Source organism: Ictalurus punctatus, chromosome 22 (genome assembly GCF_001660625.3).
Source record: "Ictalurus punctatus breed USDA103 chromosome 22, Coco_2.0, whole genome shotgun sequence".
Classification (NCBI taxonomy): Eukaryota; Metazoa; Chordata; class Actinopteri; order Siluriformes; family Ictaluridae; genus Ictalurus; species Ictalurus punctatus.
The window spans coordinates 3,313,835-3,602,192 of NC_030437.2; the positions used below are offsets into that span (position 1 = coordinate 3,313,835).

Below are 288,358 nucleotides of genomic sequence, written 5' to 3' on the forward strand. Positions count from 1 at the left end.
CAGTTAGCTAGCTAAATACAATTGGGGGAAGGGGGACATAGTCTTTCTCTGCCCCACATTAACACAAGTTTTAACACATTAACACACTAACACACACCACACACGCACACACACACAAAAATGGGTGGACTGTACAAATGTTAAATTTGGACTGGAATGTAATTTGATATGTTCCTGCTTTCAACGACTTTCTGAAAAGACAACATACTTCAGACACACCCTGCACTCTTTCTATAAGCCACCTAAGGAGGTGTTTGGTTTAGTGGAGATATGGAGCTGAGTGAACACCCTGACTAACCAGAGCTGGTTCTGACCGGACATTCTTGATCAGAACAAACTGGTTTCTCTAGTTATGGTAGGAGGAGAACCAGAGAAGAGCAATGCTGTTAAACCCAGTGTCAGCCAGGTGTTCCAATAATAGTGAATGTGAAATGGTATCAAAGGCAGCACTAAGGTCGAGGAGGATGCAGATGGTCAGAAGGCCAGAGTCAGCAGCGCAAAGGAGGTCATTAGTAAATTTCACAAGGGCTGTTTCAGTGCTGTGATTGGGATGGAAACCAGATTGAAAGTATTAAAAGTATCCAGTATAAGGGACAGACTATCATTATAGTGTAGTGATTTACCAGGTCCAAAGTGGAGAAGGCGTGGCTAATGGAGTTAACAGAATGACTAATTAATCTATTCGGGTCTCCAGGGTTAACATTTTTAATATTACGGAAAGATATATGGTGATTTAGTTTTGATTTGGATAGGGAAACTATGACATCAAATGAGACAAGCTTATGATCAGAAATAGGAAATTCAGTGGCACTGAAATGTTAAGACACCAGAACAACAAACTAAATCTAGCATGTGACCTTTTTGTGGGTAGCGATCCTAACAAACTGATTAAGGTGATTAACTATCCAAGGTGGAATTAAAATACTTTAATGAGCTGGTGGGGTTATCAAAATGGATATTAAAATCTCCCATTAAAATAAGGTTGGAGGACATAGCACACAAACTTGTTAAAATAGAAGTGAGATCAGTATGAAATATAGCAGGGAGCTTGGGAGGTTTCTAAATCGCTGCTACAATGTTGGCAGTGGGTCCATTAAGTTGGACGACCAGAATTTCAAAGGAGGATGGCTCTGTGACTGAGACCGGGGTGATTGTAAGGTTCTCATGATAATTGAGTGAGAGCCTGCCCCCCTTAACAGAAGAGTAGGTTTTACAGTTGTAAACAAATCCTGGTGGAATTGTTTTGGGTTAGGTGAAAAAAGTCACAAACAAGTCATCCAGGGCTCCAAATCCAATGAAATGTTGTAAAAATGGGCAAATTTACATACAGTAAGCGATAAGAATCGACCGGGGAGTAGCGGCTGCCAAAAGTGCCAGTGTTCACCCAATCCTATAAAATAAATACATAAAGGTTTTGATCAATGACACACACTCCTAATATCAATGTCAAATATTGCTTGCAATGCATTTGATTATTGTACGTTGATGTACTTTTGCTGTATAAAGAGATCATAGCTTGTTTGTTAATGCAGTTTCTTTGTTTTCATGTGTGATCCAGTGGATCTTGGCCCTAAACCTGAAGTTGAAAACAGTACTGATGACTAAGAATGTTATACTGTTCACCTACCAGACCTTTATCAAAAGGGTTGATTAAAGGCAGTGCCAAAGACACATAAGGAAGAAACACTTAGCTAAAGAATTTTAAGAATACCACAAAACTCATAAAAAAAAAAAAAAGAACTGATTTGCATTTGGTGAAGCCCACAAAACTCATAAATAAACAAACTCACAGAGCGGAAAGTGCATAATGGCTCCTAAAGATGAAGTACTTTTAACTCATGTCTATAATAATTAATTAAATAAATAAATAAATAAATAAATAAATAAAAGTATGCAGCAGCAAATCCAGCAGAGGGCAAAATATGGAGAGACATTATGGAGGTTAATGTGGTGTCATCAATCCAGCACAATATAATTGAAATCAAAAGAAAATGGTTTGCCACAAAACTGAGTAAAAAAAGTATTACTGCAAATTTGGGGAGGCCAAACCATGACAAAGCTTTTTAAAATTGACGAGATGCCAGGGCAAACAGAGCCAATTTATAAGTTAGGTTTCATCCTCTGAAAACAAAAAAAAACAAAACTGTCTATTTAAAGCTGATAATTCAGTATTGATAATTCAATAGTTAATCTTATGTGTAAAATTTACACACACTCAGGAACTGGAGTAGGGTATGGAATATTTCCCCCAAATTTACAGGATTTACATGAATACCAAAATTCATGTGTATAAACACTCATTCCCGAAAATCTATGCATATATCCATTTATATCTAGCTAGTTTGGGGCCCAATACTGGGTGTAACACAGAAATGTAGTGTAATTTACTTTTCCTAGTAACACATTAGTTTCTAACGTGTTAGAACTATTGTGTTAATTACTTTAATTACTGTTATACAGCTGCTGACAATAGGAATATTATTACAAACACTTCTTACACGTTTAGAAACTAATAGCCTGTTAATTATGTGGAAATCATTTACAACAAAGCTTAATATACCCACTGTTTTTACTGCATATACACTTCAAATTACTTTGTTCATTTGTAAGTAGAAGAAACAAGTTTTAAGGGACTGTAATGCCTTTTTTCTTCTTTAAAAAGTATTAAAGTTAATGCATAGCTTGTTTAGCTTCTAGAGAGTAACTTAGACGTCAAGTAATGATTAGTGTATTTACCTTAAATATAATTTCTTTGTATTTATATTTTAGTTTTATTTTTTACTTTTAAATAAAATTACTGAATAACAATATTAGTGTAGAAGTAATTAGCAATTTGCAATGGATTAGCTTTTCAAATAATGACCCTGTTACGACACGGCGAATTCGGCGCGGCAGTTCACAAAGTGTAGTGCTGCCCAGGGACGTGGCGGAGGAGGACTACACTTCCCAGTCATACCCGCGCTCGAGTTCGCCAGAGTTCTAATCACGAACACCTGCAAACACCTGAGGTTATATAAGGGCCTCCCTACCATTAGCCGCTTGCGAAGTAACCGCTCAGCAGCCTCGTCTGTTTGTTTACCAAGCCGATTTCATTATAAGTGTTTTCCCTGGTGCTCAACTTCACGCTCGTCTCTCACTACGCTTTTGCCTATGTCCCTGATACACAGCTTACCTGCTCTGTCCCGATTCGATTCTCGTTTTGTGTTCAGTCACACGCCATCTCTCCGCTCGCCCGCACTTGTCTCCATCTATGCTTCGTAACAGACCCTGACACTGCTTACAATGATTAAACTGAATTGACTTCCACCTAGCAAAAAATACTCTCAAGTGTTCCTCCAGTTGAATCTGTATTTGTAATCATTTGTATCTATTATTCTTTCAGTCTAATAATACTATCTATACAGTAACATTTTCATATTAAATATGTTATTGAATATGACTGAGGAAGCAGTGATGTTCTCATAGGAAGTCAACAGGCCTCACCAGGTCAATCGAGTTCTTCCATCTAGGCTAGTTTTGGGAAATAGGTAGCTTAAAACTAAAGTACATTTATCTTCAAATGAGGAAGTAGCTTGAATGTCAAAAATGTCGGTACAAACACATGTACGTGTGTGTGTTGGTTGCTATTTCATTAAACTGCATTGTCATAATGTTGTCTATAGTTTCTGTTCTCTCTCTTCTGTATTTTATAGCACCTGGTAACTACAATTACTGAACTTTTTTTAGGTGAAACTTTTGTACTCCACTGTCTTCATATGAGGCTCTCTTGAGAGTGTATACACAATAATCCATCTAGGCTAGTTTTTCCTAGTATACTAAATTAAAATTGAAACATATTGTTGCTTTGAATGATCAGTAATAGTCATCATTATGCCACAAGTCCAGTGAACTTGTCTAACTACTGAAAGACAATGTTTTCTTATATGTTTCTTTTAACTTTGCTTCAAAGAAAGAACTGTAACTTGAATGTACCTCTGCCAGTACAACCACATGTACAGGTGTGTGTGGAATTATCAACATGCCATGTGCCATGCCAAGTTGACATTGGGAACCAATCCAAAATATATATTTACTCTTTTCTGTGAAGATGTTCAGAAGGCTTAATAGTCATTAGCTAGTATTTACTTCCGAACAGAACACATTTTAATATAATAATTAACCTGTCATTTTTCAGATTGTCAGAATTTCAACAATCAAGAGTGTCCAGGTGTCCAGATTACGTAGTTGTGGGAAGTGAATTTTTCAAAAAGGTGTGTCCAGAGCTTGTTGATTTAGAAATGCATACATTAGGCTATATATACACCTCGATCTACTGTACGAGATTCACAACATCAGGCTGAGAAAGGTAAGCAGATCATTACAGTATTACTTTATTGTATTGTGTTCTTTATGTTTGTTTTTAACATTTCAATGATTAACAATTTTATTGTTTATTATTAACCATTATCAACCATTATTTCAGTAATATATAAAAATTTTAAAAATAATGAAAAAAAAATCACATTTGTTTGTGACAAATAAATGAATTTTCCTGCAATCAACACATTTATTTTTTCTAGTGTAGTGTCAGGTTTTTTTTGGTCCAAATGTGTTTTGCCATGCACTTTTACTGATTTACATTATATAGGTTAACTTATTTTAATGAATATACAATAAAAAGGAATGAACTTTTATTCTTGTACATTGATACAAATCACTGTGATCATTCACACTAGATAAATAGATTTTCTATTTTGTGGAAACATGTCAATGTTTTCAGCTGTTTTGGTCATTTCAAATATCTAAATCTAATATCTTAATCTAATAACTTAAAGTCAATTAATTTCTATATGGAAATCAATCAGAGGCAGTAAAATGCTATGACACAAGCTGATTTTTAAGGTAGCATATACATATAGCATATTTTTTGTTGCCATAAAATGCCATAAAATTATGCCAATTTCCCATAATCCCGGTCAAGTTTAAAATTGGTAAATGAAGTTACTTGCAATTACTCAAAGGGAAAACCAGTTTCTTTATATTTTCACCACAATTTTTATAGTTTAAACATAGTTATATGTTTAAAAGGTAGCATAAAATTGCTGACTGTTGATTGTAAGGCAAAAAACTGTAAAAATATTTATTTCATTTAACATAAATGAGACATAATCCAGTACATTCGCTCATTTCTCTGAGGATTTTAAAGAAAGAAACTCACAATTTAGACAGGAAACAACATTTACATTTTACTTTTGTTGTTCTCATATTTTTATACCCAGAATGACACCTTTAATATATATATATATATATATATATATATATATATATATATATATATATATATATATATATATATATATATATATATATATATATATAATGTTGTAAGGCATGCCAAAATTTAACAGTATAATATATATCAAGATAAGATCAGCAGGTTTGTGCAGAAGGATCCAATGCTGCTCTGAAGAATAAAGCAGTTACTGAGAATATATGAATACATCTAGTCACATAGTTATATGCTTAAAAGGTAGCATAAAATTGCTGACTGTAGATTGTACAGCAAACAACTTTAACCATATTTACTGAACTGTAATGTCATACATAGTATAAAATGAGACATAACCCAGTGCATTTGCTCATTTTGGCTGACAATTTTAAAGAAAGCAAGTCAGAATTGAGGCAGAATACAACTAACATTTTACTTTTCTTTTTCTAATATTTGTTTTTATACCCATAATGACACCTCATAATGACAAAAAAACTGAGCTCTTCCCCTCATTTTATTGTGTATTTGCTCTTAGACTTGCCATTTCTCTGAAACAAGAAACTTACACTTGAACAAAAAAAGGGGAAGAGTTGGCAGTGGAATCAGAGGTAAGGATTTTGTAAATGTGCTGGAATGTATATGTTGTAAGGCATGCCAAAATTTAACAGTATAATATCTATCAAGATAATCTCAGCACTTTTGTGCAGATGGATCCAATGCTGCACTGAAGAATAAAGCAGTTACTGAGAATATATGAATACATGAATGAATCTAGCTATTTTGATCTTAACATTTGGAGATGTTGTATAGTAGTTTAAGATACATATGTGCTGAACTTTGGGCATAGATTTGTTTGAATTATATAACATATTTACCTTAATTTTGTTCCCTTATCTATTCAACTAAAGCAAGGCTTCAGGTTCGGGTCAAAATATGGCTACAGAAAGATACAAGGTGAGAAGTTGTGTAGACATGTATTTTCATTACATTGTGTATTTTTATTAGCAAAGTGATGGTTAAGTGCTTTCTTATGAAGAAGTACGATGTAGAGGCTGGGTGACTAGACTTACATTTTTAAAAAAAAACAATAATAAATATCCGTCAAGTGTTAATAAAAAATTAATGTTATCATCATAGCATTATGATCATTATGATGATTATGAACCCAACATAATCTGTTGGGTTTTCTAGCTGAGAGGGTCCATTGTTTTGAGCTTCTATTTTTGGGTCATATATGCTGCTTCTGCATTGAGGTCCTACATTCATACACAGAGGTGAAATAAATGTTGTGCCTTAATCATTCAGAATATTTAATTTTATTACCATTCCAACTGTCCCTCTGACCTGCTATAGACTCCTACAGAACATGGTGCCTTTGGTGGCAGACCACCCAATTTTTAGGTGTGCAAAAATAATGGAACAGATAGTCTTAAAGTGAAAGAATTAAAGTAAGACGGGGGGTCTCCCTTCAGTCTCCTCTTCAGTAAGTGAAATGCTGCTCAAATGGATTAAGGTCTGGTGATTAACTTGGCCAGTCTAAAACCTTCCACTGTCCAACCCTGATAATGTCCTTTGTTGTGTTGGCAGTGTGCTTTGTGTCATTATCTGGCTGTATGATGAAGTTCCTCCCGATTATACTGGATGCATTTCTCCATAATTTAGAAGACATATTGTTTCTGTAGACTTCTGAATTCATTGTGCTGCTACCACCATGAGTTACAACATCAATAAGATTAGTGAGGCCTTTACAGAAGAAGCAATGCAAGCCCAAGCCATGAAACTACCTCCACCATGTTTCACAGATGAGCTTGTATGTTTTGGCTTTTCCATCACTTTACTTGAACTTAATCTTGGGTCCAGAAATTTTATGGCTCATCTCTGTATTTCTTTGTAAATTCCACTCTGGCTTTTTGATTCTTACTGTTGATGAGTGGGTTGTATGTTGTGGTATGGACTCCATATATCTGCACTTGAAAACTTCTTCAAATGGTGGATTGAGATACCTTCACCCCTACCCTTTGAAGGTTGTTGGTAATGTTACTAACTATAGTTTTGGAGTTTTTCTTCCTAGCTCTCACAATTTTTCTGACATCAACTACTGTTGTTTTCCTTGGCCAACCTGTTCCATAACAGGTTGTTTATACTGTACACTACTGGTTTCTTTCTTTTTCAGGACATTCCAAATTGTTGTATTGGCTATGCCCAATGCCTTTGCAACGGCACAAATAGATTCCCTCTTTTCTCAGCTTCAAAATGGCTTTCTTTTCTTCCATAGACAGCTCTCTGATCTTCAAGTTGGTTTATCCATTTTACCAAGAAATGCAGTCTTCACAGGTGAAACATGTGGCTCAAGCCAAGAGTAGACCCTCAGAGCTATTAACTCTTTAAATAATCAATTTAACAAATCCACACCTGGGCAGCAAGAAACACCTATCAGTCACATGCGCCAATATTTTTGATCACTGGAATAAAATGGGTGGGTTCAAACAAAAGGTGCCAAGTTGTTTAACAGATCTAAATGTGAATATAAGGAAATTAAAGCTAAAATTGATCTGTTGTCTCCTTCATCTTTTGAGCTCAAACCTAAACGTCTTCAATAGAAAACAATAGAATTTGTCTTGCTATTCCAAAATTATATTATAAATGTAACTATAAATGTCAATGTTCCTGGTCATTCGCCAGCTTAGCCAGAACATTCTAAGGAATGCTGTATGATGCCAGTATTTATGGCAAAATATTCTCATACTTCACTATATAACCTTGTTGGAAAGACATAACAGTGATGGACATAATAATAATGACAGCTATATTTGCATTGCTAGTTCTTATGGATGAAGTGAGAATTTTTTAAATTACAGATCTTCAATGACTCTGTCCATGGCCATATAAAGATGCAACCGCTGCTGGTGGACATCATTGACACACCAGAGTTTCAACGCCTGAGGAACATCAAGCAGATGGGAGGAATCTATCGTGTCTTTCCAGGAGCTTCTCACAACCGCTTTGAGCACTCCCTCGGGTAAAAATGTCAACACATTCATATGAACAGGAAACTATGTTAGGTGGAGGGCAGTGGCAGCTAATGTGGGGAGCAAATAATACAAATTTTAATGATAATACATTTACAAAGACATTTTGATACAGCATACTAGGAAAATCAGTGACAATAAAGGGTCTAGGTTACTTTAAAAATAGAGATGCAGAAGGCAGATTATATTTAGTACAGATTTGCATGACAGTAATGAGTAGTCAGTGTATCTAGATGTTCGGAATTTGTCCAGATCAGAAGATCATAGGTTCACTCGCTGAAGCCAAAAGTTGGATTACGACAATGAAATAACACAAGGCATTTATATTAAATGCAATGCATAATAAGAACAAGTGCAATGGCAAAGTAATAAAATGGAAAAGTGGAAAAGTGGGATCCCAAATATACAAAAGAAGAAAAGAATCAAAATAATAAAAGATTAGTACAGTTAGTGCAATCAAATTAGACTAGAACCGGGTCTGTTAAAATAAAAGTTCACAGTCCATCGATTGCACCGATATTGGATTAATGCAAGGTGGGCATCTTCCTCCAGGGAAAGCAAGTGTCAGTGTGCGTACAGTTCTACCTGACCCCTTGGGTCAAGGGGAAATAGTTCAAGGCTCCCTGGCTCAGTGTTTCTAGGTTGCAACCTCCTAGCTACAACCAGGCTCTATAACAAGGGGGTTGCCTCGCCATCCAGTACTGGAACAGTTCTCCGAGGATCTCCAGAATCTCCACTACTGGTTCAGACTCCACCAGTAACAGCGATCACTCACCATCTGAATCCAACAATAAAACCTGACCTAAATGGAATAGGTCAACATAAAATTACCTCACAGACACTATTGACATTGCTGCCATAGGCTAAGGCTAGTCTCAATAAACACATTCAAAATACACTTAATAGCCCTAGATGTATGAATGAAGTGCATGAAAACCAGCTCTCCATTAGCATTAACCCTAACCATGTAGGACCCTGGCGTATGTGGGATGGGTGTAGGTTCAAGACAGTCTGTTGGTTGCTGTTCAGAGTGTGAGACTGAGCACTGACAGTAAAGGCTTTAACAAACATCTCAACATAAGAAAATATAGATTGTCACATGAACTTCTCAACTAACATTTTGGTCCAATAAATACCTGAATGACCAGAGCTGAGGGACTTGTGCACCCAGTGGATCACCAACTCATGCATATTTTGTGAGACATCACTTTTCCAGCAAGGAAATGGTTCATCTGTTAGGGATCACTGGATGTCTTCCATGATATTCAAATTAATGTGTTCTTAAAACGTAACTTGGGGATGATAGTGTGGAAGAGAGTTTTGTTAGGTGTGGCTTCATGTAAAGGTTATCATGCCTTGGTATTCTTTGACCCAGTTCTGTAAGTTATAATGAAATTGAAGCAAGTGAAAAAGAGGGCTGGTCTGGCTTGATCTGGATTCATTCATTTCACAGACTTTACATATACAAGATTTTGCTGATCAGTGAGGATGCAGAAGGGATGTTCAGATCCCTAGAGCCAATGTCATCATTCCTCTAGCAGGACTTTTGAGAAGAATGCACACAGGTGAAGCTTTGCAGAATTACCATGATGTTGAGAGAGTACATCTCCTATGCCATTTACAAATGGGAGAGAAGGATCAGGATGATGTAGAATGGGTGCATTTTTTAAATCTTTCTGTGAGTGTTTGGAAAGCTTGAGTGAACTCTCAAGATTTTAATACCTTGAGAAGAGATATCAGTAAATAATCAGCAATGCTTTCCAGTCTAGTGGATGTCTATTGAAAATATAAAGTTCTTAAAACTCAGGGAAGGGTGAAATGTCCTGAAACGACAGGACAGTTGCAAACCATAACTATGCAACTTTAACAAAATATAAGAAGAAAGTCAGCTCACGGTCAGCTCACAGTTGCTATACACTTTTAGACAGTGAATTTTTTAACATAAACTGTTGTTGGGAGCTTTTCTATTAATTAATTCTGTAATTTAAATTCTTTTTTTTTTTTTTAATAAAGGTCATCAATCTACAATTACTTTTGATATGCTGCTGAAAACACTCACTAAAATACATAATTATTCAATATCTTGCAATAATGATAACAATGGTAATACTACATCTTGTTTCTTTTAACAGTGTGTGTCATCTGGCAGGGGAACTTGTACGAAGTCTGAAAGCTCAACAACTTCAAGCTCAAAAAGCTAAAGAAGCTAAAGAAGCTAAAGAAGCTAAAGAAGCTCAAAAAGCTAAAGAAGCTCAAGAAGTTCAAGCAGGTCAAGAAGCTCAAGAAGCTCAAGAAGGTCAAGAATGTCAAGAAGCTCAAGAAGGTCAAGAAAGTCAAGAAGTTCCAAAAGATGATAAAATAACTAGTATTGATATGTTCTGTGTTCAGATTGCAGGATTGTGTCATGACCTGGGTGAGTTATTCATAATGCATTAGACTATAACAATTAGATAGTTGATTAACACAAACCAAATTTAAATCCAGATACAACCAGAATCTATTTGTGTCTTACTAACAGAAGATAATATCATGTATTGTAATATAATAGTGACATATTTAATAAAATAATATATTCCACAGCTTAGATAAACTGTGCAGTTGGCATGACTTCACAATTATACTGTTTTATCTGTTTATATACTGTATTGTGTAAGCAGGTGTCATGTAATAAATGTAAAGGACACTAGGATGGACGCAAGTGCAGATAAGAGATTTTACTTAAAGAGAGGCAGGCAGACAAATTAAAAAACATCAGACAGAAGCGTGGTCAAAAAACAGGCAATGGGTCAGGCGATTGGCAAACAGGCATAAATGAGGCAAAACCAGAATCAAGAATGAGGTCAAAACAATAACAAGTGAACCAATAACAAACGCTTGGTATATGGAATACTCACATAATACTTTGCAGAGTCATAGTGTTAGAACCATTGAAATAGAAATACACTTGAATGGCCGTAAGGGGTCGCCACACGGGTTTCCTGGCCACTGTCTTGCTCAGTGCTTCATGGAGACAGCTGTGTACATTGTTTACATATGGAAGAGACACATTTTCGACAGGGTATGCAAGCGGAATAATGCCATTTGTGCCATCAGGCAGCATACTTCGAGAGATCACATATGTAGAAAATATAATAAAGAGAATATATTCTCTTTCTTCGTAAGGATTCTGCCAAATTTCACAGACAGTTTGCAATGGCCTTAGGCTTTTGATCTCAAGCTTAGCAGAATAGTGTACCATTCTATAATGTAATAGGTTCATAAAACACCTATAATAATGAAAATTAGATGTAATTTTAATAAAAATAATGAGATGGCCATTAAAATATCAATAAGACATACCCTTAAAAGCTTCCAGTTTTGCTTCCAGCTCAGCTGACAGTTGGTTACTCTCTTTAGGACTTTTTTTTTTAGGACTTTTTCCCTTGCTGTAGTGTTTTTCAGGTCTTTTTGGAGGTGATCTATTCACTGCCAGAGGTCTTTTACAATTTTTGCTGCACTGGTTTGCTGTGATATGACAGCAGGAAGTGTAACTGATACTGTGTACCTCATTACCATAGTGTCCTTTTCTCAACAGTGCATGCATAGGCCTTTATTTCTGCAAATTAATTGTTCTTTAGTGAAAGAAAAACAAATTAGTAGAATTAAACAAAGGGTCTAACACAGAACTAGTGAATGCTATCAGAAAAAAAAGCATTACTAGGATGAGGTGGAGACAGGGCTAGACTAAAACAGGGCTCAAAGAGAAACACAAGTGTAACTACAATGTATTTGTCACCATGGGAACAGCAATGCAATGGTGGAAACTAACATAAACATTGTCCATTTCACTGTTTTGTAATATGTATATACCTATAACTGATGTAACTGTGAAAATTAATCTGTACTCTGTTTTTCAATTGAAGGTCATGGCCCATTCTCACATTTATTTGAAGAAGTCTTGAAGGAGCTATCAGAGAAAATGGTAACTGAACAATCTGAATTACTTTAAATTTACCAGCAGGTTAAATTTGATTATTTAATTTAAATAGCTAAGATAAATGCAAGACCTTGGTTTAATATAGAGTTATTTCTTTTATTTTTTGCTGTTTTTGTTCTCTTCCCCACAAGGTTTCAGAAACAGGAGAAAGTGAAACTACAGAAGCTTTAAAAAACTGGAAGGTGAGGATTTTGTGATTGTTTATATTTATTTATTTATTCATTTTCATATGATTCATTTACATGTGAGGTCATAAGTAGATGACAGATTGGCAAAGCTATCAAAGACACCATCGGCATACAGATTTCTAACTTGTTTAATGCCCTTGTCATACCACACTTAAAATGTGGAGTCCAAACACGATGGAGGAAATAGATGGTTGTTGTCTAAAGGACCCAAAGAGGATGCACCTACAAACTTAAAGTGCCGTCTAAATTTATGCCAAGTCTTAAGTGTGTTGAGAACAACTAGATTATCAGTATATAGGGAGATTTTGTAGGTAGAGAGGAATAAAGTAAAGCAGGTAAAGAGGATTCCCTACACGACAATAGTTCCAATTTAGACCAAGAAGATCCAGGAGATTTAACCCAGTAGCAAAGTTTATGGATGTGCGCAGCCCAGTAATAGAATTGAAAATTGGGTAATGCAAGTCTGCAAATCTCAGGAAGCTCAGCCGAATGCTTTGAATAAATGATATTAAAGAGTTTACAGGTATTGAAAAACAATTGTCGTCCCTTTATAAAACCGTTCTGCTCTTCAGATATAATATAAGGGAGAACATTCTCTAAACGAGATGCCATTACTTTCACCAACACCTTTACATCTGCATTAAGCAGAGACAGCGGTCTATAAGAACCACAGGAGGATGGATCCTTACCCTCCTTAAGAAGGAGGGCTATAGTGGCTTGTGTCAGAGTTGGAGGCAAAGACACACATTCCAAGGATTCGTTGAACATAGCCAAAAGCAATGGAGCTAATTTTACAATAAACGTTTTAAAAAATTCAATTGGAAACCCGTCCGGGCCAGGAGCTTTGTTAGATTGAATTTTAATTGAAATTAAACTGTCTTCAAGAGAGAGTGGGAATTCCAGTTGCATGGCAGTATTCGAATCAATAACAGGGTTACAAAGGTTTTGAAGAAATGCATTCACTTTAGTACTGTCTGTAGGAAATTCGGACTTATAAAGAGAAGAGTAAAACGATTTAAAAGTAGCATTAATTTCCATGGGATCTGTAGTGACGATATTATAAGTGTTTTTAGTAGTAGGTATGAGACGGGAAGTAGCCTGTCACTGTAGCTGATGTGCCAGTAAACGACTCGGCTTGTCGCCATGTTCATAATATAAACCACGAGTACGTGACAACAAGCGTTCCGCCTCTTTAGTCGAAATAAGATTAAATTCTGCCTGTAAGTCAAGATGCTGTTTAAGAAGTTCTGGAGAAGGGTTCAATGCACATCTCTGATCGAGGTTAATGATAGCAGATGTAAGTTCATTAACTCTAGCGGTGCGTTTTTATTACAGAGAGCAGAGTAAGAAATAATCTGCCCTCTGATATAGGATTTAAGAGGTGGAGTCATTCTGATTGAAGAAAAGAAAGTCATCAATAGAAGTAGAAATGAACTCACAGAATTCACTGTCTGCCAAAAGAAGAGAATTAAATCTCCAAGGCGGTGGGCTACGTTTATAAATAGAAAGATGAATATCTAATTGTAGAGGCGTGTGATCAGAAATTACAATACCCAAATAGTCAGAAGAGACTACACAAGGATCAAGAGTGCTGTCTATAAAAAAATAATCAATCATCAAATAGGAATGATGCACCTGGGAGAAGAAAGAAAACTTTTTAAGAGCGGGGTTACGGGATCTCCAGGGATCAACGAGACCGTTCTGACACATAAAATCTGAAAATATTTTAGACATAGCAGATTGATTCAGAGAACGGAGATCACACTGATCCAAGTTTGGGTCAATTACACAGTTTAAATCTCCCCCGAAAATCAACAGGTGAGTATTTAAGAACGGGCGATTGCTCAACAATCTATTAGCAAATTCCATGTCATCAAAGTATGAAGTATATACATTTACCAACAACACCTGTCTTTGCATTAGGGTACCAGCAATTTTGTGATGGTAAACAAAACAAATATTCTGTTCATCAGTCTGAAAGTTCAGGGTGTTCATTTGATGAGATCTGGTGTAAATGGTACATTATCATCATAGCTAAATAATACATATTGATTGATTAGTTTATTTATATTGCTCTTTTACATGTTTTTATTTATTTTTATGGTATAGCATGAAGCACAATCAGGCAAAATGTTTGACCTGCTGATACAAAATGGCATTGAGGAGAAGATGACGAGTGGATATTATAAAGATGAAGATGGTGAAGATTTACATTTTAAACCTGAAGACTTCAAGTTCATCCATGAGCTTATTGAAGGACCACCACCTTCGAGACCTTCTAATAATGTAATAATAATAAAAATACATATATAAAAAATACACATATATATATATATATATATATATATATATATATATATATATATATATATATATATATATATATATATATATATATACACTGTACATACATACATACATGCATACAAGGCTCAGTCTTAAAGTAACTAGTAACATAAGATAAGATAATACTTCGCAGTGAACAATGACAGAAAATAAAAGGCAGACTAATCAATAATTTAATGATGCTGCTTTAATATCTGCATAAATAAAAATAAATAAATAAATAAACACATTGATTTAAAAAATGAACACACAAAACTGGTTACTTGTTCTCTATTGTTTAAAGTGCCAGTGATTCGTACATCAAAAAAGCAGCACAATGTAGTCATTTTTAGCAAAAGTCTGTATGTACAGTTTTAAATTTAACTGAACTCAGTGGAGACTCCTGCTAAGATGGTGACATCATTGACATGTTTGACTTGTCTAGGCCCTATGATCTTTTTTCATATGACAAAAATACAAATCGTGGCATTTACAAATTTCTTTTGTACCTTAGATATTAGGAACTCTTAGGGATTCTTTGTTTGCTCTCTGGGGGAAGAATTAAAGGTCTTCAAGTAGAACTATTTTAATGAAGCTGAGAACCGCTAATTATCCAATGAACACTTAAAGGAGAAACCATTTTCTAGGAGTGTATGTGGGTCAAAAAGGCCATGGGTAGACTAAAAGTTCATTATAAGACAACTCTCAGTCAATTTCTCTTTGTTTGTTTTTTGTTCTTATTATCTGTATATGGTTTCCCTCATGCAGTGGTGCTACGAAGGAAGAGGCAAGGAAAAGTCTTACTTGTATGAAATTGTGGCCAATAAACGCACAGGCATTGATGTTGACAAAATGGATTATATCAGCAGGTGAGTTTGCCTTGTGCACATTTTGTCTGTGAAACGCACATTTGTTTTTAATTAATGCCATTTAATGTTAACTTTCTATGAAAGGTATGACATGCTATATATTTATATTTCCCTTTTCCAGAGATTCCCAACATCTGGGAATGAAATACAACTTCTCACACAAGCGCTTTATGATGTTTGCACGTGTTTGCACCATCGGGAAGAAAGAAAAGCAGATTTGCATGAGAGATAAAGTAAGTTTTAATGTGTGGGAAGTTGTTAATGCACCAAGACATGATATTACAACATAATTATTTTTTTCTATTATTTTTTTTTTCATTAAGGAAGCGATGAACATGTATGAACTTTTCCATAATCGATACATGCTTCACAACAATGTCTGCAAGCACAAGGTTGTGGTGGCAATAGAAATGATGTGAGTTAACTTCAAACTGCATTAAATTTCATGTGAGATTTAGGCAAACACCAGTTGTAGTGCTGGTCAAATATAATGTTTATTCCTCTCATATTTACAGGATTGTTGATGCATTTTTGGCTGCTAGAGATTACATTGACTTGAGTGGCATGATCTCTGATAAAGTTATGGACCCTGAAAGATACCGGCAACTCACAGGTTCTCACCTAGACAATACTTTTTGTCAGATATTTCCATCTTATATGTTTTTATTAAACATAAAATATACTCACACACATCGTTTGGCTGGGCTTATTCACAAAGCCTGTGATCTACTGTAAATTTTTTAATACAGTTTAATAGAATTTAAATGAATACACTGCAGTACCTGCTACTGGAGTTGGTTCTATATAGTTATCTCCCTCTTTTCAGATGACATTCTTCAGGAAATTATGCGGTCAGATAGGGCCAGTCTCGAAAGGTCAAAGGAAATCATTACAAGAATTGAGAAACGTGAGCTTTATAAGTTCATCTGTGCCAAAAAGCTGGATTGTGATGAACAAGAGTTGGATACTCCTGAACAAAGGAAGGTTAGACATGTTAATTTTTACAATTGTTTACCAAATTACCAGTTTCTATTACTGAATACTGAACTTTTAAACACTGTTATTAGTTTTTTGGCCATTTTTATAATTTGCCATGTGCTACTGACATGCTAATTCATTCTAGTCTATTTAGCTGATCAGGATCACTTGCAAAATGATAGTGTGTGTGTGTGTGTGTGTGTGTGTGTGTGTGTGTGTGTGTGTGTGTGTGTGTGTGTGTGTGTGTGTGTTACTAGGAAGTGGTGAGGAAATGGCTGGATGAAACAATGAAAACTGATGTGAGTGAAATTTTGAGTTCTAAGTTGTTTTTTGAAATCCAGAGAAAACCTAAAACCTGTCCCTCAGTTTTTTGAGTTTTACTGATTTTATCAAGAGGTCTGTTTCACGAAGCAACACGTTGTTGAGACCGAAAAACCAGAGTTTGCTCAAATTAAACTCCAACATACCTGGGAAGACACTAAAACTGGCTTCAAGAAACAGGCTGACAGGTCGGATTTGTTTGGTTTTGTCAACTCAAAACTTTGCAACTCTTCATGATACAGGCCTCGGGTTAACAGTCATCATGACGCTGGTTATCAACTTTCTCAGTCAACCCAGGTTTTAACTCTGAATCAACGTTTACTCAGCTTGTGCATTCACATAAAAGCCAGAGCTGTTTGTGGCAAACAGCCAATAAGCTCTTTTCACTTGATGTAAGGCAACTTCCATTCTGACTCGGAGCAGTGTCGTTTACGTCCGCCAGCATAGTGGAATGCTAGTGCCACCATTATGGAGTTTACCTAGTCCCTTGTTCATCTGCTAGAAATATAGCTACATGATGTACAACGACTTGCAAACAAATTTTCGTTTATGACACGTTCCAAATTTGATAAAGGCTACAAAGTCTTCATTGCGCAGTACTTGATTAGGAAAGCCAGTATCTGATTATGAAGATAAGTGTTTTCGGCTTTTCTAGCCCTTACATTAGTGAAGGTGCTAGTATAATGATAGTTGATATTATCAATATATTATCTTGCTGTTTTGCGAATAGAAAGTCTGTAGACCATATTCTTAATTATGTTACTGCAGTACAGACCACAAACTCCTGTTGCAACCATGTTTCCTTATTACTGCTGTTAGCTACAGATTCTGGATTGTAAGATAAAAGCCAAATTTATTCATGGTTAAAGTTGTATTTTTTATAGTTTCGAATGTAGTTGTCGATGAGGTGACAGGGAGAGGGCAATGTCACAGGTCCATGAGGAACAATGAAGAGGTTTCTCAGATGAATAGTTCTCTAACATTATGATTACAGAGTTTAGTTTTCTTTTTGTTGTGTTTTCCTGCAATGCGTTTTTTTTGTGTTTTCCTGCAATGTTCCTGTTGCTAATGTTGCTCCTAGCTAGCCTACTTTCTGAACCATGTAAAACAGGTACAGAATAGTAAATTGGAAATGATCAATAAATTTACCAATAGAACCTGATTATAAGTGCGTAAACATTATTAGTCTTAACTTCACTGTTCGTATTTTGAGTTGTTGAGTATGTGAAGGTAAAATGGAAGTACAGATAGTCTGCTTTGCGGAAAAGCGGAAGTTAACTGACGTCATTGTGAAAAGGGCCTATAGCGTACAACTTGCAAAAAAGCAGTCGCGCATATTTCCCGTTGAAGAGCAAGAAATTATTATGCAGAAATATGAATAATTTAAAACTACAATAACCACAAATATCTTATCATTGCGGCTACCAAAGCTCGGGAAAACGGCTGATTTTGTAAATGCTTAAGTTTACTTTCATGGACTCACAATGAAAATAAACAGATTAAAAACGTATAAACCCCAACATATTTCATGTAATTTCATTTTTAAATAAATGTACATTTTTTAATTAAATATCAATAAAATAAATATAAATTTGTGAAAATATATTAGGACAATAATAATTCCACCCCAAGAAATGTACCACTCGCAAATTGCGGTACAGTAAGCATGTGGCTTCAGCATGTCACATTGTTTATATGCTATACAATCTGGTGAAAACTGATATCTTTCAAATAGATGGTCATGGGGAAAAGCCAACACAAACACTAAAGAATTAACTTTGATACATCAGATTTATATCACTTTGCTCACAGCTGATTGGTCCAAGTTGGGTTTTGAGTTTTCTTACCCAGAATAAAACTGCTCCAGAGCAGATTAGCCATGTAGGGTAAATTGACAACGAAAAACCAGAGTTTGACTGGCTTTGTGAAACAGGCCTCAGGAAGACAGGACATTAGATAGTCAGTTAGCTATATACCATATTAGCAATGGATTTTTAAAATGTCTTTAATTATGTTATATTTCTTTAATTTTAATTAATTATTTTACATTTAATTATCTTTTTTCAGCACTAATGCAAAAGTCATTCAAATTTCATTATCATTAAATTTGTAGCACTTTTTATTTGTATTAAACACAGGCTACCAAAATCGATAACCATAAAGCAGTCAAATGTTGAGGTGTGGTGCAATCAGAGGTAAAATCCAAAGAGCACCAAACAGGTGTGTTATTAGAGTCATTATTAGGTTGGAGTCCATCAGCTGACCTGGTAACTGACCGAGGATTCTGGAAAACATTGTGTGTGTGTGTGTGTGTGTGTGTGTGTGTGTGTGTGTGTGTGTGTGTGTGTGTGTGTGTGTGTGTGTGTGTGTGTGTGTCAGTGTGTGTGTCCGTGTGTGTGTCAGTCTAAATTTCAAAGATGGCGGGAGTGGATCGCACATAATGAGATCACTGAAGACCATTTTGCTGTCAAGGTAACTGACAAAAAAAATAATAATATAGAACTCCTATAATTTTAAGTAGCTGAAGATTTTGGGACTTTGTGCTGTTTTTGTTTTTTTAACATTCTATTTTTTGTTATTTATTTTTTAATACAGCCTGTCAGATATTCAGGTTTTAAAGCCACTATTGGCTACAGAAACCAATAAAGAATCTCAACATTTTTTTTTTTTTTTTTACTTTAGCAATAGACAAAGCTCCAATAACAATAATGCTATGTACATACTGTATGTCTGATGTTGCTCTTTTAGAAGATAATTAAGTTTTTACACCATTAAGTTTGTACACTAGCTACAATAGATGCATGGAAAAAATATAAGCATAAACAATGTAACTGTCTTAAATTGCTTCATTTACTACAAAAATTGGTATTTTACATTTGGACTGTTCCATACTGCTTAAAAAAATATTTATGACTTTTTGTCTTCATCCATTATAGACTGCCAAATTAAATTATGGAAAGGAAGAGGAAGATCCAATCAAACATCTCAGATTCTACAGGAAAAATGACCTTGACTCAGCAGTGAAACTGAATAAACATGAGGTAGATATGTGCATTATCTTTATGATTTATCTCTTCTACATTGTAGGGTGTATCCAAAACCGTACTTATATAACTTGCATCTGAGAACAGTCAACTTTACATTTTAACGCACAGGTTGTCTGTGTGTTCTCTAATTCATGATTGGTCTGAAATGACTTTTAGGAATGAAATGTCTGTTCTCTGAGGGGTAATGACTGATGGTGCTCCTAAATTTCATGCTGAAATGGAATTAAGGCCAGTTCACACTGGACACACATTACAACCTCATTCAATTCCATTTTAACAAGCGATTCAATCCACAGTGCTAACGTCAAAGTAAAGCATCAACTTCCAGCTCACCGGCCGCACTGCCCTTATATACACTATATATATAATTTTCTTCAAGTGAAGCATAAACTTCATAGAAATCCAATTAAAATCACAAAAGCACACTTTCTATACTCTGTGAACTTTATTTAAAAATCATATTCGACAAAGATTTCATAATGTACAACCTGTAGCTGCATAGCAAAACAACCACACCAGTAATTACCAGTAGATGCACATATACCAGTTATTCACACTGTCCCACTGTCGGTCTCATGACACGATTTTAGGTGAACAGTTTTGTAATTATGTCTGGCCGATCACTACAGACAAAATAGACTCGGTAATGAAGCTTCAAGAGCAAATGACATTTATTAATGTGTAATTACTTTGACTTTTTATTAAAACAATATTTTGCTATGAGTTATAAACTGAGGAACAATTATACAGGAAACTAAGGAGTTAACGAGCAACACTGAGTGCAGGGGATTCCGGTATCCATTGAACTAGGCTTATTCTATTGATAATTCAATATTAAACAGTTACCATTTCTGTCAAAACAAAACAAAAATACTGAAAATGTAAATTCACATACTTATAACTGATAATTGAATGCTGGAGTTGAACAACCAGAATATATTAGAAAACCAAATGGCACTGTTCACTAATATCTGCACTTGCTCTGCTTGAGCTTTTGTGCAACAATGGCATAGCAACGAAAGATCACAGAATGGCTGCAAAGTTACTCTACATTAATACACTGAACAACAGAATAAAGTACAACATTACATTAATTGTAAAATGTAGTAAAATAGTTTACATATTTTGTGATATATATATAGAGAGAGAGACAGAGAGAGAGAGGCTGTGACACACCATCATATTCCCTGACACAAGCTATCACACTCTCACACATACACTATCATACTCACACATGCACTATAATTCTGTCTCTCTCTCTCTCTCTCTCTCTCTCTCTCTCTCTCACACACACACACACACACACACACTATCAAACCATTATTAAACCAAGTCCTTTTAGTTGATCACAACATGTCTCTCTGTTCTGCAAACTTCAGGCAAAGCAACCTGCAAATCTGCACTACGGACATGATGACATACAGTATACAGTGAGGGAAAGAAGTATTTGATCCCCTGCTGATTTTGTACGTTTGCCCACTGACAAAGAAATGATCAGTCTATAATTTTAATGGTAGATGTATTTGAACAGTGAGAGACAGAATAACAACAAAAGAATCCAGAAAAACACACGTCAAAAATTTTATAAATTAATTTGCATTTTAATGAGAAAAAAGTATTTGACCCCCTCTCAATCAGAAAGATTTCTGGCTCCCAGGTGTCTTTTATACAGGTAACGAGCTGAAAATTAGGAGCACACTCTTAAAGGGAGTGCTCCTAATATCAGTTTGTTACCTGTATAAAAGACACCTGTCCACAGAAGCAATCAATCAATCAGATTCCAAACTCTCCACCATGGCCAAGACCAAAGAGCTCTCCAAGGATGTCAGGGACAAGACTGTAGACCTACACAAGTCTGGAATGGGCTACAAGACCATTGCCAAGCAGCTTGGTGAGAAGGGGACAACAGTTGGTGCGATTATTCGCAAATGGAAGAAGCACAAAAGAACTGTCAATCTCCCTCGGCCTGGGGCTCCATGCATGATCTCACCTCGTGGAGTTGCATTGATCATGAGAACAGTGAGGAATCAGCCCAGAACTACACGGGAGGATCTTGCCAATGATCTCAAGGCAGCTGGGACCATAGTCACCAAGAAAACAACTGGTAACTGTTGTGGATAAAAAATGTCATAAAATAAACATAAGGGAGAAGAAGGAAAAACGGGCACCTGGACACATAGAAGCGGGATTAGGCGGACATTGACAGATTGGAATTACGAGCAATTTAAGAGCAGTAATAGTCAAAAAAAGACAAAAAGAAGTGTACGAGCTGAGGAGTGCTAAAAACACACACACACACACACACACACACACTCGTACAGTCAAGGGCGGGCAAGTAGACACAACATACATACACACACATGAATAACTTTAATAAAATCTTATAGTAATAGAGAAACTCTATAAAAAACAGAATAGTAGGATATGCAGGACAGTAGAACTGTAATGATATTAAGAAGTTGGAAGTACAGTAAACCGCTTTTCAAGTAGTATAAATATATATAAACTAAGAAATATAGTGCAAATATGAAAATAAATTATAAACGAGAAATACAGGAAAAAAAGGAAAATATAGCTTACTCATGATTCAGATGGTGAAGATTCTCGTCTCGCAAGGAAAGCCTTAATTTTTAGAGAACCATGAAGAAAGCCAGTTATAAGGGTGGCTGGGTCAAACTGCCCCCCCCACCCCCTCGAAATAACGATAAGACCAAGGTCCCTCCCGGTTGTTTAGTCGTCTTGCTTACGTCATTTTTTTTACCTAGGTAAATGAGAATCCTGGTTTTTGACAACCTAGGTAACTAGAAACTCTGGGTTTTTGTTTCCTGGGTTGTTGGAAATGCCTGGGTTCTGATTTTATGTGTAAATTAAAACCCCTGGTTTCAATTCTATGGGTAAGTGAAATAGGCCTTTTCTGGAAACCTATGGGTTATCTAGTGTGTAAATACAGTATAAATACTGGAGCTTAAGCTCAGGATATTGGGATCACTTCTGAGAATTCTCATCGGTGTGGATCTCGTGTGGTGGAATGGAACAATAAAGCTGGACCCTTGCTTCTTCTCACTCACGGCTGGTGTATTTTTTCTATCTCAGAGGTAGATGTGAGTATTGGCTTCTAAGTTGAATTTTAAATGTTTTTGGGTAATAGGCTAAATTCGAGCCAACATAACACACTACGCCGTGAAGGACTGAAATCCTGCAGCGCGCGCAAGGTCCGCTGCTCAAGAAAGCACATATACATGCCCGTCTGAAGTTTGCCAATGAACATCTGAATGATTCAGAGGACAACTGGGTGAAAGTGTTGAGGTCAGATGAGACCAAAATGGAGCTCTTTGGCATCAACTCAACTCGCCGTGTTTGGAGGAGGAGGAATGCTGCCTATGACCCCTGGAACACCATCCCCACCGTCAAACATGGAGGTGGAAACATTATGCTTTAGGGGTGTTTTTCTGCTAAGGGGACAGGACAACTTCACCGCATCAAAGGGACGATGGACGGGGCCATGTGCCGTCAAATCTTGGGTGAAAACCTCCTTCCCTCAGACAGGATATTGAAAATGAGTCGTGGATGGGTATTCCAGCATGACAATGACCCAAAACACACGGCCAAGGCAACAAAGGAGTGGCTCAAGAAGAAGCACATTAAGGTCCTGGAGTGACCTAGGCAGTCTCCAGACCTTAATCCCATAGAAAATCTGTGGAGGGAGCTGAAGGTTCGAGTTGCCAAACGTCAGCCTCGAAACCTTAATGATTTGGAGAAGATCTGCAAAGAGGAGTGGGACAAAATCCCTCCTGAGATGTGTGCAAACCTAATGGCCAACTACAAGAAACGTCTGACCTCTGTGATTGCCAACAAGGGTTTTTAAACCAAGTACTAAGTCATGTTTTGCAGAGGGGTCAAATACTTATTTCCCTCATTAAAATGCAAATCAATTTATAACATTTTTGACGTGCGTTTTTCTGGATTTTTTTGTTGTTATTCTGTCTCTCACTGTTCAAATAAATCTACCATTAAAATTATAGACTGATCATTTCTTTGTCAGTGGGCAAACGTACAAAATCAGCAGGGGATCAAATACTTTTTTCCCTCACTGTAGTCTCAGTGGTATCAGCAGTTGAAGACAGTGATGTTGACCGTTCTTGCCCAGAATCCACAACAGTATTACAGAAAAAAATTATAGCGTCTTCCAATCCCGATCAGTTTCAAAGTTTTGATTTTCTATCCAAAGTTAAATCGAAAACAAAAAGCCAGCAGTGTGCAACAATCTGCATACACTCTCCATGCATTACTATTGTGTGGGGCTTGGGAAATAGTATGTAACAGTCTCAATATATTAACTCTTTTGCTATTCTGCAGGTTTCATACCTTCTGCCCAACAGCTTTGCTGAAATCAAGGTCATGCTTTTCTACAAAGGTGATGCAAAACTCCCAGAAAACCCACCCACTAAAGGATTCTTGGACTGAAAAACCAAGTGAGGGATCAAGTGAAAAATCAAGCTAGGAATCAAGCAGAAGTGAAGAATAGAGTGAAGATTCCAGCAAAGAATCAACTGAAAATCAAAACTGTAATGCTGTTGAAACAAATCTCAATTATATAAACTGATCATGGGGGGGGGGGGGGGGGGGGGAATCAATTTTCAAATCCCAGATTATTCTATACAATCATATATTCTACTGTACTCTCTCAGGTAGTAGATCAGGAAAAGGACTAGAGATAAATAATCTAGAGAAATTAAACTAATTTGTGCATGGTGAATGCAGGGATATTGATCTAAAATTCATATAGTGTGCATTTGTTTTTCTGTACTTTACATGTAGGGTAGGTTTCTTTTTGGACTTTTCCTTAACTTTTCATGTAGTTGACACTATGAGTGATTGTGCTACTTTACACTCTTTAGTACACTGTTCATCATAAAAGAATGATTCCTCAAAATAACTTCATCAAAGTAACTTAATTAACTAACAGCTATCTAGTGTGCTATCATGTTGTTTTTTATTTTTTATTTTGCTTTTCTTTTAACATTTATTTCATGTACTTAGTTTAGGAGGTTACAGAATCTGAATCATATATTAGTACAAGTAACAATCATGTTTCTCTTATAACTGGTAATACTTACATAATATGGTTTGATCTGGGGGTTTATTTGTGGTAGAGGGTTAGATTTTAGCATATACAAAGTTAATTGAAATAAAAAGTTTAAGACATTGGCTATGTGATGACAGAATTGTGTGATTAAAACAAATATCTTAATTTGTGTGTCTGTTGTAGCTCAGTCGGCAGTGGGGGGGGGGGGGGGGGGGGGGGGGGGGTTCATGTTCCCTTACTTGTGGTCATGTTTTCCAAACACCAGCACCCTCCACTGTTTCCTACAATTTGCAGATAGAATCACAGAGAGATGTCTGTGATCAGGGGCGTGTCTAGAGCATTTTCAGCGGGTGGCCACTAGTTAAAAAAAAATGAGCATTATAAAAATAAAAAAGGTACATTTTATGGTACACTATTAAAAAGCTGCAAATTTTTACCTGATCTAAGCATTAAATTTAATTTTGTTTGTGTAAGCTAATGTATTTAGGATGATTCAGTTATGTTTGTTATTTTTGATTTGAATAAATTCTATTAATTTAAATGTTGTTTGACGTACATAAAGTAATATTTCTGTGAAGCCAGTGTTTATTTCTTCCCTTGTATTTTCACGTAACTAACACTAGTCAGTAATATTCATCCTTGATCCTAACAGCCATTTTCAGGCTTATGCTTTCATTGTTTAGGATCTACATACCACAAAGGCATACTATTATAATACTGACAAACACTAACCGAATACATTCGAACAACTTTGAAAACACAAAAAGTTAACCATTTTCATGTTTTGGCCATAATCATACAGTATCTTTCACAATTTATTATTTTTTCAGATTTCAAGTACAAAATAAAAGTTGAGAGTTACACATAATGAAAGTTTTAGGACTGTAACAGCTTAACTGGATTGTTTATCATCCAGGGCTGAGCCCAGATTCTTCTCCATCAAATAACATACTTCTAAATAGACTCTTTACATTTATTTTTTGTTATGTTTTGTTTATTGCATGTGAGGGCTAATTGCTTAAAAAAATAAAATCATAAAACGTGCCTTGGGTGTTATCATGTTTGCAGGACTAACACTAGTTTGGTGTCGCTGGCCAAGGGGAGACACAACTAAGCTATCATTGTATGGGTTTAGCTGCTACAGTACCATGTAAAGTATGTTATCGGTCCTTATGCTCTGCTCATATCATGATCACGTAACTTGAAACTCATATAGACATTTACACATCTTGTTTTCCTGCTCAGCATGAGAGGATGGTAGTGTTTCAGTTTCAGCTCTTTACTTGTAAAAAATAAATAAATAAATAATAAAAAATTGGTGTACATCGATTTTTTCCCCCTCACACTGACAGACTGTGTGAGCTAGTGTTTGGCAGAATTGAGAGCCGTCAACCAAGAAGACATGAGTATTTCCACGTGTTTTCCTGTAAACCCTGTCTGATTGGTCTTGCCTCTGTTCACTGAAGATAAAATACAACACTCCGTTCACTGAAGGTACAAAATTACAACATTGTTACGTAGTGACAAAACGTTCCAAGTAGAGAAATATTTAGGGCTAAAGAAACAAATCTTCCGAGCTACAGCTCCAAATGTCCAGGCCAGGTTACAGCCCCTAGCTACCTACCTCTACTTTTGTTTTTGCATCTCTCCAAGCTTGATAACACAATTTCACTCTGTAAATATCACTGCCTCTGTCTGTGATGGCACCTAATATATAGTATGTAAAGCATTTTGTAGAAATGTAAACCCTTATAGCCATATTCTGAATTTCTACAGGTGTTCATAGACTTCATCTTGTAGTTGGCTGTTTCTGCAGAAAAAGCAATTATTGTTGGAGACATAAATGTTCATTTCAATAATCCACAAGACTGAGACAAATTCAAGAACGGAACATCGGCAGAGCAAGGGCACTTGATAGGTGCAATGCTGTGCGGTAAAGGTGAGGATAGTACAGGTATATATACTGTAGTGTTCTTGATGAGCTGGGAAATGAGTCACAGGTGTTAGTATACAGACGAGGCGGGGCTGTCGGTGTGTGTATCTGGGCAAGGTTGAGGCTGAAATCATACAGGGAAATGGCGTTCATTACAATTTGATGTCAAAACTAAATTGCATTTATATTAAAGAAAGATACACCAAGCACACTTTCAAGCTAAATATTTACCCCCAAAATTTTTGGGCCACTGTATATATCCACATATTTCCTGTTACTCTACATTTCCTATGTTTCCAATGTAAGTCAATTAGGTACTTTTTTCCCCATTCGAGGTTATTACAAAATAATTTATGAGACTATTTCTTATTTTATTTTATTCTGATAATATTTACTATATCAGATTTTCAATGGGTCAAAAGTTTACATACACTTTGTTAGCATTTGGTGGCATTGCCTTTTAATTCTTTGGGTAAATCTTGGGGTAGCGTTTCACAAGCTTCTCACAATACTGTGCTGGAATTTTAGCCCTCCTGACAAAACTAGTGTAACTCAGACAGGTTTGTGGGCCTCCACACTTGGACACAATTTTCAGGGTAGTCCACAAATTTTCTATGGGGTACGGGTCAGGGCCTGGTGACAGCCAGTCCAATACTTTCACGTTGTTGTCTTTAAGCCATTGTGTTACATTAGAGTTAATGTTACAGGAATGGTTAGGATCATTGTCCTGCTGGAAGAACCAGTTGTAACACAAGTTTTAACTTTCTGGCTGGTGTCTCAATATGTTGCTTCAGTATTTCTAACTAATCTTCCTTCCTCATGATGTAATCTATTTTCTGAAGTGCACGAGTTCCTTTTCCAGTAAAACACACCCCACCACATGAGGCTGCCATCCCCATACTTCACATTTGGAATGGTCTTCTTTAGATTAAACACAACACATTTTTTCCATCATTATGTCCAAACAGTTCAGTTTTTGTTTAATCTTACCAGAGAACACTCGTCCAAAAGGGTGGAGATCACCTACAAACTGCAGTCTGTTTATTCATGCCGGTTCTTTTCATTTGTCACTGGTTTGTTCCAGTAGCCCAATGTAAACCTTGCCTTACTGAGCTCCAGAATTAAACCATTTTTCTACCAAATTTCTGTAAATATGAAATAAAATATGCTTTAATTGTTTTAACTGCTGCTCCATATAGCTTACAGACTACTTGTGCCCTTAGTTTGATGCACAGAAGCACTGCGTCCCAGCTTCATAATAGATTCTGATAGTGTCATTTGTTGATGTTGTTTTTTTTTTTATCTTTCTTTTCACAATAACTGAAGTAAATATAGTAAATATAGTAAAATATTGTTAGATGGCTATTGTTGTCAACCATAAATAAGTTTCTTGATTTTGGAAAGATTGTGTTAAAACATATTTTTTTTTAAAGTTACTGTCTGTTGAATTACATTCCATTTATTAAATTTTGTTACTATATTTAGAGCCCAAAATACATTTCAGTGTGACATACAGTGCTGTGAAAAGTATTTGCCCTGATCCTGTTTTCTGTTTTTGTGTATATCTCACACTAATTAATTTTAGATCTTCAAACAAAACAAAGCATATAACAAAGGAAACCTGAGTAAACAAACAAATCAGCTTTTCTTTTTTATTAAAGCAAAAATAAAAAACTTATCCAACACCTATCACACATGTGAAAAACTTATTGCCCCCTTAAATTTAAAATATGGTTGTGCCACCATTAGTAGCAATAACTGCAACCAAACACTTCCAATAACTGGAGATCAGTCTTTCACTTACTTCTAGGATTAGGACTTACTCCTATGCGTTGGATCATTGCCTTACTGCAGAATCCAGTTGTGCTTGAGTTCCAATGTACGGACTGAAGACCAGATATTCTCCTTTAAATATAGGCCCACATATGTGTGTGATGATGAGTGTCTACATACTTGTTGCCATTATAGTGTGTTTTAATGTACATTTCAACACTTGTCTATTTTTAAGAACATTGATTTTCATATATAAATCATGCACTACGAGCTCCTTTTGGTTTTGCCTTGTAAAAAAAATCAGGAAAATGACTAGGCCACAGGTGAATGTGTTATGTTATGCTAAGACTGGAGAAGTCATAATAAGTTGCATTTTCAGTTGAATTTGGGGAAACCACTTGAAGGATTGATTGTGTTGAACTATTTCAATTGCTTTTTTTTTTATTTGTACATTGCAAACAGCTGAATGTCTGTAAATTTTGACAATAAACCTGATTTGCAATGGGGGTTGAATCATTTTGATTGCAACTGTGTATGTATACTTACGTTCCAAGGCTCTTCATAAACTTCAGCATTCAATACAATCATTCCTCACCTGAACTTGCTGGGCTTGAACACCTCCCTCTGCAACTGGATTCTGTACTTCCTGACTAGGAGACCTCAATCAGTCTGGATTGGGAACAGCATCTCCAGCACCACCACACTGAGCACGGGGCCCCCCAGGGCTGTCCAGTCCACTGCTGTTCACTCTGCTGACTCACGACTGTGCAGCAATGCACAGCTCGAATCACATCATCAAGCTGGCCAATGACACGACCGTGTGGGTTTCTTCCACAATCTGAAAGTATTTCTTCTGCTGAAATACTAAGTCATAGCATGTTATGTTTACATTCACAGCTTTTTTAAATTATATTGTTACTCTTTTGCACTACCTGATATATAAGACACTTCCAAACTATAACTGTGTACTGCTCAGTGCTACACTGTCTCTGACTATGTCTATTGTCCTGTCTTAGTAGTTACTGTACTGCCTTGTGTTGTTTACACACGTTTGCACGTGCACATGTAGAAATGTGTAGGTTTTATTTACTTATGTCATCTCATGTAGACAGTGTATTGTTTTTTGTAGCACCATGGTCCTGGAGGAACATTGATTCGTTTCACCGTGTACTGTACCAGCTGTATATGGTTGAACTGACAATAAAGCCACTTGATTTGACCATATTTAACTCTGAGCATGAGGTACTTTTCCATATTGCTACCTCTCTGTGTATGCCAAATCCACCTCTTGTGTTTATTTCCAAAAAGTGTGTTTATTTTGCTTTCATCTGACCCGATCCCATTTGAAGTTCCAGTAGTGTCTGGCAAACTGAAGACGCTCGAGTTTGTTTTTGGATGAGAGTAGAGGCTTTTTTTCTTGAAACCCTTCCAAACAATTTGAGGTGATGTAGGTGATTTGTTTTAGAGACTTTCTGACTCCAAGACACAACTAACTTCTGCAATTCTCCAGCTGTGATCCTTGGAGATTTTTTGGCCACTCGAACCGTCCTCTTCACAGTGCGTTGAGACAGTATATGCACTTGTCCTCTTCCAGGTTGATTCATAACATTTCCAGTTGTTATCCATTGTTATGAACGACCAAGGGAATTTGGCCTATGTGTTACCTCATATTTATACGCCTGTATGTCATGGTTGAACAATTTCCTGTTCCTAATCACCCAGGTGTAATAAAAAATATCAAATATCAATGGGAATATACTTAAAATGTATTTTTCTCATATGAATTCATAGTTCATAGTGGTGCCAATAATTACTGCACACACACACACACACACACACATATATATATATATATATATATATATATATATATATATATATATATATACATACACACACATATATATATATATATATATATATATATATATATATATATATATATATATATATATATATATATGATTGGCACCCCGCCTTGTGCATCAACCTGTGAAAAAGATCAAAAGGTTAAACAATGCAGATCATTTTTCATAGCCTGCTTTGCTCAAATTTACCAAGGGTGCCAATATAAGTGGAGGGCACTGTATCTATCAGCTAAGCAAACTAGCTTTGGGTCTCAAATCACACACTTGCATTCTATTCTATATCATTATTCAAGAGTACTAGCAATTGCCAGCTTACCTATTAAGGTTAGTGTTTGAATTTTAAAAAAGCTCTCATGTAGACTTCAAATCTACTGAAAGATCTGTTTTGTGTACCAGTTTTCTGCCTTTCTTTCATTAGTAAATACTTTTGAATTTAAGGTCAATTTGTCAATTTATATCAAGAAATGCAAGCTCAATCTTCCCACGAGACTGGTTAGTCAACTCAGAAATTATACCTTTGTGTTTTTTTTAGTCACTTATGTTATTGACATAATAAAATGCTCAAATGTTACAATAGTTCTACATTTTAAATGTGGAAATGAAAAAAAAGTCTTGTTCCTGTGTTTTTGTGTATATTTTGTTTAAATGTGGTATATGTGGCAACCTTTGCACAAGCTATGCTCCTGATTCTCACTGAATCCAGAGGATGAGTAACAAATTTTGCAAACAATGTACAACGAAAAGAACTTTTTGCAGCCCTGGCATTGAACTTTTTTTCTCTAAATCTAAGGCTGTTCTGTCTTCTAAGAGAGTTTGGGAACATTATCATTTGCATGGTTTATGTCCCACCCAATGGTAATGCAGTGAGAGCACAATTATATCAGACAGTATCGAAAATCAGCTGGAGTGCTACTCTGGTGAATGTTTTTTCATCTCTCCTTAATTTAATAAGTGTAAACTCAAGACATTCTTAAATGTTTTTTATCAATAAGTGTAAGACACAGTATGGTAAATTTTTAGACAAATGATATGGCAACAACATACATTTACATTTACATTTATTCATTTAGCAGGCGCTTTTATCCAAAGCAACTTACAAATGAGAAAATACAAGCAAAGCGATATATAAAGCAGAGAACAATACAAGTAGTGCTACCATACAAGATCCATTTATTGAGTTCCAGAAGAACATAAAAGTTTACAATGCAAAACCCTAACCTCCTCTTACAAATTCGGACTAAAATGCAGTTCATCTTATAGCAACATACAGGACTGTTCTTAAAAGTAGCAAGCCACTGGTAAAATAGTGACTTTATGGGAAGAGTATAGAATAAACACCCTGCAAGTTTTTCTGTGTACAGACAGGGATATTTTTCACAACATAGATTTAAACGCTGCAACAGAGACTAGACAGAGAGATTACACAACTGATTACATCAACTTTTGTGTGGACATGCACACTAAGAAGGACATAACTGTTTATCCTAAGCACAAAACACATGTAAAGTCTGCACGAACAAGAAAGAAGCAGCTTTTAGGAATTGTGACTGGATATAGCTAGAAATAGTTCAAAAGGAAGTTAACCTGTCCAGATGGAATTTCTACTCTACTACTGAAGAGTTGTACAGAGTATGTGACCCAAGCTTGGGTCCCTATTTTACAATATTAATTGGACTTGCAATTCTGGAACAATTCCAGAGAAACATTGTTTTTTTTAAAAAAAGACTATTGGTCTGTAGCTTTATGTCAGATAAGATAGGCAGATACGGGTGCATTTGCAGTACGAGTTTATCATGAAAACACAACCAGACAAATCCAAATCTTAAGGCAAAGTCATAACCAAAACCAGGCAATAATACTAAAAGGAGATGTGAAAACTAGAGAACAAGACCAGAAAATGACATAAACAACACACAATTTAATAAGCAATTCTAAGAACTATGCAAAAACTTCTGGGAGGGTGCAATTCCTGATGTGCAATACTCTGTGTAGCTGTGTAATGCTGGGCCTCTGCAGTAATCTTGGGGATGTGTAATACTGGAACTGTGAAACTCCTGGGATCATGTAATATTATTGAGACTGTGCAATTCAGTGATTTCTCCACAATGCTATACTGTATTCTGTGCAATACTGATGGAACTGTGCAATACTGTGAATACTGGGCTATGAAATATTGTTTGGTGGGCAAAACTGTTAGGAATGTATATATGTGAGGTTGGCAGGTAGTGGAACTTGTCGCTGTAAGCCATTAATGCATGCTGAGTCCAGGAAACTATTTTCTGAGAGGACAATAAAGTATTTATTTTCTTTGCTTTGTTTTTTCTTTCTTTTCAGGTGTTTTGAAGAGTCTGTTTTACATGTCCTGACTGAATGTACTGTGCAAATGATAAATAAACTTGACGTGATTTGGCCCTCATTCCTCTTATTCTAATACACTGTTTTGACATACAAATAAGTATTTGCCTGTAACCACATTTTCAGCAGTGTGGTATGTGTCCATGTTTTAGGTGTATCACAGGGGAGGGCAGCTAATCCACAAACAAGGGATTGTCCAGATAGTATGTCTGTTAGGCTATATATGCATCACTCTGCTCACCTGTTTCATAGCATCAAGCTGTAAGCCAAAGGTAAGCCAACATTTATCATGTTCTACTGTTGCTGTACATTATATGTAGTTTGGTTTTGATGATTTGTACTGTATTAATTGTACTATAGTTAATAATAATATAAATAATAATAAATAGTTAATAATAATATAAATAGTAATAAATACCTTACTTCACTTAAAATAATATTGTCAAAATGGAATAGTAATAGTAGCTTTAACAAATTTATATATCAGAATTCTGTCACTATCTCTTCTGTTGCATTAGCAACAGAAAACATCTGTTGCAACTCTTGATTTCTGGCAGCAACAGCACATGTGGTAATGCTTTAATATAAGGTTTGACAGTAAACCCTTTAATACATAGTAATATATAGTTTAGTAATTAAAGATTGGATTAGGACAGAGTTTCCCAAAAGCATCGTAAGCAAAATTAAGATCATTTTAATTTTGGAACTGGAAAAGAGAATGTTCAATGTAAGCTTGCTCTACCATTTAACAATGACTTTTATCCTGAAATGCATTTGGTAAAATCAACTCAGATGTATTAGGAGCATTAGGAGTTGGGTGTAATCCAATTACTTCTTCTGATAATACAGTAATGTAACGCATTACATTTTCAATTGATGTAGTTGATTACAGTTACTGATGTCAATATAATTATGTTACTTGCATTACAAATTTATTGTTAAGAAAACAATATTAAGTAAAATGCATTTTTAAAATCAAGTTTTGCCCAGAAGATTTTATTTTCTTTAGCCCCAAATAATTCTCCACTTGGAGCGGTTTGTCACTAACTGAACGTTAGTAAAATAAGTACGCCTGTAATTTTAGATCTTAAGTGAACAGAGGAGAGACCAGTCAGGCAGGGTTTACAGTGTTCCCCCTTCCACTTGTGCCCATCAAACAACTCAAATGGGGAAAACCCCATGGAGGCTCGTGGGATCACTTGTACTGAAAATAACAGGGGCTTGAGCCACTTATCACAATCCTGCGCATTATTTTGAGCGGACTTACAGGGGTTTGGGGGCAATGGGGACAAACCACATTTGGGCTGGTTTTGTAGCTCCTGCACGTCAATACTGGGGATTTGGAACCAGGGAAGTTGTAAGAGAGAGAGACCTTCAGATCTTCAGTTGCTGTGGGTAGGTGATGGGACAACCAACCTGGGAGAGCAGCAGCAACTGGAAGCACCAGCAATGATCTTCACGTGTCCGGCCGACATACTGCAGGACCGCCCACTTGATTCTGGAATAGCACCTGAGCACCTAAGCAGCAAGCTTTGTTTCCTGTGATAGCAAGTGTCACATGTCGCATGGGCTGCAGCTGAGTCTGAAGTGCCCCTTTGCACTCGGCCTGCTCTTGTGTGAGGGCTTTGAAGTGCAGCTGCTGCTTGTGGTGCAGATCCAGGAGCAAATGATGTTGGGTTTGGTGGAGGGTGGTGAGGGTTTTGACAATTGTAGGCTAGAGGGGAGGTTGCCATGGTGGCGTCGGACTCTCCAGTTCACATTTATTCAAGTCACACTTTTCAGCACACGTCATAAAACCCTCCCAGCATTCGCTTCACCAGGTTCACATTCAGCTTCTTACTGTGTGTGTGTGTGTGTGTGTGTGTGTGTGTGTGTGTGTGTGTGTGTGTGTGTGTGTGTGCATGTGTGTTCAACAAATTAGACAAAAATATTATATTAGTAATTTACTTGCTGAGGAAAATTATTCAATATTACATATCTGTGAGTGGCAAAATTATGTGAATCTCTAGAATTAGCAGTTAATTTGAAGGTGAAATTAGAGTCAGGTGTTTTAAATCAATAGGATGACAATCAGGTGTGAGTGAGTGCCATGTTTTATTTAAAGAACAGGGATATATCACAGTCAGATCTTCACAACACATGTTTGTGAAAGTATATCATGCCACAAACAAAGAAGGACCTCAGAAAAAGAGTTGTTGATGCTCATCATGCTGGAAAAGGTTACAAAACCATCTCTAAAGAGTTTGGACTCCACAGTCAGACAGAATGTGTACAAATGGAGGAATTTTAAGACCAAGGTTACCCTCCCCAAAAGTGGTCAACCAACAAAGATCACTCCAAGAGTAAGATGTGTAATAGACCGTGAGGTCACAAAGGAACCCAGGGTAACTTCTAAGCAACTAAAGGCCTCTCTCACATTGGCTAAAGTTAATGTTCATGAGGCCACTATCAGGAGAACACTGAACAACAATGGTGTGCATGGCAGGGTTGCAAGGAGAAAGTCACTATTCTCCAAAAAGAACATTGCTGCCCTTCTGCAGTTTGATAAACATCATGTGGACAAGCCAAAAGGCTATTGGAAAAATGTTTTGCATAAAACATGAATAAAAAATAACAATGGAGGCCAGAACAATCAAAACACATATTTACATATAGCACATATCAGTGATGTAGTCAGTGGCTCATTTTGGATGAGACCAAAATAGAATTTTTATTTATGTGAGAAGGCTTATATTAGGAGAAAGATAAACACTGCATTCCAGAATAAGAACCTTGTCCCATCTGTGAAACATGGTGGTGGTAGTGTCATGGTTTGGGCCTGTTTTGCTCCATCTGGACCAGGACGACTTGCCATCATTGATGGAACAATGAATTCTGAATTATACCAGCAAATTCTAAGGAAAATATCAGGACATCTGTCTGTAAACTGAATCTCAAGAGAAAGTGGGTGATGCAGCAAGACAATGACCCTAAGCACACAAGTCATTCTACTAAAGAATGGTTAAAGAAGAATAAAGGTAATGTTTTGGAATGGCCAAATCAAATTCCTGACCTTAATCCAACAGTAATGTTGTGGAAGAACCTGAAGCAAATAATTCATTTGGTGGAAACTCACCAACATCGCAGAGTTGAAACTGTTCTGTACTGAGGAATGGGCTAAAATTCCTCCAAGCCGATATGCAGGACTGATCAACAGTTAATGGAAACGGTTAGTTGCAGGTTTTGCTGCTAAAGGGACTCACACCAGATACTGAAAGCAAAGGTTCACATACTTTTGCCACTCCCATATATGTAATATTGGATAATTTTCTTCAGTAAATAAATGACTAGGTCTACATTTAGGACTTGTGTGAAAATCTGATAATGTTTTAGGTCATATTTATGCAGATATATAGAAAATTCTAAAGGGTTCACAAACTTTCAAGCACCAATGTAAATACAAATACATTTGCAAGTTTATTTAGACAACTTGTCAGCTATGGTAAAATTATAACTATGGCATGAGAGGGCTATGGGGTGTACCATTTTGTTTTAACATCTATGGCCTCATAAATATATCAAGAAAAAGCTTTTATTTTGCCAGCTATTTGATTTCATTGGCATTTAATTCCTGAATATCACCCAAAATTATGCACTGTGGAGATCTGCAGGAGCTAAAAATAAAATCACTTATTGAAAAGATTATTTGTTTTTAACTCATTCTCATGGGTTAATCATTGATCAGTTATCATTGTCTTTCTTATCTGAACTTTTATTTTATAATAGTTAAATATAATTATTTATTTCTTTATTTACTTATTTGTGGGCTAGCTGTTGGGACTAACTGGCTTACTATGAGGCACTCAGACACCAAAATGTAGTAGAAATTAGCTTGTTATAGGCGCCTGGTCTGTGTGGGCTATAAGAAGTGGTGGAAAGAATAATCTATAAATTAAAGCATATTATGAATTTTAGGCCAGTTTGAACAGAAATATAGAAGAATTGTTTTATTTTGGAGCCAAATAAGGCAGTGTTTAGGTGGGTGTACTAGAGAAAACTGCTGATTATAGATGATTTAAAAATACTGTAACACATTTATATTGTCTTATTGAATTGAATGTTTGTCCCACAAACTTCCTAATCATGCCCTTCAAGTAAAAATCTCTTGCCTGTGCAACTTTTATATTGCATCCCGCCTAAGCCCAGGCTCAAGCATACTAGTCTCAAGCAAATACCCTTCTGGCATATTTTCAAGAATATTGTGCCTCCTATTTCTATCTGTTTGTGTATCTGTTTAAAACACATTATCTGTTCAATCTGAATAATGTATTCATATTTAGTTATATCTGTAGTATATAACATGAAAGGGGAAACAGTCATATGCATCATTATACAAGTCCATTGACCTTGTCTGACAACTGAGAAAAAACAGTCTATTACATGTATATTTTTCTTTGAGTTTTTCTTCAAATGAGAAAGTATAGTTTAAATCTGTCAAACTAGGTATATGGGTTTGGGTTGATTTATCAAAATGCCAAAGCCCCATGTTACATTGCACTGGGAACCATCACCAAAAATATAAATGTATACTTTTTTTCATCATAAGGTTTTCAGAAAGCTTAATATCTAGTCTGCACACGTATGTATAAAAGGAAGCATATAATTAGCCAATTTCTCAAATTGTTTCCAAAATTTTTTCACAGGTGACACATATAAAAATCAAGAGAAGAGATTATTTCATTTCTCAGTTATTGATGTCTAGTAATAATTGAATTGAATATCTACATCTATACTAAATAGTATGTTTCACCCAGTGTATTACAGTATTTTGACATGGTAATTACCAGATGTTTTTGCACAGACCCTAATTTTCTGACACATTTTCATATTATTACGTTTTACTTTAGTTTTTCTAAAATTACTTTTTATGAATTTGATTAATTGTGTGAATTAATACCCAGAATGAGGCACGTTTTTTTTCTTTTTAAACTGAGCTCTTCCCCTTATTTTATTGCATAATTCCTCTTAGACCTGCCAGTTCTCAGAAGCAAGACTTCAGGCTAGAACAACAAAAAAGACCTATTACAGAGCAATCAGAGGTAAGGATTTTGTAATTGTAATGGCATGTAATGGCATGACAATGGCAATTGCAATGGCATGGTCCACTGCAACCTGACCAAAATAAAGGAGTTAATAGGGATGAATGAATGAATGAATGAATGAATGAATGAATGAATGAATATACAGTGGGTGAAACAAAGTATTGAACGAGTCAACATTTTTTTCAGGAAATATATTTCTAATGAATTTATTCACATGAAATTTTCACCAGACATCAGTATTAAATCAAGAAATCTGCAAATTTAAATCATTCACAACATTAAAGTCCATAAATAACGTTATGTGTAATAAAGTGGAATGACACGGGAAAAAAGTAGTGAACACACTAAGAAAAAGCAATTCTCCAAGGCAAGGTAAGTAAAGGAACCAGCTGAAATCCATAAGTAGTTAGAAAGTAATTACACCTCCTATCTGTGCAAATTAATATCAGCTGGGTTAGTAAATTGATGGTCTATAAAAAGGCTTTTCGTTACCAAGGTGTCCAACAAGAAACATCTCATGATGGGTAAAAGCAAAGAGCTCTCCCAAAACCTTCACAACCTTATTGTGGCAAAACATATTGATGGAATCGGATACAGACGTATTTCAGAAGTTCTGAATCTTCCAGTAAGCACCATTGGGGCTACAATCCGCAAGTGGAAGCAACATCAATCCGTCATCAACCGGCCACGCGCAGGAGCTCCTCGCAAGATTTCTAACAGGGACTCAGAAGAATAGTCAGAAGAGTAGCCCAAGAGCCAAGGACCACTTGGAAAGAGTTCCAGAAACACTTGGAGGCAGCAGGTACCATCGTCACAGAGAGAACAATAGGCAATGCACTCCACTGCTCACACTCACCTGCAAGACTCCATTACTACAGAAAAGACATGTCGAAGCTCATTTAAAGTTTGCTGCAACTCATTTGGACAGGCCTATGAAATACTGGGTGAGTGTAGTCTGGTCAGACGAGAGCAAAATTGAACTTTTTGGCTGTCATACTACACACCATGTTTGGAGAAGAAATGGCACCATAAAAAAACACTATACCAACAGTGAAGTGTGGAGGTGGAAGCATCATGGTGTGGGGCGGTTTTTCATCATTCATTCATCATTGTATGGTACTGGCAGACGTCATATAATTGAAGGAACGATGAACAAGAAGGACACCTAGGTTCGAATGCTGTTCATAGACTTTAGTTCAGCATTCAACATGATAATTCCTCAGCACCTGATTGGAAAGCTGAACCTACCAGGCCTGAACACCTCCATCTGCAACTGGATCCTGAACTTCTTGACTGGAAGACCTCAATCAGTCCGGATCGGGAAAAACTTCTCCAGCACCACCACACTGAGCACGGGGGCTCTTGAGGGCTGTGTGCTAAGTCCACTGCTGTTCACTCTGCTGATTCATGACTGTGCAGCAATGCATGGCTCCAACCACATCATTAAGTTTGCTGATGACGTGACCGTGGTGGGTCTCATCGGCAAGACTGACGAGTCAGCATACAGAGAGGATGTGCAGCGACTAATGCACTGGTGCAGAGCCAACAACCTGTCTCTGAATGTGGACAAAAACAAAAGAGATGGTTTTTGACTTCAAGAGAGCATGGAGAGACCACTCTCCGCTGAACATCGATGGCTCCTCCGTGGAGATCGTCAAGAGCATCCTCAACACTAGATCCATAGCCAAGAAAGTCCAGCAGCGTCTCTACTTTCTGTAAATGCTGAAGAAAGCCCATGTCCCACCCTTCATCCTCACCGCTTTCTACAGAGGAACTAATGAGAGCATCCTGAGCAGCTGCATCACTGTCTGGTTCGGAAATCGCACCTCATTGGAACACAAGACCCTGCAGCGGATAGTGAAGAAAGCTGAGACGATCATCCGGGTCTCTCTCCCCTCCATCACAGACATTTACACCACACGCTGCATCAGCAAAACCACCAGCATTGTGGACGACCCCTCACACCCCTCACACAAACTCTTCACCGTCCTGCCATTTGGAAAAAGGTACCGAAGCATTTGGGCCCTCACGGACAGACTGTGTAACAGCTTCTTCCCCCAAGCCATCAGACTCCACAATTCTCAAAGACTGGACTGACACACACGTCCACACACACACTCTGAACTGAACACCTTCCTACCCCCACTGCAATATTTGCACATTCCTGCATTGATTCTGTTGCATTTTTGCTGCTACTGTATTATAAAAATATAGTATTTAATTTATTGTCACTATTATACACTTCATATACACTTTACCTGGCTGCTACCACAATAACTGCTATTTTCATATTTGGTATGAGCTAATTTGCTGAAGACTAATCATAGCATGTTATGTTTTACATTTATACCATTTTTAAATTATATTGTTACTCCTTGGCACCTATCTTCTGCACTAGCTGTTATATCTTCCACACTAAAACTGTACACTGTTCGGCGCTACACTGTCACTTACTGTACCTATTGTGCTGTTTTAGTAGTTACTGTACTGTCCTGTGGTGTTAGCACACGTCTGCACATGCACTTTATGTAGAATATTTGCAGATCTTATTTAGTTTTGTGTCATCTCATGTAGTTAGTGTGTTATTTTATGCAGCACCATGGTCCTAGAGGAACGTTGTTTCATTTCATTCTTTTCCCTTGTGGACAATCGTGACATTTCTACACTTGCATTTGTTTATGTTTCTGTTATGTCTCCTCCCCGTTCTGTCATTGGCTATGGTTTCATGTGTGTCTGAATCGTCCTCAGCCGTCAGCCATTACGAGGTTGATTATTTCCGCATAAATACCGTGCGCCTCCCAGCACACGGGGCGGAATATTGAATGAGTTAGACAGTAGATTAGTTTAGAGTCCTTACGATAGATAACCACAGTCACAGTCCATAGTTTCATGTTTCGATTCATAGTCTTAGTCTTAGTTCATAGTTCATGTCATGTGTAGTTTTGTTTGTTAAGCTCACTCTGGTTTCTCCGCTACCAGTCCCTCGCTGCTGTTTATGTTTCATGTTTGGTATATCGACCCTGTATCCCGAGACCACGACTTCGATTCCTGCCTTGCCTCGTTTATGCCTGTTTGCCGATCGCCTGAACCTTGCATGTTACTGGATTATGTTTTTGGATCACGTTTTAGATTTGTCTGCCTGGCTCTCTTTAAATAAAACTGTTGTTCAACCTGTGCTTGCATCCTACCTTATCTCCGTTGCGTCACGAAACATGACTGCATCTCTTTGTCTACTTTTGGACCTGTGTGAAAATCTGATGATGTTTCAGCTCATATTTATGCAGAAATATAGAAAATGCTAAAGGGATCACAGCTAGCTAGCTAAATACAATTGGGGGAAGAGGGACATAGTCTTTCCCTGACTCACATTAACTGCCCCGCATGCCAGCTATTAATTGGCAACACATGCATATGTTCTCTCTCACACACAAACACACACACACACACACACACACACACACACACACACACACACACACACACACACACACACCTCAAAACAGGGTTGGACTGTATGAATGCTAAATTCAGACTGTAATGTAATTTGATATGTTCCTGCTTTCAATGACTTTCTGAAAAAACATACTTCAGACACACCTTGCACTCTTTCTATAAGCCTAATGATGCTAACCATGCTGATGATGTTCGAATAGATAAAAAGGAACAGGACGGTGTTTGGTTTATTGGAGATATACAGCTGAGTGAACACCCTGACTAAACAGAGCTGGTTCTGACCGGACATTCTTGATCTGAGCAAACTGGTTTCTGTTGTTATGGTAGGATGAGAACCAGAGAAGAGCAATGCTGTTAACCCCAGTGTCAGCCAGCTGTTCAAATAATAGTGAATGGGAGATGGTATCAAAGGCAGCACTAAGGTCGAGGAGGATGCAGATGGTCAGAAGGCCAGAGTCAGCAGCACATTGGAGGCCATTAGTAATTTTAACAAGGGCTGTTTCACTGCTGTGTTTGGGATGGAAACCAGATTGAAAATATTGAAAGTAGCTAGTATAACGGATCGACTCTCATTATACTGTAGTGATTTACCACGTCCAAAGTGGAGGAGGCGTGGCTAATGGAGATGGCACCTCAAGTGCTAAATCCAATATTTTAAACCAGACACAGACAGTCATCCAGTGCACCAAATCCAAGGATATGTTGTAAAAATGGGCAAAGTTACATACATCGACTGTGGAGTAGCGGTAGCCAAAGGTGCCATTGTTCACCCAATCCAATCCAATAAAATAAAAACATAAAGGTTTTGATCAATGACACACACGCTCCTAATATCAATGACAAATATTGCTTGCAATGCATTTGATTATTGTATGTTGATGTACTTTTGCTGTATAAAAAGATCATAGCTTGTTTGTTAATGCAGTTTATTTGTTTTTTTTTCTTTGTTTTTCTTTTTGCCAAAGACACATCAGGAAGAAACAATTCGCTTAAAAGAATTTTAAGAAGCCCACAAAACTCAGAAAAAAAAACTGATTTGCATTTGGTGAAGCCTACAAAACTCATAAATAAACAACTTCACAGAGCGGAAAGTGCAAAATGGCTCCTAAAGTTGAAGTACTTTTGACTCTATAAGAATAAAAAAATAAATAAATAAAAAAGTATGCAGCAGCAAATCCAGCAGGGGGCAAAATATGGAGAGACATTATGGAGGTTAATGTGGTGTCGTCAATCCAGCACAATATAATTGAGATCAGAAGAAAATGGTTTGACACAAAACTGAGTAAAAAAAAGTATTACTGCAAATTTGGGGAGGCCAAACCATGACAAAGCTTTTTAAAATTCATGAGATGCCAGGGCAATCAGATCCAATTTATAAGTTAGCTTTCATCCTCTGAAAAAAAACAAAACTGTCTATTTAAAGCCGATAATTCAGTGTTTACAATAGTTAATCTTATGTGTAAAATTTACACACACTCAGGAACAGGAGTAGGGTATGGAATTTTTCCCCCAAATTTACAGGATGTACATGAATACCAATTTTTACATGTGTAAACACTCATACAGAAAATCTATGCATATATCCATTTGTATCTAGCTAGTTTGGGGCCCAATGCTGGGTGTAACACAGTAATGTAATGTAATTTACTTTTCCTATTAACACATTAGTTTCTAAAGTGTTACAATTAATGTGTTAATTACTTTAATTACTGTTATACAACTGCTGACAATGGGAATATTATTACAAACACTTCTTACACATTTAGAAACTAATAGCCTGTTAATTATGTGGAAATATTTTACAACAAAGCTTAATATACCCACTGTTTTTACTGGATATAGGCTTCAAATTACTTTGTTCATTTGTAAGTAGAAGAAACAAGTTTTAAGGGATTGTAATGCCTTTCTTCTTCTTACTAGTTTTCATCCTTATGTTTTTTCTCTGGCACAGACTTGTATAGCGTCTAGAGAGTAACTTAGACATCAAGTTATGATTAGTGTATTTACCTTAAATATAATTTCTTTGTATTTATATTTTACTTTCATTATTTTTTTACTTTTAAATAAAATTACTGTATAACAATATTAGTGTAGAAGTAATTAGCAATTTGCAATGGACTAGTTTTTCAAATAATGACCCTGACACTGCTTACAATGATTAAACTAAATTGACTTCCACCTAGCAAAAATTACTCTCAAGTGTTCCTCCAGTTGAATCTGTATTTGTAACCATTTGTATCTATTATTCTTTCAGTCCAATAATACTATCTATACAGTAACATTTTCATATTAAATATGTTATTGAGTATGACTGAGGAAGCAGTAACAGTTCAACAGTTCTTCCATCTAGGCTAGTTTTGGGAAAAAGGTAGGTTAAAAGAAAGTACATTTATCTTCAAATGAGGAAGTAGCTTGAATGTCAAAAATGTCGGTACAAACACATGTATGTGTGTGTGTTGGTTGCTATTTCATTAAACTGCATTAGTCATAATGTTGTCTATATTTTCTGTTCTCTCTCTTCTGTATTTTATAGCACCTGGTAACTACAATTACTGAACTTTTTTTAGGGGAAACCTTTGTACTCCACTGTCTTCATTTGTCATTCATGTCATGTATACACTCTCAAGAGACCTTCATATGTAGACAGTAGAGTACAATGGTTTCCCCGAAATAAATTCAGTAATAATGTAACTACAGAAACTATAATTGCTAAACTTGTTTGGGGGAAACCATTGTACTCCCCTGTATTCATATGAAGGTCTCTTGAGAATGTATACACAATAATCCATCTAGGCTAGTTTTTCCTAGTATACTAAATGAAAATTGAAACATGTTGTTGCTTTGAATGATCAATGTATCATTATACCACAAGTCCAGTGAACTTGTCTAACTACTGAAAGACAATGTTTTCTTATACATTTCCTTTAGTTTTGCTTCAAAGAACGAACGGTAACTTGAATGTACTTCTGCCAGTACAACCACATGTACAGGTGTGTGTGGAATTATCAACATGCCATGTGCCATGCCAAGTTGACATTGGGAACCAATCCAAAATATATATTTCCTCTTTTCAGTGAAGATGTTCAGAAGGCTTAATAGTCATTAGCTAGTATTTACTTCCGAGCAGAACATATTTTAATATAATAATTAGCCTGTCATTTTTCAGATTGTCAGAATTTCAACAATCAAGAGAGTGTCCAGGTGTCCAGATTATGTAGTTGTGGTAAGTGAATTTTTCAAAAAGGTGTGTCCAGAGCTTGTTGATTTAGAAATGCATACATTAGGCTATATATACACCTCGATCTACTGTACGAGATTCACAACACCAAGCTGAGAAAGGTAAGCAAATCATTACAGTACTACTTTATTGTATTGTGTTCTTTATGTTTGTTTTTAACATTTCAATGATTAACAATTTTATTGTTTATTATTAACCATTATCAACCATTATTTCAGTAATATATAAAAAAATTTAAAATAATGAAAAAAAAATCACATTTCTTTGTGACAAATAAATGAATTTCCCTGCAATCAACACATTTATTTTTTCTAGTGTAGTGTCACGTTTTTTTTGGTCCAAATGTGTTTTGCCATGCACTTTTACTGATTTACATTATATAGGTTAACTTATTTTAATGAATATACAATAAAAAGGAATGAACTTTTATTCTTGTACATTGATACAAATCACTGTGATCATTCACACTAGATAAATAGATTTTCTATTTTGTGGAAACATGTCAATGTTTTCAGCTGTTTTGGTCATTTCAAATATCTAAATCTAATATCTTAACCTAATAACTTAAAGTCAATTAATTTCTATATGGAAATCAATCAGAGGCAGTAAAATGCTATGACACAAGCTGATTTTTAAGGTAGCATATACATATAGCATATTTTTTGTTGCCATATTGACAATTTCCCATAATCCCGGTCAAGTTTAAAATTGGTAAATGAAGTTACTTGCAATTACTCAAAGGGAAAACCAGTTTCTTTATATTTTCACCACAGGTTTTATAGTTTAAACATAGTTATATGTTTAAAAGGTAGCATAAAATTGCGACTGTTGATTGTAAAGCAAAAAACTGTAAAAATATTTATTTCATTTAACATAAATGAGACATAATCCAGTACATTCGCTCATTTCTCTGAGGATTTTAAAGAAAGAAACTCACAATTTAGACAGGAAACAACATTTACATTTTACTTTTGTTGTTCTCATACTGTTATACCCAGAATGACACCTTTAATATATATATATATATATATATATATATATATATATATATATATATATATATATATATATATATATATATATATATATATATATATATATTATGTTGTAAGGCATGCCAAAATTTAACAGTATAATATACATCAAGATAAGCTCAGCAGGGTTGTGCAGAAGGATCCAATGCTGCTCTGAAGAATAAAGCAGTTACTGAGAATATATGAATACATCTAGTCACATAGTTATATGCTTAAAAGGTAGCATAAAATTGCTGACTGAAGATTGTACAGCAAACAACTTTAACCATATTTACTGAACTGTAATGTCATACATAGTATAAAATGAGACATAACCCAGTGCATTTGCTCATTTTGTCTGACAATTTTAAAGAAATGAAGTCAGAATTGAGGCAGGATACAACTAACATTTTACTTTTCTTTTCAAATATTTGTTTTTATACCCATAATGACACCTCTTTAAAAAAAAAAAAAAAAAAAAAAAAAAAAAAACTGAGCTCTTCCCCTCATTTTATTGTGTATTTCCTCTTAGACTTGTCATTTCTCTGAAACAAGAAATTTACACTTGAACAAAACAGGGGAAGAGTTGGCAGAGCAATCAGAGGTAAGGATTTTGTAAATGTGCTAGAATATATATGTTGTAAGGCATGCCAAAATTGAACAGTATAATATCTATCAAGTATATTAATAAGTAATCTCAGCAGGTTTGTGCAGATGGATCCAATGCTGCTCTGAAGAATAAAGCAGTTACTGAGAATATATGAATACATGAATGAATCTAGCTATTTTGATCTTAACATATGGAGATGTTGTATGGTAGTTTAAGATACATATGTGCTGAAATTTGGGCATAGATTTGAGTGAATTATAAGACATATTTACCTTAATTTTTTCCCATATCTATTCAAGTGAAACAAGGCTTCAGGTTCGGGGCAAAACATGGCTACAGAAAGATACAAGGTGAGAAGTTGTGTAGACATGTATTTTCATTACATTGTGTATTTTTATTAGCAAAGTGATGGTTAAGTGCTTTCTTATGAAGAAGTACGATGTAGAGGCTGGGTGGCTAGACTTACATTTTTTTAAAAACAATAATAAATATTCGTCGAGAATTGTCGAGGAATGAAAAATTAATGTTATCATCATAACATTATGATCATTATGATGATTATGAACCCAACATAACCCAACATAATCTATTGGGTTTTCTAACTGAGAGGGTCCATTGTTTTTGTGCTTCTATTTTGTGGGTCATTTATGCTGCTTTTGCGTACACACATTCATGCATTCATGCATGCACGTGCATTCATACACAGAAGTGAAATAAATGTTGTGCCTTAAACATTCACAAGGATATTTTATTTATTTTTGGCATTCCAACTGTGCCTCTGACCTGCTACAGACTCCTACAGAATATGGTGCCTTTGGTGGTAGACCACCCAAGTTTTAGGTGTGCAAAAGTGATGGAACAGATAGTCTTAACGTGAAAGAATTAAAATAAGACGGGGAAGGCATGGGGGGGTGGGGTTCTCCCTTCAATCTCCTCTTCAGTAAGTGAAATGCTGTTTGATTGAGTTAAGGTCTGGTGATTGACTTGGCTAGTCTAAAACCTTCCACTGTCCAACCCCGATAAAGTCATTTCTTGTGTTGACAGTGTGTTTTGTGTCATTGTCTGGCTGTATGATGAAGTTTCTCCCGATTATATTGGATGCTTTTCTCTGTAATTTAGAGGACAGATTGTTTCTGTAAACCTCTGAATTCATTGTGCTGCTACCACCATGAGTTACATCACAAATAACATTAGTGAGGCCATTACAGAAGCAGCTATGCAAGCCCAAGCCATGAAACTACCTCCACCATGTTTCACAGATGAGCTTGTATGTTTTGGCTTTTCCATCACTTTACTTGAACTTAATCTTGGGTACAGAAATTTTGTGGCTCGTCTCTGTATTTCTTTGCTAATTCCACTCTGGCTTTTTGATTCTTACTGTTGATGAGTGGGTTGCATCTTGTGGTATGGACTCCATATTTCTGCACTTGAAACCTCCTTCAAATGGTGGATTGAGATACCTTCACCCCTACCCTTTGAAGGTTGTTGGTGATGTTACTAACTATTGTTATGGAGTTTTTCTTCCTAACTCTCACAATTTTACCGACACCAACTACTGTTGTTTTCCTTGGCCAACCTGTTCCATAACAGGTTGTTTGTGCTGTGCACTACTGGTTTCTTTCTTTTTCAGGACATTCCAAATTGTTGTATTGGCTATGCCCAATGCCTTTGCAATGGCACAAATAGATTCCCTCTTTTCTCAGCTTCAAAATGGCTTTCTTTTCTTCCATAGACAGCTCTCTGATCTTCAAGTTGGTTTATCCATTTTACAAAGAAATGCGATCTTCACAGGTGAAACATGTGGCTCAAACCAAGAGTAGACATTCAGAGCTATCAATTCTTTAAATGATCAATTTAACAAATCACACCTGGGCAGCAAGAAACACCTATCAGTCACATGCTCCAATATTTTTGATCACTGGAATAAAATGGGTGGGTTCAAACAAAAGGCGCCAAGTTGTTTAACAACTCTAAATGTAAATATAAGGAAATTAAAGCTAGAATTGATCTGTTGTCTCCTTCCTCTTTTGAGCTCAAACCTCAATATACAATATAATTTGTCTTGCCATTCCTATAGTCTGGAGGGGATGGTAAATGTCAATGTTCCTTGTCATTCGCCAGCTTAGCTAGAAGATTCTAAGGAGTGCTGTATGATGCCAGTATTTATGGCAAAATATTATCATACTTCACTCTATGACCTTGTTGGAAAAACATAACAGTGATGGACATAAAAATAATGGCATATATATTTGCATTGCTAGTTCTTATGAATTAATTGAGAATTGTTTTAATTGCAGATCTTCAATGACTCTGTCCATGGCCATATAAAGATGCATCCACTGCTGGTGGACATCATTGACACACCAGAGTTTCAACGCCTGAGGAACATCAAGCAGATGGGAGGAATCTATTATGTCTTTCCAGGAGCTTCTCACAACCGCTTTGAGCACTCCCTCGGGTAAAAATGTCAACACATTCATATGAATAGGAAACTATGTAAGGTGGAGGGTAGTGGCCGCTAATGTGGGGAACAAATAATACAAATTTTAATGATAAAATACTTGAAGACATTTTGATACAGTATACAAAAACAGCAACAATTATGGGACTAGGTTACTGTAACAGTAGAGATGCAGAAGGCAGGTTATATTTAGTATATGCCCTTATCCAGAGCAACTTACAATTATATCATTTATACAAATGAGCAGTTGAGGGCCTTACTCATGAGCCCAGCAGTGGCTGCTTGGTGGTACTCAGGATAGAACTCACAACCTTCCAAACAGTAGTCCAACATCTTACCAACTGAGCTACCACTTCACTAGATCACTGCCTAGAGATTTAATTTCCAAAAGCAATACTCAAAAAACCAAAACAGTCTAGGGTCATCTACAAAAGGCTAATAATAACTAAGTCCAATGGATACGTAGTCAAAAACCAAGCAGAGGTCAAAAGCACAGATAATTCAGAGAATCAATACCAGAGGATAATTTAAACAAAACAACAAGAAAATCAGAACAGAGAGCAAGGGTCATTTATTGAAAAGCATAGATTATATAAACGGCTCAGACCTTACATGAATACAAGTAATCAGCAAGGCTTTAAGTCTGGCCTAGTGTCCATTTGTTTTAAATGCTTTCATGACAGGAAGTGAATGTAACAACTGAGGAAGAGTTCTTAAAACTCAGGAAGGATGCCCTCTGGTGGCATGGTAGTGAAATAACCCCAAAAGACATCACAGAAACACAAACAGACCCAAAAACTGAACCACCATTCAAACGGATGCCTCTAAGTTCTTGGTGGAAATCCGTGATTGAGATCATGAATGCCGTTTGCTGGGATCCAAGATCTTTTTTTTCTGGAACAAATCCCTCCCAGTTCACCAAGTTTAACATGGTGTTGTAAGACTTTCAGAGGAGTGTGTTCAGGAGTTCTAGGAAAATTCTGCCTATTTTAGGTAATGGGTCCATTATTGTGTAAATAGGATCTCAGAAACCTATTGATCTTCTCATTCAAACGCTTCACCTGGCCACTGGATTGTGGGTTGTAACACTGATGATAAGATGTGAGCAAAAAGTTTGCCAAACTGTGCACATGAACTGGAGTCTTGGTTTGAAACAATTTCTACAGGGAGGTTGAATTGCCCGAATAGCCATCATGAATCGTGAACATGATCTTGACTATCGCCATGGTCATGGGAAGTTTGTGGGGTTGTACTAGATGACATGCTTTAGAGAAACAATTGAGAAGGGTTAGAAATGTGGTATTTCATTGTGAGTTGGGGAGGTCATTGATGAACTTATGAACTTCTACATAAGTAGGACCATGGTGTATGTGGGAAGGATTAAGGTTCAATAAGGTCTGTTGGTAGCTGGTGTGGAGTGCGAGACTGAGCACAGACAGTAAAAGCTTTAACAAACGTCTCAACATAAGAAAATATAGATTGTCACTTCTCAACTAACATTTTGGTCCAATAAATGCCTGAATGATCAGCGCTGAGGGACGTGTGCACCCAATGGATCACCAACTCATGCATATTCTGTGAGACATCACTTTTCCAGCAGGGCACTTGCAAGGAAATGGATCATCTGGTAGGGATCACTGGATGTCTTCCATGATGTTCAAATTAATGTGTTCTTAAAAAAGGACTTGGGGAGGATAGTGTCAAAGAGAGTTTTGGTAGGTGTGGCTTCATGTAACCGTCATCATGCATTGGTATTCTTTGACCCAGGTCTGTAAGTTCTAATGAAATTAAAGCAATTGAAAAAGAGGGCTGGTCTGGCTTGATGTGGATTCACTCATTTAACAGACATTACATATACAAGATTTGCTGATCAGTGAGGATGCAGAAGGGATGTTCAGATCCCTAGAGCCAATATCATCATTCCTCTTTCCTCATTCCTCCTGATTTTTTAGAAGAAGGGACACAGGTTTGGAGGATTACCATGATGTAGAGATAGTACAGCTCCTATGCTATTTTCAGAGGCTTCTATCTCGATCGCCAATGGGAGAGAATGATCAGGATGATGTAGAATGGATGCATTTGTAAATCTTTCTGTGAGCGTTTGGAAAGTTTGAGTGGACTCTCAAGATTTTAATACCTTGAGAAGAGATTTCAATAAATAACCAGCAATGCTATCCAGTGTAGTGTCCATGTGGATGTCTATTAAAAAAATAAAGTTCTTAAAACTCAGGGAAGGGTGCCCTCTGGTGGCATGGCAGTGAACTGTCCTGATATGACAGAATTGTTACAAACCATAACTATGCAACATTATAGTAACAAAATATAAGAAGAAAGAAAGAAAAAAAAAGAATGAAAGAATTAACAGCTCACAGTTGCTATGCAGTTTTAGACAGTGATTTTTTTTATTATTATTTTATTTAATTTTTTTACATTAACTGTTGTTGGGAGCCAACAACTAATTATTTAACTAACAATTAATTATGAACGAATACTGTAGTGTAAATCTATTTTTTAAATTTTATTTTAAAAAAAGGTCATCAATCTACAGTTACTTCCTGTATGCTGCTGGAAACACCCACCAAAATACATAATTATGTAATGTCGTGCAATAATGATACCAAGGGTAATAATACTACATCTTGTTTCTTTTAACAGTGTGGGTCATCTGGCAGGGGAACTCGTACGAAGTCTGAAAGCTCAACAACCTCAAGAAGTTCAAGAAGCTGAAAAAATAACTAGTATTGATATGTTTTGCGTTCAGATTGCAGGATTGTGTCATGACCTGGGTGAGTTATTCATAATAGTAGTGTAGTTAGTTCCGTCCGCGCAGCGGGGCGCATCGGGCAACAAGCATTCGCCAGCGGGCTCGGTCGGAAGCGTCGATTTCCACATCTTCCCACTTGACATCGAGCGCTCGTAGATCCTCCATGAACGTTCGTCGCCAAGTATTCCGCGGCCGCCCTACTCTTCTCTTCCCTCGTGGCGGCGTCCAGCGCAGCGCGATCTTTGCGTGGTGGTGGTCAGACATCCGTAGAATGTGTCCTGCAAAGCGCATTCTTCGTTCTACGACCATTTCTGCCAGGCTGCGGGAGTTTGTTCTTCTTAGAATTTCTTCATTTGAAATACGATCACGGTATGATACACCAAGTATTCTTCTCAGGCATCGTTGTTGAAACACGTTCAGCTTGTGGATGACTGCCCTCGAGCTCTTCCAAGTTTCAGATGCATAGATGGCGGTTGGGATGATGATGCTATTAAACAGGCGAAGTTTGCTGTTGGTGTGGATAGTTCGCCTAGCCCAAATCGGTTGTAGCTGTTGGAAGACTGCAAATGCTCTGCCGATTCTGCGATTGACATCCACGTTAGTCCCACCATCCGCAGCCACAATGCTGCCAAGGTAGGTGAACTGTTTGACTTCTTCGATCAGCTGGTTGCTCACCGTGATCCGCACCGGCGTCATCCGGCCGACGGCCATGACGTTGGTCTTGTCAGTGCTGATCCGTAACCCAACTTTGGCTGCTTCGTGCTCCAGGCTAGTGGTCATCTCCTGTAAGACTTTCCCATTCTGCGCCAATAGCACAATATCGTCGGCGAATTCCAGGTCGGTCAGGCGTCCCTGGCCTCTCCACGGAATTCCAGACGCTGGCTGTGTTAGTGCTCGTCGCATGACGAAGTCCATCATCATGAGGAAAAAGAATGGTGAAAGAATGCAGCCCTGTCTGACTCCAGTCTCGATGGTGAAAAAGGCAGTATGACCTGTGTCCGTCCGGATGCAACAGCTAGAATCCTGATATAAGTTCTGGAAAATGGCGATAAACCGCTGTGGAATGCCATATAGCCGTGCGATGTTCCAAAGCGATTTCCAGTGGACGTTGTCAAACGCCTTCTTAAAGTCTATAAAGTTTACCAAGAGCGGTTTCTGATATTCGGAGCTTTGTTCAATGATGTTTTGAAGAGCAAAGATTTGTTCAGTGCACGACCGACCGCTTCTAAACCCGGCCTGTTCGTCCCGTAGAGCCTGATCGACTGCTCGCAGTATCCGTTTGAGGAGGACGAGACAAAATACCTTGCCTGGAACAGACAGAAGGGTGATGCCTCTCCAATTGTTACAGTCTGCGAGATTACCTTTCTTAGGTAATTTGACGATGACACCCTGTCTCCAGTCATTTGGGACACGTTCCATGTGCCAGCAGTCATTGAGCAGCGTAGTGAGCACCCGTACAACTTCATCACCACCCGCTTTCAGCATTTCTGCCGAGATTTGGTCAAGACCAGGTGCTTTGTTGTTTTTCAGATGACGAATCGCTGCAGCGACCTCAGCATCCATGATGTCGCTCATGTCCACTTCCAGCTCACAGGGAGGAGGAAAGACTGTAAAGTCGTGCGTGGCTACGGGAGCCGGCTGGTTTAGGGTGTCTTTGAAATGTTCCACCCAACGCGCGTCCTGCTCTTCTTTGCTAACTAGCATCCTGCCGGTTGTATCCCTTATCGGCCCAGTGGAACCGCTTCGGGCCCGAGTGAGATCTCTGACCACACGAAAAAGAGTCCTGCTGTCACCCTGGTCCGCAGCCAGTTGTGCTTCAGTGCCCTTCCGGTCCAGCCAGTCCTTCTTGTCTGCTCGGCAACTCCTCTTGACCCTGCGGTCGAGTTCTCGGTACGCCTGCGATGCTTCATTTCGCTCCTCTTCGGTCTTTGCTTGATCGCGCTGACGTTTCTTGACCCGTCTTTCATCGAGCAACGACCATGTCCGGTCCTGAATCCACCGTTCTCGCTGCGTTCCACGCCGTCGACCAATCGTTCTCTCTGCCGTCTCTACGGCAGCATCCTTGATCTGTGCCCATTGTTCTTCGATGCTGGCCGAGTTGTCAAGAATCTGGAATCGATTAGCGAGTTCAATGTGGAAGTGCTCGGCGTTCACGCGGTCCTTCAATTTCTCGGAGGCAAATGACCGAACGGTGTTGCGTCCGGCCACTCTTTTCAATTTTAGTCGGATTGAAGTCAGAAGCAAGTGGTGATCAGATCCGACGTCGGCGCCGCGAAAAACCCGTACGTCACGTAAAGCCGAGCGCCACCGTCGATGGATGCATACATAGTCGATTTCATTGTGAGTGGCCCCATCTGGTGACCGCCACGTCTTTTTGTGAATCCGTTTGTGAATGAAATATGTATTCCCGATGCAAAGGTTGTTAAGATTGCATAGGGATAGGAGACGCTCTCCATTATCGCTCGTTACTGCTGCCGATCCATGAGGTCCGATCACGTTTTCCCAGCCCTGCCGGTCGCTACTGAGTTGCGCATTCATGTCGCCAAGGAGGATCTTTATGTCATGGTTGGGCATAACCGTGATTGTGTCTTGCAGCTGGTCGTAGAAGGCGTCCTTCTCTTCATCATCTGCCTCATTTGTCGGTGCGTAGATTTGAATAACAGTAATTTTAGCATGGCGAGACTGAAATCGGGCGGTAATTATGCGATCACTGATCGGTTTCCATCCAACGAGTGCCTGTGCCGCGGTTTTGCTCAGGACCATCCCGACACCGTGCACGTGATGTTCTTTGGCTCCCGAATACAGGACGATCTTCCCGTCGCTTATCATTTTTCCATTACCCGTCCACCTCATTTCGCTGACACCAAGAATGTCAAGCCGGTAATTGTCGAATTCGTGCAGAAGCTGCTCCAGTCTCCCACACTGGTACAACGTTCGCACGTTCCAGGTTCCAATTCATGTGATCGTATTGGCGTCGAGTATCCCATTTTGCATCGGGCGCTGGACGACCTTTCGGCTTTGCTCCAGCACCGTCATCAAGGGAGAAACAGGGTCATCGCGCCGGTATTGTTTAGACCGCTGGTTTTTGCTTGTTGTTTCCGTAGCAAGATAGATTTTACGGGATCAGGGTGCTAGCCTGATGCCCAACCCTCCTCCTTTTTCACCCGGGCTTGGGACCGGCGTCGGCGGAGATTATTCATAATGCATTAGTCTATAACAATTAGATTAACAGAAATCAAATTTAAATCCAGATGCAACCAGAATCTGTTTGTGTGACTTACTAACACAAGATAATAACATATATTATAATATAATTATGACATATTTAATAAAATAAAATATCCCACAGCTTAGATAAACTATGTAGTTGGCATGACTTCACAATTATACTGAGGATTTCATCTGTTTATATACTGTGTCACGTTTCAAGGTAGGGTTCGGAAGCAATGGCAGATATAGAACATTTTATTAAACAAATAAACAACAAAACAAAGACACTAAGACAACTTGGCAAAATACTGTGGCAAGAAAAAAACATGGAACACAGTAGTCTAGGACAAACCAGAGAAGCAGTGCAAACAGAGAAGCAGTGCAAACAGTGACTATATATATGAGTGCTCATTAACAGAAACGTGATTCAGGTGCAGGTGGTCATGTGCCATATTGTAGTCCAGTGCAGTGGCTGATGGGAACTGAAGGCCAGAGTTACCTCCTTGATATAGGACACACTGTATGGTGTAAGCAGGAAGTGTAACTGATACTGTTTGCAGCATTACAATAGTGTCCTTTTCTCAACAGTGCATGCATAGGCCTTTATTCCTGCAAATTATTTTTTCTTTAGTAAAAGAAAAACAAATTAGTAGAATTTGGAGGCTTTTTAAACAAATACTTGCATGCTCCACCTCCATAACTTTACAACTATTGTCACGTAATGGAGTTGAGGACAGATGCAAATGCAGATAACTTTATTATGTGAGAGACAGGCAGACAAATCCAAATCGTGAAACATAGACGTGGTCATAAACATATTTGTGGGGGACACTCCATGGCAAACCCATTTGAATTCTTCAAGAGTTTTGTTGTAGCTGTTGGACATGAGCTCTGAAACGATGAAATTGGGAATTAGAAACTAGAAGAGTTAAAACCAGGGTGTACAATGTGACACATGAAATAAAGCTTGGACTTAACTAAACAGAGGGGCTAACACAGAACTAGTGAATGCTATCAAAAAAAAAGCATTAATAGGATGAGGTGGAGACAGGGCTAGACTAAAACAGTACTCAAAGAGAAACACAAGTGTAACTACATTAGATTTGTCACCATGGGAACAACAATGCAATGGTGGAAACTGTAACATAAATATTGTCCATTTCACTGTTTTGTAATAGGCATTATATATAACTGATGTAATTGTGAAAATTAATCTGTAAAGTCTGTTTTTCAAATGAAGGTCATGGCCCGTTCTCACATTTATTTGAAGAAGTCGTGAAGGAGCTAGCAGAGAGAATGGTAACTGAACAATTTGTGTAACTTTAAATTTACCACCAGGTTAAATTTGATTATTTCATTTAAATAGCTAAAATAAGGTTTAATATAGAGTTATTTCTTTTATTTTTGCTGTTTTTGTTCTCTTCCCAACAAGGTCTCAGAAACAGGAGAAAGTGAAACTACAGAAGCTTTAAAAAACTGGAAGGTGAGGATTTTGTGATTGTAATCAAAACAAATATTTTATTTATTTCCAGTCTCGGAGTTCAGCTTGTTCATTTGAAGAGATCTGATGTAAATGGTACATTATCATTAAACAGTAGTTAAATAATACATATTGATTGATATTGCTATATTGATATTGATAGTGATATAGTAATTTATATTGCTCTTTTAATTTTTTTTATATTATTTTTATTGTATAGCATGAAGAACAATCAGGCAAAATGTTTGAACAGCTGATCAAAAATGGCATTAAGGAGAAGATGAAGAATGGACATTATAAAGATGAACATAATGAAGGCTTAGAATTTCAAGACAAAGACTTCGAGTTCATCCATGAGCTTATTGAAGGAACACGACCTTCTACTGACGTAATAATAACAAAAATACATATATACTGTACATACATGCATACATATATACATACAAGTCACAGACTTAAAGTAACTAGTAACACGATAAGATAATATTTCGCCAGTAAACAATGGCACACAGAGAAAATAAAAGGCAAATCAAGTTCTTTGGTTGTAGCTCTGGGAGAAGGCTTAAAGGTCTTCAAGTAGAACTATTTTAATGAAGCTAAGAACCCCTAATTATCTAATGATCACCTAAAGAAGAACCATTTTTCTAGGAGTGTATGTGGGTCAAAAAGGCTATAGGTATAAGGTTCAAATAAGACACTCTCACAGTCAATTTCTGTTTGTTGTTGTTGTTGTTTTTTATTATTATTATCTGTATACGGTTTGCCTCATGCAGTCACTCAACAGAGAAAGACATGAGAGAAAGTCCTACTTGTATGAGATTGTGGCCAATAAAGAGACAGGTATTGATGTTGACAAAATGGATTATTTCAGTAGGTGAGTTTGGCTTGTGCATATTTTTTGCGTGAAATGCATGTTTGGTTTTAATTAATGAAATTCAATGTTACTTTTTCACAAAAGATATAATACTGTATATGCTATGTATCTATATTTCCTTTCCCAGAGATTGTCACCATGTGGGGATGAAAAGCAACTTCTCACATGAGCGCTATGTGATGTTCGCACGAGTTTGCACCAACGAGAAAAATGAAACGCACATCTGCACAAGAGATAAGGTAAGCGTATAAGTGAAGGAATCTTTTTATACACAAAGACATTTGATATTAAAACATAATTATTTTTTCCTCTTTTCATTCTTTAAGGAAGCGATAAACATGTATGAACTCTTCCATAATCGATATCTGCTTCACTACAATGTCTGCCAGCACAGAGTTAAGGTGGCAATAGAAACAATGTGAGTTAACTTGGTAAATAAACTCACACTGACATTTCATGTGAGATTTAGGCAAATGTCAGTTGTAGTGCTGGTCAAACATAGAATTTTAGACTGTTGCCAGTGATAGCAGTAATTATCATTTTATTTTATCAAGTTACACACACCTGTTTTGATCATGTTTTTCCCCTCATATTTTTAGGATTGTTGATGCGCTTTTGGCAGCTGAAGGTCACTTTAAGTTGGGTGACAAGACAATCTCTGAGGCAGTTATAGACCCTAAAACATACCTGAAACTCACAGGTTTACACTACATTTCTCTGAAATAATAAATTACCAGTAAGACATTAATATCTTATATCTTATATCTACTGGAATTGGTCTTGTATAGTTTTCTCTCTTTTTTCAGATGACATTCTTCGGGAAATCATGAGGTCAACAGACAACAGTCTCAAAACAGCAAGGAAAATTATTAGGAGAATTGACAAGCGCAAGATTTACAAGTTTGTCGGTGGCAAAATATTCCAGAAAAAGGATGTGAAACATTTGGACAGTGCTGAAAACCGGAAAGTTAGTCACACACATTTTTTCCAACATTCATTATTATAGATTCCTCCTTCAACCTCCACACCAGATTCTTTTGAGATGCTACTGTAAGTAATTATTTAACGATACAGTGGGGGAAAGAACACGTGAACTTTTTTTTTCAGTAAATATATTTCCAATGAGGCTATTCACATGAAATTTTCACCAGACTTTTGGTGAAATCCACACATATAAAGAAATAAAAACATTAAAGTCCATAAATGAAGTTATGTGTAATAAAGAGGAATGACACAGGAGAAAAATATTATACACACTAACTGAAATTTATTAAATACTTAGTGGAGAAGCCTTTGTTTGTAATGACCGCTTCAAGACGTTTTCTGTATGAAGAAATTAATCAGTCGCAGTATTCAGGTGTGATTTTGGCCCATTCTTCTAAACATATTGTCTTTAAATCTTGTTCAACTGGATTCAAGTCAGGTGATTGACTGGGATATTCTAACACTCTAATCTCACGGTAAAAGGCTCCATTTATTGTTCCTTCAATTATATGAAGTCTACCAGAACCATACGATGAAAAACATCTCCACACCATGATGCTTCCACCTCCAAACTTCACTGTTGGTGTAGTGTTTTTAGGGTGATGTCAGTGCCATTTCTTCTCCAAACATGGTGTGTAGTATGACAGACAAAAAGTTACATGTTGCTCTCATCTGACCAGACTACACTCTCCCAGTATTTCATAGGCTTGTCCAAATGAGTTGTAGCAAACTTTAAATGAGCTTCGACATGCCTTTTTTTAGTAATGGAGTCTTGCGGGGTGAGCGTGAGCACTGGACTGCATTGCCTATAGTTTTCTCTGTGATGATGGTACCTGCTGCCTCCAAGTGTTTCTGGAGCTCTTTCCAAGTGGTCCTTGAATCTTGAGCTACTCTTCTGACTATTTTTCTGACTCCCTGGTTAGAAATCTTGCGAGGAGCTCCTGTCCGTGGCCGGTTGATTACGGAGTTAATCCACTTGTGGATAATGACCCCAATGGTGCTTACTGGAGGATTCAGAAGTTTTGAAATACGTCTGTATCCGATTCCATTCGCAACAATAAGGTTGTGAAGGTCTTGGGAGAGCTCTTTGCTTTTACCCATCATGAGATGTTTCTTGTGTGACACCTTGGTAACGAAAAGCCTTTTTATAGACCATCAATTTACTAACCCGGCTGATATTAATTTGCACTGATAGGGGGTATAATTACTTTCTAACTACTTACGGATTTTAGCTGGTTCCTTGCCTTACCTTACCTTAGAAAACTGCTTTTTCTTAGCATGTTCAACACTTTTTCCCATGTCACTCCTCTTTATTACACATAACTTTATTTATGCACTTTAACGTTGTGAATTTTTTTATATTTCCATATTTCTCGAGTTAATACTGATGTCTGGTGAAAATTTCATATGAATAACCTCATTGGTGTCATGATCCTGTGCGTGATGGAGTTGAGGATGGATGCAAGTGCAGTAAAAGCCGTTTAATAGAGAGAGACAGGCAGACAAATCCAAATCATTAGACAGAAGCGTGGTCAAAACAGGCAATGGGTCAGGCGATCAGCAAACAGGGCGAGATAAATAGGGCGAGGCTAGAATCAGAGTTGGGAAATAAGAAACGAGGTCAATGAACATGAAACGAAACGAGACGAAAACAAAGAACAACCGCTTGGTAAAGAGCTAAACTCAATTCTACACAAAGTCATAGTGTTTAAACAGTCTCTAATATACTGTGGTGTGAGTGTGTGGGAGATTGGAAACAGGTGTGTGTGATTAGAATTCCGGAGAAGGTGAACGTGTGTTGAAGAAGTGTAGTCCATGGTGGCCATGTTTGTAGGCTGCAGTGCAGGATGGGAAATGTAGTCACTGGTTTGCTGTGACATGACAATTGGAAATATATTTACTTTAAAATATATTTATACATATATAAATATATATACTATATATACTATTATACATACATATATATATATATATATATATATATATATATATATATATATATATATATATATATATATATATATATATATATATATATATATATATATATATTTAAAAATGTTGACGTGTTCAATACTTATTTGCCCCACTGCACTTGCTCATTACTTTAAAAATACATCAGTTTCAGAAACTTTATTATGAGGATTAGATAATTTTGAAGATAAATTGTGTTAAATGGATATCCAGAGATATGAAGGTATTAAAGAAGAAATAGCATGTCACAGCTACCAATGAATTCAGACTTCAGCCTTACCTGGTCTTATACTCAGATTTTGTAGTATTTGCAGAATGGTGTGTGTGTGTGTGTGTGTGTGTGTGTGTGTGTGTGTGTGTGTGTGTGTGTGTGTGTTACTAGGCAGTGGTAAAGAAGTGGCTGGAGCTTATTCAAAAAGGCTCAACAAGACCTGTAAGTGGGATTTTGTGGTTTATGCTGTTTTTGGTCATCAGCTTAAAAATCTAAAGTCATTTTAAATTTTTGTGTTTTACTGATTTTTATCCAGGAAGAGAGTACATTAGACAGTTACCGAGTTAGCCATAGTTGTTAAGTTTTGAGTTTTTTTGTTTTGTTTTTTTTATTTTTATTTTTCAGCACAAATCAAAAACATTGTGGGGTCCATAGAGGTGCTGAGTTTTCTAACACTGTGTGTGTGTGTGTGTGTGTGTGTGTGTGTGTGTGTGTGTGTGTGTGTGTGTGTGTGTGTGTGTGTAAGTGCAAGTGCAAGTGCAAGAAATGGCAGGAGTGGTTCAAGAAGAAACAAATCAGTGAAAGCAAATTTTTTGTCAAGGTAAGTGACAAAAATAATATAAAACACCTATAATATTTACAACATTTATATTAATATTTTATAACATTTATATATTAAAGTGCAGTATGTACAGTCCACTAATCATAACACTAATAACATACATGGAGTCAGAAAGTTACACTGCACACTTTTGTGTTGTGCATGTGCCATTTTACCCACCTAAAGTGACAAAATCTCTTATTCACAAAAGTATTCAGACCCTTTTAAATGTCTTTAAGTGGCCCAGCTAAAGCCCAGACTTAAACCCCATCAAACATCTGTAGTGAGACCTGATGATTTCAGTTCGCAAATACTCTCCATCCAATCTGACAGAGCTTGAGAGGCTCTGCCATGAAGAATGGGATAAACTGCCCAAATTCAAAGCTTATAGAAACATATACAAGGAGATTTGTAGATGTAATTGCTGTCAAAGGGGCTTCTACAAAGTATTGAATATAGTGTCTGAATACATAGCCAGCGCTAAGGGAAGAATTCATTATTTTTCGAAGAGGTTTGATTGCTTCTGGCAGTATCTGTTTGAGGAAACGTGTAGGTAAGAGATCTAGTATAAAAGCTGATGATTTTGATGATTTTGATTATCGAAATTAGTAAAATTAGTTTGGTCTCTCGAAGGGGAGTAAAACATTCTAATCGCTGGTCTGATATGGTTATATATTGTTATCTACATGGTTAATCTGATTGTCTAGCTGTCTATCTGTCTACCCTAACAATCCTGCCTCAAATCTACTCCAATTATCTATAAAGCCCACATTGTTTTTGGAGCAGCACCTGGACATCCGGCAGCAACTATAACCTGCTGTAAGCTACATCGCCACGCTGTATTGGATTGGGGCATATTACTTCATCGGACATCACCTTCGCTAATTTAAGCACCTAGACAATGTTACTCTTAGTAACCGCTGACTGACAAAGGTGTACATCATTAACTCCTAAGTGAAAAACTACCTTTGAAAACCTATGCTATGCATAACAGTCTAGGATTACCCTGGATCCTGCACATCCTGCACTCAACACACTGAATAAGCTGAATGTCTGCCATGTTGAATGTTAAATGTACCTTCATCATTATGAGTGATTAAGTGTAGATTGATGGTAGAACTGGTAATAGTAATATATATATATATATATATATATATATATATATATATATATATATATATATATATATATATATATATATATATATATATATATATATTCAAAATGAAATCCACAAAACCATAAAGTGTGCAACAAGTAAAGGGATCTGAATACTTTCTGAATCCACTGTATATGCATGTTACTCTTTCAGAAGACAATTAAGTAATTACGTTTGCACACCAGCTATGCAACAATTGCATGGAAGAAATATGGGCAAAAATAGTTCAAATGCCTTCAATTACTTTAGCCAAATCTTACATTTGTACTGTTGCTTAATGCTAAAACATATTTAGTAATTGTCGTTTTCATCCATTACAGCTTGTCAGATTGAATTATGGAAAGGACGACAAAGATCCAATCAAATCTCTTGGATTCTACAGGAAGAACAAGCCACACAAATCAGTGAAACTGTCCAGAAATGAGGTAGATCTGTATTATCTTTATTAATCTATCCCTTCTACACATGACTGTAGATTGTTACCTATTTCAAAACTATACACTTGACCTCTTCATAAACATAATGTGTCTGTGGGTTCTGAAATTACTTTATGAATTTATATAATTAAAGGTCTGCAGCTGGTGAGGGTGTAATTTAGCACGGGTCAGCATGGTGATGTTGGGGTTTGGGGGTGAGCCAGATGGGTAATGACTGATTGGGTACACTTGCAACAGTTGAACAAAAGTTTTGCCTAAGTCAGGGTGTAAAGTTGCTCCTAAACCAGATGTTAAGAGGAGGCCAAATGTGAATGGTTTTGTAATTACATCTGGAAGCCCACTGTTCTGATGGGTTCTCGTGCAACATTTTATTAACGTTTAGTACAGTAATAACATTCCTGACATTTTAGTAATAAGCCATAGCAACAAAGGAGAGTGAAGCAGCTACAATCTGCATTTGAATATGTTCAACGACAGAATAAATTATAACAACATTAATAGTCAAATGTTTTAAATATTTTGTGATGTACCTTTCTATGACCTTGCCTTGATATTTTCCCGTTATGTGGTCTGATGTAAAAAAAAAAAAAAAAAAAAAAAAAACATTTGTAGTTTATCCTCTGATCCTCTTTCATTGGCTCTGGTCAGGCTACGAGAACTGGAGACTGGTAAGAAGTCGGGGCATGTAGGTTGGGCAGCTGCTGGAAGTTCATTGCGAGCTGATTCAGCACATGCACTGCTAACTGTAGTTGTTCTCCTATTGACTTCTCTGTTACAGATCCAGTGTTTTAATTATTTTGCATCTCTGCAGGTTTCATTCATTCTGCCCACAATCTTTGCCGAAATCAAGGTCATGCTGTTCTACAAAGGTAATGGAAAGCTTCCAAAAAACCCACCCATCAGAGAATTCTGGGAGTTAGTGGAGAAGGATGATGTAAGGGAAGACTCAAGTGATGAATCATGTGAGGATTCCAGCGAGGAATCGAGTGAAAATTCAAGTGATGATGAGTAGCAGGAAGAAGTCTACTCTATAATGTTCGTGAAAAAATTTGAGTTGAAAAAAAAGAGTTTATTTTGACTTGGCTAATGTGGAGAAAATAAACTCACTTGTGCATGGTGGTTGCAGGAATATTGATCTAAAATTCATATAGTGTGCATTTGATTTTCTGTACATGTAGGGTAGGTTTCTTTTGGGGATTTTCTGTAACTTTTGATGTAGTTGACATTGTGAATGATTTTGGTACTTCACACATTTTGGTACACGGTTTATTATAAAAGAATGATCAAGAATAACTTAGTAATCATTGTGTTATACATTAAGAGGGTTACAAGTCAAAGCTTATAAAACTAAGCATGTTTTTTTCTGTTATCTCAAATTTATGGCTATGTTTCAACTTTTATTTCATGTACTTATCTTAGGGGATTGTGGCATCTGAATTACATATTAGCATAAGTAATATAATCATGTTTCATTTATAAGTCACATGCTATGGTTTGATCTGTTTTTTGGTTGTTGTTGTTTTTTTGGGGGGTGGGGCATTTTTTTGTTTTAGATTTTAGCATATACAAAGTTAAACGAAATAAAAAGTTTAAGACACCGGTGATTGGCTGTGTGATGAAAGAATTGTGTGATTAAAAAAATATCTTAATTTGCGTGTCTGTTGTTCTCACTTTGTAAGAAACATGCATAACGCCACACTGCTCAGAACCAGAGCACAACCAATAATTATATTAATGGCCACACATTAGCAGAAGCGCTGCTCACATAAACAGATTTTTTATTTTATTTTTTTGTGTGTAATCAGTGATACGCTGAAGCTGTCTTTAAGGAGTCATTTACATAACATTTATGGAAGGAGTCTCCGTTTCCAGCATCAGTGCTTTATAAAGTTGTAAATTTATGTTTTCTGACTTAAAAAGTCTTCAAGACAGAAGACAAGCTGTGGGCTTTTTTTTCTCTCTCTCTTTTATATTAATTTAGAGAGAGTTGCTTCACAGACATTCCACAACATTAACTATCCATGGAAAAAAGTTTCTTTAATAAATAAAACAATTCTTGGTCTTAGCAAAATGCTAACATTCATTTAGTGGCAATACTTTAATATAATTCTGCATATATATATATATATATATATATATATATATATATATATATATATATATATATATATATATATATATATATATATAATATATAATTATAATGATAGCTGTAACATTTTTGAAGACAATTATTATCTATTTTGACTGCAGAAACTTTTCTACTGGTCTCTGCTAAGCTCTTCTACTGAATACTAAGCTCTTGTCTGCCCTCGTCATACTGTACGTGTCTTTGGTTTTTCTCTGGGGTACAGAGAGTATCCATCATGCTGTAAATGCATGTACTTAGTGAAAATGTGTTTACTTTAAACCTTAGTTTGGATGGAAGTGTTTTAGGAGTGAAAGCTGGAAGGCTAGACAGTTAAAGCTGTAATACTGATAATCCGTCTTGGCACATTTAAGTACACTCAACACATTTCAGTCAGTGATTTGGGAGCCCTATGCAAAATATAGGAATGGGGATCTCTTTTCAATGTTTTAACATTACAGTATCTCACAAAAGTGAGTACACCCCTCACATTTTTGTAAATATTTGATTATATCTTTTCATGTGACACACTGAAGAAATGACACTTTGCTACAATGTAAAGTGGTGAGTGTACAGCTTGTGTAACCGTGTAAATTTGCTGTCCCCTCAAAATAACTCAACACACAGCCATTAATGTCTAAACCGCTGGCAACAAAAGTGAGTACACCCCTAAGTGAAAATGTCCAAATTGGGCCAAAGCGTCAATATTTTGTGTGGCCACCATTATTTTCCAGCGCTGCCTTAACCCTCTTGGGCATGGAGTTCACCAGAGCTTCACAGGTTGCCACTGGAGTCCTCTTCCACTCCTCCATGATGACATCACTGAGCTGGTGGATGTTAGAGACCTTGTGCTCCTCCACCTTCCGTTTGAGGATGCCCCACAGATGCTCAATAGGGTTTAGTCCATCACCTTCACCCTCAGCTTCTTTAGCAAGGCAGTGGTCGTCTTGGAAGTGTGTTTGGGGTCGTTATCACACTGGAATACATGCTGGGATTATGCTCTGCTTCAGTATGTCACAGTACATGTTGGCATTCATGGTTCCCTCAATGAACTGTAGCTCCCCAGTGCTGGCAGCACTCATGCAGTCCCAGACCAGGACACTCCCACCACCATGCTTGACTGTAGGCAAGAAACACTTGTCTTTGTACTCCTCACCTGGTTGCCGCCACACACCCTTGACAACATCTGAACCAAATAAGGTCTCATCAGACCATCGGTCTTGGTCTCGTCAAACCACAGGACATGGTTCCACTAATCCATGTCCTTAGTCTGCTTGTCTTCAGCAAACTGTTTGTGGGCTTTCTTGTGCATCATCTTTAGAAGAGGCTTCCTTCTGGGACGACAGCCATGCAGACCATTTTGATGCAGTGTGCGGCGTATGGTCTGAGCACTGACAGGCTGACCCCGCACCCCTTCAACCTCTGCAGCAATGCTGGCAGCACTTATACATCTATTTCCCAAAGACAACCTCTGGATAGGACACTAAGCAAATGCACTCAACTTCTTTGGTGGACCATGGCGAGGCCTGTTCTGAGTGAAACCTGTCCTGTTAAACCACTGGTCTTGGCCACCGTGCTGCAGCTCAGTGTCAGGGTCTTGGCAATCTTCTTATAGCCTAGGCCATCTTTATGTAGAGCAACAATTATTTTTTTCAGATCCTCAGAGAGTTCTTTGCCATGAGGTGCCATGTTGACCTTCCAGTGACCAGTATGAGGGAGTGTGAGATCGATGACACCAAATTTAACACACCTGCTTCCCATTCACACCTGAGACCTTGTAGAACTAACAAGTCACATGACATCGGGGAGGGAAAATGGCTAATTGGGCCCAGTTTGGACATTTTCACTTAGAGGTGTACTCACTTTTGTTGCCAGCTGTTTAGACATTAATGGCTGAGTGTTGAGTTATTTTGAGGGAACAGCAAATTTACACTGTTACACAAGCTGTACACACTACTTTACATTGTAGCAAAGTGACATTTCTTCAGTGTTGTCAAATGAAAAGATATAATCAAATATTTACAAAAATGTGAGGTGTATACTTACTTTTGTGAGATACTGTATGTAATAAGAACTGTTTCTGGACATCGCATTGAATCATCCACCAGAACTAACACAAAGCGATAGCCTCAGATACACCTTTCCTAATGGTTCAACGATGTCCATGGCAATTTTTTTTTAAGTGGAGGGAGGGAGAGAGCAGGAAAAAAGAGAGTGGCCTGGACCAGGAACTGTCACCAAGTGATCTTCCGCCAACTGAATGGCTTCAGCCAGTAGCACAAACTGCTCCAGTACCACCAGCTCGATGATCCAATCTGCCTCTTGCCCCTCTGCCATCAACCACAAGACCTTCAGCCGCTGAGCGTAGGTGATGGAGCAACCGATCTCGGAGAGCTGCAGAGACCAGAAGCACTAGTGATGCTTCTCAGATGTGTGGCCGACATGCCACAGGACCACCCTGACACAGGATTACTCTAGCTACGTCCATGGCGGCAGCTGCTTTGTTTCCTCCGATAGCAAGAGGTGGATATGCAGAGCCCATTCCACCTACGGACATCCTCACACAGCTGCTACATGCTCGAAGTGCTCCAGGAAAGCCTCCAGATCATCCATGGTGGCCATCTTCATGAGCTTCACATGTGGCATGGGCTGCAGCAGAATCTGAAGCACCCTTTAGCTCTCAGCCTGCTCTTACGCGAAGGCTTCAAAGTGCAGGCTAAAATCCAGGTTTAGGTGGAGCATTGGGGCACACCAACTGAGAGTTTAGAGTCCATGCTAACATTTTGGCATGTGTGTACAGGTACATGAGTGTCTACATGAGTGTACAGGCTCGATAGAAAATTTCCTTTTGGACAACATAAAGTTGATCGACCAAGTCTAAATAGGATGAAGTCTAAACCTCTGATTACTGTAATATTCTTCTAGTTATTGTGTAGATAGGAAACTATGGCATGATTATATAAAGCTAATTTTACTTAGATATTAATGGTCTAATTCTGTAGATTTTAGTGGTCATGACCTCTGACTAGAAATAACGTTACTATAACTAAGCGTTACTATCTAAGGGCACTATTAAAGTACTATTTAGGAAAGCGTAAGCATGGGGCGGTTGTCTAAACAGTATTTGTCAATTACCTCTGGCTAATGACCAAGACTGGCAAGTTTGTGACCATGAGATCCGCGTTCATAACCGGCGCGAGACTCGACATGGAATCCGAATGAACGAGCACAATTTAAAGTATAGAATTATCTAGAATTAATCAAATGTAGAAGATCAAAAGTATCAAAATGCAAAAAGCTAAGAAATAAATACAACATTGAGGTTTTTACAATTGGAGTCAGATGTAATTTAAGAGAGAGTCAAGAAGATTTGGAATGACAAATTTAATAATCAAAATGTATTCACATCATTTCAAAGAGACAGAAGCACGCGGTAATCCTTCCACCACGTCATTGGATATTGTTGTTGGACCAATGAGTGGACCCCTACAGCACCAACCGCCACAACTGCCTTTTATGTGAATTACCCTGTCTGGTTTTGTGATTTCACACCTTTTATTATCCATGTCTCTATATATTCTGTGTACAGATATCTGGCTGCAACCTTGCCCTTGTCTCTCAAGTGCAATATTAACACAGAACTTGTTACGCCACGGCCAGCAGATGGCACTGCGGCACGGCTTCTGACTGGTCACGTGACTCTTTTGTTTTCGTTCGCTTTCCGCTTGGACATTGAATTAAGTTTGATCATGTCTCTGATTTGCCCCAGGTGTCCATGTTTTGGTTTGATTAGGTTTGCTATTTAAACTCCCCGTGTGACTGCGCCCTTCGCGCAGTATTATAGTTGGTATAGTTTGTACCAAACGTCTGATGCGGTTCCCGGTTATGTTTGATTACGATAGTGAATGCGTTAGCATGTGGTCTGGTTTCGTGCCCTGCTCTAGTTTCAAGCCACGATACCAGTTTCTTGTTTTCCTGGTGAAGACCGCGTTTCCTGTGTTTGTTTGTCTACTGTTAATAAAGACTTTGACCTGCATCTGTCTCCAGTCCCGATACGTAACAGAACCCTTCCAAAATATATATTTATTATTTTCTGTGAAAGTTTTCAGAAGGCTTCGCTAGTATGCACTGCCTAGCATAACATATTTTAACATAAAAATTAGTTTGTCATTTTTGCAGAATTTCAGAACGTCAGCAATCAAGAAAGTGTCCAAGTTTTAGTGGAAACACTCAAAATTGCCTATTACTTAGGATATTTCACTCATTTAAAAGACACAATCCTTTGTAGACCCTCTTTGTGAATCAACTGCACATTACCTCAGTGGATTTAAGATAAATTCTAAGTATAAGGTATTATTTGTGTGATTATTTGTTTTCTTTTTTGTTTATTTATAGGTCCAGCAAGCTAGAGGTCACAAGCTTCTTTAGTGAAGCTAACTATTTAGCAGATTATTTTCTTTTCAGTGTTATATGGCATAAACTTGTATCATGTTGTGACCATGATTTTGGAAAACTCTTGATAGTCTTGAGGAGAGACTGAGGAATAAACAGAAGGTCAGAGCCAGACCGTGTGTTGTGGTCAAAACTTCCAGACCATGCACACAATTGGCATGTTTGGTAAAAACTGGACTGTGTACAAATGTACTGTAAAATGTGTTGATGCGTAAAAACCCACTGTAAATTCGTTGATGTTTTGGTGCTATTTTGTGGAGGTTGTAAAGATGAGTTCTGTTAAGCACCAGGATACTTCAGCCCAAAACCTAATTGCCTCTGCCAGAAGGTTTAGATTTGTGACCATGCCAGTATAACCATGTGTGTATGTGTGTGTCCATTTTTATTTATCAAACTGCATTTCAAATAAGTTTACACTGGCAACCATGCCTAAAAACCTATTTTATATATAATAACATTACTGAATATGAGTGACACTAATTAATATATCCTAATGGTATTTTATTTGAACATTCATAGAAATAATTACAGCAAAATGGCAACTTTTATTGGAGAGATGAATCCAAATAATCTTTGAAAGAAATATTAAACATTACGAAAATGTTTTTTTTTTTTAAACCTACAATATTACCATCCACAAATGTAGTGACACACCCACTTTATGTCACTTACTCTAAAAGTCAATAAAACTATTAATTTCACAATTTAATTACATTTGGCAGCAGCATTGCGATTTCCATAAAACTGCAGCGCTGCTTGCTGAACCAGCTTTTTAGTCTCAAAGCTAGTCATTATAGCCTTCTAAATTTCATTTTAAAAAGATAAATTGCGATTTTAATGATCTTATATCACAGTTTTTTTCATATCAGTTAGGCTACAGGACTAAATTGACCATATTAGTTAACAAGGGCCAAGTTGCTATATGTATATTAGTATAACTATATTCACGATCTTGGAAAGTCATTATTTTGTGCTGCGACTCTGCAGCTCCTGCTGAATGGAGCAGACGCTTTCAGTTTATAGCGTCTGTTGAACATTCTCCAACTGAACTAAATAGTTTTTATTAATGTAAAAAAGCAAAACGACATTGGGGCGGTGCTGCAGGAGGCAAGGGTAATCAGAACACTGTGTAACACCGACTATCATATGATGCCTTTTTTGCAACTATTTTTGCAACTATCTGTCTCATAGTAGCTCACTTTTTTCACCCATGATAATAAGGAAACTGTCCCCTTTGCTGCCTCCTTCAGTTTTTCTTTAATTTTCTGCCATCTCTGTCTGTTTGGCATTGTGCCTTTGCTGACTAAATAACATACATATACTATAAAAGGGTTACTTGCATGTCTGGATATTTAACGAGCTTGAGTAGCTAGTACTTACTAACACATTGCCTCTCAATCAATTTGAAAACTACTGGCGATAAGCATATAAAATGCTAATAATTAGGAAAAAGTTAGCAGAAGAGCTAGTGGTTTGAGATTACCTGTCTGTCTGTTGACCCTACATGCATCATGATTGCGTCATGACAACGAGGCTATCTGACATCAGATTCGAGTCAGAAAAATAAATAGAAAAATTCTCTGACATTCTTGTGATTAATTTGTTACTGTTGTGTGCATGCTCTCGTGTTAATTTGAATTCAAATGCTTTTTTACATAATATAATTGTTTACTAATTAATGTTGAGGGGGCACTTTTAAATAATTTAGAAAAGGGACATGGGCTCGAGCCCCCAGAGCCCCTGTCCCTCCCCCTTCTGCACGGCCCTGGTCTAGCATAATATATTTTAACATGATAATTACTATAGGAGTGTCAGAATTTCACCAATTAACAACGTGTCCATGTTTTCAGATTATGTCATTGTGGGCAGCCAATTTTTAACAAAGGTGTGCCCAGATCTTGTTTATTTTGATCTGCATACTTTAGGATATATATAGACACCAACCTGTTGTGTGAGTTTCACAGCATCAGGCTGAGAAAGGTAAGCAAAACAAGCTGATACTATATTGTAGTAGTCAATTCTTTACATTTGTTGTTTGATGAACAGTTTCATGGTTTATTATTAACCGTTATTATTGATTATCAATCATTATTTTGTACTTCAGTAGTAAATAAAGATTGAATAGTAAAATAGCTTTTTTTACACCACATTTGTGCTTATGACAAATAAATAGATTTGCCTGCAACCATGTTTATTTATCTAGTTTAACCAAGTCAGTGTTTTCCTCCAAAACATTTTTGCAGTGCAGTCTTAATTATTTACAACTTATTTTAGCTTTTGATACATTTTTTTCAAGTTATTTTAATGAATATACAGTAACAGCAATTTTTTCAGAATTTATAACAGAATAATAATAGAACATTTATTGCTCTACATTAATGATAATCACTGTAATCACTGATGCTATGGGAAATAGAGTTTCTATTTCATGCAAACTGTACATGATTTCTTTTACTTTGCTCAATTGAAATGTCTAATAGCAGTAAGATCATTTGTAACAATTGAAACAATGAGTGCATTGACTGCATTCACGGCTGGAGCTCGCTGTGAAACACTACCTTTAGGTATGCAGTGCAACTTAAGCTGGTGCAACACTCTCACAAATGAAAAGTACAGCATTGATTAACATGTAAAATTCTAAATTGTAGTCATATAATTTTCACAAGCATATTGGTTTTTAAAGTTTTTTTTTTAAATTGATTATTGTCAGGAAAACGATTTAGAGCTTTGAATCATTACTGACTGGGCTACTATTTGCTAGCTCGCTGACACTGGTCAATCATGTACAAAGTGTATTTACAAAGTATATGTATAAGTAGCAAATGTAACGCACCAACTGAAAATATACTTTTTGGTGCTATTTTTGGATATTTGGAAAATATACGAATATACCGTTGACTCAACATAACCTACTTGTTTGAGGAAAGGATTGACTAGCTAACCTTACCAGGCAACTTTGAGTGTTTGCTAAGGTCAATACTAAATTGTTGTGAAATTTAGCTAGTGTCAGGTGTTTTGGTTCATGACATCACTTCATTAATTATCAATGGTTTGATAGTTACTGAATTATAATATCAGTACAGCAACTTAAAGCAGAATAAGACATGGATACAGACCTGTCAAGAACTACAGGTGTGTGTTGGAAAGTGTGTGTGCATTCATGAGGCTCAACTGTCATGTCTAAAACTGTCAATCACTTCCGTACAATAAAACTGTATCATTTCCGTACAATAAACCATGCCATGTTTATTGTACGGAAATATATTTCTGGATATATCAAGGTCAACTGAACTTGTGAAAATGACAGAACATTATTCCTAAAATTAATTTGGGGTGATACAACCCCAATTCCAAAAAATGTATAAAATGTAAATCAAAACAGAATGCAATGATTTACAAATCTCATAAACCCATATGTTATTCACAATAGAACATAGAAAACATATCAAAAGTTTAAACTGAGGAAATGTACCATTTTAAGGCAAAAAAAAAGGTCATTTTGATTTTGATGGCCGCAACATGTCTCAAAAAAGTTGGGACGGGGGCAACAAACTGTAATAAAAACTTGTTTGAGGGAAACCATTGTACTTAACTGTCTTCATTTGGCATTCATGCTGTGTGTACAATCTCAAGTGACCTTCATATCAAGACAGTGGAGTACTGTGTGTATTCAGAACATTCTAGCTAGGCTAGTTTTGCATATTATACTAAATGGAATTTAAAAAACATATTGCTGCTTTGAATGATCAGTTATATGCATCATTGTACCATAAGTCCAGTGAAATTGTCTTAATACTGAAAGACAATGTTTTCTTATACTTTTCTTTTAGTTTGCTTCAAAGAAAGAACTGTAACTTCAGTGTGCCTCTGCCAGTACAACCACATGTATGGGTGTTGAATTACCAACATACCAAAGTGCCAAGTTGACATTTGGAACCAGTCCAAAATATATATTTACTCTTTTCTGTGAAGATGATCAGAAAGCTTAATAGTCCTTAGCTAGTATTTACTTCCGAGCAGAACATATTTTAATATAACAATTAGCCAATCAATAATAATTGATTTTTCAGATTTTCACAATCAAGGAAGTGTCCAGGATTGCAGATTACGTAATTGTGGTCAGTGAATTTTTCAAAAAGGTGTGTCCAGAGCATGTTGATTTAGAAATGCTTACAGTATATTAGGCTATATATACACCTCGATCTACTGTGCGAGATTCACAACAACAGGCTGAGAAAAGTAAGCAAATAATTACAGCATTACTTTATTATATATACTTTTTTTATTTACATTATATAGGTTAACTTATTTTAATGAATATACAATAAAAAGGAATGAACTTTTATTCTTGTACATTGATACAAATCACTGTGATCATTCACACTAGATAAATAGATTTTCTATTTTGTGGAAACGTCAATGTTTTCAGCTGTTTTGGTCATTTCAAATATCTAAATCTAATATCTTAATCTAATAACAAAGTCAATTAATTTCTATATGGAAATCAATCAGAGGCAGTAAAATGCTATGACACAAGCTGATTTTTAAGGTAGCATATACATATAGCATATTTTTTGTTGCCATATTGACAATTTCCCATAATCCCGGTCAAGTTTAAAATTGGTAAATGAAGTTACTTGCAATTATTTCAAAGGGAAAACCAGTTTCTTTATATTTTCACCACAGGTTTTATAGTTTAAACATAGTTATATGTTTAAAAGGTAGCATAAAATTGCTGACTGTTGATTGTAAAGCAAAAAACTGTAAAAATATTTATTTCATTTAACATAAATGAGACATAATCCAGTACATTCGCTCATTTCTCTGAGGATTTTAAAGAAAGAAACGTACAATTTAGACAGGAAACAACATTTACATTTTACTTTTGTTGTTCTCATATTTTTATACCCAGAATGACACCTTTAATATATATATATATATATATATATATATATATATATATATATATATATATATATATATATATATATATATAGATTATGTTGTAAGGAATGCCAAAAATTAACAGTATAATATACATCAAGATAAGCTCAGCAGGTTTGTGCAGAAGGATCCAATGCTGCTCTGAAGAATAAAGCAGTTACTGAGAATATATGAATACATCTAGTAACATAGTTATATGCGTAAAAGGTAGCATAAAATTGCTGACTGAAGATTGTACAGCAAACAACTTTAACCATATTTACTGAACTGTAATGTCATACATAGTATAAAATGAGACATAACCCAGTATATTTGCTCATTTTGTCTGACAATTTAAAGAAATCAAGTCAGAATTGAGGCAGGATACAACTAACATTTTACTTTTATTTTTCTAATATTTGTTTTTATACCCATAATGACACCTCTTTAAAAAAAAAAAAAAAAAAAAAAAAAAAAAATGAGCTCTTCCCCTCATTTTATTGTGTATTTCCTCTTAGACTTGTCATTTCTCTGAAACAAGAAATTTACACTTGAACAAAACAGGGGAAGAGTTGGCAGAGCAATCAGAGGTAAGGATTTTGTAAATGTGCTAGAATATATATGTTGTAAGGCATGCCAAAATTGAACAGTATAATATCTATCAAGTATATTAATAAGTAATCTCAGCAGGTTTGTGCAGAAGGATCCAATGCTGCTCTGAAGAATAAAGCAGTTACTGAGAATATATGAATACATGAATGAATCTAGCTATTTTGATCTTAACATATGGAGATGTTGTATAGTAGTTTAAGATACATATGTGCTGAAATTTGGGCATAGATTTGAGTGAATTATATAACATATTTACCTTAATTTTTTCCCATATCTATTCAAGTGAAACAAGGCTTCAGGTTCGGGGCAAAACATGGCTACAGAAAGATACAAGGTGAGAAGTTGTGTAGACATGTATTTTCATTACATTGTGTATTTTTATTAGCAAAGTGATGGTTAAGTGCTTTCTTATGAAGAAGTACGATGTAGAGGCTGGGTGGCTAGACTTACATTTTTTTTAAAAACAATAATAAATATTCGTCGAGAATTGTCGAGGAATGAAAAATTAATGTTATCATCATAGCATTATGATCATTATGATGATTATGAACCCAACATAATCTATTGGGTTTTCTAACTGAGAGGGTCCATTGTTTTTGTGCTTCTATTTTGTGTCATTTATGCTGCTTTTGCGTACACACATTCATGCATTCATGCATGCACGTGCATTCGTACACAGAGGTGAAATAAATGTTGTGCCTTAATCATTCACAAGGATATTTTATTTATTTTTGGCATTCCAACTGTGCCTCTGACCTGCTACAGACTCCTACAGAATATGGTGCCTTTGGTGGTAGACCATCCAATTTTTAGGTGTGCAAAAGTGATGGAACAGATAGTCTTAACGTGAAATAATTAAAATAAGACGGGGAAGGCGTGGATGGGTGGGGTTCTCCCTTCAGTCTCCTCTTCAGTAAGTGAAATACTGTTCAATTGAGTTAAGGTCTGGTGATTGACTTGAAGTTGGTTTATCCATTTTACAAAGAAATGCGGTCTTCACAGGTGAAACATGGGGCTCAAACCAAGAGTAGACCTTCAGAGCTATTAATTCTTTATATAATCAATTTAACAAATCACACCTGGGCAGCAAGAAACACCTATCAGTCACATGCTCCAATATTTTTGATGACTGGAATAAAATGGGTGGGTTCAAACAAAAGGTGCCAAGTTGTTTAACAAATCTAAATGTAAATATAAGGAAATTAAAGCTAGAATTGATCTGTTGTCTCCTTCATCTTTTGAGCTCAAACCTCAATATACAATATAATATAACAATATACAATATAATTTGTCTTGCCATTCCTATAGTCTGGAGGATATGGTAAATGTCAATGTTCCTTGTCATTCGCCAGCTTAGCTAGAAGATTCCAAGGAGTGCTGTATGATGCCAGTATTTATGGCAAAATATTATCATACTTCACTCTATGACCTTGTTGGAAAAACATAACAGTGATGGACATAAAAATAATGGCATCTATATTTGCATTGCTAGTTCTTATGAATTAATTGAGAATTGTTTTAATTGCAGATCTTCAATGACTCTGTCCATGGCCATATAAAGATGCATCCACTGCTGGTGGACATCATTGACACACCAGAGTTTCAACGCCTGAGGAACATCAAGCAGATGGGAGGAATCTATTATGTCTTTCCAGGAGCTTGTCACAACCGCTTTGAGCACTCCCTCGGGTAAAAATGTCAACACATTCATATGAACAGGAAACTATGTAAGGTGGAGGGTAGTGGCCGCTAATGTGGGGAACAAATAATACAAATTTTAATGATAAAATACTTGAAGACATTTTGATACAGTATACAAAAACAGCGACAATTATGGGACTAGGTTACTGTAACAGTAGAGATGCAGAAGGCAGGTTATATTTAGTAGATGCCCTTATCCAGAGCAACTTACAATTATATCATTTATACAAATGAGCAGTTGAGGGCCTTACTCATGAGCCCAGCAGTGGCTGCTTAGTGGTACTCAGGATAGAACTCACAACCTTCCAAACAGTAGTCCAACATCTTACCAACTGAGCTACCACTTCACTAGATCACTGCCTAGAGATTTAATTTCCAAAAGCAATACTCAAAAAACCAAAACAGTCTAGGGTCATCTACAAAAGGCTAATAATAACTAAGTCCAATGGATACGTAGTCAAAAACCAAGCAGAGGTCAAAAGCACAGATAATTCAGAGAATCAATACCAGAGGATAATTTAAATAAAACAACAAGAAAATCAGAACAGAGAGCAAGGGGTCATTTATTGAAAAGCATAGATTATATAAACGGCTCAGACCTTACATGAATACAAGTAATCAGCAAGGCTTTAAGTCTGGCCTAGTGTCCATTTGTTTTAAATGCTTTCATGACAGGAAGTGAATGTAACAACTGAGGAAGAGTTCTTAAAACTCAGGAAGGATGCCCTCTGGTGGCATGGTGGTGAAATAACCCAAAGAGACATTACAGAAACACACACACACCCAAAAAATGAACCACCATTCAAATGGGTGCCTCCAAGTTCTTGGTGGAAATCCGTGATTGAGATCATGAATGCCGTTTGCTGGGATCCAAGATCTTTTTTTTCTGGAACAAATCCCTCCCAGTTCACCAAGTTTAACATGGTGTTGTAAGACTTTCAGAGGAGTGTGTTCAGGAGTTCTAGGAAAATTCTGCCTATGGTAATGGGTCCATTATTGTTGTGTAAATAGGATCTCAGAAACCTATTGATCTTCTCATTCAAACGCTTCACCTGGCCACTGGATTGTGGGTTGTAACACTGATGTTAAGATGTGAGCAAAAAGTTTGCCAAACTGTGCACATGAACTGGAGTCTTGGTTTGAAACAATTTCTACAGGGAGGTTGAATTGCCCAAATAGCCATCATGAATCGTGAACATGATCTTGACTATCGCCATGGTCATGGGAAGTTTGTGGGGTTGTACTAGATGACATGCTTTAGAGAAACAATCGAGAAGGGTTAGAAATGTGGTATTTCATTGTGAGTTGGGGAGGTCAGTGATGAACTTATGAACTCCTACATAAGTAGGACCATGGTGTATGTGGGAAGGATTAAGGTTCAAGAAGGTCTGTTGGTAGCTGGTGTGGAGTGCGAGACTGAGCACAGACAGTAAAAGCTTTAACAAACGTCTCAACATAAGAAAATATAGATTGTCACTTCTCAACTAACATTTTGGTCCAATAAATGCCTGAATGATCAGCGCTGAGGGACGTGTGCACCCAATGGATCACCAACTCATGCATATTCTGTGAGACATCACTTTTCCAGCAGGGCACTTGCAAGGAAATGGATCATCTGGTAGGGATCACTGGATGTCTTCCATGATGTTCAAATTAATGTGTTCTTAAAAAAGGACTTGGGGAGGATAGTGTCAAAGAGAGTTTTGGTAGGTGTGGCTTCATGTAACCGTCATCATGCCTTGGTATTCTTTGACCCAGGTCTGTAAGTTATAATGAAATTAAAGCAATTGAAAAAGAGGGCTGGTCTGGCTTGATGTGGATTCACTCATTTAACAGACATTACATATACAAGATTTTGCTGATCAGTGAGGATGCAGAAGGGATGTTCAGATCCCTAGAGCCAATATCACCATTCCTCTTTCCTCATTCCTCCTGATTTTTTAGAAGAAGGGACACAGGTTTGGAGAATTACCATGATGTAGAGATAGTACAGCTCCTATGCTATTTTCAGAGGCTTCTATCTCGATCACCAATGGGAGAGAAGGATCAGGATGATGTAGAATGGATGCATTTGTAAATCTTTCTGTGAGTGTTTGGAAAGCTTGAGTGGACTCTCAAGATTTTAATACCTTGAGAAGAGATTTCAATAAATAACCAGCAATGCTTTCCAGTGTAGTGTCCATGTGGATGTCTATTGAAAAAATAAAGTTCTTAAAACTCAGGGAAGGGTGCCCTCTGGTGGCATGGCAGTGAACTGTCCTGATATGACAGAATTGTTACAAACCATAACTATGCAACATTATAGTAACAAAATATAAGAAGAAAGAAAGAAAAAAAAGGAAGAAAGAATTAACAGCTCACAGTTGCTATGCAGTTTTAGACAGTGATTTTTTTTATTATTATTTTATTTTATTTTTTTACATTAACTGTTGTTGGGAGCCAACAACTAATTATTTAACTAACAATTAATTATGAATGAATACTGTAGTGTAAATCTATTTTTTTATTATTTTATTTTAAAAAAGGTCATCAATCTACAGTTACTTCCTGTATGCTGCTGGAAACACCCACCAAAATACATAATTATGTAATTTCATAAATATGTATGTCTTGCAATAATGATACCAAGGGTAATAATACTACATCTTGTTTCTTTTAACAGTGTGGGTCATCTGGCAGGGGAACTCGTACGAAGTCTGAAAGCTCAACAACCTCAAGAAGTTCAAGAAGCTGAAAAAATAACTAGTATTGATATGTTTTGTGTTCAGATTGCAGGATTGTGTCATGACTTGGGTGAGTTATTCATAATGCATTAGTCTATAACAATTAGATTAACAGAAATCAAATTTAAATCCAGATGCAACCAGAATCTGTTTGTGTGACTTACTAACACAAGATAATAACATGTATTATAATATAATCATGACATATTTAATAAAATAAAATATCCCACAGCTTAGATAAACTATGTAGTTGGCATGACTTCACAATTATACTGAGGATTTCATCTGTTTATATACTGTGTCACGTTTCAAGGTAGGGTTCGGAAGCAATCGCAGATATAGAACATTTTATTAAACAAATAAACAACAAAACAAAGACACTAAGACAACTTGGCAAAATACTGTGGCAAGAAAAAACATGGAACACAGTAGTCTAGGAGAAAACAAACGACAGAGAAGCAGTGCAAACAGTGACTATATATATATGAGTGCTCATTAACAGAAACGTGATTCAGGTGCAGGTGGTCATGTGCCATATTGTAGTCCAGTGCAGTGGCTGATGAGAACTGAAGTCCAGAGTTACCTCCTTGATATAGGACACACTGTATGGTGTAAGCAGGAAGTGTAACTGATACTGTTTGCCGCATTACAATAGTGTCCTTTTCTCAACAGTGCATGCATAGGCCTTTATTCCTGCAAATTATTTTTTCTTTAGTAAAAGAAAAACAAATTAGTAGAATTTGGAGGCTTTTTAAACAAATACTTGCATGCTCCACCTCCATAACTTTACAACTATTGTCACGTAATGGAGTTGAGGACAGATGCAAATGCAGATAGCTTTATTATGTGAGAGACAGGCAGACAAATCCAAATCGTGAAACATAGACGTGGTCATAAACATATTTGTGGGGGACACTCCATGGCAAACCCATTTGAATTCTTCAAGAGTTTTTTTGTAGCTGTTGGACATGAGCTCTGAAACGATGAAATTGGGAATTAGAAACTAGAAGAGTTAAAACCAGGGTGTACAATGTGACACATGAAATAAAGCTTGGACTTAACTAAACAGAGGGGCTAACACAGAACTAGTGAATGCTATCAAAAAAAAAGCATTAATAGGATGACAGGGCTAGACTAAAACAGGACTCAAAGAGAAACACAAGTGTAATTACATTACATTTGTCACCATGGGAACAACAATGCAATGGTGGAAGCTGTAACATAAATATTGTCCATTTCACTGTTTTGTAATAGGCATTATATATATCTGATGTAATTGTGAAAATTAATCTGTAAAGTCTGTTTTTCAAATGAAGGTCATGGCCCGTTCTCACTTTTATTTGAAGAAGTCTTGAAGGAGCTAGCAGAGAGAATGGTAACTGAACAATTTGTGTAACTTTAAATTTACCACCAGGTTAAATTTGATTATTTCATTTAAATAGCTAAAATAAGGTTTAATATAGAGTTATTTCTTTTATTTTTGCTGTTTTTGTTCTCTTCCCAACAAGGTCTCAGAAACAGGAGAAAGTGAAACTACAGAAGCTTTAAAAAACTGGAAGGTGAGGATTTTGTGATTGTAATCAAAGCAAATATTTTATTTATTTTCAGTCTCGGAGTTCAGCTTGTTCATTTGAAGAGATCTGATGTAAATGGTACATTATCATTAAACAGTAGTTAAATAATACATATTGATTGATATTGCTATATTGATATTGATAGTGATATAGTAATTTATATTGCTCTTTTAATTTTTTTTATATTATTTTTATTGTATAGCATGAAGAACAATCAGGCAAAATGTTTAACCAGCTGATAAAAAATGGCATTAAGGAGAAGATGAAGAATGGACATTATAAAGATGAACATAATGAAGGCTTAAAATTTCAAGACAAAGACTTTGAGTTCATCCATGAGCTTATTGAAGGAACACGACCTTCTACTGACGTAATAATAACAAAAATACATATATACTGTACATACATGCATACATATATACATACAAGTCACAGACTTAAAGTAACTAGTAACACGATAAGATAATATTTCGCCAGTAAACAATGGCACACAGAGAAAATAAAAGGCAGACTAATCAAGTTCTTTGGTTGTAACTCTGGGAGAAGGCTTAAAGGTCTTCAAGTAGAACTATTTTAATGAAGCTAAGAACCCCTAATTATCTAATGATCACCTAAAGAAGAACCATTTTTCTAGGAGTGTATGTGGGTCAAAAAGGCTATAGGTATAAGGTTCAAATAAGACACTCTCACAGTCAATTTCTGTTTGTTGTTGTTGTTTTTTATTATTATTATCTGTATACGGTTTGCCTCATGCAGTCACTCAACAGAGAAAGACATGAGAGAAAGTCCTACTTGTATGAGATTGTGGCCAATAAAGAGACAGGTATTGATGTTGACAAAATGGATTATTTCAGTAGGTGAGTTTGGCTTGTGCATATTTTTTGCGTGAAATGCATGTTTGGTTTTAATTAATGAAATTCAATGTTACTTTTTCACAAAAGATATAATACTGTATTTGCTATGTATCTATATTTCCTTTCCCAGAGATTGTCACCATGTGGGGATGAAAAGCAACTTCTCACATGAGCGCTATGTGATGTTCGCACGAGTTTGCACCAATAAGAAAAATGAAAAGCACATCTGCACAAGAGATAAGGTAAGCTATTTTTGGTACGGCTGTAGGAGTCGTTTTATGCACAAATACATTTGATATTAAAACATAATAAATTTTTCTTCTTTTCATTCTTTAAGGAAGCGATAAACATGTATGAACTCTTCCATAATCGATATCTGCTTCACTACAATGTCTGCCAGCACAGAGTTAAGGTGGCAATAGAAACAATGTGAGTTAACTTGGTAAATAAACTCACACTGACATTTCATGTGAGATTTAGGCAAATGTCAGTTGTAGTGCTGGTCAAACATAGAATTTTAGACTGTTGCCAGTGATAGCAGTAATTATCATTTTATTTTATCAAGTTACACACACCTGTTTTGATCATGTTTTTCCCCTCATATTTTTAGGATTGTTGATGTGCTTTTGGCAGCTGAAGGTCATTTTAAGCTGGATGGGAAGACAATCTCTGAGGCAGTTATGGTCCCTAAAACATACCTGAAACTCACAGGTTTACACTACATTTCTCTGAAATAATAAATTACCAGTAAGACATTAATATCTTATATCTTATGTCTACTGGAATTGGTCTTGTATAGTTTTCTCTCTTTTTTCAGATGACGTTCTTCAGGAAATCATGCGGTCAACAGACAACAGTCTCAAAACAGCAAGGAAAATCATTAGGAGAATTGACAAGCGCAAGATTTACAAGTTTGTCGGTGGCAAAATATTCCAGAAAAAGGATGTGAAACATTTGGACAGTGCTGAAAACCGGAAAGTTAGTCACACACATTTTTTCCAACATTCATTATTATAGATTCCTCCTTCAACCCCCACATCAGATTCTTTTGAGATGCTACTGTAAGTAATTATTTAACAATACAGTGGGGGAAAGAACACGTGAACTTTTTTTTTTCAGTAAATATATTTCCAATGAGGCTATTCACATGAAATTTTCACCAGACTTTGGTATTAACTCAAGAAATCCACACATATAAAGAAATAGAAACATTAAAGTCCATAAATGAAGTTATGTGTAATAAAGGGGAATGACACAGGAGAAAAATATTGAACACACTAACTGAAATTTATTAAATACTTAGTGGAGAAGCCTTGTTTGTAATGACCACTTCAAGACGTTTCCTGTATGAAGAAATTAATCAGTCGCAGTATTCAGGTGTGATTTTGGCCCGTTCTTCTAAACATATTGTCTTTAAATCTTGTTCAATTGGATTCAAGTCAGGTGATTGACTGGGATATTCTAACACTCTAATCTCACGGTAAAAGGCTCCATTTATTGTTCCTTCAATTATATGAAGTCTACCAGAACCATACGATGAAAAACATCTCCACACCATGATGCTTCATCTCCAGAATTCTGTTGGTGTAGTGTTTTTAGGGTGATGTCAGTGCCATTTCTTCTCCAAACATGGTGTGTAGTATGACAGACAAAAAGTTACATGTTGCTCTCATCTGACCAGACTACACTCTCCCAGTATTTCATAGGCCTGTCCAAATGCAAATAGCAAACTTTAAATGAGCTTCGACATGCCTTTTTTCAGTAATGGAGTCTTGCGGGGTGAGCGTGAGCACTGGAGTGCATTGTCTATAGTTTTCTCTGTGATGATGGTACCTGCTGCCTCCAAGTGTTTCTGGAGCTCTTTCCAAGTGGTCCTTGAATCTTGAGCTACTCTTCTGACCCAATGGTGCTTACTGGAGGATTCAGAAGTTTTGAAATACGTCTGTATCCGATTCCATTCGCAACAATAAGGTTGTGAAGGTCTTGGGAGAGCTCTTTGCTTTTACCCATCATGAGATGTTTCTTGTGTGACACCTTGGTAACGAAAAGCCTTTTTATAGACCATCAATTTACTAACCCGGCTGATATTCATTTGCACTGATAGGGGGTATAATTACTTTCTAACTACTTACGGATTTTAGCTGGTTCCTTGCCTTACCTTACCTTAGAAAACTGCTTTTTCTTAGCATGTTCAACACTTTTTCCCATGTCACTCCTCTTTATTACACATAACTTTATTTATGCACTTTAACGTTGTGAATTGTTTTATATTTCCATATTTATCGAGTTAATACTGATGTCTGGTGAAAATTTCATATGAATAACCTCATTGGTGTCATGATCCTGTGCGTGATGGAGTTGAGGATGGATGCAAGTGCAGTAAAAGCCGTTTAATAGAGAGAGACAGGCAGACAAATCCAAATCATTAGACAGAAGCGTGGTCAAAACAGGCAATGGGTCAGGCGATCAGCAAACAGGGCGAGATAAATAGGGCGAGGCTAGAATCAGAATCGGGAAACGAGAAATGAGGTCAATGAACATGAAACAAAACGAGACGAGAACAAAGAACAACCGCTTGGTAAAGAGTTGAACTCAATTCTACACAAAGTCATAGTGTTTAAACAGTCTCTAATATACTGTGGTGTGAGTGTGTGGGAGATTGGAAACAGGTGTGTGTGATTAGAATTCCGGAGAAGGTGAACGTGTGTTGAAGAAGTGTAGTCCATGGTGGCCATGTTTGTAGGCTGCAGTGCAGGATGGGAAATGTAGTCACTGGTTTGCTGTGACATGACAATTGGAAATATATTTACTTTAAAACATATTTATACATATATAAATATATATACTATATATACTATTATATATATATATATATATATATATATATATATATATATATATATATATATATATATATATATATATACATACATACATACATACATACATACATATACTAAAAAATATATTTATATTTAAAAATGTTGACGTGTTCAATACTTATTTGCCCCACTGCACTTGCTCATTACTTTAAAAATACATCAATTTCAGAAACTTTATTATGAGGATTAGATAATTTTGAAGATAAATTGTGTTAAATGGATATCCAGAGATATGAAGGTATTAAAGAAGAAATAGCATGTCACAGCTACCAATGAATTCAGACTTCAGCCTTACCTGGTCTTATACTCAGATTTTGTAGTATTTGCAGAATGGTTTGTTTGTGTGTGTGTGTGTGTGTGTGTGTGTGTGTATGTGTGTGTGTGTTACTAGGCAGTGGTAAAGGACTGGCTGGAGCTTATTCAAAAAGGCTCAACAAGACCTGTAAGTGGGATTTTGTGGTTTATGCTGTTTTTGGTCATCAGCTTAAAAATCTAAAGTCATTTAAAATTTTTGTGTTTTACTGATTTTTATCCAGGAAGAGAGTACATTAGACAGTTACTGAGTTAGCCATAGTTGTTAAGTTTTGAGTTTTTTTGTTTTGTTTTTTTAATTTTTCAGCACAAATCAAAAACATTGTGGGGTCCATAGAGGTGCTGAGTTTTCTCACTCTGTGTGTGTGTGTGTGTGTGTGTGTGTGTGTGTGTGTGTGTGTGTGTGTGTGTGTGTAAGTGCAAGTGCAAGAAATGGCAGGAGTGGATCGAGAAGAAAAAAATCAGTGAAAGCAAATTTTTTGTCAAGGTAAGTGACAAAAATAATATAAAACACCTATAATATTTACAACATTTATATTAATATTTTATAACATTTATATATTAAAGTACAGTATGTACAGTCCACTAATCATAACACTAATAACATACAGTGGAGTCAGAAAGTTACACTGCACACTTTTGTGTTGTGGATGTGCCATTTTACCCACCTAAAGTGACAAAATCTCTTATTCACAAAAGTATTCAGACCCTTTTAAATGTCTTTAAGTGGCCCAGCTAAAGCCCAGACTTAAACCCCATCAAACATCTGTGGTGAGACCTGATGATTTCAGTTCACAAATACTCTCCATCCAATCTGACAGAGCTTGAGAGGCTCTGCCATGAAGAATGGGATAAACTGCCCAAATTCAAAGCTTATAGAAACATATACAAGGAGATTTGTAGATGTAATTGCTGTCAAAGGGGCTTCTACAAAGTATTGAATATAGTGTCTGAATACATAGCCAGCGCTAAGGGAAGAATTCATTATTTTTCGAAGAGGTTTGATTGCTTCTGGCAGTATCTGTTTGAGGAAACGTGTAGGTAAGAGATCTAGTATAAAAGCTGATGATTTTGATGATTTTGATTATCGAAATTAGTAAAATTAGTTTGGTCTCTCGAAGGGGAGTAAAACATTCTAATCGCTGGTCTGATATGGTTATATATTGTTATCTACATGGTTAATCAGATTGTCTAGCTGTCTATCTGTCTACCCTAACAATCCTGCCTCAAATCTACTCCAATTATCTATAAAGCGCACATTGTTTTTGGAGCAGCACCTGGACATCCGGCAGCAACTATAACCTGCTGTAAGCTACATCGCCACGCTGTATTGGATTGGGGCATATTACTTCATCGGACATCACCTTCACTAATTTAAGCACAATGTTACTCTTAGTAACCGCTGACTGACAAAGGTGTACATCATTAACTCCTAAGTGAAAAACTACCTTTGAAAACCTATGCTATGCATAACACTATAGGATTACCCTGGATCCTGCACATCCTGCACTCAACACACTGAATAAGCTGAAGGTCTGCCATGTTGAATGTTAAATGTACCTTCATCATTATGAGTGATTACGGGTAGATTGATGGTAGAACTGGTATATATATATATATATATATATATATATATATATATATATATATATATATATATATATATATATATATATATATATATATTCAAAATCAAATCCACAACACCATAAAGTGTGCAACAAGTAAAGGGATCTGAATACTTTCTGAATCCACTGTATATGCATGTTACTCTTTCAGAAGACAATTAAGTAATTACGTTTGCACACCAGCTATGCAACAATTGCATGGAAGAAATATGGGCAAAAATAGTTCAAATGCCTTCAATTACTTTAGCCAAATTTTACATTTGTACTGTTGCTTAATGCTAAAAACATATTTAGTAATTGTCGTTTTCATCCATTACAGCTTGTCAGATTGAATTATGGAAAGGACGACAAAGATCCAATCAAATCTCTCGGATTCTACAGGAAGAACAAGCCACACAAATCAGTGAAACTGTCTAGAAATGAGGTAGATCTGTATTATCTTTATTAATCTATCCCTTCTACACATGACTGTAGATTGTTACCTATTTCAAAACTATACACTTGACCTCTTCATAAACATAATGTGTCTGTGGGTTCTGAAATTACTTTATTAATTTATATAATTAAAGGTCTGCAGCTGGTGAGGGTGTAATTTAGCACGGGTCAGCATGGTGATGTTGGTGTTTGGGGGTGAGCCAGATGGGTAATGACTGATTGCGTACACTTGCAACAGTTGAACAAAAGTTTTGTCTAAGTCAGGGTGTAAAGTTGCTCCTAAACCAGATGTTAAGAGGAGGCCAAATGTGAATGGTTTTGTAATTACATCTGGAAGCTTACTGTTCTGATGGGTTCTCATGCAACATTTTATTAACGTTTAGGACAGTAATAACATTCCTGACATTTTAGTAACAAGCCATAGCAACAAAGGAGAGTGAAGCAGCTACAATCTGCATTTGAATATGTTAAATGACAGAATAAATGATAACATAAATAGTCCAATGTGTTAAATATTTTGTGATGTATCTTACTACGATATTTTTTGAGTTGAATAAAGTTCTTGTTATGTGGTCTGATATAAAAAATAAATAAAAAAAAAAAAAAAAACATTTGTAGTTTATACTCTGATCTCCTTTTGCTGGCTCTGGTCAGGCTACGAGAACAGGAGACTGGTAAGAAGTCGGGGCATGTAGGGGCAGCTGCTGGAAGTGCGTTGCGAGCTGATTCAGCACATGCACTGTTAACTGTAGTTGTTCTCCTATTGACTTCTCTGTTGCAGATCCAGTGTCTTAATTATTTTGCTTCTCTGCAGATTTCATTCATTCTGCCCAAAGTCTTTGCCGAAATCAAGGTCATGCTGTTCTACAAAGGTAATGGAAAGCTTCCAAAAAACCCACCCATCAGAGAATTCTGGGAATTAGTGGAGAGGGATGCTGTAAGGGAAGACTCAAGTGAGGAACTGAGTCGAGATTCGAGTGAGGAATCAAGTGATGAATCGAGTGAAGATTCGAGCGAGGAATCAAGTGTTGAATCGAGTGAAGATTCGAGCGAGGAATCAAGTGAAAATTCAAGTGATGATGAGTAGCAGGAAGAAGTCTACTCTATAATGCTGGTGAAAAAATGTGAGGTGAAAAAAAGAGTTTATTTTGACTTGGCTAATGTGGAGAAAATAAACTCACTTGTGCATGGTGGTTTCAGGAATATTGATCTAAAATTCATAGTGTGTATTTGTTTTTCTGTACATGTAGGGTAGGTTTGTTTTTGGGATTTTCTGTAACTTTTGATGTGGTTGACATTGTGAATGATTTTGGTACTTCACACATTTTGGTACACGGTTTATCATAAAAGAATGATTAAGAATAACTTAGTAATGATTGTGTTAATACATTAAGAGGGTTACAAGTCAAAGCTTATAAAACTAAGCATGTTTTTTTCTGTTATCTCAACTTTATAGCTATGTTTCAACTTTTATTTCATGTACTTATCTTAGGGGATTGTGGCATCTGAATTACAGATTAGCATAAGTAATATAATCATGGTTCTCTTATAAGTGGTAATAGTCACATACTATGGTTTGATCTGTTTTGTTGTTTTTTTTTGTTTTTGTTTTTGGGGGGGGGTGGGTGGGGTGGGGGTTATTTTTTATTTTATTGCTTTAGATTTTAGGATATACAAAGTTAAATGAAATATAAAGTTTAAGACACCGGTGATTGGCTGTGTGATGAAAGAATTGTGTGATTAAAAAAATATCCTAATTTCCGTGTCTGTTGTTGTCACTTTGTAAAAACATGCACAAGGCCACACTGCTCAGAACCAGGGCACAAGCAATAATTATATTAATGGCCACACATTAGCAGAAGCGCTGCTCACATAAACCGATTTTCTTTTCTTTTTTTAAGTGTAATCATTGATATGCTGAATCTATCTTTAAGGAGTCATTTACATAACATTTATGGAAGGAGTCTCTGTTTCCAGCATCAGTGCTTCATAAAAGTCAGGGGTAAAGTTGTAAATTTCTGTTTTCTGACTTAAAAAGTCTTCAAGACAGAGGACAAGCTGTGCTTTTTCTTCTTTTGTCTTAATTTTGAGAGAGTTGCTTCGCAGACATTCCACATCATTAACTATAAAAGGACAAATGTATGAGCTGATGTATGAGTATGTTTCTTTAATAAATAAAACTAAACTATTACTAAAACTATTTGTGGTCTTAGCAAATTACTAACATCCGTTTTATGGGAATACTTTTTATATACTCAGTGATAGCTGTAATGTATTTGAAGACAATTTATACCTATTTTGACTGCAAGAACTTTTCTATTGGTCTCTACTAAGCTCTGCTACTGAATACTGATCTCTTGTCTGCCTTCCTCATACTGTATGTGGCGTTTTTTTTTTTTCTCTGGGGTGCAGAGGGTATCCATCATGCTGTAAATGCATGTACTTAGTAAAAATGTGTTTACTTTAAACCTTAGTTTGGATGGAAGCGTTTCAGAAATGACTGCAGGAAGGCTGGACAGTTATATCTGTAATACTAATAATCAGTCTTGGCACATTTAAGTACACTCAGCACATTTCAGTCAGGCTTTCAGGAGTGGATTAAGTTATTTCGGGGCCCTAAACAAAATATAGGAATGGGGATCTCATTTCAGAGTTTTAAGATTATTTATTTAAATTTTCAGTTTGCGGTTTTTAGAATTAATACCAATAATCAGGGGTGCCCTGGACTTTCTGGCCCTGAGCGGACCACCACACCCGGCCCACAACACGCCACATCATAACATACTGGTTCATTGATGACAACTTAGACAACTTTTTAACACCACTTACTAGCATAAAAATTTAACACAATACAGAAACATAAATTCTATTTAAGCACATTTATTTGAAGTAGCACTGAACAGATATCAAGTCATATTTGTAAAATAGACAAACAGAAACAGAAGAACAGTGTGACAAAGAATATAAAACAATCAAGACACCATGTTAGCTAGTCAGGGGGAATCATCTGGGTGTAGTGTAGGAGAGCTTCATCACTCAGCTGTACTACTCCTCAATCAGGACGGGAACGTTTTAACACCAACATGAATCCACATCTAATCATTTTACACCCTAAAATAGACCACTACTACTACTACTATAATAATAATAATAATAATAATAATAATAATAATAATAATAATAATATAATATCTAATATAAATATTATGAAATTAATCTTAAGTCTATTAAGTCTATTTCACTATGACCACTAACCACTCATAAATTATGCATTCTGGTGGCATTTTAGCATATGGATTTTTAGAAAAACATAATTAATTAGTGAAAAGTAAAAACAAAACTTTCTTAGCCATAAGTGTTTACAGCATTTAAGCCCTCAGCAACAACTGAATGTAACAATCAGGTTGTTACTTAATAAAGATATTTTAATTTAATTAAAATTTAAGAATTAGTTGAAAATGTTGAATTAATTGAATACATTGAATTAGTTGAATACATTGTTCATTTTGATAAACTACAAGTAATGTTAACAAAGTAATACTCACATATTAAAACCCTTTACCAGGCAGCTGAACCACAAAATTATACACATTTACCATTGTAATTAGAAAATACAGTGTACATAAATTAATTTCATTTAATCCCATGGGATGTTTTGACATAATACATCCACAATGGGGTGTATTTATTTTTGAAATACAGCTGTGAAATTGTCATGAAAACCTGATATCAACAGCGCTACTCCTCAATCATCAAGTTACCAAACCAAACTAAAGTTAGTGAAAAACACATATCTTCTTTGACTTCCCCCTCTTCATATTATGAAGGTATGATATTACAGTAAATCCACCATATGAGTATGAGCTGTGTTGTGTTAGCACACTATCACTAAGTCGCTAAACTGAAGTGGTTTAGCAATAGTTTACTCCTTGTTGTCAATCAGCTGTGAGCTACATTTATTAGCAATTTCACAAGCTTAAAATTTAGATAACAGAAACTTAAGTGGCCAAGTCAACAGTTTCATACATTCTTAAAAAGAAAAATGCAGTGGCAAGCTCAGCAACACCTATTGTAAAGGCCTGGAAGACCACGGATCACTCCTTCTTGATGGTGCTGTACTTGGTCTCCCTCCACCACCCCTCTGTCTGACTCATCAGTCTGCAGAACAAAAAGGAGAGAAAAGCTACAGGGATTTTTGGGGTTCGCTGTGAGTCCCGCCTGTCTCAGGACAGCCCTCAGATGTTGCAAATCCTACTGACAATCATTGATATAAATGATTATATTATCAGACATGGGCATTGTGCGGGGGTGGATTCAGTCCAATAGTCGTTGAAATGTCACCAGGGCTCCAAACAACCCAAACAGAAGGGTGACAAACTGGTGTAAGCCAAACAGAGTGGAAAAGGGCATTTTCCCCCAAGATATTGGAGTAAAGGGAATCTGCCAATACCCCTCAATTAAATCCAATGTCAAATAAAAGCTAGCTGCACCTATCTGATCGAGTAGTTCATTAATGCGAGGCATCAGATATGCATCAAATTGAGACTTTTCTAAAGTCTACACAAAAATGGGCCGACTGACTGGCCTTGGGCACCAAAACCACCAGGTTGCTCCAGTCACTGTGGGACTCCTCTGTTACTGTTATGTCATGCATAGCCTTAAATTCATCCCAAACCACATTTTTCTTGTGTTCAGGGAGCCAGTATGGGTGGCTACACACAACAACACTTGGAGAAGTCTCAATGTGGTGTTCTATGAGGTCCTTGAGATGAGAGCCGAAAACACGTCGGACAATTACTCCAGCAACCTGAGCTTTCTGGGAGGTAAGAGGTGGTCTCCACAGGGGACCGGGTTGAATTGGGCCACACTTTTTAGACTTACCTCCAGTCCCAGCTCCTTGAGGTGGTATATTTGAGATGCACCGCCTCTATCCATTCGCTTGACCTCATAGTTGATTTCTCAGACTTGTCATGTGACCTCAAAGGGTCATTGTCACTTCACGAGTAATTTAGAGCTCAAAGTGGGTAGCAAAACAAGCATTTTATCTCCTGGTGCAAATTCCCTTAGCTGAGTATACCTGTTATACAGCCAGAATTGACATTCTTGCACCTGTAGCAAAATTATCCTGTATCAATTGTCCCATTGTATGGAGTTTCGCTCTCAGGTCAAGAACGTACTAGATTTCATTCTTGATATTAGAAGGTCCCTCCTCCCACTTTACCTAATGACGTCCAAGATGCTGAGAGTCTTGCATCTGTAAAACAACTCAAATGGGGAAAACCCCATGGAGGCTTGCAGGACCTCTTGTACTGAAAATAACATTTTGAGTGTTTGATTAAACTGTTCAACCAGCCCATCCGCCTGTGGATGGTAAGCACTGGTGAAAATTGACTTAATCCCCAGCAATTCGTAAAATTCACATAGTGTCTGTGACTAGTTTTACATGGACAGCAGTAATCTAATTATTGACCTTACTCTGAGTAAGATAATAATGTGATTAAGGTGTTTACATGAGTCGCTTTTAGAATTCTCCTGTCATGTTCCCATTTTACATGTTTTAGAACATAATTAGATTAACAGCCCCCGTCATTACGTCACCGCGCCACGCCGTCCGACGTCCCTCCAGAATTTCACGTATCAATTACAGTCCGTCTACATTATGGTACCGTATACAGTTTTGAGTGTTTTTATTTAATTTTTTTACGAACGCTTTAAGTGCAGTTAATTATTTGTAATGCTATACGTGCTAATAGACAACTGCTTGAAGCCGTGGGCTGTGTCTCAAACCATGTACTTACCGTCTATAAGTACATATATATTACTATATATAGTAGCTCAGATACATGAATACATGTATTTTTCCCCACTACAGGCCTATAGTAGGCAAGTTTGGGACGTAGCCGTGCTCTCTTGTTCGCGTAAAATGTTGAGAACTGCCGTGTGTGATCGTGACCTGTCGCAAAATGCGGTGAAAACTCTCACACGACGTTCATAATGTGATTAAGGTGTTTACATGTCTGTAATACATGTCCATAATGCAACTAAAACAGGAGTACTCCACATGTCTTAATTCGATTAGAGCTTAATTCGAGTATGACCTTAATTAGATTAAGTTAAGTAAAAATTGCTGTTTACATGGTAGTTTCTTAACCAAAGTATGGTCTTAATCGGGTTAAGAGTGGATTATTTTTGTCCATGTAAACGCAGCTTGTGACAAACATAGTGCCCTCATCAGTTAGGATCTCTTTCAGGATCCCGACTCGGGAGATAACATGAAAGAGTGCCTCCGCAACATTATGTAATGAGAACTGTTTCTGGCCATCACACTGCATCATCCACCAGAACTAACACAAAGCGATAGCCTCACATGTGCCTTTCCTAATGGTGCAACGATGTCCATGCCAATTTTTTGGAAGCGGAATTGTTGGATTTCCAAGTATCTCAGGAATCTCAGATTATGCCTGTCAGCTCGTCCATCATGCCTTCCAGCCTGTTTTACCATTAACTTCTATTAACTTTTAGTTCTGTGCTGCTATGAGCTAGAAAGTGTGGTTTACTTCATGCATGCTCACATAGACATCCCACTTTATTCATGCAGAGCAGAAGTATTTATCCACATTGATAACAGCAGTGCGTGGACGGTTTCTACTGGTCCAGGTGTCAGACAGATTTAAACAAAACACACAGAACATAGTCATAATACAAAATAAGCCCTGTGTCATGTTGACACGGAAATACATAATAATATAATCAAGGATAGCAGTTGATCATCTTATTTAAAGAGGTAATTAAATGAATACATTCATCATAGGTATTTGATATCAGTTCATAATATAAGAGAGTACATGATATAAGAGAATTTCCTTTCAGGACTTAAATTAATGGTAATGGGTGCAATTGCACTTTTGGAGTGGTTGGCAGATTCACCAACTGACATTCATGACATGCCGCACACCACCTGTGAGCATCGCCACAAATGCCCGGCCAATAGAAGCGGGCCATGAGACGGTTCAGTGTTTTATCCTGCCCCAAATGCCTAGGAATCATATTATGGTGAGCCACCTGGAATAACAATTCCCGATGGTACTTTGGGACCAACAATTGGGTAATCTCTTTTGTTTGAGTGTCCTGCATCACTCTCTATACTGTAACCTATACTTAATAATGGCAAAATACAGGTAGGATAGAACAACATTAGGCGGAATTTGCTGACCATCGGTTACTCTCACTTGGTCGAAGGTGTGCTTCAGGGTTTCATCGCAGAACTGCTTATCCCAAGAATTAGTGGATGGGTGAAGCAAGGACTGACCTCTGCTTCCATTTTATGCTTTTGCCCCCAGAATTTTACAATGAATATCCCCATGCACATACCTAATGTTCACCAATTGTGCATTCCCTAATTCCCTGCATTGATGGGGGCCTGGTACTGTACATTCCTGCTGAATTTGGGGATGCCTGCAGCACATCAGGGATCCGGATCTTGCTTCCAGAAAGGAATGCTGATTCTGGAACTGCCTGGCTTTCCCGCTGCACCTGCAGATGCGACCGGGCTTCGTCCCAGTCCTGGTGAGCATGGACAGTTCTACCAGTGTAGAAAGAGTGGGAGTTAGATGAGACATCAGAGGTGAAGGAGTATTGTGGGGAGAAAAGTAACACTTACTTTTCCAGACTTTTGTTGCTCCGTCCCAACTTTCTTGAGACATGTTGCGGCCATTACATTAAATTAAATGAAACCTTATTTGTTTATTAAAATGTTACATTTACTCAGTTTAAACATTTTATGTTTTCTATATTCTATTGTGAATAACATATGGGTTTATGAGATTTGCAAATCATTGCATTCTGTTTTTATTTACATTTTGCACAGCGTCTCAACTTTTTTGGAATTGGGGTTGTAAATTGTAAAATACAAGTTTATATCGTGCAAAAGGGCGGAGTTAATAATTGTACTGCAGTAAGCCACCAGAGGTCCTCAGACACATTTTGGCTACACTTGGTGACTCCTGTTATGACGTCCCCTCATATACACAGTGTTTGGTCTTAAATCAGAGGCACTAATGTTACAACATGAGCTGGCTTTTGAAGGTAGCATAAAGCATACACATACACTATAGCATATTCTCTGTTGCCATATTGTCAACATATCCCAAAATCCCAGTCTGGTAAAAGTGTTAAGGTAAGTCACTGGCAACCAATTTTCTTTGACACATGTATTATATTTATGTATAAAAAGAAGCATATAATTAGCCAATTTCTCAAGTGATTCTTTCGTTTCTCAGTTATTGATGTCTAGTAATAATTGAATTGAATATCTACAGCTATACTAAATAGTATGTTTCACCCAGTGTATTACAGTATTTTGACATAGTAATAACCAGAATTTTTGCACAGACCCTAATTTTCTGACACATTTTCAGATTATTACATTTTACTTTTGTTTTTTCTAAAATTACTTTTTATGAATTTGATTAATTGTGTGAATTAATACCCAGAATGAGGCACTGTTTTCTTTTTAAACTGAGCTCTTCCCCTTATTTTATTGTATAATTCCTCTTAGACATGCCAGTTCTCGGAAACAAGACTTCAGGCTTGAACAGCAAAAAAGACCTATTACAGAGCAATCAGAGGTAGGATTTTGACATTGTAATGGCATGTATATGTCGTGAGGTATGCCAAAGTTTAACAAGGTAAAATTTATCAGGAAAGAATGAGCAGGGTTGTGTGGGTTCTGCAGGATTGGGCAGAAGGGTCCATTGCAACCTGACCGAAATAAATGAGTTATATGAATGAGTTGTACATGAATGAGTGAATGAATGAGTGAGTGAGTGAATATACAGTGGGGGAAATAAGTATTGAACACATCAACTTTTTTCAGTAAATATATTTCTAATGAGGTTATTCACATGAGGATATTTTTTAAGTATGCAGCAGCAAATCCAGCAGGGGGCAAAATATGGAGATAAATTATGGAGGTTAATGTGGTGTCATCAATCCAGCACAATATAATTGAGATCAAAAGAAAATGGTTTGACACAAAACTGAGTAAAAAAAGTATTACTGTTAATTTGGGGAGGCCAAACCATGACAAAGCTTTTAAAAATTGTCGAGATGCCAGGGCAAACAGAGCCGATTTATAAGTTAATTTCATCTTCTGAAAAAAAAATAAAACAAAACTGTCTATTTAAAGCCGATAATTCAGTGTTTACAATAGTAAACAAATATTATTTGTTAAAATTTACACACACTCAGGAACAGGAGTAGGGTGTGAATTTTTTTCCTCAAAATTTATAGGATTTACATGAATACCAATTTTTACGTGTGTAAAGGCTCATACAGAAAATCTATGCATGTATCCATTCGTATCTAGCTAGTTTGGGGCCCAATGCTGGGTGTAACACAGAAATGTAATGTCATTTACTTTTCCTAGTAACACATTAGTTTCTAACGTGTTAGAACTAATGTGTTAATTACTTTAATTCCTGTGATACAGCTGCTGACAGTGGGAATATTGCTATATACATTTCTTACATGTTTAGAAACTAATAACCTATTCATTATGTGGAAATCATTTACAACAAAGCTTAATATACCCAGTGTTTTTACTGGGTATAGGCTTCAAGGGATTGTAATGCCTTTTTTCTTCTTTAAAAAGTATTAAAGTGAATGAACTTCATCCTCATGTTTTTTTTTAAATCTGGCACAGACTTTTACAGCTCTTAGAGAGTAACTTAGACGTCAAGTAATGATTAGTGTATTTACTTTCATTATTTCTTACTTTTAAATAAAATTACAGTATAACAATATTAGTGTAGAAGTAATTAGTAATTTGTAATGGATTAGTTTTTCAAATAATGACCCGAACACTGCTTACAATGATTAAACTAAATTGACTTCCACGAAGCAGAAATTACTCTCAGAGGAATTTGATCAAAGTAAAAAACAAACAAAAAATTCTCATTTAAAGTACAGTACAAATACGTGTGTGTGTGTGTGTGTGTGTGTGTGTGTGTGTGTGTTTGGTTTTGGTTTATTGTTGATATACAGCTGAGTTAACACCCTGACTAAACATTATTGGACATTCTTGATCGGAACAAACTGGTTTCTGTTGTTATAGTAATATGAGAACCAGAGAAGAGCAATGCTGTTAACCCCCGTGTCAGCCAGGCGTTCCAATAATAGTGAATGGGAGATGGTATCAAAGGCAGCACTAAGGTCGAGGAGGATGCAGATGGTCAGAAGGCCAGAGTCAGCAGTGCAAAGGAGTAATTTTAACAAGGGCTGTTAAAAATGACAATGACATGATGTTTCTAGAAGATAAAATAGGTGAAACTACATTTTATTTGAAATAACCTCACTTGACTTAATGTAACACGTCAATCCGGCTCAGTAAGTTCCATCAGCAAAATTCAAGTGTCAAATATTTCATTACTGCAAACACAAGCAACACTGTGGCAATTAAAAACGTATTTAAATATATGACATAATAAATATTTAAGGACATGTAATTAAAACAAATGTATGAATACAGAACTAATCTCAATTAAAATGCCCAAAAAAATATGATGAACAACAGTTGGATACTCCTAACAAAGGAAGGTTAGACGTGTTCATTTTTACAATTGTTTACCAAATTACCCGTTTTTATTACTGAATACTGAACTTTTAAACACTGTTATTATTTTGCCCGTTTTTAGCATTTGCCATATGCTAGTGACATGCTAATTCATTCTAGTCTATTTAGATGATCAGGATCACTTGCAAAATGATAAGGCGTGTGTGTGTGTGTGTGTGTGTGTGTGTGTGTGTGTGTGTGTGTTAATAGAAAATGGTGACAAAATGGCTGGAGGAAACAAAGAAAACTGATGTGAGTGAAATTATGAGTTTTAAGTTGTTTTTTGAAATCCAGAGAAAACCTAAATCCTGTCACTCAGTCTTTTGTGTTTTACTGATTTTATCCAGAGGCCTGTTTCACGAAGCAACACCTTGTTGAGACCGACAAGCCAGAGTTAAACTCCAACTTACCTGGGAAGCCACCAAAACCGGCTTCGTGAAGCAGGCCTCAGGAAGACAGGACATTAGATAGTCAGTTAGCTACATTCCTTATTAGCAATGGATTTTTTTTTTCTTTTTTTGATTATGTTTTTTTCAGCACTAATGCAAAACTCATACTAATTTCATCATCATTAAATATGTATCACTTTTCATTCATGTTAAACACAGGCTACCAAAATAAAAGTGTCCGAGAATAATCAATAACCATAAAGCGGCCAGATGTTGAGGTGTGGTGCAATCAGAGGTAAAATCCAAAGAGTACCAAACAGGTGTGTTATTAGAAATCAGGTAATCAGTTGTTGCTGTCATGGAGGTTGTAGTTTCTTCAGCTGACCTGGTAACTGACCGAGGATTCTGGAAAACATTGTGTGTGTGTGTCTGTGTGTGTCTGTGTGTGTGTGTGTGTGTGTGTGTGTGTGTGTGTGTGTGTGTGTGTGTGTGTGTGTGTGTGTGTGTGTCAAACTTCAAATTTTCAGAAATGGCAGAAGTGGATAGAAGAAAACCCTGTCAAAGATAATTTTACTGTCAAGGTAAGTGACAAAAAATAATATAGAACTCCTATAATTTGAAGTGCCTTAAGATTTTGGGACTTTGTGCTGTTTTTGTTTTTTAACATTCTATTTTTTTGTTATTTATTTTTTAATACAGCCTGTCAGATATTCAGGTTTAAGGGTTTTAAAGCCACTATTGGCTACAGAAACCAATAAAGAATCATAACATCCTTCTTTTTTTTTTTTACTTTAGAATGAGACAAATCTCCAATAATAATAATGCTATGTACATACTGTATGTCTGATGTTGCTCTTTTAGAAGATAGTTAAGTTGTTACACCATTAAGTTTGTACACCAGCTACAACAGATGCATGGAAAAAATATAAGCAAAAACAATGTAACTGTCTTAAATTGCTTCATTTACTACAAAATCTGTATTTTACATTGGGACTGTTCCATACTGCTTAAAAAAATATTTATGACTTTGTGTCTTCATCCATTATAAACTGCCAAATTAAATTATGGAAAGGAAGAAAAATTACCTTGACGCAGCAGTGGAACTGGAAGGAACATGAGGTAGATATGTGCATTATCTTTATGATTGATCTCTTCTACATTGTATTGTGTATCCAAAACTGTACTTATATAACTTGCATCTAAAAACAGTCAACTTTACATTTTAATGCACAGGTTGTCTGTGTGTTCTCTAATTCATGATTGGTCTGAAATGACTTTTAGGAATGAAATGTCTGTTCTGTGAGGGGTAATGTCTAATGGTGCTCCTAAATTTCATGCTGAAATGTAATTAAGGCCAGTTCACACTGGACGCACATTACAACCTCATTCAATAATCAAATATGTAAAAAAAATAAAATAAAACTAACAATGACTTGGTTTCTGAACGCTTAATTCGATTAGAGCTTAATTCGAGTATGACCTTAATTAGATTAAGGTAATTAAAAATTGCTGTTTACATGGTAGTTTCTTAATCAAAGTATGGTCTTAATCTGGTTAATTGTGGATTATTGTTGTCCATGTAAACGCAGCTAATGACTTGGTTTCTGAACGCTTAGTTGTGAATAGTTCAGCTTCTTGCAATACCAAAATAATAATCACAACACTGCAATGAAATGTCCGATAAACTGAATTTTTGAAACCCAGTGAAAATATTAATATTAATAGTAATATTTCTGTGAAGCCAGTGTTTATTTCTTCCCTTGTATTCCCTTCACGTAACTAACACTAGTCAGTAATATTCATCATTGATCCTAACAGCCATTTTCAGGCTTATGCTTTCATTGTTTAGGATCTACATACCACAAAGGCGTACTATTATAATACTGACAAACACTGACCGAATACATTCAAACAACTTTGAAACCACAAAAAGTTAACCATTTTCATGTTTTGGCCATAATCATACAATATCTTTCACAATTTATTATTTTTTCAGATTTCAAGATTACAAAATAAAAATTGAGAGTCACATATAATGAAAGTTTTAGGACTGTAACAGTTTAACTGGACTGTTTATCATCCAAGGCTGAGCCCAGATTCTTCTCCATCAAATAACATACTTCTAAATAGACTCTTTACATTTATTTTTTGTTATGTTTTGTTTTGTTTTTTGCATGTGAGGGCTAATTGCTTAAAAAAATAAAATCATAAAACTTGCCTTGGGTGTTATCATGTTTGCAGGACTACCACTAGTTTGGTGTCGCTAGCCAAGGGGAGACACAACTAAGCTATCATTGTATGGGTTTAGCTGCTACAGTACCATGTAAAGTACGTTATCTATCCTTATGCTCTGCTCATATCATGATCACATAACTTGAAATTCATATGGACATTTACACATCTTGATTTCCTGTTCAGCATGAGAGGATGGTAGTGTTTCAGTTTCAAGCTCTTTACCAGTAAAAAATAAATAAATAAATAAATAAATAAATAAATAAATAAATAAATAAATAAATAAATAATTGGTGTACATCGATTTTTTCCCCCTCACACTGACAGACTGTGTGAGCTAGTGTTTGGCAGAATTGAGAGCCGTCAACCAAGAAGACATGAGTATTTCCACGTGTTTTCCTGTAAACCCTGTCTGATTGGTCTTGCCTCTGTTCACTGAAGATAAAATACAACACTCTGTTCACTGAAGGTACAAAATTACAACATTGTTACATAGTGACAAAACATTCCAAGTAGAGAAATATTTAGGGCTAAAGAAAGAATCTTCCGAGCTACCGCTCCGAATGCCCAGGCGAGGTTACGCCCCTAGCTATCTACCTCTACTTTTGTTTTTGCAACTCTCCAAGCTTGATAACACAATTTCACTGGAATTATAAAAACTCACTCTTTTTTGGGTAGATTAGAAGAAATTTTAGAGCATGAAAAGATTCAATATTGCAGGCTGTGCTACTGACCCAAGTTTTTTCACATAGATTGTGATACACTCATGATTTAGGCCTAGGTCAAAAAAGGTCAATGATAATTATTGACACACACACAGACACACACACACGCGCGCAAACACACACATATACGGACCTGTCTATAAAAGCGAGCACTTCGATAGTTGGAAAAATCAGCAAAGAGTCGAATAGTTCGAAGGGATCGAAAGAATTTCCATACTCTATACTTCAAAACTTCCAGACATCATGGATTTCTCAGCAGGTAAGAAGATGTATTTTAAACAATTAAAATAGTTAATTATAAATTGAAAGACAATGTTTATGTAATTATCCATTTGATATTTATATTGATATAAATCTAAAACTATTCTTTCTGAATACAACAATCATCATCCTTATCAGGTCATTATGTAAACGGGTACGATACTATATCTAAAGTGTAATGGTCAATACACTTATATTACAGAGCAAGACCGAACTAAGCTCGTCTGATTCTAGTGTATAGGATAACGTATCAAACGAATGCGAGTCTACTAGGTAATTAAAATTTGTCTCCTAGATCTGTGTAGTGAGCTAAAAAGGGAACTGTTAAGTTACTAAAAGTAGGTTTCATTTGCTTTACTGTTTTTAGATAATAGTGTAGTCATTATTTCTCAAGATTAATTTTCTGGGCCATTGTATATAGCCACATATTTCATATTACTCTACATTTCCTATGTTTCCAATGTAAGTCAATTAGGTACTTTTTTCAATTCAAGTTAATTTCAAAATAAGTTATGAGACTATTCAAATGCTTTTATTTCATTTGTTCGATGCAAACAGCTGAAAGTCTGTAAATTTTGACAATAAACCTGATGTGCAATGTGGGTTGAATATTTTTGATTGCAACTCTGTATGTATTCATAGATTTCAGTTCAGCATTCAACACAATCATTCCTCAGCACCTGATTGGAAAGCTGAACCTGTTGGCTCGAACAGCTACCTCTGCAACTGGATCCTGGACTTCCTGACTGGGAGACCTCACTCAGTCTGGATTGGGAACAGCATTTCCAGCACCACCACACTGAGCACGGGGCCCCCAGATCTGTGTGCTCAGTCCACTGCTGTTTACTCCACAGACTCACGACTGTGCAGCAATGCACAGCTCGAAATATATAATATAGTTTGTATATTATGTAAGCAACTAAAATTGGTTGTGACAGGTCTAGGTCAAAGGTCATAATCATCATAATTAAATATAATGAAGGTGACAGGTCAAAGGGTGATCATTGTCAATTATAATTATATTAAATCCGGTTTCGATGTATTCCGGATGTATTCCAGACACACACACAAGTTGTTTCCTTTACCATAGATTGTGAAACACTCATGAGTTAGGCCTAGGACAAAAAAAGGTCAATGATAATTACTGATGCATGTTCATTCCTATAGCATTTCCTATAGCTCCGAAGCAATTCCACACACACACACACACACACACACACACACACTCACACACACACATATACATACATACATACATTCATACACACATACACATACATAAGGCTGATGAAAAATAAGTAAATGATTAATAATGAATTTCCATACACATCCAACCAAAATTATGACACACACACACATACACACACACACACACACAAGGCTGATGAAAAATAAGTAAATGATTAATAATGAATAATAATGAATACACATACACACACACATACCCTGTCCAATCAGAACAAAAGAAATTAAAATTGCTCCATCTGGTATGTGTCAAGCGATCAACCGGCTGAATGAAAGTTTAATTCCATCACACCAGGTTGTTAGTGAGAGACCTAATCAGAGTCCAAATTACGTTGTGTCAAACACATCGGTTAATTAAATTAAATTAAATTAAATTAAATCAATGTCTGCTAGAGTTACAAAATAACCTAAATGAACACGGTCAATCAGTACAATTAAACCCTGATCTAATCGATGCAGTCAATCAATTGAATGAAAATTTAAGCTCGTCAGAGCAGAGCAATACTCAAAATGAAAACCCCAGCCGAAATTCCATCAAACTGTATCAAGTACGCCGGTGACATCGCACGATATATTTTCGAATTAAATCAATGTCTGTTAGAGTTACAAAATAACCTAAACGAACAAAGACATTCTATGCAGATAAATGCTTGTTTTATAGATGTGTTGAAACAACTCAATGAAAATATGGCGTTATCTCCCGAACAGAATACCGTCTCAACTCCGGAAAACGCTCACGAACCTAGACCGTTATCTTGTCATGATATGATATACGAACTTAATCAAAGTCTTATGAGGATAAATGACAGTCTGTCATGCAATCCCCCCGATATCCGAGATTCTCAAATGGAAAACATGAAATCACCCAATATCCGAGTTGAGCAAGATGGGGTGGGTTAGATCCTAATATTAGGATAATTAATTGTGAAAGATTCAAAAACACTGACATTAGGCGAAGAGTCAATTTTTCTTCGATCGCTAATGTCGACCGCTTTGCAGATTTTTATAATTATGTTTTAAACAGTGTGATTGAAATCGCTAATAGTTTAATTTCTGCTGAGGATGCCGTCACCATTGAAATCAGAGGTGATACTGTCAATGTTTCATCACGCGTTCAATTAGACAACAGTGTTATTGATTTACAATCTTTTCTGACCATGCTCGAAAATGTAATTCAGAGTAAACGCGAAATTTTTATGGATGATACCCTTGAAATAGTTGTGCAGATGGTCCGGCCACCTCAGAGTGGTGGAATTAGAAGGAAAAAAGGCCATATATTCAATTCAGAAACCATGCGGAAGAAAATTAAGCATCTATACGTTTTTCACAACGGAGACAATATCTTTCGCATTGTGTGTCACCCAACTTTTGAATTGCAAAAAAAAACGATTTTGAAATGGAACAAATCGCTAAACAATTACAACACGATGTGGGATTATCCATAAACACCGCAGTCAGCTTTGCTGACGTAACGAGATTTGAGAGACATTTGAATTGTAAAATCGTAATCTTACATTGTTCTGTCAGCAAAGCCAGTTACTCTTTCAAACTAGCAAGACTCCCCATGAAAAAACTATTTACTTGTTTTTGCATGACAACCACTATTATGGGGTTAAAAGTATCACCGGACTTTTAGGAACGAGTCATGTGTGTCATTTCTGTCACTCAGGGTTTGACGTTTTATGGAAACATAAATGCGAATATAGCTGCAACGTTTGTCACGATCCGGATTGTCACAAACACCCTAAGAATGTAACTAAATGCCCAGAGTGTCAGAGATTGTGTAGATCCCAATACTGTTTCAAGAGACATAAAGCGAAGATTCAGTCGAGCAAAGGAGAATATTCTATGTGTGAAATGGGATTCTAGTGCATTAAATGCAAACGTGTGATAAGGGATAAACGTTCTAATCGTGAAAAACATGAGTGCACACATTCGAAATGCATACTCTGTTGCTAAAAACTCGACGAGGATATTGAGCGTAGATGTTTTATACAGCGGGCTAGGAAAGAATGCAAAAATACGGATTATGTATTTTACGATTTCGAAACTAGGCAGGAAACAGGAACTCATGTAGTTAATTTCATATGCTGTATTGATTTTAAGGGAGAGGAGTGGGTGGCTGAAGGGATGATTGCGTCAGTGCCTTCTTTAAGAAGTTTCGGTGTAATACATACAACGGTTACACGTTTATCACACAATGCTAGAGGGTTCGATTCATACCTTTTGTTAAACCATTCAGTGAAAGAAGCAATTGACCTGAAATCATAGCGCAAGGCAGTAAAATTTTTTGCCTCATTAATATCGCTTTCCCCAGTCCTACATCGATAGTCTATCGTTCTTACCCATGAAGTTGAGCAGCATCCCAAAAGCCATGGGGTTTTCGGAAAGCAAGAAAGGCTATTTTCCCCATTTCTGGAACACCGTAGAACATGAGGATTATGTAGGACTGTATCCTCACCCTAAGTTTTACGGTGTAGATGGCATGATGCCTAAGAATAGACAAGAATTCTTTAAGTGGGATAGAATGGTTTCTGACAAAGTCTTTGATTTCAAGAAAGAGATGGCCCAATACTGTGTGGTAAGGACGCAGACATTTTGAGAAAGTCTGTACAGCTATCAGAGCAGAAATTCTGGAAACTACAAAGGTCGATCCTTTTAAATGCATAACGATCACATCTGTGTGCATGAAAATCTTTAGAACCAAGTTCCTGCTTAAAGACACTGCAGCTATTCCGCTGCTTGATAATTACATCACCGCTCAGAAATCTTACTCAACACCTTCCATACAATGGCTCGAATACGTTTCTAAAATGCAAAACCTACCCATTCGCCACGCGTTGAACGAAGGTGACGTCAGGTTTGGCACCTATTACATAGATGTTTCCTGTGAGGATGGAGAAAACTGTAAGCTTTTTGATATTCTTGGATGTTTTTATCACGGCTGTGAAAAGTGTTTTCCCTCAATGACCCCGTATCCTCGGAGATGTCCGTCAAAAATCGATGGAGAGATTTAAGAATTTGCAAGACACCCTCAATTTGCAAGCCACTCTGAAGTGGGAACACGAGTGGAATGAAATGAAGAAAAACGACAACCGCATGCTAAACTTTCTAAAAAACTTTGACTTTCCTGAGCGTTTAAACCCACGAGATGCTTTTTTCGGTGGTCGAACAAATGCGTTACATTTGCATTATGTAGCTCAACCCGGTGAGAGAATCGATTATTTTGATTTTACCTCTCTTCACCCATTCATAAATAAGACAAAGACATACCCGATTGATCACCTTATCATCATTTCAACCATATCATCGTGACTTTCAACCTCTGAAATATTACTTCGGTATCATCAGAGCAAAAGTATTACCGCCTAGAATCACATTATCACAAATTTATCACCGTAAATCCTGCCAGAAGATCCGTGGCTAAACTCTCACTGAATTCGTTGTGGGGTAAGATGTGTCAAAGAGCTGACAGATCAAACACGACCTTAATTCGCGATCCTGCCGAGTTTTTTTCAGTTCATGTTCTCTGATATTTATAATGTGAGTCAGTTCTCTTTTTGAATGAGAAGGTGGCAATGGTGCAGTGGTGTTACACAGACGAAAGACTGATTAAACCATTGAACGCTAATGTATTCATCTGTATTTTCACTACTGCATACGCTAGACTTGAGCTGTACAATTTGATGGATCGATTGGATCAGCGTTGTTTGTACACAGACACTGACAGCATCATTTTTAAAAGTAAGGAAGGTGATTGGATTTTTTCTAAAATTTTTTATGAATTTGATTAATTGTGTGAATTAATACCCAGAATGAGGCACTGTTTTCTTTTTAAACTGAGCTCTTCCCCTTATTTTATTGCATAATTCCTCTTAGACCTGCCAGTTCTCAGAAACAAGACTTCAGGCTTGAACAACAAAAAAGACCTATTACAGAGCAATCAGAGGTAAGGATTTTGTAATTGTAATGGCATGTAATGGCATGACAATGGCAATTGCAATGGCATGGTCCACTGCAACCTGACCAAAATAAAGGAGTTAATAGGGATGAATGAATGAATGAATGAATGAATGAATGAATGAATGAATGAACGAATGAACGAATGAATGAGTGAATATACATTGGGTGAAACAAAGTATTGAACGAGTCAACATTTGTTTTCAGTAAATATATTTCTAATGAGGTTATTCACATGAAATTTTCACCAGACATCAGTATTAAATCAAGAAATCTGCAAATGTAAATCATTCACAACATTAAAGTCCATAAATAAAGTTATGTGTAATAAAGTGGAATTGCACAGGAAAAAAGTAGTGAACACACTAAGAAAAAGCAATTCTCCAAGGCAAGGTAAGTAAAGGAACCAGCTGAAATCCATAAGTAGTTAGAAAGTAATTACACCTCCTATCTGTGCAAATTAATATCAGCTGGGTTAGTAAATTGATGGTCTATAAAAAGGCTTTTCGTTACCAAGGTGTCCAACAAGAAACATCTCATGATGGGTAAAAGCAAAGAGCTCTCCCAAGACCTTCACAACCTTATTGTTGCAAAACATATTGATGGAATTGGATACAGACGTATTTCAGAAGTTCTGAATCTTCTAGTAAGCACCATTGGGGCTACAATCCGCAAGTGGAAGCAACATCAATCCGTCATCAACCGGCCACGCACAGGAGCTCCTCACAAGATTTCTGACCAGGGACTCAGAAGAATAGTCAGAAGAGTAGCCCAAGAGCCAAGGACCACTCGGAAAGAGCTCCAGAAACACTTGGAGGCAGCAGGTACCATCGTCACAGAGAAAACAATAGGCAATGCACTCCACTGCTCACACTCACCTGCAAGACTCCATTACTACAGAAAAGACATGTTGGAGCTCATTTAAAGTTTGCTGCAACTCATTTGGACAAGCCTATGAAATACTGGGTGAGTGTAGTCTGGTCAGACGAGAGCAAAATTGAACTTTTTGGCTGTCATACTACACACCATGTTTGGAGAAGAAATGGCACCATAAAAAAAACACTATACCCACAGTGAAGTGTGGAGGTGGAAGCATCATGGTGTGGGGCAGTTTTTCATCATTCATTCATCATTGTATGGTACTGGCAGACGTCATATAATTGAAGGAACGATGAACAAGAAGGACACCTAGGTTCGAATGCTGTTCATAGACTTTAGTTCAGCATTCAACATGATAATTCCTCAGCACCTGATGGGAAAGCTGAACCTACCAGGCCTGAACACCTCCATCTGCAACTGGATCCTGAACTTCTTGACTGGAAGACCTCAATCAGTCCGGATTGGGAAAAACTTCTCCAGCACCACCACACTGAGCACGGGGGCTCTTGAGGACTGTGTGCTCAGTCCACTGCTGTTCACTCTGCTGATTCATGACTGTGCAGCAATGCATGGCTCCAACCACATCATTAAGTTTGCTGATGACGCGACCGTGGTGGGTCTCATTGGCAAGACTGACAAGTCAGCATACAGAGAGGATGTGCAGCGACTAATGCACTGGTGCAGAGCCAACAACCTGTCACTGAATGTGGACAAAAACAACAGAGATGGTTGTTGACTTCAAGAGAGCATGGAGAGACCACTCTCCGCTGAACATCGATGGCTCCTCCGTGGAGATCGTCAAGAGCATCAAATTCCTTGGTGAGGGAGAACCTCACCTGGTCCCTCAACACCAGCTCCATAGCCAAGAAAGTCCAGCAGCGTCTCTACTTTCTGCAAATGCTGAAGAAAGCCCATGTCCCACCCTTCATCCTCACCACTTTCTACAGAGGAACTAATGAGAGCATCCTGAGCAGCTGCATCACTGTCTGGTTCGGAAATCGCACCTCATTGGATCACAAGACCCTGCAGCAGATAGTGAAGAAAGCTGAGACGATCATCCGGGTCTCTCTCCCCTCCATCACAGACATTTACACCACACGCTGCACCAGCAAAACCACCAGCATTGTGGACGACCCCTCACACCCCTCACATAAACTCTTCACCCTCCTGCCGTTTGGAAAAAGGTACCGAAGAATTTGGGCCCTCACGGACAGACTGTGTAATAGCTTCTTCCCCCAAGCGATCAGACTCCACAATATTCAGAGACTGGACTGACACACACGTCCACACACACACTGAACTGAACACCTTCCTACCCCCACTGCAATATTTGCACATTCCTGCATTGACTCTGTTGCATTTTTGCTGCTGCTGTATTATAAAAAATATAGTATTTAATTTATTGTCACTATTATACACTTCATATACACTTTACCTGGCTGCTACTACAATAACTGCTATGTTCATATTTGTTATGAGCTAATTTGCTGAAGAATAAGGCATAGCATGTTATGTTTTACATTTATACCATTTTTAAATTATATTGTTACTCCTTGGCACCTATCTTCTACACTAGCTGTTATATCTTCCACACTAAAACTGTACACTGTTCGGCGCTACACTGTCACTTACTGTACCTATTGTGCTGTTTTAGTAGTTACTGTACTGTCCTGTGGTGTTAGCACACGTCTGCACATGCACTTTATGTAGAATATTTGCAGATCTTATTTAGTTTTGTGTCATCTCATGTAGTTAGTGTGTTGTTTTATGCAGCACCATGGTCCTAGAGGAACGTTGTTTCATTTCATTCTTTTCCCTTGTGGTCAATCGTGACATTTCTACACTTGCATTTGTTTATGTTTCTGTTATGTCTCCTCCCCGTTCTGTCATTGGCTATGGTTTCATGTGTGTCTGAATCGTCCTCAGCCGTTACGATGCTGATTATTTCCTCATAAATACCGTGCGCCTCCCAGCACACGGGGCGGAATATTGAATGAGTTAGACAGTAGATTAGTTTAGAGTCCTTACGATAGATAACCACAGTCACAGTCCATAGTTTCATGTTTCGATTCATAGTCTTAGTCTTAGTTCATAGTTCATGTCATGTGTAGTTTTGTTTGTTAAGCTCACGCTGGTTTCTCCGCTACCAGTCCCTCGCTGCTGTTTATGTTTCATGTTTGGTATATCGACCCTGTATCCCGAGACCACGACTTCGATTCCTGCCTTGCCTCGTTTATGCCTGTTTGCCGATCGCCTGAACCTTGCATGTTACTGGATTATGTTTTTGGATCACGTTTTAGATTGGCTCTCTTTTAGACTGGCTCTCTTTAAATAAAACTGTTGTTCAACCTGCGCTTGCATCCTACCTTATCTCCGATGCGTCACGAAACGTGACTGCATCTCTTTGTCTACTTTTGGACCTATGTGAAAATCTGATGATGTTTCAGCTCATATTTATGCAGAAATATAGAATATGCTAAAGGGATCACAGCTAGCTAGCTAAATACAATTGGGGGGAAGAGGGACATAGTCTTTCCCTGCCCCACATTAACTGCCCCACATGCCACCTATTAATTGGCAACACATGCATATGTTCTCTCTCACACACAAACACACAAACACACACACACACACACACACACACACACACGCACACACACACACATACACACATACACACACACAAGGCTGATGAAAAATAAGTAAATGATTAATAATGAATACACATACACACACACATACTCAAAACAGGGTTGGACTGTATGAATGATAAATTCGGACTGTAATGTAATTTGATATGTTCCTGCTTTCAATGACTTTCTGAAAAAACATACTTCAGACACACCCTGCACTCTTTCTATAAGCCTAATGATGCTAACCATGCTGATGATGTTTGAATAGATAAAAAGGAACAGGACGGTGTTTGGTTTATTGGAGATATACAGCTGAGTGAACACCCTGACTAAACAGAGCTGGTTCTGACCGGACATTCTTGATCTGAACAAACTGGTTTCTGTTGTTATGGTAGGATGAGAACCAGAGAAGAGCAATGCTGTTAACCCCAGTGTCAGCCAGCTGTTCAAATAATAGTGAATGGGAGATGGTATCAAAGGCAGCACTAAGGTCGAGGAGGATGCAGATGGTCAGAAGGCCAGAGTCAGCAGCACAAAGGAGGCCATTAGTAATTTTAACAAGGGCTGCTTCACTGCTGTGTTTGGGATGGAAACCAGATTGAAAATATTGAAAGTAGCTAGCATAATGGATCGACTCTCATTATACTGTAGTGATTTACCACGTCCAAAGTGGAGGAGGTGTGGCTAATGGAGATGGCACCCCAAGTGCTAAATCCAATATTTTAAACCAGACACAGTCATCCAGTGCACCAAATCCAAGGAAATGTTGTAAAAATGGGCAAAGTTACATACATCGACTGTGGAGTAGCGGTAGCCAAAGGTGCCATTGTTCACCCAATCCAATCCAATAAAATAAAAGCATAAAGGTTTTGATCAATGACACACACTCCTAATACTAATGTGAAATATTGCTTGCAATGCATTTGATTATTGTATGTTGCTGTACTTTTGCTGTATAAAAAGATCATAGCTTGTTTGTTAATGCAGTGTATTTGTTTTTTTTTTCTTTGTTTTTCTTTTTGCCAAAGACACATCAGGAAGAAACAATTCGCTTAAAAGAATTTTAAGAAGCCCACAAAACTCAGAAAAAAAAACTTATTTGCATTTGGTGAAGCCTACAAAACTCATAAATAAACAAATTCACAGAGCGGAAAGTGCAAAATGGCTCCTAAAGTTGAAGTACTTTTGACTCTATAAGAATAAAAAAATAAATAAATAAAAAAGTATGCAGCAGCGAATCCAGCAGGGGGCAAAATATGGAGACACATTATGGAGGTTAATGCGGTGTCGTCAATCCAGCACAATATAATTGAGATCAGAAGAAAATGGTTTGACACAAAACTGAGTAAAAAAAAGTATTACTGCAAATTTGGGGAGGCCAAACCATGACAAAGCTTTTTAAAATTCATGAGATGCCAGGGCAAACAGAGCCGATTTATAAGTTAGCTTTCATCCTCTGAAAAAAACAAAACTGTCTATTTAAAGCCGATAATTCAGTGTTTACAATAGTTAATCTTATTTGTTAAAATTTACACACACTCAGGAACAGGAGTAGGGTGTGGAATTTTTTTCCCCAAAATTTACAGGATGTACATGAATACCAATTTTTATGTGTGTAAACGCTCATACAGAAAATCTATGCATATATCCATTTGTATCTAGCTAGTTTGGGGCCCAATGCTGGGTGTAACACAGTAATGTAATGTAATTTACTTTTCCTATTACCACATTAGTTTCTAAAGTGTTACAACTAATGTGTTAATTACTTTAATTACTGTTATACAGCTGCTGACAATGAGAATATTGTTGCAAACACTTCTTACACGTTTAGAAACTAATAGCCTGTTAATTATGTGGAAATCATTTATAACAAAGCTTAATATACCCACTGTTTTTACTGCATATATGCTTCAAATTACTTTGTTCATTTGTAAGTAAAGAAACAAGTTTTAAGGGATTGTAATGCCTTTCTTCTTCTTACTAGTTTTCATCGTCATGTTTTTTCTCTGGCACAGACTTGTATAGCGTCTAGAGAGTAACTTAGACATCAAGTTATGATTAGTGTATTTACCTTAAATATAATTTCTTTGTATTTATATTTTACTTTCATTATTTTTTTACTTTTAAATAAAATTACTGTATAACAATATTAGTGTATAAGTAATTAGCAATTTGCAATGGATTAGTTTTTCAAATAATGACCCTGACACTGCTTACAATGATTAAACTAAATTGACTTCCACCTAGCAAAAAATACTCTCAAGTGTTCCTCCAGTTGAATCTGTATTTGTAACCATTTGTATCTATTATTCTTTCAGTCCAATAATACTATCTATACAGTAACATTTTCATATTAAATATGTTATTGAGTATGACTGAGGAAGCAGTGATGTTCTCATAGGAAGTCAACAGTTCTTCCATCTAGGCTAGTTTTGGGAAATAGGTAGCTTAAAAGAAAGTACATTTATCTTCAAATGAGGAAGTAGCTTGAATGTCAAAAATGTCGGTACAAACACATGTATGTGTGTGTGTTGGTTGCTATTTCATTAAACTGCATTAGTCATAATGTTGTCTATATTTTCTGTTCTCTCTCTTCTGTATTTTATAGCACCTGGTAACTACAATTACAGAACCTTTTTTTAGGGGAAACCTATTTACTCCACTGTCTTCATTTGTCATTCATGTCATGTATACACTCTCAAGAGACCTTCATATGTAGACAGTAGAGTACAATGGTTTCCCCCAAATGAATTCAGTAATAATGTAACTACAGAAACTATAATTGCTGAACTTGTTTGGGGGAAACCATTGTACTCCCCTGTATTCATATGAAGGTCTCTTGAGAGTGTATACACAATAATCCATCTAGGCTAGTTTTTCCTAGTATACTAAATGAAAATTGAAACATGTTGTTGCTTTGAATGATCAATGTATCATTATACCACAAGTCCAGTGAACTTGTCTAACTACTGAAAGACAATGTTTTCTTATACATTTCCTTTAGTTTTGCTTCAAAGAAAGAACTGTAACTTGAGTGTGCCTCTGCCAGTACAACCACATGTACAGGTGTGTGTGGAATTATCAACACGCCATGTGCCATGCCAATTTGACATTGGGAACCAATCCAAAATATATATTTAGTCTTTTCTGTGAAGATGTTCAGAAGGCTTAATAGTCATTAGCTAGTATTTACTTCCGAGCAGAACATATTTAAATATAATAATTAGCCTGTCATTTTTCAGATTGTCAGAATTTCAACAATCAAGAGAGTGTCCAGGTGTCCAGATTATGTAGTTGTGGGAAGTGAATTTTTCAAAAAGGTGTGTCCAGAGCTTGTTGATTTAGAAATGCATACATTAGGCTATATATACACCTCGATCTACTGTACGAGATTCACAACACCAAGCTGAGAAAGGTAAGCAGATCATTACAGTATTACTTTATTGTATTGTGTTCTTTATGTTTGTTTTTAACATTTCAATGATTAACAATTTTATTGTTTATTATTAACCATTATCAACCATTATTTCAGTAATATATAAAAAAAAATAATAAATAATGAAAAAAAAATCACATTTGTTTGTGACAAATAAATTAATTTCCCTGCAATCAACACATTTATTTTTTCTAGTGTAGTGTCAAGTTTTTTTTTTGTTCCACATGTGTTTTGCCATGCACTTTTAATAATTTACTTTATATGGGTTAACTTATTTTAATGAATATACAATGAAAAGGAATGTACTTTTATTCCTGTACACTGATAAAAATCACTGTGATCATTCACACTAGATAAATAGATTTCCCTTTCAAAGGGAACTTCGACGTTGCATTTAGCATAACAGTATGGGAGCGCCTTGCGCGCGTGACTGGTATCTGAAGCTTGTTTAAAATCATGCCTCTACTTATATGAGCGAGAGGGATTTCAGGAAGTGTTTTACGCCTTGCTCCCAGTTCATCACGGGAGGAAACGGACACGCTTTCTGCGTGAAGTGTTTGGGCGTAGAGCATGCTACAGCAGCCCTCGAGGGATCTGACTGTCAGCACTGTGAACATTTCACGATTAGGCAACTACGCTCTCGGCTCGCTCTCTTCTCGTCCGAAGGGAGTTGGGTTTCAGAGCCTCGTGGATTTGGGCCTGGTCCTGGGGTTCTTGTATGGATTTGGAAGAGGAGCCAGAGACGAGCGCTGCTCTATATCTTGCTCTGTCTTCCGGGTCCGGCTCTCCACCTGACCTTAGAGCTCACATCGCGACTCCTCCTTCCCCTATGGAAAGCCGAAACACCCTCGCTGACTCCAAGGAGTCAGTAGAGGGTGCCATTGCACCAAAAACCGACAGCGGCTCTCAAGCATATAAAGAGCTGCTTGAGGTAATCACTAGGGCAGTTCAAAAGTTGAATATAGACTGGCCTGTGGAAGAGGAAGTGGCTCGTAGCAGGCTGGATGAGCGCTTCCTCTCCAGTGAAAATAAATATAAAGCTCCCTCACACCGCAGAAAACTCCCCTTTTTCCCAGAAGTGCATGAAGAGATATCATGCTTCTAGAGAAAACCATACACTAGCCGTGTTTATAACCCCGCAACGTCTGATTACTCAGCCATCATGGGGAGTGAGCAGCACTGCTATGTAGCGATGCCAAAGGTGGAGGAGGCACTTGCGAGCCACCTCTCTCCATCAACGGCAGGTAATTTAGGGAGGCCAACTTTACCTTCGAAGCCTTGTAAAGCCACTTCGGCGTTGGTGGGCAAAGCCTATGCGGCAGCGGGTCTTGCTTGTGGGTCCCTGCATACAATGGCAGTGTTGCAGGCCTACCAAGCAGACCTGCTGAGTGAGCTAGATACTGGTGAAGGAATTTGGCCCGAGGCAGTGGCAGAGCTGCACCGCGCCACAGATTTATCTCTCCGGGCGACCAAACAAACGGCCCGCCATATTGGCCGTTCAATGGGTAGCCTGGTTGTGGCAGAGAGGCACCTATGGCTCAACCTCTCAGGGATGGAGGACAAGGATAAGGTCTCCTTGCTGAACGCCCCTGTTAAACCTTCCGGCCTGTTTGGCGGCGTGGTCAATGCCATCGCCGACAGGTTTCGCGAGGCAAAACAGCAAACGGCGGCGTTCAGCCAGTTCCTTCCCCATCGTATCGAGTTCGCACGGGCCTCCAGGAGTGGAGCCCGGGCCAGTGTGGTGCGAGGGAGACGCAGAAGACGAGTGTGGTGGCCCGCCTCCCCCCGCAGAAAGCCAAGGGGACCGGGCGGCCACAGCCACAGCCTGATAAGAGGCCTGATCTAAGAATGAGCATAAAAGCAAAGCAGGCAAGGAAGGAACGGTCCTGATGGGCCACGGAGGGACGTATGGGGCCCATCATACTGGGGGCTAGGGCAACTGAGACGCGCTTAATTGCCACGTCACCTGATCATGGCAAGCCTATAAGTATACATATACATATGTTTACAGTACATATTTATATACACCTAGCTGAACCTGCTCAATTTGTGTGAATAAAGTTTCCTTAATTTTGTTTTTTCTTTCCCTGATCTATTGAATTGAAACAAGGCTTCAGGTTCAGGACAAAATATGGCTACAGACAAGTACAAGGTGAGAAGTTTTTATAGTGACATAAATTCTGTGTTTATTACTAATGTGATGGTTAAGCTCTTTCTGGCTGGCTAGACTTACATTTCAGAAATATATTTGTTGAGGCTTAGCAGTAAAAAACTTAAAACACACTGAAAATTAAAACACAATGAAAAAAAATTGCATATTGATATAAGAACTAGATACATTGTCAAGTTACTCCCCTTGCAGCCAAGCAATTTCATATACAAGGCCTAGAATTGCAGAAGTATTTGAATTGCATTATTTTGTACCTTGGTGAGTGGTCTTTTCTTCTATATTATGTATGAGTGATTCTGCCATGCATTTAACTAGTTAGTTACTCACTGCTATCTGCATGCAGAATGTCATCTCTACAGTCAGTGGGAAGTTGAACTTTTTTTCCCCCCTGCAGTGTCAGTTGCTTCTTTGTACTTTATATTCAATGTATAGTGAGTGGCACATATAGCTCAGTGTTTTCACTTTTGAATGTTTCATATTCCCTACCTAACAACTTTTAAATGAAGCTTAAGCTCACAGCCAGCATGAAAGAGTGGGTATATATATTTTTGCCCTACCAGTTTATGCCAAACAAAGTGGGTAGACACTAGAAACCATGCTATAAAATTTGTGCTCATGCAGTCAGTGTCTGAATCTCTTAGAATGTAAAGAGGGGCACCAGCTGGAGTATTTTCATACTACCAATGTCCTAAACCAGTTCAAAGAAGTTGTGTTTGACTCAGATACTCCCTGTCCTGATTTTTATCCCTGTCAACACGTTATGTGTTCAGCTGGAAAAAATTTTCCTGGCTCAGCGTTTAATCTGACCCAAGCCAGTCTAAACAACTTGGTGATTAGCCACCAAGCACAGTCTGAGTACAAGATGATTAGATAACTTGGCAGTAGATTTGGCTCGACTGGGAGCAATGATCCAGTAGCAAATGTCTGTACATCTCAACATAGCCCTCTTTTGTAGCTCAGTGATTTGACTCTTTCTCTCCTAGTGGAGCACAGGTCACCCAATATAGCTCAGTATTCAGTAAACTTTCCCAACTCAACTGAGCATGATGATAAACACCAACCCTGGTCCCATCTTCCAATGCCTACAGGTGGTCCAGCTGCCTTGACCTACCTTTAGGCATGGGGTCCATTCACATGGGAAAGCGGAGAGGGGGCTGAGAGAGCGTGGGGGGCATTGTTGGCTGTGGTTGAAGCCTAGTTAAAAGATCCAGCACCAGTGGCAGTCTCAGCTTCATGCTACAACTGGTGATGGCACCTTCTGCAAGGCGTAGGTGATTAGGGCCAAAGATAATAGTGAGACCTCAAATAAATGAACTCTGTTGACATTCATTCATGTCTGATTGAGTCTCTCTCTGCCACTGTTTGCATCTGGGTGGTAAAAGGGAGCACTTAATGCCACTTCACTTCAGCAATGTCTACTGAAACAAACTCATTGTCAGTAGTGATGGCCATATGCTAAAGAGTGATGCCAAGAAGTCTGTCACTACACAGACAGTAACTGACACAGTGGACACTAATTCTGGAAATTTTGTATAGAAATCATAGAGCACTACAAGGAAGCATTGGTGCAAGTATCCAGATGAATTTGTGACCAAGCCAAACAAGACTCTATATCAGATAAGAGGGACAGTGGAAGGGGTGACCCAGTCTTCCCATTAACCAGAAGGTTGTGCAATACCTGAACAATTGTATCCACAATGTGTTCATTGTATCCACAATGTGTTCATTCTGTTTGTTTGTTTACTTACATCCTTAGTGCTCCTCAACCCATACACAAAATCCTTCATAGCAAAAGTCTTGTGGCATTAACACTGAAATCCCAAATATAGGCGTGTCAATAAATCAGCGCTGTTGTGATCAAGCTTGGATCTGTAGGGTGTTTGACTTTTATCAACAGCTACATGTAGGTACAAAGAAAATCAGTGCTACACAAACATTTGTGAATCAGGAAATAATTATTAGTTTGGTTTTGGCCTATAAAAACATTTATACATAGCTTTACTAAGAAACTATTAGGAGACGAGCTGATTATTTTGTTGAGCACCTTCATAACATTAGAATTAAATATTGCACCTTTCAGGCAGTGAGACATTTCAACAGTACTGGACATAACGTTAATGGAATTAATGTTGATAGTGGTGTAATGAAGTGAGGACACTTTAATTCGCAGATCTTCAATGACTCTGTCCATGGCCATATCACGATGCATCCTCTGCTGGTTCAAATCATTGACACACCAGAATTTCAGCGCCTGAGGAACATCAAGCAGCTGGGAGGAGGGTATTTTGTCTTTCCAGGAGCTTCTCACAACCGATTTGAACACTCCATTGGGTAAAAAATGTCAACATTTTCATACTAATATCAAACTATGTTAGGTGGAAGTACAGTGCTGTGAAAAAGTATGTGTGATTTTTTTCTGTTTTGTGTATCTCTCATACTAAATTGTTTCAGAAAATCAATCTAAGATAAAGACAAAGGCAATGAACCAATGCATACTGTAGAAGTAAGTCCTAGAAGTAAGTGAAAGCCTGATCTACAGTTATCGGAAGTGTTGGGTTGCTGCTAAAGGTGGCACAACCAGATTTTAAGTTTAAAGGGGCAGTTAGTTTTTCGCACTGGTGATAGGTGTGGGTTTTTTTGTTTGTTTGTTTTTGTTTTTGTTTTGCTTCAATAAAAAATGAATAAATCAAAATTGAATTGAGTGTTTACTCAGGTTGCCTTTGTTTTGTGTTGTATTTCATTTAAAGATCTAACACTATTTAGTATGAGATATACACAAAAAAAAAATCCAGAAGAAATCAGGATGGGGCAAAAACTTTTTTCACAGAACTGTATTGGTAGCTGATGTAATAATAATACTTAAAGATATTTTGATGATACATGATCATTCATTTTAGGATAATTTCTAGAAAGTTAATGGACCAGGAAATATAAGGATAAAGAAAGAAAGGAAGAAAGAAAGAAAGAAAGAAAGAAAGTGTAATTAATACAGTCAGCTAACAGTTGCTACTCAGGCTTAATTATACAGAGGATAAAGTTAACCTTTCTTTGAATGAAAACTACGATACACTAACAATAAATTTTTTAAAAAATGTAAATAGTTGGTCATTGATCTTGTTACTAATCTAGTTTGAATTTCTGCTGATCTACGTAATATATCCAGCAAAATCATTATGCAATGTCTTGCAATATTGATACCACACAATAATCAAGTAATAATATTACATATTCACAGCGTGGCTCATCTGGCAGGGAAACTCGTACAAAGTCTCAGAGCTCAAGGAAATGATATAACTGAGAAAGATGAACTCTGTGTTCAGATTGCAGGATTGTGTCATGACCTGGGTGAGTTATTCAAAATTCATTAAACTGTAACAACTGGCTTGTGGCACAACACAAACCAAACAAAAGACACACAATTATCATCTGTATATCTGTGTGATTTACAATGCATTGCATAAGTATTTACCCCTTGAACATTTCCACAATTTGTAGTGTTACAAGCTGAAACTGAAATGAATATACAGTATCTCACAAAAGTGAGTACACCCCTCACATTTTTGTAAATATTTGATTATATCGTTTCATGTGACAACACTGAAGAAATGACACTTTGCTACAATGTACAGTAGTGAGTGTACAGCTGGTGTAGCAGTGTAAATTTGCTGTCCCCTCAAAATAACTCAACACACAGCCATTAATGTCTAAACCGCTGGCAACAAAAGTTAGTACACCCCTAAGTGAAAAAGTCCAAATTGGGCAAAAAGTGTCAATATTTTGTGTGGCCACCATTATTTTCCAGCACTGCCTTAACCCCCTTGGGCATGGAGTTCACCAGAGCTTCACAGGATGCCACTGGAGTCCTCTTCCACTCCTCCGTGATGACATCACCAAGCTGGTGGATGTTAGAGACCTTGTGCTCCTCCACATTCCGTTTGAGGATGCCCCACAGATGCTCAATAGGGTTTAGGTCTGGAGACATGCTTGGCCAGTCCATCACCTTCACCCTCAGATTCTTTAGCAAGGCAGTGGTCGTCTTGGAGGTTGTGTTTGGGGTCGTTATCATGCTGGAATACTGCCCTGCGGCCCAGTCTCCGAAGGGAGGGGATCATGCTCTGCTTCAGCAAGTCATTGTACATGTTGGCATTCATGGTTCCTTCAATGAACCGTGACTCCCAAGTGCCAGCAGCACTCATGCAGCCCCAGACCATGACACTCACACCACCATGCTTGACTGTAGGCAAGACACACTTGTTTTTGTACTCCTCACCTGGTTGCCGCCACACATGCTTGACACCATCTGAACCAAATAAGTTTATCTTGGACATGGTTCCAGTAATCCATGTCCTTAGTCTGCTTGTCTTCAGTAAACTGTTTGTGGGCTTTCTTGTGCATCATCTTTAGAAGAGCCTTCCTTCTAGGATTACAGACATGCAGACCAATTTGATGCAGTGTGTGGCGTATGGTCTGAGCACTGACAGGCTGACTCCCCACCCCTTAACCCTCTGCAGCAATGTTGGTAGCACTCATACGTCTATTTCCCAAAGACAACCTCTGGATATGACGCTGAGCACGTGCGTTCAACTTCTTTGGTCGACCATGGCGAGGCCTGTTCTGAGTGGAACCTGTCCTGTTAAACCGCTGTATGGTCTTGGCCACCATGCTGCAGCTCAGTGTCAGGGCCTTGGCAATCTTCTTATAGCCTAGGCCATCTTTATGTAGAGCAACAATTCTGTTTTTCAGATCCTCAGAGAGTTCTTTGCCATGAGGTGCCATGTTGAACTTCCAGTGACCAGGATGAGGGAGTGTGAGAGCGATGAAAATGGCTTATTGGGCCCAATTTGGACATTTTCACTTAGGGGTGTGCTCACTTTTGTTGCCAGAGGTTTAGACATTAATGACTGTGTGTTGAGTTATTTTGAGGGGACAGTAAATTTACACTGTTACACAAGCTGTACACTCACTTTATTTTACATTGGAGCAAAGTGTCATTTCGTCCGTGTTGTCACATGAAAAGCTATTATCAAATATTTACAAAAATGTGATGGGTGTACTCACTTTTGTGAGATACTGTACGTATATGTCGGTATAATGTCTGCTTTTTTGTTAATTAATCTATGTGTAGTGAAAATATTTAGCACCATTAGTGTAAGTTAAATCCAGTTCAGATGTAACACTGCAAAAAGTGGGGACATTTCAAGGGAGTGAATATTTATGCAAAGCACTGAACTTTACTTTTCAGTGGAAAATGTCAGAATGTAGTGATTCATTTCTACATCTTAACATGAAATAAATATGGTGAATTAAACATCAAGATGCTTTGCTAAAAGCAGACACTGGTGGGACTATTTAAGGTGTTGTAGAATTCTTATCCTGGGTTTTTCCTCTGGTGTTCTTTGAGTGGCTTTCTGATGGTGAACAGTAGTAACTGATGGTCTCACCTGTGTGGAGCAGCATACACTAAATAAGCCTTTACCTGCAGAAGGGTTCCAGCTGCATTTATGTTATATATATATATATATATATATATATATATATATATATATATATATATATATATATATATATATATATATATATATATAAAACTTTAAGACAGAATGAAAATAACATTATGGCATTCAGGTGAAATAGCCAAACAAAATTTATGGAATTTAGGAAAAGAGTTACTAAGATTACTCAAAACCTCAAGTATAACATTAAAGGCAATTAAAGGCAGTGAGAGTAGTTAAAATAAAAATAAAAAACCTACAATAAGACTATAAAACATGTATGTTTGGATGACCTGCAGCTGTAATTTATGAATAAGTCACTGGAAGTCTGAACATGTGTGGAATATTTCATTAGGAATCAGCCTTGACATAATAGTAGTAAGTCATCATTTTGAAAAAGCTTCTTATTGTTTTCAGACTCTAAAGCATAAGACAGATTAGCTTAATCATTTTTCAGATCTTGGTAAACTGTATAATTGTACATTTAACCGATGGAAATGGCTTGGAAATGCAATTCAAAATTAATACCTCAACATTGGTCATACTAATTCGCACACAATCACTGTTAAAAAAATGATGTTCAGACTTCATAACATCAGCGCAGAATTAATGAATCTGCATTGACATGAACCAGTATTTTGCAGCATTAGAGACATTAGGACAGTAGTGGCTCAGTGATTAAGACTTTTGATTGGAAGGTTGAGAATTCAAATCCTGGCACCACAAAGCTGCCACTGCTGGACCCTTGAACTGCTCAGTTGTGTAAATGAGGTGATTTATAAGTCACCCTGGATAAGTGCATCTGCCAAATGCCATAAATAAAATGAAGATGCCTATGAATCTCATGAACCCTGTTAGTAAATCAGCTTACTAATTTTTTTTTTGCTAATGTTATTAATTTTGCATGTTTTACACACCAAACGATGACATGTGTGAGTGAAAGGCAAGATGCAAGTGTATAAATCAATGATCGTCATCATAATTCCAGTCATGGGTCACAGACAGGTAGCAACACACAGGGATAATCCATAATTGGTAAACAGGAAAGCAAGCACAGATAGAGTAACAAAAAATAATTAGGCAAGACTGGATCAAGGGAACAAAGGCTTAGACTTAGACATATGCTTAACATAACACGATAAGACTGCACACTAAAACTAAGACACACAAGGATATAAATAGGCAAACTGATCAGTAACTGAAACAAAACAGGCGTAAACATTAAGGACACAATAGGGAGATCAATGAATTATAAGACATGAGTGGAGATCACAACAAAATCTACATTACAATGTAGACAAAACATAGAAATAGTGGTACTTGCACTGGGAACTAGGATATGGCCTGAGAACTGCAGCATGAGAGTGGAAATGTTTTCACACATTTTCCTTTATTATAACAAAGAGCAATTATTTTCAAATGGGTTATGTTAGTAGATACGATTTAGATTTTTTTTTTATTAATCAGTTAAAAAGTTTGTGCCTTCCTTTTGGAAAATTCATTCATTCATTTATTGATTCATACACTCTACTCTGAAAGTATTAGAATGGCAAAGACAATTATTTTGTTTTTGCTATACACTGAGGAAATTTGTGTTTAAGATAAAAAAGATAAATATGAGACAACAGATCAGAATTGCAGGCACATTTTTTTTAACCCACACATTTCTCAAGTGATCAAAAATACTGCAACATGTCACTGACAGTCACATGTTTTATTGTTGCCCAGGTGTGTCATGTTAGATTGATTGTTTAAAGAATTAATAGGTCTGCGTGTCTACTCTTGGTTTGAGACCTGGGTGTCACCTTTGAAGACTGCATTTGTTGTTAAAATGGATAAACCAACATAAAGATCAGAGAGCTATCTATGTCAGAAAAGCAAGCCATTTTGAAGCTGAGAAAAGAAGGAAAATCAATCAGAGCCATTGTACAAGCATTGCGCATAGCCAGTACAATGTTCTGAAAAAAAAAAGAAACCACTGGTGTACTAACAAAGAGAATCAAAAAACAAAACATACAAGCTCATTGGTCAAGCATGGTGGAGGTAGTGTCATGGCTTGGGCTTGCATGGCTGCTTCTGGAATAGGCTCACAAATCTTTAGTAGTGATGTAACTCATGATGAAACAGAATGAATTCAGACGTCTACAGAAACATTTTTTCTGCTAATTTACAAAGAAATACATACAATCCAATTGGGAGGAACTTCATCATGCAGCAAGACAATGATCCAAAGAACACTGGCAACACAACAATGGACTAAATTAGGGGGGAAATTGAAAGGTTTTAGATTGACCAAGTCAATCACCAGACCTTAACCCAATTGAGCAGCACTTCTTGAAGAGGAGACTGAAGGGAGACCCCCCCCAAAAAAAAAAATAGAATAAATAAGTAAATAAATAAATAGAATAAAATAAACAACTATTGAAAGAAGCTGCGCTACAAGAGTGAAAAAGCATCAGAAAGGAATAATTAAAATGCTTCTTGATGTCAGTGGGTTGCTGTCTTGATGCAGTTAGGAATATTCAACCAAATAAGTGTCATTTACTTCAATTTATTTAAAGACTATGTGTTCCAATACTTTTGCTCACCTAAAAAGGTGCCATGTTGTAAATTGTTTAACACATTTTGGCGTAAATATCAGGAAATTAAAGTTCTGATCTATTGTCTCATTCCTCTTTTGATCTCAAGCCCAAATCTCTTTAGTATATAGCAAAAACAAAAGAATTGGCCTTGCCATTCCCATACTTTCAAAGGGGACTGTATTTAGTAAACACTTTATCTTTGTGGCAGTGGATCTGGAGTCTATCCTGGAAAGAGACACTTTTTTTGTGAGGCTGGTATATACACGGAAAACATGTGAAACCCCAAGCAGACAGTAACCATGGCTCAGGATCCAAGATCTTTGTGGATCATGCACGCACAATGAAACACATCATTATTCCTGACATATAAAGTATGTTATAATCCTGTCAGATACAGGCATATGCAGCCTTCAAATCAGAATCCTCGTTTATCAATGTTGTTTACATAAAAATATGTACAGAAATTGTGTGCACATTTTTGAAATCTAATTATTTAAAAAATATATTTTCGATTGATCATGCATTGGACTGCTGATTCATTTAAAAAGAAATTCATTACTATTTTTTTAAAATTAAATGTAATTACTGTTTAAAAAAACATATTTGTGATTGCACTCCAATTCCATAAAAATTTACAATGTTACCTTGTTAACATCAATGAAAGGTTTCCTACATTTTTTGCAGGTTTATAAATATTGCCATTTTCTTTCTTTCTTATACAGGGTGTAAAATTCTGGAACCAATGAGAGTACCTAGAACTACCAAGATTTCAACAATTTCATCCAATGTTAATGCCATTTTTCACCTGTAACAAAAATGGCATAAATATTGGATGAAATTGTTGTATATATAAGTGTCAAAATCACATATATGTAGTTTACCTCCCATTGGTTCCTGACTTTTATGACACTATGTAGATATTGCTTGTTTGACTCTTGTGTAATATCCTGTTATATATCTTAAACATTATTTTATATTACTAGGAAAGCTTGAATAAGGATTTAATTCTGACAGTTAATCAAGCCTCTTGCCTACTTTTTCAATTAAGGTCACGGCCCTTTCTCTCATGTATTTGAGGTTTTCATGAAGGAGGTAAAACCAGAATTGAATTGGAAGGTAAAAAATCTAATGTTTTGCATGCAAATCAGTAAAGTGGATAATTACCTTTTGCCTTTAATAAATATTTATAATTTTTATAGTATCTCAATACATTTTAAGTCTGAACAAATAAAATGTGGCGAATTCCGATGAATCCTTGTACAATCATATAAATGTTATACCTTTAATTTTATAACCAATTCCTTTCTTTTTGTTCTTATGGAGTAGCATGAAGCAGCATCTGTCAAAATGTTTGAACAGCTGATCAAAAACATCGGAAAGAAGAATGAAACGATTAAGAAAATCATGGAAGATGACTATAAATTGGAAAAACATGACATTAAGTTTATCAAAGAGCTCATCTATAGCAAAGAAAAGCTTAATTCAGCTGAAGATACTAAAGAGACTGAAACTGAAGTATGATTATTATGACTGATGATGGTGATGATGATGATGATGATGATGATGATGATAATAATAATAATAATATTAATAATAATAATAATAATAATAATAATAAATTACTTTAGTATTTGATGAAAATGATAAAGATGTCAAAACAAAGATTTAATATAAATTTTAAAAGATGAATATTAATATTTATAATAAATAATAATAAATAAAGTATAATAACATGTTTACTATATAATAATAATAATAATAATAATAATAATAATAATAATAATAATAAACAATATTAAGTAAAATAATCACTAATAAATACTTATTTACAGATATGTACTGAACACTCAAATATTGGGTTGTGTGGGTATGATAAAAATGAAATTAATATGTTGTTATAGCTATGTTTATTGTATTTTATTTATTGTTTTATTTAATACAGAAACGAGACAAACAAAGACGCAAGGACAATCCCTACTTATATGAGATTGTGGCCAATGAATGCACAGGTATTGATGTCGACAAAATGGATTATTTCAGCAGGTGAGTTGTGGACTTGCACTCATTGTTTACGTATGCATGTTTATGTGTGCAAGTGCATGTTTGCTCTTATTTAATTATGTACAAAGTTTATTTTCCAATACATGTAGGGACTGGTATTGTAGAAGCTATATTTATATTTCCTCTTCCAGAGATTGCCTCCATCTGGGAATGAAAAGCAACTTCTCCCATGAGCGCTTTGTGATGTTTGCACGAGTTTCCACCAACGAGGACGGTGAAAAGCAGATCTGCATGAGAGATAAGGTAAGTGTGGAATCACTTCTATTATAAAGTACATTTATATTTGATATAACATGCTGATATAAAACCATACTGAATATTTTGTGTGTGTGTCTTTCAGGAAGCACTGAACATGTATGAACTCTTTCATGTCCGCTACCTGCTTCACTACAATGCCTACCAACACAGGGTTAAGGTGGCAGTTGAAATGATGTGAGTTCACCTTTACAATCAGGCCATACTACATTATCATATGTGATTTAAGCAAAGATAACTGCATAACACTGATTTCTCCCCTTTCATTTAATTACAGTTCTGATCATAAGTTTATTTTCCTTATGTTGACTATAAGTTTATCTTGCCATCAATTTTCTCTGAATTTCCTGCGCCACTGGTAGGGACAATGTATTTCTCTTTATAGGCCATGTTGACCCCTCGCCATTCATAACATTTATGTTTCTGACCATAAATCTTTATTTTTGACTCATCACTCCAAATTACTTTATTCCAGAATTCTTGAAGTTTTTCTAGATGCTTTTTGCATATTGCAAGCAGGACGTTTCATGGTGGTGCCATAAAAAATGGCTTTTTTTTTAATGGTAACTTTACCATGTTGCCCATTTTTGTTTAGCACCTCCTTGTTGTACAGTCAGAAACAGCCACCCAACTCTGTTTCAGATGAGCCTGTTTTTGAGTAGGACTTACTTGAGGATTTTCCTTTGCATCTCGTATAATTTTCTTTGCAATCATGTCACAAATTTCTACATGATCTCACCTTGGTAACCACAGAACCACTGGTTTTACATTTCTTTTTGGAAGTTTGAATAATGCTGATTGGCATTTTCAAACCTTTGGATATATTTGTATAACCTTTTCCTAATTTATAATGTTGAATTACTTTTTTCCGCAGATCATTTGACAGTTATTTTGCTTTCCCCATATTTTAGTATCCAGCAAATTGAGTACAGGCATAGACTTAATGCACAAGGTTTCCCTAAAAACTTAGAAACACACTGACAGTTCATGCACATGCACTAATTACAATCAAACAAAACACAGGTACAGATTCTTAACCTTCAAATTGACAGGCTCAAAATAAGTGTATGTAAACACTTTTCATGAGGGTCATTTGTGTAATTTCAGTTGTTATGATTATTAGAATACATGGAAATGTATGTGATTATAAATAGCTTCATCTAAACACTTAATAAATAAGGAAATGTCTATTGTATGATCAATTCTATTATAATATGTCTAAATAATATATTAAAATAATAATAATAATAATAATAATAATAATAATAATAATAATAATAATAAGTAAACATCTTACAAATTCTGCCGTGGGTATATGAGATTATGAGCAGAACTGTATGCTATAAGAATACATGTTTTCACCATGACTTTTCCTTTTGTTCAGGATTGTTGACGCACTTTTGGCAGCTGATGAAGATGACTTTAAGCTGGATGGCATGAAAATCTCTGAGGCAGTAAATTATCCTGCAACATACCTGAAACTCACAGGTTCTCTTTTAAAATATTTCTAAAGTTGCCCATTACCATAAATACATGAACCTGTGTTATCATGGTCTGAAACAATTTGGCATAAAATCAGACTGGGATTTTTGTGACCTATTTGCATATACATTCGCCATCCACTTTATTAGGAACACCTGTACACCTGCACATTCATGCAATTATCTAATCAGCCAATCATGTAGCAGCAGCACAATAAAAAAAAAAATAAAAAAAACATGCAGATATACGTCAAGAGCTTCAGTTAATTTTCACACTGAACATCAGAATGAAGAAAAAGTGTGATCTCTGTGACTGAGTAATAGTTCTGTGGGTGGAAACACCTTGTCGATAAGAGAGTCAGAGGGAAATGGCCAGATTGTTTCAAGCTGCCAGGAAGGAAATAGAAACTCAAATTGTCACTCTTTACAACTGTTCAGTTTTGGATTCCCATGATAGCCTCAGATTCTTGTTCTTGGACAGGAGTGGAACCTGATGTGGTCTTTTGCTAGTGTAGCCCATCCATCTCAAGTTTTGCTGTTTGTGAAAAGCTGAGATGCTTTTCTGCTCACCACGGTTGAAAAGAGTGTTTATTTGAGTTTCTGTAGACTTCCTGTCAGCTCAGAATCTCAGATGTTTATGATTAGAGTCTTTTTTAGTTTTTCCTCTTCTGTTTACAGATAACATTCTTCAGGAAATCAAGGGCTCATCAGAAAAAGCAAAGGAGATCATTAATAGAATTGAGAAACGTGATCTTTACAGCTTTGTTGATAGCAGAATCTTCAAGTCCGATGAGCTGAAAGATTTGAACGATGCACAAAAGCAAGAGGTTAGTTACATTAATATTTACTTGACTGCAATCGTTAATGTAGCATTATAAATTATCTTTAACACCACTGTCACTGGGTTATGTAGGAGTTTCCTAACAGAAATGTTAAAAGGCAGTATTGTTACATTCAATGTACTTGCATTAGAGACATGTCCAGGTATCAGCTAAGCCACAGATGGGCTACTCTTTAGTGGGATAAAGAGGAGACGCCTGTCTGCTTTCCCACCTGAGGGTGACTCGATACAGTGTTCAGCCTGTAGATGTTAAATAAAAATGGGAACATTAATTGTAATTATAAATGGATAAAATGTATGCCCTGACATTCTTAATTCATAAAAAAAAGTAATTGTATTTCATTACTGCAAACACAAGCAACACTGTGGCAATTAACAACGTATTTAAATATACGACATAATAAATATTTAAGGACATGTAATTAAAACAGTTCTGTATTCATAGTTCTGTATGAATACAGAACTAATCTCAATTAAAATGCCCAAAAAAATATGATGAACAATAGTTGGGTACTCTTAAACAAAGGAAGGTTAGACGTGTTCATTTTTACAATTGTTTACCAAATTACCAGTTTTTATTACTGAATACTGAACTTTTAAACACTTATTAGTATTTTGCCCATTTTCAGCATTTGCCATATGCTAGTGACATGCTAATTCATTCTAGTCTATTTAGATGATCAGGATCACTTGCAAAATGATAAGGCGTGTGTGTGTGTGTGTGTGTGTGTGTGTGTGTGTGTGTGTGTTAATAGAAAGTGGTGAAGACATAGCTGGAGGAAACAAAGAAAACCGATGCGAGTGAAATTTTGAGTTTTAAGTTGTTTTTTGAAATCCAGAGAAAACCTAAAACCTGTCACTCAGTCTTTTGTGTTTTACTGATTTTATCCAGAGGCCTGTTTCACGAAGCAACACCTTGTTGAGACCAACAAACCAGAGTTAAACTCCAACTTACCTGGGAAGCCACCAAAACCGGCTTCGTGAAGCAGGCCTCAGGAAGACAGGACATTAGATAGTCAGTTAGCTACATTCCTTATTAGCAATGGATTTTTTTTCTTTTTTTTTTGATTACGTTTTTTTCAGCACTAATGCAAAACTCATACTAATTTCATTATCATTAAATATGTAGCACTTTTCAGTCGTGTTAAATGTTGAGGTGTGGTGCAATCAGAGGTAAAATCCAAAGAGCACCAAACAGGTGTGTTATTAGAAATCAGGTAATCAGTTGTTGCTGTCATGGAGGTTGTAGTTTCTTCAGCTGACATGGTAACTGATCGAGGATTCTGGAAAACTGTGTGTGTGTGTGTATGTGTGTGTGTGTGTGTGTGTGTGTGTGTGTGTGTGTGTGTGTGTGTGTGTGTGTGTGTGTGTGTGTGTGTGTGTGTGTGTGTGTGTCAATCTTCAAACTTTCAGAAATGGCAGAAGTGGATAGAAGAAAAATCTGACAAAGATAAACTTACTGTCAAGGTAAGTGACAAAAAATAATATAGAACTCCTATAATTTTAAGTGCCTTAAGATTTTGGGACTTTGTGCTTTTTTGTTTTTTAACATTCTATTTTTTGTTATTTATTTTTTAATACAGCCTGTCAGATATTCAGGTTTAAGGGTTTTAAAGCCACTATAGGCTACAGAAACCAATAAAGAATCATAACATCCTTTTTTTTTTTTTTTTTACTTTAGCATGAGACAAAACTCCAATAACAATAATGCGATGTACATACTGTATGTCTGATGTTGCTCTTTTAGAAGATAGTTAAGTTTTTACACCATTAAGTTTGTACACTACCTACAACAGGTGCATGGAAAAAATGTAAGCAAAAAAAAAAAAGTAACTGTCTTAAATTTCTTCATTTACTACAAAATCTGCATTTTACATTGGGACTGTTCCATACTGCTTAAAAAGTATTTATGACTTTTTGTCTTCATCCATTATAGACTGCCAAATTAAATTATGGAAAGGAAGAGGAAGATCCAATCAAACATCTCAGATTCTACAGGAAAAACAACCCTGACGCAGCAGTGGAACTGGAGGAACATGAGGTAGATATGTGTATTATCTTTATGATTTATCTCTTATACATTGTAGGGTGTATCCAAAACTGTACTTATATAACTTGCATCTAAAAACAGTCAACTTTACATTTTAATGCACAGGTTGTCTGTGTGTTCTCTAATTCATGATTGGTCTGAAATGACTTTTAGGAATAAAATGTCTGTTCTGTGAGGGGTAATGGCTGATGGTGCTCCTAAATTTCATGCTGAAATGGAATTAAGGCCAGTTCACACTGGACACACATTACAACCTCATTCAATAATCAAATATGTAAAAAAAAAAAAAAAAAAAAACAATTAAAACTAACAATGACTTGGTTTCTGAACACTTAGGGGTGAATAGTTCAGCTTCTTGCAATACCAAAATAATAACCACAACACAGCAATGAAATGTCCGATAAACTGAATTTTTGAAACCCAGTGTGTGTGTGTGTGTGTGTGTGTGTGTGTGTGTGTGTGTGTGTGTGTGTGTGTGTGTGTGAGAGAGAGAGAGAGAGAGAGAGAGAGAGAGAGAGAGAAGCTGTGACACACTATCATATTCTCTGCCACAAGCTATCACACACACACACACACACACACACTATCATACTTACACATGCACTATAATACTCTCTCTCTCTCTCAGACACACACACACACACACACACACACACACACACACACACACACACACACACACACACTATCAAACCATCATTAAACTAAGTCCTTTTAGTTAATTAGAACATGTCTCTCTATTCTGCAAACTTCAGGCAAATCTACAGTAAAGTCTCAGTGGTATCAGTAGTTGAAGACAGTGATGTTGACCGTTCTTGCCCAGAATCCACAACAGTATGACCAAAAAAAAATGTAGCCTCTTCCAATCCCGATCAGTGTCAAAGTATTGATTTTGTATCCAAAGTCAAATCGAAAACACAAAAGGCAGCAGTGTGTGACAATCTGCATACACTCTCCATGCATTACTATTGTGTGGGGCTTGGGAAATATTATGTAACAGTCTCAAAATATTAACTCTTTTGCTATTCTGCAGGTTTCATACCTTCTGCCCAAAAGCTTTGCTGAAATCAAGGTGATGCTTTTCTACAAAGGTGTTCCAAAGCTCCCAGAAAACCCACCCACTAAAGGATTATCAGATGAAAAACCAAGTGAGGGATCAAGTAAAAAATCAAGCTAGGAATCAAGCAGAAGTCAAGAATAGAGGATTCCAGCAAAGAATCAACTGAAAAGCAAAGCTGTAATGCTGTTGAAACAAATGTCAATTTTATAAACTGATCAATGAGGGGGGGATCAATTTTCAAATCCCAGATTATTCTATACAATCATATATTCTACTGTACTCTCTCTTTCAAGATGATCAGGCAAAGGACTAGAGATAAATAATCTAGAGAAAAGAAACTAATTTGTGCATGGTGAATGCAGGGATTTTTTTTTAACTGAAATTCATATAGTGTTTGTTTGTTTTTCTGTACTTTACATGTAGGGTAGGTTTCTTTTTTGGACTTTTCCTTAACTTTTCATGTAGTTGACACTATGAGTGATTGTGATACTTTACACTCTTTAGTACACTGTTCATCATAAAAGAATGATTCCTCAAAATAACTTCATCAAAGCAAATTAATTAACTAACAAGTATCTAGTGTGCTATCACTAATTTTTTTGCATTTTTTTTTTACCTTTTATTTCATGTACTTAGTTTAGCAGGTTACAGAATCTGAATCACATATTAGTACAAGTAATATAATCATGTTTCTCTTATAACTGGTAATACTTACTTAATATGGTTTGATCTGGGGGTTTATTTGTGGTAGAGGGATAGATTTTAGCATATACAAAGTTAAATGAAATAAAACGTTTAAGACATTGGCTATGTGATGAAAGAACTGTGTGATTAAAAAAATATCATAATTTGCGTGTCTGTTGTAGCTCAGTCGGAGGTGGGGGGATGGGGTGGGGCAAGAGCACATGATAGGTGCAATGCTGTGCAATAAAGGTGAGGATAGTATAATGTGTATTGTAGTGTTCTTGATGAGCTGGGAAATGAATCACAGGTGTTAGCATACAGACGAGGCGGGGCTGTCGGTGTGTGTATCTGGGCAAGGTTGAGGCTGAAATCATACAGGGAAATGGCGTTCATTACAATTTGATGTCAAAACTAAATTGCATTTATATTAAAGAAAGATACACCAAGCACACTTTCAAGCTAAATATTTCCCCCCAATTTTTTTGGGCCGCTGTATATATCCACATATTTCCTGTTACTCTACATTTCCTGTTTCCAATGTAAGTCAATTAGGTACTTTTTTCCCCATTCGAGGTCATTACAAAATAAGTAATAAGATTATTTTTGATTTTATTTTATTCTGATAATATTTACTATATTAGATTTTCAATGGGTCAAAAGTTTACATACACTTTGTTAGCATTTGCTGGCATTGCCTTTTAATTCTTTGGATAAATCTTGTGGTAGCATTTCACAAGCTTCTCACAATACTGTGCTGGAATTTTAGCCCTCCTGACAAAACTAGTGTAACTCAGACAGGTTTGTGGGCCTCCTCGCTTGGACACAATTTTCAGGGTAGTCCACAGATTTTCTGTGGGGTACGGGTCAGGGCTTTGTGACAGCCTCTCCAATACTTTCACGTTGTTGTCTTTAAGCCATTGTGTTACATTAGAGGTAATGTTACAGGAATGGTTCCATCACTCTGTCCAAACAGTTCACTTTTTGTTTAATCTTACCAGAGAACACTCGTCCGAAATGGTGGAGATCACCTATAAACTCCAGTCTGTTTATTCATGCCGGTTCTTTTAATTTTTTCACTGGTTTGTTCCAGTAGCCCAATGTAAACCTTGCCTTAGTGAGCTCCAGAATTAAACCATTTTTCTTCCAAATTTCTGTAAATATGAAATTAAATATGCTTACATTTTTTTAGCTGCTGCCCCATATAGCTTACAGACCACTTATGACCTCAGTTTGATGCACAGAAGCACTGTGTTCCAGCTTCATAATACATTCTGATAGTGTATGGATACCTTTTTTTAGGTATCATTTTAAATCTCTCTTTTCACAATAACCGAAGTAAATATAGTCAAATATTATTAGATGGCTACTGGTGTCATCTATAAATAAGTTTCTTGATTTTGGAAATATTGTCTTAAAACATATATCTTTTAAGTCTCTTGAATTACATTCCATTTATTTTATTTTGTTACTGTATCCATCCATCCATCTTCTACCACTGACTCCTTCTTCAGTGACGCTTGGGAACCTTGAGCCAATCCCAGGGAGCATCAGGCACAAGGTGGGGTACAACCTGGACAGGGTGCCAGTCCATCACAGGATAATCACAGGACAATCACATACACACTCACACAACCATTCATACACTACGGACCACTTTAGACACGCCAATCAGCCTACCATGCATGTCTTTGGACTGGGGGAGGAAACCAGAGTACCCGGAGGAAACCCCACAGCACGGGGAGAACATGCAAACTCGGCACACACATGGCCCCGGCGGGAATCGAACCCCGGACCCTGGAGGTCACACCCTGAAGGTGTGAGGCGAACGTGCTAACAATATATATATATACACAAATTGTTCTGTCTTCTTGGGAACATTATCATTTGCATGGTGTATATCCCACCCAGTGGTAATACAGTGAGAGCACTGTCCATTGTATCAGACTGTATCCAAAATCAGAGTGCTACTCTGGTGACCCTTTTTTCATTTCTGGTTGATTTGATCACTGTAAGACTTTCTTAAATGTGTGAGACACAGGACAGTAAAATTTTAGACAAATGATATGGCAACAGCATAAAAGTTTACATTGCAAAACCCAAACCTCCTCTAACAAATTCTGACTACAATGCAGTTCATCTTATACCAACATACAGGACTGTTCTCAAAAGGAGCAAGCCACTGGTAAATCCGTGACTATATGGGAAGAGAATGGAATAATCAAACTGAAAGGGTGTTTTCTGTCTACATACTGGGATGATTTTGAATGAAGCAACAGAGACTAGACAGAGAGATTACACAACAGTAAAAGTTTATTATGAAAACACAGGCAGACAAATCCAGATCCAAATCCAAAGGCGTAACCAAAACCAGGCAATGATAAGGAGATGTGCAAAGTACTCAAGAAGGGATTCTTTTCATGTGTTTTAAATATTCTGTTCTGCATAATAATTCTGTCATACTGTGCAAATGATAAAAATCTTGACTTGATGTGGCCCTCATTCCTATTCTAATTAACTATTTCGACATGTGTAAACTATTTTGACATGACAAATGTGTATTTGAGCAGTGTAGTATGTGTCCAAGTTTTAGGTGTATCACTGGGGAGGACAGCTAATCCCCAAATAAGGGACTGTCCAGAAACCATAGGTAAGCCAACGTTTATCATGTTCTACTCTTGCTGTTATATGTAGTTTGTTTTTTATTAATTGTACTGTATTGATAAATACCTTACTTACTTACAGAACATAAAAGGCAGACTAATCAATGCAAAACATATGAACAGAAACCAAATGAGAGGATGAAAACAAATACTGTTTATGGAAATGGCATTCATCACCAAGGCAGAAACTGTATACTGCATACTATTCTAGATCATTATTGAAGATTACGAAAAATTTCCGCCTTACCTATAAAGGTTAGTATTTGAATTTTAATAAAGCTTTCATGTAGTCTTCAAATCTACTGAAAGATCTGCTTTGTTTACCAGTCCTCTGCCTTTCCTTGATTAGATTAGACAGAGAGATCACACAACTGATTACATAAATTTTTGTGTGGACATGCACACTAAGAAGGGCATAACTGTATACAGTATATCCCAAGCACAAATCACATGTAAAGTCTGCACCAACACGAAAGAAGCAGCTTTTAGGAATTGTAACTGGATCACTGTAACTGGATCACTGCATCACTGAATATCTTCCATGATGTTCAAATTAATGTGTTCTTAAAACATGACTTATGGAGGATAGTGTGAAAGAGAGTTTTGGTAGGTGTGGCTTCATGTAAATGTTATCATGCCTTGGTATTCTTTGACCCAGGTCTGTAAATTATAATGAAATTAAAGCAATTGAAAAAAGTTCTGGTCTGGCTTGATGTGGATTCACTCATTTCACAGACTTTACATATGCAAGATTTTGTTGATCAGTGAGGATGCAGAGCCATGTCATCATTCTTTAGAGCTGCAGGATTATTGCCAAAATGATAATGTCGATTATTTTGATCAATATTGAGATCTCGATTATTTATCACAATTATTAATTGATTTTAGTGACAACATATTTTTATTGCACTTTCACATTTATTAAGTTTTCTCATGCCACAACATAACACACAAGTAGGCATGAGAAAACTTGAGCCGGTCAGTTATGATAGAATTTAGGTGTCACAAATCGTGATGGAGCAGAGATAGGACGGATGCAAGTGCAGGATAAACAGTTGTTTATTTGAAAGAGAGACAAGCAAAAACATAATCCACAAACATGCAAGAGGTCAGGCGATTGGCAAACAGGCATACACGGGGCAAGCCTGGAATCTAGGTCGTGGTCACGGAAAACAGGGTCGATAAACAAAACGATAAACGAACTATGACGAGGAACTGGAAGGGGATAATTCAGCGCGAACTAACTTTAAACATGGAACGTGACTGTGACTATGACTACTATACGAACTAAACTAATTCTAAACATGGACCGTAAGGTGCTCGCGCATTCGCGCTTAGAGCACGCTGCTTCAAGGGGGAATCGTGACAGAACCCCCCCCAAAGGCACTCCTCCTGGAGTGCAATGAGTCATCCCATTGCATTGGCGGCCCCGGCCCCCTGGGCTGAATGTCCCAAGCAGAGCCAGGAAACTGCACGGTGTTCTTGGCGGCGCATGGGAAGCGGAGCGACGACCCTGGCTGAACAGGGAGGCTGAGCGACATCCTCAGCTGAACAGGGAGGCTGAGCGACGTCCTCAGCTGAACAGGGAGGCTGAGCGACGTCCTCAGCTGAACAGGGAGGCTGAGCGACGTCCTCAGCTGAACAGGGAGGCTGAGCGACGACCTCAGCTGGGCAGGCAGGCTGAGCGACAACCTCGGCGGAGCATGAGGGCTGAGCGACGTCCTCGGCGGAGCAGGGAAACAGAACACTGTACTCAGCAGAGCAGGGAAGCAGGGCGACGTCCTCGGCGGAGCATGAAAGCAGAGCGACATCCGCAGCCGGGCAGGCAGGCTGAGCGACGACCTCGGCGGAGCATGAAGGCAGAGCAACATCCTCGGCGGAACAGGGAAACAGAGCACTGTACTCAGCAGAGCAGGGAAGCAGGGCGACGTCCTCGGCGGAGCATGAAGGCAGAGCGACGTCCTCAGCGGAGCAGGGAAACAGAGCACTGTACTCGGCAGAGCAGGGAAGCAGGGCGACATCCTCATCGGAGCATGAAAGCGGAGCGACGTCCCCAGCTGAACTGGAAGGCAGAGCGAAGTCCCCTGTAAGGCCAGGTAGAGGAGCGTGGGTCTCCGTGCGGCCAGGGAGATGAGCGTGGGTCTCCGTGCGGCCAGGGAGAGGAGCGTGGGTCTCCGTGCGGCCAGGGAGAGGTGCATGGGTCTCCTCGAAGCAGAAGGGGGGAACGATATTTGCCATGGAGCAGGAAGGCTGAGCGACGACCTCAGCTGAACAGGAAGACTGAGCGACGACCTCAGCTGAACAGGGGGGCTGAGGATCTGAGGTCACCAGGTGAACCTTGGGCATGGGCAGAGCTTCGCTGTGCATGTCAGCAGACTGGGGCGTGAGCATAACTTGGCTGTGCATGTCAGCAGACTGTGGCGTGAGCAGAACTTGGCTGTGCGTGTCAGCAGACTGTGGTGTGAGCAGAACCTGGCTGTGCGTGTCAGCAGACTGTGGCATGAGCAGAACTTGGCTGTGCGTGTCAGCAGACTGTGGTGTGAGCAGAACTTGGCTGTGCATGTCAGCAGACTGGGGCGTGAGCAGAACTTGGCTGGGCGTGTCAGCAGACTGGCGCGTGAGCAGAACTTGGTCATTAGGCTTGGATATTAGCAGAGCTTGGTCAACTGGATCAGCAGGCTTGGACGTGAGACTTGACTTGGACCTCAGGGACGTGAGACTTGGCCTGGTCCTCAGGGATGTGAGACTTGGCCTGGTCCTCAGGGATGTGAGACTTGGCTCGGACGTCAGAGACTGGAGACTTGGCTCGGACGTCAGAGACTGGAGTCTTGGCTCGGACCTCAGGGACTGGAGACTTGGCTCGGACCTCAGGGACTGGAGACTTGGCTCAGACCTCAGGGACTGGAGACTTGGCTCGGACCTCAGGGACTGGAGACTTGGCTCAGACCTCAGGGACTGGAGTCTTGGCTCAGACCTCAGGGACTGGAGACTTGGCTTGGACGTCAGAGACTGGAGACTTGGCTTGGACGTCAGAGATGTGAGACTGGGCTTGGACCTCAGGGACGTGAGACTGGGCTTGGACCTCAGGGACGTGAGACTGGGCTTGGACCTCAGGGACGGGAGGCTTGACTTGGACTTCAGAGACTGGAGGCTTGACTTGGACTTCAGAGACTGGAGGCTTGACTTGGACTTCAGAGACTGGAGGCTTGACTTGGACTTGGACCTTAGGGACTTAAGACTTGACTGGGACTTGGACCTTAGGGACTTGAGACTTGACTTGGATTTCAGGGACTGGAGGCTTGACTGGGATTTCGGGGACTGGAGGCTTGACTTGGATTTCGGGGACTTGAGACTTGACTTGGATTTCAGAGTTGAGCTCTGCATGAGTTTGCCTGTAGTAGTGGGTAAACGGCAGCGCAGGTTTGCCTGCCAGACTTACCCCCCTGAGAAGTTGTTCTAGCTCGTCCTTCGCCTCCGGACTCCCGGATCGCATCATGATTTCCCCCACAAACTGTTCTACACTGTCCATGTTCCTACAGTGCTTATCCAGTTTGAGCTGCACCCATTGACGGGCTGGTCCAAAGAACCGGGACCACATGAATCGGAGCCATTGCTTCTCCTCTGGCTTAGGGTCTAACAGGCTGGTGAAATAGAATTGACAGTCTACCAGAAAATATTCAGGGGCACCGAAAAATCCGTCAAATGGATCAGGAAGCTCCATAAATGTCCATTGTGGGAAGTGGACTGAGTCCATAGCGGGGACGGTTGGCGTCGACTTCCGGGTTCTGCATCTCCTCCGTTCTCCTGCTGCATCCATATTTGGGCGGAAGATTCTGTCACGAATCGTGACGGAGCAGAGATAGGATGGATGCAAGTGCAGGATGAATAGTTGTTTATTTGAAAGAGAGACAGGCAGACAAATCCAAAACGTGATCCAAAACGTAATCCACAAACATGCAAGAGGTCAGGTGATTGGCAAACAGGCATACACGGGGCAAGGCTGGAATCTAGGTCGTGGTCACGGAAAACAGAGTCGATAAACAAAACGAGAAACGAACTATGACGAGAAACTGGAAGGGGATAATCCTGCGCGAACTAACTTTAAACATGGAACGTGACTGTGACTATGACTACTATACGAACTAAACTAATTCTAAACATGGACCTTGACTATGACTACGATACGAACTAAACTAACTCTATGACATTACTCTTCCGCGTTGTGTGCTGGGAGGCGCGCGGTATGTATGCAGACATGATCAGCGTCTAAACTGCTAGCAGCTGAGAGCAATACAGACCCACGTGAAATCCCAGCCAATGACAGAACAGGGAGGAGACATGACAGAAACATAAACAAAACACACGTGTCCAGATGTCATTACAGTCTACAACGGAAAAGCAGGTGCTCGCGCATTCGCGCTTAGAGCACGGTGCTTCAAGGGGGAATCGTGACATTAGGAACATAGTGTGAACCATGACAAATTAATTTACGTTCTGAGAAACTAAATGTAATAATTTCAGTTAATTTTACAGACTGTTTGCAAAAAATAACCATTAACCTGTTCTACCTTGTAAACAAATACAATAAACATCAATGTTAATGTTCAGTGTTTGAAGTCTGCTCCTCTTAAATATATTTAAAGCTACATTATTAGACATTTTCCACTGTAATCGTTCTGGGCTGGAGTCAGTTCTCGAACCGCTCTGTGTATATTGTGTATATATCTGAATAATCTCATATAGGATGTGATTGGGTGAGTTCCTTTACCCGTCAGATGCACCATGTGTACCAGTCCTCTTCCTTTCCTTGATTAGATGAGACAGAGAGATTACACAACTGATTACATAAATTTTTGTGTGGACATGCAAACTAAGAAGGGCATAACTGTATACTGTATATCCCAAGTGAAAAGCACATGTAAAGTCTGCACCAACATGAAAGAATCAGCTTTTAGGAATTGTAACTGGATATAGCTGAAAATAGTTCAAAAGTAACTTAACCTGTCCAGATGGAATTTCTACTCTACTACTGAAGACTTCTACAGAGTATGTGACCCAAGCTTGGGTCCCTATTTTACAATATTAATTGGACTTCTGGAACAATTCCAGAGAAAAGTTGTTTTAAAAAAAAAAGACTATTGCCCTGTAGCTTTATGTCAGTTAAGGTAGGCGGATATGGGTGTAATTGCAGTACGAGTTTATCATGAAAACACAACCAGATGAATCCAAATCGTAAGACAAAGTCATAACCAAAACCAGGGAATAATACTAAAAGAAGATGTGCAAACTACTTAAAAGGGGAAAAAGAAAAAAATAAAAACAAGTAGAGAACAAGAACAGAAAATGAGATAAACAACACATAATTTAATAAGCAAGGTTGTAAGAACTGTGCAAAAACTGCTGGGAGGGTGCAATACTCCTGGGGATGTGTAATACTGGAACTGTGAGATTCCTGGGATCATGGAATAGTATTGAGACTGTGCAATACTATGATTTCACCACTATGCTATACTGTGTTCTGTGCAATACTGATGGAACTGTGCAATACTGTGATTTCACCATTATGCTATACTGTATTCTGTGCAATAATGATGGAACTGTGCAATACTGATGGAACTGTGCAATACTGTGAATACTGGGCTATGAAATATTGTTTGGTGGGCAAAACTGTTAGGAATGTATACATGTCAGGTTGGCAGGTAGTGGAACTTGTCGTTGTAAGCCATTAATGCATGCTGAGTCCAAGAAAACTATTTTCTGATAGGAAAATAAAGTATTTCTTTTCTTTGCTTTGTTTTTTCTTTCTTTTCAGGTTTTTTTTAAAAGTATGTTTTGCATATCCTGACTGAATGTACTGTGCAAATGATAAATAAACTTGACGTGATTTGGCCCTCGTTCCTCTTATTCTAATACACTGTTTTGACATGCAAATAAGTATTTGCCTGTAACCACATTTTCAGCAGTGTAGTATGTGTCCATGTTTTAGGTTTTCACAGGGAAAGGCCACAACCAAATCCACAAACAAGGGATTGTCCAGATAGTATGTCTGTTAGGCTATATATGCATCACTCTGCTCACCTGTTTCATAGCATCAAGCTGTAAGCCAAAGGTAAGCCAACGTTTATCATGTTCTACTGTTGCTGTACATTATATGTAGTTTGGTTTTGGTGAATTGTACTGTATTAGTGTGGAATAGTAATAGTAGCTTCAACAAATTTGAATAGCAGAATTCTGTCACTATCTCTTCTGTTGCATTTACAAGCCACAACTCTTGATTTCTGCCAGCAACAGCACATGTGGTAATGCCTTAATATAAGGTTTGCTAGTAAACTCTTTAAAACATAGTAAAACATAGTTTAGTAATTAAAGATTGGATTAGGACTGAGTTTCCCAAAAGCATCACAAGCAAAATTCAGATCATCTTAATTTTGGAACTGGAAAAGAGAGTGCTCAATGTAAGATTGCTCTACCATTTAACAATGACTTTTATCCTGAAATGCATTTGGTAAAATCTCCAGATTTTTAAAAACTCAGATGTATTAGGAGCAGAGTTGGGTGTAATCTAATTACTTCTTCTGATAATACAGTAATCACTTATTGAATGATTATTGTCACAATTCAAGGTTGAGCCAGAAGCAGGTGCAGGTAATGACTTTTATTGAAGCAACGTATTAAGAAACAAAGACACTAAGACAACTTGATAAAACACTGTGGCATGAAACAAAACACTGAGACATAAACAACATGAATCTAAGGCTACTTGGCATAATACTGTGGCAAAACTAAACATAAACTAACAAGATCAAGAAACATGGAACACAGGGGTCTAAGACAACAAAAGACAAGCTAATGGTGCAGACAAGGACTATATATACACATTATTAACTAAAATGTGAATCAGGTGCAGGTGGTCATGTGACAACTAGTGCAGTGCAGTGGCTGATGGGAAGTGGAGTCCAGAGTTTCTTGATACGTGACAATTATTTGTTTTTAACTTATTCTTATGGGTTAATCATTGATCAGTTATCATTGTCTTTCTTATCTGAACTTTTATTTTATAATAGTTAAATATAATTATTTATTTCTTTATTTACTTATTTGTGGGATAGCTGTTGGGACTAACTGGCTTACTATGAGGCACTCAGACCTAGTTGCCCAAAATGTAGTAGAAATTAGCTTGTTATAGGCGCCTGGTCTGTGTGGGCTATATCAAGTGGTGGAAAGAATAATATATAAATAAAAACATATTATGACTTTTAGGCCAGTTTGAACAGAAATATAGTAGAATTGTTTTATTTTGGAGCCAAATAAGGCAGTGTTTAGGTGGGTGTACTAGATAAATCTACTGATTATAGATGATTTAAAAATACTGTTACTCATTTATATTGTCTTATTGAATGTGGTCTTTGTCCCACAAACTTCCTACTCATGCCCTTCAAGTAAAACGCTCTTGCCTGTGCAACTTTTATATTGCATCCCGCCTAAGCCCAGGCTCAAGCATACTAGTCTCAAGCAAATACCCTTCTGGCATATTTTCAAGAATATTGTGCCTCCTATTTCTATCTGTATGAGTATCTGTTTAAAACACATTGTCTGTTCAATCTGAATAATGTATTCATATTTAGTTACATCTGTAGTGTATAACATGAAAGGGGAAAGTCACATGCATCATTATACACAACCACTGACCTTGTCTGAAAACTGAATAACAGTCTATTACATGTATATTTTTCTTTGAGTTTTTCTTCAAATGAGAAAATATAGTTTAAATCTGTCAAACCAGGTATATGGGTTTGGGTTGATTTATCAAAATGCCAAAGCCCCATGTCACATTGCACTGGGAACCATCACCAAAAATATAAATGTATACTTTTATTAATTCTACGGTTTTCAGAAAGCTTAATAGCTAGTCTGCACATGTATTATAGTTACATATAAAAGGAAGCATATAATTAGCCAATTTCTCAAATTGTTTCCAAAATCTTTTCACAGCTGACACAAATAAAAATCAAGAGAAGTGATTGTTTCATTTCTCAGTTATTGATGTCTAGTAATAATTGAATTGAATATCTACATCTATACTAAATAGTGTATTACAGTGTATTACAGTATTTTGACATAGTAATTACCAGATGTTTTTGCACAGACCCTAATTTTCTTACACATTTTCAGATTATTACATTTTACTTTTGTTTTTCTAAAATTACTTTTTATCTGAACAAATTGGTTTCTGTTTCTATGGTAGGATGAGAACAAGAGAAGAGCAATCCTTTTAACCCCAATGTCAGCCATTTTTTGAATTTTTATTTTTATGGTATAGCATGAAGCACAATCAGTCAAAATGTTTGATCTGTTGACCCAAAATGGCAGTGAGAACAAGATGAACATTAAGGAGAAGATGATGAGTAGATATTATGAAGATGAAAATCATGAAGATTTAAAATTTGAACCTGAAGACTTCAACTTCATCTGTGAGCTTATTGAAGGGCCGCCACCTTCGAGCCCTTCTAATAATGTAATAATAATAAAAATTCATACTGTAAGGGAATTAGCTCGGGGAAGGGCTGAGCACAGACTCCCAAGAGGCAGGTTTTAGTGATCCAGTGGTTAGGGTTTTATTTTTCTATGTGGGTGCTCTCTGCAGTGAGGAGGCGTGTGTGTGAGTGTGAGGGGGTTTTGTGGGGGTGTGGCTGGCGTTGCGACGCTCCCGAGGGCTTGTCGGGGTTCCCAGGAGGTGTGTGGGGGGTTTTCCCGTGCCGTCATCCACCGCCGTAGGCGATCTCACCATCCGGCGGACTCGTCCGCACTCGAACCTTCGGGGAGAGAAGGAGGGAGAGAGAGAGAGAGAGAGAGAGAGAGATTAGCGTAATGGTGACATCGTGCTAAAGGTCGGAATACCTCTATGTTGCTGAAGAACGCGCACGTAGTCTGTATCTTAGCCGTCCTTAGCACGGGCGGAAGAGCGTCCTTTTATACTCTTCCGCCGTCGCCTGAGTGGTGGAATTTTCCCGATGGTCTCCCCAGTCGCCGGCTGGTGTAGAGTCAACGGTCCCACCTCACCGTGACCGTCCTTCCGGTTTGGCACGAGGCTGCCCGCTTCGTGCCTGCGCGGCAGTCGGGGAAGGAGCGACTTTCTTATCATGTGCGCCGGCTGTCGGTCCGTCGTGACAATACCCCCCCTCAGCTCTGAGCCTACTGCCGCTCGGTGGTGGGTCCAGAGTGTGTCTCGCCGCAAGAGCCCATCTGCATTACCATGTTGGGCCCCCGCCCGGTGCTAGATCTGATATTAGAAGTCCTGTAAGGCAAGGAACCAGCGGTTTACCCTGCGTTCATGTCTTTGGCCTTGGCCATCCACTGTAGGGGGGCGTGGTCCATTACGAGGATGAAGTGCCGGCCAGCCAGGTAATACCGCAGCTCCTCGATGGCCCATTTTATTGCCAGGGCCTCTCGCTCGATGGCTGCGTATTTCCTCTCAGCAGGGGACAACTTCCGGCTGATATAGAGGACCGGGTGTTCTTCTCCATCGAAGGTTTGTGAGAGAACTGCGCCAAGCCCGGTCTCGGACGCATCGGTGTGCACCGTGAATGGGAGGGCAAAGTCCGGGTTGCGCAGTACTGGCGCGCTGGTGAGGGCACATTTCAGGGCTTGGAAGGCCCTCTCTGCATCGGCTGACCACCTAACCCGGTCTGGCTGGCCCTTCTTTGTGAGATCTGAGAGGGGGGAAGCTACAGCAGAGAAGTTAGGCACGAACCTCCGGTAGTACCCCGCCAACCCCAAGAAGGCACGTACCTGTTTCTTTGACGTGGGTCGAGGGTAGTCCTTTACGGCCTCGATATTCTTTGTTTGTGGCTTCAGCATCCCCCAGCCAATGCGGTATCCCAGGTACTGGGCCTCAGTCAGCCCTAGGTGGCATTTCTTGGGGTTGGCTGTCAGGCCGGCCTCCCGGAGCGCCTTCAGGACCTCCCCTAGATGAAACAGGTGGTCTGCCCATGTGGAGGAGTGGATAACTACGTCGTCCAGGTAGCCAGCTGCAAACGTGCGGTGGGGCCGCAGGAGGATGTCCATCAACCTCTGGAACATTGCGGGTGCCCCGTGTAGCCCAAAGGGGAGAACCCAGTACTGCCAGTGGCCAGTGGCCGTGCTAAAGGCCGTCTTGGGCCTTGCATCCGGCGCTAGCGCAACTTGCCAGTAACCTTTGGTCAGGTCCAGGGTAGATATGAACCGGGCCCTCCCCAGTCACTCCATGAGGTCGTCCACTCGGGGGAGGGGATAGCTGTCGAACTCCAATACCTGGTTCAGCTTCCGGAAGTCGTTGCAAAGCCACATACTTCCGTCCGGCTTGGGCACGACGATGATGGCGCTGGACCAGGGGCTGCTGGACTCCTCTATGATGCGATCCTGCAGCATTCGTCCAATTTCTTCCTTGATGACTTTGCGCCGGGCCTCTGGAACACGGTAGGGCCTTTGTCTTACCACTACGCCGGGAGGAGTTTTGATCTCGTGGTGGACCAGCTGTGTCATCCCTGGGGAGGCCGAAAACACATCAGAGAATTGGTCTACCAACTCGGTGAGCTCCTGTTTCTGGGCGGGGGTAAGGTCCTCCCTCAAACCGACCAAGGTACGCTTGCCATGGTCTGTGTCCCGGGCCACATACGCCGATACTACTGGTGTCGGTTCCACCCACTTCTTTAGAAGGTTCACGTGGTAGAGATTCTCCTCCACGCACTTACCGGGCTGTTGCAGGCGGTAGTTGACGGGGCCCTGGTTCTCGAGGACTGTATACAGGCCTTGCCACCGGGCCAGGAACTTACAGGCGCTGCTGGGTACTAATAGGAGGACATCCTTGGGGGACAGGGGGGGCAGCAGGCGGTGGATCTCGCGTCCCGGGTCGGGGAGGGGTACGACGGCAGCGGGGGTCTCGGTCCTCAGGTCAACCAGCATCTGGGTTGCGACCTGAAGGCTTTCGGTGAGCTGCTGTGTAATGGCTTGCTGCTGGATGCTAGTCTCCAGCAGGTGTTTCAGTGCGGGGTCCATGGTTCTTTCTCTGTCTCTTTTTTTTTTTTTCTTCTTAGTGGTTGTTATTGTTGGCGGGTCTGTGCTCGTGCCTGCATCCTCCACCAGTGTAAGGGAATTAGCCCGGGGAAGGGCTGAGCACAGACTCCCAAGAGGCAGGTTTTAGTGATCCAGTGGTTAGGGTTTTATTTTTCTATGTGGGTGCTGTCTGCAGTGAGGAGGCGTGTGTGTGTGAGTGTGAGGGGGTTTTTCGGGGAGAGAAGGAGAGAGAGAGAGAGATTAGTGTAATGGTGGCATCGTGCTAAAGGTCGGAATACCTCTATGTTGCTGAAGAATGCTCACATAGTCTGTATCTTAGCCGTCCTCTTCGACGGTCCCGCCCCACCGTGACGGTCCTTCCGGATGATGGTGTGTTTGGCACGAGGCTGCCCGCTTCGTGCCTGCGCGGCAGTCGGGGAAGGAGCAACTTTCTTATTAAGCTGTCGGTCCGTCGCGACAATACATACAAATATATATATATATATATATATATATATATATATATATATATATATATATATATATATATATATATATATATATATATTAGTACATACTTGCATACAAGGTTCAGACTTAAAGTAACTAGTAACATAAGATAATATGTTGCAGTGAACAATCACACATAGAAATTAAAAGGCAGACTAATCAATGCAAAACATATGGGCAGAAACCAAATAAGAGGATGAAAACAAATACTGTATATGGAAATGGCATTCATCACCAAGGCAGAAACTGTATACTGCATACTATTCTAGATCATTATTCAAGATTATGAGCAATTTCCACCTTACCTATAAAGGTTAGTATTTGAATTTTAATAAAGTTCTCATGTAGTCTTCAAATCTACTGAAAGATCTGTTTTTTGTACCAGTCCTCTGCCTTTCCTTGATTAGATAAGACAGAGAGATCACACAACTGATTACATAAATTTTTGTGTGGACATGCACACTAAGAAGGGCATAACTGTAGACTGTATATCCCAAGCACAAAGCACATGTAAAGTCTGCACCAAAATGAACGAAGCAGCTTTTAGGAATTGTAACTGGATCACTGTAACTGGGTCACTGCATCACTGAATATCTTCCATAATGTTCAAATTAAGGTGTTCTTAAAACATGACTTGTGGAGGATAGTGTGAAAGAGAGTTTTGGTAGGTGTGGCTTCATGTAAATGTTATCATGCCTTGGTATTCTTTTCACTCATTTCACAGACTTTACATATGCAAGATTTTGTTGATCAGTGAGGATGCAGAGCCATGTCATCATTCTTTAGGGCTGTACGAATATGGCCAAAATGATAATGCCGATTATTTTGATCAATATTGAGATCTCGATTATTTATCACAATTATTAATTGATTTTAGTGACAACATATTTTTATTGCACTTTCACATTTATTTAGTTTTCTCATGCCACAATATAACACACAAGTAGGCATGCGAAAACTTGAGCTGGTCAATTATGATAGAATTTAGGAACATATTGTGAACCATGACAAATTAATTTACCTTCTGATAAACTAAATGTAATAATTTCAGTTAATTTTACAGACTGTTTGCAAAAAATAACCATTAACCTGTTCTACCTTGTAAACAAATACAATAAACATCAATGTTAATGTTCAGTGTTTGAAGTCTGCTCCTCTTAAATATATTTAAAGCTACATTATTAGACATTTTCCACTGTCGTGGTTCTGGGCTGGAGTCAGTTCTCGATCCACTCTGTGTATATTGTGTATATATCTGAATAATCTCATATAGGATGTGCTCGGGTGAGTTCATTTACCCGTCAGATGCAAAGCGCTTTAGTTTAATTGTGTTCATTAGGGATGCACCGATCAGGATTTTTACGACAGAAACCGATACAGATACCAATCATTTTTTTGTTTAAGTTTTAATCAGGAGGTCATAAACAGTTAAATGTAAGCTCTCTGCTCATGGTAACTGTAAATTGAATTAAAATAATAGCAATGATAAATACTGTTGGTTAATTGATAAATGAACAAGCATAAATATTTATTTTTAAATATCTTAAAAACAATAAAGAGTCCTAATTAAGAGTAGACTAACACAAAAAATGATCCATGTAAGGAAAACAGCTAATAGCCTTGTAAGGAAATAGCGAACTAAGTTTAATGTCAAATTTATATTAAATGCAACTCATAGTAATTAAACATTATTTCATTTATCATTTTATTTATATTTTATGAAGTTATTATATCTTTTTATATTAAATTATTTATTTATAACTAAGCACATTTTCTGTCTTTACATTTTAGTAGTTTTATTTTTGTCTGGTTAACAGTTTTAGATTTGTGCCCCCAGTACTGTGTCCATGTCTGCTGATAATATTGTGTTTGTGGGGATTGGATCGAAACATGGAGACTGGAGTTGTCTTTTCTAGTGATATCTGGCAACTGTGAGTTTAAATGAAGTGAATTAGATTGAAGGAGAGCAGCAGTGTACTGTATGTTTACAGACTGAACAGTTGCTACTCTTTATTATGATTGGTGAGGAAATTTTTAATAAAGAAGTTTGAATTAAACCCACCTTGTAGCATTAGCATTATTATTAATTTACTGAAAGGATGAAAACAAATACTGTATATGGAAATGCATTCATCACCAAGGCAGAAACTGTATACTGCATACTATTCTAGATCATTGTTCAAGAGTATGAACAATTATCACCTTACCTATAAAGGTTAGTATATTAATTTTAAAAAAAGTTCTCATGTAGTCTTCAAATCTACTGAAAGATCTGTTTTGTGTACCAGTACTCTTCCTTTCCTTGATTAGATTAGACAGAGAGATTACACAACTGATTACACAAATTTTTGTGTGCACATGCAAACTAAGAAGGGCATAACTGTATACTGTATATCCCAAGTGAAAAGCACATGTAAAGTCTACACCAAGATGAAAGAATCAGCTTTTAGGAATTGTAACTGGATATAGCTGAAAATAGTTCAAAAGGAACTTAACCTGTCCAGATGGAATTTCTACTCTACTACTGAAGACTTCTACAGAGTATGTGACCCAAGCTTGGGTCCCTATTTTACAATATTAATTGGACTTCTGGAACAATTCCAGAGAAAAGTTGTTTTAAAAAAAAAAAAGACTATTGGTCTGTAGCTTTATGTCAGATAAGGTAGGTGGATATGGGTGCCATTGCAGTACGAGTTTATCATGAAAACACAACCAGATGAATCCAAATCGTAAGACAAAGTCATAACCAAAACCAGGGAATAATACTAAAAGAAGATGTGCAAACTACTTAAAAGGGGAAAAGAAAAAAATAAAAACAAGTAGAGAACAAGAATAGAAAATGAGATAAACAACACATAATTTAATAAGCAAGGTTGTAAGAACTGTGCAAAAACTGCTGGGAGGGTGCAATACTTGATGTGCAATACTCCTGGGGATGTGTAATATTGGAACTGTGAGATTCCTGGGATCATGGAATAGTATTGAGACTGTGCAATACTGTGATTTCACCACTATGCTATACTGTGTTCTGTGCAATACTGATGGAACTGTGCAATACTGTGATTTCACCATTATGCTATACTGTATTCTGTGCAATACTGATGGAACTGTGCAATACTGATGGATGTGCAATACTGTGAATACTGGGATATGAAATATTAGGAATGTATATATGTCAGGTTGGCAGGTACTGGAACTTGTCGTTGTAAGCCATTAATGCATGCTGAGTCCAAGAAAACTATTTTCTGATAGGAAAATAAAGTATTTATTTTCTTTGCTTTGTTTTTTCTTTCTTTTCAGGTTTTTTAAAAGTATGTTTTGCATATCCTGACTGAATGTACTGTGCAAATGATAAATAAACTTGACGTGATTTGGCCCTCATTCCTCTTATTCTAATACACTGTTTTGACATGCAAATAAGTATTTGCCTGTAACCACATTTTCAGCAGTGTGGTATGTGTCCATGTTATAGGTTTATCACAGGGAAAGGCCACAACCAAATCCACAAACAAGGGATTGTCCAGATAGTATGTCTGTTAGGCCAGATAACTAATCAGTCTGTTAGGCAAAGAAAATAAATACTTTATTTTCCTATCAGAAAATAGTTTTCTTGGACTCAGCATGCATTAATGGCTTACAACGACAAGTTCCAGTTCCAGATAGTATGTCTGTTAGGCTATATATGCATCACTCTGCTCACCTGTTTCATAGCATTGAGCTGTAAGCCAAAGGTAAACCAACGTTTATCATGTTCTACTGTTGCTGTACATTATATGTAGTTTGGTTTTGGTGAATTGTACTGTATTAGTGTGGAATAGTAATAGTAGCTTCAACAAATTTGAATAGCAGAATTCTGTCACTATCTCTTCTGTTGCATTTACAAGCCACAACTCTTGATTTCTGCCAGCAACAGCACATGTGGTAATGCCTTAATATAAGGTTTGCTAGTAAACTCTTTAAAACATAGTAGAACATAGTTTAGTAATTAAAGATTGGATTAGGACTGAGTTTCCCAAAAGCATTGCAAGCAAAATTCAGATCATCTTAATTTTGGAACTGGAAAAGAGAGTGCTCAATGTAAGCTTGCTCTACCATTTAACAATGACTTTTATCCTGAAATGCATTTGGTAAAATCTCCAGATTTTTAAAAACTCAGATGTATTAGGAGCAGAGTTGGGTGTAATCTAATTACTTCTTCTGATAATACAGTAATCACTTATTGAATGATTATTTGTTTTTAACTTATTCTCATGGGTTAATCATTGATCAGTTATCATTGTCTTTCTTATCTGAACTTTTATTTTATAATAGTTAAATATAATTATTTATTTCTTTATTTACTTATTTGTGGGCTAGCTGTTGGGACTAACTGGCTTACTATGAGGCACTCAGACCTAGTTGGCCAAAATTTAGTAGAAATTAGCTTGTTATAGGCGCCTGGTCTGTGTGGGCTATATGAAGTGGTGGAAAGAATAATCTATAAATTAAAGCATATTATGAATTTTAGGCCAGATTGAACAGAAATATAGAAGAATTGTTTTATTTTGGAGCCAAGTAAGGCAGTGTTTAGGTGGGTGTACTAGAGAAAACTACTGATTATAGATGAATTAAAAATACTGTGACTCATTTATATTGTCTTACTGAATGTGGTCTTTGTCCCACAAACTTCCTACTCACGCCCTTCAAGTAAAACGCTCTTGCGTGTGCAACTTTTATACTGCATCCCACCTAAACCCAGGCTCAAGCATACTAGTCTCAAGCAAATATCCTTCCGGCATATTTTAAATATTTCTATCTGTTTGTGTATCTGTTTAAAACACATTGTCTGTTCAATCTGAATAATGTGTTCATATGCAGTTACTTCTGTAATGTATAACATGAAAGGGGAAACAGTCATATGCATCATTATACAAGTCCATTCACCTTGTCTGACAACTTAGAAAAAACAGTCTATTATATATATATATATATATATATATATATATATATATATATATATATATATATATATATATATATATATATATATATATATATTGAGTTTTTCTTCAAATGAGAAAGTATAGTTTAAATACCAGGTATATGGGTTTGGGCTGATTTATCAAAATGCCAAAGCCCCATGTCACATTGCACTGGGAACCATCACCAAAAATATAAATGTATACTTTTTTTATTCTACAGTTTTCAGAAGTCTTAATAGCTAGTTTGCACATGTATTATAGTTATGTATAAAAGGAAGCATATTAATTAGCCAATTTCTCAAATTGTTTCCAAAATCTTTTCACAGGTGACACATATAAAAATCAAGAGAAGAGATTATTTCATTTCTCAGTTATTGATGTCTAGTAATAATTGAATTGAATATCTACATCTATACTAAATAGTATATTTCACCCAGTGTATCACAGTATTTTGACATAGTAATAACCAGATGTTTTTGAACAGACCCTAATTTTCTGACACATTTTCAGATTATTACATTTTACGTTTGTTTTTCTAAAATTACTTTTTGATCTGAACAAACTTGTTTCTGTTGCTATGGTAGGATGAGAACCAGAGAAGAGCAATGCTTTTAACCCCAATGTCAGCCAGGTGTTCCAATAGTAGTGAATGTGAGATGGTATCAAAGGCAGCACTAAGGTCGAGGAGGATGCAGATGGTCAGAAGGCCAGAGTCAGCAGCGCAAAAGAGGTCATTAATAATTTTAACAAGGGCTGTTTCAGTGCTGTGTTTGAAACCAGATTGAAGTATCCAGTATAAGGGATAGACTGTCATTATACTGTAGTGATTTACCAGGTCCAAAGTGGAGGAGGTGTGGCTAATGGAGACGGCACCCTAAGTGCTGAATTCAATATTTTAAAATGGACACAGACAGTCATCCAGTGCAGCAAATGCAGTGAAATGTTGTAAAAATGGACAAATTTACATACATCGACTGGGGAGTAGCGGCAGCAAAATGTGCCAGTGTTCACCCAATCCAATCCAATAAAATGAAAACATAAAGGTTTTGATCAATGACACACATTCCTAATATTAATGTCAAATGTTGCTTGCAATGCATTTGATTATTGTATGTTGATGTACTTTTGCTGTATAAAAAGTTCATAGCTTGTTTGTTAATGCAGTTTTTTTGTTTTCATGTGTGATCCAGTGGATCTTGGCCCTAAACCTGAAGTTGAAAACAGTACTGATGACTACGAATGTTATAATGTTCACCCACAGACCTTTTATCAAAAGGGTTGATTAAAGGCAGTGCCAAAGACACATCAGGAAGAAACACTTAGCTAAAGAATTTTAAGAATCCCACAAAACTCATTAAAAAGAACTGATTTGCATTTGGTGAAGCCCATAAAACTCATAAATAAACAAATTCACAGACTGGAAAGTGCAAAATGGCTCCTAAAGTTGAAGTACTTTTGACTCATGTCTATAAGAATTTAAAAAAAAAAATTAATTAAATTAAATTATTTTATTTTTTTTAAAGGATGTAGCAGCAAATCCAGCAGAGAGCAAAATATGGAGAGACATTATGGAGGTTACTGTGGTGTCATCAAACCAACACAATATAATTGAGATCAAAAGAAAATGGTTTGCCACAAAACTGAGTAAAAAAAAGTATTACTGCAAATTTGGGGAGGCCAAACCATGACAAAGCTTTTTAAAATTGATGAGATGCCAGGGCAAACAGAGCCAATTTATAAGTTAGGTTTCATCCTCTGAAAAAAAAAATTAAACAAAACTGTGTATTTAAAGCCGATAATTCAGTGTTTACAATAGTTAATCTTATGAGTAAAATTTACACACACTCAGGAACAGGAGTAGGGTGTGGAATTTTTTTCCCCAAAATTTACAGGATATACATGAATACCAACTTTCATGTGTGTAAACAGTCATACAGAAAATCTATGCATATATCCATTCATATCTAGCTAGTTTGGGGCCCAATACTGGGTGTAACACAGAAATGTAATGTAATTTACTTTTCCTGATAACACATTAGTTTCTAACATGTTAGAACTATTGTGTTAATTACTTTAATTCCTGTTATACAGCTTCTGACAGATATTGTTACAAACATTTCTTACACGTTTAGAAACTAATAGCCTGTTAATTATGTGGAAATCATTTACAACAAAGCTTAATATACCCAGTGTTTTTACTGGATATACGCTTCAAATTACTTTGTTCATTTGTAAGTAGAAGAAACAAGTTTTAAGGGACTGTAATGCCTTTTTTCTTCTTTAAAAAGTATTAAAGTGAATGTATAGCTTGTATAGCTTCTAGAGAGTAACTTAGACGTCAAGTAATAATTAGTGTATTTACCTTAAATATAATTTCTTTGTGTTTATATTTTACTTTCATTATTTTTTACTTTTAAATAAAATTACTCTATAATGACCCTGTGTTACAAAACAGAGGGAGAGACAGGAAGTAAGTGCAGGAGCACTGTCTTTATTAATAAATCAATGACACAAACAAACAAACACGGGAACGCGGTCTATCCAGAGTTAATGAGAAAACATGGGACTAGAGTCGAGGCAGAAAACAGGACATGAAAACAAAGACCGCTTAGCCTGCTAAACATAGATGCTACACCGTTCAAACTGATCCTTCTCACACAGGTATTCTAACTACAACTAATATCGTGCAACGTGCACATAGACCCGAGGCTTTTAAATACCCAACATAATTAATCTAAACCAAATACACCTGGGTTAAATCAAGCACAACCTCAAAACAGAAACTAGAACTCAGGCAGAAAGCGAATGAAAACAGTCATGTGACCAGTCCGGAGCTGTGCCCCAGTGCCCTCTGCTGGCCGTGGTGTAACACCCTGACACTGCTTACAATGATTAAACTAAATTGACTTCCACCTAGCAAAAAATACTCTCAGGTGTTCCTCTAGTTGAATCTGTATTTGTAACCACCATTTGTATCTATTATTCTTTCAGTCCAATAATACTATCTATACAGTAACATTTTCATATTAAATATGTTATTGAATATGACTGAGGAAGCAGTGATGTTCTCATAGGAAGTCAACAGGGCTCACCTGGTCAATCAAGTTCTTCCATCTAGGCTAGTTTTGGGAAATAGGTAGCTTAAAACTAAAGTACATTTATCTTCAAATGAGGAAGTAGCTTGAATGTTAAAAAATGTCAGTACAAACACATGTACGTGTGTGTGTTGGTTGCTATTTCATTAAACTGCATTAGTCATAATGTTGTCTATAGTTTCTGTTCTCTCTCTTCTGTATTTTATAGCACCTGGTAACTACAATTACAGAACTTTTTTGAGGAGAAACCTATTTACTCCACTGTCTTCATTTGTCATTCATGTCATGTATACACTCTCAAGAGACCTTCATATGAAGACAGTGGAGTACAATGGTTTCCCCCAAATAAATTCAGTAATAATGTAACTACAGAAACTATAATTGCTGAACTTGTTTGGGGGAAACCATTGTATTCCCCTGTATTCATATGAAGCTCTCTTGAGAATGTATACACAATAATCCATCTAGGCTAGTTTTTCCTAGTATACTAAATGAAAATTAAAACATATTGTTGCTTTGAACGATCTACAGTATGTATCATTATACCACAAGTCCAGGGAACTTGTCTAAGTATTGAAAGACAATGTTTTCTTATACATTTCCTTTAGTTTTGCTTCAAAGAAAGAACTGTAACTTGAATGTACCTCTGCCAGTACAACCACATGTACAGGTGTGTGTGGAATTATCAACATGCCATGTGCCATGCCAAGTTGACATTGGGAACCAATCCAAAATATATATTTCCTCTTTTCTGTGAAGATGTTCAGAATTCTTAATAGTCATTAGCTAGTATTTACTTCCGAGCATAACATATTTTAATATAATAATTAGCCTGTCATTTTTCAGATTGTCAGAATTTCAACAATCAAGAGAGTGTCCAGGTGTCCAGATTACGTAGTTGTGGTAAGTGAATTTTTCAAAAAGGTGTGTCCAGAGCTTGTTGATTTAGAAATGCTTACAGTATATTAGGCTATATATACACCTTGATTTACTGTGCGAGATTCACAACATCAAGCTGAGAAAGGTAAGCAAATCATTACAGTATTACTTTATTGTATTGCATTTTTTATGTTTACTTTTAACATTTCAATAATAAACAATTTTATTGTTTATTATTAACCATTATTTCAGTGATAAATAAATATTGAAAAGTAATGAAAAATTTCACATTTGTTTGTGAGAAATAAATAAATTCCCTGCAATCAACACATTATGATTTCGAATTCGGTGTTCGGTGGAGTAAGATGCGAAGTTGGAGGCTCCTGTTGATTTCGATTAAAATTGTAATTAATTAGCGCTTTTTGGTCATATAATATATTTTGACTTATTCTACTTCGTTTCCTTATTTGCACTTTTGATTTTGTGGCACGTTAAGATGTCTGGAAAGAACATGAATGGTACCTGTGGTAGCATTCAGACACGACTGAGACCTAGTGTGCGCGCCGTGAGCGAGTCCCCTTCTCCCCCTGAATCCGCGTCCCCGAGCAGTGAACCTGTACAACCGCTGCTGTAGCGGCCTTGTTAAAGGAGGCGTTTGGTCTGGAGAAGGAGCCGGTTCTGGACCGGTCCCACCTGACCCTTCAGCCAAAGCCCAAACCTGGTGAATGACCATGAGCAATTGTGTGCAGATTCCACTATCACAGTGACTGTGTTGATATCTTACGCCATGCGAGAGAGCTCCAGCGGATTAAAGTGAGGGATTTGACCATCTCCATTTTCCCTGACTACACAGCCAAGACAGCCCGGGCCGCGTTTAACGATGTTCGGCGTCAACTTCGTGGTATTGAGGGAGCTCGCTATGGAATACTTCACCCAGCTCGGCTTCTCATTACATATAACGGTGTTCAGAAGGACTTTATTTCAGCGAAGGAAGCAGGAGACTACGTTAAACTCTTGATATCGGGGTGAACGGCAATACCTATATAGTGGAGTTTTTTCACTTTTATTCTTTTTTTGCACTCGGCCTTCCAGCTCTACAGAATTCAGATTCTTATTGAAGATATTGTCGGTGCATTACTTCGTCTAGATTTTGTGGACTGACTCCTCTTAAATTTACTTCTGTATTACTGTGCTTCTCTGTTCTGACGCTCTGACTGGGTTAGAGTTTATTTCATTTTATAAGTGTTGTTTCCTCATCTTTATGTGCTACACTGTGTTATATTATTTGTTACAAGTCTTTAAAAGGTAAGGACATTATATTTGTTAATGTGCACAGACTATCAGATTTGAAGTCAGTAGGGGACTTTTCTCTTACTGGAATTTTTTTTTGTTTAGGTAATTAAGTTGGTTAGTACGGCTTACTCTTTGAGTTGTTTTCACATTGTGGACAACTCTTGGTGGGAAACACTGCTGTCTCCCTTTTTTTTTTGGAGACTTTGGGTGTGTTGGGGGGAGGGAGGTCCCACTCCGGCTGGGACAGGCACGCCTTTAAGATTTATTTGTTGGAACGTCAGAGGTAATCCTGCCAAGAGATCTAAGGTTTTTACATATTTGAAACGTCTTCCACTCGAACTTTAATTTGAAAGTAGGAGGGGTCGCTATTTTAATTGACAAAAGGTTACAGTTTTCGTCCACTAATGTTATCGCTGATGTGAACGGTAGATATATTATAGTTGCTGGTACTCTAATGCAAAGACAGGTATTGTATACGCTCCTAACTTAGATGAATTATTTATTTATTTATTTATTTATTTATTTATTTATTTATTTATTTTATAAATGGCATCCCTTTATTGTATACTTTATGGAGTTACAGACACTTCCCACTTAAGTTTTTGCACCTGTTCTTGGGTTTTATAATATTTATATAACCAGCGACAGTTTTTGAGTAGCCATGATGAGCCGGGGGCATACTTTTAATTTTGTTTTCCTTTTTTTTTTTCTTTCTTTTTCTCAATGAAATATTTGGGAAAGGGAAGGGAGGGGAGAAGAGAAAAGGTAAATGAATCACATGAAAATGAATCACATGTAAATGAATCACATGAATATGAAGCACATGAACATTAATCACATGAAAATTAATCACATGTAAATGAATCACATGGAAATGAATCATATGAAAATGAATAAATAAATTAAAACACGATAAACAATTTTACTGTTTATTATTAACCATTATCAACCATTATTTCAGTAATATATAAAAATTAAAAAAATTATGAAAAATAAAATGTGTTTTGCCATGCACTTTTACTGATTTACATTATATAGGTTAACTTATTTTAATGAATATATAATAAAAAGGAATGAACTTTTATTCTTGTACATTGATAAAAATCACTGTGATCATTCACACTAGATAAATAGATTTTCTATTTTGTGGAAACATGTAAATGTTTTCAGCTGTTTTGTTCATTTCAAATATCTAAATCTAATATCTTAATCTAATAACTTAAAGTCAATTAATTTCTATAAGAAAACCAATCAGAGGCAGTAAAATGCTATGACATTAGTTGATTTTTAAGGTAGAATATACATATTGCATACTTGCAATAATTGCAAAATTGGTAAGTGAAGTTACTGGCAATTACTCAAAGGGAAAATCAGTTTCTTTATATTTTCACCACAATTTTTATAGTTTAAACATAGTTATATGTTTAAAAGGTAGCATAAAATTGCTGACTGTTGATTGTAAAGCAAACAACTGTAAAAATATTTATTTCATTTAACATAAATGAGACATAATCCAGTACATTTGCTCATTTCTCTGAGGATTTTAAACGAAGCAACTCACAATTTAGGCAGGAAACAACATTTACATTTTACTTTTGTTGCTCTCATATTTTTATACTCAGAATGACACCTTTAAAAAAAACAAACAAACAAAAAAAAACTGAGCTCTCATTTTATTCTGAGCTCTCTTCCCCTCATTTTATTGTGTTTCCTCTTAGACTTGCCATTTTTCTGAAACAAGAAATTTAGGCTTGAACAAAAAAGTGGAAGAGTTGGCAGAGCATTCAAAGATAAAGATTTAATAAATTTGCTGGAATATATATGTTGTAAGGCATGCCAAAATTTAACAGTATAACATACATCAAGATAAGCTCAGCAGGTTTGTGCAGAAGGATCCAATGCTGCTCTGAAGAATAAAGCAGTTACTGAGAATATATGAATACATGTAGTAATATAGTTGTATGCTTAAAAGGTAACATTAATTTGCTGACTGTAGATTGTACAGCAAACAACTTTAACCATATTTACTGAACTGTAATGTCATACATTGTATAAAATGAGACATAACCCAGTATATTTGCTCATTTTGTCTGACAATTTTAAAGAAAGCAAGTCAGAATTGAGGCAGGATACAACTAACATTTTACTTTTATTTTTCTAATAATTGTTTTTATACCCATGATGACACTTCTTTAAAACAAAGAAAAACTGAGCTCTTCCCCTCATTTTATTGTGTATTTCCTCTTAGACTTGCCATTTTTCTGAAACAAGAAATTTACACTTGAACAAAAAAGGGGAAGAATTGGCAGAGGAATCAGAGGTAAGGATTTTGTAAATGTGCTGGAGTGTATATGTTGTAAGGCATGCCAAAATTTAACAGTATAATATCTATCAAGATAATCTCAGCAAGATTGTACAGATGGATCCAATGCTGCTCTGAAGAATAAAGCAGTTACTGAGAATATATGAGTACATGAATGAATCTAGCTATTTTGATCTTAACATATGGAGATGTTGTATAGTAGTTTAAGATACATATGTCCTGAACTTTGGGCATAGATTTGTGTGAATTATATAACATATTTACCTTAATTTTTTCCCATATCTATTCAAGTGAAACCAGGCTTCAGGTTCGGGGCAAAAAATGGCTACAGAAAGATACAAGGTAAGAAGTTGTGTAGACATGTATTTTCATTACATAAAAGCAAAGTGATGGTTAAGTGCTTTCTTATGAAGAAGTACGATGTAGAGGCTGGGTGGCTAGACTTACATTTTTTTTAAAAACAATAATAAATATTCGTCAAAAATTGTCAAGGAATGAAAAATTAATGTTATCATCATAACATTATGATCATTATTGTCACAGCTTAGTCAGATCAGAACTCAATTTCCCAAGATACAACACTCACTTCTCATGCACGCATCCGCTCACCATCCCTGGAGTTCTGATCAGACACACCTAGCACCAATCACACACACACACTCTCACCGCTAGTACTTAGGGATGTCATTCACCTAGAGTCAATGCGAAGTATACGTTCAGTCAACTCGTTTCTCTGCGATACCAATCCGATCTAGATAGTTAGTCTTCTCGTTATCCTCGACCCCTGTGTCCAGTTCCGACTACGCTCTCTGCCTGACCCCGTTTGTGTTGTTCCTCTGATTGCTTGACCATTGTCTGTCTTACGACTACGTTTCTTGAACTTCCCGATACCACGCTCTACACCTGCTGCCCACTTCTGCTTCCGTGCCAATTCGAGGTTCGTGACAGAATACTTCGCCTTCCAATGGAAGCAGCAGGAGATCCCTGTTGGCTGCAAGCCATTGAGGGACATGGCCGGATGATTAGTGACCATGATCACCGTCTCGCAAACCTGACTGAGCAGGTAGCTCGGCTAAACCAAACCGCGCAGTTTTCTACGGCACCGACCCCACGCTTACCTCCCACTCCAGCGCCGGAGAAGTACGACGGAGATCCGGCATGCTGCTGAAGTTTTTTACTCCAGTGTTCCCTGTTTTTTTCAACGTACCCAGACATGACGGAGAATCGGAAAATAATCCACTTCATGGAACTCTTAACCGGGAGAGCTCTCCTCTGGGCCACAGCGGAATGGGAACAGGAAGGGAACGTCATCAGCACATATGATCAGCTGACATCACGTTTCCGCACTGTATTCGATCATTCTCCGGACAACCGGGAGACTGGGGAGGAATTATTATCCTTGATGCAGGGATCACGTTGTGTGGCGGATCACGCTCTTGAATTTCGTACTGTGGCCGTTAGGAGTGGATGAAATCAACCCGCTCTAAAGACTATGTTTCACTGGGGATTAAATGCCGACATCATAATGGAGCTGGCGTGTCGCGATGATCAGCTGACTCTCGACTCACTCATTAACTTAGCTATACACCTGGATCATCTACTACGGAGCCGTCGCTCCATACGCAGCGAGGCGGAAGTACCAGTGTCTGAGAGCCCTGGTGAACCCATGCAGCTGGGACAGACTCGGGTGAGCATGCAGGAGAGAGAACGACGGCGCCGTGAACATTGTTGTTTCTACTGCGGCGAGAAGAGCCACTTCATGCAACAATGCCCTCTCAAACAGTGCTCTACCCGAGGGGAAACCAAAACTCCCAAACAATCTCAGTCAGGGGTGAGTTTAGAACATATTGCCCAGTACTCAGTTCAATCTGCATTTGTATTACCAGTTATATTAGAATACTAAGGCGTTTCCTGCATTTTAGAGGCGCTGATCGACTCTGGAGCGGCGGGGAATTTCATCGACCAAGAGACCATACACCAATACAACATCCCCTTTCGTCGTCTCAGCACCCCCCGCCGTGTCCAAGCCATTGATGTAGCACCCATTGGAGATGGTCTAATCACCCACTGCACCGAACCTATTAACCTCCGCACCAGCGCTCTTCATCAGGAAAAAATTACGTTCCATGTCATTGTGACTGCCCGGCATCCAGTGGTTCTCTGTCTTCCTTGGCTCAAACATCACAACCCACAAATTTTATGGAATCAAAGGGAGATCACTCGCTGGTCAGCCCACTGCATCAATCACTGTCTCCAAGTCCCTGTGATCACCTTAGCGTCCACATCCGTTGAGAGCCTTGACAAGGCAGACAACGTTCTGATCCCCAGTGTTTACCACAACCTCATAGAAGTATTCAGTAAGAAGAAGGCTAGTGGACTACCTCCTCATCGAGATTATGACTGCGCAATCGATTTGCTTCCAGGCACTACACCACCGCGAGGGAGAGTCTATCCGTTAACAGTAACTGAACAAAAAACCATGGAGGAGTACATTCAGGAAGCATTGCACCAAGGTTATATACGAGCATCTCCTTCTCCAGCATCAAGGTTTTTCTTCGTAGAGAAGAAGGGAGGAGGTTTACGACCATGCATCGATTACTGAGGACTAAACCGGTGTTGCGTCAAGTACCGTTACCCACTACCTCTAGTACCAGCCGCTCTGGAATAACTATGCACTGCCACCATCTTCACGAAACTGGACTTACACAGTGCATACAACTTGGTCCGGATTCGAGAAGGAGATGAATGGAAGACTGGGTTCAGCACAACTTCAGGTCACTATGAGTATCAGGTCATGCCGTATGGGCTTTCTAACGCTCCCTCGGTCTTCCAATGTCTAATTAATGACATGTTACATGACATGCTGGGAAGCCATGTGATCACCTACATAGATGACATTCTAATATATTCTAACTCCCGGGAGGAACATGTTCACCATGTCCGCCAAGTTCTACAATGACTGCTCCATCATCAGTTATATGTTAAAGCTGAGAAATGCGAATTTCATAGAACCACCATTGTGTTTCTGGGATACATCATCAGCCCCGAAGGGATCTCCATGGACCAAGAAAAGGTCCAGGCAGTAGTAAACTGGCCCACACCCACGACGATCAAGGAACTACAGAGGTTTCTGTGGTTTGCAAACTTCTACAGTAGGTTTATTAGGAATTTCAGTGCCATCGCAACCCCCTAATGTCCCTGCTAAAGGGGAAACCCAAATGTCTGTCATGGAATCCAACTGCCCAAACCGCCTTTGACAAGCTCAAGAAAGCCTTCACTACTGCACCCATCATCAAACATCCGGACCCATCTAGACCGTTTATAGCGGAGGTGGACCAGTCAGAGACCGGGGTAGGAGCCATTTAATCCCAGCGGTTTGGAGAGAGGCCAAAGCTCCATCCAGTGGCATTCTTCTCGCAAAAGCTTTCCCCCTCTGAGAGAAACTACGACATGGGAAATCGTGAACTCTTGGCAGTTAAGTTAGCGCTGGAGGAGTGGAGACACTGGTTAGAGGGGGCTACACATCCCTTTGTCATCTTCACAGACCATAAGAACCTGGAGTATCTTCGCACTGCAAAGAGTCTCAGACCCCGCCATGCCCGATGGGTCCTGTTCTTCACCAGGTTTCACTTCACGTTATCATACAGACCAAGAATCAGACTTGGAATATCATATCATTCCAAGAACATAAAAGCTGATGCCCTGTTCGTCTTGACCACACAGAACGTGTCAACGAGCACGAGGAGTATATCATTCATCAATGCGCTAGAGTGGGATCTGGACCAGGAACTAGAGGAGATTCTCCAGTCGCAAGTACCCGTAAAATGTCCCCCGAACAAACTTTTTGTACCCGAAGAGTACCGTCAAGAACTCATCATCTTGGCGCACATGGTACTTGGTACAGGACATCCAGAGGCACAGCGCACACACCATCTTCTAAGAGAGAAGTACTGGTGGTCCAATATGGAGGGAGATATACACAAGGTGGTGGCATCCTGTTCATATTGCGCACAGAATAAGGTACCTCGGACCCTCCCAGCTGGGAGGCTCAAGCCCTTACCCATACCCGAACACCCATGGTCACACATATCAGTTGACTTCGTAACGGATTTACCAAGATCCCAAGGAAATACTACACAGTTCTAGTCACAGTGGACCGGTTTTCCAAGTCCGTACATTTTATTCCATTACCCGCTCTCCCCACCGCCTTCGTGACAGCCGAACTTCTATTCTAGCATGTTTTTAGATATTTCGGCATTCCGGAGGAGATTATCTGTGACAGGGGCCTGCAGTTTACTTCCAGATTGTTGTCCAGCTGCATGACTAAGATGGGAGTAACAATGAAAGGCGATAGGGTGTGGTTGTCCACCAAGGACTTAAGACAACCTCATAGCTGTAAAAAACTAACGCCAAGATACACTGGACCATTCAAGATTCTCAAGCGAGTCAATGAAGTCACTAACCATCTGGAACTGCCACAACACAGCCGCATCTCCCCCTCATTCCACGTATCACGTCTCAAACCTGTTGTCAACGGTCATTAGCTACAGAAGTACCATCTGAAACTCCTCCGACCACTCTGGAAATTGATGGACAACCGGCTTACCGTGTCAATAAAATCATCAAATCTAGACACAGGAGAGGCAAGCTGGAGTATTTGTTCGAGTGGGAGGGTTATGGACCTGAGGAACAATGCTGGGTTCCCAAGCAGGACATACTGGATCCACAGCTTACTAAAGACTTTCACGCAACTTATCCTGTTCTCCCAGGTGCACAACCCCGGGGGAGGCCAAGAAAGTACTTGGCTCCCAGAGTGAGCCCTTTGGGGGGGTGTTCTGTCACAGCTAAGTCAGATCAGAACTCAATTTCCCAAGATGCAACACTCACTTCTCATGCACGCATGCGCTCACCATCCCCAGAGTACTGATCAGACACACCTGGCACCAATCACACACACACACTCTCACCGCTAGTACTTAGGGATGTCATTCACCTAGAGTCAATGCGAAGTATACGTTCAGTCAGCTCGTTTCTCTGCGTTACCAAGCCGATCTAGTTAGTTAGTCTTCTCGTTATCCTCGACCCTTGTTTTCGGTTCCAACTACGCTCTCTGCCTGACCCCGTTTGTGTTGTTCATCCAATCGCTTGACCATTGCCTGTCTTACGAGTACGTTTCTTGAACTTCCCAATACCATGCTCTACACCTGCCGCTCACTTCTGCTTCAGTGCCGATTCGAGGTCCGTGACAATTACGATGATTATGAACCCAACATAATCTGTTGGGTTTTCTAACTGAGAGGGTCCATTGTTTTTGTGCTTCTACTTTGTGGGTCATATATGCTGCTTTTGCGTTGAGGTCCTACATTCATACACAGAGGTGAAATAAATGTTGTGCCTTAATCATTCACAAGGATATTTTATTTATTTTTGGCATTCCAACTGTCCCTCTGTCCTGCTACATACTCCTACAGAACATGGTGCCTTTGGTGGTAGACCACCCAATTTTTAGGTGTGCAAAAGTGATGGAACAGATAGTCTTAACGTGAAAGAATTAAAGTAAGACGGGGAAGACGGGGAAGGCGGAGGGGGGGGATTCTCCCTTCAGTCTCCTCTTCAGTAAGTGAAATGCTGCACAATTGAGTTAAGGTCTGGTGATTGACTTGGCTAGTCTAAAAGCTTCCACTGTCCAACCCTGATAAAGTCATTTGTTGTGTTGGCAGTGTGTTTTGTGTCATTGTCTGGCTGTATGATGAAGTTTCTCCCGATTATATTGGATGCTTTTCTCCATAATTTAGAAGACAGATTGTTTCTGTAAACCTCTGAATTCATTGTGCTGCTACCACCATGAGTTACATCATCAATAACATTAGTGAGGCCATTACAGAAGCAGCTATGCAAGCCCAAGCCATGAAACTACCTCCACCATGTTTCACAGATGAACTTGTATGTTTTTACTTTTCCATCACTTTAGTTGAACTTAGTCTTGGGTCCAGAAATTTTGTGGCTCATCTCTGTATTTCTTTGCTAATTCCACTCTGGCTTTTTGATTCTTACTGTTGATGAGTGGTTTGCATCTTGTGGTATGGACTCCATATTTCTGCACTTGAAATCTTCTTCAAATGGTGGATTGAGATACCTTCACCCCTACCCTTTGAAGGTTGTTGGTGATGTTACTAACTATTGTTATGGAGTTTTTCTTCCTAACTCTCACAATTTTACCGACACCAACTATTGTTGTTTTCCTTGGCCCACCTGTTCCATAACAGGTTGTTTGTGCTGTACACTACTGGTTTCTTTCTTTTTCAGGACATTCCAAATTGTTGTATTGGCTATGCCCAATGCCTTTGCAATGGCACAAATAGATTCCCTCTTTTCTCAGCTTCAAAATGGCTTTCTTTTCTTCCATAGACAGCTCTCTGATTTTCAGGTCGGTTTATCCATTTTACAAAGAAATGCAGTCTTTACAGGTGAAACATGTGGCTCAAACCAAGAGTAGACATTCAGAGCTATTAATTCTTTAAATAATCAATTTAACAAATCACACCTGGGCAGCAAGAAACACCTATCATTCACATGCTCCAGTATTTTTGATCACTGGAATAAAATGGGTGGGTTCAAACAAAAGGTGCCAAGTTGTTTAACAAATCTAAATATAAATATAAGGAAATTAAAGCTAAAATTGATCTGTTGTCTCCTTCATCTTTTGAGCTCAAACCTCATTATACAATATAATATAACCATATACAATATAATTTGTCTTGCCATTCCTATAGTCTGGAGGGGACGGTAAATGTCAATGTTCCTTGTCATTCGCCAGCTTAGCTAGAACATTCTAAGGAATGCTGTATGATGCCAGTATTTATGGCAAAATATTATCATACTTCACTCTATGACCTTGTTGGAAAAACATAACAGTAATGGACATAATAATAATGGCATCTATATTTGCATTGCAAGTTCTTATGAATTAATTGAGAATTGTTTTAATTGCAGATCTTCAATGACTCTGTCCATGGTGATATAAAGATGCATCCACTGCTGGTGGACATCATTGACACACCAGAGTTTCAACGCCTGAGGAACATCAAGCAGATGGGAGGAATCTATTATGTCTTTCCAGGAGCTTCTCACAACCGCTTTGAGCACGCCCTCGGGTAAAAATGTCAACACATTCATATGAACAGGAAACTATGTTAGGAGGAGGGTAGTGGCAGCTAATGTGGGGAACAAATAATACAAATTTTAATGATAAAATACTTGAAGACATTTTGATACAGTATACAAAAACAGCAAAAATTATGGGACTGGGTTACTGTAACAATGGCGATGCAGAAGGCAGGTTATATTTAGTAGATGCCCTTATCCAGAGCAACTATATCATTTATACAACTGAGCAGTTGAGGGCCTTACTCAAGGGCCCAGCAATAGCTGCTTGGTGGTGCTCAGGATAGAACTCACAACCTTCCAAACAGTAGTCCAACATCTTACCAACTGAGCTACCACTTCACTAGATCACTGCCTAGAGATTTAATTTCCAAAAGCAATACTCAATAAACCAGAACAGTCTAGGGTCATACACAAAAGGCTAATAATAACCAAGTCCAATGGATATGTAGTCAAAAACCAAGCAGAGGTCAAAAGCACAGATAATTCAGAGAATCAATACCAGAGGATAATTTTAAAAAAACAAAACAAGAAAATCAGAACAGAGAGCAAGGGTCATTTGTTGAAAAGCATAGATTATGTAAATGGCTCAGACCTTACATGAATACAAGTAATCAGCAAGGCTTTAAGTCTGGCCTAGTGTCCATTTGTTTTAAATGCTTTCATGACAGGAAGTGAATGTAACAACTGAGGAAGAGTTCTCTTTTTTTTCTGGAACAAATCCCTCCCAGTTCACCAAGTTTACCATGGTGTTGTAAGACTTTTAGAGGAGTGTGTTCAGGAGTTTTAGGAAAATTCTGCCTATGGTAGGTAATGTGTCCATTATTGTTGTCTAAATAGGATCTCAGAAACCTATTGATCTTCTCATTCAAACGCTTCACCTGGCCACTGGATTGTGGGTCGTAACACTGATGTTAAGATGTGAGCAAAAAAAAAAAAAAAACTGTGGACATGAACTGGAGTCTTAGTTTGAAACAATTTCTACAGGGAGGTTGAATTGCCCGAATAGCCATCATGAATCGTGAACATGATCTTGACTATCGCCATGGTCATGGGAAGTTTGTGGGGTTGTACTAGATGACATGCTTTAGAGAAACAATCGAGAAGGGTTAGAAATGTGGTATTTCATTGTGAGTTGGGGAGGTCATTGATGAACTTATGAACTTCTACATAAGTAGGACCATGGTGTATGTGGGAAGGATTAAGGTTCAAGAAGGTCTGTTGGTAGCTGGTGTGGAGTGCGAGACTGAGCACAGACAGTAAAAGCTTTAACAAACGTCTCAGCATAAGAAAATATAGATTGTCGCTTCTCAACTAACATTTTGGTCCAATAAATGCCTGAATGACCAGCCCTGAGGGACATGTGTACCCAGTGGATCACCAACTCATGCATATTCTGTGAAACATCACTTTTCCAGCAGGGCACTTGCAAGGAAATGGATCATGTGGTAGGGATCACTGGATGTCTTCCATGATTTTCAAATTAATGTGTTCTTAAAATAGGACTTGGGGAGGATATTGTCAAAGAGAGTTTTGGTAGGTGTGGCTTAATGTAACCGTCATCATGCCTTGGTATTCTTTGACCCAGGTCTGTAAGTTCTAATGAAATTAAAGCAATTGAAAAAGAGGGCTGGTCTGGCTTGATGTAGATTCACTCATTTAACAAACATTACATATACAAGATTTTGCTGATCAGTAAGGATGCAGAAGGGATGTTCAGATCCCTAGAGCCAATATCATCATTCCTCTTTTCTCATTCCTCCTGACTTTTTAGAAGAAGGCACACAGGTTTGGAGGATTACCATGATGTAGAGATAGTACAGCTCCTATGCTATTTTCAGAGGCCTCTATCTCGATCGCCAATGGGAGAGAAGGATCAGGATGATGTAGAATGAATGCATTTGTAAATCTTTCTGTGAGTGTTTGGAAAGCTCGAGTGGACTCTCAAGATTTTAATACCTTGAGAAGAGATTTCAGTAAATAACCAGCAATGCTTTCCAGTGTAGTATCCATGTGGATGTCTATTGAAAAAATAAAGTTCTTAAAACTCAGGGAAGGGTGCCCTCTGGTGACATGGCAGTGAAATGTCCTGATATGACAGGATTGTTACAAACCACAACTGTGCAACATAATAGTAACAAAATATAAGAAGAAAGAAAGAAAGAAAGAAAGAAAGAAAAGAAAGAAAGAATTAACAACTCACAGTTGCTATGCAGTTTTAGACAGTGATTTTTTATTTATTTATTTATTTATTTTACATTAACTGTTGTTGGGAGCCAACAACTAATTATTTAACAAACAATTAATTATGAATGAATACTGTATTGTAAATATGATTTTTTAAATTATTATTATTTTAAAAAAGGTCATAAATCTACAGTTACTTCCTGTATGCTGCTGGAAACACCCACCAAAATACATAATTATGTAATGTCTTGCAATAATGATACCAAAGGTAATAATACTACATCTTGTTTCTTTTAACAGTGTGGGTCATCTGGCAGGGGAACTCGTACGAAGTCTGAAAGCTCAACAACCAGAAATAACTAGTATTGATATGTTTTGTGTTCAGATTGCAGGATTGTGTCACGACTTGGGTGAGTTATTCATAATGCGTTAGACTATACCAATTAGATTAACAGAAACCAAATTTAAATCCAGATGCAACCAGAATCTGTTTGTGTGACTTACTAACACAAGATAATAAGATATATTATAATATAATCATGACATATTTAATAAAATAAAATAGCCCACAGCTTAGATAAACTATGTAGTTGGCATGACTTCACAATTATACTGAGGATTTCACCTGTTTATATACTGTGTCACGTTTCAAGGTAGGTTTCGGAAGCAATCGCAGATATAGAACGTTTTATTAAACAAATAAACAACAAAACAAAGACACTAAGACCACTTGGCAAAATACTGTGGCAAGAAAAAAAACATGGAACACAGTGGTCTAGGACAAACGAACGACAGAGAAGCAGTGCAAACAGTGACTACGTTTACATGGACAGCAATAATCTAATTATTGACCTTAATCTAAGTAAGGTAATAATGTGATTAAGGTGTTTACATGAGTTGCTTTTAGAATACTCCTGTCATGTTCCCGTTTTACATGTTATTGATCATATTTAGATTAACAGCCCGCGTCATTACGTCACCGCGCCACGCCATCCGACGTCCCTCCAGAATTTCACGTATCAACATACAGTTCGTCTTCGTTATGGTATCGTATACAGTTTTGGGTGTTTTTATTTAAATCTTTACGAACGCTTCAAGTGCGGTTAATTACTAGTCATGCTGTACATGTAAATAGACGACTGCTTGAAGCTGTGGGCTGCGTCTCAAATCGCATACTTACCTACTGTATAGTAGCCGAGATGCATGTATTTTCCCCAACTACAGGCCTATAGTAGGCAAGTATGCAGTTTGGGACACAGCCGAACTCTCTTGTTCGCCGTAAAACATATAACTGCCGTGTGTGATCGTGTCCTGTCGCAAAATGCGGTGAAAATGCTCACACGACGTAAATAATGTGATTAAGGTGTTTACATGTCTGTAATGCACGTCCATAATACGATTAAAACAGGAGTAATCCACCTGTCTTAATTCGATTAGAGCTTAATTAGATTATGACCTTAATTAGATTAAGGTTACTGTTTACATGGTAGTTTCTTAATCAAATTATGGTCTTAATTAGATTAAGAGTGGATTATTGTTATCCATGTAAACGCAGTCAGTGACTATATATATGAGTGCTCATTAACAGAAACGTAATTCAGGTGCAGGTGGTCATGTGACATATTGTACTCCAGTGCAGTGGCTGATGAGAACTGAAGTCCAGAGTTACCTCCTTGATATGTGACACACTGTATGGTGTAAGCAGGAAGTGTAACTGATACTGTTTACCGCATTACAATAGTGTCCTTTTCTCAACAGTGCATGCATAGGCCTTTATTCCTGCAAATTATTTTTTCTGTAGTAAAAGAAAAACATATTAGTAGAATTTGGAGGCTTTTAAAAACAAATACTTGCATGCTCCACCTCCATAACTTTACAACTATTGTCACGTAATGGAGTTGAGGACAGATGCAAATGCAGATAGCTTTATTATGTGAGAGACAGGCAGACAAATCCAAATCGTGAAACATAGACTTGGACATAAACATATTTGTGGGGGACACTCCATGGCAAACCCATTTGAATTCTTCAAGAGTTATGTTGTAGCTGTTGGACATGAGCTCTGAAAAGATGAAATTGGGAATTAGAAACTAGAAGAGTTAAAACCAGGGTGTACAATGTGACACAGGAAATAAAGCTTGGACTTAACTAAACAAAGGGGCTAACACAGAACTAGTGAATGCTATCAGAAAAAAAGCATTAATAGGATGAGGTGGAGACAGGGCTAGACTAAAACAGGACTCAAAGAGAAACACAAGTGTAACTACATTACATTTGTCACCATGGGAACAACAATGCAATGGTGGAAACTAACATAAATATTGTCCATTTCACTGTTTTGTAATATGTATTATATATAACTGATGTAATTGTGAAAATTAATCTGTAAAGTTTGTTTTTCAAATGAAGGTCATGGCCCGTTCTCACTTTTATTTGAAGAATTCGTGAAGGAGCTAGCAGAGAGAATGGTAACTGAACAATTTGTGTAACTTTAAATTTACCACCGGGTTAAATTTGATTATTTCATTTAAATAGCTAAAATAAGGTTTAATATAGAGTTATTTCTTTTATTTTTGCTGTTTTTGTTCTCTTCCCAACAAGGTCTCAGAAACAGGAGAAAGTGAAACTACAGAAGCTTTAAAAAACTGGAAGGTGAGGATTTTGTGATTGTAATCAAAACAAATATTTTATTTATTTTCAGTCTCGGAGTTCAGCTTGTTCATTTGAAGAGATCTGATGTAAATGGTACATTATCATTAAACAGTAGTTAAATAATACATATTGATTGATATTGCTATATTGATATTGATAGTGATATAGTAATTTATATTGCTCTTTTAATTTTTTTAAATATTATTTTTATTGTATAGCATGAAGAACAATCAGGCAAAATGTTTGACCAGCTGATCGAAAATGGCATTAAGGAGAAGATGAAGAATGGACATTATAAAGATGAACATAATGAAGGCTTAGAATTTCAAGACAAAGACTTTGAGTTCATCCATGAGCTTATTGAAGGAACACGACCTTCTACTGACGTAATAATAACAAAAATACATATATACTGTACATACATGCATACATATATACATACAAGTCACAGACCTAAAGTAACTAGTAACACGATAATATTTCGCCAGTAAACAATGGCACACAGAGAAAATAAAAGGCAGACTAATCAAGTTCTTTGGTTGTAGCTCTGGGAGAAGGCTTAAAGGTCTTCAAGTAAAACTATTTTAATGAAGCTAAGAACTCCTAATTATCTAACGATCACCTAAAGAAGAACCATTTTTCTAGGATTGTATGTGGGTCAAAAAGGCTATAGGTATAAGGTTCAAATAAGACACTCTCACAGTCAATTTCTCTTTGTTGTTGTTGGTTTTTCTTATTATTATTATCTGTATATGGTTTGCCTCATGCAGTCACTCAACAGAGAAAGATATGAGAGCAAGTCCTACTTGTATGAGATTGTGGCCAATAAAGAGACAGGTATTGATGTTGACAAAATGGATTATTTCAGTAGGTGAGTTTGGCTTGTGCATATTTTTTGTGTGAAATGCATGTTTGGTTTTAATTAATGAAATTCAATGTTACTTTTTCACAAAAGATATAATACTGTATATGCTATGTATCTATATTTCCTTTCCCAGAGATTGTCACCATGTGGGGATGAAAAGCAACTTCTCACATGAGCGCTATGTGATGTTCGCACGAGTTTGCACCAATAAGAAAAATGAAAAGCACATCTGCACAAGAGATAAGGTAAGCTATTTTTGGTACGGCTGTAGGAGTCGTTTTATGCACAAATACATTTGATATTAAAACATAATAAATTTTTCTTCTTTTCATTCTTTAAGGAAGCGATAAACATGTATGAACTCTTCCATAATCGATATCTGCTTCACTACAACGTCTGCCAGCACAGAGTTAAGGTGGCAATAGAAACAATGTGAGTTAACTTGGTAAATAAACTCACACTGACATTTCATGTGAGATTTAGGCAAATGTCAGTTGTAGTGCTGGTCAAACATAGAATTTTAGACTGTTGCCAGTGATAGCAGTAATTATCATTTTATTTTATCAAGTTACACACACCTGTTTTGATCATGTTTTTCCCCTCATATTTTTAGGATTGTTGATGCGCTTTTGGCAGCTGAAGGTCACTTTAAGCTGGATGGGAAGACAATCTCTGAGGCAGTTATGGACCCTAAAACATACCTGAAACTCACAGGTTTACACGCCATGTCTCTGAAATAATAAATTACCAGTAAGACATTAATATCTTATATCTTATGTCTACTGGAATTGGTCTTGTATAGTTTTCTCTCTTTTTTCAGATGACGTTCTTCAGGAAATCATGCGGTCAACAGACAACAGTCTCAAAACAGCAAGGAAAATTATTAGGAGAATTGACAAACGCAAGATTTACAAGTTTGTCGGTGGAAAAATATTCCAGAAAAAGGATGTGAAACATTTGGACAGTGCTGAAAAGTGGAAAGTTAGTCACACACATTTTTTCCAACATTCATTATTATAGATTCCTCCTTCAACCCCCACATCAGATTCTTTTGAGATGCTACTGTAAGTAATGATTTAAAGATACAGTGGGGGAAATAATTATTGAAGTTTTTTTTTCCAGTAAATATATTTCCAATGAGGCTATTCACATGAAATTTTCACCAGACTTTGGTGAAATCCACACATATAAAGAAATAAAAACATTAAAGTCCATAAATGAAGTTATGTGTAATAAAGAGGAATGACACAGGAGAAAAATATTGAACACACTAACTGAAATTTATTAAATACTTAGTGGAGAAGCCTTTGTTTGTAATGACGGCTTCAAGACGCTTTCTGTATGAAGAAATCAATGGGTCGCAGTATTCAGTTGTGATTTTGGCCCGTTCTTCTAAACATATTGTCTTTAAATCTTGATCAATTGGATTCAAGTCAGGTGATTGACTGGGATATTCTAACACTCTAATCTCATGGTAAAGGGCTCCATTCGTCATTCCTTCAATTATATGAAGTCTGCCAGAACCATACGATGAAAAACAGCTCCACACCATGATGCTTCCACCTCCAAACTTCACTGTTGGTGTAGTGTTTTTAGAGTGATGTGCAGTGCCATTTCTTCTCCAAACATGGTGTGTAGTATCACAGCCAAAAAAGTTACAATTTACTCTCGTCTAACCAGACTACACTCTCGCAGTATTTCATAGGCTTGTCCAAATGAGTTGTAGCAAACTTTAAATGAGCTTCGACATGTCTTTTCTTTAGTAATGGAGTCATGCGAGGCGAGCGTGAGCAGTGGAGAGCATTGCCTATTGTTTTCTCTGTGACGATGGCACCTGCTGCCTCCAAGTGTTTCTGGAGCTCTTTCCGAGTGGTCCTTGGCTCTTGGGCTACTCTTCTGACTATTCTTCTGACTCCCTGGTCAGAAATCTTGCGAGGAGCTCCTGTGCGTGGCCGGTTGATGACGGAGTGATGTTGTGGATAATGATCCCAATGGTGCTTACTGGAGGATTCCGAAGTTTTGAAATACGTCTGTATCCGATTCCATTCGCAACAATAAGGTTTTGAAGGTCTTGGGAGAGCTCTGTGCTTTACCCATCATGAGATGTTTCTTGTGTGACACCTTGGTAACAAAAAGGCTTTTTATAGACCATCAATTTACTAACCAAGCTGATATTAACTTGCACAGATAGGGGGTATAATTACTTTCTAACTACTTATTTTGTTAGCATGTTCAACACTTTTTTCCCGTGTCATTCCTCTTTATTACACATAACTCTATTTATGGACTTTAATGTTGTGAATTTTTTATATTTCCATATTTCTCAAGTTAATACTGATGTCTGGTGAAAATTTCATATGAATAACCTCATTGGTGTCTTGATCCAGTGCGTGATGGAGTTGAGGATGGATGCAAGTGCAGTAAAAGCCGTTTAATAGAGAGAGGCAGACAGACAAATCCAAATCATTAGACAGAAGCGTGGTCAAAACAGGCAGTGGGTCAGGTGATCAGCAAACAGGGCAAGATAAATAGGGCGAGGCTAGAATCAGAGTCGGGAAATGAGAAACGAGGTCAATGAACATGAAACGAAACGAGACGAGAACAAAGAACAACCGCATGGTAAAGAGTTAAACTCAATTCTACACAAAGTCATAGTGTTTAAACAGTCTCTAATATACTGTGGTGTGAGTGTGTGGGAGATTGGAAACAGGTGTGCGTGATTAGAATTCCGAGAAGGTGAACGTGTGTGGGGGAAGTGTAGTCCATGGCAGCCATGTTTGTAGTCCACAGTACAGGATGGGAAATGTAGTCACTGGTTTGCTGTGACATGACAATTGGAAATATATTTGCTGAAAAAAATGTTGACGTGTTCAATACTTACTTCCCCCACTGCACTTGCTTTTTAAAGTACATTACTTTAAAAATACATCAATTTCAGAAACTTTATTATGAGGATTAGATAATTTTGAAGATAAATTGTGTTAAATGGATATCCAGAGATATGAAGGAATTAAAGAAGAAATAGCATGTCATGGCTACGAATGAATTCAGACTTCAGCCTTACCTGGTCTTATACTCAGATTTTGTAGTATTTGCAGAATGGTGTGTGTGTGTGTGTGTGTGTGTGTGTGTGTGTGTGTGTGTGTGTGTGTGTGTGTGTGTGTGTGTGTGTGTGTGTGTGTTACTAGGCAGTGGTAAAGGACTGGCTGGAGGTTATTCAAAAAGGCTCAACAAGACCTGTAAGTGGGATTTTGTGGTTTATGCTGTTTTTGGTCATCAGCTTAAAAATCTAAAGCCATTTTAGATTAACAAATTTTTGTGTTTTACTGATTTTTATCCAGGAAGAGAGTACATTAGACAGTTACTGAGTTAGCCATAGTTGTTAAGTTTTGGGGTTTTTTGTTTTGTGTTGTTTTTTTTAATTTTTCAGCAGAAATGCAAAAGCATTGTGAGGTCCATAGAGGTGCTGACTTTTCTGTGTGTGTGTGTGTGTGTGTGTGTGTGTGTGTGTGTGTGTGTGTGTGTGTGTGTGTGTGTGTGTGTGTGTGTGTGTGTGTGTGTAAGTGCAAGAAATGGCAGGAGTGGATCGAGAAGAAAAAAATCAGTGAAAGCAAATTTTTTGTCAAAGTAAGTGACAGTTGGACTGTTTTAAAAATCCTATTTTAGTCACATGTCCCATATTTAAGTTATTTAATCCCAAGAGGTTATTTGGAATACAGTCTGCCATATCTTCAGGTATAAGAGTTCTAAAGCCCCTAAGAGTTTTACAAAACAATAAAGAGTCTTAAAATCCCCTTTTCCCTAACATTTATATCTTAGAGTGCAGTATGTACAGTCCACTAATCATAACACTAATAACATACAGTGGAGTCAGAAAGTTACACTGCACACTTTTGTGTTGTGGATGTGCCATTTTACCCACCTAAAGTGACAAAATCTCTTATTCACAAAAGTATTCAGACCCTTTTAAATGTCTTTAAGTGGCCCAGCTAAAGCCCAGACTTAAACCCCATCAAACATCTGTGGTGAGACCTGATGATTTCAGTTCGCAAATACTCTCCATCCAATCTGACAGAGCTTGAGAGGCTCTGCCATGAAGAATGGGATAAACTGCCCAAATTCAAAGCTTATAGAAACATATACAAGGAGATTTGTAGATGTAATTGCTGTCAAAGGGGCTTCTACAAAGTATTGAATATAGGGTCTGAATACATAGCCAGTGCTAAGGGAAGAATGTATTATTTTTCAAAGAGGTTTGATTGCTTCTGGCAGTATCTGTTTGAGGAAACGTGTAGGTAAGGGATCTAGTATAAAAGTTGATGATTTTGATCATTTGATTATCGAAATTAGTAAAAATTAGTTTGGTCTCTCGAAGGGGAGTAAAACATTCTAATCGCTGGTCTGATATGGTTATATATTGTTATCTACATGGTTAATCTGATTGTCTAGCTTTCTAACTGTCTACCCTAGCAATCCTGCCTCAAATCTACTCCAATTATCTATAAAGCCCACATTGTTTTTGGAGCAGCACCTGGACATCCGGCAGCAACTATAACCTGCTGTAAGCTACATCGCCATGCCATATTGAGATGGGGCATATTACTGCATCGGGCATCGCCTTCGCTAACTTAAGCACCTAGACAATGTTACTCTTAGTAACCGCTGACTGACGAAGGCATACATCATTAACTCCTAAGTGAAAAACTACCTTTGAAAACCTATGCTATGCATAACACTCTAGGATTACCCTGGATCCTGCACATCCTGCACTCAACACATTGAACAAGCTGAATGTTTGCCATAATGAATGTTAAATGTTCCTTCGATATTATGAGTGATTACGGGTAGATTGATGGTAGAACTGGTAAATATATATATATATATATATATATATATATATATATATATATATATATATATATATATATATATAAATAAAATGTGTGTGTATATATATATATATATATATATATATATATATATATATATATATATATATATATATGTATATATGTATATGTATATATTCAAAATCAAATCCACAACACTATAAAGTGTGCAACAAGTAAAGGGATCTGAATACTTTCTGAATCCACTGTATATGCATGTTACTCTTTCAGAAGACAATTAAGTAATTACGTTTGCACACCAGCTATGCAACAATTGCATGGAAGAAATATGGGCAAAAATAGTTCAAATGCCTTCAATTACTTTAGCCAAATCTTACATTTGTACTGTCGCTTAATGCTAAAACATATTTAGTAATTGTTGTTTTCATCCATTACAGCCTGTCAGATTGAATTATGGAAAGGACGAGAAAGATCCAATCAAATCTCTCGGATTCTACAGGAAGAACAAGCCACACAAATCAGTGAACCTGACCAGAAATGAGGTAGATCTGTATTATCTTTATTAATCTATCCCTTCTACACATGACTGTAGATTGTTACCTGTTTCAAAACTATACACTTGACACGTTCATGCACATAGTGTCTGTGGGTTCTGAAATTACTTTATGAATTTATATAATTAAAGGTCTGCAGATGGTGAGGGTGTAATTTAGCAGCATGGTGATGTTGGGGTTTGGGGGTGAGCCAGATGGGTAATGACTGATTGCGTATACTTGCAACAGTTGAACAAAAGTTTTGTCTAAGTCAGGGTGTAAAGTTGCTCCTAAACCAGATGTTAAGAGGAGGCCAAATGTGAATGGTTTTGTAATTACATCTGGAAGCCCACTGTTCTGATGGGTTCTCATGCAACATTTTATTAACGTTTAGTACAGTAATAACATTCCTGACATTTTAGTAATAAGCCATAGCAACAAAGGAGAGTGAAGCAGCTACAATCTGCATTTGAATATGTTCAACGACAGAATAAATGATAACATAAATAGTCAAATGTGTTAAATATTTTGTGATGTACCTTACTATGACCTTGCCATGATATTTTCTCGTTATGTGGTCTGATGTAAAAAACAAACAAACAAACAAACAAAAAAACATATTTGTAGTTTATCCTCTGATCCTCTTTCATTGGCTCTGGTCAGGCTACGAGAACTGGAGACTGGTAAGAAGTTGGGGCATGTAGGGGCAGCTGCTGGAAGTGCGTTGCGAGCTGATTCAGCACATGCACTGCTAACTGTAGTTGTTCTCCTATTGACTTCTCTGTTACAGATCCAGTGTTTTAATTATTTTGCATCTCTGCAGGTTTCATTCATTCTGCCCATAGTCTTTGCCGAAATCAAGGTCATGCTTTTCTACAAAGGTAATGGAAAGCTTCCAAAAAACCCACCCATCAGAGAATTCTGGGAGTTAGTGGAGAGGGATGATGTAAGGGAAGACTCAAGTGATGAATCGAGTGAGGATTCGAGCGAGGAATCGAGTGAAGATTCAAGTGATGATGAGTAGCAGGAAGAAGTCTACTCTATAATGCTGGTGAAAAAATGTGAGTTGAAGAAAAAAGAGTTTATTTTGACTTGGCTAATGTGGAGAAAATAAACTCACTTGTGCATGGTGGTTGCAGGAATATTGATCTAAAATTCATATAGTGTGCATTTGATTTTCTGTACATGTAGGGTAGGTTTCTTTCGGGGATTTTCTGTAACTTTTGATGTAGTTGACATTGTGAATGATTTTGGTACTTCACACATTTTGGTACACGGTTTATTATAAAAGAATGATCAAGAATAACTTAGTAATGATTGTGTTAATACATTAAGAGGGTTACAAGTCAAAGCTTATAAAACTAAGCATGCTTTTTTCTGTTATCAACTTTATATCTATGTTTCAACTTTTATTTCATTTACTTATCTTAGGGGATTGTGGCATCTGAATTACATATTAGCATAAGTAATATAATCATGTTTCTCTTATAAGTCACATGCTATGGTTAGATCTGTTTTTTTGGTTGTTGTTGTTGTTTTGGGGGTGGGGCATTTTTTGTTTTAGATTTTAGCATATACAAAGTTAAACAAAATATAAAGTTTAAGACACCGGTGATTGGCTGTGTGATGAAAGAATTGTGTGATTAAAAAAATATCTTAATTTCCGTGTCTGTTGTTGTCACTTTGTAAGAAACATGCACAAGGCCACACTGCTCAGAACCAGAGCACAACCAATAATTATATTAATGGCCACACATTAGCAGAAGCGCTGCTCACATAAACCGATTTTTAATTTTATTTTTTTGTGTGTAATCAGTGATACGCTGAAGCTGTCTTTAAGGAGTCATTTACATAACATTTATGGAAGGAGTCTCCGTTTCCAGCATCAGTGCTTTATAAAGTTGTAAATTTATGTTTTCTGACTTAAAAAGTCTTCAAGACAGAGGACAAGCTGGGGTTTTTTTCTCTCTCTCTTTTATCTTAATTTAGAGAGAGTTGCTTCACAGACATTCCACAACATTAACTATCCATGGAAAAAAGTATGAGCTGTGTTTCTTTAATAAATAAAAGAATTCTTGGTCTTAGCAAAATGCTAACATCCATTTAGTGGCAATACTTTAATATAATTAAGTATATATATATAAAGTTATATATAAAGGTGTATATATATATATATATAAGTATATATAATATATAATTATAATGATAGCTGTAACATTTTTGAAGACAATTATTACCTATTTTGACTGCAGAAACTTTTCTACTGGTCTCTGCTAAGCTCTTCTACTGAATACTAAGCTCTTGTCTGCCCTCGTCATACTGTACGTGTCTTTGGTTTTTCTATGGGGTGCCGAGAGTATCCATCATGCTGTAAATGCATGTACTTAGTGAAAATGTGTTTACTTTAAACCTTAGTTTGGATGGAAGTGTTTTAGGAGTGAAAGTTGGAAGGCTGGACAGTTATAGCTGTAATACTGATAATTCGTCTTGGCACATTTAAGTACACTCAACACATTTCAGTCAGTGATTTGGGAGCCCTATGCAAAATATAGGAATGGGGATCTCTTCTCAGTGTTTTAACATTACAGTATCTCACAAAAGCGAGTACACCCCTCACATTTTTGTAAATATTTGATTATATCTTTTCATGTGACAACACTGAAGAAATGATACTTTGCTACAGTGTAAAGTAGTGAGTGTACAGCTTGTGTAACAGTGTAAATTTGCTGTCCCCTCAGAATAACTCAACACACAGACATTAATGTCTAAACCGCTGGCAACAAAAGTGAGTACACCCCTAAGTGAAAATGTCCAGACTGGGCTCAAAGTGTCAATATTTTGTGTGGCCACCATTATTTTCCAGCACTGCCTTAACCCTCTTGGGCATGGAGTTCACCAGAGCTTCACAGGTTGCCACTGGAGTCCTCTTCTACTCCTCCATGACGACATCACGGAGCTGGTGGATGTTAGAGACCTTGTGCTAGTCCACCTTCCGTTTGAGGATGCTCCACAGATGCTCAATAGGGTTTAGTCCATCACCTTCACCCTCAGCTTCTATAGCAAGGCAGTGGTTGTCTTGGAAGTGTGTTTGGGGTCGTTATCATGCTGGAAGACATGCTGGGTTCATGCTGTGCTTCAGTATGTCACAGTACATGTTAGCATTCATGGTTCCCTCAATGAACTGTAGCTCCCCAGTGCTGGCAGCACTCATGCAGCCCCAGACCATGACACTCCCACCACCATGCTTGACTGTAGGCAAGACACACTTGTCTTTGTACTGCTCACCTGGTTGCCACCACACACCCTTGACAACATCTGAACCAAATAAGGTCTCATCACACCACAGGTCCACAGGTCTTGGTCCCATCAGACCACAGGACATGGTTCCAGTAATCCATGTCCTTAGTCTGCTTGTCTTCAGCAAACTGTTTGTGGGCTTTCTTGTGCATCATCTTTAGAAGAGGCTTCCTTCTGGGACGACAGCCATGCAGACCAATTTGATGCAGTGTGCGGCGTATGGTCTGAGCACTGACAGGCTGACCCCCCACCCCTTCAACCTCTGCAGCAATGCTGGCAGCACTCATACATCTATTTCCCAAAGACAACCTCTGGATATGACGCTGAGCACGTGCACTCAACTTCTTTGGTGGACCATGGCGAGGCCTGTTCTGAGTGGAACCTGTCCTGTTAAACCGCTGTATGGTCTTGGCCACCGTCCTGCAGCTCAATGTCAGGGTCTTGGCAATCTTCTTATAGCCTAGGCCATCTTTATGTAGAGCAACAATTCTTTTTTTCAGATCCTCAGAGAGTTCTTTGCTATGAGGTGCCATGTTGAACTTCCAGTGACCAGTATGAGGGAGTGTGAGAGCGATGACACCAAATTTAACAGACCTGCACCCCATTCACCCCTGAGACCTTGTAACACTAACAAGTCACATGACATCGGGGAGGGAAAATGGCTAATTGGGCCCAATTTGGACATTTTCACTTAGGGGAGTACTCACTTTTGTTGCCAGCAGTTTAGACATTAATGGTTGTGTGTTATTTTGAGGGGACAGCAAATTTACACTGTTACACAAGCTGTACACTCACTACTTTACATTGTAGCAAAGTGTCATTTCTTCAGTGTTGTCACATGAAAAGTTATAATCAAATATTTACAAAAATGTGAGGGGTGTACTCACTTTTGTAAGATACTGTATATATTTAAATTTTCAGTATATGTTATTTAGCATTAATAGTGATAATCCGGGGTGGCCCTGGACTTTCTGGCCCTGAGAGGACCAACACACTTGGCCCACAACAAACCACATCATAACACACCGGCTCATTGATGGTTAGACAACTTTTTAACACCACTTACTAGCATAAAAATGTAACACAATACAGAAACATAAATGCTATTTAAGCACATTTATTTGAAGTAGCACTGAACAGATATAAAGTCATATTTGTAAAATAGACAAACAGAAACAGAAGAACAGTGTGACAAAGAATATAAAACAATCAAGACCGCATGTTAGCTAGTCAGGGGGAATCATCTGGGTGCAGTGTAGTAGAGCTTCATCACTCAGCTGTACAACTCCTCAATCAGGACGGGAAATTTTTAACACCAACATGAACCCACATCAAATCATTTTACCCCAAAAAAATAGACCACTACTACTAGTACTACTACTACTATAATAATAATATCTAATATAAATATTATGAAATTAATCTTAAGTCTATTAAGTCTATTTTACTATTACCACTAACCACTGATACACTCATAAATTAAGCATTCTGGTGGCATTTTAGAATGTGGGTTTTAAGAAAAACATAATTAATTAGAGAAAAGTAAAAACAAAACTTTCTTAACCATAAGTGTGTGCGGCGTTTTGGGAGCCCTTGGTAGCTCGGGGCCCAAGGCAATTGCCCACCTTTGCCTAATGTTAAGTGTGCCCCTGAAAATGTTATAGTATTTTGTACAATATGTAATTACAAATACAGTTCCCCAGACTTTGTGTGTTAGTCAGTGTGGCTGCAAGTACAGTACAGTATAATGTGTGCTGTATATTAAGTTTAGTGAAGTTTTTTCTCTTCACTAGGGTGGGATTTGAAGCGTCTTCTTGGAGGGCTCCTCCTCTTAAACCTCAGGCCATATAGTGCACATGGTGCAGATTTAATAGATCTGCACTTGAGGAACTGCTGAGAGTAAAATCACAATCAGGAGCCGAGATGCTGAGTCCTGATAGCTGGTGCTGTGGCTTTGTAGCAGTTTGGGGAGGCAGGCGATGAGCACCAGGCAAATCTCTGTCTCGTGTACCTGCAGCACAAACTCTCATGATCATGTGGGAAGTAAAAGTGGTGGTGTGTCTGCTCGCGGCCTCGCTCATTCGCGCGCGGCTCGTCACGCACAGACCGGAGAGAGGATGCCCGGATGCGTGTGATCCATCCCGCTGCCCGTTCGCCCCGGACTCCTGCTTCTTCGGCGTGGTGAGGGACGCGTGTCACTGCTGTGCGGTGTGCGCCTCCGGGGAGGGTGACCCGTGCGGTGAGCGGGGTCGCGCGCGCTGCGGCGACGGCCTGCGCTGCGATCGCGCGGCGGGGGTTCGCACGTGCGCGTGCGTCACCTCTGGACCCGTCTGCGGAAGCGACGGTCGCACATACCCGAGTGAGTGCCGCCTCAGAGCCGAGAACCGGAAGGCCGAGCGGAGCCGCGCGCCCGCTGTCATTCCTCTCCAAAAAGGCGCGTGCGAGTCCGGTGAGTAAACGAAGCGGGCGATCCTGTCCCACACCATTTTGGAATACCCCCGCATTGCACCCCCGATTGAGCTTATTCAGCATTCGACATTCATGGTTATGTTCAAGGGTAAAATTTTAATAAACATATGATTCCTAATTTATATAACATATGTTATGTTATATGTTATAAATATATATATATATATATATATATATATATATATATATATATATATATATATATATATATATATATATAAAGTAAGCAAGGAGGTAAATAATTAAGTTAATTCTTTTTAATGTTGTTGAAGTTTACTTTTAAGAATGAAAAAAATACAATTTCAGTGAAACAACTCAGCATGAGACAGATACGGTCCTGTTCAAAATAAAAAATAATCTACTGTTAAAAGCAAATTAATAATTTGTGCAATTAATAGTGCATGGCAGAAACAATAAAGCAAGCAAGTAGCCTGTGTAAGTAAATAAATAAATAAATACATACATAAATAAAGGTTAATGAGTAGTTTACATGACGTATCTCTTTAAAAACAAGAAATGGAAGGTTAACATAGAAATTTTCATTAACATAAATATTTAGCCTCAGAATAAAGTGGAACCAGACACCAAACCCAAATTCAATTTCTTCCACATAAGCAAAAAAAAAAGTTTTGCATTATTATTCATTATTAGAAATCCAGTTGTTTCAAGTCAAGTTTTGTTTCTGCACCACACATACTGTAGGCTACTGTAGATGATCAAAATCCAGTTACAGGACACACACAGCAAGAAACGTCCTGTCCTCCTGGAGGTTATTCACATCTAGAAAAGGTCAAATGTCAAAAATGAAAGATGTGAAGAGGAGAGGAAGTAAAAAGTTAAATAACGTTCACGAAACTTGACTTTGCTAATGCTAACGTTAAGTACGCTTAGAGGGTGTCAGAATATGTCATTATTTGATTTAATCATGTAGAAATAGTATTAAAGAAGAACTATGTGTTAAATGTTCCTGACTGCACTAAGATAAAACTGTTTCAGTTATACTTATGTAAGCTGTAAATACACTTTGGTACGCTGCATATCTACTTACAGCAAAATTAAAATATGTTTCATAAGTAATAAGATTGAATCACTGCTGCACTTTCAAGAGTATACTGTATACTGTATAAGAGTATATGTATATGTTTTTCTATTTCTATTCTAAGTTAAGGCACACCATAAGGTATTACCGTAACTTTATTTACACTTACAGACCTAACTGCCCAGTATTGTTCCTTGTGTCCTGAACAAAATACACTTTAAAACGGAATTCATTCTTATATGAGCATTTTACTGGGTTTTGCGTGTACACTGCAGTGAGAACGGTGAAGCCGGCGATGAGGACGTCATTCACGGGTTCACATGTCAGTGAGGCAGGAGTCAAACTTTACAACTTCATGCAAAATTAAAACAAGACCCCTCATGAAAATGTAACAGGAGGTGCTTATGTAATAATGGATTTATTGCCATTCCTATAAAACTCTGAATATGATTTTAAAAATAATGGAACCACATTACAGAGCTCTTTTGATGTCAGGAGAAGTTTAATAGCTCGCAGTCCATTGAACAATGCTGACCATATATGTTTCATTCTTGCTGTAACTTAAACTATGGACTTAATACATCTATCAGCCTTTATACTGTAGTCTTACGATATTGTTCTATTGTGAGACTGACTATGATTTTAACATCAACTGTACAAGAAATGTATGTGTGTGCGTCATTGTTTAAACCTGTATGGTGCTGGGAACCTATTTAAATGGTAAATGGCGCACTTATATAGCGCTTTTATCCAAAGCACTTTACACTGTGTCTCATTCACCCATTCACACACACACTCACACACCAACGGTAGCAGAGCTGCCATGCAAGGTGCTAACTTGCCATTGGGAGCAACTTGAGGTTCAGTGTCTTGCCCAAGGACACTTCGCCATGTGGAGTCATCCGGGCCGGGAATCGAACCGCCAACCCTACGATTAGTGGACAACCCGCTCGACCACCTGCATTAAGGTAAAAGTTTGATCGTGATATGACTTCAGCAATGAGATACAACCAAGAAGATGTCAAGAAAATCCTACAGAAACAGCAGATATTCTTCTCTTTTTTTGGTTAATCAGAATCACTTCACTGATGACAGGTTTACAATTTCTTACGAATTTCTTTCAAACACGAGTTCTGTCAACGATGATGTGTTGAAAACAGTTCCTAGTAACAGGTCCAGATGTTGCTCAATGTTTGCTCAGAGTATTCAGTGATTAATGTGTTCTGCCATGTTACATTACACAAAGGTATAAAAATAGATATAAAAACTGTAGCAGCAGAACCATTGGCACGCAACTGTACTATGCCATTGACTTCTCGTACCTTCCAAAAACAGAAACACAGCCCGTGCTCCGAATTTCTCATTTATCTACACTACAGGGGTCCATCAGACATATTTGCACACTGTTTACATCCCGCGGCTTACCCAGGAGAGAGCACAAATAAGCATCCCACATCAATTTAAGGCGGTGAAAACACCTCTGGCAGGCTATCTTGAGTTCAGCAGGCACCCACAGGCCAGCTTTAACGCTCTGACATGTGGCTTGTTTGCACATGTTACTCATTTGCCCCTGAACAATATGAATTTTTTTTTGCCTGACTGCATATGGGCTGGTGGGCGTACAGAACCAGTACAGAGCTGATGATGAATTGGAACCAAATGTGCGATTGTTAATTTTTTTTCTGACACAGTAACAAAAGGGATGCGTGGAATTAAGAAAGAAGACTACTAAGGAAGGTCATTTGATGAAGGCAAAGCAGTAGATTGTTGTCTTTGTGTGTTTGGCATTATAATATAAGCTAATTTTGTAAGGAGATGCTTGGGAATGGGGTGACCCTGGAAAAACATGTGATTTCCAGGCATCCAAACAACATACATTATGCTCTCTATTAATAAACTCAGAGCTAATCCAGTGTACATCATCTATAGTGTAATCCTGTATGCAAACACTTATGGCAGTTTACTTTCTCTAGAGTAAACATTAAAGGCTCGGTCTCTGTTCGTTTAAGATTCACAAGAAGTCATTATTTGAAAGTTAATTCAAGTGGTTTTATGTCAACAGGTTCTCAGAACCCCAGCAGCATGCGCTACAAATTCAACTTCATAGCAGACGTAGTGGACAAGATCGCTCCTGCAGTCGTTCATCTGGAGCTGTTCCGAAGGTTAGGAGAATTCACTGGTCAGTCACACAATGAAGAGTAACAGCTGAGGTCTGACAGAGCATCTTATCAAGATCAAGGGGTCAGTTAGCGAGCTCTCACTAGACTAACAGACTTGAATCAAGTCCTATAACACTGTCCAGCTATAATACTTTCACAAAAGTGTACTAAAGAGTGACATTTTTAAGATCTCAGTTTCAGTACCTGCATTTCTGAGATATAAAGGAAGCATCTCAGTCAAGTACTCATTTTTCTTGTTTCCTCAGACTACCATATACAAACCAGGAAATGCCAGTGTCCACTGGCTCAGGGTTTATTGTGTCAGAAGATGGCTGGATAGTCACCAACGCCCATGTACTATCCAACAAACAGCGAATTAAAGTGGAGCTGAACAACGGTGTCCATTATGATGCTATGATCAAAGACATGGACCAGAAATTAGACATCGCTCTAATTAAGATTGACTCAGAGGTAGGTTGGCGTATATCACTTTGTTTGTAAAGGTGAGCGTTAGCATGTGATTGGTTGTTGGGAACAATGGTGATCAGTGATTGGTCATTGGGTACAGTGGTTATCGATAATTGGCCATTGGGAACATTAAATGGTAAATGGTCTGCACTTATATAGTGCTTTTATCCAATGCACTTTAGACTGTGTCTCATTTACCCATTCACACACACACTCACACACCAATGGTAGCAGAGCTGCCATGCAAGGCGCTAACTTGCCATTGAGAGCAACTTGGGGTTCAGTGTCTTGCCCAAGGACACTTCGGCATATGGAGTCATTTGGGCCAGGAATCAAATCACCAACCCTACGATTAGTGGACAACCCACTCGACCACCTGAACCACAGCCACCCCACATTAGTGATCAGTGATTGGTTGTTGGGAACAGTGCTGATCAGTGATTGGTCATTGCGTTGCAATGGTGTCAGTGACCGGTCATTGGGAACAATGGTGATCCATGATTGGTCCTGCTGATGGATGTCACTTGTTTTTTGTTTTTTTAAATAAAGGTCAATAAAGATCACTAAAAGGTCAGAAAAAAAATCTAATTAATTTCATTTAAAAATGAAAAATTATAAGACCATATAAAGAATAACATGCACACTTGTAGGTTATGATCCAAAAATGTAGATAAACTGAATAAAATAAACAAAAAACAAACTGCAGGTTGAAGATGCAAGATGAAATCCAAGCCCAGTAATTGGTGATGTTTGTTTCAGTGTGTTGACTTTGCCTCAGGGAAAGCCAAGAGGTGAAAATAAAAATTTTACCTAATAGGCTTGGGCCACCACTGGTCACAGCAGTGAGGATCGTTACCTAGCCATGGTTAGCCATCACCGAGTCTCAGCAAGATTCAGCTCCAGGCCTTGACATGATCAATATTTTGCCTGTATTTCTAAGTTGTTCTTCTATAAATGTATAATTGTGCCTCATGCCACTATGGTGGGTAAGGCATCTGTATCAAGAAACATTAATTACATGGAGCTCTCTTGGATTTTATCAAAACAGAGTAGCATGTTACAGTAACATTGCCTTTAAACTATAACGGCCACAGCTTCTGATCAAATCCTGTCCTCTCATATTGAAGGCCACTGTAACCTTGTGCAGGACATCAGCATATGACTCACCAATAATCAGTCACAAGCAGTGTACAGACATCAAGAGATGGACTAAAACATTTTCGGCAGATGGAAGTAGATCCATTGCCGCAGGCATCCTGGAGAGGGATGGAACAAAGCGTTCTGCCTGAGGAGAGCAGGTAATAAAGTGAGAGTGTCACTCTCTCTACTATAAAAACACTCCCCACTACTCACAGACAAGGGAAGACAGGTAAAAACATGTTTCCGTGCAGCCTTTTACTTTTTGCTTCTCTGCAAAAAGCTTTCAGGCGACGCTGCAGGAGTGCAGATGGGTGGCGTTTTTTTGGGAGGTTTTTTCAGTAGGCGCCTGAATTTTTGCCAGGACATTAATAACTACTACACACACACATATATCAAACTCCTTTGAAGTCTTGCTTAAGGTAATTTTGTAGTATGCCCACGGTAATATGACTGTGGACTAAGTCCGACTTTCCAGAATTGAAAAAAAGGGTTTTAATCAATGACTCATGCTTTCTGTTCAGAAAAGCAGATAGAAACCCTGATTCGCTGAGAGCTCCGATAAATTGGATACATTAATGTTTGCAGTGATTTAGGGGAAGAAATTGTGCAAATGATGGAACTTGAAAAGCCAGGGAATGAAACAGTATTTAATATTTAATATTCCGTACTTCTGGAAGAGTAAAACAAGTATAGCTAATTACACACCATGCATAACACAAATGACCCAAAAGGCAATGAGATGCATGAGAACATTACAACATGTGTACAGAATAAAAAGAGATCTTGATAACAGCATAGTTTCGAGACACTTGAGATGCTGACGCAACTTTCATTTAAAATGCTTTTGGCTTTAAGTGGCAGAAACAGGTTTGTGCCAGTTTAATACTCGCCTTTCGGTTGTATTCATTGACACATGCGGTTGCTTTTTATCAAAGTAGCTTTCAGGATAAAAGCATTAATTTAATCTTTTCGCATATACCCTGCCCTGTATTAGGTAGAAGCAAAATAGACGAGATGTGCTATTTTTACTCTTTTCAAATGCAAAATCTTCCATAGATCCTGTTAGTAAATCAGACTAACAGACATTTAATTAGATTTTTGTTTTTATTATCAATTGCTACATACACAAACCTTTATTTTAAAAAAAAGTCAGTCCAGATTGTTTGGAGTGTGTGAGAACACTGGACTAAAAATGAGAACACTGGACTAAGGTATGCGGGTAGATTGGTATCTGTAGCCATACTGATGGCACCTTAACTTCCCTTTGTGTCCGTGTAGGGGGCTTTGCCTGTCCTGTCTCTGGGCCGCTCCTCTGACCTGCGGCCGGGCGAGTTCGTGGTGGCCGTCGGCAGCCCGTTCTCTCTGCAGAACACCGTCACAACAGGAATCATCAGCACCACGCAGCGCGGCGGCCACGAGCTCGGCCTCCACAACTCCGACATGGAGTACATCCAGACTGACGCCATCATTAATGTAGGTGCAAAGAAGGATAAAACCAAGGGTTTGGCTGAGAGAATAAATCCAGTGACAGGACACATTATTTAAACTAGACACATAGTCGACTACTATGTGAGTGTGACTGAGTGATGTGTGATTGGCTTTCAAAAGGACACGATGTACTAACAGTGTCTGAGTAATGGACTCAGACTTACTAGTAGGCACAGTATAATTCAGGGTAAAAGTTTGCATCCCCTATAGATTGAAATGCGTTTTTTTTGCCAATAGAACTGCCAATAGATCTGCCAATACAACAAGACTATTTAAAGTTAAAATTCTTAGAAATAGGTTTAATAATTTGTCGTCTTATAATAGAAAATACTACATACATTTGACTATATTCAAGACATTCCTACTTGCTCAAATGTCATGTAAATTGCAACGTATAAATTACTTCGTTATTTTATCCAAAGGATGACGTTTGAACTCGATTTTAATCCAGTATTTGTTTTCTAAATTTTAAGCCAATTTCCAAAACAGTTCCGAAACAAAAGTACATTTCCATGAAATTGGATTTTACTGTTAAATTAAAAGAGCTCGTATTAAACATACACTATCTTTATCATTTCTTTTCTGTGTGAAAATATATATATATATTTTTAAAAATCGTATTGGAAAATCTAGGACCAGGACTGAGCTTATGAAATATGAAATATGAGTATGAAATAAGGAGTTGGGAGAAGCATAACCTCACTCAGCTTTCTTGAACAGAAGCACTTATGAAGCCTCATGTACGGTGTCTCAAGTGGTTGTGTCCTTGCTTGTGAATGCACTTTTATATTGCCATCTTGTGTGGCGTGAAAGGAAAATGAAATCATATTAAATGTGTTTTTTTGCAGTACGGCAACTCCGGAGGGCCCCTTGTTAATTTGGTACGTGTGTCCTCGGTCTTAATTCTCGCTTATTCATGTTTCATGTTCTGGGTGTCTCAGGTGGCTTTAGTTAACATGTATCCTAGGTCACATCTCTGGTTTTTACTCACTCACGCTGGGTTTCAAACCTTTTCTTTGCTCTCCATCTCTTTTTTTTTCCTCTGTCTAACCGCTGATGTTTTGCTTTCATCTGGATAAATCATCTGCAGTGGTTTATATTCTCCTATTGATCCCAAGAGGGCGAGAACACCACGTACTCCCAGCCGTGCCCCAGGGCAATGTTTCGATCCAGCTTTCCCCAGCAATCAGCAATGAAACAGCACTCTCATTTAATGACCAGAAATTGAGAGATGGTAAAATCACCAATGTAGCCTTTTTTTTAACATATCCCAATTTTGAAGGATGTTGAGTACACTGAGAGTACTGTATTTTTAAGCAGTTGGGTGATAAACACATACATTTTTAACCAAAGATCACCAACATATCTGCATATCAGTTGTAGCTACTTTTCTGACGAATGAAACAGCAGTACAGTACTGTCAAACACCCCAATGCGTTACAAAATATACTAGGGTTGCCAGATTGTGTTAGAAGGGAATTTATTGGTAACACTTTACATTAGGGTTGCCTTACCTGACATTATTTAATATGCTTAAAATAAACAAACCATGAACTTCAGTGATAGTAACCATCACTAAAATTAATCCAGGTACCCCCTTAAAAAAATAAGACTGAGACTCGAACCCATCCCATTATGAACTGACCATAAAATTGGAACTGTGAGTAATCTTGAGCATTATATTAGAACTTAAGTTTTATTGTTCTAAGGAACAATAATGTGCAAAATGTTTGTATATGTACATATACCTTATAATGTGCTCTAGAGTTCAGTTTTGTTCCAAGGAGCTAGGACCATCCTGAGCCAAGATATTGAGGTTTCTGTAAACAGCTGTATAACCAAAATTTGTTGTGTGCCATGACAAAAAGATTCAGTAGCTGTCAAAAAAGGGTTTTTCAATGCCAATACATCAATAATAATAAAAAAAAAAACATTTAAAAAAAAAAAAAAGTAAAGCCACCTGCATTGGACCACTTGAGATGGAATGACCCCTTAGTGATTGTATGAACATTGGTTAATTTACTATAAAAAATAAAATAATTAAAAAAAAAAAAAAAAAGAATACAGTGCAAAATTCTTTGTAAGTATACTGTGCATGGAGAACATCTCAGGTTTGAGACTTCTCTCTTTTTTCTTTTTTTTAGGGGAGTGAGAAAGTGCAATTTAAAAATATATATATATACCCCTTATTTTGGGTTGAATATCTCTGGTGGGGAACCAGATACAAACCTGAAATTTTCACAGAAATAGGTCCTCTATAGTAGCATTCTTCTGTAAAAAAAAAAAAAAAAAAAAAAAAATTAGTGTACATAGAGGTAATCACTGAAAATAAATTAGAAAAATTAAAAAAACGGTAAAAGCAACCAACTTTACAATTATTGGACCGATTGAGATGGACTGATCGTAAGTAAAATCAAAGCTATGATGACCAACATGAACAACACATTAGTGAACATGTTTTTGGTTGTTGTCTGAGGCTGAAACTTTTCATTTTGAAACCTAGAGACCAGAGTTCAGTAAGTTATCAAGTTTTTATCATCAACAGTGTTCCTTTTTGCTCATTTATGAGGATATTTTTAGTCTTGGATTGATCATGGAGTCAATGAAGGTGTATTACATTAACTCTTAACTAAACACCAATTAACTTACTGTATTAATTTTGATAATATTACTTATGATGTGTTTATTCTGATGTTCATGGTTCGGTTTGTCTTTTGGTCTGGAAACAAATAACCTAGAGCAGAGTTCAGATTAAATTTGGCCACATGGTCTGTACTGAGTAAATAATCAATGTAGCAATGCAACCCAAACAATAACAGCACATTACAAAGGGTTTTATTCCAAAGCAATTTACCAGATATTTGTTTTGTTTTTTTATTTTGTATTAATGACATATTGTACTTTTTATCCATTTATAGTTACATTTGAAGTAAACGCATTAGTTAACAGATATTAACACTTATGTTATAGCAGCCATAAACAGACGTTTCTTCACCAGCCTCTCTTTTTTTCTCTTGAAGTTAATACAACAACAACAACAACAACAAAAATGCAGCTTGTCATGTTACCGAAAACCGACTGTTACAAAGCGGTGACACTGAAGACTCCTTCCATAAATCTTCACAATTTCCTTCAACAATTTTCCTTCAAAGTTTTTTGTGTGTGTGTGTTTGTGAAATAACATGATTTTTTAAATCCAATTTTGTGGAGCGTCCACCTTACAAGTGCCTGCTTGTTAGCTGTTACTATAGAAATGATAACATTTTATGAACAAGTGCATTCATATGAAACTGCACTACTATCATGGCTGCTATTAAGGACAATTAATCAATACCTTCTGACCAATTACATTCAAGAATTCAACTGTGCAGTGGTATGAAATATATAGTGATATCGCATAACACTGTTAATGCTGAATGTCAAACAGGATGCGCAAGAGGGATTCATTTTGTTTTTGTGAGGTGGATGGTGTACTTGAATGTGATAGCCATATATGTTTCTCACATCTCGAACCACATTTGAAAGAATTAACACACCTAACGCCACTAATAAGGGCTTTAAAATGTCCTCACACACAGAGTCATTTATTAGAATAAAGCAGCAGGGGTACATAAGTCCAAATGACACGGCTGTCTGAAAAACCAGGCTAAGGCCAGAACGACACTATCATTATGCGCCCTTAATGAATCACATTTTTCATACTGCTGCATTTCGTTGATGCATCCATCAGTTTAAAATGCTCGCGAGCCCAAGGTAACAGGTTGTTCTATTTCTGTTTTCTGATTAAAATGGAAAGAACTTTCCGTAGCGGTGTAATTTGGGATCGCACGTCTCAAACAAGTGGTCCGGGGTGGCCTTTATGTTTCCCAAGGCCGTACCGTTCATTCATTTGATGCTATTTGGCTATTATGCTGTCCATTTTGTGTTTCAAGGATGGAGACGTCATCGGCATAAACACGCTGAAGGTCACGGCAGGAATATCATTTGCAATTCCCTCGGACCGGATACGGCAGTTCCTCGCAGACTCCTACAAGAGACAAAGGAAAGGTTTGTTCAACCTTTTTTTCTTGCATAATTCAAAAGGGTTATATTGTACCTCTGTCAAATTATGCTTCGTTTTTTGGGGGGGGGGGGGGGGGGGGGGGGGTTTGTTCAGTTGACGTGCACATCCACATGCGCGTGATATTTTCTTCTCTCATCTTTCTTGTAGTTAATTTATTTATTCTTTTCAATTTTCTTTTCCTTTTTAACCTTGTTTTCACTCTCCTTCTCTTAAGTGTAGCTTTAATAATAAATAGAAATGTAACTTTATATATAGTGCTTATATAGTCCTTACTGGCGTCTGAACAGAGGGATAATGATTTTAAATAAATTGAACATAGGCTGCATTGTTTCATCATGAAAGATGTAATGAACATATTATTCTTATCATTTGATTGCAGGGAACACGCAGCCCAAAAAACGATATATGGGGCTGAGAATGTTTCAGCTGACACCATCGTAAGTTCTGCTTGCATTAATATATTTCAACAGCTAGTTGCTGCTTACATACGGTTAGCCACCAAGTTTGCGAAACCTAGCCAAAATGAACAGTCCTGGCTCGTTCTTTTATTGTTGTCTTCTATTAATAATACAATACAGAAAATATCTTTTAAAAAAAAACGTACTGTGTAATAACTCACAAACTAGAACTGCTCATGGAAGAGTCTAAGGTTTTAGCCACGTTAGCCTGTAACACTCGCTCAACTACTTTCAGACAACATGCCAAGACATTAAAAAGAAGATATACCAAACGGGTATGGAGTTTGATTGAAATATTTCAAAAATAAACACTGAAAAATAAGCTATTATGCTCGTAGGCTATGGGGCTAGCATAGTTTCATTACTACAGTAGCTTCCAGAAAATTCTGCTCAGTATTCACCTTCCACAAATACGTACATCAAATAAAAAAAATCTTTCTGACTGTCCAATGAAAATAAACAGGGAATAAAAGTAGCTGCTTCCAGCGATTCAAAAAAGCTAGCATGCACATGTTAGCACTGAAGTGTGCACATACATAACCTGTACATTTTCTTTGTTATGTTGTTGTTGTTTTTTTTCTTTGATTGTAGTTTAATCAGGAACCTGAAAGAGAGGGAGACCGATTTCCCAGATGTCAGTTCAGGAGTGTACGTCTACGAGGTGATCCCTGGAACGTCTGCCTCCAGGTAAGTAAAACAGGCCCAGGCCTTCCCAACTCCTCTCTCGTTCCTTCACACTTCACAGCAGCCCGATGCCGCGCGCACTCCCACTATCACACCCGGATTCGTTATGCGATTAATGTCCCTCTGTGCGCCACGGGGCTTTTCTACTGTGCGTTTCTCAGCTTGAAAACATTCCACCTCTGCACACCGTAACGATGCGCCGTGCACCGCAAGGCATGTTGGCAGCGTGACAAAAAAGGCAGGAAGCGGAGGATGCGGGTGCTTTATGGAACCACGAAACCTTTCAAACGTGAGCAAAAACTGGTGCAATTCATTTCAAACTCATTGCCTGTCAGGAGAGATGCTGAGTGATGGGATTTGTGAGGCTTAGGAACAAAAGAAGGTGGTTGTTAAAGTGAGGTAAAGATAGCTTCCGGGGCTCTGAATGATCAGCCTTTGATCCTGAAGAACGATCTACGCCATCCTATTCAGGTGGAAAAGTATCTCTCATAAAGCCAGGATTAGACTGTGTGACTTCACTGTTTGCCTCGCACCTCCGAGTTTGATGGTTCAAATCCCGCCACCACCCTGTGTGCATAGAGTTTTCACGTTCACCCAATGCTTCAGGGGTTTCCTCCAGGTACTCCAGTTTCATATACTCCAATCCAAAGACATGCGCTGTAGGCTGATGGCATTTCCAGATTGTGTGTGTGAGATTGTGCCCTGCGATGTCCCAAGACCCCTGGGACAGGCTTCAGGCTCCCCGCAACCCTGTGTAGGATAAAGCGGTATGGAAAAATGGGTGGATGGATGAATTTTGTCCGTGACAGCTAAATCTTGGTAAAAAATCGCAGTGTAAACCCAGCTTAAGCGCTTGTTCTTCCAGATCACAAGGTCAGTGAGTCGTCAGTGAATTTCCTGCAGAATTGAACTCTATGGTTATTTGGACAAGTGATATTTTATGCTTAAGCATACGCATAGGGATGCCGTTTTAACCCGGCAAACACTAGTTTTCTAAATTACCGACACCTCCGCTATCGCCTGAAGAGAATACCAGCACTCTTCCTGTAAAAAAAAAAAAAATATATATATATATATATATATATATATATATATATATATATATATATATATATATATATATATATATAATATATATATATATATATACTCAAGGTTTTTCTACATGTTGCCACCTTCTGCATTGATTTGGACATACTGTATGTTAAAAACTCCATCTATGCACGTCGTAACCTCCTGGCAGAAGCAACCAACTTTTTAAGCAAAAATATTCTCTACACTTAACCAGAATCTCTGGTTCTTTGCTTCCTTCACTCTACAATCTTCTCAAGTTAGGGCTCTAACATCACACATCTGAGTGTCTCCAGGAAAAAAAGTGTTACTTTTCCTTTTTTCCCCCCATAGCGCTGGCCTGAAGAACCACGATGTGATCATCAGCATTAACGGCAAACCAGTTCAGAGCACGGATGACGTGAGTCATGCGGTGCAATCAGCCGAAACGCTCTTGGTGACGGTGCGGCGCGTTCACGAAACCGTCGCGCTAACGGTTGTTCCTGGAGAACTGGAGTGACAGCTCTGGCCGGCTGCGTCCCGGACACCATTGGTGTCGGCCACAACCTAAGACTTCCTATTAGTCAGTATTTTCCTTATTCTTGGTGGTGACAGGACTATACGTATTACCCATGATGCACTGTGAACAAACGGTCAGTTTTAATACAAAGAAATAGCTGCTAGCAGCGAGTAGGTTTACATATCTAAAAACTTCATCGTTAAGCACTAATTAGTTGATTAGCTATCAGTGATTCGTTTCCGAGTAGGCTACGGAAGTACATTATTTTTTACACAAGCACAATACAACACAATACACTCCACGTGCGTTATCCGAATATTAGGGCATTGTTTACGTTTTTTTCTTATTATTTTTTAGCATGTCCTCATGCAAAAGTACTATCAAATATGTAAATAATATACAAATAGTATGACATTACAAGCAGGTTTGATCCTTATTGTGTATATGGTGAAATGTATCTCTCAATAACAGAAGGGAATGTTTCTGTGGTGTTTTTTAAAGATAGAGTATTTTCGAAGTCAAAGTCTGCAGGCGGTTATTAAGGAACTGTTTAAACCAACAGCACTTACATTATGTTTATTATAAACAAATACATCAAGGGGCATTTAAACGTGAATCTGTTAAGAGTGTTTTTTTTTTTTTTTTTAATGTTTCCGAGTGCCGTGCTCATGTTCCATGGGCCTGTTTTTTTGATCTGCTGTAATAAATGAGATTCTCTACGTGGAACTAAACTGTTTTTCAGACTGAGAAAAACACGAGGCACCGAAGCGGAGCGACCTCACAGCACACAAATTAAACAAAAGGGTCATAATTTATTGAATCACTGGGCTCCTGACATGGTAGAAAGCAAGGACGTGGAGTGTCAAGCTTTTACAACAACAACAACAAACAATCCCCATTAAAAGAACATTATATTTTTTATTAAAGTTAAATAAAACATTTTTTTTTTTCTTGGTCAAAAAGGAAATGAATTTTTTTTAATTGCACGTTTTGAATATTTTCTCAGAAAGGACGCGTGAACGGTTTTCGCGTGCTGCGCCGCCGCCGCTTTGTTGCTATGTGATCTGCAATACGATAAAAGCGCATTTGACTGACATTTTCATCGGCGTACGCTTTACTATGCAAATCTTGGCATTTTATCGGACAAATCACACGAAGTGCGACAGCGCCAGATTGTACGCGGAAGGGAAATAAAGAGAGATAGAAATGACTTCGTTGCAAAAGGCCAAGCACCGAAACGAACCAAACAGTTTGCGCTGTCTTGATTGAACATGCATGAATTTGTTCTAAATGTCAAAATGCAAAGCAGAACGAACGCTTCATCCCCCCCCCCGCGCCTCGCGTAAGTATTCACCCCCTTTCGATTCATTACATACAATCCCATTTATTTCGGTCAGGTCATAACGCTACAAAACATAGGGAAGTTCAAGGGGGTGAATATATACGCAATGTACTACGTATTAGTTGCGTGTGTCTGTGCCTTTATTCAAACATGTTTACAGTGAACGACATTTTATTTACAACAACAACAAAAAATCTTTACACTGTACAAAACAAAGCAGGATCTCATTCAACACATTTAATTCGTATTTGAAAAGTATCTTTCATATTCCTCTAGAACTGAAGTCAACCCATTTGGCTTGTCAGTAGGTGTGTGCCGATAAATCCAATATATAGCAATATCGCCACAAACTAGGCTGCATTTTACGAAACGTGCCTATATGTCATTGTTAATACAGTACCACGATAAAACAATCAGCACATGCGCACTTGCGGGTGGAAACGTCTGCGGTCAGTAGAACGTGCACCAGTTGCTGCCGTCGCTCGGCGTCAGTCCTCCAGTTATGAGGAGGATGAGATCCACGAACCACCAGATTCCCAGGCCTCCGAGAGTGAGGAGCTTCCCGACGGCGGTGCCCGTGTGGCCCAGACAGAAGCGGTCCACGCCGAAGCAGCCCAGGAAGAACGAGTACAGGAGCGTGGTGATGAAGTAGTGGCCCGTGTATCTGTGGACACATCGTGAATTATATATACATAGTACACAATATACCTCGCACTGATCCAGAATCTTGCTTCTCTTCTTGTAACTGTTATTATTATTATTATAAACATTAATAGCCTAGAATCAGCACTAGGAGAAGGTTTGCACTTGTGCTGTTGAGCACGATGATGGTCCCACTGGATGTCCCCATGACAGCCAAAAATCATACTCGACAGCTCAAAGACACACTTTGGCAGCTCTGCTTTGAGAACATGTAAATATATGCGAGCAATTTCTTTACGCTTGCTTTGCCCAGCCGCTTACAGTTGAGATGCATGGCGGAGAGAAACCTAAATGGAAATGAATATATAGCAGGAAACGAAGGTGGCGGTCGAAGTTTTTAAAAGCTAGCGATCCACGTTCGAATGGGATTGGGTTGCCTGGCGAACGAAACACCGTTACGTAATTCTGAACAGGTTTGCTGATGTGGTGTCGATGCTTTACGACGCACTGTCGGACAAAAACGACGTCGATCTTGAAGCCAGAAACACTTCCTCGACTGCTTATGTACAAACGTAGAACTAAAGACGGTTGCAGGAGAAGGCGGCGCTGTTTTACATTTCAGCAATTGTGACGGTCACGTGACCTCCCGCCAACATCGACATCGTTCCTGCGCCCTTCAGCGCGAATCTGGCATTTCATTAAGCAGTCTACATGGAGCGTAAGTAAGGACATGGAAGGGAAAAAAGGGAAGTGGATTGCATAATTAAGCCCCTAGGACATGAAATATGCAGCTCTTACCTTTAACGCCGTAATCGAGTTTCAAAAACGCCTCTCACGACGCTGGGTTCAATCTTAATACTAGACTTCCCTCTGGTGGCACGCGGCGCACATGGTCGTGGAGCCAAACCGTGGTTTTGCACTGCGTTCTCCATTAAACGGTGCAAAACGTCACTCAGAGCAACACTGATTCATTTCGACAGTGACGCAGCACCAAATCACGGGTTTATATTATAACGCGCTCGGTCTAATACGTTAGTGTTTCAAGAGCAACCACTAAGGATATCTAGAGATACTTCTACAGCACATGTTGAACATGCATCACAAAAACTAAGTTTAATAATAATAATAAAAATTTGAAGCCATTTTTAAGATTGGATGCTGATCAAAATTTTATATCAAGTCAAATTTGAAAAAATAGCACGATAGCAATGACATCTCAGGACATTAGGTGTATTGTGCCAGGAATTGATCACGATAATGATATTATATTGTTATATTGCCCAGACATAGCGACACCACATTCACAGGAACTTGTAAGGCGGGTGATCTACATAATCTACGCCTAATAATAAACCGATATTTAGAAGGAAAAAAAAAACGTGCTGTTATTTAACAATGAAAAGTCGTCCGCATTGGACGGTTATTTATTTATCAGTGGAAGGAGTCTCCAGTGTCAGTGCTTTCTAACAGTGAGTCAGTGAGTGAGTGAGTGAGCTCTGGTTTCACGACAAGCCGCATTTTTTTTTTTGACTCATTAGCAAAAAGACAGAGAAAAGTGATTAAAAAGTACGACGTGTCGTTAATTGATCTGAGAAACTGCTCTGGTGTAAGAGGAATAAAACACTCTTTGAGACTGCAGGAAAACTGTCTGAAGCTGTTCTCGTACTTGATGCACGGCTCGTTCCCCCGCAGGAATTCCCGAGACCCGGCACACTCGATGCCGTCCAGCGCTGTGCACAGCACCTGAGTGTGATTTACATCTTTGTACACCTGGCCTTGATTTCCAATCTGTAAAATGTAAATAAATAAATAAACAAATAAATAATGAAGAAATAAATACACTTGTGGTGAAATTATTAATCTTTACCAAGCAAAAAAATGTACATTTTTAATTGCATAAACGAACAAGGAGTAAATCAATCAGAACTTTTACTTTTACTCTTGGAAGGTCACGTCCCGGATCTCCTCATCTTAAAAGCGGTTATATTACTGTATGAGCTTAAGCGAAGTTCGTTAGATGGTCGCTTGTACAGCTGTGGGATCGTCAACAAGTCTGTTTTAAAATCCGAAACGTGGCCTTGCTCTTTTTCCTACTGTGTCAAGCTGTTAATAAACACCATTATGTCCCACTTAACAAATCGAATCTTCCGAACTAATCCATTCAAGTGCGCTGGACCATGCAAGAATCGATTTTGTCTGAGTCACTACTCGGGGCAGGAACATACTGTGGAAGAGTGGAAACGATTCGAACGTTCGATCCGATTTTATAGAAGGTAAACCTCTGCCGATCGGCTCTTTGGGTACTTGCCTTCACACAGCCGTGTCCCAGCTCCTGGAAGGCCGTGATGTTTCCATCATGATCAACAGGATCTCTGCAGTGTATAAACTCCTCGGGACTGAATGGGGGGGATAAAAGATCAGATAATGACACAGCACATAAATTTAACGATGTAATCAACGATGCAATGGCCCTTGTTCGTAAAACTGTTCGCAGTTCCGAATGGGTAAGCCTCTGAGAGTCTGAGACTAAATAAATAACAGAGATTCATCCTATGGTCATACTAGAACGTCACAGACAGCCTTTCGTAATCAGGTAAGACACGCTGGAAATCAGGCGAGACACGGTAAATCCACAAATCCAAGCGACCGGCTCAAGTGATTCCTCGGACGTTTCTTCAGTTCAGTTCCCCGCTTCCAACATTACTTCCTATCCACTGTTCCTATTTACTCTTTGATGTTCATCTCATCCGGTCATATACGACCTCTCGTTCAACACAGCACATAGAACCATTCTGGAGAAAACTAAAGCTTGGAAGGAAGTAGTTTCATCATAGTAAGTTAATCATCATCGCAGTTGATGTACATATTTGGGTACACCTCACTACCTAGTCGCCTCTGCCAGGAGGTTCCGACTTGGCCATTTTAACATGGTAAATACAAGAATCCTCTCTAGATTACTAGGCAGCTGGTTGATTATTGGCACGACAGCCAGTACAGTTCGAGACACGCCACACCCCCGCCAAAATCTAAAAACGTGACGGTCAGCCCGTACAGGATTTCCAAAATTTGTAATGCAACTTGCGGAGGGTTTTTTTTTTGTCGCGTTTTTTTAATTGGAGTAATAGTTTTGTGCAATTCCATTTCTGACATTCCTCCAATAAAATTGCATAAACGCGGATAGGGGCGGGAAGACGCTCAGTCGAAAACACACACCGATGGACCATGTTTTCGTGGAGCGAGACACGCCCCTGGGGCGGGGCATATCCTTCTATAAAGCGTTTAATTGGGCGACAAGAAGACTAGTACAGGATGTGTCATCATGGAACGATGACTATAAAATTAACATGAGAACATGTCCAAAGCTATTCTTTGTATTTTTGCCTAGATATACTGTAGTATTAGTATCCAGGATATTACGGAACAGGTACAAACAGCTCGTTAATCACTTACAGGTACCGACAGAGGACCACCGGTGATGGAGGGCTGTATTCATACTGCTCCGTGTGATTAGACGGCTCTGTTGTTGGGATGTTATTATATGTGGCATTTTCTTCAGGTTCCTGTCTGAACAGAGAAGTAACTGTAGCAGATGTAGCTGCTGCTGCTGTAGTTGTAGTTGTTGTAGTAGTAGTAGTAGTAGTTGTTGTTGTTATTGTGCTGGTGGATGTAATGGCTGATGTCGTCTCTCTGCTTCCGGGTGTAGTGGAGTTTTCAGAGAGAATCCCTTCCAGGCACTGCAAAAGCAGCACCGAGGCGAGCAAGAAAAACTGTCCGCCTAACAACACATAATTCACAGAAATGTGCGACATGGCGAGGTCTCCTGTCTACGAAACACTCATTACAGCGAGCTAGCTCACTCGCTAACTACACAAGCCTCCGCAGCGCTACCCGTATTTAGTAAAGTCCCGCCTCCTGATTGTGGATTGGCTTGGAGTTCGTACCGATAGCGAAATTGTCCAATCAGCGAGCTCTTCGTGATGACGCATAAACAACCGTTCAAAAAAACTCGTAAAATATTCAATAGATCAAATCGGGAATAGACTAGGTTGAAAAGTGTTTTTTTTGTTGTTTTTTGTTTTTTTATTTTTGAGTAAGTTAGAGATTTCCTGTTATAATCATGTGGTATTTTTAATATTGCACATAAAACTTATTGAAGTGCCGTCGCAGAAATCTAGCCAATCACAGAAAAGGAGACGGAATATGGGTGGGGGAGAACAAATATAACGCTATACACTGTTACAATATTCCTAACGTTTAATTTACTTGTCATAATAGTGTCGAATATCTTTCATATTTGTATACATTTTTTACAAATGTAGAATGTTACGTCTATACTGAATTACTAAAATAAAGTGGGCGAGTAAAATAGCATGTTCATTCGTTTCAAGTCATCATTTCAGCGTTTATTCAGTGCGTCGCACACTGATGACGTTCCAAAAGGGAGTCTTTCATTTATTTTACCAGCTAGTAAAAAAAAAAAAAAAAGTCTAGAGAGTCTATGTAGGTTAGGGTTATGGTGAGGTTATGGTGAGTTTATTTTTACGCTTGGTCTCATTTTAACGCCACGAAGGCCTCGGTAGTGCTCTGATTAGCTGAATAAGACGTGTTCGATTAGAGAAAATACCAGAGCAGGGTTAGTACTGGATTACATCAGAGATCTATAGATCCCCAGGCCTGAACTGTCACTGCCCTGTACACTGAACAGTTCCCATCACCTGTTCCAAAGCACTAAATTATAAACAAGGCTCAATCACATTATAAAAAAAGACCCAAATCTAGGAGGAATAATAATAATAATAATAATAATAATAATAATAAACTTTATATGAATTAAAGGATTTAATAAATTAATGGCATTTAAGTCAGATCTAAAAACAACCTAGAAACCCAAGTATTAAAAAAGAGAAAGAGCTTTTAAATGATCTTTTGCTTTTAATTTATTTATTCATTTTCATATGATTCATTTACATGTGATTTATTTGGATGTGATTCATTTTCATGTGATTCATATTCATGTGATTTATTTACATGTGATTAATTTTCATGTGATTCATTTACCTTTTCTCTCCTCCCTTCCCTTTCCCAAATATTTCATTGAGAAGAAAAAAAAAAAAAAAAAAGGAAAACAAAATTAAAAGTCCTTAAATGGTCTTTAAATTAATTAACAGTATTAATTAAATGCTCACCTTTAGGTGATGTAATTACTGGTAAAGGGTAAACAGAATTCATAATCATTCTTACTGTGAGATGTATAATAATAGCAGGAAGAAGAATGTGATATTAATTTGCTCTTCCACAATAACCTCTTTGAAATATATTTTGAACAAGAATGTAGCTTAGTTTTTAAATAATAATAATAATAATAATAATAATAATAATAATAATAATAATAATAAGCAATAAAGATAATTAAAATGATTTAAATATTTTATATATATATATATATATATATATATATATATATATATATATATATATATATATATATATAAATGACTGCAGCATGACTACTGGGCCAAACATTACCCAAATTACACAACACAATATTATGGCAATTAAGAAAATATGTATATATATATATATATATATATATATATATATAAAATATCAAGACATGTAGCAAAACTTGGTGCTAAAGTATAGTCAATAATTTCCAGCAGTGCTGTTGCAATGTGCAGTAACAGAATCACACACACACAGAGTCCTATATACAACGCCATACGCTTTATTTGGCAACAAATCCACTTCCATATCTCATGCACACATATCTGCCAAATGGTAAATAATAAATAGCCTAATCTTCATAATTTACACTGACATTTATTCAGTTTGAATTTATTAGAGATTAGTCACAGTCAGAGTGTGGAGGAGAACAGGGGAAGGCAAGCCGCTCAAAATAAAATTCTTTATTATTTTAGTCATTTGGGCTCATTTGAAGATTTTATGATGAAAAAGAACACAACTTATAAACTTCTCTCTCTATATAAATAATATATCCCCATAACGTACTTTAAAATAAGTACACAGTGCACAAAACTGCCCACGGAATATTTTCTATTAGACAGAGTTTAGAATTTCAGACAGCTTTGTGCTGCTGTCTATCAAACATAGATATATAATATTTTTCTTAAACTTTATAGTATGTAATACCACTAATAAGTCAGGACAATCAAAACACACTTGCGAAGATCATTTCCACAAAAGCTGAAACATCTTCACACTTTACCAACATAATACTGTTTTTTTTTAATACTATGATATACAAAACTGAATTTTTGAATCTGACTCCGAATCAACTCTGAATCAAGTTCCATTTCAACCAGTTGTGTCTGTGTCATGTGACATTTATGTCCTCACAGCGTGTTTTTTTTTTTTTCGGTTTTGGTCCAGAATGATTCTGTAAAGTGCAAAAAAGCAAAACGGCGCTGTAGCTAAATCCTTTTATTTCAAACAGCTCAGACTGTACTGTCCTGTGCATTTAAAGTTTAATAAATATTCAGTTAACAAGATGTGGCTTGTCTTACCTTGTTACACCATCCCCCCCACCCCCCCACCAACCTTTACAGGTGAGTGATTTAGGATCAAGAGCGTTTCCCCAGGGATTCGAGTTCCACACTTCAGTCACAGGTATGATATTTTATTGCTGTTCAGTTCACTTTAAATCAGCGTAACGTCGTTTAGCTGGAAGGTGGCGTCGGTGACCTCTGACCCCTGCTGACTTTGCTCTCGGGCTCGAGTCGGGCTGTAGCGTGGCGTTTGGGCTGCAGCGGGTGTGTGTGTGAGGCGTGTGGGAGCGGGTACGGTGTACAGCGAGGCCGGTGGCTCACAGCAGGAGCGGGCACTCGCTGAGTCCACGGAGCCGCCAGCATACAGTTATACGGGTAACAGTGAGAGATGATCAGAGCCTGAATATTTAAAAAATAATAATAATTCAATTCAGTACAAAATGAATGTTTAATATTTATGAAAATTATTTCACAAATCATAATCCCGAAGCGTTCAGGTAAAATTTACAATGTGTAAGATGCCAATACAGCATCAATATTTATATACATATAAATCATGTTTATTTGGCTATAATTACATATTTGCTATTGTTTTTTTTTTTTTTGTCAAATTTTATAAGTATATTATTATTTATAGATGTGAATATTCGGCTTGGCTCAAAATACATAACTTAAGTTTGTTTGCTTGCTTGTTTAGTCATTTATTTATTTTATTTTTTTCAGTTCTTTGCAGACAACACACAAATCTTTTTGTATTTTTTTTTAAAAACCCAACACTTTATTATTTAAAAATGTGTCTATTTCAGCATCATTTTGAAATATCGATACACACAATTAACTGCACGCTGCCTTAAAACACCCACGTCTTACAATTTAATGTCGATATTTCATCATGTTTTTCACCACACGGATATCATTTTAAATATAAACGATTGTAAATGAAATACAGATCAGCGCCGTGACGTCACAGTGTTGCCGAGTGATGTGGAGGTATTGTTACGGCTTATTCGTGAGCATATAAAAAAGTCTTAAACTGATATTTGATTTTATGTATGGAATGCCTTAAGAGTCATTATGGCTGTGTCATGATGGTAATTTAATATTAGTTACTGAAGCATCACACTTTAGTGAACATAGCAGTACATAACTACTTAAGCATTTAAATAAGGAACCGTATTGTAAAATGTTAGCACTTTCTTTTATTATTTTTTGGGATATTCTCCTCCTTTAGACTGCACCAGAAATACCTTACACGGTCAGCTTAAGTGTTTTTATATTTGGCATATCATCACTACAAATGAGGTCTTTAAAAAGTATTTTTTAAAGTATCTGTAATATACAACATATCAATATTTGACCTTGTGTGTATTGTGCATTAGACCACAAAAAGTATTTATTATTATTATTATTATTATTATTATTATTATTATTATTATTATGTGTTTTATTTATTTATTTTTGTCAATTTTATTTTTTATGCATAATGATACCTGATGCATGGTGATATTTGATCACAGTATGAATATGTGGATCGTCATGGACGCACTGAGATACTGATACAGTTGTTTCAGCAGTTAACTTAAGAATGCAATTTATTTACACAAATCAAAATTCTTATTGGAATCCAGGAACGTGCTGATGAAATCGTACCTGCGAGGTCGTTTCAGGTTGCTGAAGGCCCAGTGGGAAATTTCCCAGAATGCCCCGGTGTGAAGTCTCCGTGGCGCCATAGCTGCAGCCCCTGATGCTTTCTCCAGCAGCTGGTGCGCCAGCCGTCCAGAAGTTCACACAGTTCTGGTTTGGCAGAAAGCGCGACGTTCTTCTCGCGCCGGCGAGGAGCTGGTGTCCTGCAAAGCAGCAGCGATGAAGGAAACACTCGCCCAGAGTCCGTGTGAGGTGTTCAGCATGCAGAGGGACGGCGTTCAGGTCTAACACATGCTTCTCAATGCTACGTCTATCTGTCGTGCTGCCTCTGATTGGCCGAGTGTCTTTCAGCTGGTGCCTGGTGGTGGAGGTTTCTCTGGAGTCCAGTTTGCACGGATGGTTCGAGCTCTCCAATTCTGCGTCACTCTCACTGTCACTCTCGCAGAGATCTGCACCAGAAATCACACACGCATGTTAGTGGCGTATTGTTTATTTATTTGCTTGTTTGAATGTTTATTCATTTATTATTGTATATTTAGGTATTTTTATCTATCTATCTATCTATCTATCTATCTATCTATCTATCTATCTATCTATCTATCTGTCTATCTATCTATCTATCTACGTACTTATCCATTGTCTCTGTATTTAACCATTGTAATCACTTGTTATTTATTTATTTATTGTATGTACATTTATATTTATTTTTTATTTATTTATATCTATGTATTTGTCTATCTATTGTCTAACTATCCATTTATCAATCCATTTATTTATTTGTTTGTTTGTTTGTTTACATATTTCATTATTTATGATTTATGAAACTTATTTATCTTTTCTCTTTTCTACTATCTGTTCATTCATTTATGCATTTCATTCCTTATTCCTTTATTTTACAGACGTATTTATTTATTTGTTTACCTTACATACATTATTCATTTCTAGCATTTCGTTTATTATCATTATGGGGTGTATTATCTCATAATCGTTCAGAATATTTAACAGACAAACCATGTAATGATTCAATAATTTAATCAGAACAACAACAACAACAGTATGAAGAAGAAGAAGAAGAAATTTATAACCTTTCAATGTGGACGTTGCAACAGTTGGAACTTGGAGGAAATGGCCGGGACGATCGGAGGACAAATTATCTGAGGATCCGCCCTCTTTATTCTGCTCCACATCTCTGGCCTTGAACTGCAGCATTACAGGTTTTCTAATGGAACATTTTTTTTTTTTATCAATTCATTAATTTTTGAAATTTAATTTATTTATTCATTCATTTAACCACAATTATTTTTTTTGTTTGTTTGGACCTGAGCTACATTAAGTCATGCCAAATTCTGACCTTTTCTCCCTCCTCCCGTTTCCCGTGTCCCGGAATCCCTTCGCGAACGGATTATTATCGATTTTCAGCTGCGTTATCTGTTCAACATAAAACATAAGACACGTTGTAAAATATCGGTTCAGTGTCTCTCTTTGTTATAATCGATGTGCTGAATTTTATCACTTGAAATAATAAATATATAATTACATAATAACTATATAAATATGCTACATAAGTAATTGACCTACTATATGATCATGTGTCCATGATCACGTTAATGACGTACAGTAAAAAGTACCAAAAGACACTGTTACACCTCATGACTATATATATGTGTGTGTGTGTGTGTGTGTGTGTGTGTGTGTGTGTACAGATTTACACATTGTTAATTTCCAAAACTAAATTAAATTAAATTAGAACAAAAATATATTACCCGTTATATATAATGTACTATAATATAATAATTATAAGTTATAATATAACCATAGCACACCAATAATACTATTGTTACTACATAATAATAAAAAGAAGAAGAAGAATTTATATGATTGTTATTATTATTATTATTATTATTATTATTATTATTATTATTATTATGAATGCAGCTGGTGAATGAAGTAAACAGAGTGTAAGAGAGAAACCTTGTCGTTCTGGTAAGCAGTGACGGCGATGAACTCGGTCTCAGGAAACAGGAAGGTCCTAAACGCACTGTAGGGAAGTTTGAGGAGATCATCAGCTCTCGCCACGTGCAGCCGCGGCTGGTATTTATGCATGGAGTTCAAAATGGTCTGGAACAAGTATATAAATACAAAAAAAAAGACATGGTTTTCTTTTTTCCCACAGTATCTGCTTACAGATGCACTTTTTTTTACACTTGTTAAAAGGATCGCTCTTACTCTTACTGATTTCAGCCATTCATCATGTAGAAACCCTGCTTTCAATGATTCATTCTCCTCTTTAAAAAATTCTACTGTGCTGATTAACAAACCTATTGGCCATGGAAATAACATTTTTTGTGTGATTTTATCGTATATAAATATTTCTTCATTCTCATTTCTTCATCATACTGATGCACTTGTTACACTAACATTACTCTGAACAAAAGGGGACTTACAGGATTATGAATACGAAAGCAACATGTTTACATGTTTACAACAAACAGTGAAACTACTACACTACTATAATATTCATTTCCTCCAAAACCAAACACACAAATAAATACACAGATTTCACGCAAGTATCCAAATTATTACTCAGCAAATTGTTGGGTTTCCACACAAAGTGCACTCAGATGTTCAGCTCACGAAAGTAATAAATAAACATGGGATAAATGTGTAGTATAACATGAGACAATATAACATTTTTTATATAAATTACGCATTGTGTATTAAATTGTATATTGTTAAGATGCATTGCCTTTTAAACTAGTTTAAATATTAATAAAGGCTTGTATTACTTAATTTATTACCACAAAGGTTTGCGTCCTTTAATCCTGGATGGAAAAAAGGAATTGCTGACAGAATTTATGAGTTTGAAGGCAGAAATAATGTCAAACAGTGGGGCAAAGAAGTTCTTAAAGAATATTTATATAAGATTCAGAAAGGAAGATATCAACTGTGAAGTATTGTATAGATTCTTGCTGCTGTTGTTGTTGTTGTTGTTATTTTTGTTGTAAACTCTAATAATGATTTTGTCCTAAGGATGTGCAAACTATTGCGCTCATCGCATCTGTTGCATTGTACATTATGCTTTTTACGAGATACCAGCCCGTGACAAACAGGATAACAGTCTAATGTGATTATAGCGCACCTGTGTTTGAAATTTACCCAAATTAATATATATATATATATATATATATATATATATATATATATATATATATATATATATATATATATATATAATCTTTATAAAATCTAAACCATTTTAATTTTCATTGAATTTGCATAAAATTTAATTTAGCTGGCTTAACTGGCAACATTTGAAAATCGTAGCTGTCATTTACTGACTATAAAAAGTCTAATTAAACTTGTACTTGAGTAATGTAGAGATCGGAGGAAACTGGAGAGCGCAGAGTAAACCCAGAGTAACTCGACACAGACGGAAACCCGAGCTCATACTATTTGGCGTTGTTGTTACTCACAAATCCGTGTTTATCCGAGATGTTGTTGGTCAGTTTCAGCTTGTGAAACGTCACCACTCGGGACATCCAGTGCTCTCCGGAGGCCGGGCTCTCCGGGTGAACGTACATGCGCTTGGGCAGCTCCGGGTCGGCTTTTCCTGCCACCGTCCAGCGCGAGTGATGAAACTTGTACCTGCAGCCGTCCGACGACACGATGTCCATCAGCAGCACATAGCTCGCTCTCCGGTCCAAACCGCTGCAGCGCACACGCAATGGCGGAAACATCCGCCTCATAGACGCCGAGCGCAGAACAAGAAAACACGGCTGTGTTAGTCTGAGAGAGGACCAACTCTCTGGACATTTTGATTTACACATTGTGTTCTTCAGTATTTATTAGAGATGCAGTATGAAACCTATAGCTTGTGTACGAAGGTAATTTGTACAGTTGCTAATTATCTTTTATCGTCTCCTGAGATGATTATCAGCAGTGTTACTTAGAGAGACACGTTTATAAGCGGTGAGTTATAGGTACCATATTGCATCTTTAATATTTATGAACAATATTTAACAATGAACTGTAAGTCATATGAGAAAACTGTGGGAATTTAACTTACAACATGGGAAACATGGGAACTTTTGCTTACATTGAAAAAAAAAAAAAACTGGACATGTTTATAAATTACTTGTGTCATGTTGCTTTTTTAAAATATTTTTTAACAGTGTATTTGAATTATTTGAATTAAAGAATGTGCGTGTAAATTTCACTTACACGTTCAGTAATTATCAAAGATGAAACATAACATAATAAATTTTATATAATTCTTGATATATTGTTATTTAGGTTTGAGTTACTCTGAGGGATGTGTTTATTATGTACAGGTGCCATACTGCATCTTTAATAGTTATGGAAAACGTTGAACAAAAGTCATAGGGGTGAACTGAACAACGTAAAAGCCGTCAAATTTGACTTAAATTCGTAATAATTATCAACAATGTACGACGGGAACTTCAGCTTAAATTTATATTAGATTTAACTATTGAGTTATAGGTATTCAGAGATGTTATTCTGAGAGATGTGTTTATACTGTATGTGCAAAATTCCACATTGCATCTTTAATCATTAAAAAAAAAAAACTTAGACAACAGTCAATGGAACAACCTGAACACCTTTTTTTTTTTTTTTAAATTAGACTTAATTAGACTATCTGGGTAAACTATTATACTGACAGATACATTTATAACTCATATGTCGTATGTTGCATATATAAATCTGACTCTCACACAGGACTTTTCAGTACTTCTTAAAGTTAGAACATGAAACCTGTATGTATTTTCTCATTTCTCCATGAAGTTACAGTTGAATTACTATCTTTCATGAGCTCAAGCTCATAAGTTAGAGTTGTAAGTGTTAAACGTTTGGGGAAACACACACATGAGCATTATGTTACTGCAAATCCCACACCGCTTCTTTAATAATTCTAAAAATTACGCACACTGACACAGGTACTGGTTTTCATGCATATTTAACAGAAGTGCGTCCGTCATGTTTGTTTAATGGTTTGTTTGCTTGTTTACCTCCCTGACTTTGTGATGACCATCTCAGTGCCGATCCGGTGGAACTGCCTCCACAGCTCCAGGCCCTCCAGGCGCACCATCGGCTCTTCCTCCTCCTCCTCCTCCTCTTCCTCTTTCTCCAAATGCTGGAGGTGATGATGAATAGATGATGATGAAGATGAAGGGCTGGAGATGATGATGCTGCTCCCAGTGATCTGCTCCATCAGCGGCCTCCCACACCCCAGCAGAGGAAAAAACGGTGCATGGTACGCCATGTTCACCTGGATGATCCAAAGAACCAAAATAAAATCACTTTTAAAAAAAATAATAAATCTTTTGTAGTGTCAGTTCTGCAAACAAGCAAAAAAAAATATATGAGTCTCTGTGCACATGGAGTTGTTTCTTCAAGATGTGTCCTAAATCCCCTAAGTCTTTCAAAAAAAAAAAAAAAAAAAAAAAAAAAAAACCTCTTAAACCCTCTTTAGCATGATTTATTCCTGAAGAAAAATGGAGAGACCAAGAAAAAGAGTTAGAGCTGGGAAAGGAGAAGGGTCACCTCTTCTCCTCATCACAGTCCAGCTGGAGTTTAAACTGGACTAAAGACGGCACTTTCTGATTGGCTCCCTGGGGGAGACGCGCACGAACCAATCGCGTTCGAGCAGGGCGTGGCTAGTAAACATCACACAGGCGCTGTATAAACCGACACTTATGGCAGAACTGTATGGAAAAATAGAACGCTACGTCACTACGTCACCAGTGGCGCGCTCGCTAGTCGCCATGACTACAGGACACTTCCGTACTACTTACAAGAGACTGATTTAATAGACTGAAACACGTTACGGCGTGGCTTTTAAATACAAAAATAAAACTCACACTTACGTACTTAATAGGATGTACTTTTAAAACGAGCCATATGAACTTTTGCAGTACTGTAACTGAGTATGGTTACAGACTACTTCCGCACTAAATAGTGCCAAAATAGTACGCATGATATTTAGTAAGGATCCCAGCTGGGAGAGATCACGTGGTTTCTGGATTTCAACGTGTTATGTATGATTGTATACATACTACTGCTAATTACTACTACTACTACTACTACTAATAATAATAATAATAATAATAATAATAATAATAATAATAATAATAATAATAGTTATGATAATTGTAATAATATTAAATGTTATTATCATTATGTTATATTGTATTTTACATGTTATTTTATCATTATAAATGTTATGTGTGATCATGCATGGGGAAAAGGATTAGTATTTAGGATTTAGCATTGCAGCTCTCTCTCTCTCTCTCTCTCTCTCTCTCTCTCTCTCTCTCTCTCTCTCTCTCTCTCTCTCCACAAATATTCCCCAAATACAGTATGTACACAGTATGCTTGTTTGTTTGTTTGTTTGTTTGTTTGTTTTAATATCACCATGTAATATATCTGATTATACATAAATTGTAAAAATTAATAATAGTAAAAAAAAAAATGCTAAAAAAGCAAATAAATAACATGAAATGTGTGAACTTTTTTTTTTTTTTAAATCAAGGAAGTAGTACATATCCCCCTTTACAGAGAGTAGTAATCTTCTTCTTCTTTTTTAAATGAAAAATAAACTTTAACCATTTCTGACACAATTGAATCTTTATGATTCAGTTAAATATTCTTGCATTTTCTGCATTTTTACATCCACAAATTTAAAAGTTAATGTACAGTGCCCTCCAAAACAATTGGAACGGCAAGGCCAATTCATTTGTTTTTGCTGTAGACTGAAGACAGTTGGGTTTGAGATCAGAAGGTGAATATGATATGAGAGTTTAGCATTTCAGCTTGTATTTCCTGGTATTTAGATATATAGATGTGTTCAACGACATAGAACACCGAACGTTTTGTATCAGACGACCTGATTTGTAGGTGAGCAAAAATATTGGAACGCATTGGATCAATATTTGGAACAAATATTGGAACATTGGTCCTGTTAGATCGATCGTTTATACAGTAAATAGCTCTGAACATCTCCTCTTGGTTTTAGCCTTCAGTTTCACCTGAGAAGAGTGTAAATCAGTCAGAGGCATTGCACAAACATTGGGAATAGCCGATACAACAATTTGGAGTGTTCTGGAAAAGAAAGAAACCACTGGTGTACTGAGCAGCAGACACCGAATGGGTCGGCCGAGGAAAAAAACAACAGCTGATGACAGAAACATTGTGAGAGCTGAGAAGAAAAAAAACAAAAATTACAATCATTGGGTGGTCTGATACAAAAGGTTCTATGTTTTGTGTTTTTTAGCATGTCTAGATGTAAATACCAGATAATAAAAGCTGAAATCCTAAACTCTCATCTCACATCCATCTTTTTATAATTTTAAATCTTTGTGCAACTTTCAATCCGTGATTCATGCTTTTGAACATCTAGTTTAGATTATTGCAATTCGCTTTTACTACAGTGTCTCTCAGTCTTCCCTCTCCTGTTTACAGCTGGTGCAATAAGCAGCTGCCAGACTTCTCATGGGGACTCGTAAATACAAGCCCGTTACACCTACCTTAATCAATCTACACTGGCTCCCTGTTACGTGTAGAATTGATTTAAAAATTTTATTGTTTGTTTACAGAGCCCTCAATAACTTGGCCCGTCAGTATCTGACTGATTTGCTCCACCCGTACACTCCCTCTAGAACGCTGCCATCTTGTGACCTTGGTTTACTCACTGTACCCAGATCTACACTCCAAAAATGAGGCGAGCGCTCCTTCGTGATTGCCGGTCCAAAACTTTGGAAAAGTCTACCCTATCATATCAGACTTGCCCCTTCTATCTCATCTTTTAAATCTGCCCTAAAGACATACTCATTTCCCCTGGCTTTCACTATTCCGTGATCATTGTGATTTATTTTCTTTTTACTATAGTACTTATCATTTACTCTGCTGTATGTTTATGTAATTATTGTTATATTGTACAGCACTTTAAATGTGCTCTATAAATAAATATGATTGATTGACTGATTGATTGATTTTGATCTCAAACCCAAATATCTTGGTGTATAGGGCCAACAAATGAATTGTCCATGCCATTCCAATCGTTTTGGACGGGAGTGTTTATCCCAATAAGCCCAATGAGGTACAACATGAAGCGTGAGACTGATATATGTCCAGTACATAAACTCACACTGCTCCCACTGATTGGCTATTTAGGGAAATAAACCTGAGTTTCTCCTCCTCCTGACGTCCCCCAGGTCTAATCAATCTCCATTCCTTTAACTACAAGACAAAACCAACCATCACGCCGTAAAACACCTGCCAGAGAGCACTGAGTCGCAGACTCATCCTGAACTACTTCCCAAAAATGAAGGATGATATTTAATACAAGCAGGTCTGTATATTTCCGCGACCCTGAAGAAGGAGTAAGCGGTAGAAGATGGATGGATGGATGGATGGATGGAGGTCTGTATATTTCAGATGAGGTACTGTTAAAAGAGTGTAATTATAGTATATACAAAGTCATTATATGTATCATCACAAAATATATAAATGATAATTAACTTTATAAACTTTATAATCCTATAAACTAGCTAGAGTGGAAACACATTCATCCACATTGTATTTTGAAACCAATATTTCACCAGAGTGAAATAAATATATTCATATAAATATAACAAATGAATGCATAATTAATTTGACAAAACCTAATTTGCATAAAGAAATGTACATTGCTGGAAAAAGTTCCAGCACAAAAAGTACTTGTAAGAATATCAGCAATCAACTGGTAAAGACTGATTGGGATATCCATCCATCCATCCATCCATTTTCTGTACCATGTATCCTTACTGGGTTGCGGCAAACCTGGAGCCTATCGCAGGGGGCATTGGGCACAAGGCAGGGGACACCCTGGACAGGGGGCCAATCCATCGCAGGGCACAATCACATACACATTCACACACCCATTCATACACTATGGACACTTTTGGACACGCCAATCAGCCTACCATGCATGTCTTTGGACTGGGGGAGGAAACAGGAGTACCCAGAGGAAACCCCTGAAACAGGGGTTACACTCCATCTAACCCCCAACCCTGGAGGTGTGAGGCAAACAGTTACAGTTATTTCAGTTACAGTTTACATAAAATCCACACAAAGTTTGCTTAAGAATCGTCTACATACTTGTGCACTGCAACGTTTTGAAAACGGACATACGCTCATAAGTAAAGAATGTAATATATTAGTCTGTAAGAGAATGGTTTAGAAATAGAACAGCTTTCCATATCGAGGTCAAAGCCGTGGATTTTATTTTTAGCAGTTTTTCAGGGCTCTCAGAACCTCGTTTTTAAAAAAGCTTCCTGTTTACTTACTGCTTTCTGATCTGGCTCCACCACATCCATGTCCACGTTCACACCCACAGTCACTGTTCTAATTTAACATGTCTCCTTGCATCTTCTTAGCTTCTTTGTTTTTTTCTGTGGTTTGCCATTACAGCATTTCGAAGACTCCAACTTCTGAGTCTGCTTCTTCACCTGTTCCTAGACGTTTTCTGGTTTTGCTGATTGATTTTTTTTTCTCTCTATAAGCCTGAATAAAAAAGACTTTTTTAGCTACCTCCACTCACTGACTCTGATCTGCAACCGGCACTGAGAAACTGTTGGAATTAAATTCTCTTACATTTAATAAAGCAGGTCTGAGATCAGCCGGCGTGAGTGGCAGATTGACTGTGCCAAGAACTGTTTTAATTTCACGAGGGCAGGAGTCGTACCGTTCTATGCCGTTAATTGGGATTAGGTGATATATTGAGTTACAGATTTTTATTACAGTGGAGTTTGCCTTTGGGTTTAGAGTGCAAAGTCTCCCAGCTCATTGTATTTCCTCATCTGTGACGTTTTCCTCACATATCCACACATATTACCGATCATCACTGGCAGATCTCATATATCTGTTCGGCTCTCACCAATGGAAAGCTTTTAAATTGTACATTTTGATTATGTTAACATTTAAACTTTCAAGGATTTATTATGATAACACAAAGCCAAAAACTGTGTAGATTTTGTATGTATTTTAGGAATCCAACACATCTCTCCATTCCCTTTGTTTACCTTGCTTCCTTCCCGATCACCAGCACAAAACCTATTCCACGAAACTGGAGAGGTGGGTGTTATATTTTTTTTCTCTATTGTATGAAATGTGAAATGTCTGGCTCAATATGCCAGACAGACCACGCATGGGGCCTTGAATTCAAGGCCACCTCTGTTGTCAAAAATAAGAAAGAGGCGGGGGATTGGAACAGTGCCGGAATCTGGATTATCCCGGATTTCCCTTAGGGAGCTATGCTTAACTTTTTTCTTTCTTTTTTTTTTTATTCCAGCCATGCTGTTAAATGGGCCCTTGGGCGGAATAATTTTTATTCCATCAAAAAGTAATACCATTTTATATTTCAACTTATATTTCATGAACAAGATTCTGTCCGTTTTTCTTACTAACACCTGCCCAAACCATGTGTTCTGGTTACATTCTCTATTCAGAACGTTCTTGTGATAAAAACACAGTAGAGTTTGGTTACAAAGCTGCAGAAATAATGCCTTCCCATATAAAAGTTTTGTTTGCTCCCACATGCCCGAGCAACTCTGTGTCCATAAGCGTTACCTACGTCAAAAAAAAAACATCTCAACCATTTCACACCCAGCCTTTCATAACAACTTTATATCACTCAGCAGCTCCCTGGAGTACCACCGGCATTGAGAGAAATACACACATACACACTCACACTCACACACATACACACACGGGCTTATAGGGCAGCTGTGCCAATCCCCAGCAGTCCACTAATAACAAGCCAGTCTTTTCCTGGCATGTGGGTGAGGGAAAACCCAGAGTGCTTTTTGTGCCACTTCAAAAGGAACGGAATGAAATTGGACCCAGCCAAGGGGGTGGGGACTGGGATGCTGGATTGTCCATCTGATAGCTGTGACATCATCACCTGGTGGCAAGTGCCCTCCTGTTAACTGAAATGTATTGAGAGCTGTGAGTAGTATTTTCTAGATTAGACTGTGATGAGGCTACACCATTAGAGATTAAAAAAAAAAGAAGTTAGTCTCTAGATTAGATAGTATTGAGAGTCTGACTCATTCACTTTCAGTCAGAGATGTCTCCAGGTCAGGTTTGGATCCGCTGGCTCCAGAACCTATCCCAATAACAACTGGCGATTGAGATTGCATCACTGAAAATAAGACATTAGTCATTACATTAGACAGTGCTTAGATTCCTCTAGAGATTATACTTAAATGTTTGAAATAAGACATTATTCCCCAGATTAGATTGTAGATTAGATTGTGCTGAGAAGTATTAGGCTGTCCTGATATTGCATAATTGAAAATAAGGTGTTAGTCAGCAGATTAGACTGTGCTGAGGTTGTAAAGACATTGCTGAGATGATATGGTAAAGAGATGATAAAGAAGATATTAATCATTAGATTAGACTGTGCTAAAACCATAGGTAATCTCAGCAATTAAAGTAATTACTAACAAGTTGAGTCAATAGAAGAACATGCAGTTGTCAGTGCAATGCAAGAATTTCAGAAGTAAATTACAATATAAAAAAATCTCCCTAGATTAGACTGAGCTGAGATCTCACTCTAGACTAGTCTCTTGAATGTTTTTAGAATGTGCTGAAAGTACACAAATAATATTTTAGTCTCTAGATTAGACTGTACTGAGATTACAGAATTGGAAATATGTCGGTACTCTCTAGATTGGTCTCTAGAGTGTGCTGACATAAAACTGTGAAATAAATTATGTGACATCAAATTTCATCCCCTCGATTAGATCCTGAAATTACACTGTTGAAAATAATGTAATATCTCTAGATTAGACTGATTTTTGCTGATATTACAATATTTGACAAAAGCAAATAGTGACTAGTTTAGACCACGGTGAAACTACAGCCTGAGAAACAATACTTTCGCGTGTAGATTAGACTGTGCTGAGATTAAAATATCGTAAACAGCAATTAGTGTCTAGATTAGACTATGATAAAAGAAAAAAATGAGAAACAATACTTTAGTGTCTATAGTAGACTGTGCTATAAGTATAAAATGAGAACCACTACTTTAGTGTCTAGAAGAGACTGTGCTGAGATTACAATATTGACAAAAGCTATTAGTGTCTAGATTAGACTGTATGATCCTACAGAATGAGAAAAACTACTTTATTATCTAGATTAGATAGTGCTGGGATTACAATATTGAAACAAAAAACAATTAGTGTCTATATTAAAAGTGTTGATAGTACAGAATGAGAAATAATGCTTTAGTCTAGTTTAGACTGTCCTAAATTTACACTACTGGACATAAAACATTAGACCCTATCTTAGACTGTGCTGAGATTAAAATATATTTTTTTAAAAATAATTTTTTTTTTTTTTTTAAAAGCTATTACTATCTAGATTATACAGTGCTGAAAGGACAAAATGAGAAATAATACTTTAGTCTCTAGATTAGACTGTGCTAATATTACAGTATGATTGGAAATGACTTTCGGCTTTACAGATTACAGGGTTTTTTGTTTGTTTGTTTTTTGTTAATTTTCTGAGATAACAGATTGTTGTTGTTTTTTATTATAAACACATAAATATATAACCAAGAGAATGCAGTATTTAAAAAAAAGACATCAGTCTTTATATTAGACTGTGCTGAAAGTACAGAATTAGAAGTAATCCTTAAAATTCTGCATTAGATTGTGCTTGGTTTACAATATTTGGGGGTTGGGGGGGGGGGGATTTCATTGCTCATGGTGCTGTGAGAGTATAATATTGGAAATAAAATCGTGGTGTCTAGATTAGACTGTGTTGCGATTCTGATATTGGGAACATGATGTTAGTCTCTAAACAACACCGTTTAGATTGCAAATTGGAAATAAATAATCATCACGAGTCACTAGAAGGCCGTGCTGAGATTGGAAGCAATTTAATCGTTAGATTAGACTGTGCTACAACTACGGTATTGTAAACAAGAGTGCCACTAGATCAGACTCTTCTGAGATTATCATTGCATGCCAAAATGCAATGTTAGTATATGTGTAATGTGAGTAGTAGGTGTCTGTAGTTTACTTGATCAGAAATTAGATCAGACTTCACTGAGATTATAGCAACGGGGACGAGATTTGAATGCTTAGGTCAGTCTCCGTGGTGAATAAAGCTGAAGACGGTGAGAATCCAGCAGGAGAAGAGACACAGTGGAATGAGTCTTTAGTCCTGCGCTCTCTCAGACACCTCAGTGTGTACTTAGAGGGAGTGTGATAAAAAGTCTTCCACTAGCAGGCCTGTGCGACCCGTCGTGTTTGGACTGAGTAGGTGAGAAGAATGCAGTTAAACAGAGAAGGCGCAAGAGAGAGGGAGGTCAAATGGTGCTTATTTCGGACAATCTTCTACCTTGACAGCTCTTATGCAGTTTTTTTCACCCCGTCCGTTCACTTCAATCGAATTCTTGTCACTGGATAAAATTAATTTTAAAAAAATGTTGTCCTTCCTAACACCCTCAAACTAAACTGTACCATTCCTCGAAAAGGAAATGGTGGTTTATATTCATTTCTTTTAAAGGAACATTACATCCAGGTGAATCTTGATATAATTCGAATTTAAGCACTCTATACATGTGCAGCATTTACTAAACTACTATTGGTCAAAATAAGAATAAGGGCTTTGTCATGCTCTGAAAGTGTTGTTCGTAATTGTAAGCATTTGCAATTTGAATACACTATTTTTAGTCAGACCGAGGAACAAAACAGCATCCGCTATGACATCCCCATTCACCGAGTGGAAACTGCAAACAGAGTTCTCTGGATTAGTCCGAGACTCAATCACGCCGAGTTATTCAGTTTGGATAATGCCGTGTCCTTCCTGATGTTGCTTTTGTGTGTTTGTGTTTCCCGGAAAAAGAAACGGATATTGTTATTGGTGTGTTAACGTGTGGTGAGCTGAAATGTTTCAGAAGCAGGAATTGGTTCACAGATAATGATACCTCTCGTCACAGAAGGATAGCTTAGCAAAAATGACCTTCAGAGTAGAGCAAACCGCAAAAGTGGACACTACGTGAATGAATTGTGTCGCACGTTGAATGGAAATTAAATTGAGTCTTTTAAAAAAAAAAAAAAAAATTTATTATGCTATCCTTTCCAGCAGGGCTTGAATTTTAAAGTACAGTCACAAAGTAGTAATCAATAGTGTTTCAACAGAGATTCAAGCATGGGCAAACTCATCTACTTTTGTCCTCATGAGGGCCAAACACTGCCAATTTCATTTGCACGAAGGCGATGTTTTTCTGCAGTTTAGCCGACGTCCTTGAGAGTACCTAGGCACGTAAATTCAATAAGTTTTTCAAGGTTGTTTTTTTTAAAAAAGGTGAGCAGAAGGCATGTTCGTAAGAGTAAAGTGTTTCTACAAGAATGTCGCTAACATGGATGGAGCAATCGTTTAGATGGTGAAGATCATTTCTACAGTAACGGCTCATTCACAGCTCATTCACGCTCTACATAAAAAGATATATACTGTATATATATATATTTAAAACTCTTTGATGTGAAGGTTTTTTTTTTAAGAGAAATCATTTATTAGACATTTAAGACGGAACAAGTCTCTAACAGGAAGTCGTCCGTCATGAGAAAGTCTTCAGGATTTCTTGATAACATGACAAGCTGATTTTATTGTCGAATTATCTTCAAGAGAAAGTGAGGGAATGATTCTTTCTAGCTGCTGTAATGTGAGAGATAACAGAAATTTGTCTCAAGGACGTTCCACGGCATTAAATGTAACTATGAATGGATAAAAAAAATTAAATCACGTGTCGTACTGTAATAACTAAAATAATGTTCGCATTTGCAAATTGCTGTGGAATGAGAAACACTTCGAAACACGCTGCTGCATTTTTTTTTTTTAACCAAGGAATTAAGTTGAGAGAAAAAAAATGGAGTACTTCTTTAAGAGACACATCTGGTGTCCAGCTCCTCAAGGACCTGGTTGAGACCAGGTATGAGGCTGTCTATAGTCTACAAAGTTCAGAAGGATTCGTTGAAACACATTCGCAGGCAGACGTAAAACATTCCAAACAGTTTCTTGAGTTCTTAGGTGAGAAAGATTGAACACTCTTAAAAATAAAGATTCTTCAAAGGTTCTTTACAGCACCATGGGTTCTGAAAAGAACCTTCTTCTTCTTCTTCTTCTTCTTGTCAAGAACCATTTTTCATTCCATAGGGCTCTTTAGTTGAGCTGTATTGTTCTTTGGAGATTAAAGAAGTTCTTTGTGTTTCATTATAGGTTCTTCAGAGCAACCTATGGGTTCTTAAGGGTTATCCAGTTATCCCTTAACAGGTTAAAGTGAACCCTATAAGGTCTGGGACTGTGGGACTGGAAAAGGTTCTCCTTAAGAACCTTACTTTGGTTCCTTAAAAAGCACTAACTAAGAGTTTTTTATTTTAAAAAAAAAAAAACTTTTGATAGCATGGTTCCTTGTGGCACTGCTGTTTCCTCCCCCAGTCCAAAGACATGCATGGTAGGCTGATTGGTGTGTCTAAAGTGTCCGTAGTGTATGAATGGGTGTGTGAATGTGTATGTGATTGTGCCCTGTGATGGATTGGCACCCTGTCCAGGGTGTACCCTGCCTTGTGCCCGATGCTTCCTGGGATAGACTCCAGGTTTCCCCATGACCCTGAAAAGGACTAAGTGGGAGAAGATGGATGGATGGATGGATGGATTATTATTATTATTATTATTATTATTATTATTATTATTATTATTATTATTATTATATAGAATGAATGTCCCAATGCTACAGACAGGTGACAAATGAAAGGAAAAACTAACATAAAGTTCCTAACAATTGTGTTGAGCCAAAACAAATGACTAGAACATGTCTCTGGAACTGTAGTAGTGGGATAAAGACTAGGCAATGTTTTTCAAATCTTGAAGTGTCCAGTTTTGGCATTCTGAAATGCTTTTCTGCTCACCATGGGTGTAAAGAGTGATTATTTGACTTACCATAACCTTCCTGGTATTAACAAGGCATTTTATTTATTTATTCATTCATTTATTTCCCATACAGAACTTGTGCTCAGTGGATGTTTTTTGTTTTTCGCACCATCCTCGAGATACAGTTGTGTGTAACCACGCCACGGGTGAAGTCACCGCAATCAAACTGTTTTCTGTTCAACTTTTGATGTTTGATGTAGACATAAACTGAAGTTCTTGACCTGTGTCTGCATGATTTCATTCACTGCACTTCTGCCACATTACATGAATTTCTCGAAATTTTGGCTCATTTCAAGGTTGCTATGTTGTTGTTCTCTAAGAAGGTACTTTGTCTCATTGTGCAAATGATCTGCCAATAGCTTGACAGATAAGCTTGACAATTTTATATTCATTTCTCATCATCTCTTAGTGAGAAATGTTCTTATAATCAAGATAAATTTCACATGCTAAAATACCATTTTTAATTAGTAGTTTTTATCAGTAGTATCATTGCAACTTTATGCAGCACCGGTACAGTTTAGGGCAACTTGAGACACGTCAAATTGTTCTTGTAACAGTTTTTCGTCATCAGGAATGCACACTTACAAGCAAAATTTGCAAGGAGGTTCTAAACACACATAGCAGCCTGGGTGTTAATCGCCTGTGCTCGAGACTGCTCACTGCCGTCGGCAGATACAAAGCTTCATCGGTAAACTAGAGTTTAATCAATAGAGCTGATTTGTAGAAATGGATCGTGTACATTTAATAAGTTTTTAATGCCCTGTTAGAATATATCATTATTACTATTACTATTTAATTTCTCAGGAGCTTCAGCAATAATCACAGCCAACATTTCAGACGTTGCTTCCTGTTTGTTATTCCCGTATCAATATATCAGTATCATAAAGTTAATATTGATATCACAGAAACTCCTGACCCGTCACTAAATGTGTTATTTAGCTACAGAGAAATACCTGTGAATTTTTTGTAGTATCTTTATGCTGTATATCTTTCAATATACTGTAGTAGTACAAAGCTTATCACAATCACCATCTACAGTATAAACACTAATAATCTTTATGATGTTCACACCTCATTATGTTTGACTGCAATTTGATTTTGTTCTTTTGCATCTAAAGCAATGTAAAGCTTTGATTAAACTGAGGATTTAAAAAAAGAAGAAGAAGAAAGAAAGACCAAAACGCTTGACGAAAAACAAAAATTAAGCATTTTAGCTGATAATCGAGTACGCTTTCTGAAGTAAAAGAATCTCCACTTTGATGCATCTTTCCAGATTTGGTGGAGTGAACTCACATTGCATGGCTAGCTCGCGAGACACATCCAATTCAGAAAACACGCACCGAGGGAGCGGGCGTAAAGCGAACGCTTTTACTGCATTACAAAATCAATAGAGGCTTATCAATAACGAGGGCATGAATCACTCCGAGAAGGAGGACAGAAACGGGGAAAAATGAGAGCGAGGGGTGGGAAGAGAGGCGAGGAGGACTGAAATCAATTTTCACACATTAGAACAATTAGCTTATTGAGAGGAGGGTGACATATTGAAGGCTGCATCTTCGGAATAAAGGCCTTCCGCCATTTGAGAAGGACCGAATACGTCCAGTTCTTCTGGTGAGGCTGATGGAATGGACGTATCTTGATGTATTTTGTCATTAATAAATCAGGGATTTGGGGGATTTAAAGCCAAATTAAAGCCTTTAAACTAAGTGAGTATTTCCTCAGTAGTATAAATCATTACGTTTCAGCGAGAGGATCAGATAAGGCCATGCATCAGGCACTAAAATGGTTTTACTTCCAGTTTTCAAAAACGTTCGTACAATACGTCTACAATATGTAAAAACAAATGATTATATCTATAATTTATAGATATGGATATCTGAATACCTGTGTACATATGACATCCAATATACAGTATAGACATACTGTATAATAAAACATCTTCTCATCTTTTGGTAGAACATCAAAAGGTGTTGTTTTAATCTCTTTATGCTGAATGATAGATCACTGGAAAGCTTCTTTACTTAAACATTATATTACATCCATTTCCTTAGCTGACCAAGATTCACGCTGAAATATTAATTTCACACAAAACTCTGTAATATCACCTCTACTGCTGGATTAGAATGTGTAGTACAGGGGCATAATATGTAAGCAGTATTTTAGAGCAGATATTTTTGTTTTCCCATTCAGTATGGACTGTAAGGCCATTAACATCTTAACAAAATTAACATCTTTCGTAAGGTTCCTCAGTTTGGACAAATTTGAAGGCAGCTTAACATGCGGCTGAATCCCATGTGAAAACAGTGTGCGATAATTGATATGGTGATGTCTTCTAAGAGGATATTTATCTAGCATTTAAGGAAGGAGTGTCCATTGTCGTCACTGGAAGACTTTCAAGTTTTCTAACATGGGAAGTCTTCAGGACAGAGGAGTTTGCGTGAAAAGCTTTCCTTTTTTGGGGTTGTTGTTTTTTTTGCGATTTTAAGTTTTACATTACATTTGTGCGATGTCACCACTCTTTACAACCACTGTGATCAGAAAAGCGTCTCAGGAAAACAAAAACAGAGGCTGGTGAGTGTCTGACGGTTTATAGCTGCTGTAACATTTTGTGATAACAGGAAGTCACTTGTTTTGTCGATGTTGTAAAACATAAATGTTAGTATTAGTGGTGATTAGTATTCGTATTATTAAAGGTCATGCTGTTAGTATTAGTGTTTGGGGTTAGTTAGTGTTTAGTTGGTCAGTGTTTTATACAAATGAAATTCCTAGTTGTGTTTTTGAATCTAAGCTGTGAAGCTGGCTAACAAACAACAGGAAACGTACGCCATGTACACGGAGCGCTGATCTTTAATATATATTCAAGGTGACTACAACGGTAGAAAATAATAATATTTATAGCACAAAAATCATTTTTCTGTGTAAAACTGCATGACGTGGCTGACATCGAGACCACAATATAAACTCTCTTCATTTAAAGAAAAGCCCTTTTTATTGTTATTTAGCCTTCTGTGTGTGTATGTGTGTGTGTGTGTGTGTGCGCGCGTATTACCCACATTCATGTTAAATACTCCGATGAGAACTGATGCAGCTTTTAATCACCTCTTTACTGAGTCTGGCAGTCCTTTGCTAATCTACCAGAGTAGCTTTTCACTGTGCCAAAATGTCAATATGCACTCTCTTTGTTTTTTGTTGTTTTTTTTGGACTCTCTAGCGTTCACAGGATTTTATGTGTTTTGAATTTTCCATGTCCCCCGGGCCTCGTACGGCTTCGCCAGCGCTTTCCCGAACGTCTCTTTAACCGAGTCGAGTTCAGAGCTGGAACAACCCTCAGCATAACTGAGAGTGTTTCATCGTGGTGATCATCGCCAATCCTTCAACATTGTCGACAAAGAACAAAATGGGGGAATTCATATGCATCAGAATATATGCTGTAATACCAAATTAGTTGGCCAAGAGTATGTGGTATTAACTCTATAGTATTATATTATACGAAGTATTAAGTTGAATTCTACTAAGAGTTCGTTCTAAAGGGATTCTGTCTCATGTCAGAAGTGAAGAACCGTTTAAGCTGCTCACTGGAACATTCCAGCACATGCTAGTATTTATGGTGCACCATGATGGAAATTTTATATTATGCTACATGTTATGAATACTAGATCGGTTTGACAATAAGCACGATCACTGCACTTTTGTTGCGGTGTAAACTTTTGATGCATTCAACACACTTCTCAGATGGCGCACACACACACACACACAAGGCTAATTACAATGCAGACAAATACAAAGCTTAACTACGGCATGATAACGGATGGAGCTATAAGAATAAATTAACACATTTGGACAGGTAACAATTTCGGCTTAAGCGTCCGGCGCGGGTGTGAAGTATCGATTGCGGTGACTGGACACAAATTCACCTCTTCAATTAAGTAGATGCTATATCCCCCTAACACCCCCCCCCCCCAGCACCACCACCACTCCCCCCCCCCCCCCCTTCCGTTCTGTAAGCACAAACTCAATAGAAGCAGAAGGAAGGTTGAGGGATGAAGGAAGGAAGAAGACATACTGTACTCAGCACTGCATTCTTAAACACCCTTTCCTGATTTCTGCTGAGACGTACAGCGAGTTCATAGCCGTCATCAGGTCCTGCAGAGCCGCCAGGAAAAGCATTAAAGCGTCTTCATTAGCAAATAATTTACAAGCGACAAGAACTGAGTGAGAGTGTGAGCGAAAGGCATTAGCTGTGTAAGGAAATAAACACTCAAGATAATGTTATTGCAAAATAACAATGTAAATAGCCTTGTGATCAAGTGACTGCAGGCCCTGAGTGTGTTTTATTCTTTTTATACCACTGCAAAATGAAACCATTATTAATTTTTATTTTTTAGAAGAAGAATGAAATGTTGTACTTTTTTTTTATCCATTTATTGCTATGAAACATCAAGAAGACCATGTAACCCCAATATATGTTTGTGTTTTCAGCTTAAAAACAATTACTTAATAACTTCCTTCTACTTAATTCTGATAAGACAGAAGTACTTTTATTAGGATCACTTGTAGCTAGAAGTAATCTTTCTGATCTCACAGTTACTCTGGATGGACTTTCCGTTTCATCATGAGCAGCAATAAAAGACCTTGGTGTGATTATTGACTCCAGCCTATCGTTTGATGCTCATGTAGATAATATTACTAGGATAGCCTTCTTTCATCTCAGAAATATTTCTAAGATAAGAAATATAATGTCACTACATGATGCAGAAATACTAGTTCATGCTTTCGTCCCCTCTAGATTAGATTACTGTAATGCCATACTGTCTGGATGTTCCAGTAGGAATATAAATAAGCTCCAGTTAGTCCAGAATGCAGCTGCTAGAGTCCTAACTAGAACCAGAAGATACGCCCATATCATCCCGATCTTATCCACACTGCATTGGCTCCCAGTGAAATCTCACATTGATTATAAAATACTATTATTAACTTAGCACTAAACGGTCTCGCACCACGGTATCTAAGCGAACTTTTGGTTTTCTATGATTCGCCACGCCTACTTAGATCAAAAGATGCAGGCTATTTGTTGGTACCTGGAATAGTGAAGGCTACAGCAGGGGGAAGAGCTTTCTCTTATAGAGCCCCACAGTTATGGAACAGTCTTCCTATTAGTGTTCGGGACTCAGACACAGTCTCAGTGTTTAAGTCCAGGCTGAAAACGTATTTGTTTACTCAAGCCTACCCTGACTAGACTTTCTGTTACGCTAAGCACAGTCCTAATAATCTCTTTTCTCCCTCTTCCTCCACACACGATTTTATGGAGATACTAGAGATCCTGATCCTCTCTGCTCTCCGGACCTGCCTGATCTGTTTCGGATGTCCTACCTCTGGATGGAGCGCTCATCTACTCCAATTCCAGATTACTGGGACTACGGCTGCTTCTAAGGCCAAACAGACTGCATATATATATCCATAATGAACTTTCTCACGCTATCCGTTGTTACCCAGATGAGGACGGGTTCCCTTCTGAGTCTGGTTCCTCTTACCTTAGGGAGTTTTTCCTTGCCACCGTCGCCACCGGCTCGCTCAATAGAGATAAATTCGCACTTTTAATATCTGTATCCTGTGTTTATATGTTTCTGTAAAGCTGCTTCGAGACAATGTGTATTGTAAAAAGCGCTATACAAATAAAATTGAATTGAATTAATAATTTGGAATAAATAATAGAACAATTATAATATTAATGAGCATTTTTTTTTATCGTTGGAATTCTTGGAAACGTACAAATAAAATTGCATTGAATTGAATTATTACACTTTTATGTAACCATTCCGTGATTTAAAATGTTGAGACACGTGACCTTTCGACCTTTACTAAAGGGTCACTTTTAAAGAATATTTTATTGTGAAATGTTTCACACATTTTCAGAGTGAATAACATGAACTCATTAGTCATGACAGCAATTTGCCAACGATTCCACTTTTCTTCATACTTATACTGTAATGTTTGTTTGTTTGTTTGTTTTGATGTAACATGGTGGAACGTTCACGAACAAGTTCCTGTTTTCATTTACGTTTCATCCGCAGTAAAAAAGCCGTTCCCATCACCAGTCTCTCTTTATGAAATGAATAAGACGCTGTCCTGAAGGTGTCCGATAACTTAAATCTACACTTTACCTCAGATTGTTACAAAGCCCTAACACTGGAGACTCCTTCCATAAATGTCGCCTAAACATCTCTGTCACCAAATTGACACATAGCCCTGTGAATGAGCTGTTGCTATAGATAACGCATTAGACCGAGTGCATTAACACAAGCCAGCCATGAATCAACACCTTCTGACTGACCAGAATCCAGAATTCAGTATCACTCTGGTACAAAATTTGGGTTTAAGGTTTGTAGTGAAAAATGTACATTGTTTCTACTTGCAAAATTTTATTAAATTCATTTTTATTTAGATATTTTTGCATCCCAAATACTGGATAAATAGAGTAATTTAAGGATTTTTTAAAAATGTAGACTTGTTAATTCTCTCCTCGTTATATTTATTGATATGAAAGCCAAAAACTGATCATAGGGCGTCAGATATACTTTTTTTTTTTTTTAAATATCCACCAATGAAATATATGAAAAAAAATTTTAACATTCTTTTTTCTTTTTTTACTTAAAATGTACTTTTAAAAACCCAACATTTTTTCAGCTTTTTCTTTTTTTTTTATCTTTACTATTTCACAAATCATCGAACCCTTTTGTAAACATCAAATATTTTCTTAATGTTATTATTGACTAGAAAATGGATATAGATTGTATACATGTTTTTTTTTTTTTAAGGTCCAGTAAAATAAATATGTAGCAAATCTGTATGTTTTGTAGCTTTTACACTCTGCCATAATAACCCTTTTAATCCACTCAATCCAACACTTGAATATAATCTGGACTCTGAAACTATGCACTTGATATTTTGACTCTCTCCACTCTCTCCATGCACGTAAGGATTTCCCTGCATCTTGTACAGTGTAATGAAAACTTGACGCTTGAAATAAAGGACTTATGTCGACACTGCGATGCCCTCTGGAGTTTTCGGAGGCTCTGAGCACTGTGGAGTGTGTACAGTACAGAGACACTGTGTACACTAACACTGCAGTTCTAAACAAAAAAAAGACCTGAACGACAAACAAAGGTCCACTGAGGTCACTTTCTGGTTTAGAATTTAGGAACAAATTATTTCTTTTCCTGTGTGTGTGTGTGTCTGTGTGTGTCTGTGTGTGTCTGTGTGTGTCTGTGTGTGTCTGTGTGTGTCTGTGTGTGTCTGTGTGTGTCTGTGTGTGTCTGTGTGTGTCTGTGTGTGTGTGCATGCTCCATTCATCTGCCTGGCAACTTCACTGACGAGTTACTAATTTTAGGTCCAGTCTCGCTAAGAACTACATAAATGCGATCAGTTTCATTCAACCGAAATGAAAATTCTTACATACTGTGAGAACAATCAAACTATTCAGAGCTCACATATAAGGACATCAAATTATTATTATTATTATTATTATTATTATTATTATTATTATTATTATTATTACTACCACTACTACTACTATATATGCAATTAATTGTAACTACAATTGTAAATGTAATCATATAGTATTTATTTTTTTGCAGTATTTAAAATTTTATATATATATATATATATATATATATATATATATATATATATATATATATATATATATATGCACACACACACACACACACACACATTCAAAACAACAGTTGAACAATTTGAAGCTGCATTGACTATTTGAACAAGTTGAAAAAGATTTTTTTTCCTTTAAATTGTCAAATAAATGTTTATGGTTTTAAGTGTAACATGATCAATGGTATTCTTCAGAAAACACATAAAACGCCTTAGTTTTTTTTTAAAAGCAATTCCACCGATCAGCCATAACATTAAAACCACCTGCCTAATAATTGTGTAGGTTCCCCTCCCCTTGTTCCACCGGAACAGCTCTGAACACGGCGAGGCCTGGACTCCACAAGACCTCTGAAGGTGTGCTGTGGTTTCTGGCATGAAGATGTTATGAGGTGGGGCCTCCGTGGATCGGACTTGTTTATCCAGAACGTCCCACAGATGCTCGATCGGATTGAGGTCTGGGGAATTTTGAGGCCGAGTCAACACCCTGAACTCTTTGTCATTCCTGAAATATTTTTGCAGTGTGTCAGGGCGCATGATCCTGCTGAAAAAGGCCACTGCTATTAGGGAACACCATTGCCATGAAGGTGTGTACTTGGTCTTCTGAAATGTTTAGGTAGATGATATGTGTCAAAGTAACAGCCACATGAATGCCAGCACCCAAAGTTTCCCAGCAGAACATTGCTCGGAGCATCACGTTGCCTCCACCATCTTGCCTTCTTCCCATAGTGCATCTTGGTGCCATCTCTTCCAAGATGCACCAAGTGACACACACACCGCATGATGTAAAAGAAACCGTGATTCATCAGACCGGGCCACCTTCTTCCACTGCTCTAAGGTCCAGTTCTGATGTAGTAGCTTTCAGCTGTGGACAGGGGGGCAGCATGGGCACTCTGACCGGTCTGCAGCTACGCACCCCCGTACTCAGCAAGCTGTGATGCACTGTGTGTTCTGACACCTTTCTATCACAGCCAGCATTTACTTTTACTTTTTCAGCACTTTGTCCTACAGTAGCTCTTCTGTGGCACCGGACCAGGCATCAGTGATCCTTGGGTGCCCATGAGACTGTGACAGGTTCACTGGTTGTCCTTCCTTGGACCACTTTTGGTAGGTACTAACCACTGCATACCGGGAACACCCCACAAGACCTGTTGTTTTGGAGCTGACCCAGTCTTCAAGTTATCACAATTTGTCGAAGTTGCTCAGATCCTTACACTTGCCCATTTTTCCTGCTTCCAACACACACACACACACACACACACACACACATACATATATATATATATATATATATATATATATATATATATATATATATATATATATATATATATATATATATATATATATATACATACATATATATATATATACATATATATATATATATATATATATATATATATATATATATATATATATATAAACAAGTTTACTCTGAGTGTGTGTGTGTGTGTGTGTGTGTGTGTGTGTGTGTGTGTGTGTGTGTGTGTGCATTGTGGGTTGTGCTAATAGAAGCAGATTTGTGTGAACACACTGTTCGTGAGCTGACAGGTGCAGGACTAGGCGTAAAAAGATCAGCGTGGAAATAAACGAAACGTTTTGAGTGATTGGGGACGGCGCATAAAAAAACAGCAGGCGACGAGCAGATATAGATTACACAACTAAACAGCTGCAGACATAAACACATAAAACACGGGCTCTAGGAGGGAAATGTTGTTGATATCTAATAGCTAAAGCTAAACCGTAATCCAGTAAACATATATATATATATATATATATATATATATATATATATATATATATATATATATATATATATATATATATATATTGTTTAGTAAATCTGAACCAAATAAACATCTTGTCTTTAGGAGTCAGTTTCCATCAGCATTATTTATAGTAAGCATCATCTACATGACGATTTTATATGTTGGGGAGTGAGTTAAAAACAAATGTTGGGAATGCTTCTCCTGGGACGTCCTGTTTTGAGGAGATTCGACCCCCAAAGAGGATATTTTGGACACTCGGGTTTCTAAGGCTCTTCAAGCGTAAACTATATCCTCCCACAAGACGTCTACAGAGCTCGGAGTTGGCTGATTATAACGTAAGTGAATCTCCTAACATAATCCACAGGCGGCTTTACACCTCCTTATCCTGTCCCTCTTTCTGAGCACAGACTGTCTACATTCGTTATAGCAGATATATTAACTGCTCGCACCTCCTTCAGCTTTTAGAAGCTCTTTGCTTGAAACAACTGATTCGACTTGCTTTTCTAGAAACTTTGGGTACTTTGCTTAACTGAGGTTAAAAAAAAATAAAATAAAAATAACAATTTGAAGGCCCTGCAAGTGATGATCTCCATTAGCAAGCTGGGCTTTTTTTGGAGCTACAACGTCTCTAATGCTTCACATGTTGGGTTTCAGACATTTATGTAGTGCACAAATGATTCTTACACATGATTCATTTATTTTCACAAGTGATTCTTACACGATTCTTTGTTCATGTGATTTTTACTCAATTAATTCATTTAATTAGCTACATAATGATTGTATTGCACATGTCAGCCTTACACACATTTACCTTCACATGTATTTCTTAGACATGATTCATTTGTTTTCACATGATTCTTACACATGATTAATTTTTTCTTTGATTCTTATACATGATTCTTTTTTCTTTATTTTTTACCTTTGATCCCTATACATGATTCATTGACCTTCATGTGTATTTTTTAGTCATGATTCATTTGTTTTCATATTTGAGTCTTATATGTGATTCATTTGTTTCATGTTTGATTCTTTTTTCGCATGTGATTCATTTATTTTCACATGGGATTCTTATATGTGATTCATTTGTTTTCACATGTGATTCTTACATGATTCATTTATTTTCATGTGATTCTTACACGATTTATTTTTCGCACGTGATTCTTAGACATGACCCTTATTTTATTTTTCTACATTTGATCCTCAGACATGACACACATTTTCCATGTGATTCCTACATGATTATTTTTTCACATGTAATTCTTATGTAATTCATTTATTTTCACATGTAATTCTTACGTGATTTATTCATTTTCACATGTGGTTCTAACATGTGATTAATTTGTTTACACGTGTGACTATTACATGATTCGTTTTTTCATGTGATTTTTACACAGGATTCTTTTTTTGTTTGATTCTTGCCCGATTCTTTTTATTCTTTACATTTGATTCTCAGACATGATTCTTTTATTTTCGATGTGATTCCTACATGATTCTTTTACCTTCACATGTATTTCTTAAACATAATTCATTTGTTTTCACATTTGATTCTTACAGGCGATTCATTTGTTTTCACATATGATTACTACACGATTCATTTATTTTCACATTTGATTCTTACATGTGATTCATTTGTTTTCACATATGATTACTACACACCATTCACTTACCTTCACATGTACTTCTTACATGATTCATCTGTTTTCACACATGATTCATACACTTGATTCATAATTTTTTTTACATTTGACATTGAGCTGTGTGTGTGTGTGTGTGTGTGTGTGTGTGTGTGTGTGTGTGTGTGATTGTGTGTGTGTGTAAAACTGAAAATAGCTCATGGGTCTTTTTATTTTCATTTCCAGTACTAAGAATTAGGTTTCAGTGTAACGGCGCTCTCCGGCCTTCACTTTCAAGATAGAGTTCGCTGATAAAATGGACATCAGTGACACACTGACACACACACACACCGCTCTCTTCCCCTGGTTCTGCTCATTTGACACGCCTTCCTGTAGAGCGTGATTAATCCATTCATGTATTCACGTATCAACTCTTATTTAGTCCTGAGGTCATTTAGCCACACCTCCTACCTGATTTTTAAGGTACTATATGATAATTTAAGTAGTTATACAGTTTGGTCCAAAAGTCTGTCTTAATGGGTTTCAATGCTTGAGATGGTGTATGAACAGGTCTCGGTGGTGACACTGGCAGGAAGTGTAACTGAACAGGAAGTGTGTTAATCACCGTCTCTGTCTCCAGTTTAATCGGCCGTGACAGCTCGGGCGTCAAAGAATTTACCCTCTTCATTACGGGCCTAAAGAGGTCGTCAAAATGAGCGTCACACTGTCCGCAGTTGCAGAGGTCACGTTCAACGAGGTAATATAATAACTGCACTGACTCTGTGGACCAGAAGGCCAAGCGAGAGGCCGGAATTCGCCAAACAGACGTCCGATCTGCACAGGATTAGATATGGAGCTGCAAGTGATGACAGCAACAAATAATATTCACTGTCCACGTTATTACGAACACCTGTACACCTGCACATTCATGCAGTTATCTAATCAGCCAATCGTGTGGCAGCAGTGCAATGCATAACATCATGCAGATACAGGTCTAGAGCTTCAGTTAATGTTCACATCAAACAGCAGAATGGGGAAGAAAAGTGTGATTTCTGTGACTTTAACCGTGGCATGGTTGTTGAGTACTTCAGAAACTGCTGATCTCCTGGGATTTTTCATACACACAACAGTCCTCTAGAGTTTACACCGAATGGTGCTGAAAACAAAAAACATCCCTTGAGCAGAGGGTCTGCAGGCTGAAACACCTTGTTGATGAGGGAGTCCAGATAGCATCCGGATGCGGGCCACTTCATGCAGTGATGGCCTTCTTTTGGCCCGGACAAAATGGGTATGAGCCTGAAGTGTCTCACATGTAAAATAGCAAATATGGACCAAACCACAAGTGGGCCTTTTTAGGCAAAGATGCGGTGCTCATGGCAATGTGTAATCTGGATGTGACTCTAAAGTGACCCATTTGGAAAAATAGTGAATATGACCCAAATATCACAAAATAAATGTGGTCCACCTTTGGCAAAAATGTGGCATTGTTATGGCTTGCTTGTGGCCCAAATCCGGCAAACAAGAGCAGACCACCCAAGTGCCATAATTCCACGTGATACGTGGGCCGGATGAGTGTCAGGTGTGGGCCGGATCTGGGCCACAGAAATTTTGCTATCTGGGAGATCAGAGGAGAATGACCAGACTGGTCTGAGCTGCCAGGAAGTATATATAGTGACTCACATAATCACCCTTTACAATCATGGTGAGCAGAAAAACATCTCAGAATGCACAACACACCAAACCATGATGTGGATGAGCTACAATAGCAGAAGACCACATCAGGTTCCACTCCTGTCAGCCAAGAACAAGAGTCTGAGGCTATCACGGAAACAGACTCACCCAAACTGGACAGTTGAAGATTAGAAAAAGACCAGGTGATTTGTTTTCTAATCTTCAATTGTGCTTCAAATGTATGTCATGACACCCAGATGTGAATTTTGTCTGAAGGCTGGAAATCTAATTCTGTCGGTTTATTCTTAAATATTAGTCTACATCAGCATTTGAAGTAGGATTAAATCAAATTTACGTTCAGTTGAAACAAATTCAGTTTCAAAACACTCATGTATGTCATTCAAATGTAGGTTTCATAACGTGTTTAAAATGAAGTAATGTGTAAGATTGAAATAAAAAAAAATTCAAAAGTAAGTGCTGAGGTAAAGTTGTACAAACTAAGGGACTAAAACACTTGTGAAGGGTTCTTAAAGGAAAATAAATATCGACAGGGTGGTGTGATGAAGAGGAGTTACAGATTGGTTCTAGCAATACATATTTTTTACATTTATTAAAGAACATCATACTGTTCATCTGTTTATAGTTGCATTTAATGCTGTGGAATATCCATGAAACGAGTTAGTTCATGTCATAGCACATATAAACACCAAGGACGTTCCGTCACCACCCTGCTGAAAAAAACAAACAAATAGAAACCATTAGTGAAATTCTAATGGTTTCCACTACAAATACCATTACAAAGCATTAGCTAACCATTAAAACCATTGCCATTTATTGATCCTTAATGGACGCTAGACATAACATGTCACCAACAAAAGGCAACAAATTACCAGTAGAGACCCACAGGCACCATTACAGTTTCCATTAAAACCAATACAATTCCCATTAAAACCATAAAAAATTCTATGAGGTTTCTATTGTTTGTATGTATGTCTTTTTTTTCTCTTTTGAAATTATTATTATTATTATTATTATTATTATTATTATTATTATTATTATTTTATTTTATTTTTTTAACAAGTCCCTCAGGTGCTTGTCCTCTTCGAAGTGGTGCTTTTTTTTCACAGAATTCATTGGTGTTAAACTGTATCCCGAGAGCACTTGTAGAGAACAGCGATTGGCTGATTACTTGAACGGCAGCACTCCCAGCCAATCATCATCGTCCTTAGATGGAACATTCGCCAATCCACACTGTAGCTGGCCTCAACCGGAAGTAAGAGGTAAAAGATGGCGGCCCCTATGAACGAGTTTAGGAAACACCGCGCAATTTGTTTAAGTTTTATCAGTTTATCGCGGCATTTTCTGAACAACATCAAAGTGTATTTTCTTCTAGCTTTCCTCCTCGCACAGATAGACCGATGTTCCGGAAATGACGACTTTCAGAGGGAGGAATTCCTTAAGAGGGAGTATTCGCTGACCAAGCCGTATCAAGGTGGGAGAACGAGTCTGGTCGCTATTTTACTACCCGTATTCTCGACAAATCCCGCCTCCTGCGCCGTGATTGGGCTACTGCTTCATACTCACACACGGTTTTCCAATCATAGCGCGAAAGCCTGAACGCGTCTAGCCAATCACAGGGCAATACGCGGAATACGGGTGGTTTATAAAAAATCGCTTTAAAAACAATTCTTAAAGAGATTGATATTTGACGTGACTAACTGCTTATATAAGCTAGTTTGATTATTAAACTGTTGAAGGTTTCATATAAACACAATGTTTTGGCCAGAATTTAAAATGAATCTCAGGAAAAGCTCACACTCACTAATTGATACTCTCTTTAATGACAGGTGAGTAATTACAATAAACGTAGCTAATCCTCACCCTTACCTGAGAAATCTTCCCTTTGTTATTTTCATATTTTTCTGATAATCATTCTTAAATTAACTTTATTTATCTAGAATTAGTTGATACATCAAGCTCTTTTTTTAAAAAATAAATAAGTAAATACATAAATAAATGTTATTGTGTGCCAACCAAAGGAGGAAGGAAAAAATACATGTGCAATTAGTGTTACATACACAGATATTGTATAATGTGTGTGTGTGTGTGTGTGTGTGTGTGTGTGTGTGTGTGTGCATGCAGGTCTGGGCTCGGCAAGTTCCTCACACTGGGATTTAATGGGCAACACCATGATCACACCCGAGTACGTCCGGCTGACTCCAGACCTGCAGAGCAGACAGGGTGCCGTGTGGAGCCGCATTGTGAGTGTGCTCCGTATAAATAAAACACCCCGTCTGGGAAAACAAATCGTCAACGGGACATTGTGATGAATTGGTGTTACTCTCATCGGCAGTGTTTTACTCCTCTTATGCTACAGCAGTTTGCCAATAATTACAATTTCTCGTTAATTAAAGAACAACACTTTTTTTTACGTATTTTTTTTTAATCCATTTATAGTTCAATTTAAAACTTCCTGTAATCGTTTATCAGCTATAAACGGTCGTTCCCTCACCACTCTGTTTTCGTATTGCATATGAACTCATCGGTATCTTCTGACCGTGTTTTATGACAGACACGTGTGTTTTAGCTTTTTGCTGTGATATCTGCGGAAATTCTTCTGCATCGTACAGTGAATGCTAAGAACAACAACAATTCCAAATTAACCATATGATCAATGAATAATATTTCCAGAGAAATCATTTCTTGTGTGTATATATATATATATATATATATATACATGTGTATATATATATATATGTATATGTGTGTGTATGTGTGTGTGCGTGCAGCCATTTTACATCCGAGACTGGGAGCTCCAGGTGCACTTTAAGATCCATGGCCAGGGCAAGAAGAACCTGAACGGTGATGGACTGGCGTTGTGGCTGACCAGAGAACGCATGCAAATAGGCATGTTGTTGTTGTTGCTATTATTGTTGTCATTATAATGTTGTGTATTTGTTTGTTTGGAAATTAACTTTCTTTAAATTCCTTTCTATTGCCAAGTTTTTAAAAAAAAAAGAGTAAATGCATCCTCCTCTGTTTGTTTGTTTTGTTTCTTTTCAGTTTTCTATGTAAAACGGATTAAAATGGAAGCCTCCGGAATCTTGATGTTTGTCCTTTTTCCTCTGCGCTTCCTTTTCAGGCCCCGTGTTTGGGAACATGAATCATTTCACCGGCCTGGGGATTTTTATCGACACGTATCCCAACCATGAAAATCAGCACGAGGTATATGTTTCATAGACTTGCCTTTGGATTTACGGCGTAATCGGGTTTTACTGTGCGTGTGTGGGGGAGGAGTTATTATCTATGGTATCTTGCTTTAGTATCATTAACGCCGTCTCTGTCGTTGTGACCGTCACTACATTAACATTTCTTCCTGTTGTTTTTGTTTGTAGAGGTTATTTCCGTTTATTTCGGCGATGGTGGGAAACGGGACCGTGGCGTACGACCACGATCAGGACGGAAGGAACGCAGATCTGGGCGGCTGCCAGGCCGCCGTGCGTAACGTCGACTACGAGACGTTCGTCCTAGTCAGATACATGAAGAACACGCTGACGGTACTCACTCACACATATACGAAATTCACATAGGTTATAAATCAATTTTTCCAAATACAACTCGTACACACCTGCTCTGTATAGTGTTTGTACATGAACGACCGAAGGGTCCCACTGGGGGGCGTCATGTGACCAATAGTTCACGTGCTCTATATGCAGCCACAGCCAGTGTCTTAAATAAATAAATAATGTACAGTATAAGTCACTGGTGGCATAAAATGGACTCTGAGAGGAATGCCATATTACATTTTCATATTTCAGCAAAATCCAGGACGGTCATTGAAAACCAGTAGTAGGGGAGGGGAGGACAGTGTGTAATGTTTCATTTGAAATGCCTCGTTCCTCCGCAGGTGATGATGGACATAGAAGGGAAGCAGGAGTGGAAGGAGTGCGTGGAGATCCCAGGGGTCCACCTTCCTCAAGGATATTACTTCGGTGCCTCATCGCTTACTGGAGATCTGTCAGGTTTGGATAGGCGATTTCTTTCATCTCCTCTCGAATGATGCGTAGTAATTTTAATTTTCTTCATACGCCAACTTGGAAGGAAGTGAGAACCGAGATCTGAGCTACCACTTCCCCAGTGGTCAAAAGAGGCGGTGTCTGACTCGGTCCACAGTGTTGGCGGTGTCTGACTCGGTCCATTGATTCACTCTGCTGCCTGATTCACTCCACTTTCTGATTTACTTCACTGATTCACTCTACTGTCTGATTCAGTCAAATCAAATTTTCAGGAGCCAAAATACAGTGATGTCACATGACATATGATGATATCACTGTTAAACGGCTACCTCACACTGCCTTTTCTTTCCCCTCTGTACTGTCTGCCTTTGTTTACTCTGCCTCCCATAGTTTACACCATGTATTCTTTACATACACAACACGTGCAATATCATATGGAATCATATTACCTGTATCATTATCATATGTCTTCGATACATCCATACCATTCTTCTTCATCAATAGAATTTGAGAGCTAAACTTTGTGAATGGTATTTCTTCCGCTGCAATCATGTAGGCTGCATTGAATTTTATTTTCAATTCCCTCATCTCTTTTTCTACGACTTTATCACTAGCACGTTGCTCTGCTTTCACGATTGGGGTGGCACGAGGGGCAGACCTAGCAATGACGCAATCCCTGGCGTTCTTATGTTTTTTACTGTCTCCATGTTTCTTTTTTTGAATGACTCGAACCGGAAATGAACTCTGTTTTACCAGTAATATCTTGTCCTGCTTTAGCGCAAAATGTGCAGTACATTTTCCCATTGTTTGTGGGTAACTGTGGACACTGGCGACTGGCAGAAAAAACATGGTCGCAAAATGAAAAAGTTAGTCGCATTGGCGACCATTCTAGTCGCCATCTGGAGCCCTGCAGATAGGCTAATTATCTGTCTAATTGCTTCGATTCACTTTATAATCTCTAACTCTGTGATGTCTGATTGCAGATAACCACGACCTGATCTCCGTCAAGCTGTTTGAGCTGACAGTGGAGAGAACTCCTGAGGAGCTGGAGAACGAGCAGGAGGTGACGATACCCAGCGTGGACTACCGAGAGATTCCCGGTAACAAACGTTTAAACGTTACCGCATATAATATAATACGTAACGTTAGTCAGCGATGCTTTAACACGACTGACCCCGAGACTTTACAAACTGAAAATGACGGACACACGGTGTGGTGCGAGACGTCACCCGTGCCCTGACTGTGTTGAGTTCCCGTGAATTTTTTTATTTAAACCGAGACTTAAAAAAGAAAAAATGGAAATGAAACTCCGCACCACAGTTTCAGCCTGTATTAAATTAAGACGCTGATGAAGCAGTAACATGCAGCAGCTGGCGATACTTACTGTTGCCAGATAAAGGGTCCAGATATTATAATCATGGATATGAACTTTAAACCAACCATCATCTTAAAATAATTTCAGAATAATTATAAATATGGAGTCGTACATGAATAAAAAAAAATTGCCTGTGAGAGCTGCAGTCTCACACTCTTTCTGCACTCTTTCTTTTGCAGTAGAGGTGGTTGATGAAGGCATGAGCGTGCTCACTCGCCTCTTCCTGTTCGTGTTCTCTGTGGTCGGCCTCGTAGTGTTCATCGTGGCGTTTCTGTTCATCTACGCGCGCTGGAAGGAGCGCAGTCGCAAGCGCTTCTACTGAGAGAAACGGAGAGCGTTTTTGCGCTCTGGAGTTTACTCTCATTGCCGCATCTAACTGACGTTACCTCTGACACCGAAGAGCCATACGAGGGAGAAAACGGCCTCGTCCTGATTCTCTCGTACATCTGCTAAAGTTTATAGGATGTTCGAATGTTGCTGTGGAAAGAACAAAGTGCGCGAGTGTATGTGAGCGAGTGAGTGAGTGAGTGCGAGTGTGTGTGCAAGTGCGAGACACCAGATTTGTCCTGTAACGCAGGATTTCAGACCTAGATAGAGTGAGAGTGCGCGAGAGTGAGTGTGCGAGCGAGCGAGTGAGTGTGCGCGAGAGCGAGCGAGTGAGTGTGCGAGCGAGCGAGTGAGTGTGCGCGAGAGCGAGTGAGTGAGTGTGCGAGCGAGCCACTGAGTGTGCGAGCGAGCGAGCGAGTGAGTGTGCGAGCGAGCGAGCGAGTGAGTGTGCGAGCGAGTGAGTGTGAGAGCAAGTGCATTCGAAGTCTGTTCCTGAACCGGACCTACATATTAGAGACCTAGATACTCAGCTGTACGTTCGTGCACTCATCAGATCCTTTTTTTTTTTCCTCTCCTTTTGTTTTTGTTTTCTACATGAGATACGATGACATTTCTGATGAAAGATGGCGAAATAAATTACAATAATGAATTCTATTCTTCGAGAAAGCTTTCTAAAAACTCTCATGCAGATCCTTACACATGAACGAGCTTTGTGGCAGGAAAATACGACACACTTCAGTGTTTTTTGCTCGTCATGGCATCCGTTGAATTTATTTTAGATAGTGGCCTGACTGCGCTTGCGTCTAGAAGCGAATGGGTATCAAGGCCCGTAAAATGTATATCTATAAATATACACCCACACACCCTGACCTTAATCATGAGCTGAACTTTAAAGAAGTGTGTACGCACGAGTATTTTTTTTTTTAAAAGGTCCATTTTACACAAAATACACCAAACAAAGCTTTACACGGTTTAATCTCTGCCAAACTCTCATTTCTGTTATGTCCGGTGTGCTGGATGGAAAGAATAGTGTTAAATGAACAAAACTTTTCACTGAGTCATATCAAATTCGTATCGTATTCAAGTTGAACTGGTGGTCATGTTTCAATACCACATGCTAAACGCACCCTTCCTGCCTTCTAAGCCTTAAACAGTAGGCAGTAGCATTTAAAAATGTAAAAAAATAAAAAAATAAAAAAAAACCTATGATCACAAAGATCAAAAATGAATGAGAAGCAATATTTTGGGGTTTAGTAGGTTAATTTTTATTCTTTTTTTTAAGTCTGTGAATAGTAATGCACTGAAGTCTGCCGAGTCTGTAACTGTACTCGGTTATAGTGTGGTTTTTGTTTACACAAACGCTTTAAAATCAGTCACAACTCTGTGATTAAATGCTAAAATGCTGTTAAAAACAATGTGTTACTGCTCAAAGAACAAATTTTTCAACATTTTGGTGCTTTATTTGAAATTTATTTCCTTTAATTGCTCTCGTTTTGATTGGTTGGTTGCTTTTCTTTTCAAATACATTATTAGTCTCTTAAAAATTGTTTACAATTCATCACCGAACGGAATTTATTTCTCTGGTCGGTAATTGGCTCGTAACGTCATTGGCTTGTACTATACTGTGGCTTTGGCGTGATTTTGTTATGAAGAATGCTTGCTGGATTAAAGGGGTCTTTTAATGGAAACGTAATTTGCTTACATATTGAAATTTATATAGAATATTAAATTCATCAAGCTTCTTACCCACATTAGACCTCTAATTCAGTGTCTTATTTTGAAATCACAGGAATGCTGAATGTCTGAGAAATATCATTTGAACAAGAAAATAAAGAAAGTGTATTTGGGGTTGATAATTGATTGAATTAAAATTGTTCTTGGCTGCAAGACTGGACCTAAGTCAAATTTGCTTTTATAAGTTCTTGTTCAGTGATTTCGGAAGCTGCTGGATTAACGATTTAGAGACTAATTCATTTTCATAACAGTTCTCCGATCACTTTGTCCTAATATTTGTTAGAATGTTCAAAATAAAGGATTATAACACCGTTTTCATAAGCTGAAATGTGTGTGTGTTATTTTGATGTACACAGTTTGGTAAGAACACGAGATCCTCAGAAATACAATAATCTAAACCAGTACTAGTGTTTCAAAGCAGTGAAGAGCACCTACAGGACCCTGTAGCTTCTAGCCAGAAAAGTGTATAAGAGATGTCAGATTAGTAGCCTGTGGACAAACATAAACTTTATAAAAATCCACAGTGGGGGAAGAAAGTGTTGGACGTGTCAATTTTTTTCAGTAAATATATTTCCAGTGAGGTTATTCACATGAAATTTTATTATCAAATACATTATTTTTCAAATACATTATTAGTCTCTTAAAAATTGTTTACAATTCATCACGGGGAATGACATGGGGAAAAAAGTATTGAACACGCTAAGAAAAAGCAGTTCTCCAAGGCAAGGTAAGGCAAGGAATCAGCTGAACTCCATAAGTAGTTAGAAAGTAATTATACCCCCTATCTGTGCAAATGAATATCAGCTGGGTTAGTAAATTGAGGTCTATAAAAAGGCTTTTTGTTACCAAGGTGTCACACAAGAAACATCTCATGATGGGTAAAAGCAAAGAGCTCTCCCAAGACCTTCACAACCTTATTGTTGCAAAACATATTGATGGAATCAGATACAGACATATTTCAAAACTTCTGAATCTTCCAGAAAACACCATCGGGGTCATTTTCACAAGTGGAAGCAACATCATTCCGTCATCAACCGGCCACGCACAGGAGCTCCTCACAAGATTTCTGACCAGGGACTCAGAAGAATAGTCAGAAGCGTAGCCCAAGAGCCAAGGACCACTTGGAAAGAGCTCCAGAAACACTTGGAGGCAGCAGGTGCCATCGTCACAGAGAAAACAATAGGCAATGCACACCACTGCTCACGCTCGCCTCGCATGACTCCATTACTAAAGAAAAGGCATGTCGAAGCTCGTTTAAAGTTTGCTACAACTCATCTGGACAAGACTATGAAATACTGGGAGAGTGTAGTCTGGACAGACGAGAGCAACATTGAACTTTTTGTCTGTCATACTACACACCATGTTTGGAGAAGAAATGGCACTGACATCACCCTAAAAACACTATACCAACAGTGAAGAGTGGAGGTGAAGCATCATGGTGTGGGGCTGTTTTTCATCACATGGTACTGGCAGACTTCATATAATTGAAGGAATGATGAATGGAGCCCTTTACCGTGAGATTAGAGTGTTAGAATATCCCAGTCAATCACCTGACTTGAATCCTATTGAACAAGATTTAAAGACAATATGTTTAGAAGAATGGGCCAAAATCACACCTGAATACTGCGGAACATTGATTTCTTCATACAGGAAGCGTCTTGAAGCGTCAATACAAACAAAGGCTTCTCCACTAAGTATTTAATAAATTTCAGTTAGTGTGTTCAATACTTTTCTCCTGTGTCATTCCTCTTTATTACACATAACTTCATTTTTATGGACTTTAATGCTTGGATTTCTTAATGTGTGGATTTCTTGAGTTAATACCAAAGTCTGGTGAAAATTTCATGTGAATAACCTCATTAGAAATATATTTACTGGAAAAAAAATGTTCATGTGTTCAATACTTATTTCCCCCACTATATATATATATAGTAAAGTACTATGCAAACCATAATAAGATCCTTTCATCTATATATTCAGGACTATTTTGTGTTGATTCATGACCTATAATCTCAACGAAGTCTTTTCAGTTCCAGGTTGTAACCTTACAAACTGTGGACAGGTTCAAGGGATTGTTCATTTTCAGAGTCGACATTTTCGAAACCATTGCAACAGAAACAATGACACAAGCTTCCCAGTTCCAGTTAAATTCTACAACAAACCATAATCTTGAAATTGCTTTTGCATCTTTACCATCCCAGACCCATGTGCTATTTTCAGGTGTTTGACCACTTTAACCATTGCACCATCGTCTCATATCTCGGCTGTTTCCGCTCCATTCTGTCCATTTCTGTAGTAAAGAAATACCCCATTAGTGCGCTGATGTGATCACTTTGGTATTGCTTTACTTCCTCTTTCTCGGTTACGCTGTTCCAGTTTTTTCCCCTCGCTGTCCTCTGCAACTTCAAAAGAGGTGGGTAAAGATTTGAGCGAGGAACTGAAGAAAGGAAACCACACACACACACACACACACACACACACGCACACACACACACACACACACACACACACACATATACGGCAATGATTTGGCAAAACCTACTACATATCGATTCATCGATTAGCATTTGCTAGAATTTGTTTGATAACTAACTTCATTTATCGGTCTTTTCTATGCTAAACAGAACGAAACGTTTCTGCCGGATCTGCAAACGGTCAGAAACACAGATTTTCTTCTTACTCTCGTAAAAGGCAATGCTCACAGCAATAAAAACGACAAGTAAACGGTAAATAAGGTTTCCCAGAGGTACAAGTGACAGACGTAGAAGTCACTTTGATTATCTAGCGCAAAAAAAACCCTTGAAAAAGGTCGACATTCGGAGCCGGATTACTGAGAAGGTGAATTGGATGTAAACTAAGCGAGGTGTAAAGAAAAGAGTTTATCATGGTAAAAAAAACAACTAAATAATAATAATTCTCCTTTACTCATGCGAACTAAGCACGTCAAGCAGAGAAACCGCTTTTCTTTCTTTTTTTTTTTATTCAAAGTGTAGAAAAATGCTCCAATGCACCGTTCCTGACGCCATGTCGGAAAAGCAGAAGGCCCGATGATGGCGCACTAGGGAATATAGACAGTATATAGCGCATTGCAACTTGAGACACACCAGATCGGTCACTTAGTGTTGGCTCTAATAAAGTGTTGCACAGCATTAAAAGACGATGCGACGGTAAAAGGAGCCGACCTGTACACCACCTGAGTTCACCGTCCTTTCATACAGCAGCATTCTCAAGCGGATGCCCGGTCTCATTTGTCTTGGCTTTCTCTCTAGTCGACGCCTTTGATATGAAACGACTGGGTTCCACGAAATACTCATTGAATTTGCGTGTCTAACTTAAAAACTATTTAGACTCGACAGCATATTAATCCGTCACATAAAAGTGACTTTTATATGATTTAAAAACCGATCAGTCGAGCTTTCGATGAGTTCGTCTTCTTGTGTGTAAATTACAGGATTCTCACGAATCCCGAATTCCTTATGTAAACGCTCTGAAGAACGGCTGACGAATACATCCGTTCGTCTCCAGCTTGATGATGAAGCTTGATGGAGGTTAGAATGACTTACTTTAATAAACAGTACTGTATGAATAAATCACTGACTTGAACACGTTTGTTGTAGATCTGCAGTTTCGGAAATACTCTAATAGTCTGTCTGGCACCAGCAATCACGTCACGGTCAAAATCACTCATTTCCTCATTTTTGCTTGATTTTGACGTCTCGAACTAAAAAAAAAACAACAACCAAACTATCCAACGATTTTCCCCATCAGGCAAGGCATTGTTTAAGGTTTAAAGTCAACTAACAAGTAATCTTGTTCTGGTGTATCGTTTGCAAAAACGGCACGTCTGAATCATCACCCCTTCGCAATCGTCCGAAACCGCGTCTCAGACTTGTCCCTTATTTATGTACGCGAACAATAAGACAGCACAGAGTTTGGGGTCACTGCGTACCAGCAGCAGACTCGGGTAAGAGGCAGGGCCATTTGAAATGGGTTGAAAAGCATTTCTTCAGTTTAAACGTACACCAAGCCGACTGTAAGTGTGCGACGTTTCGGCTTTCGTGATGCTAAACTGGTAGCTATAGCAGTCACGTGTTAGCGATACTAGCCTCGTGTATTCCATGTGGTCTGCCAAATTTATAAATATAACAGTTCTTGTTTGATAGTTCTTCATGTTTCTGCAGTTTCATTTTCACATGAATTTAACAATGCTTTCACACCTCCAAAGCTGCACCCTCACTCCCACCTACACACACACAAAAAAAGACCGTGGTGGTGCTGTGGTTTTCCACCCTGTGTACAAGTGTCAGTGTGTCTCAATGCACATTGCTCATATTAACATTTAAGCTTTTAATATTCTTAAAATAAGTGGGTAAATATAACCTCCTGCGGTCATACGGAGGTCTGAGGGCCATGATTAATCAGTTATCCTCCATTTTCCGTGCTGCATACGTCACTGTTCGTATTTTAGTAACCTTAGCTGATGTGTGTTAGCGGTAATATTTTTTTTATCGCGACTGATCTGAGGTCGGTTTTGAAGTGGAAACGCATCAGAAAGAGGAAGTGCAGCGAACTTATGTGTTCCTCATCACAGCCGGACAGAAACCGAGCGATCACAAGGACGAGTGAGTGTTTTCATCCAGTCAAGGTAAGGGAGCGTGGTGTCTTCTAAATAAAATGTCATCTGAACATGATCGGTTTCAAAGTCATTTACTTCCTCGCTCAGCGAAGAAATGATTGTTATTTAGTTTTGTTCTGTTTTGTTTTTTAAACAATGCTTAAAAGTCTATTAATGTGTTGTGCTCGGAAATTTTTAGCCGATGTTAAGAGATATTACACAGTTTGCACAGAATTCCTCCCGAATTCGAGGCACAAACGTTACTCTGTAATAGTAATAACGGTGGACGCTTTAATAACAAATCGAAACAGTAGCTCAAAGTCAACTTTTAATCGTGACGATTTAAAACGAAAGTTCATAATACGTTACGTTCTTGCTTTCGTCACGTTCATGCTTTACGTGAATGACATTTTCACACTTAAACCGAAATATATTTAATATTAAGAATTGTTTGTGTTCCGAACTATCAGGGATTTTTATTTTATTTTATTTTTTTTTAAAGATTTAACACTTTTCATATTGGACTAAATTCATTTGTTTTTGAAAATATTAAAAACCTCACAATAGTTTGTGTGCACTTCTTTTTTTTTCTTTCTTTCTTTCTCGGAAGCGCACACAGGAAGCATGTGTCATTGGTACTGTGAGACATGAAGTTATATCAGAAAGAGGAAGTCGGGTGTCTATTCTGGTCAAAGTAGATGCATGTTTTTCCATTAAAAAAAAAAAATTGTTTACATTTTTCAGGTCTATTACCTGATTTGTGCATTAGAGTGCTTTGGGGTATTTTTTTCCCCCTCACATGGTAAAGGGATTTTGTACAAGTATGCAACATCATATTTATACCCCAGAGAAAGAGGTCATAGTTAAAAGCAGACAAGAACATGGATACTGGGAAGCAAGGGAAAAAAAAAATAATAATAATACGGAAAAAGGCGCGTAGACTTTGGAGAGAAAATGCTACTGTTTTAAAAAGTCACCTCTGTCTTACATAAATGAAGTCTCTTATCGTCGGAGTGGGCGATCGCGACGGGGTGCCAATACTTCTGGAGGGTACTGGATGAGAGAGAGACAGAAATAAATGTGTTTGTCTATTCACAGGCGTCTGTTTAAACTTAACATACCTTCTCTCTGTTTAGAATCCACAAAAGGAAAGATGTCATGCCTCAAGTGCCTAAAATACACCATGTGTGCGGTGAACTTCATCTTCTTTGTATGTATCAGTTCTAACACACACACACACACACACACACACACACACACACACACAGAGCGAGAGAGACATTTTCTGTAAGAGTCCTTGACTGTCCAGGTGTCTTTGTGTATTGATCGAATGATCGATTCTGATTGGCCAGAAGGCGTTTGATTAATTTACTCCACATTTAGGCCAACTCTAACAGTAGTGCAGCTGCAAATCACAGCGTTTATATTAACGCGCTCTAATATGTTCTGGTTTCTATAGTAACAGCTAACTCACAGCGAATTGCACGGAGGAACGCTTCGCATAATCTAAACGTAACGATGAATGGATTAAAAGTCCAAGTTAAAGTTTTTTAAAAAAAATTTTCTGTAAGGATATGTTTTTGTAGCGTTTATGGAAGGAGTCTCCAGTGTTAGTGCTGGAGCATTAGGTTTTCGGAGATGTAAACGGTCTAGAAGGGAAGACATTGCGCTTTTCATGCTTTCTGAAACAGGCTCTGTTATTCGTCTTCCGGAGAAAGCGAGGACACGAGTGTTTAGAGAGACGCCAATGCTAATGAGAATAGAAACTTGTTTTGCAGACTTTCCATAACATTAAATGCAACTAGTATCTGATAAAGTATGACGTGTGGTTCTTCGAGGAATCCAAACTGCGAGCGCTGACAGTTTGTTGAGGTATAAGAAGATGCGCTGTTACTGGAAAATACTGGAAACTTCCACATCACAACACCTTTGTCATTGATTATTTTTCTATAGGGTTTTATTCCTTATGTAATAAAAACTAATTGGGGAAATTCATGTAAATTTGAGTTCTTCCCAAACCATTTGTGTACTTCTTATGCTTTTAAACCTAATCCTACAGTAAAATGAACAGTAACCGTGGATGCTGAAGACATACCGCTTACATTAAGCATATTTTGTTGCTGCAGATTTCATCCAAAAAATCCAGCCACTTCTAAGCACCAAGTTTCTGAGATTCTCACATAACTGTCTGTGATGCTTACAGCTTTGCGGAGCTGCTGTATTTGGATTGGGGATCTACATGAGCACCACGGCCAAGTACTTGTCCCTCTTCCCATCCTTGTCAGCCGTGAACTTGGCCAGCGCGCTCTTCGTCCTCGGCATATTTGTCACCTGTGTGTCCTTCCTGGGTTTCCTGGGGGCCCTTAAGGAAAACCGCTGCCTCTTGATTTCTGTAAGTCTTAAAACCTAAAAAAAAAAAAAAAAAATGTGTCCTAAAAGGGAAGGAAGGTCCAAAAGGAGAGAATGGTGACTGTCAAATCAGTACACGTTAATCAATGTTGAAAATGGTAGTTATGCTAGTTCTCAGAAGCTGCATCCTTATTTATTTGTTTATTTGTTTATTTATTTATTTTAAATCACCACAATAACAATGCGGTGGACGGTAAGAATAAAAAAAACACACACAAGACAAAAAAATGATAAATTATTAGATGTGGTAAAGCACTAAAATGTTTATTGAGGTAAAAGTATAATTATGCTAAGAATTATCCGGAAAAAAAAAAAAAATTATTTGGTAAAACATGAAGAACACCAACTAAATAAGTCGAAACTAAAATCACTAAATTGGTAAATCAGTGCTAAGTAACGACAGCTTCATACCTCATCCCTCACCTGTTAGCTAGCATAATAATAACTAGCTGAATGGGGGTTATTCCTATGTTCCCCAGAATTATATGGCACATAAATCTAACAATATCACTGCATGGGTATTTGGACATTTCAGCAGTGAGATTAAATTATATACATAAGTTATGATAGTATACTATGCTAGTTTTCTCCTATGGAAGCTAACCATTTGTTGAGTTCCCTCAATAAGCTGAGGAACAGAAACCAAATTTTTGACGAGTTCCCACAACAACCCATGTCATATTAAGCAAATACAGTGCTGGGAAACATGTTTTTTCAGGTTCCCATTATGTGCTATATAGAGCTGAGGAATATAGGAGCCTGAGAACTGGGGAACATAGGACCCTTTGTCATGTGTTCATTATGTGCCATAGAACTCTGGGGAACGTAGGACCCTGGGAGCGTACAGTAGATACGCTCCCGCTGAATGCTAATCGCTAGCTGTTTCAACACAAACTGGCAGGATAAATACAAAATGTACAAAGTATGTAGCAACAAATAGATTGCAGTGATGGGTTGTAGGTTTCATTCACAAAGTTTAGACTTGTTAAACAGTTAGGTTGACTCCTTGACGTTTCCTGCCACTTACAAACATTGCCAGCTCTACTGTAAGAAAACATGTCATGGCAGCCCTGGGTCACGGGGGTCGGATGAGGAAGCACAAAACTAAACCAAAATGAAACAAAAATCAGGCGACCGTGTCATTCTGTTTGGTTTATTTTATTGCTTTAGGTATGAGCAAGGCCAAAACATTTTTTTTTTTTTTTTTTTAAATCCCAAGCCAACTGTGACACACCAGCAGCTTAACTTCCCTATACCACACACACACACACACACACACACACAGACACACACACAAAATCCCACTGACTTTACCATTCTCGCTTACTATGCAAAATAAAAAAAAAAATGCACACATACACAAACTTAATTCCTGAACAAAATGGTAGCCACACCCAACAAAATTCCCAATACACGGAGCCAAACAAAGACAGAAACTTAGCTGTAAATGGAGTCAGTCTGTCTAAATATATCTAAAACCTTGTTAGCTAAGTGGTCTGTGATCAGGTTATTAAATAGATACATACTGAGTGAAATGGACATTCACTGGAAATCAGTTTGGTTTGGTAACACAGTACTGGCTGCTAAAAAGTTCAAATGCGACGCCATCATCAAAACAGAGAAGAGCGCGTGGACACAGTAAAAAGAGATTAATAACAAGAAATTTAGTCAGCAGGACAGTACCGAGTGCCGAGTGAATGAATCAGCAAATTAGCAGAGAATACTACAGTATATTTGGTTTTTTGTTTTTTTCTTTTGGTGGGGGGGTTGATACATTATGAATATATATATATATATATATACACACACCTAGAAAATATTGTTTTGTAATTCAGTTTATGTCTGATGTTTGCTTTCAGTTTTTCATTCTCTTGTTCCTGCTGATGTTGGCCGAGCTGACCGTGGCCTGCCTCCTGCTTTTGTACGAGCACGATGTAAGAAAACCACTTTTACATTAGTGTAAAAGTTAACAAAAGATATTTTGGACAACAGCAATTCAGATCTTGTAGCTTGTTTATGGATCCTCAGAGGAAACCAGATTCAGCGCAGGGATTAGAAGAAGACAGATCCGGAATAATGTAAGAATATAAAACTGACCATGTCGGGCGACACGTCTGCGTCCATGACATCAGTCCCGGTGAACAGTCGACGCCCCTTTGTGTATTCCAGCTTTATGGTAGTTTTGTAATTTGTAGGTTCTTAGCTCTGTGCTAGCCTTTAAGCTTTGCATAACACAGCGTTATGCTGGCTTCAAAATCTTGTATGTAAGATACGTACTCACCTTGACATAACGCAGCTTTTTTCTGTACATATAGCTATAGATTTCAGCCATGAGAAAGTTACATTCTGTAAAAAAAAAAAAAAAAAAAAAAAAAACCAACAACAGATAATTGTAACAGTTGGGGTGCCTTGAACAAAATAGGGCTGGGGTTTAACAATATAAGTGATGCAAGAAATTACCTGAAAATTACCTGAAGGATTAAAATGCCTTCGTTGATGATGTTATAAAAAACCAGAGCAGCTAGAATGTCTAGACTAGAGTCATGAGGACAGGCTGAATGCGTTTTGAAGAGCTGAAGAAAGACTCATGGTAGACTTTGTACTGCTTGTAGATTGACAGGTTCATCATGGAAGAACTGACGAACAGCCTCAGCAAAGAGCAAAATGGAGGAGCAAATAACGCAACCATTGACTGGAACACCATTCAGGAAACTGTAAGTCGTAACAGTAATATTCGAGGAGTCAAAAATGGGCGGCTGTGGCTCAGGTGGTAGAGCGGTGGTTGTCCACGGTTCGATTCCCACATGACTCCACATGCCGAAGTGTCCTTGGGCAAGACACTGAACCCCAAGTTGCTCCTGATGGCAAGCTAGCACCTAGCTCTGCTACCATTGGCGTGTGTGTAGGTGTGTGAATGGGTGAATGAGAAACAGTGTAAAAGGCTTTGTAGAACCGCTAAGGTAAAAAAAAAAAAAAAAAAAAGCACTATATAAGTACATTTACATGTAATGAGGCCTTCTGTGAAATTTGGTCTTTCCTACATGGCTGTAGTTCCAGTGCTGTGGAGTAAAAAACGCATCGGATTGGGGAACAGCTATACCGGCTTCATGTTGCTCTACAGCGCCATGTACAATCACCACAGCCTGGAAGGTATGACAACTTTCTAATTGTATTTTATTTTATTTTTTTTAAATATTGTTACTGTACTGCTATAAAATGGCCAGTGTGAAATGTAACAAGGACACGTGTGTGTGTGTGTGTGTGTGTGTGTGTGTGTGTGTGTGTGTGTGTGTGTGTGTGTGTTTTGTAGGGCTGCTATTTGAAACTGAAGGACTGGTTTGAACACAATCTTCTAGGAACCGGGATCGCAGTCATCATCATATGCAGCATCGAGGTAGAAACTGTCATATCTCACCCTCCACGACATTACGATGCTACACCTTATTATTATTATTATTATTATTATGACTTCGTTATGCATAAAGGAATAAAAGTTAGGGTTTTGAAAGGGTCTGATTTTTGGAAGAACATTCCCAAGCAAAGTGGACAAAAATACTTTCAGTAAGACCTTCGAGATAAAAAAAAATTAAATGATGAGGTTTTAGATAGAAGTCTTGAGTAGATGAGTGTAAAGGAATTTTAGGCAAACAGGATGTACACTACATGGCCAAACGTATGTAGACGCCTGAGCATCACACCCAAATGTGGTTCTTCCACGAACTGTTGCTACAAAGTTGAAGCAAACGACTGTATAGGATGTGTTTGTATGCTGTAGCTTTACAATTTCCCTTCACTGGAACTAACAGGTCCAAAAGTGTTCCAGCATGACAACGCCCCTGTGCACAAAGCGAGCTCCATGAAGACACGGCTTGACAAGGTTGGAGTGGAAGAACTCGAATGTCCTGCACTGAGCCTGACCTCAGTAATACTCTAGCGCCTGAATGAACACAAATCCCCACAGCCACACTCCACAATCTAGTGCAAAGCCTTCCCAGAAGGGTGGAGCTTATTATAACTGCAAAGGGGGACTAAATCTGGAAAGCGATGTTTAACATGCACAAATGTGATGGTCAGGTGTCCACAAACCTTTAGCCATAAAAGTGTACATTTGTTAGAGAGAGAGATCAGATTGTTACTCACTCACATTGCTAGCTAATTAGCTGGGAAGTTGGTCAAACACAACTTCCTAGCTAGTCACCATGAAAACCACAGAGTCAAATGTGGTTGTGTTCGGCAACACAACCACACCCAGCTTTACCAGCTAAAAGAAGAGAACAAAAGATATCTGTTGTCATGTCATGTCACGTTATCATCAGAAGTGAATCGACACTTTCTGACCGATCCGAATTGAGAATTTAACAGCACTGTGGTGTATATAGGAGATTATTAAACCTACAGTAGTGCTGTTAATTTGAATTATTTGCCGTACACAATGCAGATCTCACTGTGATTCAGGATTCGTTTCTTTTTGTGCACTCTTCCTATGCTCATTTTGCTCTCTCTCTCTGGCTGTAGGTTTTGGGTATGTGCTTCTCCATGACCCTGTTCTGCCACATCAGCAAAACTGGACTTGGATACAAGTGAACGGCCATGTCAGATTTCCCACAATGCAGAAGAGAGACAAAGAGGAGTGGAAGAGAATGGCTGAGAAAGCTTGTCCTCCATTTACACCATTATCATTTCATCATTAAACTTCGCGACTCTCCTCTAGATGACTATTCTGATATATAAATTGTGAACATGACACACGTGTACTGGTGCGCAGTTTAATTAACGCATACGAATTTATACGTTCTGGCGAATGAATTATGCCATTTCCATATTTCCATAAATTGTATTGCGTGTACAGGAAAAGCATATGAGACTGGATCAATGGTAAACTATAATGACAGAACGCTGCCTTCTTAATCGTTACGTCAAATATAGTATAGTGCAATATCAGGCTGGACCAAATATACTGATATATATTCCCAGTTTTATTCAGCTATTGGATCATCATCTTTTTTTTTTAATGATAATACTGACATCAGAACATGTTGCAGTCTTTAACACAAGCACTTTTATGAGATGTATTAGCCGTTCCAATGTGCAATTTAACTTCATGTAACATGTAAAGCCCGCTCCCATGCCCAAAAGTCCACATACATGGAAATTGCTGTCTAAATTCCCCAAATTTACTTTTTATGTACCTGTATAGTTGAGGATACCATGCTAAGTGTGCATGTTGTTTATTTTATTTTAATATAATCTTAAATATCATGTTCCTTAATAGGGAAGTAGTTGGTGTACTATACTGTATTTTTACATTTTTATTTCCATTTTTTTCTAGAACTATAAACTCCACTGTACATAGCTAAACCTTATTTAAGTTTAGCTTTAGACATGAACATTATTTGTGTTCTTTTCTTGCATTGTTATTACTTTGCTAACTGCTGCACATTGCTACTTCCTCTTTGCCAGTAAAAAAATAAACTTTTCGGGTGAAAAAGTAGAGCATGATGTGATGTTTTGGTCAATGACCTACTTCTTGTATTGGCTCATTTAGAGAAGTTTGTTTTAAAGCAGGAAATGACTTCTTGATCCACATTGAGTAGAAGGCTCATAAGCCCCTTCTTGAAATGGAATTCTTCTTGTAAACACTCCGGCCCAAATCCTACAGTGCCTACTCGTCCCGACACTCGGAGCACTCCTCTTCACACCCTGCACTGCACAGGGTCTGGCAACACTGAAAGACTGAAGGCCACAAGAGCTCCGAGACCTGACTCGGAGTTAGTTTAATCCTCTTACCTGAAAGTCTGTGCCAATCAGCCGGCCCTTGTCTTCACACACGCTTTCAGCAGATCACTGAAGACCTCTCGGTTTCAGTCTCCAAAATAATCTCTTTTCCAAACAGCCAGTAGTGATGGCTGTAAACCAAATGACAGATTTCTATTAACGCACTCGTTCTTAGATGTCATCTTTTCTGAAGTAACGGCTCATTCACAGGGACTTGATGGATGCTCCAAAGGACTCTACAAGGAGTCTCCAGTGTCTGTGCTTGTAACAGCCTCAGTAACAGACTTGTGCTTGTCACAGTCAGTAGATTTTCCAACACAGGAGCAGAGGGGTTGCCCCTTTCCAATTCCTTCTTACATGAAAAGCTGCGTTTTTTGTCCTCTTATTATTATTATTATTATTATTATTATTAAAAAAAGAAACAAAAGACAGACTTGTTATAGCTTCTATAACAGAAGTTATAACAGTAACTAACTTGTTTCATGGACATATCACAACAGTAAATGTAATTAAAAATGAATAAAAACAGATTTTAGTTCATTAAAAATTGTAATAGATAACCAATTGCTGTAGTACAACGTGAAGAAATCAAAAATCCCCCCACTGCTGATTATTTTCCTAAAAGAGCAAATCTCCAAGTTGTTTTTGTTTTTTAAATTCCTTACATAATAAAAGCTGGAACATAAAAATAACACAGTAACCTATAATACTTTCAGCTTTTAGCTGAAAAGTAAAAAAAAAATTGGATAAAACAAAAGAACACAAGTGTAATTCATCACAATTTCACCATTTTATTTTAAGAATAAAGTCCTGTCTCCTCCATATTTTTAAGACCAAATAAAAAATAATAACCCTAAAAAAATACTAAGATTTCCTTTGACTTTTTTTTAAAATAATTTTGTTCTTTTGGAAATCGTTACACAAAAAATAGAAACAAGTACAATTTAAAGTAAAACTAAAAAAAAACAAACAAACAAAAAAAAAAAAAGAAAGAAAATGTAACTGTACACAGCAGAGTACATTTATTGCAAACTTTAAACACCCCCTTATACCTCTTCAACTATACACACACAAAAAAAAATTATTGCAATTCACCTAAAATATGCACAAAAAAAAAACAACTGAACAAAAGTTGATCGTTGTGTTCTGCTTTGCGGAGAAAAAACAACTGTGGATTGAGTTTAGAGTTTGACCCGTTTTTCCCTCCGCGGTTTCCTGACAGCAGACGTGTTAAGTTCGATGCCTCTTGTAAAGGTTTTATAACTGTAATGACGTTTTAAAGTGTGCTTCAGATGATCAGCTGTTAGAAAGATTGGAGCCCTCAAATAAAAATAAAATAAAATAAAAATTTAAATAAAAAAAAAAAAACACGTTAAAATATACTACAGATAAAGCCACGCCCACTGACCAATGTCATGAAAACAGACGAGCCTTCTTTAAGAAGCTTTCAGTTTAAAGATAAAAACTGAAAAGGTCGCTTTTTATTAATGTTTCAATGTGCAACGCTGCATTAGCTGCTTAGTTGTGACTGTTTCTCTGATTGTGTTTTTTGTTTTGTCGCCTAAAGCAAATATATAACCGTATATAACGTGTTTAATCTGCTGTAACAACAACAAAATCTGATTCTCTGTGGTGGCTCCATTCTTCATATGTCGCTTAACAAATCCTAGAAGAAATAATGCCAGATTTACTAATCGTAGGCTAATTCGATTCCTCACACGCACTTGAGAACTAGTAATTAGTAAAAGCTGGGTCGAGTCGTTTGAGAAATCAGAACCATGATCAGAGAGCCAGCGATTGCCAAATACGAACAGTATGGAAGTCTGGAGAGGACAATGAAAAACACACCATTTTTCTGTATTTACATAATGCTTCTAAAATGTGCGATACGATCTTGCAGCTCTGGGGACGTTTTTGAACGTATAACTACGGTGCTGTGAAAAAGTATTTGCCCCCATCCTGATTTCTTCTGTTTTTTTGTCTATATCTCGTACTAAATTGATTCAGAAATTAAAATAAAATCTATGATAAGATAAAAGGCAACGTGACTAAACATGAAATACTTAAAAAAAAAAAAAAATTATAATGTTATTTATAAAGGCAAAAAAAATAAAAAATAAATAAAAAACACATTATCCAATACCAACTGGGTCTGTGTGAAAATGTATTAGTTACTAATTCCTCAAATCTATGAAAATGCATTCATAATGGGGTTCAGCTGGACTAGACGCAACCAGGCCTGATTACTCCAAACCCTGTTCAATCACATCAACACTTAAATAGAACTTTTTCAACAGCATAAAGTTGATTAAAAGGTCTGATCTGGCAACACACTATGCCAAAGTTGAAAGAAATTCCAGAAAAGATGACAAAGAAGGTGACTGAAATACATCAGGCTGGGAAGGGCTACACAGCTATTTCAAAGGCTCTGGGACTCGACACGGCAGTGAACCTTCCCAGACACGGCCAATCTTGCAAAATTCCTCCAACTACTCGTCCAGCAAGATCTCCGGTTATCGGAAGCGTTTGGTTGCAGTTATTGCTGCTAAACCACAAAATCTGGCACAACCAGATTTTAAGTTTAAGGGGGCAATTAGTTTTTCACATGGGTGATAGGCATTGGATCACTTTTTTTGCTTGAATAAATTTTGTTTACACTCAGATTGCCTTTTTGTTTTATGTCGAAGGATCACGTAATCAAGAAATCAGGATGGGGCAAATACTCCTCCCCCCTTCCCCTCACAGCACTGTCTGTTGCCTGGGACAAATTGTCAACAATTCAATCCGGCTAATTCGGTAATCCGCGTACGAAGAATGGCGCACTGAAATGATTATTAAAATATCAAGGAAAAAAAAAACCATTTAGAATTATTAATAAAAATAACATCATCAATAGCTACAAGCATGAAAATCATCTTTCACTTATCGCACTTCTTTATGACGCACCGCTATTTCATATTCATAAATATACACCAGTCGATTTGCAGCATGTGGATATCAGCTAACGAGCACGTTTTTTTCTTCTTCTTCTTGACCTACTGAAAGTACCTAGTAAAATCATCCAACACTAAAAACATCAAATCACACACCAAATTTGCTTTGCAAGAAGGACACAAGGAGGTACACGATATGTAACTCTGACGACTCGATCTTGATCACCAGCGAGCGGTAGAAAGCCAGCAAAATTCCAAACACGGGGGGGCTGCGGATCTCCTCCCCGGCGCCATCTTACGGCGAATGGAATCACGCTGATGGCACCTTGGGAGTCTTAAGTGTTAAACTACCATCACTGCAGACTTGTAAATGCAAGCAGGACCAATGAAATATTTAATAGTTTAAAAAAATATAACAACAATAAATTTGATATTTTACATTTCAACTGCCATCTGTGGAATTCTCGAGTCGGATTAGTCGACCGGGTTGATACCGATATAATGATCTATAACAGAGCCTCGGACACCGTTATAACGAACCTGGTCGTTCTAATATGTGTTGTCGCTATGGTAACAGCTCATTCACAGGGATACAAAACTACAACCTTTTCTTAAATAAATATACAATTGAAACCGCTGGCAAAGTGCCGCATCGTAATAGGAATAAAACGCTTCGGGACGTTCATAGTTGCCCTTATAACAGCACGCCCCGTCCGGTCGTCCTTTACTCCTGACAGAACATCCTTCTGCTCAGCAGCACCCTTAGGAAACCCACTGGCTAGTCAAGAGAGCCGGATATGTCTCTAGAGTTTGAGAGATTAGAGTGTGTAAATCTCCAAGGAAATCCAGCCAGACAGAGTCTATGCATTGAGATAACGCAAACGCTGACGTCCTACCGAGAACAAGGCTCGAGTTCGGTCCACAGATACCACACGGCGACGCTCACTGCATACCGCTCGCTTTCATCACAATCACACGCTCCTCCTACTCAGAGCAGACTTTCAGGGGTAACCAGCCCCGTTCATAATAATATTAAAATAAAATAAAAACTTTGTAGATAAGAAATGACAAAATCTGTCCATGTTGTCTAGGTCATGAGTGACTACCTCGAACTGATCTATGCTTTCTAGACCCACAAAACCAGACAGAAACGGGACGACTGGAAAAACGCTCGATTTCCGTCCAAAGCTTCACGTGAATTATATTAACGATAGTCATTGAGAACGAATCTGAAAGCACAGCACGTGTATTTCTGAACAGCATGTCGTATGCTAACCCGATGTCACCACTGCACAAGCCAGCTTGGATATGAAAGTTAAGTGAAAGGTTAAGTTCGAGGTGAGACGGCGGGGGCTTCGTAATTCAACTTCATACGTACAAAACCGTTCATGCCGTTGGAGGTCACTGAAACTGGAGGGCGTGGACGCTCGCTTCAGAGTTCCTAAACAGGATTTTAAATTCACTTTCACTTCAGTTCAAAAAATAAATTAATTAAAAGGTGAGAATCTGGTTCAATCCTGAGCTCGTGTTACTGCCTGTGCAGATGTTCTCTGCGAGTTCTCCCTGTGGGATTTCCTCTGGGTTCTCAGATTTCCTCCCAGCTCTCAAAAACAGACAGGTAGGCGACCTGGCAAATGCTTCAAATGACCGCAGGTGCCCGGGGTGTATTCCAGTCTCACCCCCAGTGTTCCAAGTATAGCCTCTGGATTCACAGCGGCGCAGACCAGGATAAAGAACATGTATAAATAAGTCGAGTTTAGACTTCTAAACTTTATCGTCAATATTTCTGGAGCTGACTGTGCGCGCGCACACACACAGGCCATCGCTAAACAAACGTCTCGTTCCTTTGATTACTGTTGATGACTACTCTCTGCAGCCATCTGCGTTCCCGAGCCACCACGCTGTGCCGCTTCACAGTCCAGATTGAGTTGAAACGTACTCAGCCAGACCGCCAGGCCTGCATTAAACAGACTGTACAGGAACGGCAAGACCAACTGGTTTTGGTTTTTTTTTTTCTGTAGACTGAAGACATTTGGGTTTGAAATCAAAAGATGAACAAGAGAAGAGTTACCAGCTTTTATTTCCTGCTATTTATACGTACATGTAGAGACGTGTTAAACGACGTATTCTACGTAAATGACGCAAAAATATTGGAACACGTTAGCTGACAGGTGTTCCTCGTTAACCAAGGTGTGTCCTGTTCGAATGATTAAACAATAAATAGCTCTGAACATCTGCTCTTGATTTTATCCGCCCGTGAAGGCTGCGTTTGTTGTTAAACAGGATAAGCCAACATGAAGATCAGGGAGCTGTCTACGTGAGAAAAGCAAGCAAGTTTCGAAGCTGAGGAACCCAACTGAGCGTGCACGTCGCTTCACCTCCTGAAGAGGAGACGCATCACTACCATCCCCCCACCTCCCCCGAAACAAGCAACAAACTGAAAGGGGCTGCGGTAAAAGTCTGGAAAAGCATCACAAAAGAAGAGACCAACAGTTTGGTGAGGTCAGTGAGTCACAGGCTTGATTCTGTGGTTCAAAAGGTTCTGCGCTTTATATCGTTTAACACATCTAGATGTAAATACCAGGAAGTAAAAGCTGAAATCCTGAACAAACGAATTGGCCTTGCTGTTCCAATACTTTCAGAAGGGAACTGTAACTACTTCCTGTTTACTAAGGGCTGAGGATAAGAGGAACGGATATCTGACAGGAACCTCGCTCTGCCCAAGGATAAACGTTCTCCGTTACCACGGTAACAAAACAGTAACACGCTGATTACTGGGACACTCTGCACAACCGATTACGCTAACGAAGCTACATGAGAGTGCAATTTCTATGTTTTTAAAATTTAAAAAAAAAAAAGAATAAATAAATTTTTAAAAAATGACAGGAAGGTACTGGTGCTTTAGAAAACGCGTAGTGTTCGCTCGTCATGTACGTATTTTCGAATGTTAAAAGTGCAAACCGACTGGTGTTTCCAAAACGCAGAATCGGACGTTCACAATCCCGCATCGAAACGTGACCGAAACGAGTTTTGATGAGAAATGTGATCAAGAATTCCCGTAACGGAAGACAAACGCATCAGTACATATCAGTAACGCTTTAGGTTTCTCTACGTTCGCAATCAAATCGAGTTTGTGACGGATTTCAGCTGAGAGTTTAAAGAACAAAACATTTAAAATTTAAGATGCTCTTGGGTAAAATAGGAGTGAATTCCATCAGAGGACTGATCAGAAATGGAATGATTGGAAAGTTTTGCTGATGTGTTACAGAGACAAGGAATGCACAGCAGGAATATATATATGTGTGTGTGTGTGTGTGTGTGTGTGTGTGTGTGTGTGTGTGTGTGTTTGTGTAGTGAGTGCGGAGGACAGAATCTTGTGCAGAATCGTCTGGTTTCACAGAGGCAGGAAGCGCGTGGTGTGCAGCAGCATCGGGTTCAGGTCCTCAGCGTGAACAGCGCGGTGCAGAGACGGCTCCGAGGCACTGCGCTCGATCTTGGGCAAGAGATCCTGCACCTGCTCGATGGATACCAGGATCTGGTGGAAAACACACACACACACAAATGTCACAAACACATTTAAGGTGATCCTAAGAAAGTGGAACATTGTTTGGATTCATTTTTGTGATATTAAAAGAGAGAGAGAGAGAGAGCTGCTATAACGTAAGTGATGACAGGAACTAACATGTTTCATGGATGTACAGTGCTGCGAAAAAGTATTTGCCCCATCCTGATTTCTTCTGTTTTTGTGTCTCTCATACTAAATGGTTTTAGATCTTCAACATAAAATGAAGCAAAAAAAAAAGAAGAAGAAGAGTTATCGAACACACTATCACCTGTGTGAAAAACTTAAACTCTGGTTGTGCCACCTTCAGAAACAATAACTGCAACCAAACACTTGTCTTTCACTTACTTCGAGGACTAGGATTTACTCCGATGCATGTATTCATGTTTCCCTCAATTACTCCAAGTTGCCCAGGCCCTGAAGCAGCAAAGCATCCCCACACCATCACACTTCCACCACCACCACCATGCTTGACCACAGTAATGATGATCTTTTTTATAGAATTCTGTGTTTGGTTTACGCCAGGTGTAACGAGACCCCTGTCTTCCCAACAGTTCCACTTTCTCATCAGTCCACAGAACATTCTCCCAAAAGGTTCGAGGATCATCAAGTTGTGTTTTGGCAAGATTCAGACGAACCTTAATGTTATTCTGGGTTAGCAGTGGTTTTCACTACGCCACTCTTACATGGATGCCATTTTTGTCCAGTGTCTCTCATAGGGGAGTTATGAGCAATGACCTTTATTGATGCAAGAGAGGCCTGTATCTCCTTTGATGTTGTCCCAGAACCTTTGACATAACTTTGTAACCCTTCCCAGACTGATGTATGTCAATCACCTTATTCCTCAACATTTCTGGAATTTCAACTTTGCCATAGTGTGTTACTCGGGAAAACCTTTTAACCAACTTCATGCTGTTGAAAAATTCTATTTAAGTGTTGATTAGATTGAACAGGGTTTGCAGTAATCAGGCCTGGTTGCGTCTAGTCCAGCTGAACCCCATAATGAATGTTTCAAAAATTTGGGGAATTAGTAACTACAGGGGGCAAATACATTTTCATACAGGTCCAGTTGGTATTGGAGAACTTTTTTTGCTTCAATAAATAACATTATCATTGAAAAAAACCCTGTATTTTGTGTTTACTTAGGTTGACTTTTCTTTTATCTTAGATCTTATTGTAACGTCTGAAATGATTTAGTATGAGATGCACACGAAAACAGAAGAAATCAAATACTTTTTCGCAGCACTGTATAAATGGACTGAAAAGTATGGTGTGGGAGAAGAAAAAAACAAAACAAAAAAATAACACGATGTCATTCCCACCTGAGGAAAGAGCGGCCTTTCGTCCTGTTTGAATTTCAGACAGTCGACGATGAGACGTTTCATGGACTTAGGGCAGTTACTGTACAGCTTGCTGAGGTCTGGTGACAGGTAGCCTCGACCCACCATGAAAATGATCTGAAGTCAAAGAAACTAGTTCAGAGCAGTCATCATGTCAATAACAGTTCATAAACATGTGGTGGTCTGGGAAAACCCGTCGAATGTCAAACAAATGTCGATGTAAATATTTGTCAACAAAATGTATCTGGAAATGTTTTGCTTCCTGCAAAGATCTTGCTGTGTAAGGAGCCAGGAAAAAGTAACACGTCAGTATACACACACCTTGCTACAAACCGAGTGTGCTGTTTGAAGGCGTACTATTCTATAATGGTGAACTATTTTCAGAATGACACTCATTTGATTACGTAGCTTCTTTTTAATAAGAAGTTATTCTGCCTTATTACCACCATATTTGTGTGTGTGGGTGTGTATCATCTTATTTGGCGGATAAAACTGATTGTGTGACTCTCACTTGGTCGCGGTTGTTGATATTGGAGTACGGCAGTGTGCCGGACATCAGCTCGAACAGCACCACCCCGTAGCCGTACACGTCCGACTGGAAGGTGTAAGGGTTCGGGTCTTGCATGCGGATCACCTCCGGAGCCTTGAGGAGCGGGAAAATGATCAACCGGGACATTATTGAGCTAGAGCAATGTTACGCACTGAATAACCCTGTCTAGAATAGATTCATTTATATACGTCGTCATCATCACGTGCTGTTAGCACAACCACATGAATCATCGTTGCGTGTAAACACACTCGATGTGTCCTTCTCTATTACGTTTTCAGCAAACGCTGATTATACCAGTTTGACTCGTTGGCTAAGCCGAGCGCGTGAATGCTCACCATCCAGAGTATGGATCCGCTGGGCTGCTCCACCTGCTGCGAGCCGCTCCAGCGGGACTTGACCGTGGCCAGGCCAAAGTCGCCGATCTTCACCGTCCAACCCTCGTGCAGGAAGATATCTGACACCAGGGCTAAGGGACTACACTGTTGAACCACCATCACCACCACTGCACACCAGACAGTGTGACTGGTTTGACGGATATCCAAGACTCAGTCTTACTTCACGTAATGAATCGCTTCATCCCACCGAAAGCGCCAAAAAAATAACTGAATCGGTCACTGAATGAACCTGTTTCAGAAATCTCTCGTTTCTTTCATGCTTTCTTTTTAAGTCCCTGGTGTGTGGCGAGAGCACAATAGTGACCTGGCGTTTGATCCCAATTCTATTTTTTTTATGTTCATTTGCATATCACTACTGTTCAACTGTTAAAAGTGAATATGGCCCTAAAAGTCTTGGACAAATTTGTCAACAATTCTTCTCAGAAAGGGCAGATAACAGTTCCGAGAAAGATGTCTGCCCGGCTATCGTTTCATAATCCAGCGGGGGGTTTTTTATATTACAAAAGGGTTCGATTTGTACGTCGTGTGAAAACGTCTGATACTGGTTTAAATCCTGCCGTTAAGGATACTATTAGATTTAAGGTCCCGATGAATGATATTCTTGGCATGAAGGTAGCTGTCGAAAAACAAACGAAAAAAAGTTGGCTCCTTTGTTAGTGCAGACAGTAAAATGCAGTAATAATATATTTTTTAAATGTTTATGATTCATCAGTTATTTATTCTGTGGTGCAGATTGGCGTACTCCATGCCCTGTGCCGTCTGGCGTGCCACGTCGATGCGCCTCATGGTTTCGAATTTGGTCTCGGTGACGTGCAGGTGGCGGTAGAGGCTGCTGCCTTCGCACCATTGCGTGATGATGGCGAAGTGCGGCTTCGTCATGAAGCCCATGAACAGCAGGATGTTGACGTGGCGCGTCTTCCTGCAAAAAAAAAAGTGCCAAAAGAGAAAGAAAGAACGGAGTAAGATCGTGTTTTAATGCAAGCAAAAGAAGCATGCCCTCGTCTCATTTCCCTCTAACTAGCGTCGAAAAACCCCCTGCCAGCAGCTTGAGGGCAGTCGTGTCACTTTGTTGGTCCAAGTGAGATCTTTTCCAAAGCTTAGTTTAAACAAATAAATAAATAAATAGAAACTCCCAAAGTTTGAGGAAGGACTCACCGAAGGACCTGCATTTCGTTCCTGAAGGCCTGCAGCTGCTCCGGTGTCGGCTCGGACACTTTCAGAATCTTGATGGCCACGTCGCCGTGCCACTTGCCCTTAAAGACGGTGCCGAAGGAGCCGGCACCGATGCGCTTCTGCATGGTCACTTGGTGCGAGGGCACTTCCCAGTAGTAGCTCGAGTCTCTGTAACGCTGCGGAACCCCAAAACAAAACCCGCACAATCCAAATCCGCTTCAGAGCACTATTTTACACACTTACCGATCCCGAAGATCACTATTCCTATCACTTCCTGAACAATAACATTGAAGGAGGTTAGAGAGATCTCAATAAAGCGTCTCAAGCCTCTCACCTGATTCCTTTCCCTTTTTCCGTCAAGGATGGGGGCCGGTTTGCGCTCCGGAGGCGATTTGGGAGGTTTTCGGCCCGGAGAGCCCAGGTGAGGCGGACTGGTCGAGGGTTTGGGAGAGGGTTCCGGTCCTGGAGGGAGAATACTTTCGCTAACTTTCTCTTGGACAACAGCATGTTGGTTGGTTACTTAAGAAATATTGTGGAAAAAAATACACTATAGGAGCCTGATTTAAGTGAAGTGAATGAACTCAGAAGGTGGAAGAAAAAAAAAACCCCCAAAAAATAAAAACAACATTGCGTGTAGAAAATGAAAGCGTCACATGATAGCTTCCATCAAAAGAATGCCAACATGATAAAAACAACAAAAACTCACCCATTGGGCTGTTGGATTTTAATGCCTCCTAAATGAGAATAGGGGGAAGGAGAGAAAAAAAAGGAATGAATAAAACGATGAAGTAAACCTAAAAGTGTGGCAGAAGCAGGCAGAAAAGTGAGAGTCCAGTATACCAAGAACTCGTTTTGGTTTGTCCATCTGATTCTCTGATGGTTTTTTTTTTTAACGGTGTCAATACATGTGATGTAAACTGACAAAAAAAAACCACCGTCTTAAAGGACGTCACTATTACGCCTGAACGTTTTTAATTACCGTGATGACGACTGTGATGATGATGATTATTATTATTACTGCCATGCCTGGTAATTAGCTAATGAATTTATGTGTTTGTCCACTCTTATACAAGATCGAATCATCCTTCACCTGTGAGGTCCTGCGATCCGGATCGATACGAGCGCTCGGGTTTGGCAGCGGCGATTCTGGAAATCCGGAATACTCGATAAAATGCGTGCTCGTTTTTAAGGTTCGCGGTAAATTTCCCATCGGATTGTGATGCTGAATAGTTTCCTAACGAATCGGATCGACCTCAGCAGGAGTCCGTGTTTTTTTTTTTTTTTTTTTTTTAAGAAACAACAATAGAGCATACACGCTGTTTCATACGAGGACTCGGTAGTGGACTCAGACTTTTTGGACCGTACTGTCTTGTTTACTCGAACCGTACTGACTGGCGGCTTTAACTTTCTGACCTCGATGACGCTGGCCGCTCCAGGCCCCAGCGTGCTGACCATGTGGACGTTGGGGGTTGATGTGGAGCGGAGCCTCTGCAGGGCCAGGCCGTCCCCTCCTGGCATGGGGAAGTGGAACGCCGAGGCTGGCGACAGCAGCGCTGAACTACAAAAACACAGTCGTAAGCTAATTAAACATGCTTCAACATGAGCCAATCAGATTTGTAGAGGAAAAAAAAAAAAACACCACCACTGCTTTCTGACTAGGTTTCGATGCGACACGACTTCTTCTCCATACGTTAAGTGTTATTAAATATAATCTCGCACACGCGACACACCACGTACCAAGCAGGCTCGGGCGTTAAGGGGATGTCAGTGGGGATAGGATCGGACACGACTATATCAGTGACCGCCGTGCAGTCTCCTGCACTCCTGAGAAAAGAACACACACACGTTCAACTCTCTATGCTTATCTCGTTCTGAATGAGAAATATCCCAAACACACACAAACATGGTTCATCTACATGGTTCAAAATAAACATGTTGTTAGGTAACAAGTGAGATCGTGAGTTTACATTCTCTCTCTCTCCCTCTCTCTCTCTCTTTCTTTCTCTCTCTCACACACACACCGTTTTATGGTGTCCATGTCCAGGCAGACCGTGGGAACTTTGCTGCTGCAGTGCTGGTGGAACTTGTAGCCGCACGTCTGGCACCGGAAGCCGTTGAACAGGAACTTGTGGCAGAAGTCACAGTACGCTAACTTAAAGAAGGTTTTACGAACCTGGAAAAGACGTTTCGAAAAGCAAGAAGCAGTTGTGTTTAACAGTGCCATGTTCACTTCTTACGCTAAATAGAATTCACTATCACGTTGTTGCTTTTTTTTAAAAAACAATTAAACATCACGGTCAAGATGGTTAATTACAACGACACGACGTGTCCGATTATTATAATGAAAAAATTTTCAAAGGAAATTCGTGTTCTTCTGCGAATACTTACAAAGTTGTGCATGGTGAGGGGGACGTCATCCAAAACCTCGACGAGAAGCTCCTCGCCGACAAGCGGCGTGATGTCAGTGTTCCATTCTGTCAGCCTTTTACGACTGACGAACAAACATTCCCATAACAATAAAAAGGTATTTACATAGTCATTTATTTTTTAAGTCGATGTCACATTGAGGTTTTAATTCTTTCATTAAAACTATTTCGCAGGCATAGTGCGTGACACCACACTCACCCTTCGAGGAGGCGGAAAACGGCGCAACAGTCCTGAGTGAGGCCTCGCACCTTGAGCGCTTTGTCCAGACTGTCGTACACCGTCTGACCCGGACGCACGTTCACCTGAACACAGAGTTTTGCTCGGGTTTACCGACCACAGTAACTCGTTTGCCCGTGTGACATCATTGAATAATTTATTTATCTATTTATTTTGATGTCTGGACTGTGCTCACCACTGTGCGCTGTTTGTTGGGGAGGTAGACACGGATGGTTCCTCCGCCTCGGGGAACGTCCTCCGGGCTCGTCTCCCCCGACGAGGAGCAGGATGACGTGGAGGACATGGCGTCTCCACGGGGAAGAAGAGACAGGGAGGACGCGGCACTGAGCTTCAGTCAGCCGCGAGAGAGAGAGAGAGGGAGAGAGAGAGAGGGAGGATCAGGGTGGCGCCCTCACCTGGAGCCTGGGAGAATGGAAAAAAAAGCAAAAAAAAACAAACAAAAAAAACAAAACAAACAAGAGACGTATAAACATGGAGAGTTTTCGTACAAGGTGAGTGAGATTTTCTAGATACAAACTGCACGACTCCACGAATCAGTGAACAAATCTGAATGAATCATTTAACTGAAGTGAGCCATTAAACATCTTAACAGTCGACAGTGAGCACAGGTAGCAAGGCAGTGACATGGGCGAAGCAGCAAGTGAGGTCAAGCAGGACAAGCAGACTCCTCTTTTCATCCGGCGCAAAGAGTTGCCTTATGTGTGAAAAGATTTATTTATTTATATAAAAATAGACGCAAGTCAGAGTAGTAGCCCGTACATGTGATATTCCAGTCTTGCATACGCGGCAAATCCAAAGTCTACTCACGTTATTATAATTAAAAAAATTTTTTTTCATAAAATAGTTAAATAGGGCAGTGGTGGCTTAGTGGTTAAGGTGTTGGTCTACTGCTCAGAAGGTTGCGAGTTCAAACCCCAGCACCGCCAAGCTGCCATTGTTGGGCTCTTGAGCAAGACCCTTAACCCTCAATTGCTCAGATGAATGAATGAGATAAGTGTAAGTCGCTCTGGATAAGTGCATCTGCCAAATACCGTAAATGTAAAATGTAAATGTACTCGTGCTCTGGAAGCGTGACATATAATATAATTGGATAACGAACGGCAATAAATCAACGCAAATTTAATCCCGAGTAAAATCATTCTAAGTGTGACATTTGTGAGTTATTTTGCAGCCCTTCAAATGTGCAGCCATTCAAACGTGACGAGCATGTAGTCCTCTCATTTCACACTGAATCACCAGTGCCTAGTTCCCAAGCTGTTAGAACCCCCCACACACACACACACCTCATTCCATTTGTCAAGTCTGTTGGGTAACGATGCGTGAGCAGTGCTAATCTCACCTCAACATTTTGCTTGACGGAGACAAACCGTGTGCATCAGCAATCGAGCCCCCACAACATCTTTTGTCTCTAACTAAACCTCTGCCATCAGGGTCTAAACCGAATAAACGGCAGGAAACTAACAAGCACAAAAGCTTTTAACATCACGCACATGTAAGTGTATGTAATACAATACAATATAAGGCAATACAATGTGATTCAGTATGGAAATAAAACTTTAAAACAGGTCATTGGGACACGCCTCCTCCACTGGGACCGACGGGTACAGAGGATACTCCTCCTCCACTGGGACCGACGGGTACAGAGGACACGCCTCCTCCACTGGGACCGACGGGTACAGAGGACACGCCTCCTCCACTGGGACCGACGGGTACAGAGGACACGCCTCCTCCACTGGGACCGACGGGTACAGAGGACACGCCTCCTCCACTGGGACCGACGGGTACAGAGGACACGCCTGATTCACTGGGACCGACAGGTACAGAGGACACGCGTCCTTCACTGGGACCGACGGGTACAAAGGACACGCCTCCTCCAGTGGGACCGACAGGTACAGAGGACACGCGTCCTTCAATGGGACCGACGGGTACACAGGACACACCTCCTCCACTGGGACCGACGGGTACACAGGACACGCCTCCTCCAGTGAGACAGACGGGTACGGAGGACACGCTTCCTCCACTGGGACTGACGGGTACAAAGGACACGCCTCCTCCAGTGGGACCGACAGGTACGGAGGACACGCCTCCTCCAGTGGGACCGACGGTACAGAGGACACACCTCCTCCACTGGCACCGACGGGTACGGAGGACACGCCTCCTCCAGTGGGACCGACGGTACAGAGGACACGCCTCCTCCACTGGCACCGACGGGTACGGAGGACACGCCTCCTCCACTGGCACCGACGGGTACGGAGGACACGCCTCCTCCACTGGGACCGACGGGTACGGAGGACACGCCTCCTCCACTGGGACCGACGGGTACGGAGGCCAAATATCCACGGATGGTGTGACGCACTAAGCAGAATGATTAGAACACTGGGACTTTTTTGTAGAGTACGCAGTGTTATTTTGAGTCATCTGTAGCACCGATGCTGCGGTGATTTGTCAATAAGTTATTGGAAACGTGGGGTTTTTTTTTCCAAAGGCAGAAATGAGAGTGCTCAGTGTGTGTAACTGACCATGGCGTAACAGAGAGAAAACCCAAACTTGAGCATTAACCTACAAACCTTTTTGATCATTCCCAAAAAAAGTCATGAGATGCTTTCGTCCCCTCTAGATTAGATTACTGTACTGCCTTACTGTCTGGATGTTCCAGTAGGAGCATAAATAAACTCCAGGTAGTCCAGAATGCAGCTGCTAGAGTCCTAACTAGAACCAGAAGATACGACCACATTACCCCGATCTTATCCACACTGCATTGGCTCCCAGTGAAATCTCGCATTAACTATAAAATACTCTTATTAACCTATAAAGCACTAAATGGTCTCGCGCCACATTATCTAAGGGACCTTTTGGTTTTCTATGATCCGCCACGCCTACTTAGATCAAAAGATGCAGGCTATTTGTTGGTACCTCGAATAGTGAAGGCTACAGCAGGGGGAAGAGCTTTCTCTTATAGAGCCCCACAGTTATGGAACAGTCTTCCTATTAGTGTTCGGGACTCAGACACAGTCTCAGTGTTTAAGTCTAGGCTTAAAACGTATTTGTTTACTCAAGCCTACCCTGACTAGATCCTGTTCTACTACTTCGCAGTCCTAATAATCTCTTCTCTCCCTCTCTCCTTTCGCCGAGCCCCACACGAATTTATGGAGATACTAGACATCCAGATCCTTTCTGCCTCTGGATGGAGCTCAAATCTTCTTTAATTCCAGACTGCTGGGACTACGGCTGCTCCTAACGCCATACAGACTTCATATAAATCCATAATGAACTTTTTCACACTATCTGTTGTTACCCAGATGAGGATGGGTTCCCTTCTGAGTCGGGTTCCTCTCAAGGTTTCTTCCTCTTAAAACATCTTAGGGAGTTTTTCCTTGGCACCGTCGCCACTCAGTGTCTTGCTCAGTTGGGATAAATTCACACCTTTAATATCTGTATACCGTGTTGATATTTCTGTAAAGCTGCTTTGAGACAATGTCTATTGTAAAAAGCGCTATACAAATAAAATTGAATTGAATGCTTCTCAAGTTTCACCATTTTGCTCACTACGGGATGCGAACAACTTCCCAAACGTCCAATTAGCGCCTTCTGGTGAGTCAGATCTCCCGACTGAGAGATTAGATGAGAGACATGATGTGTGTGAAAGAGAAACACTGTGTCACGACAATCAGCCTCTGAACTGACCGTCCAAACCGCCACAAAACTACACTTTAACTCGTCATTCTTGCTGTCAATGGCAAGCGCTTTGTGACTGCACTCTCTCTCTCGCTCTCTCTCTCATGCTCAGTCTCTCTCACACATTATCTCGCTCTCTCACTCGCTCCGTTTCTCTCTCTCTTTCTCGTTTCTTGCTGTCTGTCTCTTGGTCTCTCTCTCTGTCTCTCTTTCTCGCTTGCTCTGTCTGTCTCTTGGTCTCTCTCTTTCTTGCTCGCTCTGTCTCTCTCTTTCTCTGGCTCTGTCTCCCTTGCTCTGTCTCACTCTGTCTCTTGGTCTCCCTCTTTCTCTCGCTCTGGCTCACTCTCGGTCTGTCTCTTGGTCTCCCTCTTTCTCTCGCTCTGGCTCTGTCTCGCTCTTTCTCTCTATCTGTCTCTGTCTCACTGTCGCTCGTTCTGTCCCTCTCTTCTCTCTCGCTCTCTCTCATGCTCAGTCTCTCTCACACATTATCTCGCTCTCTCACTCGCTCCGTCTCTCTCACACACTGTCTTGCTCCGTCTTCTCTCTCTTTCTCGTTTCTTGCTGTCTGTCTCTTGGTCTCTCTCTCTCTCTGTGTCTCTCTCTCTGTGTCTCTCTCTCTGTGTCTCTCTCTCTGTGTCTCTCTCTCTGTGTCTCTCTCTCTGTGTCTCTCTCTCTGTGTCTCTCTCTTTCTCGCTTGCTCTATCTGTCTCTTGGTCACTCTCTTTCTCGCTCCCTCTGTCTCTCTCGCTATGTCTCACTCTCGGTCTGTCTCTTGGTCTCCCTCTTTCTCTGGCTCTGTCTCGCTCTTTCTCTCTCTCTGTCGCTCGTTCTGTCCCTCTCTTTTCTCTCGCTCGCTCCGTCTCTCTCTCTCTTTCACTTGCTCTGTCCCTCTCTTTTCTCTCACTCGCTCTGTCTCTCTCTTTTGCTCTCGCTCGCTGTCTCTCTCACCCTGTCTCTCTCTTTCGCGCTTGCTCACTCTGTCTCTTTCTTTGTCTCTCTCGCTTACTGTCTCGGTCTCTCCTGCACACTCGATGTTTGACTTGTCTGACGTTACGCACTTGAAATGCACACAGTCAGAGCAGAATGTACTATACAGGTATATTTGCTCCTCAAGGTGCAGCGTGAACTGGTCCTTAAGGTCCAATTAAGTGACAATGATTTATTTAAAACACTTCCAGTTTTCCGGGAATCTAATACTTTAAAAAAATGACACAGTGAATGTAATTTCACCCAAATGTATGATAAGCTGGTTGTAATTTGACCACAGAATTCAAACATGAATGAAATCCTTTGCCTTGTTAAGATTTCCGATCAGTCTGAAAGCGTCGATTAGTTTTCCCCCAACGGCACGTAAACACGTTACCGTTTCTACCGTTTCTAACGGCTCATACGCCGGGACTCGTACTGTACGGCGAAGATTTAACCGCCGATATGTCGGTGCTTTCAGCACGGAGATGTTTAGTCCACATTAAAGAAAGAAGTCTCCGGTGTCGCCGTCTTCAGGACCTCATGCTTTGCGTTTTGTTGCCTTGTTAAATTCAAGAGAGGGAAAAATAAATGAGGCCGGTTGAGGGAATGGATGTTCTACAGCCGCTAGAATCTAAGCGATAACAGCAACTAACTTGTTTCGCGGACATTCGACTCCAATAACATGCGGTTATTGGAAACGTCAGCGTTGGTGGGCGTGTCTCCGCATTGTGTCGGACTGCTTCACACCACACGGCTGTTGATTCGTTTCCTACGACAGCGCGCCCCGTCGTGTTTTATTCAGCATTAACGGTGCAGAACTGGCCGAAACTGACGCATTTCCCTGAGTGATGCAACAAACATGTGATGAATCAGAATGCAAAAGCACCACACACACACACACACACACACACACACACACACACATATATACATATATATATAAACCATCATCAAACTAGATCATTAACGATATGCACACAAATGTATAATAGAAGCAAAAACACCAAAAGTATATAGTATATATTTTATATAGTTATACACACACATTTATATATTAAGTTATTAACACCTGTTGCACTTCACATCTCATTCAGAACACAACCAAATCTTTCCACATCCTCCACACACACACACACACACACACACACACACACACATATATATCTCAGAGCTTTTTACAATAAACGCGTCAGTGAGCTGAGCTAACCGCTAGCGACCTCGCCAAAGTGAGAGGAATTTTATTTTTAATTTCTTGGCCGAATCCCAATCGTTTCTCACTCCCTACATTAATACACCACATTTAGTTAAAATAAAAATAAAAAACAATGGCTTCCGCATCCTAGGTAGCGCACTATACGTCCAACAGGGAGCCGTTTGGGACTCAGCCAATTACTGAGCCTTCATCCGAGCTGTGTACTTCACCCTGACCCCCGCGGCACACAGCTCACAGCCGCCGCTGTTATTCTCCCGTCTTCATTACTACTTAAACTACTTTCAGAGTTTATTCACACCGGGGAAATAAAGAAGAAGCGTCATCTTCACGAGGCGGAAAGGGATTAAAGTTAGGCGGCTATCTTGACCTGCTAAGACAGCTAAAGCTAACTGCATAGCATTGCTCATGTTAGCGATGCAGCCTAGTTTTCTAAGAATGAAAAAGTACAAACGCGCTCGGACACTTCACTTCGGGCGGCTTTAATTTAACACTCCGAGGCGTTTCTTCCACCGCGGCAGAGCTACAAAATATATACATGTATAAATACACACATTAGACCCGCGAGCGAAAGTTACACTCTGCTTATTTTTGTTTCTGAAGTAAATACTCACCTGAGGCGGCGGCCATCTTGAATTCTCTCAATCTGAAGTCGGATCAGCGAAAGATTGCAGGGAAAGCGGAACACCTAGAGCTCGCGCTCTGATTGGTCCGTTTTTACAACTCGCCGTTCTGATTGGTTGATCGTGTTCGTACGTTGCCGGCCAATCACAAAGCTGAAGTATGATGCGCAAATAAAAAAAAGGTGTTAAAGTAAGAAACTACATCGCGCTTGGTAAATGTTATTGGCAATGGCAACTGATATTAAATCTCAGCACCCTGTCCAGGGTGTACCCCGCCTTGTACCCGATGCTTCCTGGGGTAGGCTCCAGGTTCCCCCGTGACCCTAAAGAAAGATAAGAGGTATATATAAAAAAAAAGGATGGATATATGGATTAAATCTCAGTTTTTAACACCGGTTTACATCAAATTCCACCACGTTTATCTGTGTGAATATGAATTAATATTCGACGTATTAATTTAAGTGTATGTTGTATCAGGCTTGTTAGCCTGGAATACTGTAACACTGTAATACGGACACAGTTTGGCCCCAGTTCCAGGTGACTTGCTGGTCATTTCCAATAAGTGCAATTCCGACAGAACACCACTAGAGGGCAGAATAAACCGTATGCACATTACATCTGTTATAGTCTTTTATAATAATAATAATGTGCACCTGTATTGTCCCTGCTAATCCATTAGATAGATAGATAGATAGATAGATAGATAGATAGATATTTTCAGAGACATATTAAAAAAAAACTTAGAAATTCATAAAGTCAGCCAGGATAAAAATTATGTAAGTATTTACAGTAAGTATTTCAATACATTAAAAAATATTTCAACAATAACACCAACAACAATACTACTACTACTACTACTACTACTACTAATTATAATAATAATAATAATAATAATAATAATAATAATAATAATAATAATAATAATAAAAAGTCGTAGAGGTTTATTCAAGCCAAATACAACTGGTATATTAATGTAAAACGGGAATATAACATAGAAACAAGCCGTGTCTATTATTTATAACAAGCAGTATTTATTATTTGTTTGTTTGTTTATTTGGACAGTACAAGCAAATAATGCTATACAAGTATATGATGTGCATTTATATTTATACAAATATATTTTCTATGAAAATGAATAAATAACTATTACCTTACACTAATAAACAGACAGCTTTAATAAACCATTATGTTGGTATTCTTTGCCAAACCAAAACATTTTTTCTTCAATTATTTATTTATATATTCTGTGCTTGCGTCCCAAATAGGGCCCTTCTTCTCCTTATCTAGGTACACTATATAGGCTATACATGAAGGGCTTCCACGCCCTCGCGGAAGCCATTTTGGGACTGAGCCAGCGGCGGCCGTGGGTTCGTCCCTGTTCGTGTTCGGGTCCGACCGGAAACAAACGCCGCAGCTCTTTAGGTTCCGCTTGATGGACGATGTCTCGGTGCGGACAGGAGGCCACAGAGGAGCTGCTCCGAGAGTTTTTACGCACACGGTCGTCTGCCAGGTCTGTAGAAGTGAGGAGTAGTGCGCTTTTCTGCTGGGTAACTCCATGCTGCCTCCATGGACCTCTTTATGCGGAGAGTCCAAACGCGGAATTCCCTTTCAGACTGCGCGTGCCATTTTGCGCACGAGCTCAGATTAGCCAGTTTTGCTAACACAGCTGATTTGCTCACAACAACAAAAGGACGTTATTATTATTATTATTGTTATTGTTGTTGTTGTTTGTTTAGTTTTGTTTTCCCCGCCGTTTCTTTTAGACTTATCTGCTTTTAACTGACTGATTGTGACAAATAAATAAATATATTCGTAGCTAAACCGACACTTGGGTATATTTTTAAAAGGCATTTTTTGTTTGTTTGTTTATTTTATTTATTTATTTTAAAAAACAACACACATTCTTGTCTGTAGGTTGTGTCTCATGTACGGTCTTGTGAAAAAATAAGTACACCCCATGGAAATTGTTGGGATTTTTTTTTGGACATATTTGGACAAGCAAGTAGTGCATATGAATAAAGTTGACGTACTTGAATTAAACCACAAGGAAAATGAGCTTTTTCAATCATTTATTCAACAGAAATATCAATAGATGTGATATTCTTCTGTGGAAAAAGTAAGTACACCCTTGGCCTCAGAAGTTAGTATTGCCCTCTTTAGCAGAAATAACTTCTTGTAGGTGCTTTGCAGAATTGTCCACCCGGCTTGCTGGAATTTTTGACCACTCTTCCATGTTCCATGTTCCATTCTTTCAGTTGCATGATGTTTGAGGGGTTTCTTGCATGTTTTGCCCGTTTCAAATCCCCCCACGACATTTCAACGGGATTCAAATCCAGGCTTTGACTAGGCCATTCCATAACCCTCCATTTCTTCTTTTTGAGCCATTCCTTGGTGGATTTGCTTGTGTGCTTAGGATCATTATCCTGTTGAAAGGTCCACTTTTGGTTCAACTTCAACTCTGACAGATGGCCTCATTATCCTCAGGCACTCTTTGATACGATGCAAAGTTCATAGTTGAATCAGTGAATGCAAGCTGTCCAGTCGCTGAGGCAGTGAAACAACCCTAAACCATAACATGTCCACCACCGTGCTTCACAGTTGGTATGAGGTGCTTCTCCTGAAAAGCTGTCTTTGGTCTGAGCCAAACATGTCTGCTGTTGTCGTCTGTCCAGAGAATATTATTCCAAAAGGCCTGGTCTTTGCCCATATGCTCATTGGCAAACTGTAGCATTGTTAAGGCTTTTTCCTGGCACGTGTCCCATGCTGGTCAAATTTGTGCAATCTCTTTCTGATTGTAGAAGCATGCACTTTGACCCCAACAGTTGCAAGACTTACTAGCAGATCCTGTGATTAAATTTTGTGGTTCTTGGAGACTTGTTTTTGCATCAGATGGTCTGCTCTTGGGTTGAATTTGCTGGGACGGCCAGTCCTGGACTAATTGGCAGGCGTTTGAAATCTGCACTGTTTGTAGATTATTTGCCTTACAGTGGAATGATGTATTTCAAATTATTTATCTTTTTTAAATCCCTTGCAAGACTCATAGGCATCCGCAACCCTTTTTTTCTGAAGGCCTTTCAGAACTCTTCAGATCTTGGCATGATAATACCCCACATCTCAGTAGCAAAGGGGGCACCAAACACTATGTGAGAGGAGTATAAATAAGATCGTTTCCACCTGCACTCCCTAAGCAGGTTCTAGTCACTGGCACCTGAGCTTCACCTGATTCTAATACTATGGATGTAACTGTGTGATCAATATAGGGGTGTACTGATTTTTTCCCATGTGACTGATCTGTTTTTTGTTCATTTAAATTGTGAAAATTACTACAAAATGTCATTTTTGTGTGTCATTTGATACACTATCAACTTTATTAGTGGGTATTGTTTCAAAGAGAATCAAATGTTTACTTTTCCAAATACGTAACAAAAAAAAAGTCAATTTCCATGTGGTCTACTTATTTTTTCACATGACCTCCTTATGGGTTTATATTGTGCACTACGCAGCATGGAAAATTCCAGAGTCCCAAATATCCGTCTATTGGACACTAATGGCTTAGAAAACATTATTCCCTACTCTTAAGTGATGCCATTGGTCATAGGGCGTAGGGTTCCAAATCCCCAGTGGAGATGTGTAGTGCACTATATAGGGTGTAGAAGTCATTATTTAATATTTAATGTAGATTTGTATATATTACAGTGTATATATTGGGAGTGGGTTGTAGTGGTAGTACCTGATGTAGTACACAGATAAATAGAGGGAATGGAGAGCAATTTAAGATCAGCCTTTAACACTGAACGATGCAGAAAAGTCATATATAGTGACATTCGTATTATTCTTTTTATCCTTCATCGTTTTCTTTTTTTTCAGGTATAGGGTAATGAAGAACTGGGGTGTGATTGGAGGCATCGCTGCCGCTGTGGCGGTGGGCGTGTATGTGCTCTGGGGTCCCAGCGCAGACAGGAAGAAGAGGAGGAGAGGTAAAACACACACGCCTGGTGTTCCAGCATCTGTCTAGATATTGCTCAGAGAATCTGGCACTTTTTCATTCATTAACTTGCCGCAGAGTCGAATATGAACAGAACTTCTTAAGAAGGGATGCCGTGAATAGTTTTCAGTCCAGTGATCATATATTGATTTGACAGGTCTCAAGGGTTATTTGGCTAGTTCGACTGGAAATTACAGACCGCCAAACTCGAGTCATGTGTACGAATATGTGGAGAGAGTCTGAGGCTGAGATTGTAGAACAATCCACACTTGGATCTAGAGTAGGGCTGGAATTTGACCTCGACGTGCACCCGTCCTGCCTTGCTTCAGCAGTTCAGGCTGGTGGAACTGGTGCTGGGGAATGTTTTGTCAGCACACGTTGGGCCCTTTTCTTAGAAATTGAGCATTGTGACAATACCACAGTGTATTTCAGTATTGCTGCTCACCACATGCATCCCTTTTACTGCCACAAATTACCATCTTATAACAGAAGTAACTGCTTCAATACTAAGTCTAGTTGATGTACTATAACCAAACCCTGATTGATGCATTATGGGATAATTCCTGATATATAATGACACGAATGCTTATGCATTCCTGTGTGTTTGTAGGCATGGTGCCGGGGTTGTTGAACCTGGGAAACACGTGCTTCCTGAACGCACTGCTGCAGGGTTTGGCCACGTGTCCTCCTTTCATTAGCTGGCTCCAGGACTTCACTTCCCACAGCAACTCCCGTCTCTCCAGCTCGGACACGCAGACGGACACGCAGACGGACACGCAGACGGACACGCAGACGGACACGCAGACGGACACGCAGACGGACACGCAGACGGACACGCAGACGGACACGCAGACGGACACGCGGGTTTCCAAAACACTGTTGCAGCTGCTTACAGGTAAACTGTGTCCATCTGACTCCTCTCTTATTGAAATAAATATAGAAATGCTATGTAGTAACTATTAATCAGTATTAAAGTAAATAAAATATATACACCCAAACTGAACCAAAAAGTAACAAATAAAAATAGACATCCCAAAAAAAACCACTTCAAATAACATGACAAAATTGGTCAGTGATAGTTTTTATTTGGCCTCTAGAGGCCGCTCTCGTCAGTATGAGATAATGATATGACGACAGCGGACCCTTCTCAGCCACTACTGCAACGGACAAAACCGATTGACCCTCTACTTTCTACCTCTCTCTTACAATGCGGATATCTCTCTCATTTAAGACGTCTGTCTTACTCATTCTGGATTCCTCTCTTCCTTCTTAGTTGTTTTTTTTTTTTTTTTTTTCTTTCCTGCTTTCTCCAATTTGTCACTTGTTTAAAACATAGCCTTTTTCCCTTGCAGCTCTGTCCAGTTCTGATCCAGGAGAGGATGATGTTTTGGACGCAGGATGTCTTTTAGAAGCTCTTCGTCTGTACAGATGGCACATCAGCTCCTTTGAGGAACAGGCAAGTTGCGCAGGATCATTTCACGCTATCTGGCAACCCCCTGTCGGGTTCTTCTTCGCAGCATTTACATTACAGCATGTACACTCGTGATTTTTTTATCGCATTTATCTGGGTAACTGGCCCGTAACATTACCTCTGTCCTCAGGACGCTCACGAGCTTTTCCACGTCCTCACATCGTCACTGGAGGAGGAGCGCGAGCGGCAGCCCAGAGTCCCTCACCTGTTTGACATGGAGACGCTGGAGGTGAAACACTGCACTGCAATTAACTCGTGCAAGACTGTTGTATTGTGTTTATATTATTAGTACTCTTAAATGAGATTTCTCACTAATGCGTTGTACCCTCTTTGTTTCAGAAAAAGGCAGAGACGAGCCCGGACCCCGTTAGCTGTTGGAGTCGAGGTGAGACATGAGCGTCTGCCCAACTCGTAACCGCTGATATACTTAGTTTGATAACAGATATTAATATTTAGCAGGCCGTCTGTAAATCCTCTAGCAAGCTTATGTGTAGTTTTCCCTGAATTCTCGGTCCAGGTCCTCTGCATCCCGTTCCCAACCTGTGGAGGGGACAGCACCCGTTCCACGGACGCCTGACCAGCTACATGGCCTGCAAACGCTGCGAGCGCCAGGTGTTCACAAAGCACACATGATACAGTTCGATATTGTTTAAAACATTACAGTGTAGTACCGTGTAGAATGATAAGATACGATATATTACAGTGCAGTATAATACAATATAGTACAATAAATTACGGTAGAGTTCGATGCAGAATGGTAAAATATAATACAGTATTGAATGATGCAGTACAATTTGATATGGTATATAGTACAGTATAGCAATGCAGCAACATAAAATATAGTATGGTACAGTATAATACAGTGAAGAACACAGTAAAGATAAGCTCAGAATGGTATAGTACACTATAGTATAATATATTGGTACAGTATAGTACAATAGGGTACAGCATAAAATACATAATATAGTAAATCATTACAGTACAGTATGGTACACTATAATACAGTACAGTATAGTACAATTGTATGGAAAAGCTCTGTACTGTAGTACGGTACTTAATGTATGTATTGTACTACTGTACAGTATAGACCGGTATAGTACATTACAGTATAGTATAGACCGGTATAGTACATTACAGTATAGTATAGACCGGTATAGTACATTACAGTATAGTATAGAATGGTATAGTACATTACAGTATACTATAGAACGGTATAGTACATTACAGTATAGTATAGAAAGGTATAGTACATTCTAGTATAGTACATTACAGTATAGTATAGTACATTATAGTATAGAACAGTATAGTACATCATAGTATACTACATTACAGTATAGAATGGTATAGTACATTACAGTATAGTATAGAACGGTATAGCACATTACAGTATAGTATAGAATGATATATTACATTACAGATAAGTATAGTACATTGCAGCATAGTATAGAATGGTATAGTACATTACAGTATAGTATAGAACAGTATAGTACATTACAGTATAGTATAGAACGGTATAGCACATTACAGTATAGTATAGAATGATATATTACATTACAGTAGAGTATAGTACATTGCAGCATAGTATAGAATGGTATAGTACATTACAGTATAGTATAGTACATTATGGTATAGTACATTACAGTATAGAACAGTATAGTACATTATAGTATAGAATGGTATAGTACATTGCAGTATAGTATAGAATGGTATAGTACAGTACATTACAGTATAATATAGCACGGTATAGTACAGTATAGTAGAGTATTACAGTATACTATAGTATATTACATAGTATAGTATAGACCGGTATAGTACATTACAGTATAGTATAGACTGGTATAGTACATTACAGTATACTATAGAACAGTATAGTACATTACAGTATAGTATAGAATGGTATAGTACATTACAGTATACTATAGAACGGTATAGTACAGTATAGTAGAGTATTAGAGTATACTATAGTACATTACATAGTATAGTATAGACCGGTATAGTACATTACATAGTATAGTATAGACCGGTATAGTACATTACATAGTATAGTATAGATCGGTATAGTACATTACAGTATACTATAGAACGGTATAGTACGTTACAGTATAGTATAGACCGGTATAGTACATTACAGTATAGTATAGACTGGTATAGTACATTACAGTATAGTATAGAATGGTATAGTACATTACAGTATACTATAGAACGGTATAGTACATTACAGTATAGTATAGAACAGTATAGTGCATTACAGTATAGTATAGAATGATATAGTATAGAACGGTATAGCACATTGCAGCATAGTATAGAATGATATAGTACATTACTGTATAGAATGGTATAGTACATTACAGTATAGTATAGTACATTATGGTATAGTACATTACAGTATAGAACAGTATAGTACATTATAGTATAGAATGGTATAGTACATTGCAGTATAGTATAGAATGGTATAGTATAGTACATTACAGTATAATATAGCACGGTATAGTACAGTATAGTAGAGTATTACAGTATACTGTAGTATATTACATAGTATAGTATAGTCTGGTATAGTACATTACAGTATAGTATAGAACGGTATAGTACATTACAGTATGCTATAGAACGGTATAGTACATTACAGTATAGTATAGAATGGTATAGTACATTGCAGTATAGTATAGAATGGTATAGTATAGTACATTACAGTATAATATAGCACGGTATAGTACAGTATAGTAGAGTATTACAGTATACTATAGTACATTACATAGTATAGTATAGACCGGTATAGTACATTACATAGTATAGTATAGACCGGTATAGTACATTACAGTATAGTATAGACTGGTATAGTACATTACAGTATAGTATAGAATGGTATAGTACATTACAGTATAGTATAGAATGGTATAGTACATTACAGTATAGTATAGAATGGTATAGTACATTCTAGTATAGTACATTACAGTATAGTATAGAACGGTATAGTACATTACAGTATAGTATGGAATGGTGTAGTACATTACAGTATAGTATAGAATGGTATAGTACATTGCAGTATAGTATAGAATGGTATAGTATAGTACATTACAGTATAATATAGCACGGTATAGTACAGTATAGTAGAGTATTACAGTATACTATAGTACATTACATAGTATAGTATAGACCGGTATAGCACATTACATAGTATAGTATAGACCGGTATAGTACATTACAGTATACTATAGAACGGTATAGTACATTACAGTATAGATAGACTGGTATAGTACATTACAGTATACTATAGAACAGTATAGTACATTACAGTATAGTATAGAATGGTATAGTACATTCTAGTATAGTACATTACAGTATAGTATAGAACGGTATAGTACATTACAGTATAGTATGGAATGGTGTAGTACATTACAGTATAGTATGGAACGGTATAGTACATTGTAGTATAGTACATTACAGTATAATATATTACAGTATACAATAGTACATTACGGTATAGTACATTATATAGTGTAGTATAGACCGGTATAGTACATTACAGTATACTATAGAACGGTATAGTACATTACAGTAGAGTATAGACCGGTATAGTGCATTACAGTAAAGTATAGACTGGTATTGTACATTACAGTATACTATAGAACAGTATAGTACATTACAGTAGAGTATAGAATTGTATAGTACATTACAGTATACTATAAAACGGTATAGTACATTACAGTATAGTATAGAATGGTATAGTACATTACAGTATACTATAAAACGGTATAGTACATTACAGTATAGTATAGAATGGTATAGTACATTCTAGTATAGTACATTACAGTATAGTATAGAACGGTATAGTACATTACAGTATCGTATGGAATGGTGTAGTACATTACAGTATAGTATGGAATGGTATAGTACATTGTAGTATTGTACATTACGGTATAGTACATTACAGTATAATATATTACAGTATACAATAGTACATTACGGTATAGTACATTACATAGTGTAGTATAGACCGGTATAGTACATTACAGTATACTATAGAACGGTATAGTACATTACAGTATAGTATAGACCGGTATAGTACATTACAGTAAAGTATAGACTGGTATAGTACATTACAGTATACTATAGAACAGTATAGTACATTGCAGTATAGTATAGAATGGTATAGTATAGTACATTACAGTATAATATAGCACGGTATAGTACAGTATAGTAGAGTATTACAGTATACTATAGTACATTACATAGTATAGTATAGAATGGTATAGTACATTACAGTATAGTATAGAACAGTATAGTACATTACAGTATCGTATGGAATGGTGTAGTACATTACAGTATAGTATAGAACAGTATAGTACATTGTAGTATTGTACATTACGGTATAGTACATTACAGTATAATATATTACAGTATACAATAGTACATTAGGGTAAAGTATATAATGGTATAGTATAGAACAGTATAGTATAGAATGATATAGTACATTACAGTATAGTATAGAATGATATAGTACATTACAGTATAGTATAGACTGGTATAGTACATTACAGTATAGTATAGAACAGTATAGTACATTACAGTATAGTATAGACCGGTATAGTACATTACAGTATAGTATAGAACAGTATAGTACATTACAATATAGTATAGAACGGTATAGTACATTACAGTATAGTATAGAACGGTATAGCACATTACAGTATAGTATAGAATGATATAGTACATTACAGTAGAGCATAGTACATTGCAGCATAGTATAGAATGGTATAGTACATTACAGTACAGTATAGAACAATATAGTACATTACAGTATAATATAGTACTTTACAGTATAGTATAGAATTATATAGTACATTACAGTAGAGTATAGTACATTGCAGCATAGTATAGAATGATATAGTACATTACTGTATAGAACGGTATAGTACATTACAGTATAGTACATTATAGTATAGAATGGTATAGTACATTGCAGTATAGTATAGAATGGTATAGTATAGTACATTACAGTATAATATAGCACGGTATAGTACAGTATTACAGTATACTATAGTACATTACGGTATAGTACATTACAGTATAGTAGAGTATATTACAGTATAGTACAGTATGATATATTGGTATGGTAGAGTACAGTATAAAATAGTACAGTATGGTATACTATAATATAGTATTAATAATGGTGTAGAACAGTATAATACATTATAATATAGTATAGTTTGTATAAATAGTAGAACATGTCTGAACATCTCAGTGAAAAATCAAAGTTAGTGTTGAACACAATGCTGGGACACTATAAATGATAAGAGCCAATCAGGTTCCAGCATGCGCGCACACAATAATAATAAAAAAATCAGTCCTCAACTGACACCACTCGGTGTAGTTTTCTCTAAAAATAAAGGGGTGATACTTTTGTTTGTGTGTGTGTGATTATATATAATTAGACACACTTTAATAAATACTTTGTATATGCTTCCTAATAACACATCCATCTCTGTGCGCAGAGTCCGGTGCGTTACGATTCGTTCGACAGCCTCTCGCTGTCCATTCCTGCCGTTCAGTGGGTAAGCACACCACACTTTTGGATTCATATGATAAGGCTGTAGGAGTTGGCGCATGATCGGTTTTTAATTGGCAATGGATACAGATTTGAGGAGATTAAACGCCAGTGCAGTGAGTGTGTGTGTGTGTGTGTGTGTTTTTAATTGTCCTTTAGGGTCGGCCAGTTACTCTGGATCAGTGTCTTCAGCATTTCATCTCCTCGGAAATGATTCAAGAGGTGGAGTGCGAGAACTGCACCAAGGTAGGCTATTAACGTGCGGCGTGCTCCGTGCTGATTGGTCAGAAAGTGTTGATCGAGAGATCGAAGACGCCAGTGGTTCCAGCAGCGAGGTTTATATGAATGTTGTCATTTCTATAGTAACAACTGTTAGATGCTCAGTGTAAACCAGGTTGAATGTTTTTAAAAAATGTGTAACTGTTGACAAATGGTCAAGTTTTAGAGAGGTTTGTGAACAACAGTTTATCGCTGCGATAACAGGAAACGGCTGTCCACATTCCACAACGTTAAATGGAACAATAAACAAACAAAGAGTGTGGTACCGTACAATGCTATAACTTTATTTCACTTACAGGTTTAGTCAGAGGAATGCGGGCTGTGGCATCCAGATGTTCTAGCGTCTGGGATTAAACCTAGCTGCTCATGAAACTGGTTTTGTGTGTGTGTGTGTGTGTGTTCAGAAACAGGCTGAGACTGAGGCCCGTCAGGTTCTGGAGAGCCAGAGGACGACATTCGTAAAGCAGCTTAAACTCGGAAAGGTGGGTCGCGTTCGTTAAACAGGTATAATGACAAACGCTTTCCTTTAAGCCAGGAAGAAATGATTGGGATAGAAAATACAGACCGGCTAAGAGAGATTAAAATACAGTTTAGGATACAGTGTTTGATGAAAAGCTTTACTGTACATGCTCCACGGCTAGTTTTCTGCTAGCGCTAACCTGTGTAATGTGTACTTTATAAATAACATGCTTGATTTTTGTTTTTTTCCTTTCTGTGTGTGTGTGTGTGTGTGTGTGTGTGCAGCTCCCCCGGTGTTTGTGTATTCACCTGCAGAGACTCACCTGGTCTCCCGAAGGCGCTCCCATTAAGCGACACGAGCATGTTCAATTCTCCGAGTACCTCAGCATGGACCGCTATAAACACAACAGCACCACACCGAGACTGCAGAAGGCCAGCAGGGCCAAAAAACCCACGGTGGAAGAACCGCACGATCGAAACATCGCCAACGGAGTCGGTGAGAGATGGATAAAGTGCTCGTCGTGTGTGTGTGTGTGTGTGTGTGTGTGTGTGTGTGTGTGTGTGTGTGTGTGTGTGTGTGTGGGTAGGTAGCGATGTAGCAGTATAAGGTCTGACATAGTTGTTCATGGGGAAAGTGTGACGTGTGTTTCAACGTCACGCTGTTTGTTTTTATGTCCAGACCCAGAGCACCATAACAACAACAACAACAAGCCTCTGTCGAACGGCAGCGTTTCCTCTGCCTTTCTCCTCGGCCTTTCTCCGTCCGACTTCAGGTAACAAACTGTCCCACCTGTCTTTGTATATGTAGTATAATGTGCATCATGATAATAACACGTTGGTGTCAGCATCATATTGTCACTCGAATAATTAAAATGAATAGTTTTTTTCAGCGTGCGCACTCAGTTTCTTTCTGTGACGTTCCTCCAGCTCGTCGGAGTACCTGTTCCGGCTGACTGCGGTGCTCGTGCACCACGGCGACACGCACTCGGGTCACTTCGTCACGTACCGCCGCGGCCCGGCGTCGTTCGGCCCGCAGTGGCTGTGGGTGTCGGACGAGTCCGTGCGCAAGGCCAGCCTGCAGGAAGTGCTCTCCTCCAGCGCGTACCTGCTGTTCTACGAGCGTGTGCGCAGGTGAACCCAGGGAACGACCAGATCCGGGCTCATGGGTCTACGGAGACCGTGTTAACATTAAAAAGATCGTGTAGCTGAGAGAACTCTGCCTCGACACGCTGAGTTTACCAAAAAAAAGCTTCCGACGAAGCGGGTTCTAAAAGAGGACCCGGTGACGATTTTCACAAAGGAGGTTTCTGAGTGAAAAAACGGCTCTGTGAATAGTTACGGGTTGTATTGGGTACGAGAAAAACACTCTATACGCCTGCTCAATCACGCAGCTATCCAATCAGCCGATAGGATTTAAGCCGAAGAACTCTTAAGGCTTCCGTAAATCGAACCCGTTTCTCTGATTCTTACTGGTGTAATGCTATTTTTTGCACTTTATTCATTGCGGAAGCTTCTTTTAAAAAAAAAAAAAAAAAAAGCTATGAAGTACCTCAAAGGAAGAGCGTTGATCTAGAAGCAGAAGTGAAAGTCTAACACTGATACTGGATTCAGGTGTGTTCCACCACAGTGTTGTTAGAGAAGAGGTGGTTTGGATGGTTAAGGGGCCTAGCGTTTCTAAAGCAGCTCTACTCGGACCCAGACGACGTAAGCTTCGTCTGCCGGTCTTGGTGTGCTGAAGGTGTTGGACTTTGATACAAAATGCAGGAAGGAGAATGTACTTTAAACTTTATAGTACACTCTTGATACTCAGCAGTCGTGAAACCTTTTTGTTTAATGATTCTTCAAGAAGCGTAAAGGGGTTTTTCCCCCAGAGAAACAAGAACGCTTCAGGGTGTTGGGTGGAACCTTTTTGTACTAGGAGTGTACGTGGAGAACGGAGCCCGGGATTATTAGCTGCTAATGAATCTGTCTGTGTGTGTGTGAGAGAGAGTGAGTGAGTACTGGATCTCAAATGTCAATTTTTATAAGATGTTGTACATCCATTGTTTTTTTTGTTTTTGTTTAACATTTTGTTCTTGTCCCTCTTGATCATGTGACCCTGCATCAGTCTCTTAATTATGTCCCATTATGTAGCGAAACCTATGAGGGAGCTGGGTTTGCTTCTGCCGTGCCAGTCTTCCAGTCCAGATGCAGCTTTAATTAGACAAGAAGGAGCCATGGTCCTGAATTTTTATCATTGTTAAACCTTTTTAGATCTTTGCTGTGGTGATTGGTAAAAAAAAAAAAAAAAAAAAAAAAGAAGAGAAATAACCGAAGGTATGTATTTGTGTGTGTGTGTGTGTGTAACTGATCTGTTCAGTGTTTATATCGGTTCAGGTGGAAACGGCTCAATGGCGAGTATTGTTCCAAAAAAAAAAAAAATTAAAAAGCTAATTATATGCTAAACCATTTGCACTGAGATATTTTTATGATAACTTCCTACCCTGTGTATGATTTGTAAGGTTTTTTGGAATGTTTTCTCAATTGTAAACGATGTTAAATAAATTTCTGCAACTGTAAAGCCTCTCTGGTTTGCGATAGGTCAGTCAATCATTAATAATTCCTAGTTCTTTTGTTGAAGACCTGCCCTCTCCAAGATGGCGGCGTAGCTGACGTGTTTTGCGAAGCACGGTGCTACCGGATATAATTGAGTGGTCAACAAATCAGCACAGCGCCAGGTGTGCTCGCGTGCTGGTTCCATAGTAATTTATATTATAAATGGTTT

The 288,358-nt window shown here is 38.1% G+C and overlaps 11 protein-coding genes and 2 long non-coding RNA genes across 26 annotated transcripts; 9 read left to right on the forward strand and 4 right to left on the reverse strand.

Annotated features, from left to right (window-relative positions):
• Positions 1-4,184: 4,184 nt before the first annotated feature.
• LOC108255724 (deoxynucleoside triphosphate triphosphohydrolase SAMHD1) lies at positions 4,185-26,111 on the forward strand. The gene is made up of 17 exons (XM_017451890.3): positions 4,185-4,345; positions 5,784-5,856; positions 6,157-6,202; positions 8,107-8,267; positions 10,410-10,690; positions 12,180-12,238; positions 12,385-12,435; positions 14,551-14,727; positions 15,535-15,635; positions 15,757-15,868; positions 15,959-16,050; positions 16,151-16,248; positions 16,462-16,619; positions 16,871-16,912; positions 19,314-19,406; positions 19,871-19,975; positions 24,338-26,111. Exons 3-17 carry the CDS (start codon positions 6,182-6,184, stop codon positions 24,443-24,445), a joined length of 1,659 nt encoding a protein of 552 aa, XP_017307379.1. The 5' UTR covers positions 4,185-4,345; positions 5,784-5,856; positions 6,157-6,181; the 3' UTR covers positions 24,446-26,111.
• A 7,082-nt stretch (positions 26,112-33,193) lies between these two features.
• On the forward strand, positions 33,194-64,195 carry LOC108255727 (deoxynucleoside triphosphate triphosphohydrolase SAMHD1). 5 transcript variants are annotated; one of them, XM_053674251.1, is made up of 18 exons: positions 33,194-33,268; positions 44,697-44,753; positions 46,314-46,385; positions 46,691-46,741; positions 48,689-48,849; positions 51,508-51,638; positions 56,067-56,125; positions 56,256-56,309; positions 56,527-56,694; positions 57,080-57,180; positions 57,308-57,419; positions 57,507-57,598; positions 57,780-57,880; positions 57,987-58,147; positions 60,521-60,571; positions 60,876-60,950; positions 62,430-62,534; positions 63,358-64,195. In XM_053674251.1, exons 4-18 carry the CDS (start codon positions 46,721-46,723, stop codon positions 63,556-63,558), a joined length of 1,593 nt encoding a protein of 530 aa, XP_053530226.1. In that variant the 5' UTR covers positions 33,194-33,268; positions 44,697-44,753; positions 46,314-46,385; positions 46,691-46,720; the 3' UTR covers positions 63,559-64,195. The 5 variants fall into 5 exon arrangements, with proteins under 5 accessions (XP_053530226.1, XP_053530228.1, XP_053530225.1 ...); XM_053674253.1 differs by having other exon boundaries at positions 33,224-33,268; positions 44,697-44,869; XM_053674250.1 differs by lacking the exon at positions 33,194-33,268 and adding an exon at positions 38,005-38,074.
• A 6,882-nt stretch (positions 64,196-71,077) lies between these two features.
• Positions 71,078-131,345, forward strand: LOC108255725 (deoxynucleoside triphosphate triphosphohydrolase SAMHD1). Of its 7 annotated transcripts, XM_053674245.1 has the most exons (17): positions 71,089-71,106; positions 74,568-74,639; positions 74,945-74,995; positions 76,190-76,350; positions 79,025-79,155; positions 80,402-80,460; positions 80,594-80,644; positions 80,862-81,029; positions 81,416-81,516; positions 81,644-81,755; positions 81,851-81,942; positions 82,124-82,224; positions 82,331-82,491; positions 84,787-84,837; positions 85,126-85,194; positions 86,655-86,759; positions 87,585-88,527. In XM_053674245.1, exons 3-17 carry the CDS (start codon positions 74,975-74,977, stop codon positions 87,855-87,857), a joined length of 1,656 nt encoding a protein of 551 aa, XP_053530220.1. In that variant the 5' UTR covers positions 71,089-71,106; positions 74,568-74,639; positions 74,945-74,974; the 3' UTR covers positions 87,858-88,527. The 7 variants fall into 7 exon arrangements, with proteins under 7 accessions (XP_053530223.1, XP_053530220.1, XP_047005988.1 ...); XM_053674244.1 differs by lacking the exon at positions 71,089-71,106 and having other exon boundaries at positions 74,472-74,639; XM_053674246.1 differs by lacking the exons at positions 71,089-71,106; positions 81,644-81,755; positions 81,851-81,942; ... (4 more) ...; positions 86,655-86,759; positions 87,585-88,527 and adding exons at positions 125,579-125,690; positions 125,788-125,879; positions 127,087-127,190; ... (2 more) ...; positions 129,961-130,065; positions 131,108-131,345 and having other exon boundaries at positions 74,178-74,639.
• LOC128628925 (uncharacterized) lies at positions 98,368-102,141 on the forward strand. Its single transcript, XR_008393195.1, has 3 exons — positions 98,368-100,099; positions 100,331-100,472; positions 101,632-102,141. It is a non-coding gene; the product is annotated as an uncharacterized LOC128628925 (long non-coding RNA).
• A 9,153-nt stretch (positions 131,346-140,498) lies between the features above and the next one.
• On the forward strand, positions 140,499-178,483 carry LOC108255726 (deoxynucleoside triphosphate triphosphohydrolase SAMHD1). Its single transcript, XM_053674255.1, has 18 exons — positions 140,499-140,587; positions 154,922-154,978; positions 158,496-158,567; positions 158,862-158,912; positions 165,564-165,724; positions 168,222-168,331; positions 170,331-170,389; positions 170,523-170,573; positions 170,792-170,959; positions 171,344-171,444; positions 171,572-171,683; positions 171,779-171,870; positions 172,052-172,152; positions 172,259-172,419; positions 174,627-174,677; positions 175,003-175,065; positions 176,726-176,830; positions 177,645-178,483. Exons 4-18 carry the CDS (start codon positions 158,892-158,894, stop codon positions 177,843-177,845), a joined length of 1,557 nt encoding a protein of 518 aa, XP_053530230.1. The 5' UTR covers positions 140,499-140,587; positions 154,922-154,978; positions 158,496-158,567; positions 158,862-158,891; the 3' UTR covers positions 177,846-178,483.
• A 3,463-nt stretch (positions 178,484-181,946) lies between these two features.
• Positions 181,947-196,387, forward strand: htra4 (HtrA serine peptidase 4). Its single transcript, XM_017452374.3, has 9 exons — positions 181,947-182,567; positions 185,689-185,788; positions 186,052-186,256; positions 188,672-188,866; positions 189,730-189,762; positions 192,814-192,928; positions 193,324-193,381; positions 193,994-194,089; positions 195,491-196,387. Exons 1-9 carry the CDS (start codon positions 182,147-182,149, stop codon positions 195,654-195,656), a joined length of 1,389 nt encoding a protein of 462 aa, XP_017307863.1. The 5' UTR covers positions 181,947-182,146; the 3' UTR covers positions 195,657-196,387.
• On the reverse strand, positions 191,158-195,127 carry LOC124626174 (uncharacterized). Its single transcript, XR_006980851.2, has 2 exons — positions 194,007-195,127; positions 191,158-192,908 (listed from the first exon to the last, which is right to left on the reverse strand). It is a non-coding gene; the product is annotated as an uncharacterized LOC124626174 (long non-coding RNA).
• A 61-nt stretch (positions 196,388-196,448) lies between the features above and the next one.
• Positions 196,449-201,560, reverse strand: tm2d2 (TM2 domain containing 2). Its single transcript, XM_017452377.3, has 4 exons — positions 201,091-201,560; positions 199,949-200,036; positions 199,307-199,428; positions 196,449-197,662 (listed from the first exon to the last, which is right to left on the reverse strand). The coding sequence occupies exons 1-4, from the start codon at positions 201,447-201,449 to the stop codon at positions 197,449-197,451; spliced, it is 783 nt and encodes a 260-aa protein (XP_017307866.1). The 5' UTR covers positions 201,450-201,560; the 3' UTR covers positions 196,449-197,448.
• Positions 201,561-203,345: 1,785 nt separating this feature from the next.
• On the reverse strand, positions 203,346-211,403 carry tbx3b (T-box transcription factor 3b). Its single transcript, XM_017451347.3, has 7 exons — positions 210,818-211,403; positions 209,264-209,531; positions 207,762-207,908; positions 207,142-207,218; positions 206,876-207,009; positions 205,797-206,239; positions 203,346-204,545 (listed from the first exon to the last, which is right to left on the reverse strand). Exons 1-7 carry the CDS (start codon positions 211,069-211,071, stop codon positions 204,318-204,320), a joined length of 1,551 nt encoding a protein of 516 aa, XP_017306836.1. The 5' UTR covers positions 211,072-211,403; the 3' UTR covers positions 203,346-204,317.
• A 24,254-nt stretch (positions 211,404-235,657) lies between these two features.
• lman2lb (lectin, mannose-binding 2-like b) lies at positions 235,658-242,283 on the forward strand. The gene is made up of 8 exons (XM_017452494.3): positions 235,658-236,002; positions 236,653-236,771; positions 237,300-237,417; positions 237,653-237,735; positions 237,906-238,067; positions 238,418-238,532; positions 239,510-239,626; positions 240,081-242,283. Exons 1-8 carry the CDS (start codon positions 235,798-235,800, stop codon positions 240,221-240,223), a joined length of 1,062 nt encoding a protein of 353 aa, XP_017307983.2. The 5' UTR covers positions 235,658-235,797; the 3' UTR covers positions 240,224-242,283.
• Positions 242,284-246,455: 4,172 nt separating this feature from the next.
• Positions 246,456-254,477, forward strand: zgc:64051 (leukocyte surface antigen CD53). The gene is made up of 8 exons (XM_017452527.3): positions 246,456-246,607; positions 247,714-247,787; positions 248,781-248,969; positions 250,846-250,920; positions 251,599-251,700; positions 252,038-252,136; positions 252,297-252,380; positions 253,502-254,477. Exons 2-8 carry the CDS (start codon positions 247,731-247,733, stop codon positions 253,568-253,570), a joined length of 675 nt encoding a protein of 224 aa, XP_017308016.1. The 5' UTR covers positions 246,456-246,607; positions 247,714-247,730; the 3' UTR covers positions 253,571-254,477.
• A 1,055-nt stretch (positions 254,478-255,532) lies between these two features.
• Positions 255,533-273,915, reverse strand: araf (A-Raf proto-oncogene, serine/threonine kinase). Of its 4 annotated transcripts, none has more exons than XM_017451942.3 (16): positions 273,847-273,915; positions 267,554-267,780; positions 267,340-267,443; positions 267,103-267,205; positions 266,736-266,887; positions 266,452-266,538; positions 266,128-266,272; positions 265,421-265,448; positions 265,049-265,176; positions 264,697-264,890; positions 264,284-264,460; positions 264,111-264,157; positions 263,482-263,600; positions 263,108-263,239; positions 262,579-262,713; positions 255,533-261,229 (listed from the first exon to the last, which is right to left on the reverse strand). In XM_017451942.3, the coding sequence occupies exons 2-16, from the start codon at positions 267,659-267,661 to the stop codon at positions 261,089-261,091; spliced, it is 1,800 nt and encodes a 599-aa protein (XP_017307431.1). In that variant the 5' UTR covers positions 267,662-267,780; positions 273,847-273,915; the 3' UTR covers positions 255,533-261,088. The 4 variants fall into 4 exon arrangements, with proteins under 4 accessions (XP_017307431.1, XP_017307429.1, XP_017307430.1 ...); XM_017451940.3 differs by having other exon boundaries at positions 266,107-266,272; XM_017451941.3 differs by lacking the exon at positions 273,847-273,915 and adding an exon at positions 272,676-273,826 and having other exon boundaries at positions 266,107-266,272.
• A 1,292-nt stretch (positions 273,916-275,207) lies between these two features.
• usp30 (ubiquitin specific peptidase 30) lies at positions 275,208-288,154 on the forward strand. The gene is made up of 13 exons (XM_017451944.3): positions 275,208-275,365; positions 277,723-277,832; positions 278,451-278,735; positions 279,193-279,296; positions 279,442-279,540; positions 279,651-279,696; positions 279,829-279,923; positions 284,804-284,863; positions 285,016-285,102; positions 285,540-285,617; positions 285,880-286,090; positions 286,274-286,367; positions 286,522-288,154. Exons 1-13 carry the CDS (start codon positions 275,295-275,297, stop codon positions 286,727-286,729), a joined length of 1,548 nt encoding a protein of 515 aa, XP_017307433.2. The 5' UTR covers positions 275,208-275,294; the 3' UTR covers positions 286,730-288,154.
• The last annotated feature ends 204 nt before the right edge of the window (positions 288,155-288,358 follow it).

Bases quoted from the DNA above. Each gene is read 5' to 3' on its own strand.
- LOC108255724 (XM_017451890.3), top strand. From the start codon at position 6,182: ATGGCTACAGAAAGATACAAG. The intron at 16,051-16,150 runs GTGAGTTAACTT...TCATATTTACAG, and splicing joins GTGGTGGCAATAGAAATGAT to GATTGTTGATGCATTTTTGG. The intron at 16,249-16,461 runs GTTCTCACCTAG...CCCTCTTTTCAG, and splicing joins AAGATACCGGCAACTCACAG to ATGACATTCTTCAGGAAATT.
- LOC108255727 (XM_053674251.1), top strand. From the start codon at position 46,721: ATGGCTACAGAAAGATACAAG. The intron at 56,126-56,255 runs GTAACTGAACAA...TCTCTTCCCAAC, and splicing joins AGGAGCTAGCAGAGAGAATG to AAGGTCTCAGAAACAGGAGA. The intron at 57,881-57,986 runs GTTTACACTACA...CTCTTTTTTCAG, and splicing joins AACATACCTGAAACTCACAG to ATGACATTCTTCGGGAAATC.
- LOC108255725 (XM_053674245.1), top strand. From the start codon at position 74,975: ATGGCTACAGAAAGATACAAG. The intron at 81,517-81,643 runs GTGAGTTTGGCT...TTCCTTTCCCAG, and splicing joins AAAATGGATTATTTCAGTAG to AGATTGTCACCATGTGGGGA. The intron at 84,838-85,125 runs GTAAGTGGGATT...TGTGTGTGTAAG, and splicing joins AAAAAGGCTCAACAAGACCT to TGCAAGTGCAAGAAATGGCA.
- LOC108255726 (XM_053674255.1), top strand. From the start codon at position 158,892: ATGGCTACAGAAAGATACAAG. The intron at 158,913-165,563 runs GTAAGAAGTTGT...TTTTAATTGCAG, and splicing joins TGGCTACAGAAAGATACAAG to ATCTTCAATGACTCTGTCCA. The intron at 175,066-176,725 runs GTAAGTGACAGT...CATCCATTACAG, and splicing joins AAAGCAAATTTTTTGTCAAA to CCTGTCAGATTGAATTATGG.
- htra4 (XM_017452374.3), top strand. From the start codon at position 182,147: ATGATCATGTGGGAAGTAAAAGTGGTGGTGTGTCTGCTCGCGGCCTCG. The intron at 189,763-192,813 runs GTACGTGTGTCC...TTGTGTTTCAAG, and splicing joins GAGGGCCCCTTGTTAATTTG to GATGGAGACGTCATCGGCAT. The intron at 192,929-193,323 runs GTTTGTTCAACC...ATTTGATTGCAG, and splicing joins CTACAAGAGACAAAGGAAAG to GGAACACGCAGCCCAAAAAA.
- tm2d2 (XM_017452377.3), bottom strand. From the start codon at position 201,449: ATGTCGCACATTTCTGTGAATTATGTGTTGTTAGGCGGACAGTTTTTC. The intron at 200,037-201,090 runs GTAAGTGATTAA...CCCCCCATTCAG, and splicing joins GTGGTCCTCTGTCGGTACCT to TCCCGAGGAGTTTATACACT. The intron at 199,429-199,948 runs GCAAGTACCCAA...TACATTTTACAG, and splicing joins TGGGACACGGCTGTGTGAAG to ATTGGAAATCAAGGCCAGGT.
- tbx3b (XM_017451347.3), bottom strand. From the start codon at position 211,071: ATGGCGTACCATGCACCGTTTTTTCCTCTGCTGGGGTGTGGGAGGCCG. The intron at 207,909-209,263 runs GTGAGTAACAAC...TACTTGTTCCAG, and splicing joins TCTCGGATAAACACGGATTT to ACCATTTTGAACTCCATGCA. The intron at 207,010-207,141 runs GTCAGAATTTGG...ATGTTCCATTAG, and splicing joins AACGGGAGGAGGGAGAAAAG to AAAACCTGTAATGCTGCAGT.
- lman2lb (XM_017452494.3), top strand. From the start codon at position 235,798: ATGGCGGCCCCTATGAACGAGTTTAGGAAACACCGCGCAATTTGTTTA. The intron at 236,772-237,299 runs GTGAGTGTGCTC...GTGTGCGTGCAG, and splicing joins GTGCCGTGTGGAGCCGCATT to CCATTTTACATCCGAGACTG. The intron at 238,068-238,417 runs GTACTCACTCAC...GTTCCTCCGCAG, and splicing joins ACATGAAGAACACGCTGACG to GTGATGATGGACATAGAAGG.
- zgc:64051 (XM_017452527.3), top strand. From the start codon at position 247,731: ATGTCATGCCTCAAGTGCCTAAAATACACCATGTGTGCGGTGAACTTC. The intron at 248,970-250,845 runs GTAAGTCTTAAA...GTTTGCTTTCAG, and splicing joins ACCGCTGCCTCTTGATTTCT to TTTTTCATTCTCTTGTTCCT. The intron at 252,137-252,296 runs GTATGACAACTT...TGTGTTTTGTAG, and splicing joins CAATCACCACAGCCTGGAAG to GGCTGCTATTTGAAACTGAA.
- araf (XM_017451940.3), bottom strand. From the start codon at position 267,661: ATGTCCTCCACGTCATCCTGCTCCTCGTCGGGGGAGACGAGCCCGGAG. The intron at 267,444-267,553 runs GTGAGCACAGTC...CTCTGTGTTCAG, and splicing joins CCAACAAACAGCGCACAGTG to GTGAACGTGCGTCCGGGTCA. The intron at 263,240-263,481 runs GTGAGCATTCAC...CCGCTCCTCAAG, and splicing joins GCGGATCCATACTCTGGATG to GCTCCGGAGGTGATCCGCAT.
- usp30 (XM_017451944.3), top strand. From the start codon at position 275,295: ATGTCTCGGTGCGGACAGGAGGCCACAGAGGAGCTGCTCCGAGAGTTT. The intron at 279,541-279,650 runs GTGAAACACTGC...TCTTTGTTTCAG, and splicing joins TTGACATGGAGACGCTGGAG to AAAAAGGCAGAGACGAGCCC. The intron at 285,103-285,539 runs GTAGGCTATTAA...GTGTGTGTTCAG, and splicing joins AGTGCGAGAACTGCACCAAG to AAACAGGCTGAGACTGAGGC.